The 221501-nt window shown below is 52.1% G+C and overlaps 3 protein-coding genes across 10 annotated transcripts; 1 reads left to right on the forward strand and 2 right to left on the reverse strand.

Annotated features, from left to right (window-relative positions):
- Positions 1–66414: 66414 nt before the first annotated feature.
- On the reverse strand, positions 66415–194972 carry OSBP2 (oxysterol binding protein 2). Of its 2 annotated transcripts, none has more exons than XM_072880206.1 (14): positions 194485–194972; positions 161994–162202; positions 103250–103500; positions 83951–84149; positions 81889–82006; positions 81091–81157; positions 80529–80696; positions 76545–76790; positions 72913–73033; positions 72019–72122; positions 71504–71599; positions 70868–71052; positions 69792–70012; positions 66415–69606 (listed from the first exon to the last, which is right to left on the reverse strand). In XM_072880206.1, the coding sequence occupies exons 1-14, from the start codon at positions 194970–194972 to the stop codon at positions 69464–69466; spliced, it is 2616 nt and encodes an 871-aa protein (XP_072736307.1). In that variant the 3' UTR covers positions 66415–69463. The 2 variants fall into 2 exon arrangements, with proteins under 2 accessions (XP_072736307.1, XP_072736308.1); XM_072880207.1 differs by having other exon boundaries at positions 81091–81178; positions 194485–194837.
- A 2871-nt stretch (positions 194973–197843) lies between these two features.
- Positions 197844–205168, reverse strand: IQCD (IQ motif containing D). Of its 7 annotated transcripts, XM_072880093.1 has the most exons (6): positions 204743–204757; positions 204264–204337; positions 203079–203906; positions 201577–201810; positions 199808–199879; positions 197844–198488 (listed from the first exon to the last, which is right to left on the reverse strand). In XM_072880093.1, exons 3-6 carry the CDS (start codon positions 203769–203771, stop codon positions 198210–198212), a joined length of 1278 nt encoding a protein of 425 aa, XP_072736194.1. In that variant the 5' UTR covers positions 203772–203906; positions 204264–204337; positions 204743–204757; the 3' UTR covers positions 197844–198209. The 7 variants fall into 7 exon arrangements, with proteins under 7 accessions (XP_072736194.1, XP_072736196.1, XP_072736193.1 ...); XM_072880095.1 differs by lacking the exons at positions 204264–204337; positions 204743–204757 and adding an exon at positions 205049–205168; XM_072880092.1 differs by lacking the exons at positions 204264–204337; positions 204743–204757 and adding an exon at positions 205049–205123 and having other exon boundaries at positions 203079–204223.
- Positions 205169–218723: 13555 nt separating this feature from the next.
- DUSP18 (dual specificity phosphatase 18) lies at positions 218724–219250 on the forward strand. Its single transcript, XM_072880413.1, is given in 2 exon segments — positions 218724–218967; positions 218970–219250. Coding segments are annotated over 2 exon segments (525 nt in total).
- The last annotated feature ends 2251 nt before the right edge of the window (positions 219251–221501 follow it).

Genomic DNA, 221501 nt, shown 5'->3' on the forward strand with positions numbered 1-221501 from the left:
TGATAGCTACAGGTTGTCTTTAAACAACAGCCTCGAGCTTCCTGGAGAGGGAATTGCCCCTTTATGGGTAAACACATTATGTTGGGATACAAATTTAACATAAATATCCTTGCAAAGGAGTCTGAGCCTCCTGTGAGACAAGTGAGATAGATACAGAAGGATAATAACAATGCTAAAGAGTAGAGAATTGACTTCTCTGATCCTAACAGCAATGCACCACTCATGTATTGGATGCCCCGGTGCTCGCTTACATCATGGCACCCTCCTACATCTGCTCGCCAAGCAAGAGAGCTTCTTCAGGCTGCCTTAGGAGTCCTGAGGGAAACTGCATCCCCACCACGGTGAGTGTGAGGAATACTGGTACCATTCATTTATTCCCAGTCCCCGTTCTTGATGAGCCCTATCCTCTTTGTTGGACACCCATTCCTCAGAGGTCATTGCAGCTTGTGACTTGGCAGTATTTTCTGAAAAAGAGTGGGAAATCCATAAGAACATCCCTGATTTTTATTTGCATCAGTTCTTTTGGTTGTGGCTTTAACTGGGGAGAGCTGAAGCTGGGAATCACCTGCAAGGTCATACAGGAAGAAGAAAGCTCTTCTCTTGTACTGTGCCTGTTGTCATTAGACCCCCAAACATAAGCAGATGGAAAACTGTGCCATTTGCAGAAAATGACACAATTTAACTCCAGAACAACCCCACGCTCATTGGAATTTGTTATCTCAGGCATGCAGATTTTTGTGTTTGAACGCAGACATTTTATGTTCCTGTGTTACTCTATTAAATAACTTTGTCTGGAAGAGCAAAATAAAAAGCCTGTTAGGATCCCTTCTCAAAAAAAACAGACTGGAAGCCCCCTCCCAGGGGTGATGCCTTTTGGAGGAGGGAGGATTGCCTCTTGTGACTTGCAAATCCAGTACAAAATATACCCCTGACAAAATGAAAATCGCATCAGGTCTTAACTCATTTTGAAATCCCAGGTAAATGTCAATTTGAAAATAAAAAACTGACACATGTTACGTTTTATGCAGGAGGGAATGGCGATGCTTCTTGAGGGGACTAGGAGGGTTATGCATAAAGGAGAGAACGAAAATTAATTGAAATGGTTTCCAACCTGGGGCCCTGCTTAGAAAGGCTCCATTCATCAGTGAAGCAATAGAGAGAGACTCTTTGAAGTAATCCCTAAAGATTAAATGCTTGAGAGGAAGAATATAGATGCTATAATGAAAACTTATTTGACCTGAGCAAGGGAAATTCCACAGGAGAGGGTTGGTCAGCAATGGATGCTTAGTTGCTGGCCAGGGTCAACCCACCACACCCATCATCTCCAAGGCCTTGGTAAGATATCCTCCTGGGCTGTCCTCTGCTGTGATCCCCACTCCGTCATCTGTAATGCCTCTTTGGCCAGTGTCCTGTAACACACCCTGGTGTGCTGAGCCTCAGCTCCTGTATCTCTGCTATTCCTGACGTCAAGAGGATCTTTCCAACTTGTACCAAATGAGTTCTCCAAGCACAGCTCCTCTTCTCCCTTGGCCTATAAGAGAGTGTTACCAGTGCTTTACTCTCCTGCCTGGAGACGGCCTATATTATATGTGCAATTCATCTCTCCTAACTTGGGTGCTAAAAGATAGGCAACTTGGCCCCAGAAGGAGTATGTCAGACTTGGGCACAAGGCTTTGAGATGTTGGTAGCTGGATGAATACAGCACAGGGGATGTGTCCTTAATAATGTTGACAGAATTACAAGGGGTCACATCTGGATGTTTAAATACCTGAATATTGTAAGTGAGTTTAGACCTGATGAGAGGCCACAATCCAGCTACCCTGCCACTGGGAGCCCTCAACCAGTAACTCCTGCTGAGCGAGGGTGAGTGACAGGCTCAGCCCCATGTTTTCCCAGTTCCTGGATCTCACAAAAAGTAGCAGTTGCCACAGAAAGGAACATCCGAAACAACAACAAACAAAGATTTGGGAGTCTCTCCTTGGTCATTGGGAATGACTCTTCCATGGCAGAGCAGGAATCAGGGCTAGATCTTTACTATCCTGAGACTAAATACTCATCCCATGCAAAGCAGTGTTCCTCAGGCATTAATGCATGTTTATCTAAAAGCTGTGATCCCACTTCAGTACTTGATAGAAGGTCCTTGGTTGGTGCCAGCAAGGCTTTCAGGCCATGAATCCCACTCCTCCTGCCAGTCTGAACATGGTGCCTAAACCATGGGGGACGTCCAAGACAAACCTCCATCTCAGGGTCTTCCGTTAGACAGATCAGGACCACTCCCACCCAGGGCACCCTCTCTCCCATCCATGGTTTCGGGTGCCAGCATCCCATGCAGGGGACTGGCAGCTCCAGGGTAACAGTTCCTCTCCAGTGGGCTAAAAAGTGGTGCTCAGCTCCATGACCATGCTGTGGTATCCCAGGATCATCTAGGGAGAGCAGCAGTGCCCTGCCTCTCAGGGGGGCTATGAGGCTACACACATTTGCAAGTCTGGGACATGCCCAGCAATGTGGGAAAAAAAAACATGAGTTGTGCATACACCCTAAAACAAAAGCGGAGAAGTCCCACTTACTCTGAGAAATGCCAGCAATGCAGTGTGTTTTTATTTCACTTCCTCACCTCACCAAATTAAATTAATTAAAAAGCATTAACTGGAGTTATAAATCTTTAAGTAATTATTATCTCAATAATAATGAATTGATTAATGGCTGCATTAAGAATTATAATAATTATTATTAACATTTATACTGTCCAGTTATTACTAATGCTTATTAAATACCTGCTAATAGGTGGAATAGGATCATTGAGCCTTCCCTTTGAGCAGTCAGGAAAGTGATAGAAAAGACAAAGTTGTTGGGAGCCATGGGACTGACTCCTGATGGGTGCCCTTCACTCCAAGCCTCTCCTGATCTTGGTGCTGCAGTTCGCTGTGGAGAACCATGGGGAGTCCACTTAGAGAGCCAAGATATATGTGACATGAGAGAGCAAAGACCCTGCTAGCCAGTCATTAGAGCGAGACCTCTCTCGGTGCACTCCATGCTCTTGGGGTTTTCGCAAATTTCTTTTAGTAAGTTTTGTTCCGCAAGAGGGCTTGGCTGACCTTGGAAGTGGTCTAGTGAAATGCAGAGGAAGTCTTCCAGGCAATGCTCTAGGCATGTTCAGAATTTCCCCAGATGGCAAAACCTCCCTGTTTGGAGTGTTTGGGGTGGGGAGGGTGTTGCTGGAGATTTTAAGAAAATGAACCACTGAAGTGTGCCATCCCATGGGATTGTACACTTTGTCTCGTGTTCCCACCAAGGTCCCTCTTGGATATCTGTGCTGGGCTGAAGTGGTTGGGCAGTGCCACAGCTGACCTGGAACAGTTCCTCAAGGCTGGGGCAGACTGTAGGGTGACTCTTCTCCTCATGCACATTGAAGCTGGTACATCTTTTTGGGAGAGAGCTTCTTCTCAAGCAGAAGAGTTTTAAACCAGAGTGTTTTTTGAAAGGGAATGTCACCAGCCTGCATCCTAAAGCCATCCTTCTACATAACCCAAATCAGACCCTCACCATAAAACTGCTGCTCTGGGTTTTAGTCCTTCCTCTACCACTGCCTTGTTCTGTCGTACATCAGGAACAAGGGTATAAATCAACATTTCACTGCCGATTTCTACTCCTTCCTATGTCGTTACAAACCATTGCACCCAAGGCATCAGGTGGAAATCAAACTATATCTCTTTAAGTATCTCTTTAAGTGGACTTCTGCTGAAGACCTAGAAACCTGGAAACTTCTTAAGGCAATTAGCTCAAAACTAGGTAGTTAAGAATGTCTACAGTGAAAGGAATCCTGATATGATGATTTTATAGTTAATATTTAATAATATTCCTAAAAATATCTGAATGGGCATAGTAATACAGGGTCATAGTGCAAGTCCCATGAAAGGTAAATTGTGGAGCCTCCAAAAGGCTGTTAGATGAAAATCCAAGGAGCTATTATTTGCTTTTTAATAAATTGCAGGTGTCCTCTCAGTATTTTTAACAGCCAGCTCAGGCGTCCCTGGCTGCAGTCATTCTTGGCATGCAAGGACTTCTTCTTTACCTCATTTGCCCAAGTTAGAAAAGCTGTATTAAAAATATACATGACACAGTTCAAATAATGTTCAAAAATTGGTATTTGTATCATTGACATTGTAAAATTCCAGTCAGTTGTCTCTTCCTCTCTCTGGATATTTCCTGTGCATGGCAGGTGGAGAAGTTAAGGCCAAGTCCAGCTGGCCCAGTCGACTCTTTATGGTCTTAACTTTCGTTTGTGGATCAAATTACTCTTCCACCTCTCTTGATTCCTGAGTTTTTCTGAGCAGGCTGAGATCTTCACCCTGTCCAGAAGGAGACAGAAAGCACAGACATCGCTGAAGGAGGCAAGCACAGACATCGAGAGCAGACCTGCGGAAAAGGACTTGGGGTACTGATGGACGAAAAGCTGGACATGAGCCGGCAATGTGCGCTCGCAGCCCAGAAGGCCAACCGTATCCTGGGCTGCATCCAAAGCAGCATGGCCAGCAGGGCGAGGGAGGGGATTCTGCCCCTCTACTCCGCTCTGGTGAGACCCCCCTGCAGTGCTGCGTCCAGATCTGGGGTCCTCAGCACAAGAAGGACATGGAGCTGTTGGGGCGGGTCCAGAGGAGGCCACAAAAATGATCCGAGGGCTGGAGCACCTCTCCTGTGAGGACAGGCTGAGAGAGCTGGGGTTGTTCAGCCTGGAGAAGAGGAGGCTGCAGGGAGACCTTATAGCAGCCTGCCAGTACTTAAAGGGGGCCTATAGGAAAGACGGGGACAGACTTTTTAGCAAGGCTGTTGTGACAGGACAAGGAGCAATGGTTTAAACTAAGGGAAGGCAGATTTAGACTGGATTTAAGAAAGAAATTTTTTACAGTGAGGGTGGTGAGGCACTGGAACAGGTTGCCCAGAGAGGTGGTAGATGCCCCATCCCTGGAAACATTCAAGGTCAGGTTGGACGGGGCTCTGAGCAACCTGATCCAGTTACAGATGTCCCTGCTCTTGCAGGGGGGTTGGACTAGAGGACCTGTAAAGGTCCCTTCCAGTCCAAAGCATTCTATGATTCTATGATTGCACCATGAACTTCAAGACCACTGAAAGGCCAGACACTGAGCACACTGGAGAGAGTCAAATAAGACTCCAGCTGCCTTGTAACAAAAAGAAAAGAGCACGTTTATCCACCTTGAAAGAAAAATGAAGCCCTGTTGGCATTATAGAGGTATCATTTTTCTTGCAGTGCAATATTTCATGGTATCATACTACCTTCATTACCCTTTTCTATTTTATCAGCATATGCCTGTCACTAAAGGGAAAACTGAGCCCTGGGAAAGGCTACAGAAAAGTCATATTTGCCAGTTGATGTTATTTCAGTAATAGCAGTGAATCCAACAGCATTCATAGTGCAGTCCTCGTTCCCACTGATTTTATGAATGTCCAGGCTAACACCTCAGACCTGTGCCGGTGCTGGTTTTCCCTCGGACTTTCACCTCCACATTTTAGCATCCTTTCCAGGTAGGTAAGGAGACGGCCAGTCCTGACTGCTGCAGAAATGCACAGCATCTGCAGATCTCTGCAGAGTCTTTTTTTTAATTTTTTTTATTATTTTTTTAATAGCTTGACAAGTAACTCTCCAGTGACTTAACATTATAATATCCTACCAGATAGTCATGGTGAGACCCCTACTGGAACTAAAGCCATCCCAGGACCAAAGAAATGGGAGATATTTCTGACGTGTGCAAACCTGTGCCAAGACCAAACGAGCCTGTTTCAGCTGCATTCTCTCATTTCCTCCTGAGAAGCTCAAGACGACTGTAAAGGTTTAGGGCAACTATCCATCTGGCTTGTGGTAGACACATCCCCAGAGCTGAGTCCTCCACCCTTCTCTCCAGAAGCCCATGTCTCTGCTGCCATCCTGTTGCTGCCTATTTTCATATGCCATCAGGCTGAAGACACTCTCTAATGTGGAACCACGGGGCAAATCCTTTCCTTTCTGGTGGCACTGGGGAACCCACGCTGCTGCAGAACTTGAGAAGGAAGGAAAGATGAGAACAACTTACAAAAACAGGAGAAAGAACAAAATGAGTAAATGACAGATGAATCTAAACCTCTGCTTTCTCCCAGGGGTGACATCAGCAGGACACACCATCCACAAGGTCCACCCTAAACAGAGGTTTCCTACAGGGCTTGATGGACCACAGTGGCTAGGCCATCAAAAGAATCATGGAATCATAGGATGGTTTGGGTTGAAAGAGACCTTAAAGGTCATGTAATTCCAACCTCCCCTGTCATGGGCAGGGATACCTCCCACTAGATCAGGTTTCTCATGAAGAAGAGAGAAGTGGTCATCTAAGGTCAGCTGGAGGGTCTTCAGGACTGGCACAGGCTTCACGAAGAGACAGCTGTTACGAGCATTTGTATTGATCTCCCAAGGCAACCCCATTCATTTTGGGCTCCAAAAGACAGTTAATCTTAGTTAAGAATAAATACACTCAATTATTGGAAAGAAAAAAATAGCAGTGTATTTATTGTGAGGAAATCGAAAGTAATTACTCTGGAAAAAGTTATGTTGGGGCCTGGAAGTGCAATACATTAGCTGTCATGATTTTTAAAGCGGTCGGCAAAGACCATTCCAGCATGTCCCTCCCTGTGACCCAGGAAAGACTGGAGGAGCAGTGAAGAGGTACAAAACAATCCTGCTTGAACCTGACGGTCTTTTTCATACCTCAGTCCCCCACTTCGTCTTGGCACTCATGGCAGGAGGATCAGTGCTGTCTCTGCAGATTGCACCCAGGCTCTCTCTCCACCCTCTCCTCCGCATCCCTCTGTACCAGCTGCCCAGACCAGTACTTCCCAGGGATCCCCAATCCTACAGCGGTCTCCTCTTCTTTCTCCTCCACCTTTCCACCTCACGCTCCCACTGAACGAACTGCTGCCTCCTGATCTCATGCCTGCCCTTTCCTCCATCTTTTATAAGAACTTTTATAAGAACTATAAGAAGAACTATAAGAACTATAAGGCTTTTATAAGAACATGAATATTTCTGCTGTAGAGGCTCTGCTCACGTGGTGTTAGATCAGCACAGCATCTTCCATCAGGACACCATTTCCCCATGCAGCTGGGAAGCTGAACCCCAAAGTGCAATGGGTGATCCAGCTCATCAGATCAACTCATTAACAGGTTATTTGCTTACTAATGAACTCCCTCTGAGCAGAGGGGGCCATAGGGAGCCCTTTCCCACTGTCTCACTTGCCGTGGCAGCTCTTAGAAAGAGCCGCACTGCTTGGGCAGAGGAAGACCTTGAGACCTCTGCTTGGGCAGAGGAAGACCCCTGAGTACCTGGGGCACTGACATGGGGAGCTGGACAGAGCTCATTAGCTATCCTAATGAGATCTCACATGGCAGGCACATGGTATGAGCCTGTTCCCTTAAAGTGACCCTGAGTTCACACCAGGATGAAAGAAAAGCCAAGAGGAATATTTGTTTGCCAAATTCAAAATATAAGGCACAATTATCTTGGATTATGAAGAGACGAAAGGCCGTGGGTAGCTGGGCTGAAGCTACTTTATCTCCCACTTCATGAGCGATTCCCTTGCTGCACATGGGTGCACTCAAGAGCGACCCACTCACTTGGAGTCCTAGTTGGAGTGTGTTGGGACTGTTATGTCCCCAGCTTGTCCTCACACAAGGCACTTCTATACCAGAGACTCTTCCATTTAATACCATAGGCCCATCCTTGAGATTTATCCAAACTGGACCCTCTGACACTTCCACCATCCCCCTCTCTGTACCTCCCACCATCCCTGTTATTTCACTGCAGTAAGGAAGATTTGCCTTTCCAGTCTCTACACCATTGTCTGCTCTTGCTGGCTTTGAACGTGCTAGTGTCCCTTGAGCCTGAGCTGCTGCACTTCTTATTTGCTCTGAAAACAGTCAGTTAAGACTATTTCCATGCTTTAGTAAGCTCTCAGCAAACTGTCAAAGAAAAACATCCTTTCCAGTGGCTGCGGTAACCTTTCAACTGCTTTAAACTGCTTGCAACCACTTGAAACTGCTAGGAAATGGCAATGCTGATATTTTAGCACCCATCTGCCACACAGTGAGGGCCTTCAGGAGCTTCTGCTACCATCCAACATGACCAACACTTCCCCGGTGTAGGTCATGGTCTACAACTGTGTCATCACCCTGTGGCATCATCCAGATTTGTTTCTAACAGAGACTGTGAAAAGTTTGTTTGGAGAGCTGTGAACCCCTCAGTGACAGTCCCAAATGCACAACATTTGAGTCTGTGCGTGATCACCCCTGTCTCCCACCAAGCTCTAGGTACCAATGTGCTCATGGACAGTGGTTCCCTGGCTGATTCCCAGTGCTGCCTGGAGGTCATATACCCATGGTCCTATGGGCAGCTTCATAAAAATAGCTGAGAAACATTTTCAGCCTAACTCCTCTTTTCAGTTGTCTCATGCAAGTCATTCACAAATATTCTCCTTTCTCTTCAGGCCACTTGATAACACTTCTAAGATAAAGTCTTCTTAATGTACCCATCAATCACTCAGGATAATATTTTCAAATTAGGATTTCACACTTTGACCTCCTGTAGGTTTTCTCAAATATCTGCTTCAGATTTTGGCTTAAAAATAATTACAGGAGGGACTCCTTTCATTCTCCACCCGCTGTGGCACAATCAGCATGTACCACATGAAGTAAAAGAAATCCCACAGGTAGTAAGACCAGGAATACCACCATGATCACCTGTAAATGCTCTTCCAGGGTATTATCTGTTTGTTCCTTTTCAAGCCTACTATCAGTAGCAAAATTAGACCAGTTCTTTTAGAAAAAGAACAAAGGCTAAACTGAAAAATGTACAATCTCGGTGAACCCAAAACAGTCTTTGGTAAGGCATTGTGGTGATGAATTAAGCACATTTGCCTCAGCTCTTTCTCTTCAATATCTGTTCCTTGTGTGAGGCACCTCTGCTCTGATCCAAGTCCCTGCTGTGCACCCCACAAGGATGATGAGGGTGAACCTGCGTGCCGTCGTCTCACCATCATCTGAGAAACACGTTCAGTCCCTGTCGGCTATCATATTACTAGAATACAAAGAGTCTTGCATGCCATCAAATGAATCAACTCTCCCCTGAGGCTTGTATTCAACCCCACTGCCTCCAAAGGGGTAGAGGACCTCCAAAGCCCTGCCTTAAGAAGACCCATGCACTCACTCCTGACCCTTGCGAGTGGGAGAGCAACAGCCAAGGGCCCCCCAGGGATTCAGGCAGAGGCACCCGTGAAGCCCCGTCCAACCCACCTCCTCCTTGCTCCTTCCACCCTCTCCTGGACACATCCCCTGCTCTGCTCTCCGGGCACTCTCCAGGAACGTGGGAGCCAGGTGCCACAGCCTCTGTACTGAACTATTTCCTTGTTTTACATTCAACAGTGACAATTATCCTGTCTATGAGCTTTAATCGGTAGGACACAGATACATGCCGTCCTTACTTGCTTCCCCTTCAGGGATGTGGGATTGCTATCCGTCAGTCCAGAAAGCAAGAGGTAGGTGCTGTTATCCTCAGCTCTAGTTTTCTTTGTTAGTGTGTATAACGATTGCTGACGTGCTCTGTCCCATTGCCGGCATGTGCCAGGCACATCTGGATCCCTCGAGGGGCCTCTGCAGACCTTTGGGGTCTTTGCACCTGGGCACTACCCCTCTGTGGATCTAAGCAGGGAAAATGTTTCACCCCTGGTGCTTCTGCGCTGTAGAGACGTTCAGACTCCTGGAGAGGTCTGCAGTCAAGAACTTGTCCGGCAAATGCATTTAACAGTATCTGCAGCTGCAATTTTCTGTATCACAATGTAGAAACTTCTATCCCAACTAGTTATTCCATTGGACCTCACTTGCATTTCACCTGCAAGATAACGTGGTACAATAGCAGGTCAAGTACTGTCCCAATGAGTATTGTATCAGCACAGTACTATTTGTCCCATCAAAAAGAAAAACTGTTAGTTGCAACCAAATTTCTATAAACCAGTGTGAATCATCAATTATTATTATTATTAGTCTTCCTTTAACTCTGCATTACTCAGCTGCCCTGTTGCTTATTGAGCTTTTCCCCATGGCTGAAGTTACCTGTAGCAGTCATTTAGCCTTTCTCCCAGCTCTCTGGAGCTTCCCCCTTGATTGTATTTACTGGAAATCTCCATTAGTATTTCAGAGAATTCCTCAGCCAGATCTTTTAAAGCCTTTGATGCAATTATCTGGATACACTGATTTTAAAATAACTGCATTTGGCTATCACTGTTAAACAACCCCTTTAAAATAATCCCTATTCAGACAGTGATTATCATCATCATTTTGCTTTTTCAAAATACGACTAGAGAAATGCCCTCTCCCCCAGAGCACTGGTTGGGTGCCACCGTTACCCCACAGCAGAGCGATGCTGCAGGTGGCATCTCCTGCCCCTCCTCTGCAGAGAAGATACCTGTGCTTGGCGAGGGACTGACCCGCAGCATCTCATCGGAGTCATCTTCTGTCCTCACAACCAAAGACCAAAAATCAAGGCAAAAGCAGACAGGATTTGGTCCCATGTGGACCAAACCTGAGGGATGGTGGGGCAGAGGAGACACTTCTCGGAGGAGAGCAGAGCTCTGTTTCTGTCTCTCTTTTAACAGTTCGATCCCGGTGTTTGAAAGCAATATACTAACGTTTATAACAAAGGGCTCCTCGAGGTTTGAAAGCATTTGCTGCGTAGGTAGGCACTGGGAGCAGAAGGCCATGCACGCTCTGTGCTTGCCGTTGGAAAGACAAATCTCAGCCAGCGCTCCTGCCTGTGATGTTAAAGGTTTGTGTCTCTAATGAATGTGGCAGCTGAACACTAGAAAAACTTCACTCATGTTGAGAAAAAAAACAGGAGGTTTTGTGGACACAGTACCATCCTGCTTTAAGGGAGCTGCCACGTTACCCACAGGTTGGGAAGCACGGCAAGAGAAATCATTTTGGAGATAAACCGTTACACCGCACCTCGCAGGGCATTTGTTCACAGCTCACATTGCAGATGAAAATGAGCACAACAGCAGCAGACACAAAATGATACAGCAGCTATGGCCAGCAGTGAGTCATGCCGCTATTACAGATCTGATTTAGAGCCATGCTGGTGGAAAGCAGGAATAGTGCCTGGCTCTGTGCTTGCACAAGCACTGCAGGTAGAGCAGGGCTCTCTGAGATATCTCATATCATACAGTCTTGAGCAAGGGGAACATAAAATCAGGAACAGTTCAGGTTGGAGGGGTGCTCGGGAGGTCTCTCAACCTGCTGCTTAAAGCAAGGTGAACATTGAATTCAGACTATGTTGATCAAGGTTTTCAAATTACAATGCCTAATAATACAGCTTTGAAGGCGCCAACATGCTGAAACGCCACCTTCTGCATATAGTGAAGTGTTAATATAGCAGAAAGTCCTTTTCAGGAAGATCCCGTAGGAATAGTCTTTCTGCAGGATAGATAGATTTGGGACAGCCAGAGCTGGAACAGCAGCTATGAGCAGCATTTAGGAATGGTGCAAAAACAGGTTAAAGTGATAAATTAGTAAACTGCCATGCTTGCTGCAAGGAGCTATTCCACTGCAAAGACGCATTCATAAAGCATGAAAGATAGTATCACTGTGTGGTGATAGTGTCGTTGGTGAGACAGTTAGTTATAGAAATGTGTGACTGGGAACTGCCAGCGTACCTACATAAGGCTTCTGTGAATGAAAGGGTACATAAAGGCTGTAATATCATTTTCTTTGAGTCTAAAGCTGTATTCTCCCCTAGTTAGGCAGCGCGATCGCCTCAATTGTCATGCTAAGATAAACATATCTTACCATATAGTTAGTGTAAGTTTGTACATTTAAATCATGTTGCCGCAGGAGCTGGTCATCCCCCTTGGAAGCATCAACATACTGTAGCAGTAATGCATAGTGCCAATATTCCCCTTAGTCATGAGGGGATCTTGGAGTATGGAATTAAAACTGCATGCCAACTCAGCAGCTCTCCCCATCCTGAATGCATACACTTGCAACTCCTTAAATTGTGTTGCCTATCGAACATAGATTATTTTTAGTGAGTTGTCTGAAGAATGAACTCCAGGGCTGCTTGCGTGCAGGAGACTTGCATCTCTCTTGAATACTGCTCCTGCTGTGCGTAGCCTCTAGACCTCCAGCCGAAGTCAGTTTGCTGGCCAGGTCACTGCTGGGTGCAAAGCTTCAGCCGTGCACACGCTGTTGAGCAGAGCCCTCTGACACCTGCTCCAGTGACAGTACTGAGGAAACAGCTGGCTGTATGGATGAGTTCATCCACCGAACCAAAATTCAAATTAATTGGCACCCCTAGCATCGAAATTATGCTGCCTGCTCCTTTCAGTACAAGATTAAAATCCGTTAGAGGATGATGCCTTTGAAGAAACTCAACTTCTGCATGTGTCTTTCTGACAGTGGTGGTAGAGGCAGAACTTCTCCTCAAATGGACCTCGTGGAGCTCAGCAGGTCCACATGGATTGACCGCCATGCATTTCAACATACTGAAGCAGTATTTTTGCAAGGGTGGCAGAGATCTCGCTGCATTTATTATATGTTTCCATATGCTACAGAGCTATGCATCAGTACTCAATTCTGGGACCCAAGGCCTTCTGGAGAACATTTTTGTGTTTAAAAAAACTCCTGGAGCCCCAGAAAATATCTTTCAGGCTTCACTAAGGTGCATCAGAAGAGCTGATTTGGAGTTCAACATGACCAGATGGTCTTTTAGGAGGACAAATGTCTTCTCCTAGACGTTCTTCTCTTCCAGCAGAAGGAAAAATTCATGTCTGTCAATGCATTTCCTTAGAATTTAAAATTTTCCTGGGGGAGAGATTTGTCAGTTCTCACTGCACCATCCTCAGACCACCAGAGACAGCACATTAGAGCCCATCGCCCAGGCAAGGGGGAGAGCGTGGGGGCCGGAGAGGAGCCAGCAGAGCTCCCCAGGGTCACAGAAACGAACCTGGAGCTGGAACACAGTCACGCACAGCAATAGATGGCAGAGCTGAGGCCACATTTAAAAATAAATAGAAGATAGCAAGCAATCCTCACTGGTCGTAAATCACTGTGGGGTTTATTGTGGAGAAAGCAGCCAAAACACAGCGCCGTAACTGTGAGTAATGCACAGCCAGAGAAAATGATCCCGCCAGCATAGCTCCGTTGGACCGACTGCTTGTGCTCGCCTGGCTCAGATCTGAAATGGCACTCAGCGGTTTGGCACTCGCGCGGAGGTGTGCAATGGGAGAGAGGGGCACAAGGAAGAAACGGGAGGACCTTCCTTGTTTTGCTCCCTTCTTGAAGAAAATTGCAGGAGGATAACCCTTACCTCCTGGCAATGGGCCACTAGCCCAAATGACCACCAGCCCAAGGGATCACTGACACATCCTCCCCTCACAGCTGCATATAAAATCAACGGCAAATATTATTAATATTTAAGCATACAATTACTAATTACATCACTGGAAGCAGTGAAAATTTAGCATTAAATTAAACATAGCACAGGGGAATATCAGCCACATGGATCAGATTAACTCATATTTATTCCTAATTTCTATGTTTACACAGTCTTTCCCCAACATTTCTTGTAATTCTGGCTCTTCCTTCACCCTCGTCTTGCTCTGCTTGCTGCCTTGCTTTTAGACGAGCAAGCCGTATATTGCAGAAAAGTTTCTTTACTCCAGCTCTCACTAGCCAAAGAAGCAAAACCACTATAGAAATGTCAGTAAAATAGGATAGTGTCTGTTTTTTAAAATAGACACAGTGGCTGACGAAGAAAGGTTTTGAGGTATGGCCCTGAAGTCACACAGAAAAGCTGTGGTGGAGCAGGAAGAGAGCCAAGGAGCCTCAGAACTTTGTCACCATGTTCTCTCTCTTTTGGCCATGGTTGCAGTACTCCCTTTACATCCCTCTCCCAGTGTAGGGTTGACTGTACCTGCTGTGTTTGAGGAGGAAAGGGGAGAAAGAGATCCACAGCCCTGGGAGGGAGCTGCCTGGTACTGGCCAGCTCATCCTAGAGGACCAGGGAGCCTTCAGTCCAGACCCATTTGGGACTTTCACACCTAAGTGATGGCTGTTGCAGAGCAGCCTTTCCCCATGGTGGACCCTTCCTGAGTGGACCACCTACACCCTTCCTTGGAGAAGCTGGGCAGATGCACAAGGGAGATTATTTTTGTCCTTTGAACATGTCTGCGCTGGTGTTTGCTGCTCGCCCCAATGGTTCTCCTGCAGCCAGGGAACACAGCCGGCACCCTTGCCTTGCGGATATGAAGCTGAACCCAGCTGCTGAACTGCTTAATGGCTTCTTAAGTGATAAAGTGAGATCCTGTCTGGACGTCCAAGCACACATGACTCCTCCACTTTTTCAGCAAGAAGAAATTACTCTTCAGTCTGCTAGCTGAGACTTGATAAATCAGATTAATCTGTCCCAGCAATGATGGATTGGTCCTCCCGTTCTTGCACAACACTCCAGAGCAGGACTAGAATGTAGATGTCCTCAGACCCCTGCAATGAGGAGCCACCTGCCTGTGCCCTGGCCCAGGAAACCCACAGTCCTGCTTTGTACAGCGGATGAAATGGGGCTTGAGAGCATCTCCACCACCACCATGCAGTTAGCTTGTAAGCCAACTGGTAGGGCAGTTCCCCAACAGATGTAAAAAGCACGGCTGAAGCCACTCCCGAATAACTGAATGCCTCACCTTTGGTTGAGCTTTAAATGATGGTATAAAACTGGGGACGGCAGTGGCATGACTGAGTGTTAGAAGAAATGGGGAGCCTTTCCTGGGTTCCTGTGGAGTCCGCTCTGTTAGGGTGCTCTTGCATCCCTGCTGCCCCAAGTCTTTCCACTGGAGGAACATCAACAGCAGAATTTTGACGTGCAGGTACACCCAGACATCCACCAAGCCCCGACCTGCCCAGCCCATCCACCACAACATGATTTCATGCAATGCTCAAAGGCATTGGTCAAGTGCCTGGAGACATCTGAAGGACTTTGGAGTTTACAGGTCTGTCCTCAGGGGCAGCTGTAGGACTTTTCATGGTCACAAACTTCTCCCATATTCTGCCAAGAAGAGATACATGAGTAAAATCAGTCAAGTTACCAGTCTTGATGCATTATAGCTCATCATGCGAGCCATAACAACTGACAGCATGAACACCTGGCTGTGACACTACAGCACGTATAGCAGTATAGCTAGCTCCAACTACTGTAAAGTTTGTGTTTATCTCTCCCAAAGCGCCTATATGGGCTTTTGACCAATAAAGCTGGCTCACTGTGCATCACTAGAACATGAAAATCAAATGCTCAGTGTGCACACTTTTTGGAAGAAAAATTGATGTGTGTAAATTATACCTTCTCCCAAATGCCACTCTCCTCCTCTTTCCTTGTGTCTGCCCAACGCTGTGGTTCAGAAAGGCCTGCACCAGAGAAAGAAGAGATTAACATCTTTTCGACTACCCAATAATGGTTCTTATACTAATTAAAAGAAATCAGCAGATTTAATGTACACATCTCAGCAGCTGGTTGCCTTTCTAATATTACCAGGCATTAATCATCAGAGAATTATTTTTAAACAAGTTACCAGTGAGCAACTGGAGAACTGAAGTGATGTAAGCATCTACATAAGTAAGACTGAACTATTTGTTCAAAAGATAAATATGTATCACTTATCCTTTGAGAAACGGATCCGCCTTTGCCCTGAAATATTACAATCAGCAGGTGCCAGTAGAAAACTCCTGTACAGGCTGCAATACTATTCCTGCAGGTTCTGGTAGTGAATTCAACGATGCAGCAAATGCAACGGTCCAGAGCCTCAGCTTGTGTTCGAACAAGGGTGGTTGCAGCTCCTCTGGCTTTTCATGCTTTAAATTGTCCCTTCACTTGAGGATCCTCCCTGAGCGCCACATATCCCACTGTGATGGATGGTATTTTTTTATTTGTTTGTGCTCTGGCTGTGGGTTCCCTTCCCTTAGGGAGTCTGACCAGGTCAGGCAGCTCTTGGAGGCAGGGATGAAGGGAGGGATGCTCCTGCCCCGGGAGCAGCTGAGCACCAGGAGTGGGAGGGCTCAGGGTTTTGGGGGCACTGGGCAGGAGGACAAGAGGCACAGCAGGGAGCGGGGAGCTTGCAGCTCCAAGTGAGACCGAGCAACCACTGACAGGACCAAGGAGCAGAGAATAAAGCTAAGAGGTGGCAAAAAAAGCCCTCCTAGAGACAGGCTGAGCTGTGCAGAGTTCACCACAAGCAGGAAAGCCCCAGCATTAGGTGAAGCCCAGCCTGGGAGCAGGCAACCACCCGCAGGAAAGATGAAGATGTACACATAAACCTACTTCTATTCCGTCTTTTTTCTCTAGCTCTTTGGAGTTGTCTTTATCTATAAATTAAATATTATAGGCTTTATTCTAAAAGGCCTCGGGGTTTGGATGTAAAAACCTCTTCTGGCTTCTTTGGAGAGCTCTCTGTAAGAGAAGGTCCAGGCAGACTGACCACAGGGCTCTGTCAGATTCAAGACTCCATCGCACAGATTTTAATCTTTGGCCAGAAGGGCTAGGAAATTCTTCTTGTTCCTAAGATCAGGGGCCTGGTGTTCAAATTTCTGTCTCATTGTCCTAGCAGAGCCTTCCTGGAGCTGTGTTAGGAGGTCACAGCATTAAACCACACACTCAAAGCAGCAGCTGGGAAACACCCCGTGTCAAAGGAGAAATCGGCTGAGCGTGGATAAGTCGGCACATGGGCCTCATAAAAAACAACCTCTTCCTCCAACACGTTGCCTCTGGACAACTCAACAAGAGCAGGAGACTGGAAACCATAAGCAGACTGAAAACTTACTGCCACTTGCCTGGGGCATTGAAACAGGAATAACAGTCTTAATTGACTGCAGAATAAATTCGTGATGAAATCTCCAATCTACTGAAATCTCTGGGGCCAAACCAGTGGCTGCCAGTGGAAAGCAGAAAGCCATCATGGTGGGAGTGAGTCCACAGGATTGCAGCAAGCTCCCCCGCAAATTATTGGCTCAGGGAGACGATGGAGGAGCTCGTAGTTCAATGAAATGTGAATGGCTTCATGCAGGAATATTTGGCTTCCAAGACTTTTTTTTTTTAAAGTTTTAGGATAAAAGTGAGTCTCAGTATGGTATAGACAATGCCAACAGCTCACCAGATCTGCAGGAGCTAAGGAAGAAATGACCATTAAAAAAAGTCAGCAGGTGGTTCTCAAGGCAGATGTTTTTCATTATCAGTCTACCAATCTTTCTGCAGCTGAATTTCAACCCATACATTAACAAAATCCCTGCCCTCCACCCCCTTACAAAATTCAGCCAGCTGGTATTTTCCCGCCCCACAATCTTTTGTGTTTCTTTGATACCAAACTCACATGTTAAAAAGTCAGGAGAATTGGGGGTTGGATCTGCTCTTGTACAGTATTTACTCTCCATGGCAGTCACAGGCTTACAACATTTTAGCAACTTGCCCTTCTTTACTGTAAATGCGTCTTCACTAAACTTAAACAATTAATAATGAAGACAATCAATACTGCAGCCAATACAGGTTTCTTCAGGTACTGTAATAGGTATTGTGCTGGTAACATGGGGTTTATTGATCCATCCAAAACCCACTATAGTCTTTGGGATAGTCTATGAAACAAGTAGCTCTTTCCTGAAAAGCATGTAAATGTAAAATGTAGGATTAGATTTCCCTGTGATGAGTTTAGGGCTTTACCTTGGTGGAAAGCACACAGATTTTCCCACCGTATAGTATTCCCAATACAAAGGAAAATCTAAATGGATTACATCAGCGCACATGAAATAAGACAGTTTAAGTTACTGCCCTGTGCTTTCTGAAAATGAAGTGTTAATTGTCATCACATCCTGTAGTGTGGAGGTTTTCCTTGGGTACAGGAGGGTACAGAAGGCATTTAATCACAAAATGGCAGGAGATGGGGAGAACAGTAAACCTGAAATAAACACCCCTGGCACCAGAATGCACACTAGTTCACACACAGCTGCACACACAGAATGCACACACAGCTCCAGCAAAATCAAAATACGTGATGAAGATACAGACAGCTGTAATTATTCCGTGAAACATTTCTGCTGGTCCCAAATTTCAGACTCATGGAGAGAGTTTTCTGTCATAAGGCAAGTCAAAGTCCCTGATGAAAACTCCTCCGGCACATTCTTCATGGTAGCTTTTGAAATGACCTCTGGATATTTGGTTCTGGGGAATTTCAAGAAATATTGAAAAGTGATGAATTGAAAAGCACCTGAAACTCTGTCAGACTTCTTTTTGATTTTGCATTTAATTGAATTTTATCCTGCATTGTCCCAAAGTGTCACGGAGATATGATGTGTCTTTTATAGCTTCCGTGAAGTGTTATCTTCCTGGAACAACAGAAAGTGTAAAGAGCCACCGAGATAGGATGTGTGTAGACACATTATTAAAAGCTCACTGCACTTTCTGATCTATGTGCATTGCTACAAGTGGATGGGAGGACTGGTCCCACAGCCCATCCCAGCAACGAGCCTACTGCCAGTCAGAGAGGTTTAAAATGAGATAGAAATTTCATTCAACATGAAGGCAATACTCTCAGAGAGAAACGTGACATTTTTTCATCCTCTGTGTGACCAGAATGAATACATGGGTAATATCCTTCTGGGGCATTACAGCCCAGTCTTTGTGCTGAAAGAGGGTTAGGATGACCAGGGAGGTAGGAGGCTGCTTCACCATTCTGCGCCCTTTCCCCTTCCTTGGGTGTCCTGTGCAATGTTAATAGCTGCACATCAGGAGCGGAGCAAATGCATCCTTTTCTATTGTGAAAAATATCTATTCTGTTCTATTCTACATCTGTTTCTATTTGGGGATGATTTTATTCAAAAGCTGTGTTACTGATACTCTGCTGTGCTGTTAGTCCTCCTTCCATAGCATAATAGACAGTAGCCAGGAAAAGAAATTCCTTTTCCTTTCCAAGGACCCCAGCATGATTTACCAACCATCACTGCCACCCTGCAGTGTGTACACACCACAGCCCAAGGTGAGCAGTACCCCTTTCTGGTGCACACCCCAGGACAAAGGCCTGCATAGCCCTCCAAGATCAGACTGCAGCCATATCCTCTGAAGGGGACCCTAGGGATGACCCATCTTCATTGCCCACATGTTTCCAGCTTGCTCCACCTGGAGGTACTCAGGTCTCAGCCAGGTGAGAAGCCACCTCTGCAGAGCCTGGAGTCTGGCACCGGGGAGCTGCTTGCTGCTGGCAGCCACGAGGACGGGTCACTGGGGGAAGAGAAGGCGCAGGCTGTGGCGCAGCGGTGCCGGACAACCTGTGCAGCGAGCGGCCTCTGCAAACAGGAATTGTGCCTTGGCTGCAGAGGAATGAAATCACAGCCACATCCCCAGCTGAGCTGCTGCCAAAACGTCGTTTCCAAAATGGGCCCCCTGAGCTCCAGAAGTACAAAGCTGCATTGGTTGTTCTGGGGAGTAGCGACAAGAGCTGGCAGGGCTGTTGCGACCTGATGCCAGGGAAGCAGTGGTTGCAATGCGCCCCTGACAGCGGTCATGGCACCTCTGCTAACCCAGGCACCGGGCAGGGGGGTGGCAGATTAGGGGCTCTCCCCGCCCCGAGCTAGGCACAGCAAGCCACAGTTCTCACGCTCGGAGCCAGCACCGTGCGAGTGAGTGTGCAGCACCCATGGTGTCCCCTGGTCCCTGCTGGTCCCCCACTGGAGATGTGTGTTGGACCTCTTTGGGGAGCAGATGTGTGAGCAGCAGGGGGAAGCGGGAGGGAGATGGGCAGACACTGCATGGTGGGGCATCACCTTTGCACGCCCACAGACTGAGCAGGAGGTGGGAGATACGGACAGGCAAGTCCTGGCTGGGAAGAAGGGGACCAGCAATCAGCAGTGCTGCCAAAGCAAACTCACAGCTCCTCTTCAGAAAGGGCACCATTTTGAAGCTGGTCACATATACAAAGGCACATGCACAACAGTCAGAAAGGGTGAAACTCCTTAGCTGGGACATGCCCACACCCCGGTGCCCTGTTCAATGCCTTTCCTGATATCCTTTGCCCTTTCCTGACCATTGGCCCTGCACAGCTCCAGGTCCCAGTGCTGAGAGAGGAGATGGTGGTGCAGGCTGGGTCACCCCAAACCTCCCAGCCCTCCCACGATCCAGTAGGTCCCATTGGGGGTCACATGGGGCCAGGTCAAGGCAACCCGACCAGCATGCATGAGGTCTCCCCTCTGCCTGGCTCAGGAACATACTGCGGGGGGTGAGGAAAGCAAAAGCTACATCTCTTGATATGAGGCCAAAAAATCCAAATTAAGAAAAGGTCTGAGTCCAATGAAAGGAAATAGGGGGAAGAGCAAGGGATAGGGAGGGAGTGGTGAGATCTGGAGACAGTTCTGCACCTTTATAGGTGCCCAGATGCTGAGGAGAGATAAGAAGGCAATGGCTATCTATGGAGGTCAAAGCAGAGCGCAATGCAGACACGCAGCACACCTTCCCATGGCTCCCTCCAAATGCATTAGGAAACATCTCAGCTAGCAGCATGGTCTGATGCTGGCCTGGTGCTCTGTGGTGCAGCAAAGTGCAGTACAGGGCTCCCAAACCAGCAGGAACCTCTCTCCGGGTGAGGGAAGGTGTCTCCAACGTGGGCACTCCAGCCACGCACAGCACCCGGTTCCTTTTGGAGATAGTGGAGTCCACGAGCATGGCCCGGGACACGCAATGCTGTACAGCTCAGCATGTCCTTCATCATCGCAGGTGAATCATGTCCTAAACTCTGCTGAGTATAGTTACACAGGTGCCATTGCCTATAAGAAGATCCCGGGTGATTAGCTCAGATGTAGACGCCTCCAAAACAGATACCTGAATTTCATACTCTTGGAGCCAAGTCCCACGTTAAAGGATGTACAATTCAACACCAAAACCCTCCGCTCAGCCCAGCCATGGGATGCTCACAAGAACCCAGTGTTTTAAGAGCAGAAGCCAGGCATGCCAGTGCTGCTCCAAATCTGTATCTTCCTTCTTCCCCAAGTTCAACCCACACCCATCCTGCTGCTGCTGTACATTCCTGCCCTGCCCAGGAACAAGGCAGAGATCATGAAATATAGTTTTAGTATCCAGCTCAGTTTCTCTGAACAGATAAATAATAATACTAAATTAGAAGGCATCATCTCCCAGAATATTCTTTTTGTTTTAAACAAAGCCCCTGTTCTCAGAGACTGACAGATATTTTCTTTGTCCCTGCTTGGAGCCATATCACAAAGGATTATCTTCCTGCTCTTGCACCCTATAAACAAATTGTTTTCTTAATTTGTCACATGCCAGTGCCTGCAATTCTCTTGTATTATTCTCTTACCAGATGATTCTCTGCGGCTCATGGGAAGGGTGTTCCCAGCCAGGAATTTATGTCTGTTCTTCCCTAAGAAAGTGGTGGTTGGATGTTTTCCTGGTTGTCTGAGCTGGGAAAGAGCTTCTTTCATCACTGAAAGGGCCTATTCAGCCTGGACCGAGCACACAAGAGCATTTCCAGCTCAAGAATATTTTTAATTGGTTCCATTTCAAAAATTGGGCTGCACAGCTTTTGAAAGGGTCTTAATTCTTATTAATTTTCCCGATAGCAGACGTGGCCTTCTTTTGATGTGCAAATTTTAAACTATTTTTTTCCCCCACTCAGCGTAGATAGGGATCTCTGGGAAATGAATAATATACCAGCACAGGGGGAAGGGAGGAATGGATAGGGAGGGACAGGCACAGTGTAAGTGTCAGGAGAAGAAAGCACGCAGCAGCCAGGCAGAAGATGACTGATGGCTGTTTTAAAGACAGCTATAACCACTGTGATTTTTGGCGTGTGCTGGGGGAGGAGGTGCACGGGTGCACGGCTGCTCCCCGCAGCACCCGGAGGTGCTGCAGCCATCCCCGTGCTCTCTGCTGGACACAGCCACACGTTGCTCTCCAGCCCCTGCAACGCCTGCCAACACCAGCAGCTCCTGCACCCCTGGGTGTCCGCCTGGTCCATCATCGGCATGCCATGCCTGGAGGTATGGTCAAGGCTGAATGATGGTAACTGCTTTTAACTGGAGATGTACACCCACTCCTCACTGTCCAGTATGGGATAGAAGATATGCCCTTTTACCTGTGGTTTTAATTTATTTTAGCCAGCAGTTCTGCGACCAAGGTTACAGATGCAAGAGGCTGATGTGTCTGAAGCCCTCCCTCTCCTCCCACCCTTACCCTTAACCCTCATGAATGCACAGGTCTCCAGCCCCAAACTAGTCCTCAGACGTGGCGTGTCTTCAGGTAATGTTCTTGTCACCATCACAGGGCTCTCAGGAACCCAGAGGCCACCAGGCTCACCCCAGTCCTACAAGCAAAACCAGTCTGTGGTAGGTACTTTACCCAGGAGGGACTGTCTGCAGAAGAGACCGCCTCTCCATGACACCGAGGTCACCGGGTGGTGGGGTGCTCAGGGAAAACTTGTTCTTCTGTAATTTGCCACAGGCACTGAGAAGCATCCAGAAGCACCAGGGAGTACAGACCAACACCACCTGAAGCAATGACAGCCTGGGCTCTGCCCGTGCTGAGATCAGGTGGTCGGGCCAAGGAGCAAGCTTCTTCCTGACGTGCTCTGTGACCTGGTTTCATGCATCCTTGGTGCTGCCTGGAGGACATCCGTGGCTGAGCTGTGGCACCTTCCACTGCTCCGTGAGCACCCAGCATGCCACGAAGACGCCATGGAGGAAGGGTGCTGCTTCCCTGTGGAAGGATGGAAAGGAAGAAAGGAAATGGGTGGTATTAAGGTGAGCCAGCTGTGCTACACGCTGGCATGCATGAGCCTTCTCCTTCCTCCGTGCTCTGAGAGCCCCTACATGAAGATATACCTGGGCTTGTGTCTGGGCAACGTGGATGTGAGGCAGATCTGAAATCTAGCAATGGCTTAAGCAGATGCTCAGGCAGGAGCACAGGCACAACCATGGAGGTGCCCTCAATGCCATGAGGGCCTTATGAGCTTCTGAGAGATGTATCTGTGCACAAACCTTTGGGCTGCTGCAAAGGCAATGGGCAACAGAAATATTTTGGCTTTCAGATGAAGCATACCTGAAGCAATACCTCCAGCAGTTAAGGCTGATGGGAAATTCTAGTTTTGGTCACTTTGGAAGAAAGAAAGGTCGTCTTCTGGGAAGAAAGAAACTGAAGAAAACTCATTTAGAGGCAATGAATCACCATTCACAAATGTGGGAGGAAAGGAAAGAAAGGATGAACATGTCAGAGATGTCACTATAAAGAATAAAAAAAAAATGAAACAATGGATCCAGAGTGATCTTCTAAATACTCATCAGCAATTTATTTATCTTTCTTTTATTGGTTGAGTGGATTAATATGTTGTTGTCAATAAATTAATATAGCTGTAAAACATTCTGTACGAGACCATCGTTGTTTTTCCCTGTATCTCATTGTAACTGGTCGTTACCAGCCTGCATCTTTATGGACCACATTGGCTCTGCAGTCACTGCACTGCACGTTCATTTGGTTCTCACCAGCATTCTCACACCCATCTCAGTTTTTGTTCACTGCAGGGTACAGCCCCTCACTTCGCAGGTGTAAGCTACTTTCTTTCTTGAAATATAACCTTGCATTTAGCAATATTAAAATACATGTTCACTGCAGCCCCTATTGTCAAGTAATTCAGATCAGTCTGTAAAAACTGGCTTGTCCCTGTGCACCAATTTGTGTCACCTGCAAAATTCAAGTGATGATTTAATATATGCTTGACTCTGGATCATTGACAAGGATTAAGACTTTCACAGCACCCTCCCAGGAACTCGTACCAACTTTGCAGAATTTTATGACCTTTTGGGGACATTATATCCCCAGCAAACTACTTTAGTGGGGGGACTCAAAGATATCAAAGGACTATATATCAAGTCAACCAGAAAAAAAAGCAATATGCAATTTGGGAAAGGCATACCCAACTTGACTATGAAAATTACTTCCAGCAGTTCTGCCCAGTATGAATGAGGGACCCAAAGTGGCAGAGAAGCCATCCTCAGTGAAACTCAGTCATCACAGAAATATGTCGAAAGAATGCCACTTAAAATTTATACCGTACAGTAAAATGATAAATCGAGAGCAATGCAATGGAGCTAACATGGAGAATTCAAGCTTGACCACAATATGGAACTTATGTAGAAAATAAAGGAGATGATAGTAAATGCAAAATGGAAAGAATTTTTTCGGTTCAAAGTTTTGCTTTAGAACAAAACAGAGATGCCTAGCCTATCTCAAAAGAAACTTTACCTCATCCCACTCTGGAGTCAGCCGACTCTGCCGCGCTGTCTGTATGGGCACATCCGTGGCTCTGCAAGAGTTTTGCATGTATGGGAAGGAGATCCTGCAAGCCCAGACAGGTGATGGGCATTTCTCATGCATTTTCCCCAAACCAGGACCCAACCCAGCAGAGACAACTGGCTGACCACAGGGCTCCGAGAGAGACTGGCAACGGGTAGGGTGTAAATAAAAGGCAACATGGAAAGGTTACAGCAGGAGATACCAGGGCTCAGGAGGGACTTGCTCTTCCCAGGCTACTTGGAAGGGCTTTCCCCATCCACCTTCCTCTCTCCTTGCTCCTGGATGTCAACACAGCTGAGATTTGACTACACCCCCACAGAAAGAAAAGGAAAGAGTGTTTCTAGCACATGCTTTTCTCCATCTGATAGACCAGCCCCAAAAAGGACATTTCTAGCAAGCTACACTGATAACCTGCCAGTGGAAGTAAAAAAGAGTGGCAGAGGAGCCAGATGCTTCTGATGTTAGAAAGAAAATCATCTTCCCATCCTTACTGGAAGGCACAGCCTCCATCAAGTACCTGTCCCATCCAACCCCACAGTGGGTCATCCTCTCTCAATTCAAGGCAAAGCAAGCCACCAAGCATTGCCAATGCAACCTGAGGAAGCCGAGGGGTCATGGATAGAGAAGCTGGAGCCATGGCCATGGTGGTCTGGATGTGCCCACTGGTGCAGGGTCCCCAGGGCTGGCCAAAGGGCTAGGGAGAGCCACGGACAGTGGCCAGGCTGCTGATGCTGAAGTTGGCCAGAGCAGGTCTTCTTGGCCAGACTCATGCTTGTAGTCCTCTGGCTGAAGGAAGGTGAAGGGTTGTGGTTCCCAATGAGGAGGCAGCAGAATTTCTTGCCAAACCTGACATTGTGTTATTTCTTCGCTGGTGCTGATGTGGCAGCATCGTCAGTGGGGGTTACCATGACAGCTGATAGGAAAACCCATAGAAGGTCATCGTTAGTCCCTCACACTTTCCCTACCTCTCCCCCTTGGGGGGGCCTGGAGTAGGTTTTAATGTTCTACATTTTAATGTTATAAGCCAGATTTTATGCAGTGAAAAATCCCCTGCATTTACTTGCTGTGAATGATGAAATGGCAGGGGCTTTGTTTGCATTTCGGCATCTCTCGGTGGCAGATTTCCCTAGCAACTTTGATGTGATGTCTGTGCGAGTTATTGGGGGTGGATTTTAGCACACAGAGAGGAGGTACAGTCATCTTTGATCAAATGTCTTTAATCAGGGTTACTGAGAAAGATAACAGAATCAGCTCAGTTTCTCCTGATAGCAACTCAGCCTGGGTTGTTGCAAGCACGGAAAGCGGGGGAGTGGCAAATTTATAGGAAAAGTTATACCCTAGAACGAGACAGCAAAAGCAGCAATTGTTCAGCTATTGATCTCCCACCAAAATATGTGGGAGTAGACTAAGCCAGGACCCAAACTAGCTAAATTGGATTCAGAGTTACCACTGGGATGTGCAGCTAGTTCACACAAGGGTCCTGCAGTCAGCACGGGCACGGATAGGGATGTGTCTGCAGGAGAAGGCCACCAGTGTCCACAGCAGATATTTTCACCCCAAAGTCACTGACACCCCCCCACCAAAGCCCCACTGCTCTCCCCAGGGGTGGGGAAGTGGGATGCTGGTGGGGGAGTGGGATGCTGGTGAAGAAGGCTCGATCCCAGGGACAGATGCTCAGACCTGCCCACCACGTGCCCAAACACTGCACCCCCAGCCGCCCGCCCCCATGCAGGGCACCAGGTGCTGCCACCCATGGGACTGACCTCCAGGACACAGCTTCCTCTCTGCGAGAGGAAGAGGAGGGCTCGAACTGGCTCGGCAGGGAAAACACAGCTCAGGCGCACCCGTGGGAAAAGATTTGTCCATTTAAATATAAAGAATATGAAAACTGTAACTCTGGACATATGACTTTGTTGAGGACAGTGGGAAGAAAGGAAGGGAAGCTATCACTAGTAAGCATTTTCATCTTTCCTGTATTTTAACTGAAGATATAAGACTGAAAAATTTCACAGGAAAGTCCTGTTCCCAAATGTTTAATTAGGTTGTTGGCATATAATATGCATTAAAGGTTCGTATATTTTAACCAGTGCACAGAAAACTCGATATACCTGAAATATAACCTACCTCTGTGAACAGCACATCCACGGCACATTTTCCATCAGCTCCCGGCCCCATCCCCTGCACATCACCCTTAGCGGATGGGAGTGTCTGGGCTGCTGAGGGAAACCAACTGGCATGACCGACCTGTGACCAAAGGGGCTTGGGTGGATCCAGGGACCTACAGCCCAGTTGGGTCCTCCTGAGAAACCACCAGCAATGTGCTCCAGAGAGATGCTTGGAGGTTGACGAAGCATAAACGTATGTCTTCCCATAAAGTTCAAGGGCATACTCAGGGAAATAAATCATTCATCCGAAGGCTGTAAATACACATCAGCATTTTCAAGAAGAACTACAATTTGTGAAATCAAAAATCCTCACCTGGAAAAATATTTCCCACCTGCCCAGTGCATTCCTCTGTGATGGTAAATGTCCCAGACCACAGCGAACAACTTCAGGACAGCAAAAAACTGGGAGGAACAGGCCAATAACAAGCCCATGTTCTGAAAAATTAGTCTTGGAAGTATGAAACCTGGAATTGAATAGGCAAAAGCCACCTGATATTTTAAGGCTAAAGGGCAGAATTACTTTCTACCACTTGGTTTGCTCTCTTTCACCAGTATGTCCTAGCAGAGGAACTCTACCCAAGGGCTTTGGTTGTTTCTTCTTAATTTCACACTCTGCTGCTTTTTGGGTGGCCAAGTCAAGAGGGAACTGATATTCAGAAAGTGCCGAATCCTTACCCTTGAACTTTAATCCTGTTTGAGTTATTAAAAGAGCCAGAACACCTCGCGACTTATAACAACCTTGGCGTGAGGCCACATCTAAGGCCTGAATGAATTTTTTAAAGACAAAGCTTCTGGCAGAGGAGCGAGTGTGGAAAAGAAAAATGAGACATATTGCTGGAGCCAGGCCGTGTTAGAAGACTTTTACAACAAAGCCTACAATGGAAAAGTGAGGGAGTTAGTTACATTTTTTCCTGGAAATGTGTTTGCAGAAACTCTACACACAGGGCAGTGTTTTTTGGCAAATATTTTTGCTCCCTCCCCCAAAGCAGAGAGACCAAAATGCCATATGAGAAAAATATTTGTGATTTGATGAGTACCACCACAGTTTCACAGGTAGGTATTTCCAGCTGGGTCCAGACATCAGGGAAGTGGAGTGTATTTTATTTTTCCTTCTGCTGCTGAAACCTGAAGTCTGAGCAGCTTGCCGAGCCTTCCCTCGACGGGCATCTCTCTTCCATCACCCTTTGGGAAGTAAGGGGTGGTATGGCCTGGCCCTCAGAGCAATAGGTGACAAGGAGGAGCTCTGCAGACCTGAGAAATTGCCTGCTGGGGAAGAGACACCATGGGTGGTGCTCTGGACTTACTGCAGAGCCACAGGTGGGATACCCTCAGAGGTCCCTGCCCAGACCACTGCCCCATCAGATGGGGCATGAAGGTAGGCTCTGGCCTCCATCTTCAGGACATCTTGATGATCTTAAAGGTCTTTTCCAACCTATACGATTCTGTGATTCTGTGATTATCACAGCCACCCGCTGCTGTTTGCCAAGCCACCCTATGCCACCACTCAGGGACTCGACAGGGCAACCCCTGGCTGCCCTGAGCCCATGCTCCAGCCTCCCATGGGAAAGGGGGACCGTTCTTCAAGCACAGCCATAAAAATGCCTCTGCCATCAATAGCCATGGCGTGCTGGAGTTTATTCTCATTTGCAACGGTTAGCCGTTCTGTTTGGATGATGCGCATTTGAATAAACACACACCGGGATCCCTGGATTTCTCAAGCAGCTGCCGTGTAAACAGCACTTCAGCCTAATGGAGCATGAACGTCCCTGGAAGCACAGCTCTGGGCACGCCACAGCCGCTGCAGCCCTCCGGTATGAAGCAGACGGGGATCCTGGAGCTCCCAGGTGTTTCTCCGGGTCTTGGGGCAAGATGGGGAAGCAGGCATCCATACTGTGTAGTTTTCCCATGGGGGAAGTGGGTTTGGGACTTGCAGCATCCGACGATGCCATGCCCGGGCACAAGATGCATCAGAGCAGCCCTGCGAGAGCAGGAGCTGGAGGGGCCGTGGGACCACACGGGCAATATAAAACTCAACCACCCTTTTCATTTCCTCAATCTGGAGAAGACACTTATGTGCTCTTGATACCTGTGCACTTCTCTGGGGGATTATCCCAGAAAAAAATAAGGATTCGTTTAGAGAAGAAAATACCAAGTAAAAACAAACATACAGGGCTTAGATTCGACTTGAAAGTGATACCGCAGGCTGAATGGATTGACGCTCCTGTAAAGTAACAGTGGAGTTTGACATCTGCTTGACTAATGGCAGCGCTGGGCAAATACTGCACCGGGGTGGGGGTGTAGCGGCTCACATGTTCGCCCATCCCAGCAGCCAGGTTTAACAAATATTTTTGGTAATGCAGATGCAGATTCCATCTCTTAAATCTTTAAGGCTTATCAAAGGGGTTTTTTTCCATTTTCAGCCCTGTATATTCTTAACCACTGAGATCTTCTTATGTATAATAAACACAAAAATGCTTCTCTTTCCAGCTTTGATGCTAAAGCCAAGATGATTATAAAGCTAAATCCTCGGCATATGGCATGGGTACTGTTCTTGCAAAGTTCTCACTCTGTCTTGCACCGAAGGGCGAGTTAACCCTTGGTAGGCAAGCAGGCTGTCCCCTCGCAGCTGCCTGTGCTGGGGAAGGCACTGGGGGAAACCAGCTGACCACAGTGTGCAGCACAGGGTGGTGGGACCCACATACATGGGGCTGGTGACATTTTCCCCTGTGAAGGCTCACATGCGGGAATCGCCTCGGCGAGCAGTTCCCCAGCATGGGATGGTCAATGGGAGGAAGAGAGGCAGAGGGACAGAGGCAGGGGAAAGGTGTAGGTAATCCGAGCACCTGCATCACCCAAAATGTTTGATCCTGCCTCTCTGAAAGCTGGTGCAGCCTGGAGCCATGCAAGGCTGGAGCCCTGCCCGCCAGGCTGCTTGGCTGATACTCGGCTCAGGACGCTGCTGGCGTTTTATAAATCCTGGGAAGAGATGAGCAAACTGCATTGTCCAAGGAGAAGCAAGATCTTGCTGATAAGTCCAAAGAAGGCCAGTGCACAGGCACCATCCCATTGAACAGGACGCAACCACAGGGAGCTGGGCTCCTCCAAGCCCAAGTCAGGCATGCCAGGCATCATCCCAAGGCACTTGGAAGATGCTCCTTACTGAGGCCAGCTTCTAAAACCAGACCTCCCCAAATAATGCATGGCTCAGCTGCCTCCTCCGCGGACAGGGATGGACACCAGCAGAACCTCAACCACTGGCTGCACCCAAACAGGGAGCAGAGATGCAACCAGCCAGTGTCTGGAGTGGTCACCAGCTCTGCAGGTGGGAAAAGCCTGCAACACTCCAGTGCTGAACACACCTTGAGGGCGTCAAAAAGAGCTGCAAATTAGGGATGTGTTTGCCATGAAATGCAGCTGCAGGAAGGGCCCAGACAGCCTCAGCTTTGGTTCACTGAAGCATCTTTCTATCAGGTGGGATAACAGCCCCACTGTGTGGCTCTGGTGAGATCAAGTGCATCTCATACACAGTGCAGGAGTGCTGGCAGGAGACTGTGAGCCTTAGCAGAGAGCAAGGGACAAATTCAGAGCATCATTCAGAGGTGAGCCTAAAAGGTGGAGGAAGGCAAGGCGGATATAGTGTAAACCCTGAGAAGTCTGTGGTTTTCTTCTGTGTGTGTTTGAATATTCAGGTTTTTTCCATATCATTTACAGTTTTCTGCAAAGTTTTTTGCATTTCTCAAAAATATTTTTTTCCAATGAAGGAGAAATTTCATGGTTTTTTTAACAACATCTCTCACGCACTAGTTGGACGTGAGATGCCAGTACAAGTGTTTATATCATCAGAAAGAGACGGTGCTCCACAGATCCTTCAAAAATAGCTAAAGTGCCTTCCCACTTTACCTTGCGAAGATAAGAAAAGAGATGCTGGTCCCTAAAGTTAGCTCTGATGATACTGCGCTCTGCAGAGGGACAGCTCTAACTGCCAAGGGCAGACGTTGAGACACGAGTGGGCAACTGTTCACAGCTTGAATATGCAGTTCCCCAGTGTCTTCTGGTTCACAGGCTACTCTCACATACAAGGAAAGAGCAGGAGGATAAGGCTGCACTTCAGAGACAGCTCAGGAAAAGAACAGGAGAAAAGCGTAACTAGAAGGGAGTCTGGGGGAGAAGAGGGGAGTGGGGTGCTCATGGGTACAGCAGCAAATCATGGGCGCTAGATGAGACTGAGTATACGTACCGTGAGTAATAGCACTACCTTAACTCACCTGGTGGATGAAAGACATTCAGCACTGAAATCACTGATGATATCAGTTGCAAAACAGCAAAACGGACAGTTCAGCAAGTGCTCCAAAGCTAGGGAGAGGAGCTTCTCCATAATCTTGTAAATCTTACGCAGGTCTCTGCTTAAGAGAAAGGCCTAGGGAAGCCAGAGCAGGCTCCTAGGTGCCCAGAGACAGAGGAGGTTTCCCTGAGTAGCTCCCACAAATTAACAATACTGTGAATGGATGGGGCCAGAGAGTGAGCTTGGATGTGTACCGCTGCAAATATGCTGTGGTCAAAACCCAGCACTCCCTCTTTGTGTATGACTTTCCGACGAGAAAAGCAAAGAACAAAGCTACAGCATTGAGCAGTGTCAGCATCAGGCAGTTTACATGCTTGATTTGCAAGGAGAAAAACTGCAGCCCAAAGTCACTATTAAGGCTCCACCTATTGCAGTCATTAATGATGAAACAGATGATTGCACAGGTTCAAACGTGCATTTTTGATCACATCTCAAAGAAAGGGTACGTGTGGTCAGCTGAAGTTGTTATCTGTCAGAAACTCACACATGGCACCATAAATTAAGCAGTCCTGAAGGCAGTTCAGAGCCAGAGGACTTCATCTGAAAGTATTCTTGAGTTTCAAAAGCAGGAGGTTGCATATATATTTAAAAAAAAAAAAAAAAAAAAAGCTTTTGCCTCTGTTCCTTTGGGATCCTTTAGCACTCTGTTCACTGCACATGTTTTGTGCTTATCATCAATATATCACCTAGATGAGTGCTTCAGACAGCTCTTTGAACAGTGGACACATTTTGTTCCACAGGTTTCTTTCCAATATATTTTAATCATGGACAAGGAGTTGGATACATAAATGACTTGAAGAGCTCTGTCCCTTACTGGCACTCACCTCTCCCACAGCTTTTGACCCCTGGGCCACTGCAGTGTAATGGACCATAGCAGAAAGGTTGTCAATAGTGAGCAATCCTGGTCCAGAGTGCACGAGATTAACAGAATAATGTCAGCCAACCTCCACGCTTCGCTTACACTGCTGCCCATCTTCACGGACAAGATGTACTCCCTCGTTATCAGGTACTTGGAGTATCTCAAAGAACAAGGAGTCCTGGAGAACTGTTGTCTTTGAGAAGATGGAGGAAGTGCTGAAATATCTGGAAATCAATTCTCTGACTCTAGAAGAAGCTTTCAGTAAGATCTTTTACAGGTAATTTGTCACTTGGTAAAGAAACATCCAGTTCAATGATTTCAAAGGAGCCATTAATATCTCAATGGGAAAAAAAAAATATGAAACACCTTGCTGATGGAAACAGAGGTCACTCAGGCATCCACTTTCTAAAGGGCAACAGTGTTCAGTCCAAACAGAGTTCCTTTTATGTCTCACAATATTACGTATTAGAGCTTTATTCCTAATTGCATCGCCAGCGCTCCTCCTGTTGAGCCAGCTGTCTGTGCAGGCAGCCTTGCTTCTATTCAGAGCCAAGTGCTCAGCAGTAATCTCCTTTGACCTCCGGTGAGAGACTATATTCTACAGCAATGACCACTGAAATGTTATAAAGAGGCTGTGGTAACCCATCAGGCACCAAATAAAGCAGCTCAACCTGCAGCATTATAGTGTCCCATGAAAGATGACCTGAGCCAGAACACAACTTGTGGGCATCAGTCTTTTCTACCGCAGCTGTGACTATGACTTAGTACTTCACGATCACTCTTTAAAAATCAACTATATTAATAATGAAATCACCTTGCCTCCCGAATAGGAAGCAAAACAACATAGTGGACAATCTTGCAAATTGCTTTTGGAAGAGGAATGTGAGCCCAAATGCTATAAAATTACAAGGCAAGGAGAGGAAGACAGTGCATAGCTCTTGGGATGTCAGGTAGGAACAGCAAAAGGGGACCTGTAAATCACAGGGAGGTAATCACCAAGTAAATCCAGGAGAAGAGCATGTTAGTGAGTCATTGTGACAAGAGGACTCCAGAACTATCTGAAGGTGGAGGAAGGTCATTTGTAAGAAAGCATCTAAAATGTCAAATGGGTCATCTCTGTTGGTAACACATCTTGTGTTGCCTCTTTGAAAACCTCATAGAAAATGGTAAATTATCCAATCAATAGAAAATTTCACCACTGTATAAATCCATGGTTTGGCCATACCTTGGCTTCTGCATGCAGTTTTGTTCTTCTGATCTCAGACATATACTAGAGCTGGGAAAACATCAGAGGACGACAAGAGAGTGATCAAAGGTCTGGAATGGCTTTTGTATGAGGAAAACTGGAGGACAGGACTCTTCAGCAGAGAAAAGAGATTGCCATAATGGACGTATGAAAGAAGTCAACAAAATCATGAGAGCCCTGAGAGGATGTGTAGGACTCGGCTTTTCATTTCTCTTCCTACAAAAGGACAAGGGGCATCAAATTAAACTAGAGGGAATCAAGCTCAAAGCAAACAAAAAAGAGCTTATTCTTCATGCAACAGGTAATAGACTTGCTGACTTCCTTGCCAAGGAAAATTGCGAGTGCTAAAACCTTGCATAGGCTCAAGGGAAAAGTGGAAAAGGATTTGGGGGAGAGATTCACCAGGGGCTACTAAGCGCCTCCGCAGGCCTCAGAAATGTGCAAGATGCCTCTGAAGCAAGAAAATGGTCCCACCAAAGGCTTGTAGAGCATCTAAGATGCCATAAAAGAAGGTCTGCACAGATAAATATCTGCCCAAAAGGCAGGAAGCAAAGGACTGGAGTGCAAGGGGGTGGATTTTGAAGGGATCTCTGCTTAAGGTAGGACACTTATGTATGATCTGCAAAGGAAATGAATGGAAACATAATGCAATTTGCTGAACTGAGTTAATGAAGGTAGTAAAGGCAAGGGCTGACTGCAGAGAATTTCAGGAGGAGCTCGTAATATTGAGAGAGTGGATAACAAAATGGCAGATGAAATTCAACACAGATAAATGTAAAGTGATGCACATGGGAAAAACAAATCCTGATTTCAGATATACCATAATGGGCTCTGAAAAATTACCACTCAGGAACGACAACTGGAGCTATAATGTACAGTTCTGTGAAAACATCAGCGCAGCTCTCTGCAGTGGTCAAAAAATAAGAAAATTGAAGGTTGGGAACAAACAGAGAACAAAACAGAAACCATCCTTGTAAAACACTGAGGTTCACCTGCACATAGAAAATTGTAGCCTTCCCTGTCTCCATCCCAGCTTCAGAAGGCATATGGAAAAGTCAGAGAATTTACTGAGAAGAGAAATAAGGAAGGAAAACCAGACGTTATTTCATTGAGAGCTATTAAAGAGAGGCCAAAGGGAGACGCCAAGGCACAGGCTGTTGGAGCCAAGGAAATCACATCTCTGCAGTCTGACGCTGCTCTCAAAGGCTTCCCAGAGCACTGACCGCTGTGCTCACTGGGGCTCCAGGTGAGCAGATCCAGGACAGGACTCTGCTGGGATGATGCACGTGGCCAGCCCACAAAGCAGAGGTGTGGAGAGATCGGGGATGTACAAGCACCAACATGTGGATCCAGGTGGTCAGCAGGCTCTCGTTTCAGGCTTTGTCCTCTCTTGTGTGCTTTGCCTTTGTGTCTCTTGACTTCATATTTTGTTGAGGATGCCCCAGCTGTATTTTTCACAAGCACTTGTTAAGAAGTGCATATTCTGTCCCAGCGTGGGACTGTAGGTCTCTGTTTTCATCTTTGCTTACATTTCAGTTGTGGGCCTAGCATGGAGCCTGGGTTTTTCAAACATTATGAAGGTTAAGCCTTGTGGAGCTCATCACCATGAAGGTTGACCTCTTCCTCCTTCCCTCTCTTTCCTAGTCTTTAACCTGATGCATCTCTGGAATGACCTTCCTTCTTGTTTCATAGTGACTTTGGGATCCTTTAAGATTTCTTACACCTCCTCTGATTAGAGAACTTGTTAAAAATCTTTGGGAAATCCAAGCAGGTTATGTCAGCTGGATCTCTTGGCCACTTGATCCCCTGCCCTTGCTGACTCCTTCAGAAAATCCCAGGAGTTCCTAACGTAGGGCTTCCATTCACAAAAGCCTTGTTGAATTTTCCCATAAATCATGTCTCACTTTTATATGCTCCCTAATTCCGCTCCATACTACAGTTTTACCTCATTTGGACATCAGTTTTAATAATCTGCTGTTCCTGGATCTGCTCAGAAGCATTTTTTAAAATCAAGGTCTCACTGCTTTCTTTCCCTCTGATAGTGAGAAAATTTTAAGTGAGAGGTTTCACAGTAGACTTAATGCAGTTAATAGTTTAGCTATTTCATCCTTGAATTCCTTTAGAGCTCTTGACTGAATACCATCCGGTACTACTGAACTGTTACCGTTTATTTTGTCAAGTTGTTTTATAACTTCATCTACTGAAACATCACTTTGAGACACATTTTCTGACTCGTCCCCCATAAAGAAGGGTTCCAGGCTGGGTACTCCTGTAAGCTCCTCCACACGGACGGAAAACATTTGCTCGGCTTCTCTGCTGCAGGCTTATCCTCTTCACTTGGTGCTTTTGCATGTAGATTATTAGCTGGCCCTAGAGCTGTTCTCAGAGACTTCCTGCTCAGTTGTGTTTAAGAAAGAAAATACCATTGGCATGCAGTGCCTGAGCTACCAGTAGGCACTGGGGGGATGCGAGTGGCCCTACAGGTGGTGTGGATGATGCTGTTGGGAAGATGTGTCTCACCCCAGAGACAGTAAACCTTGTATTTTGAAAGACAAAAGTAAGCATGTGTGTGGCCAGTGGTGGCTGTGCTGTCTACAAGCGCATGTGTGCTGACAGTGTGCTGGGGGGCTGCTCACAGGGCTGTCCCCCGAGCCCTCATGGGGCAGCTCTGCTCTGGATAGAAGATCTGGGGACCTGAAAAAGTGTTGCTACTAACCGCCCTCTTCTCCTGCCGGCCCTTTCTGCAGCTTGCCTTCCCCACCTGCGGTACTGACCATCACCTATGGGTTAACACGGATCCTGCAGGGTAGGGTAGCCAAATCTTTATGTAGATGCAACATGAGCGGTGCCAAGGGACTGGTAATCAGGCAAATATCAGAAAGGTCTTAGGGGATAGGCAACATGTGGCACGGATAAGATGGGCACAGGACAGCTTTGGATGCCTCAGGCAAGCTCTCCAGAACCAGAGCGGAGTAAAGCTGTGTGGTCACTGTGTGGCTGCAATGTGTGTGCAGGGCACAAGGACTTGTCTGGTTCCTTGCCCCGGGGAAGGAGCGATCACAGATACCTTCCTCAAACAGGAACCTTCCTCCTCCTCTTTGCCTTTTCTCATCCCTTTTCCCAATCCCTGCAAAAAGTGGTGCCCCCATCACCAGCCATAAGAACCTGCCTTGGGCTACGGGACTGATCTGAAAGACCTCACTAAACACCAAGGCATCAAGCAACCTCCAAATCAGCTGCACTATAGCTTTTTCTCTCACCCCGTGCCCAAACTCACCCCACTGGGGTCATAGGACAAAAAGTCCTCATCAAGACTGCCAGCTCCCACCTTGTGACCATCAGAAACAGGATGCATCTCTTCCTCTAGCTCTGGGTTGGTGGTGGCTGCCTCCCAGGGTCCATTTGGCCATGCCAGCACTGCTGTCTCATGCCTCTGGCCATGTCTGATGAGCAGCACATCACCTTGCTCTCTGCCAGGCAGCTCTGTGTTCTCCCTCTGTCCTCTCCTTCTCCTGCAAGAGCCTCAGCTGTGCTCCTGAAATCTCCCTCCACCTGGCCCAAGGCTGCACGTTCCTCCCCAGCCCATCACAGCTCAGAGCTGCAGCCTTTCTCCAACAGCTCTAATTCAATTACAGCCTCTTCAAATATTTCAGTTAGGCTTTGAACTGTTCAGTGGAATTTGTATCTAGCAAAAACTGGATTTGCTTCTCTATTATAGGCAATTCGTACGTACGAGAATGAGTTCCCACTGCATTAGCATTCTGGTCACCGTGTCGCCACATACAAAAGGTGCCACTGCTTTTTTAATGCTTTCCTCCCCCTGCTCTAGAGGATGAAGCAGCCTCCAGTTTCTCCGTGGGGTGTGCTCTCTGCAGAGCCTCACAAGCAAACCACAAGTGTCAATGACGATTATGATTCATAACCGGAGTATTTAATGCATGACTTTTCCAGCCCCATTTTTTCCCTCAGATGCTGCAGTCCGGGTGCACAGGAGCCAGCAGTGCCTTGTGGTGCTGGAAGGGGTTCATCCTGCCACAGAGAAACATTTTCTAGCATCTGCTTTACAAATGAGGACCATAAAGAGTTTCATACAACAACTTCCCCTCCCAGCTGCTTGCTTTGACTCCAAGCATATGATTGAGTCCAGTAAAAACAGCCTCTGTCCAGGCAGGAGTGGTCAGAGGGCAGGGTGGCAACCAAGGGACAAGATGAATGTGAAGGAGGGGAACATGTTCTGCTCTGACTAAAACTCCCTTGGCTCCAATGAGGTTGGGCATGTAAGTCTGCTGGTTCATAGAAGAGACTTCTTTTCTTCACATTGCTTTGGCTGTGTGGGTAAAACTCATGTGAAGTTTCACCGCAGAAGAGGATGTGCTTTGACGTAGATCTCCTGCTCTGCTCAAGCCCACTTGAGATGTCGGTCAAAGCTTCTCTGTTTGTAAGTGGGCAGAGAGAGACTTTCATGGGGAAAGATGGCAAATATTAGTGAAGAGGGGTAACTGGTTTTTATCCCTCTTCTGTGGGGCTACGTATAAGCCCAAGCCATAGGGGTTGGCTTTTGGGTGCTGGATCCAAGGTTTGGGTCTTATAGATGGCATGTGGGAAGGGTCCTGTGGGATTTCAACCCTAGCAGGTGCCATTTCTCCATCTCACATCTTCATGCTCTTGCAGAGGTCAGTCTGCTCTCTACCGTCAGGTGATGATATAAAACCAAAAGGCAGTGCTTTGGAAACAGCAGTCTTCTAAGGGAAAGAAAGGCTGATACACTTGAGATGCACTCGGCCATGGCTTCGTATTGAACTGTACAGTCGGTTGTCCCAGAAGGAAGAGGTACCTCCCTCCTTGGTAACCTGCAGCCTGATGCAGCCGTCTAAAGCAAAGTCTAGCTGTGCCTAGATTTGCCACTTTGGCTTATAAACTTGATGCTGCTCTATGTCCTGTTGCTTTTGCAGGAGAAAAATCCTCTAAGTCTCTAGGTAAATAGGACCCGCTGCCTTTTTATAATGCATTTGCAGTTTTCTGAGCACTCTGCAGATGAGCAGCGCTGAGCATGGGCTTCGCGTTGTGCAGAGCAAACTTGCCATCTAGTGGGTGAGAGCATCTCTGCAGAGGTGGCTCGGGTTCATTTGCCCGCAAGAGTCACCAGAATGGGATTTATCTCTAATGGGTATCATCTAAAAGGGAGAGCTTCCACCTAACCTAGCCTTTGGGGTGAGAAGAGTTCCTTTCCACAACGACTGATGCAACTGGTCTACATCCAGTAATTGCAAAGAGACTGGATGCCCATTTTTAACTCCAAGCTTGCTTTTACCCCACTAATATTAGGCAAGATGGATCCTGTGTGCATGGCCACGGCTTACTGTCCAGGGGATTTACCGTCTGTCTGTGGCTGCAACTGGAGCTCCAGTGCAGGGTTTGGTGACTGCAGAAATTTTCTAACTGCTTGCCTGATTGCCATATTTTTCATAGTTCTAATAAAACGAGAACTCTGCATATTTCCAGCACCCATTATATGCATCTCCTGCAGGTAATTGGATTTTTAAAAAAAAGAAAAGAAACTGTTTTCTTCTGGCAGCTCCTACAAATCAGCAGTGCACAAAGTGCTTTTCCCTGCAGTGTTATAGTGGGGCCCCTCTGTTAAATGCTCACAAATGTGCTCAGACCACAATGCCATGGAACGGTGGCCATTTCACAGCTATATCTTCTGTCGACTATCCACAATTTTGAGAGGATCTGGCAGAAGTACGATTTTCTGTCCTTTGGTACAGCAAGCATCAGAAATTCTCCAGGAAAAGAGAAAGCATCCTCTGAGCTCAGCAGCGGTGTGCGAGAGCAAGATCCCTCTTCCCATCCCTGGTCCTGTGGAGCAACCAGGGTGAGTTTTGGTTGCAGAAGTGCCATGGGGCGGCAGAAAGAGCAGAATTTTATCTCCCAAGGAGTTGTGCAAGATTTCCTTAGCAGTAACACTTACACAAATCAGGAGTTACTGAGCGGAGAGAGGCTTTCATCTGCAAACTCAGAGGCCATTTGCGCTCCATAAAATGTAAAGGCAAGTTTGAAGTGCAATGTGGAGCATGGTTAAAAGAAGTCCTTCTCACACTGCAAGCATGAAATATGTTGGGTGTCAGATTATTACTGGCTTTCGCCTATCATAAAAACAACCCTTGAAAATCATTTAAACGTTTTTATTAAAGTTTCTGAAAGAATGGGAAAACCAGTTAATGCATTGGAATATTAAGCAATAAGGCTCTTCATTTGATAGCAACCATTATTCTTATTCTCTTGAGCCCTAAAGAGCTTTTATGGCCGAGAACCTCCTGTTTGACAGTCTTTCAGATGTGAAACCATTAAACGTGAACCAGTTTCAAGCAGGGTTAAGAGAAATCAGAGAATTAGCAGTATAAATAGCCAAGCAGTGAGGGGGTGCAAGAGTGAAAGGTGCTTGTCCTTCTTGGACATGGGGAGGAGAGCGTACAACGGAGGAGGGTAGGAGGTCCCGGGGTCTTCGCCTTCCTAAACCAGTGCCCTACACATCTTCTTTTATGGGCTGATCCGTCTCCGTCTCCCCGCTGCGACAGCCCTCCCCCTGGAAGGGGTGTAGGGCCCAGGGCTGTTTCGTGGTGATGAGATCGCTGTATGTGCCTCAGTTTCTCTGTCCCAAGCCCCTGAGCTGGTTTGCATGGGGAACGTTGGCACATGAAGCTGGTCCCACATGTCAGGGGTGATCTGAGAGGAAATGGATCACTTCTACTCAAGGGGTGATTCTTTTCTTAATTATATTTTCTTCTTTCTTTCTTTTCCATTTTCCTGGTCATTTTTCCCCCTGAGGACTGAATTGTCATTAACCTCCTTTTATTTTTCCTCTTTTTTTTTTTTTTTTGTTGGTTTGTATCACAAGGAGAAGGGGAGGCACGTGCAGCTTTCATTACCTCACCCACTGGTGTGGAAGATGGGGGTTTTGTCTGCATTTTCCTTTCTCCCCAGGAAGGCCACGTAGCACCTCTATTTATTTATTTATTTCTTCTCCATTTACTGACAGTTCCCTGTTCTGATCAAAAGGATTTAATATTTGCTTCTATTCATCATCTCTTTTCCCTTGGATTTGCTTGATTTTTTTCACACCTAATGAAAAAAATCCATATTTCCTTTCCTTATTTTGTCCCATGTTCATGTGTTTTACCAAAAGATCAGCTTCCATGAAATGTATTTTTTTCTCATTTCCACAGTTTTTCTAATCACTGCTCTAATTTTCTTCCTCACCGTCTTCATACTTTCTCTTTTTTTTCAATGAAGCATGTGGGCTTTTCTTTTTCATTTTCCAGATTCTCCCCCTTTTTTGCTACACTTTTTCTTTGGGGCAAAGTGAAGGGATTTTTTCCCCGTTTCTTCCCACTGGGGTCAGAAAGCAGGGCATTTTCCCTGCGCTGTTGCTCCCTGTGTGTCATGTCCCTTAACCACAGCAGGGCAGCGACAGCCTTTATCTCATTTCTTATCGCTTTTCCCCTGATGGAAAAAATGGTGGCAAATATTGTTTCTCATTTTTCTCATTTCTTTCCCATCATTTTTCATCTTTTTTTTAATGTGATCCCTCTGGTGGAACAACATGGCAGTGGCTTCCTCTCATTTTTCTTTTCTTTTTTTCTTTAATTTTCTATCCAGTTTCTCCTATCACCCAGATGGCAACAGGTTTTCTTTGCTCCTACTTGGGTGGGTGGTTTTTCTTTTCTTTTTTCCCCCTCTATTCTCTTTTCACCAGGAATGAAACAACGGCATTCCTGGTGGGGGGAAAGCCATGAACAGCCCTGCAGCCTTCACACAAGTCTCCGGGCAGAAGAGACCGTGCCTAGCATGGAGGGTCCCCTTGTCCAGAGGCTCGTTTTTAAACCTCTGCTTGCTGAGGGTCTTCAGGACACATGAGAAAATGCAAAACGTGCTCCAGGCAGGCATGCAGAAGACCTTCAAGCGTTTTGGACAGTCTCTTGGTGGGATGCCTGTCGATGGGAACGGGCGAGGAAAGGGCAGGGTTTGCTGCTCATTGGGAAGTGGCTCTCAAGAGGCTGGGAGGATAGGTGGTTTGCTTTTCTCAAAATGTCTTGGGGGTTATTAAAGAAAATGATTCAGCATTTGCAACAATTAAAAGAATAAGGCAAATCTGAGTAGGCTTCGCTTCCCACAGCTCCCTAGGAAGGATGGAAGTTGCAGCCCATCTCCAAAGGTTACTGATAACCCAATGTTTTCCAGAAAAAATGGGGAAGAAATCAGTAGAAAGAATAAACAGCTCTGAACATCCACCTTTTCCCAGATCCCTGAGGAACCAGTTGGGCAGGGCTTTGCCAGGAAACCACCTCCGGCTCTTCAGCTTCCTCCGGGGACGTGGGGAACTGCCAACAGCAGCACAGGGATGTCTCCATTTGTCCATAATCACTCGCAGTTTCCCGGAGATAATGCGGTCTGGTCAGCAAAATTGCTTCAGATTAACCAGCTTTTTCTAGAGAGTGTGGGAATTAATATAGATATGAGAACATTCAGTGCTGTATGACCAAGCTTCTGCAAGAGCTGGAGTATGTAAGCAACATGAATAGAAAAACTCTTGTTGGCTGGTGTTCTCCAACACCAGTAAGACTTAATTGCCATGGAATTAAATGTGTTCAGTTAATTACCGTTAATTCCTCAGGGATAGTGGAAATTATTAGGAAAACACCTTTGATTAATCCCCATTACCTAGAATTGATGGGAAATCCTCGTTAAAACCCACTGATGCCTCTGGTCAGCCACTGCTACCCACAATGCAGTAGGACAAGGGGTATGACCCTAGCAAAAAAATGTTTTCACTGAAATTCATTAGAAAGCTGAGAAATTGCCACTACAAGGTAAGCGTGGCTCATCATCACTCTCATTGCTCAAAATTGCTAGGAATAAGGAGAGTCCCTTATCCAGAGTAAAAACAGGTATCCTGACCCCCTATAGAGACGATGGCATTTATCACCATAAATTACACATATTTCCACTGCATGCAGTCACCTCGGAGTAATTCACCCTTGCAGAAAGTTGCTGGTCCCTCCAGCACACTCTGCCTTCATGGCAGTCAACCAGCATACAAAGAAACTGGTTTCCAAGCACAACCGTGTCCTTATGAATGGGTATATTAAGAGGCATTGGCTGGAATTCCTGGGGATGCTGGGAATTAATCAGCTGATGACAAATCTGCTCCTGATCAGCCATCATTAGCTCCCATTTCCCTGGGAAAGGGGGGAATTACTCTCCATGTGCATGAACCGCCTCCAATTAGCTGACGTCGTCCGCAGAGAATGGGAACGAAGCAGCTTGAGACAAATATGCCGCCAATTGACTGCCAGTGCCCCAGTCGTAAATAATAATGGGAATTGTTGGGTATAAGTACAAAATGCATCTAATAAATCTAATTACCTATAAATTAAGAGAATTAATCAGCGTAAGACAAGCCTACCCTGCTTAACAACAATACCAGCCATCCTATGCAAATGATCAAATTATGCTTTATCAACAAAATATGTACCTGATGAAGCAGCGCTCTTCAGGGATGGTGGGAACTGACCATGGCAGCCAGAGGAATGGAAAGAAACACAAACAAAAACCAGACTGTTGACCATGTGGGTTTCCCAAGGTCTGGTGGGAGTTTTTGTCATGAGACAAGTAAATCTCTTCACCACCAAAGCCAGAGCCTCCCTCCAAACAGAGTTACCCTCTGTGAGCAAAATACTCTTTGCTACTTGCTATTTTCAGTGGTGTTTAGTAACTAAATGTGTTAAAACAAGTGAACAGCTACAGCTCACCCGGATCGTCACACCCCCCCTAGAAATAGCAGGAGATAGCATAGGCAAAAAATGCTGCTGATTAAGTAACATCCTACAGAAATTATTGGAATTGGGTAGTAGACAGCAAATATGCCTTTAGTTAAGCACTACTGCACACTGTATTATTGTATGACACTAATAACTAACCAGGAGAAAAAAAAATGTCTTTTACAGGCTGATATTGTCTCAGAATCACAGAAATTAATCAGCAGATGGTAAATGTACATCCATAAAATCACCATGCTCCACACTCCCTATTGATTGGCTGGAGTTAGTCATGATAATCAAAGGAATACAGCTGATTAACCAGTGTTGCCCAGGAATAGTGGGAATTAGTTAATTAACATAAGGCAGGTACATTTTCATTTAGTCAACGCTGACTAGGAGCTGTGGGTATTTCTCATCATAAGCAGAAATTATCTGCTTACCTGGCACTTCCCAGGAAACTGCAACAATCAAATGTGACTAAAATTAACTGCCACCCCCGAAAACGGCAAGAGCACCAGACTGTATCAGCATAAAGTAAATATAGCTTCAATTAACCACTACCTGTAATTCATACAAATGATGGGAGTCTTTACCACAGCCCCAAATGGCTCCGATTAACCAGCATGGCTTAAGAATCAGGATAATTAATGAGCAGGAGGCAAATATAGGCAATATATACAATTAAGCACCCTTATCCCCCATGCCCTGGGTTGGCTGGTCCTCCTGTTGTGCAATTTTTCTCCGTCCGGGTGCCCAGGAAATGACTGCAGACCAGCTGAGCCCCTTCCTCCCAGTCTCCTGGCCCGTCTGCGTGGATGCTCTGACCCTCTGGGACTAAGGCTTCTGCTGAGGGATGCTGGATGAGACCCCGCTGCGTTAATGCTGGTCCATGACAGCAGCTTGTTCACTTGTGAGCCCCTGTCCTGGACAAGTCAGGCTCATACCCATCGCTGGCTATCCAGCCTTCAAGTCCAGCCTTGCAAATGGCTTTGCCCACCCAATTTAAAGCTTTGTACCCTTCATCTTTGGCCGACCCTCAGACCAACGCTGGCCAGGTCCAGCACCTGCAGGCAGCCGGTGGTGCCGGTCCAGCCCCAGGCTTGGCTGACAAGGACTTCAGCCTTTTGCTACCTGGGTCAGGTTGTTCATATTTGCAATCTATTCCTATTCAGCTGCCTCTGGCTTTACAGCATTTTTTTCTAGCTTGCAGTAAGTCCTTTTCATGTCGCCCCGGGGTCTCCATGCTGTTCTTAGCACATGCTTTGACTGGTAACCTTAATGCTTCTGCTCAGCGGTGGTACCCGTGGCCCAGCTGCGTGCGCGTTAACACACGCCTGCCCACAGCTACGCAAGGAGATCCAAACGTCTATTAAGCACCAGGAGAAAGCACAGAGCTCTGGCTAACAGCCTGCAAGGGATTCCGGCACTTACAGGTGAGTAATTTCCCACATGCCTGTGCAATATTTCTAGCTAATTACCCTCACCTGCAATTCCTGCAGAAGGATGGGGACGACGCTTTCCTTGTGACAAACACCACCGATTACGCAGACGTGTCCAACGTGGCTGGGACGTGATTATCCTGACGCAACTGCCGTCTCCCTTTCAGAAAAGATGAGAACTGCTCACATGAAACGAGGATGCCACCAATTACTCTGCATTTCTCAGAGGGGGGAGTTTAATCAGCGCAAAGCAAATATATCAGCCATGAACCACAAGTATCTGCAATCCCCAGGCATTAGGAGATACTCTCCATAAGTAAATATCTCTAATGGGTGAGTGCTCTCCATAAGAACACACAAAATCACTCAACGAGAAGGCAAGTGATCTTCCAGCTAAGCAGCAGTGCTGCGGGTGGGTGGCTCTGTCAACAGTAGAAAATACCGAATTTCAAATATCAATCTGGCCTCAATTCATTTCATCCAAACATGAGGTGGGGAGCGTCTTCAGCTGCCCCCCCTGGGAGGCTCAGGGCCACCATAGGCAGTAGGACTGGGGAGCTCCCAGCAAGGGTCCCAAGCCTTCGTGGTTAATGTGCCCGTTTCACCATCTCGGTTAGGATAGTCCCTTCTTTTTTCCTCAGCAAAGCATGCTCCGCATTCCTCACACTTGCAGATAGCCAGCCCCAAGGCCTTCAGCCAACCTCCCCGGTCTGCCAGGCAGAAATCTCCCCCTTCTGCAAACATCCAGATATGTCAGAGCTGCTTCCCTGGCCTACCTAGGGATGGATATATATTCTATTATTCTATTATTATGTTATATTATATCAGTGTATATATTAATATACCAGGTTTATTAATTATATTATGTTATATTATATCATGTTATATTATGCTATATTACTGGGCGGAGACAACCATTTCTGTGTTTCAAGCCACACATCCTTTGCTCGGCATAAGTCTCCCAATGCCACCCATAGGCCTTCATCACTACCAAGAATACCTAGCGTCTCTGGCTGCTATTTTTGTATATCTTTTCAAAATTGTATTCAGATATAAATCAGCATCTATTTCCAAACTGCATGTCAGACATCACCATTTCCAGGAGTTTAGGACTTTCTAGGGCGCTGTGTCTCACTCCCAGTCCCAGAAGCAGAGGCTTTGGGACTGGGAATCTCTGTGGTTGTAATCTCAGCTCTCTGGAGGTGTATTTCAGTGCTGAGACCGATGCAGACAGGCAGAGGGGACCATGCACAGTCCTTCTTTCCTGTTTTCCTCCATTTTCTTCTTTTGGCTGGCAGCAAGCTGCAGTTTTAAGGTGAAAATAGCCAGAGTTTCACAGGCAGCTGGTGATTTAGAGACCCTCATTTCTGAGGTAACACTTACACCTTTAAGCAGGATAACCTTGGCTGCTGAGGGAGATAGAGTTCAGCAAAGTCCTGCAAAGAAACACTCCAAAAACCTAAAGAAAACACAAGAATGAAAACCTTTAAGTTAATCACTCCCGTACATGCACAGTTATCTAGCTGTTGGCTAACACACAGTAGCAACATAGCAAAATCTTGCGAGGTAATGATAACATTGAAAAATACTTAACAGTTTTTGTCTGTAGAAACAGAGGATTTTTTTCTTTTCTGCTGCCTCTGATATTGGGGGGGGCGGGGAAGCTTGTGAGAGAGAACTTCAATTTGCAGTCCTTGCAAAGGCCACATTATTACAGAAGATTTTAAAATATCCAGGCAAATGATAACCATATATGGGCTATATTAGAGCAACCTTTTATAACTCCCGTAAGTTACTTCCTAGGCAATCTGAATGAGAGGGAATGATAGAGAAAACAAACAGAACTACCCATAGCATGTGCATCCTTGCAGAGCGTGAGCCCTACAGCAGACATCCGTGCATCTCTGCAAAATCTACCCTCTTAGGAATAACAGGGGGGGTCCAGTGCATCGTTAGACCACCGGAAAGATGAAGGAAGATCTAGAGCCCAGGTAGCAGAAGCAATATAGTTGAGCAGTAAGTTCTGTACATGTAAATATAGCTATAGGATTGCTGCTGCCTGTTCAAGGTCTGCAGTAGTAAGAACTATCCTGTCCCAGACAGGTTTTTAAGCAGAGAAGACAAAAAGTCACTTGCTGCAGCAGGCTGGTTAACCTGAGCTGAACCATCGTCTGAACTGAGCCATCGTCTGACATGTCAAACCCTCGGCCAGGAGGAAAGATACAGCTGGTCCCGAAATCCTAGTAGGAGCGCAAGGTTTAAGAGATCACATCTCTACCTGGTATTTTTACTGTGTGCAAATACAGAAGTCTTTTCTTTTTAAACCTCCTATTTTTATAAGCAAACAAACCCAAAAAAGCATGCCTTAAAAAAAATGTCTGAGATCAGAAGTCCTGCTAGGCTTCGCTTAGCTCAGGTTTTCCCTGCCACCATGAGAACTGGAAGCTTAATGTTTTTGGGGTTTTTTTTAATAGAAAAATATTCACTCATACATAAGGAGCAGTCTCAAGCATCCCTGGCAAGGGGAAAAGCTGGATCCACCCACCCATGGTCACCATTATCATGGTAAAAATAGTGACAGCTGACAACTGCTGGAATTAGCTTCCCCAGTTGCAAATGCCAGTTTTCCTTGGGGTTCTCCTTGTGCTACAGGGCTTCTCTATCATGCTTTTGTTTCATCTTTATGTATAATGCAGAAGTGAACTTTTGTGGTGTGTGTTTTCATGTATTACTCTCTGCGTCTGACAGCAAGGTATAAATTTTTGGCTCACCAGAGAGCATGTGGAAACCACGTACCAGCCCTGGGCAGTTCACAGGCAGCCCAGACCCCTTCTCAGGTCACCATTAAAAGACTGGCAACATAAAGAGCACAAAAGAAATTACCCTTTCAAATCCTCACCCTGATTAAAATGAGTTATGCCACAAAAAGGAAGATTTGATGCGGTTCTGTGGCAGGTGCCAGGAGTGAGTGATGAGCAGCTTTCACCCAGGGACTTTTAAATAGAGGGCTTTCATTCCTAGCGGCTTTTCTACAGCAATTTCTGTTAAACTTCTTCTCCTCCTGAAGAAAAGGCTTTTTGTTACCCAGACCATTTTATTTCTGAAAGCTCCTCCTTACATCTTCCCCATAATCCAGACCTCTTCACACCCTGATAAGATTCAATGCCAGTGCTGGTGCTGGCAGCGAGCACCTTCCTGATTTGCGCTCTTTGCACCGAGCAGGTTTCAACGTGGGGCAGCTTTGCAAGCCTTTAACTAAAAAATACGTTATTGAAAATGTCAGCCAAGCCCACGCGGTGAAGGGTCCGATAGGGCTGGAATCCCCAGCTTTAACCATGCAGCCCCACGGCACTCACGTTGTTTAATCCTTGATTGAGATCTTTCAAATCCTCCATAGACCATCCCTTATTACAGGTGCACAAAACGCTATCAAATAGACATTGCCAGGTAATGTTTTGTTACAGACGACATTTTATATAGCATTACGAGTCACATGTTGCTTCATTAGAAGTTTCCAGATTCTTTATAAACACTTTTTTTTCTTTTTTTCCCTACACGACAGTTCATCATTTCTGGCACAGAGCGTTGGCTGTAGGTATTTCATCCAGCTTGCATCACAGCTGGGTTATACTAAATTAAAAATAACGTCTTCTGCTTTCAGATTCTTGCACTCCCTTCAATAGGGACACATTTTGCACCAGATGCTTCCAAGGTTGCATCGGTATGCCGAAGCTGCGCCGCCTGATAGACTTTCCAAGCACAAGTCAAGGCAGAAGCATCAAGTTTTCTGGTTTTTAATGACACCAGTTGAAATCACACGGTCCATCCCTCCTAGGATCCCCCCCGCACCATGCAGCTTCTCCTGCACGGAACTCTCTCTGTTCCTTCCCGTCTGCCTCCTCGGCATTTTTCCTGCTCACCGAAAGCCAGGGAAAGACCCTCCCGGTTACTGTCAAGTGGGAGCCCAGGCTGGGGCATACCACCTCTGCTCCCAGCACCACCGGAGAGCTGCACGTCTCCTCCGGCCCAGGAAAACCCGGTGCAAAACCAAGCGACCATTTCAGACTCTTGGGGATATGAGCATCTGCACTTCGAGCTGTGTCATGTCCTAACAGGTCCCGTGCGGGTCCCTTGCACACCCCCACGGTACAGGGGTGTATCCTGCTGCCATAAGTCACATTTCCATGGTGTGCGCCGGCAAACAGGAGGCCCACGGGGCATGGGAAGACCATCAGCCATCTCAACCCAGCATCCCCTTGCAAAGGCTGCGGAGAAGCTGCCTCCGGAGCGCAGCCTTGGCCCCGGCATGGAAGCCACTGCTTCTTTCTGTGCAAGAAAACGCTGTGCAGGGGCAGGAGAGGTGTAGGACTGCTGCAGATCTATCATCTCAGATGCTCATCTCTGCAGTGAAAATATATCCCAACAGGCCCACAGGACAACCCTCAGCACGGTTAAATCCCTGTGATAAGTTACTCTCTTGCAGACTGAACAGCTCTGGTAACAAATACTTGGACTATGACCCGCAATGTAGGAGTAAAGGGAATTACTGAGCATTTTAAGGAGATTCATCATTTCCCTGCACATCAGTAGGTGTTGACTCTGACATTTTTTTTCCTCCTTTTGTTAATGATCTCTTTCCTGTGGAGTAAACTCCACATTGCCAGAGAGCAACACTGTTATTTATTGATGATGCTGGAGACAAACATACACCAAAGCCACATCCGCAGCAGAAGGGCTGTGCCTTTTAGCTGTATAGCAACGCGCTCACTCTGACTTTAGCCACAGCACCTACACCTCGTTTTGGCTGCACAGCTACGGTCTGGGGAGAAACAAAGCACGAGCCTGCTTGTGGTTAGCAAAATCTTAATCAGCAGCAATGCTGGCACTGGTCTGCAGGACTTGGCCAAGCCCCAGCACCTTTTAGATGAGTCAGGAAAGCACTAATGCACAGTACTATTCCCCAGAATTTCAGAGACTCCCTCTTTACCGTTTAGTTTTAAAGCCATTTTGCAACTCAGAAAGGCAGGCACTTTTAATCCGTTGCACAGGAGTTGAATACAGCACTGGGACACCGCAGGGTTTCCCAGCTTTGCACCCAATGATGGGAGCACGTTCCCAGACACACATCCCCTACAACCTCGAGCCTGCCAGTTCTCCCGGGTGAGACTCCTCTGAGCATTAATAAATGCAAGTTGGACCAAACGTTTTCTCCATCCTCTCCTCTCCCCAGCTGCTGCAGTTGTGGGGCTTCTCTGTGGTGAACTGCGGAGAAGGCATTTCCCACCCACACAGCCAAGGTTACCCCTGTACCTTCACGGAGTCCCTGCTCTGGTGAGCAGCAGTGTTCAGGGGCCTGCTGGAGGAGTCCCCCTTACCTTGAGGATCTGCCTGGTCCACCCTCCCAGGACCTCTGCTTTCTGTCTGGAGGACAGATAACGCTCAGGAGTTATCTTGGGACCTTCCTGCGCAGGATGCTGCTGTTCCCCGTTTCATCCCCTGACGTGCTGGAACATCCAGACCTTACAAGAACACGCAAAGGACCTTGGACGTGCAAATGGAAGACAAGATAAGGAGCACCCAGCTGTTTTGAGGACAGAAGCGTAGCACTTTAGACACTTTAAAATCAGCAGTAATGCTTACCTTCTTCCCTTTGACAGGGAGCTGCTGGAGTCAACCATGCAACCATCAATACCATGGCCAGAAAGCCTGTGTGAGCCCTGATCCTCCTGCAGCTGAAGGTGAAAAACCAGCTGAGCCTCTGAAACCGGGTGAAATACTCTCTGCGCCCTCCGAGCTTGCCCTGCGGTGGGGTCTCTGCAAGTCTCACGCTCATACTCACTAGTGGAGGTGGCTGGAGGGGGCTCCCCACCAGCCCCTTGAGCATGATCATGTGGACACTGGTGGGTGTAGAGACATCAGGGTCTTTTGGGGAGAAGATTAAGTCTTCTGCAGAGCAGAAAGGATAAAGCTGGCACAAGAAAAAGGAGGAGAAAGGGACAGTTTGTGTGGGATCCCAGACAGTGGCAGCGAAGCTCTGGAGCTGCTCTACTGGAGGAGAAATGGGAGACCAGACAGATGAGGAAGGCTGTGTTTGCATCCAGCTCTGGCAGCACCAAACAGCATTTGTGCAGGTGACCTGCACCTTTCCATCTTTATTCCCAGAGCAAACATTTTTCCTACACAGGAGGGGAGGTACAAAACCGTCAAAATCAAAGAGCAGCATGAGCTCAGCTGTGCTCTGACTCTTGCTTCTGACATCTTCCGACCCGTTCCTCTCCTCCAAGAAGCTGCCAACAACATCCTCAAATGTTACAGGGGCATGAAACAGAAAGCAAGCACCCTGAGCATGCTGAACAGGAACAATTGGGCTGTTTCTCAAGCTCTGGGTCAGGCTTTGCCTCTGCAAGCCATGAAAACAAGGCAGACGTCAGTATGGGGAGCATGAACAGAATAGCCCAGCTTCAGGGCTGCCTGGAAAGTCTGTGGTGACACACCAGCCCCCATACGCAGCTATTCTTCCTGGTCTTAGACAGCAAAGCATCTTCTCCCTGCAATCCTCTGGATGGCTCCAGAGCAAAGCAGTATGACTTGCAAGGCGGCAGAGGCAGTGCAGACAGCATCAGCCTTCACCCAGCCAGAGGAGCTGCAGGTGTCAGTGCTGAGCAGGTTCCACCTGCACACCAGCATTAAAAAGATGGTCAAACTGGGAAAAAAAAAGTGAATGTGTGAATATTTCAAAAGACAAAAGTGCTACAGTCTAGCCCCATCCATTCTTTAAAGGCTTCTCCCAGGCATGCATTAAATTGACCCCAAAAACCCGACACTTCTATGGGACTGAGTGCTCAGGCTTCAAGTAAAACTCCATCGCAAGAGTGCTCCCAGCTCAGTTCCTATTTAAAAGGAGACATCCCACTTCAGAATCAAATACAATAAAGAGACCTCAATTAGGTCACATAGTTTGCAGTTTTTTTCCTGTGAAATAATTGCAAGTTATCACAACTACAGGCAGCCTCCAACCAAATCAAAACATTTCAGCAGGAGTGAGACCAGACTGGGAAGCTCCCAGGCGAGGGTCATTTGAGCTGAACCATTGACACCTGTGTCTTAAAACTAGAATAACAGCATTTGCACTTAATAACAGCTTAGAAGGTGCAGCCTGGTTCTGCAGGAAGGTGATGAATTCACGCAGAATACATGTGTCAGCCCAAGAGGCCCATTGCCAAACACCCACCTGAGCAGCCGTCCTCCCCAGGACATCGCCGCTGGGGTAGGGCTGCAGCATTTGTCCTGCCCCTGTAGCCAGAGAAACATCTGCTGGGGCAGATTTCACATCTGGACACCGTCAGCTTAAAGTAACACGTTTAACCTAAAGCAAAGCCTCGGTGTTCTGCCTGCCAGATTTTGCCCCAGCCTCGCACACAAACCTGGAGGTCTCCCTGCCACCGCTGGCTCCTGCCCCTCCTCTTCTGGGCAGGGGGAGCGCAGGAGGCTGCTCCCGGCCCCCTGCTCCAGGCTCAGCTCTGGCGTACCCGCACCTTCCGCGGCACAAGCAGTTCCCCGTGCACGTGCAGCCCAGGGCTTTACACCCAGGACGTTGCAGCCAGCACCCTGCGCCACGCACGTGGGCCCAGCACCCTGCACCACGTCTCTGCACCCAGGACCGTGCACCCAGAGCCTCGCGCTCAGTCTCTGCGCACAGCAGCCAGGGCCGTGCGCCTGGTCCCTGCGCCCCGGCACTGTGCACCCCAGCATCTGGGACCCTGCGCGTGGCAACCAGGACCCTACACCCGGACCCTGCGCCCGGGCACCAGCATCCTACCACCTCAGACCGTGCACCCAGACCGTGCGCCCCAACACAGCGTACCCCAGCACCTGGGACACTGCACCACAGAACCTGGCAGCCTGCACGTAGCACCAGGGCCCTGCGCCCAGATCGTGCACCCCAGCAAGGTGCGCTGCACCACCATCCCTGCTCCTCCAGGCACACACAGCCCGTGAGCCCTCCTCGTCCCCGTCCCTGCCACTCCTAACCCCACAGCATCCTCCTGCCTCGGTTTACATACCCAATGCGGAGCCCAAAAGCAAAAAGGAGGTTTGTCACCACTGGCTTACAGAAGAGGAGCTATCTGGGTTGCTTTGCCCGCACAGCACCTGGCAAACCCACGCAGACAGGGATGTCATAGTGGTGATCACCTGCAATATCTCCAGAGGAAAGACGAAGATCAAGGAGAACATGTCTGAGGCCCCTCAATGAGAGCCACCTCACCCCTCAGCCCGAGGTCATAACCCATGGCCACCTCCACAGCCAACGGGAGAAAGAGGCTCTCTATAGGACAAACTATACGTGGAGACACGTCCAAGAAAATCCCATTAAAACTTTCTCTGCATTACGCATCCACAGGAACGTGCTGCATCGATGGAGCGGCTGTTCCCCAAACCCAGCGATCAGACAAGTCCCCACCAGGCCATGACCCACCTGATTCGTCAGGACTAACCTTGAAAATCTCGATTTGTCTGGAAGACTCCATGCAGGCAAGCAGAGCCAACAAAGAAATCATTTAACCTGTGCTACAAGAGAGAATATTTCTGTACACTGAATCGACAATGTAGAAGTCCAAGTCCTTCTGTTACTAATAAACATGAAATGTTCTTCTCTGGAGAACCTTCTCTCTTATATATCTTAAGAAACACTGGTTTGACTGTAGCCCAGCAGATGCTCTCTCTGATCCAGCCAAAGCTCTTCTTTGGGGGTTTTTTCCCTGGTGAACATGGTGATGCTGGATGAGCCACGGGCTGTGGCTGAAGCTTTTCTCCTCTCCTGGCATTTGGAGGGCTTCTGCAAGAGCATCCTCTCGTGACTAGCGAGTGCTGAGCCCTGGCAAAGCTCATCTCACACTGCCGCATGGCTGGGGTCTCTCCCCCAGGCAGATTCACTGGTGCTGCAGAAGCCGTGGCTGGTGGCAAAGATTTTGGCATGGCTCAAAACGTTTCTGGGGTGATTTTCCTGCCGACAGTCCCCCCCATCTTCCACACTGCTCCTTCACCTGCTGGGTCGAAACAAGAATCCAGGTGTTTCTGCAGCAGAGAGCGGGGGAGAAGTGGGAACAGACTGACAAGAGCAAATGCAGAGTCACTGCGTGAGACTCCGCGAAAACAGAGGCATGGCTTCATCCCAAGCTGCAAAACAACAGGAAAAATAAGCAAAGACAGAAACAGATGCTTCAGCTTACACTGAGCAGTGGGGAATAAACAAAAGGTGGTAGGAGGGAGGAGATGCAGTCCAGCCAGGCAACGCCGCTGCAACGTGTGTCCTCGGGGACCAAAGCACCTGTGGTAACGGAGGGTGTTGCAGGTTCCTCCGCCTGAAGACCTTTTTTGCAGCACACAGCAGGGAAGGAACAGCACTTCTCTATTTATTTTTCTCATTCTGTGCAGGCTCATATCACTTTCTGAGCAGTCCCGATATGCTGAGCAAACGTCTTCACTGATCTATAAATAAATCCATATAAAAATGGGTGGGAGGGCAAAGAGGGTTCGCCTCTAGCCCAGTCGGCAACCTCTAGCCCCAGCCTGAGAGTGCAGGAGCCAGCTCCAGGGAGAGAAGGACCTCGTCCTAACCTGCTGCATGCGTCACTTTTCCTATCGTTCTGTATCTGCCTCTGAACAGCAGCTGGACTGCAACGGCCACGCTGAGAAATCGTATTGCAGGAGTTTGGGAATAAGATGGAGTTAAGCCATACATGGAGGAACATCGTATAATTTCCATTATTCCTCGGTCTCTAAAGGGGAACTGGTGAATGCAAAATGCTTTCCTTGTTTCTATTACAGTGTCCCTGCTCCAGCACCTGGAATAGACTTTGCTGTGCATGAAACACAGCAGCAGCTTGACTTTGGGCATGGCATAATTTAGAGATAAAAAATGTGAGCAAAGGGTGTTTGAATCTCCACTGTCCAGAGCTGTTTCTTTACACCAACAGGTCCTCCAAAGAGAGGAACAGAAGAATATCTGAGATCTGAATCTCCCCTGAGCATCCTGCAAATTCACACCCCCCTTCCAACCATTTTTACCATGAAGCTCAAAGCCCCCAGTCATCCTTCACCATTTCCATCCGTCATCCCCAGCTCCTCCCAGCCCTTGTTGGAGAAGCAGACGGTGACAAACAAACCCCGACGTTTCCATGAATTGTTGAAGAACCAGCAAGTTCTGTTATGAAGGACCATCACGAAAGCAAAGTAACCACGGCTGATCTTCCACTTACTTCAGCCTCCTCCAGAATCAAAACCTTCGTGCCCATAACAAAGCGAGAAGAACTGAGACTCAGACCGGGAACCCCACAGGTGAAAGTCCCAGTGATGAAAACATTGCTGGAATCATTCGGAGATGATTCTGCATCAATCTGGGAGCCGGTTCTGCGTCAATCTTCCCCTAAAGGATCAGTTGTATCTTTCCTAGTATCATTCATATGACCAGGAAGCTCAGCCCACGGTTTGCAAAGACACTCATGGAGCCTTGCAAGCATTTGGGTTTTAATTAAAAGCTCTGCAGGAAAAAAATGTAACCTGCACCACAGTTCTCTTTATGAAACTTAAAGGGAAAAAAATAATGCAATAACTTCAGCAAGGGAATGGCTGTGCATCGTAAGTAATTTCAGAGACCTCCCTAATCCAGCATTGCAGAAAAACATAATGAAAAACACTTTTATTTTAATTTGAAAGAAGGCATACAGATATTTCAATTCTCATCCCCTCCCTTCCCCTGGAAGGAGGAGTAGTAATAAAGTACTGCAAGAAATTCTCATTTTCCCCCTTGCACATGGAGAAACTCTCTTTGGACGTTCTCCTGCAAATTAAAAACAGCGTTCTCTCCAATGAGATGTGTAGAGACTGAGAAATAGGTTTCTCCTTTTCAAAATTAAATGAAAGCATCTAAACAGAACAATTCCCGGTTGTTTTTTTCATTACACATTTCTGCCTGCAGCTGTCCCAGGGTCAGTGCTCCCAGCTCGGCTGTGCAGCCAGATCCTGCTTGCCTGAGAGCACTTGCCAGCTTCAAGGGCCATCACAACCACACAGCACTTTTTAATGAGGCGTTTGCAGGAGCTTTCCAATTGCACTGATTGCAAGTTCACGCAATACCTGTAATTGTGACAGCCGGGCTTCACTGCAGCCCCTACAGAAGCCTCGATGTCCAGGGAGAAAAGGATGCACGTAAGATTGGGGGGGGGGGAAGGAGTGCTCCCACGGAACAGGGCAGTGCTTCCCAAATGCAAGTCCCCCAGCAGGGCTACCGGCATCTCCATATCGTATTCCCGTCCTTTCTCTGCACTCCTGCCCTGTCCCTGGCACTTGCTCAGACGCTTCACAGAGCCAGCTTATTAACAGAGCTAGAAATTGGGCTTGCCAGCTTTCTCTGATACCTTCATCCAGCAGAATTTGTCCCCAGAGTGGACAAATAACTATGGCAAGGAGTCTGCAGCTGGGAGAAAGAAGAGGAAGGGGACAGCAGAGGAGCAGGACCTCTTCTTTTCCAGGACAGCCACCTCCTAAATCATCTTGAGCATCCCTATATATCATTGTATCCTGCCCCTGAGCTGGGCTGAGTCCTCTCACTAAGCCAGCAAGAGCAGATTCCTGCCAGGTGAGTGAGCTGAATCCCATCAGCAAAGGTCTAGTCAGTGCCAAGGACAGGCAAGAGGGTGCCCAGAGCCCTCCCAGCAGCTCCGCTGCCCGGGGTAGCTTCACTCTCAGAGGGTAAAATCCTGACCCAATGCAGAAGCCAGTGGCAAACAGCTCCCAGGCCTTCCCCCATCTTATTTTGGGGTGAGCCAAGCTGAACCCCTGGGCTGGGGCCCCACTACAGAGTGTGGCGTGTAAAAAATAAAGCCAGGACCCCTGCATATTAGCATCATTCCCTTGCCGGAGGCCTGGTGTAGGGGATTCCTGCCACCACTGCGACCCCAGGCTGCAGAGAAGAGGCAGAGCGTCCCCGCACTGTCCCACTCACACGTGTGCTCCCTGTTGTCCTCCCCTCCGTCCTCGCTCTGTCCTTTCCACGGGACACCCTGGCCCATGCATCCCACTACGACCGGGACGATGCTGATGCAGGATCTGGCAGGGACCAGGCGCGTCTGAGGAGCTCGCTGCTCTCGAGCCTGTGTACGGACATGAAAGGGCAGCAACGCTCTCAACAAGCGCGTGGTCTTTCCTCTGCCTTGGCTCTCTCCAAACAAACACGCAGGTGCCCAGGACTACAGCATTTGTCCTGCTAAGAGATACCATAAAGAGACAATTTATTTCGACAAGCATCTCCTATGTTCTCCCTTCCAAAAATAAAAATTGCTGCAAGCTTTGCTCTGAGCACCCTGGCTTAGAGCATGTGCGAAAGGGCTCACTCTGGCAGCACAGCACCCACTGGTCCCTCGATATACACGTGGGTATCAGATGAGATCCCTGTACAGATCCGGGCTTGATGAGGGATGAACATCTTCCCTTCCAACGGCATCCTGACAATGGCCCCGTGTATTTAATACTAGAAGCAGAGAGCCTCCTAATAGCTCAGACCTGCCAGCGAGGGAGGTTCAGCTCCCCCTCCATCTCCTGTCCTCAACCATGTGCTCTTCCTGCCCACTGCGCTCCAGCTCAGGTGCTTGTGACCATGAGCAGAGGGAGGTGGAGCAAGATTCCTCCTTGCTCGTCACGTGGAGCTGCTAAGAGCACTCAGCTGCCCACGGGACCGTGCTCTGCAGAAAGTGCAGTCCTGCTGGAGACACCCGAACCAAACTCCCAGACCCAGGAGGTCCCTCGATCTCCAGCGCTCCTAATCACCCTGCCCAGTGCTCTTCCAGGCACTCAGTGCATGAGACGTCTCCTGAGCCCCCTTCCCTTCTGCCAAGCAGCCCTGCTTCATGCAGGCTTGTCATCTAAAGATATTTTTCCACCTAAAACGCTGACCTACTTGGAATTTGGAGAGCTGCACTGACCTCCATGGTGAAGGCTTGTCAGCATTAACGGTGCCCTGTTTTGTGGGTTCTGGATTTACTGCTCTGACCCCACATCCTAATTGCAAAGCACTTGCAACATGCTTGGCCACAGTCTCCACCTTGACGTGGGAAGAGGCAAGCCTTCTTCCAGCCCAGACTCCCCCATGCACCTGATCTTCCCCCATCTCTTCCCAGCCCCAAAGCATAATGCCTAACCCCTTTCTGCAGCCACCCCTGTGATATGGACCTCTCCACCCCATCTCTCGCTCTCCCTCATACCAAGCTCTTGATTGCATGTGAGGAAAGAGCTGCAAAGATGTTGGTAGGGCTCCCATGTTCACCTGGATGGACCTGGACAACAGCCCAGTACAGGAGTGCAGGCATGGACCCGTACTGATCACTCCTAATACATGCCCTGCGTGTTCCCAGCCATCACCTCTGCCAGAGAGGCCTGAAGGGAAATTTCTATTTGGAAGGTCCATGGAAAACATCCTGCAAAGGGAAGATCCAGCAGCTTTCATGGTCCTTCTGGGCATGCACAGGGAGATCGAGCAGCCAGGGATGTCTCACTATCTCCATGCCATGGTTGAAGTCCTGGTCACAGGAGACAACTCTTCCTGCAGTCGTGCTCGTTCCTGCCATTCATGCTAGGGCATGGGGGACCAGCAAGATCTGGCATCAGGAGCTTCTGCCACAGCAGGGGAGTCAGAACCCATGAACACTTGCGTCCTCATGGTGGAACAGAAAGGGAAATATAACCTCCAACCTGCCTGCGAGATGTGCCCCATGGCTACATCCCAGGGTAGGAGATGGGAGACTGAGGAGAGCAGAGGAGAAGCCACAGAGTGAGGAGTGAGGGACCCTGTGCCTCATCCAGGCAAACTCTGGAGAGGGCTCCCTAAGACATCCACGGCCCTCCCACCAGCAGGTCCCTCAGCCCTCAACAAATGGTCCTGGTATCTCTACCCGTGACACACAGATTTATAGTGGTGATGGGATCTGCCCAAGGTCTCTAGGTTAGAAACAAACCCCTGGTGTCCTAACCCCGCTGCAGGGCTATTCCCACCAGGCATGCTCTGTGGTGGAGCTCTGCACCTCTTGCTTGGGTGAGGCTGTGGCAGAAGTTGAGTCCCTTGTCCCAGGCTGTCCCCAAACCTCCTCTCTTGCTGTGGGGCCCAGCTCTCCTCCCAGGGCAGTCAGGTTCCCCAGACTGCCCGTGTGGTGTGTCTTCTCCAGCTGCAGCTCCTGCACGCAGTGCTGGAGACGGTGCAGGAGCCCCAGCGACCCATGGCCACGCTGTCGGAGGCCGGGCACAGTGCTCATGGACAGGGAGGAGGTGGGACGGAGGTGCAGATGTTTGCTTCATCTCTGTGCACAAGAGAGGCAAGCATCAACCCGGGTTTGGAAGGGGCAGGAGGGTCCCACACACACGTCCCTGCCTCCTTGTGGCTGGTGTCCCCAGATCCTGCATCGGAGACCAGCCATGGACAGCCGGGACAATTGCACCACGTGGCTGGGCACGTGTCTGCTTTCCGTGTCATCTGGGGAGACGTGATGCACACTTCATAGGACGGTGCTGACCCATGCAGCTTCTGGGGGTGAGCTGGAGGTCCCCACGGGTCTCTGCAACCCCAGCCAGAGCAGCCCCTCCTGAAAACAGCCACCAGAAGCCCCTGAAGCCCCCACCCCAGCCTTGCAAGGGCCAGGGGGAGATTTGGAGCAGGACCTGAAGCATTCACCTGGATCGGCTGCTCTTTCAGAGCTTCTGCCTTCTCTGTGCAAAGCTGCTCTTGCTGCTGCCTCTGCTTGTGCTCCTGCACGTGGACAGAAACACAGTGTCCCCGCTCACCTGCAGCCCACATCAGGGGTTTACACGTGGCTGGAAAGGGGACGCTCTGTAGCAGACATCCCACTGTCCCGCACTCCAAGACGCGGGCTCCAAGGACGAGGAATCTGGATTCCTCCAAGGGCCGATGCCTGTCATGGATCCCATCGACTTCTCAGCTGCAGAGAGGGGCTGGGAACTTTGCAGCTGGTGGGGGAGAGGGGGGAGCCTGCCCGGCTCCCTCGCTGCTCTGCGCCAAGGAGCAGACGCTGCCTGACGCGGGCAGAGGGGGTCAGACCTGGCAGCTGCTGTCCCCGGCCCAACACCGAGCCCTTGGCCGCTGCCAAGGTTTCTCCGTGGGGCGGCCAGCCCAGCAGTGCTCCAGCTAAGGTGATGGGTGGGTAAGAGAGTTGCCAAAAGCCCCCAGCCCCGAGCCCCCGGCTGTGCAGCACACGCAGAGGGCACAGCCCGAGGAATCAGGGCTGCTCTCGGGGGCAGACGCCATCGGTCAAAGCCCACCCTGGCCCCACGGCTGTGCAGGGTGAGACCCTCCTTCCCACCCCTTTGCTCAAATCACCTTCTCCCTCCGGCCGGTGAGCCCCTGGGCTCCCTCCTCCCTCCGCAGCTCCCCGAGGTGATGCTGGATTTGCTCTCGGAGGCCACGCAGCACATGGAGAGCGTGGCTGGGGGAGAGCAGAGACAAGCTGGGGGAGACGGGCTACGGGCGGAGAGGAAGAGCCAGCATGCCCGAAGGCATCGAGTGGCTCCTCCGCAAAGGATGCCCTGGGGTGCAGGAGCCCACGTTGTCCGCGCGGGGCAAGCAGCCTCCCGCCAAAGCGCGAAGCACCCTGCGGTCATGGGACTCACCTGAGCACGGCCGGAGAAGGACCCTGCCCCGTGCCGTTGTCAGGGAGTGGGTTGTGGCAGCATGGGCACACTGAGGTGGTCCCTGTGGCTGGGACCGCCAGCTCCCGTGGGGACGCCTGCCTGCGTGGGTGGCCCAGGAGGGGCTCCAGCCGCTGCAGCCGCGCTCGCAGCCGGGCGCTCCGACCGGCCCTTTCCTGGGGGAGCAGCCGCCGGGAGGGAGATGGATCAGAGCGGCACCTGCACCACCCCGATCTGCCCCCCAGGTCCGCTCAGCCTCTTGTATAAAAACTGCTGGCCTTGCAGCCAGGTCAGAGCTCCTAGGAAAGACCTGGAACCACCTTGTACACGCAGGGCTGAGCAGGGGAGGCTTGGCCTGAGCAGGTCGAGCATGGAGGCACCAGGAGGGCATCTCCTCGGCCCTCCCGGGGCATCCCCAGCTCGGTGCACAGACCTAGCCCCGGCGAGGCAAGCTGCTGAGCTCGCTGCCCAACACGCCCAGCAGACCCTGCTGTCCCTGCACAGCCCCTCTCGTGGGCAGGGTGAAACACCTGGGTGACCTGGGAAGCAGCACATCTGGACTGCTGTGCTCCCCAGCACTGCTCCCCCTCCCTGCATGAGCCCCAGCCCCCGGCGGAGCCGGCAGTTTTGCTGTGGCTGGACGTGACCAGCCATGGTGTGCCCTGGCAGCTGCCCCTGCCCAGCGGAGTCCCCGTGTTAGCTCAGCTCCGGGGCACTGAGCCGGAGTTCTCTCATGTTCCCACCCATTCCCTTCTCCCTTCCCCAACCTTCTCCAGGGCCTCCTGGAGCTGCCAAAGGGCATCCGCCTTCTCCTTCTGGAGCAGCACATGGAGCTGGTCCAGGGCTTCCTGCCTCTGCCGCAGGAGGGACCGGGTACGATGCTCCAGCTCCCGGAGCCTCTGTAAGAGAAGCTGGGGCCACGTCACCCCTTTTGGCAGCCCACTCCCACCCTCCAGCTCCAGGAAGGCTCTTCCCAAGGGCAGTCTCCATGCATGATGCCCGAGTCCCTCCTGGCCAGGGTGGCATCACCTGAGCCCGCTCTGGCACGGGGCTTGATGACCCCGGCAAGAGCTGAGGTCTGGTGGGGAAGTGTTGTCAGCATGGGGATCGCCACCCCGGCATCAAGCCCTGCCTGCACCCAAGATGCCAGCTCTCCCTGCCTCTGCTGGGACTCTCCAGGGACCTTCTGACCTGCAGACCAATAACCCCAGTCTGCATACAGCCGTAAGAGTGGTTTTCCCAGCAAATTCTTCTCTTAGAAGCTCCAGCCCCTCAATAAAACCTTCCTGCAGATAAATTTAGTTTGGCTCTTTGGGCAGCACTGAACGCTTCCTACGGGACACGTGCATGTCTGGATAAGGGGCCTAGCCTCTGAGACTGGACGCGATGTGCTCCTTCTCAGGGTCCCTCCGGTGTGATCCTGGCCGCACTGGAAAGCCGGAGGGCACTGACCTTCTGTAGCTCCAGTTTCTCTTCTTGCAAAGCCGATGTTTTCCTTCTTTCCTTCTCCGGCCCCTCCCGGCAGTCCACACAGGCTCTCTGCCCCTGCTGAGACTGGAAAACCCCTCTCTTTTCCACCTCCCACATCTCTGTCTCTTCCAGGAGGCCCTCTCATCGTGCACAGGAGCAGCACTGCTCTTGCCCCCCCGAAAGCGGAGCCAGTGGCCGTGGCCAGCACAGCCCCTGCAGCCTGCCGTCCCCCAGCCCACCAAGGGCACCCCGGGACCATGTGCCTGAAGACCCCCCCAGCCTGTCCCTGCCACTCGTGGCTGTGCCTGGCCAGCCCCGGCTCTGGCCATCTCAGGGTCATCTCACCATCCTCTCCAGGTCTGTCGGGTCCCGAGGGCGGGCGTCGTGGGTGTGCGCCAGCAGCGCCAGGCCAGCCCTGCGGCAGGGACGCTGTCAACCACATCCCCGTCTGCACCGCTCCCCGGCTCCGCAGGCTGAGACCCCACGGGATGCCCACCCAGCACCAAGGGGCCCGGGACCCTCTTGGGCTTCCAGTGCCATCTCCTGCTCCCAGGCCACTGGCAGGCATCTGTGGACATGCCTGAGCCTCCAGCCTCAGCGCAGGACCCGTCCCGGGATCCCTCGGCGTACCTGGCTCTGCCACCTTTGCTCCGAGTCCCCTTCGCACCAGATCCCAGCTCTCGAGTCCCCTCCTGGCTTCTCCGCAGGGACCGTCGCAGTGACACTGGCTGCCCCGCTGCCCGCTGGCAGCCAGGAGCAGAGTTGCAGACCCATTCGCTCCTTTCCCCGTGCCTTTCCATGGCCACCACGTGGGACCCAAGGGCCGGGGCCAGGCTTGGTCTCCCGGCCACATCCCCTCTGCTCTCCACACCCTGGCAGAGAGCGGGGCCAGGAGCCATCCCCTCACCCATCGCTGAGCACCCGGCGCATCCTGCCACAGCCAGGGCTGTCCTCTTGGCAGCAGGAACACCCACCCCACTGTGCCCCACGGCAAGGCATGGCCAGCCCAGGGACGTACCTTGTGGGGCGGGATGGCTTTCTGCTTCCCACGCTGCCGCTGGGACGCAGCCGCTCCTCCTGGGCAGGATGACACATGTGCCCCAGTTCCGCATGGCCCAGGGGGTCCCGCCGCTGTGTCGATACCCGGAAAAAAAATGACATTTGGGGGGGAGCCTGCGCACCACAAACAAACCCCACAAGCAACTGGGACTGGTCCCTGCCGCCATGCCCTGCACGCAGCTCGCTGCACCTCCCCAGAGAGAGGGTCCCTGGCCCAGCCATGCCCCTTCCCCTTGCTTGGTCCCAGTCCTCCGCCCTCCTCCAGCATTGCCCCAGCACCCAGGGCCAGCCCAGACTCACGGTGAGCCAGGCAGGGAGCTCTCCTCTGCCTGCTGCCTGCTCCTTCCTTCTCCGCATCATCCACAGCGAGGGCGATGTCCCCTCCATGCCGTCCCTGGAGAGCTGGTGGCTCCTGCCATCTCGGCCCCAGGGACTTGCTGGCGGGATGTCCCCTGGTCCCGGCACTGCTGGCCCCTGGCAAACCGCTGTCGGGAGAGCCCCTCCTTGCCCCGGCCCTGCTCATGCCGACAGAGGTGCCCAGGGCCCTCCAGGGACGCCCAGCAGCCGGGTCTTCACTGCGCAAGGCAATGCCCAACAGGTCTTGCCTGGAGCACAGACCCCGGTCGGGAGAGTCCTCCCGGCCCAGGGCCAGCTGCAGCAAGGGGGCTGCCCAGGGACCCCCCCAGGCCATCCCCAAAGCATCGCTCTGGCTCAGTCTGGATATCCTCCCTCCCAGAGACTCCAGGCTCTCCCTCCTCATCAGAGGTGGAGACCTGCCCTGCAAGGGACGTCTGCCCGGCTCCACCAACAGTCGCTGGACATCCAGTCTTCTCTCTGCGGGGAACAAGGACTCATCCTGCCCAGGATCATCTCCCTCAGGAGGGACATCCCCCGTGGGCTCATCTTCCTCCTCCTCGGAGAACAGCAGGGGCTCCACCATGCCCTCCCAAAACCTGGCAGCAAAGTCCTCCGTGCAGATAGAGCTGGAGCTGCTCCGGTCCCCCGGCCTGGGCTGGGAGCCCCGGAGCTGAGCCAGCCCCCAGCAGCACTCCTCCCGTGGGACAGGGCTGGCGTCACCCTGGGGACACCCGGCACGGTGTCCTTCCAGCTCTGCGTGGGAGAGCAGAGAGCCGTCAGCCTCCCCTGCGCCCGGGCAGGGATGGGAAGGAGCCATCCCACCCGGCTGGAACTGAACCGGCTTGGAGGAGCCGGCAATGCCTGTTCTCACCGGGGAGCATTCGGTGCACGCCTAAGCCCAAACTCTGAAGGCATCCCACCCTCTCCAGCAAGATCCTCAGCCTCAACTGCTTCCAAAAGAAAGAGCCACAATATCATCCTTTTTTTTTTTTTTTTTTTTTTTTAAACCAGGATAATTTTTTCACCCTGACGGATGCTCCCAGGCTCCACCACGGCAGCACAGCCCGGCAGCGGGCGCAGTGCAAAGGCTTGCCGGGGCAGCAGAGCACCGCGGTGGGAAGCCGTTGGCTCTTCTGTCCTCTACTGGAAGCCACTGCCCGCGGGGAGGGTCCTGGTCCCAAACTGCCCTTTGCGTCTTTGCAAAAGCCCCTCTGACAACATTTGTGTTGCAGCCCCAGGGTACAATTTTGCTCTCCTAGCACTTGCTATTTTGGTCTCTGTGGTGCGCTGTTGTTTTATTTAAATAGGGGTAGCGGCAAAATCCTCTGCCGGGGCATGGGAGCATCTGCCAGCGCCCAGCGATCGCTCTGCAGGAGGGTTTGGGCCTGGCGAGCTGGGGAGGCAAAGCAGAGCTGAGAAAGCACTGGAGTGCCCTGTCCCCACTCACCAGCCGCCCAGGAGCCGTCCAGGAAGGCGTCGGGAGAGATGTCACCGACTCTGCTGCTGCCGGTGCCCTGCAGCCCCGCGTCGTGCTGCTGCAGAGGGGAGGGTGGGCATGGGGCATCATCGGCGACCGGTGTTCATGCAAATTCCATGCACACGGGTGGGACAGGGCAAGAGCACCCCACCACCCAGCATCGTCCCCTGGGTGGTCCCACTGCACCCCCACATCTCAGCCCCACACCGTGACCCCACTCCCGCACCCCACACCTGGCTGAGCCGGGCATCAGCAGGGTCCAGCTCACGGCCCCAGCGTTCCCTTGCCCAGGATCCTTCAAACCCCAGCTGCTTCCCTGCGTCCAGGTCTGCAGAGAGGAGGAAAGAGGCGCTGCCGGTCACGACAGAGCAGCAGCTCTTAAAGCCCTGGGGGGACAAAATCCCCCATGACCTGGGGGGGACACTGCTGTGGGGACAGGCAGGGAGGGCAGCAGGCAGCAGCCCTGGCTTCTTGCACCCTGGGCTTGCAAACTGCTCTGCTATGGAGTGGCGGGAACAAGCCCGTTCCCAGCAGCACGGGAGCAAAGGCGTGTTGGTCCGGGACTGGGGGAGAGCTGGGCAGCCCTGTGCCAGGGCTGCAGCGCCGGGCACCAGTGCCGCCTTACCGCGTTTCTGGCCTTTGAAGCCAGCCTCCTCCAGCCCCATGTCTGCCGCCTGGGCCTGCAACACAAGGCAAGGGGAGGGTAACATGCTCTAGAAGGCCCCGCGAACTCATTAGGCTTCAGAGTGAACATGCCGAGAACCCACCTCCCAGAACCACGGTGCCGGGCTGAGGGCCACACCGCAGGGGTGACAGGCGGATTTGCAGGCGCAGCAGGGGACGGAGGTTTGCCTTTCATTAAAGTCGAGACACCGGCACGCTCGCTGCACCCGGGAGCTGCCAGGCCCTCGGCCCCGGAGCCGGTTGCCCAGCGCCCCACTGCCTGCACCCAGAGCAGGCAGGAGGGTCCTCCCCGCCACCTGCACCCAGAGCAGGCAGGAGGGTCCTCCCCGCCACCAGGCAGGCGGCCGGCATGGGCCGAGTGGGTCCCGGTGCTGGGTCTCCCACCCCAGCCCCAACCCGTGCTCACCTGGCCTGGCTGGGCTGGGGCAGGCGGGACGGTGGGCAGGACAGCAGGCAGGACAGCAGGCAGGGCAGGCAGGGCAGCAGGCAGGGCAGCAGGCAGGACAGGCAGTGCTGTGTGTGCCTGTCGCCTGGCAATGCCGCAGCGGCCGGCCAGTCTCAACCTGCCCAGGGCTTCCCCCACCCGCCTCCACAGCCCTGCCAGGAGCCTCCTCCACCTCCCGTGGGCCTCCTCTCCCAGGCCACCTCCTCTTGGCCACCTCCTGCCTCGTACGATGTCCCCTGGGCCATCTCCTTCCCACCATCCCCAGAGAAACTCCTTCCCTGGGCACCTTCCCCTGGGCCATCTCTCCTGTCCCTCCTTCCCTGGACCTCCTCCCCTGGGCAACCATCTTCGCCCTTGGCCAACCTCCACTGCGACGTCTCCTCCCTGGATGACCTCCTCCTTCCGTGGTCTTTCTTCTCTGAGCTGTCTCTCCAGGAGAACCTCCTTCCATGGGTACCTACCTCTGGGCCACCTCTCATGTTCCTGTTTTCCTGGACCTCCTCCCCTGGGCAACCTTCCCTTGGACATCTCCTGCCTTGGAGAACCTCTGCTGGGCCATCTCCTCCCCTGGTCCTCCTCCCGCCCTGAGCCACCTTCCCTGGACCATCTCCTCTGGGCAACCTCCCCCATGACCCTCCTCCTTCCCTGAAGAACCCCTTCCCTGGACCTCCTTGTCCTCTGGGCCACCTCCCACAGTCTTCCTCCCCTGGGCAACCTCCTCTTTTGGACAACCCTCCCTAGGCCATCTCCCCATCTCCTCTCCTACATCTCCTTCTCCAGGCCACCTCCTGTGGTCCCTTCCCTGGCCACCTCACCTGCCATCCACCACGTGCCCAGGCCCCCGTTCATGCCCGGAGCTCACCCACCTTGAGGTTCCTCTGGGATCCCCACCTGCAGCCTTGAGGAGCAAGTGACAACCTCAGCACTGCGGCTTTTAAAACTCCCGAATCCAAGTTTTATTACTGTGTAGAAGAGGGATCACTCACAATATACTGTTCAAAAAGAAATACATTCAACAGCATTTACAGTGGAATGACATTAAAATCCTCGGGGGGGGGGAACAGAAAGACCAGGAGATGGTGCTCTGATTAAGTGCTGCCGCTAGATGATCTCTGGAAGATACAGCAATTTTTAAAATTAGCCTAAAAAGTGGGGGATTTCTGTCTTGGGGGGGTGCTCCTCACCCTCCCCCGAGCTCCACTAAGCTGTGCAGGGTCTGTGATGGTGATTTCTAAACTGGTGCAGCGATGGGGGGGTCCATCAGAGAGGACCTCTCGGTGTCCCAGAGCCCAGCAGGACCCTTGGTGCCAGCACTTAGTGAGCAACATCTCACTCCCCGCTCTCCTCCGCTGCGGGAACGCATGGATCCTGGTTTGGGGACAGCCTGCGCAGGAGTTTCTCACCTCTCCAAGCTCTCAGGTAACACTTGCATTGACAAAGCAAAGAAGGAAAATAAGGCATTTTGAAGAGCTCAGTTTCTAGCCCATTTCACAAAACCAATTCAGGCCTCGAGTGGAACACGACTCCCCCAGGCAACTTTGGTTGCCACCACAAACCAAGCCAGCCAGTGAAGGCTCAGCGCGGAGCATCCTCCGCTCTCCCAGCAGGTGAAGCCCGAAGGAGACGGGCACGCCCTGCGCCGGGACAGCCGGCAGCTCGCCGCAGGCTGCATCCCACAGCCAGTGCGGGAGTCTGGATCACTTAAGAGCTGCGCTGGCTTTACGGAGCCGCAGGCAAACCTCCGGGAAGGGCCTGGAAGGAGCGAAGACGCCAGACCGGCTGCCGTAACACCCAGAGAGCCGGGTCTGGAGCACCACGCTCCCGAACGCGGGGAATACCCAGTGCCGCCCTCCAAACCCCAAATGCATCGCTGCTAGATGGGAGTATCTTTGTAACACCTTTTGAATGTGATTGCATCCGACTTCGGAGCAAAATGTTGCTTCTCTGCTTTGGGAATTACTCAGCCACCATCACCCCTACACCCTACCTCCGGGACAAGCCTAGGGAAATCGTACTCGTGCTACAAAAACTCAGACAGACACTTCTGTCTTCGTTATTTTTCATCTATTGTGTACCATAGAAATTTAAGCAAAATAATTTTATATATATTTTTATATATATATAAATTAGAAGCAAATAAATAAGATTAAAGGGTACACGGAAATCAGTGGGTGTTGCCACTCCAATAGCCACTCACTACTGTTACGCCGTACAAGGTCTCTATATACTGTACACGTAGTTTGCTGTAGGTAACAGGTACGTTGGTACGAGGTGCTGGAAGAGAAGCCGACCAGGAGGAGACTGATGGTTGAGGAACCCGATTGCACAAGTGTCCCGTGTGCAGCCTGGGTATTCCAGTTACCATTGCCTCGAAGTTCATTATTGCTAATTATCTTCCAATGTGGATGTGACAGTCCGGCTAGGGGTGGCCTCTGACCCCCGGGAGGTACGATGAAGACCCGGAGAAGAAGACAGCAAAACTGAAATCCAACGGGGTGAACGCGGGTGTCCAGGTCTCCCTGATGCTCTCTGGCCCAGCGGATCCCACCTTTGGGGTCCTGCCACCCCCATCCTCCCCTCTGGTGCTGGGGACCAGCGGAACCTGCCCGCGTGGCCGGTGCCCGGGCACCGCTGGCTCCTGGTCCTCGCCGATCATCGGCAGGGCTTGCTCCGCTCCTCCCGGCGGGTCCAGGGCCGCAGCAAGGCGACGGCACGCAGGAGAGGTGAGCGGGTCCCCAGCCCCGTGCTCAGGCTGCTTTAGTGGTGACCTGAAACTGCTCCTGGGAGAGACCGGCCCCAGGGAAGGAGAAGGAGCAGAGCTGGGCACCGGCCTGCGGGTGCCCTCCCGCCTCGGCCTGTGACCCCCCTGCTGGGGGACTGCGGCCCGGACCTGGCAGGCTTAATGGGGAAGACACAGGGGTGGGAGACCCAGGACCAAGGCTGCATCCCAGGGAGGCTCCGTCCCAGCGGCACCACGGCATCTCTTCCCTCCCCTCCCGCCCGGCCTCGGGCAGAGCTCCGCAGGGAGAGGCCGCCTGCAAGCCCGGTACCGAGGTGCAGGCTCCTGCCGGCCCCTGGGCTGCAGCGAGACGGAGCGGGAGAGAGCCAGGACGCGGACCCCGGAGCATCGCTGGTCAGAGCTCTTCACTCTGCGTCTGCTGGGCGTTCCCGACCTCGGCGAGGCCGCTTCCCCCTTCGGATGTGGTTGCAGGAAAACCAAACCAAACCTCACTCAAATCACTCTCACAAAGCATCGTGTTAAAGACAGCCCTAAGCCTTGACTAAACACGGCAGACTGTGGGGAATCTGCTCAAACACTTCTTGAAAAAAAAAAAAAAAAGTAAAAAAAAAAAAAAAGGTCTTCAGCTCTTCAGCTGAAATATCCTAATTGGTGTTACTGGGATGACTGGGCGCTGCGGGAACCACCAAGAGCCTCCGGGATCAAGCGCCACGGCCCCTGGAGACGCTTTTCTGAGCAGGACGCAGAGTTGTTTGCGTCCGTCTTCGAAGGAACCTGAACCAGGAGCAGATTTTTTTAAAAAAAAATAATTCCATAGAGTCCACACACAAATGGGGAAAAAAAAATGTCAAAGAAAAGAGCTCACACAAATGCACGGCATCCCCACAACGCGAGCATCTTTGGAAGTCGACGTCTCAGCCAATAAAGCCAAGGCGTTGAAAGATACAGGCAGCAACTCCTGATAGCAATAAATATGCTAGGCTAAAAACGAACCAGATTCATGTGTCCTCGTTCCTAATTAGTCGCTGAAAAAGCCATCATTAAAAAAAAAAAGGATGCTATTTATTAGTGCGTAAAAAAATAGGTTTGGAATCCCTGTTTAGATTTTCTTTTCAAATTTCTGCACGTATTGACTCTGTGTATGTATTTGCACTGTTAACTGCCGGCGGGACGCTGCCAGCGTGTCCTCGCTGTCCCTCTGTCTGTCCCAGTGACTTGAGGCGCGGGGCCGGCCACCCCAGGCGCAAGCGGAGCGGCTCAGAAGATGTCGGGGCACACGCTCCAGTCCTGCTTGTCCTTGGCCTCCCAGTAGCCGCCCTTATAGATGCAGATCAGCTCCCCCGTCACGGCATCCACCTTGCGCTCAAACCACAGCGGGATGTAGCCTTCGTAGTCCTTGCCTGTCCGGGGACAAACAGGGGGTAAGGGCTGCTCTTCCCAGCGAGTCCCGCGCTTCCCCCAGCCACCCGAATCGACGCAGGGTCCTTCCTTCATCCCCCAAACCCAACGGGGTTTCTTCGCCGCAGCCCCCTCCCACAGCGAGGGGCGGCCGGTCCTTGCCCACCGGCAGCCTGAAGCACCTCACCTTCCTCCAGGGCTTCCGCGGCCTCGGCCTCCCGCCTCCGGCGCACGGCTCGCTGCTTCTCCTCCAGCCGCTGCTTCTCCACGTTGGCCTCGTCCCAGCGGCCGCTCTCCATCAGCCGCTGGTCGGGTCTCAGCCGGCTGTCCGTGGGGGCCACTCGCTCCTCGGGCTCGTTCAGCGTGAGGGCCAGGTCAGAGAAGAAATACATGTTCTCGGCGTTCTCCCTGCGGCCGGAGAGCCCTGATCAGGATGGCAGAGGCGGTGCCTACCTCGAGCAGAGGTCCCCAGCCCTTCATGTCCTTGCATCTCACCCCAGCCCCACTGATGCTGCTCCTGCTACCCCAAACCGGACGTGCAGAGGCCCTTTGGGGAGCCCTGCCTCCCACCCTCTACGTGGAGATGCCGACGACACCTCAGTGGGTGTCTCGGAGGGGAGCAGACCCCTCCTCCACTGGCTCCACGCAGGGAAGCTAAAGACAAGCCTGTGAGCTCCAAGTGCTGTACTGCACAGCCGAGACACAAAGCAGCTTCACCCAGGAGCTGCTGGATCCCCAGCTGCAGAACTGGTGGCACCAAGCAGGGACGCTTTCCACCGGGGACCGTTCCAACAGAGCATCTCCAAAGCAGGGACTGGCCATTGGTGCTACCAAAGGTTGGAGACTGGTTTGAGAGCAGCCCTGCTGTGGGTAAGAGCGTCAAGAAAGGGCTGGTCCCCGGAGGGCTAACGCGATCGGTGGGACAGGATGGCCAGGGACTCACCAGCAAGGCAAAGCAGCCAACGCATCTCCCTGCCATGGCCAGCAGCCCAAAAAACCTAACCAGTACCCCCGGCTGCCCAAAACCTACCTGCAAGGGTTCCCAAAGCCACCCTCCCCTTGCAGGGACCTGCTCTCCCCTCCTGCTGTGTGCTCACACCCTAGAAAAAGCCACGCAGCCACCCAAGTCCTGGTCCCCTTCCCATGTCCTCAGGGCTGGGCACACGAGCCCCTCCATCCCGCGGGGCTCAGGGTGACACCGTGAATCCCCGTCCGGCTGCTGCACCCCCAGGCACAGCACCCCGCGCTGAGGAGGGGACTCACGGGAGGGGGTACTTCTTCCACAGGACCTTTGGAGACAGCGTCTGGTAGATGGTTTTCTGCTTGCCCTCCGTGCTGGTGCTGCCGTGGCTGCTCTGCACTATCTTGGAGCACTCCATCTTCTCATCCCATGTGCCAGACATGACGTAGTGGGCTTTACCATCGGCGTCGCTCACCACCCCTGTCACCTGGCAGAAGGAGATGGTTCTGATGGCATTTGGAAGCAGCCAGAGGACAGGGAGAGGCACAGGGGGGCAGAACACCCTCCAGATGCCCCAACCGGAGCAGCTGGACCTGGCACTGTGTGTCCTCGGACAGCAGCTGTGCCCAGCACAGGGGGAGCGTGGGCCCATCCTGACCATGCAGGTGGATCTCCAGCCCACCAGCTCCTTTCCAGGTGTCAGTGCTGCAGCTCCGGCACACAGAGCCCCGAAACACGGGTTCTGCTTGGACACGGCCGGTCCCACCCCAGCCCTCCCCGGTGACCCGCGTCAGAGGTGCCAGCACAGCCCCTTGGCCCCATGCTGGGGCTCATCCAGCTGCAGTGCTGGGACCCTGTGAGCCCAGCTCCGAGGGGAGAGCCAGGTCTCACCCCGCGCAAGGCTGCCAGAAGGAGCAGGGAGATACCTGGACACGTACCTTTCGGGGGACGTCTCTGGAGAAGTAGCTGTAGGGGGTAAATTTCAGCTGGCATTTATCTTTTGACTTATGGTTAACAATCTCTATTTCACCAGACTAGATGAAAGACACAGAACCACAGCAAGTGAGAGACTTTGCAAGGAGACAAATCAGGCGTTAGTTGTAGTGCAGGTACAAATCAACACCAGCTGCAGCATCGCTTCTGGCTGCAGCCACCGCACCGGCCACCCCCACCAGCCCCACGGCTCGCCAGCAGCAGGGTAAAACCCATCACGCTCGTGACCGCCCTGCCATGGAGCTGCTGGCCTTGGGAAGAGCCATTAGGAGCTCCAAGAAGCCTCCCCCCCATCCCTGCCAGGGAAGCACACCTTCCTATCGCGGCAGGAGTACAGCGGGGACACCAGGCAGTGCTGGCATACGCCCCAGGAGGGCAATGCCCTTCCAGCCCCCCTGCCCTTCCCCAGAGCCAGGCGAGGCCGGGCAGGACCCATCGCCTCGGACCCATAGCCACTGACCTGGTCAATCCAGAGCTTGCCCACGATGATGTTGTGAACGGTGGAGGTGACTTTCCTCCAGACGTAGTGATTCCCGCTGGAGTGGAACTCGAGGTGGATGGCGCCTGCGGAGAGAGGAGCAGCCCCAAGCTCAGCGAGGCCAGACGGCCGGGCAGGCCCGCGGGCACACTCCCCTGGAGCACAAGGACACCCCAGCGCCATGCTCATCCCCGGAGCCGACCCGGCCCCTCTACCTGCATCTCCCATCATCAGCCCCCAACCAGGGCTGTGTCCGGATTCATCCCTCCCCGTGCTGCACGCTCTGTGGTCTGCTGCCGTAAGGGAGCTGCAATACCTGCAAGGCCCTCTGCCCTCCTCCTGCCCCCCGCAAAGAGCACACATTTTAAAAGCAGGTCAGAAACATGCTGCCCGCTTGACTCTCAGTGTCGGGGGACCAGCCAGGCACCAGCACGGCTCGGGGACCAGCCCCGGGCGTGCTGCCCAGCCCAGCGACAGGCAGAAGACAAATAAAACCTTGGAGGGAGGCAGCTTATTGCACCTGGCTGCCAGGGAGAGGGTTAAAACAGGCAGCAAGCTAACCTTTAAATATGGTTTAAGGAGAAACCAATCAATGGGCAAGCAGGATATTTCCAAAGCACATCCGCTATGGTGCTAGCAGTGAGCAAAGCGGTCTCCCTTTGCAGCTGGCAAAATTTCCATTTCCAGGGCAGACAAGTTATCGTAGGGTTGTCTGTGACCGGGAGCACAAACCTGTGCTCCTATGTCGCTCGGGGTGGAATGCACTGAGCTTTACGTGAGCCCAAGGGACCGGCACGTTGCTTTAATCTCTGGAGTACTGCATGAACAGTGCAGGAAACAAACCAAGCCCCGATCCTCTTGGGATAAGTCACCTACCCAGTGGCATGATGGAGAGGTATTTGCCCCTGAACTTGCTGGCGATGGTGATTTCCTGCCACAACGTCCACCCTCGCCTGGAGTAGACGTGATGGGCGGCTGCTGGGGGGTGGTGGCTCACCTGGGGGAGAGGAGAAACAGCCCGTAAAGTCACAGCCACCAGCTCCGGAGAGCCCTGGCGAGCACTCCGCCATTGCAGCGTGACTCCTAGGAGAGGCGATAGCCCCACACCAGTCTTGGCCTTGAGGATGCTCCACTGCGCTGACCAGAACCGCCCCATCTTCTCCTGGGCACTGGGGTGACCTGCCGTGAGGTACCCCGGCAGCACGTGGAGGTGCGCTGGGCTCCTGCCAGGATTTTCTAAGGCTCATTAGCAAAGCATCAGCTGTAAAAAACTTAACTTGAGCAACTATTGCTGTGGGATGATGCCGCACTGTCACCCCAGGACATGGCCCCGCTCTCCAGGAATCCTGGTTGAGAAACAGGGATGTGCCGAAACCCAGCCCAGATCCCCAGTAATCCCAGCAGCTCTCCTACCACCAGCAGCTCCCGCGGCTCTGCCTGGGAACCCCGGGGGACACAGGTCCCCAGGTTGTCCGAGACACATGGACCTGCCCGGCCAAGACTTTGGCTTTGCCCATACAGACACACTGGGCTGGAAAAGCAGATACGACATCCTCCATCCCCGGGGATGACTTGCAAAAGGACGGTGCTCGCGTTCCCCTGCGCTGGAAAAGCTCTCTAAAAACGAGGTGGGAGCAGGACATCGCAGCCAGAGGGCCCTGCCCTCACATGGGGTCTCCCCCAGCCCACCCGTGGCACTCCGGCACGGCACACGCCGCCCATCACCGGGAACCTGCCAACCACCGGGCCCCGACAGCCACACCACCGCGTTCAGAGATTATTTGCACCGATGTATTACAGGCTGAGCACCCCGAGCTAGTGGATTACAAACACGAGTAGAGCAAAAACCTCTCCACTAAATCCCACTGTCACCGGCAGGAGAAAATCCTATTTGGGTAACTGGATTTCAGGCACCAGATTATCAACGCTTTGCTAAGCGCATCGGCAGGCTGAGCAGCACACGCAGCGTCCAAGGAAAGTTCAGAGCAGTGGGAACAGCATCCGTCTGTCCATCCCACGCTGCCCGCACCAACCGCAGCACCAGGGCAAGAAACGCTGCCAATGCCGCGCCGGGGCAAAGCCGTGCTGTCGCCGAATGTGCCCTTTGAGATGGCTCCAGGAGCAAGATTTAGAGGCTCTGCTCAGGGACCCAGGGCTCCAGAGTGCTGCAATGGAGCAGGTTTGCTCCGAGTTGCAACAAACCTAATTTTGGATGAATCTCACGTGCCGTGCCAGCGAGGGAGAGACTAAAGGCCCAGGCAGGAGGGCTGCACCCAGGGGTTCAGCCCAGCTTGCAGCTCAGCTAACGTGGAGATGTCAGAAATACCAAATCTGGGTACAGATGTAGGAAAACCGGGACCAACTGGAAAAAGTAATTCAGGGCAAGTTATTTATTTGGGAGGGGACAGGGATGGAGAGTGGTGAAAAGGAGGGTGAAGGAATGAGAAAAGGGATGGCAAGGTGTGGGAGCGATGTGGTTGGGGATGTCCGGCGGTACCCGACGGGCAGCACGGGGCTTCATCACCGCAGGCCGAATGAGGGTAATAAACCCAACGTGTTGTTCTGACTGTACCCCACGAGGATGAGGGGTGTTGCTGGCTAAGGGGTGGATCAAGCATCCTGGTGAGGAATCATCTGCTTCCTGTGACACTGGGCTGCGCAGGGTGACAGCCCAGGGAGACGGGGCACCAGGGCGGCGTTGGAGAACAGAGACCCCTAATTTCTCTCTGCTGTGCATAAAGCCAGCTGGGGAATTTGGCTGTGTGGCAGGATGGGGGAATCGCTGCCGGACGAGGGGAGGTGAAGGTGTGATGCTGTGATGAACCTGAGCTCTGCGACGTTCACAGCAAAGTGCCGGGGGATGCCTGGAGGGATGCTGCCACCTCTGATCTGCCTCCCGGGAGCTGAAGGGGCGCTGGGCAGAGCAGGAGGGAGAGGCACGTTCTCCACCATAGCTCATCACGCTCTGGTCAGCAGTGCCCTGGCTCGCTGCAGCCCAGGGCACGACCTCCCAAGCCTGGGACAGACCATATGGGCGTCACTGGGGATGATTAAAGCGGGCTGATAGCAGGCATGCAGCTTTGGATGGTGTGAAGAGACAGCAGAGACACAAATCCTGGAGATTATCTACCGAAGCACCCTTCCTTTTGTCACGGGCAAGGGGCCACATTTCCAGCAGACCCCAGCGAGCCTGTCCAACATCACTGCCCGGAGCAGTGCAGCCGAGAGACAGGATGTGACGGGAGGTGCCATCCTGCCTCGGGCCAGAGCTTTGCAAGAGTCTGCCGAGCTCGGGCACCCGTTACCACGGAGGGGTTTTGTCCGCACCTACGTGTCCTGCGAGGAGCTGATGGCAGAGCATGATGGCACCTGCTACAGCGGCTGCTCCAAACCTCCAAACCAAGGGCCATGACTTGGAGAAGATGATGATGAGGGACAGAGACAAGCTAAACCACGTCAGGGGAACACAGGGATGCTGGCGCAAGTCTGAGCCTCCTCACTGCATATTCCCAGCGCGCCCCATCCTCACGTCCAACATCTGCTGTGAGCATCACGTACCACAGCACAGCATGCCCAGATTAGCAGCAAGACCCTTTCCCCACGCAACGCCCCCCGCAAAAGCCCGCAGGGCTCATGGGCACGGTCTGCTGAAAGGCTCTGCAGATCTTGGACGTGCATCGGCCTCTGCAGAGTGACAGAGGTTTGTGATTTTATTTGATGCTTCTGAACACTAAAAGATATGACGGTCGCTCTGCCCCTGAGGCAGCACAGCCACCCCCTGGGGAACACAGAGCCCCCACCAACGTGATGTCCTGCCTGCAAGGGGTGATACCCGGCCCCATCCATCCCCAGGAATCCAGGACAGACCAGCCAACTGTGCTGAATATTAAACAGTCGATTTTCTTCATAGGTCGCAACTCATTAAGTGCTCCAGGGTTTTAATTAAGACCTTCTGTTTGACCGATGCATGCCAGATGCGCTCTATGGTTAGAGTATGGGGCTGTCGGAGGTTCTCATGTTGCCCCTGGGCTCTGAAACTAAAGATTTTCAGTCCAACAAGAAAGAAACAACATCACAAGACACCCTCTGGCCCAAAGACACCCTGAAACAGGGAGGAACCGCACCAGAGCTCGTGGGCATCACTGACACGGCCAGGAGGGAGCTTGGGTGAGGAGAGCTTCTCCCTTTCTGCTCAAGTGTTGAGATGTGACGGCAACCCCAGCCCCAGGCAGGCAGACTGGGCAGGGGGATGGACCTTTCTCCTCCCCTTCTTCCCCACCTCCTGCTCTGCAACGCTGAGACAGGCACGCTGTTCTCCTGCTTCTGAAAAATGGCTTGGGCTGTGCCCGCTGCTGCTTCTGCCAACGCCAACAGGAATTTGCTGGCTGCCTCAGCCAGGAGGAAGGCTCAGTGCAAGGAGGTGCTGGGTCTCCTTCAGGGAAGGGCTGCTTTGGCTGGACACGAGTGGCAGGGCAGACACACGAGCCCCTCCGCAGACCCCGGCTCACCTGCTCGCACAGGGAACGGAAGCCGAACTCCTCCAGCCGGTCGAGCTCATAGGTCTCCCCCAGCAGCGGGTTGAATGGCTTTGCGGTGCGGTGGACAGTCGTCGAGTAGGAAGACACCGAAAATGCAGCGACGAAGCACATCTGCTCCGTGGAGCTCTCGCACTTGACTGCTTTGTCCAGCAGCTCGTGGTACTCCAGGTCCTCCGTCAGCCTCTGCAGCATGGAGAGCGGCTCATTGAAGTTTACCTGGAGGGGAACAAGTAAGGGTTAGCAAAGCAAGAGAGATGCCAAGCCGGGCACTTCACCCTTTGCCCTTCTCCTCCAGCACGGTGCCCTGCTAACCACCAGCATCCCACACGTTTGGCTCTCCGAGCACAGTGCGATGCACGCCAGAAGTCAGGGATCCCGGGTGGACGGAAACTGCTGAACCAAAGCAGCAGCCCCGCAGGACAGCTCACGGCTGCACGCCGCCTCTGCAGCACTGCGCAAACGTTACATAAAGGCAAGAACTGCGTGCTCTGCCGCGCTCCCTGAACCGTACCACGAGAGCACGAAGGCTGCGAAGCTCCCAGCTGAGCAGAAGTGTGCCAGAGAGCCGGCAGCCCCAGGAGCCAACCAGATACTGTCCCAGGTATCACCTTGCTCCGGTGATGGAGCACCAGTGACCCCCAAAATGAGCCTCAGCAGCGAGACCAGCTCCCTCCTGCCTCCCGGCCAGCATCCCGCCGGCCATGAGCAAGAGGCGACGCGGGGCAGAGATGTGCTGCTCCCCAGGCTGCCCTCCATCGCCTCCTGGCAAAGCCATCCCCACGTCGGGCTGCAGCCCAGCTGCTCAGAAAACCTTGAAAAGCCCCGTTTTGGGGTCTCCCTGCTCCTGGGACTGCAGCCCCACGACAGCACCCGAACCGTGTGTGAGAGCTACAGGCAGCGGCGGCAGCGATGCCCCGTGGGGCAGAGAGCGGAGGGGAAGCCCTGTCCTGGGAGAGCCCGAATGGCTCGTATGTCCAGCCCCAAGCCATTGCTTTGTCAATTAGAAAACTTTGCCGTACGTTGCCAGGTTGGACAGGTTGCAAACATCTCTGGAAAAAAACCAAACGGTTGATTTTAGCAATATTTTTTGTTCTGAAAAGAACAGAAATTTAAAAATTGAAAGCAAGAGGGAACATTGTCTCAGAAGGTCTTCTGCCTCGAAACCATATGAAATTCACTTTTTACTTTCAGTTCAGAACAAAGAAATACATTTTAGAAGGAGCAGATGGTTGAAGGATGGGAGAACCACTTCTATAAGCCAAGTTACAGATTTCACACTAAAGAAAACAAACTCCAGATCATTCCACTTGGGGATTTAAGTAGCAGGGATCTTACAGCATCCGAGAAAGAGCGAGCTGTGTATCCACACAAAAAAGCAAATCACTGCTGGCTTGAGATAACTCTCGGGAGAGACGCAGGCGGCACGAGAACAGAACCGGCAGCTGCGTCCTCTCCACTGGCACCACTCGGGCAACGGCAAAGCAAAACCCTTTCACGGAGGAAGGAAGATGAACCCACCCGAAATGCAAAATCCCTAAAGCTGTTTTCTTCCTTTTCAATGCTGCAGATTTGTTCGTTCCGAGGAAAAATTAAGGAGCGGTTTTTCAGTCCATCACATCCCCTGGGAAGGGGATGGGGCCTCAGAAATGCTCCTAATTTGCCAAGAATCGGGTGAAGCGCAAGGAAGGAGAAACTCCCCTCGCTCGGTGCGCACAACAGGCTCACCGACGGTTTGTACCGTAATTAACCACAACCTCCAGCCCTCCCCGAGCCGGCTGCTCCGTTTCCTTCTCCTCCTCCTTCACTCCATTTACCGCAACGTCAGCTTGAAAGCCCTCATTCAGCAGCTCCGTCTCGATTCACAGAACTGCCGGCTTCCCCTGCGCTCCAAGCACATGTACTACAGAGAGAGAATTTAAATGGCTGTTGAAAGGAGATTAAATTGCCCCCTGCTGCCTTACCATGGGCTGTTTGTTCTTGGGGTGAATCTCCCAAAGAAATGCCGCGTGCGGCTGAGCTCGTGGGGTGCAAAGCACCTCCCTCTCTCTGTATCCAGCGAGATATCCAGAGAGAGGCCAACAGCGAGCGACTGATGCTGGGGTGAGCCCCTTCTTTACAACCCATAACTCTGTTGAACAGTTCACAGAGACACCAGACCCGCTCGCCCCAGGGAGGGGATGGAGTAATTACATCCCCGAGCCGGCATCGGGGGCTGCTGCGTGAGCAGAACATATTGCTCTCAGCTTTAGCAGCTCCCGGAATGATTTGTTTGATAGGGAAGGTATAAATTTCCTCTCTCCAGGCACCAGCAGCTGCTGGTATTTCACGTCCTGAGTTTATTTCTGTACCCATCACGCCTTTATCTGATATTGATGCTGCTGCAGAAACGCTAACGGACAGCACTGGGCTGTGTATCTTGGCTGGAAATAGCACAAGGAAGAGACAAACTCATCGCTCTCACTCAGAGAGTGTCAGGCACTGCTTTCAGAAGGGACGAAACACAATCCATTCAGCATCCAAGCCCCTGTAACACGCTCCTTCCCCTTTACCCAGCAAAGGACCCCGAATACGGCTCCAGGGCTACAGATCACACTTTGCTGGGCTACTTCCACTCCAGTCAGTGCCACAATAGACCCAGTGACCCCCAGCTCTTTCACAACTCTCCCAAGCTTGCAAGGACTTCATAGTTTTTGGGGAAAGAGATTCGTTACAATGGCACCCAGTCCCATCCATGCCGCTCACTGGGCTGGTGAAGACCTGCTAGAGAACTGGCAGCCTGGAAAGGGCTGGTTTGCCCTGAAAGCAAGGGCTGCGGTTTCGGGGGAGCTTTGGCGTGGGCAGCATTTCGTGGGTATATGAGGCACGGGGTTATTTGTCTGCAAGAAATAAATGCACATCCCACTTACCCTCTGTGGCAGCCCATGCAAGGGGGGAGTTCCTCCAGGCAGACCCCTGCCAGCAAACCCTCTCCTCTGACCATCTGCAGGAAGCCTTCGCCCCAAGGAGCGGAGCCAGCAGCACCCAGCGGTGCTGTAAATCGTCCCCACGGCACCTCCTTCACTAAAAGGCTGCTCTTTGCAAGGAAAATAAAGGTACGCTGGGTCCCTGGGGTGAAACACGGCCCTGCCGTGCCGTCGGTGCAAGTGGGGCTGCCCTCCGAGCATCGTGTCCCCAGGCTGCACGCTGGGGAAAGCGTGATCAGCAACAAGGTCTCTTCTCCTTCTAGCCCCTGGGTGAGACACTTGAATCCTCAAGGATTCAAGGTGTCCTGGTTCTTTCCTTGCCTCGACACCGGCTGGATTTGCAGAGGACACTTGGACAGTGTCCGCTCTGCTCCAGCTCGCTCTGGCACTCGTGCGAGCAAGCTGCCAGGGGCATGGGCGCTCCAGGTCTCTCTGCAGCCAGCACAGGAGAAGGGATCGGTCCAAAAGAAAGAGCCAACCCAACTCAAATAGTCCCTAAGGTAACAGCCACGACGTCAGAGCCTTTTACCACAAAGCAATTAGCACTACAGCTCCGTGCCACTGAGGAAGCCTCCTCCTGCCTGGCTGGTTCAGCTTTCCGGCTGTGCTGGCTCTCTGGCAGCAGGCGGACGATTCCAAGGGGCAAATAAATTGTAGGGAAAAACACAGGGCTTAGAGTCAGGAGAGCTGAGCAGCAAGGACACATCAGTGCTGCAGCACAGGGCTGGGGAGAATAGCAAGGTGGTTTCAGAGGGCCCTGCCAGCACAGCAGCCAGTCCCCCAGGACAGGGTGGGCAGCTGGTGACAGGCCCCTGTCCCGCTCGGGGCTGCTGTGCTGCCACAGCATCTGGCAGGACCACCTGGAGCCGTAACCCAAATCCTCTGCACGGCCAAGAGCCAGGACCAAACTTAAACCCTCAACACCGGCATCACGGCAGCACCGGCAGCACCCTCTCCACCGGCCCTCGGCGCCTGGGACACGCTCGCTTACGGGCATGGGGATCTTGGAGAGCTCTTTGCCGATGCAGTTCTTCATGATGCTCCAGAGGTTAAGGCTGTAGTTGGGTTTGTCAGGGATGCGAGTCCGTCTCCTCTTCTTCGGCAGGAGATCTTTGCAAGTGGACTCATTGTAGCTGCTTTGATTTGAGCTTTCAAAGACCTGTGGAAGCAATAGAAGAAGCAGAGGTCTAAGCTGGACTCACCCAGCATGACCCAAACGCTGCCGGGAGCAGCAAGCACAGCTCAGGAGACACTGCATGCGCTTGGGGTGGGGAGCATCGCTGGAAGCCCATTCTCCAGGGCACGGGGGAAATAACGGTGCAATTGCCCCCCAGCACTTTCCTGCTTCCCTAAGGAGGGTGTTTGGGGTGCTGCTGTAAGACCCCTGACCCCGTCCCCCCGCCGTGGCTCACTGAGCAACCAACTCTGCTCCATCCTGGAGGCGCAGGAAGGACCCGGATGGAGAGTCCCTCCAACAACCCCCTCCTCTCCTGCTCCTCTCCCTGGTTTCATCCTGCCAGGACCATCCCTCCCGCCCTGCCCGGCCAACTCACACTGTCCTCCAGGTTCCAGTCCTCGGGGTGGCCCTCGCTGGCCCCACTCAGGTTACTGCCCGAACGCCTGCGGGGAAGAAAGTACCAACTGGAAAACACGAGCAAGACAGAGAAGAGGAAAAAAGAGCCAGGGTCAGTGCAGCACAGCCACCGTCACCCGGAGGGAGCATCTCCCTGCAGCACCCCAGGGTGCTGCCAGGAAGGCAACAGGGTGACGGAGGCTGTGCGCAGGCGTTGGGAGGGGATGCTTAGCACAGGGTGTCCCAGCCTCGGTGCCGAGAGCCTCTGCGTTTGCCAGCGAGCCCAGCGGTGTGACCGTGGTTCAGACCACAGGTGCCTCCAGCCCAGACAGACGCCCAGGGAGGTGTAAGAGCAGGTCAAGGCAGACGAAAGCAAGGTACTCCCCGCTTCTGCCCAATGCTCCAAGGGATGTCCCTCCAAGTCCCTGTCCAGGCTCCCCTCAAGCCCACATCAGCTGCTGGGGAAGAGGACTCAGCTTCACCACAGCACAGGCTTGATGCCTGCCCTTCCTCACCTGCCTCGCTATAGTTGGGGCCATCCTCAGCCTCGCTCGCTCCAGGAATGCAAGAGCAGACGGGCGCAGTACAGAGCCCGGGGCAGAGGCAGCCCCTCTGCTGGGGGATGTGCATGCAGAATAACCCTCCACGGGAGAGGATACTGCCCTCAAGCCCAAGCACAACGCTGGGCAAACCGTCTCTCCCCTGCTCTTCCTGCGCTTGCAGCAGGTTTCACCAGACTGCACCGTGCAACCTGTGGCCCTGGGGCAGGGGCTCGTACCTGTGGTGCTTGGGGTCTGCGGTTACAGTGATAAAAGCTGGTGCATCCTCCATGGCATCAAAATACTCCGTCTCTTCATCTTCATCACTGGCCTCTCCTTTGGCAGACTGCACGCTCCCTGTTGGCGCGAAGGGTTTGAGATGCTCGGGTGCTGCCGGTCCCCTTTTGAACCCATCAAGCATGAGTCTGCCCCCAGAGCCCACCCTCCTCCCACCGTGTCCCCTCCAACACTGGCTGCCTTTACAGCTTGTCCCACTCCTCTCCATCCCACTCCATAGAGGATGCCTTACCAATTTCCAGCTCCTAAAAGCAAGGATGTGCCCTGGCAGTGCGTGTCCCGCTCCCCGATCTGGGCACACAAGGCTTCCCTGTCGTGATCGAGAGCACCTCCAAAAATGCCGCCAGGCTGCCCGAGCCAGACGCACACGCGTGACTCGCACGCCCAACCGCGTCTAACACGGCTGCCACTCCAGCACTGCCCCGTCTGCCGGGAAAGCCAGTTTGCATTAAAATGGGAAAAAAAAGTCACATGTTTTAGGTGATGCTCAGAGAGACTCCCCAGCTGTCGGGTTTTCCAGCCCTGCACTTATAAACATTTCTCTTCCCTGCTGCGGTGGGAGAGATCGCTACGAAGCCGGGAGCAGACACGAATTGTGGTGGCTTTTGAGACCTGGTGCAGCTTCCCTGCTCCTGCCCTTGCTGCGCCGCTCCCCGAGCGCAGCCTCACCGCCGGCTTCACCGCTCTGCCACAAAACCACCGCTCGAGCAGCTGCGCCCAGCAGTCGAGCAGCCACGACGGTGCAGGGCACGCGGCAGGGCTGCCCACCTCTCTGGGGGCCTCCGGGCAGTACTGCTGCTCCGGCCAGCGGGATGCCGCAGGTGTCCAACACGGCGCTGCCGAGGCCACGCGGAGGGACCAGCAGAGCCACCCCGGCTCCAGCCACCTTGCCGCAGCGGCCCGTCCTGCTCAGCAGTTGGCTCGGCTTCCTGGCAGAGTTTGGCATCCTCCTTCCCTGCATCCCTGCACCTATACGATTCTGTGATTCTGTGATCATTCTCACATTCCTCCAAAGGAGCAGGGTCACCTCTTGCGATGGGGTCAGGCCAGATTTGTGCTTGTCCCTACAGCAATTTCCCCCCTGCCCTCTCCAGCTGCGCCACCGAATCACAGCATCGCTGAGGTTGGAAAAGACCTTTAAGATCATCAAGTCCAACTGTTAACCCAGCACTGCCAAGCCCACCACTAAACCACGTCCCTAAGCACCACATCTACACGTCTTTTAAATACCTCCAGGGATGGTGACTCCACCACTTCCCTGGGCAGCCTGGTCCAGTGCTTGACAACCCTTTGGGTGAAGAAATTTTTCCTAATATCCGATCTAACCCTCCCCTGGCACAACTTGAGGCCATACAAAAATGAGGGCAGCACCTGGCACTGCCATCACCCCCCAACAGCCACTATTCTCTCCCTTGAGTCTATATATCCTTTAAAAGTAAGACAAGGCATTATTTGCAGTTTTTGGCTACCAGGCTGTAACTAATGCCTCCCGCAGGGAAGGAGATTTGGCAAGAATATGCAAAGCTGTTAGATTTTATTGCCCAGTAACTCTTGCAAACAGCAAACAAGCCCCGGCCGTGCCACCACCACCCTGCGCAGCTGGGAACTCGGCAGTGCCAGGGGACCCTGGGCTTCCTCCAAGCACCGTGGCTGCCCTCCAGCAGCCGGAGATGTGCCTGCCAGTGAGCGTTAAGGCTACCGAAATAGTCTAAAATAGCACGAGCAAGCTGGGAGCACAGCCCTCTCCTGCATCCATAACTTGGGGAGACCCAAGTCCCCAAGCAAGGAGCAGCAGGATAATTAGGGACAATTATGGTGCAATAGGATCCATTAAAAAAAAAAATGACAGGCGTGCAGGGCATTGCCTTGTGCATCCTTCCCATCCCTGCCGCCTCACTGGGAGCAACCGAGCAGACAGCCCCCATCGGTCCGGGGCTTCCCGCAGGGCTCTGCCCCGTAACAGCACCCAGCCCCGGCCCCACGGCCTGACCCGCCACCGCTCACCCTTGGCAGTGCTGGTGATGCCGGTGCTGCTGGAGGACAGGCCAGGGGCTCCGCGGCAGGCTCGCTCCAAGCTGTTGTGCTGCTTGGCTAACTGCTCGATGGTCTCCTCCAGCCGGATCCTCTGCTCCCGCTCATACTGCAGCGCCCGCTGCCATTTTCGGCTGTGAGTTTCGGCTAAGTCCAGGAAATCGCGGCAAGCCTGGAGGGGAGGAAGGGACACATCAGCACCCAGCACAGCCCTCGCAGCCCGGGAGCTCGTTCATGGAGCCAGTGCTGGCACATGGTGACTCCAGAGCTGACTCCCGACCACCCCCCCTCCTCCTGTCCCAGGACCCCAGAGCTTTGCACAATGCCCCGTATCCACGGGGCTGAAATCCGTTCAAGTCTGACCATCCAAACCTGAATCATCTCTGAGGAGAGGGCTGCAACACGGACAACTGCTCTGAGTCTACAAAGCCTTCATGATGTCCCATCTCCCGCAGCAGCCTGGCTCGCCGTGCCCCAGCCCCATCACCGGTCCCCAAGAGCCCAGGCTGGGCTCACACAAACCTCAGCCAAGCCCAGCCCTTCGCAGATGCCCCGAGATCTCGAGCAGCCACCTCCATCCCCAGTCCTGCGGATGAGGAGAAGCTGGACCGGACAATGGTCCCCAGGGTGACAGCCACAGACGGGAGGGCATGCTCGGGCTGGGAGCCAGCGAGCCCTGTGCCCCAAGGAGGCAGAGAGGGAGGATGCCCAGCTCCTCCCCAGAGCCGCACAGCCCAGCAGACAGCAAAGGGCCTGCCCTGGCCCCCAAAACCCATTCACCATGGCCAAAAGCCCTCTCCTCTCCACAACGGGCCCTTGGGACCCGCCAGCCGCGGGGACACAAGCAGACGCACTGGGCACAAGGGAAGGAGGGCTCACGGGATGCACTAAGCGACGCCTTGCAGGATGCACAGCGTCCCTGTCCTGTGCCACCAGGCAGGGGACAGCTGGGACACCGTGACCTAGGCTGACGGGAGAACCCCTTGGTGGCATTAACGGCCGCTGCAACCCCCCGAGCCCCCCTCAGCATCACCGTGATTGCAGCCATCGCCCATCCCCGGCTGCGCCAGACGCCCGGCGGGAGATTTCTGAGCGCAGGACGTCCGCTCAGGGATGGGACACTGCCAGCTCCCGCAAGCTGCCTTTCTATTGTCTGAAAAGAGAGCGCCAGCCCTCAGAGCTCTATTTTTAGGTTATTTTTCAAACTAGACAGAAACACCGAGTCCCCTCAGCTTCGCCGCTTCCTTTGCAATCCACCCCACGTGAAGCCGAGCACAGAGGCAGGGCTGCACCTCCTCCTCCCTCCCCTAAGTCTCTGCAAGTTGGGACGCACTAAACAACTTCTTACATTTAAAAGTAGGAAAATGTGATTTTGTCCTGGTTTCAGCTGAGATAGAGTTAATTTTCTTTATAGTGGCTGGTATGGGGCTATGTTTTGGATTTGTGCTGGAAGCAGTGTTGATAACCCAGGGATGTTTTAGTTGGTGCTGCACTGGTCAAAGACTCTTCAGCTGCCCATGCTCTGCCAGGCGCAGAAGAAGCTGGGAGGGGGCACAGCCAGGACAGCTGACCCACACTGGCCAAGGGGCTATTCCAGACCATATGGCGTCATGCTCAGTATAGAAACTGGGGAAGAAGAAGGACGGGGGGGGGACACGTTCGGAGTGATGGCATTTGTCTTCCCAAGCCACCGTTACGCATGCTGGAGCCCTGCTTTCCTGGAGATGGCTGAGCACCAGCCTGCCCACGGGAAGGAGTGAATGGATTCCTTGCTTTGCTTTGCTTGCGCGTGCAGCTTTTGCTTTCCCTATTAAACTGTCTTTATCTCAACCCACGAGTTTTCTTACTTTTGCTCTTCCGATTCTCTCCCCCATCCCACTGGGGGGGAGTGAGCGAGCGGCTGCATGGTGCTTAGTTGCCGGCTGGGGCTAAACCACAACAGATTTTTATGGAAAATCTCTAGGAGTTTGGAGGCAGGCTGGCAACTTGCAGGCAGATTAACTGCGCTTGGGCTTCGGCTAGCTCCAACTCATCGCCATACCAATGGAGGTCCTCTTTAGACAAACACTGGCCTGAAAAACTCAAAACTATTCAAAAGGACTAAAACCAGAGAGTTTTGAATGTCTAACAGGCTTCTAACCATCCCCAGGACTCGGTTATTTTCTGTGTTTCCATCTACTTGGATTTCACGTGATTTATTCAGCTCTTAGCAGGTTACTCTAAATTCGGGCTGCAGGTGGCACCTGTATATCAAGGTATCTCCTGGTCAAGCAACAGGCTCAGGGCTTCAGCTTCCATGACCTGGCCTGATTTTACCAGGATTTGTCCAAGAAAAGCTCCAACTCATCAGTTCTTCATCAAACACCTCCCCTTTGGATACCAGCAGGATTTGAGTCTCATCCAGGGAAAGAAGTTTTTCCTTTAATACCATCAGAAACAAATCACCAGGAAAGTGACACAAAGCATCAGGTTCTCATATTTTAGGCGAAGAAGCACGAAGCAGAGGGAACGAATATCCCAGGATAATAAAGAAAAATGCAGGAGGAGGGCGTGTGCACCTCCAGTGACATCCTGAACACTGCCGCATCCCCCGGGAGCTCACGACCATCCCCAGCCTCACCTCGAGGAGCCCCCCAGTCGTGGGAAGAGGCAGGAACCAAACTTGGATCAGATAAACGAAGGACGAACACGAGTTTGCGCCTGTCCTTTGGGAAAAAAAATCAGCGTAACCCATCATATTTAAAAAGATGTTTTGCTTCGTGTTCACCTCTGCTCTCTCCTGCTTCCTAATATCTGCAGCACGGAAGGACCTGACCCTACGTTTCTGTTATCTCCGTCCCCAACTGCTCCCCCCTGCTCTCACTGCGCAGAGCTCAGCCCACAGGCAGGTTTCTGCAGGCTCAGTCCCAGCATCAAACTGGCCAGGATGAATTTAAACCCACAGACCATGCTCTTCCAAACCTGCTATTTTTTCCAGTGCGGACGGGTATACGCAAGTGTCCTAAGGGCAAGCTCCAACATACATCGGTCTTCAGCATCATTAAGACTCTCTAATGAGACGCAGTCACATGTGGTTTTGCTAGGCAAAAATAATTCAGCCGAAGTGTTTGCAAGCTCTGAACACAGGTTTCTCCCATGGCGTCAGCTTCTCAGCCTCTCTATTTCCAGTTGTGGCCATCAGCGACTCTGGGAAGCAACTCATCTATCACACCGACGGAGATACCTACCTGCCTGAGCTCCATAAAGCCCCCGCGAGCACCACGCTGCCATGGCATTAAGGCCGTTAGCCAGGAGAGCGGGCGGAGATCCCTCCAGGAGAGGAGAGGGGCAGAGCCCTTTGCACATCCTCAGTGCCACGATGGGCAACGTGGCTCCCGCAAGCTTGGAGCGACGCGGCAGGTCCCCCCGCTTTGCCGTTTCTCTGGTTGCAGGCAGGAATGTGTCAGGGCCCTGTCCCCCCACATTCCTTGCTGTGCTGCCATCCTACGTCCCCCCAGCCCGACGGGGACCACCCGGCTCCTCCTCACGTGAGCCACAGACCCCGCGGGGCTGCACGGATGGGCACCGGGAGATGTGAGACAAGACGGCAGATTTTCAGGGTGCTTCGCACCGCGTTTTCACCTCGTTCTCTGGAAGCAACTCAGCTCCTCTCCCCACCCTGAAAAGTCCCGCTGGCAGCCAGCCACGGCCACAAAGCCTGCAGGCAGACCCTGCCCTGAAGCCTTCATACCCAGCTTCAAGCTGAAGCCTCCTGCCAGTTAAAACTAACCCATGCCCCAAGCTGGCACGCTGGCTTCTTTTATTACGCTGATGCTTTGTGATAAGAGGATGAAACCACAAGGGCAAGTAATGAGATAGCGGCCGTGACCTTCCCAGCCCGGCAAAGCTCATTATCTGCTCCGAAGGTCCCTCTCCGCAGGCAGCCTGCACGCAGCGGGCACAGAAATACCCATTTTGGCACAGCTCGCTGGCACTGAGGATGGAAATTGCCGGCTGTCCCCAGCTCAGGGGGTTGAGCGTTTTAAAACGATGCGCTAGGAGATCACCTGTAATTATCCTGCTGCAATTAAACACGGTTGGTAAGGTATAATGGTAAATTAGGGGAAAAGGAGGTAATTACAGAGGAACCACGTGAAGGCAGCCCTCCAGTGCATCACCAGGGAGCTGGGAGCCACGGGATGCAGAGGAGAAATCGCTAGATCAGTCGATGGAAACCAATGTCCTAAATAAAAATCACAGCAGATAAAACCTTGGGTCCTCCCATCACAAGGCTGCTGAGCTTTGCAGAGGATCCACGCTGTATCCCAAAGGGAAATCTACACCGAGAGGCTTCATTTACAGCCATATTAAAAAAAATCCACGCGATGGAGAAGCGGCCACCGGCATTGCAGACTTTCTCCACCGAGCGTGGGGAGGTTTTGGGAAGATGACCGGGATGGTCCTTGCGCTGCCCCAGACCCCGCCGGAGGCAGCGGGACCTCCACGCCGCAGCTCAGGACGGTGCTTGCTCCTGCCAGCACCCCACAGCTTGTGTCCGTGTGGATGTAGGGACCGGCTGGGGTACGTGCAGGGTTTATTCCCTGTTCTCAAAAGACTGTTGGGTCACCTTTCTGCAGCCTCTTCCCCTGTAATTCAGAGGCTGGCACAAGCGCCCTGCCCGGGGTCTGATCCAAACCACCGCACTCACGAAGCATCCGGATCAACCCAGGCAAGCGTCACGTTTGCCCATTGGAAGAGAAGCGATGCCAAGGGTGGTAACAGGAGAACGTCCTGCAAGAAAGAGCCCCCAAGCCCAGCCCCCAGCTGCCAGCAACAGCCAAGCAAATTAAAGTTATTGATTTGTTTTTACACTTTCTACAGGCAGACAGCACGGAGTTTCACAGGGATGCTCGCTGGAGGTGCTCGCAGCACTGAACAGGGCTCGGGATGTATTCTTCCACCGCCGTCTCTGTCGACAGAGCTCACTCCTGAGCCAAAATGTGCCCCAGGCCCCCAGCGCGGAGCAGGGCAGCACCGCAGCACCAGCCCACGGCTCCCCGGGGCTGCAGGGAGCCAGGGGCAAGTAGGTCCAACATGGGCATCTCCCCCAGGGAGGTTGATATCGAAGGGAAATGAATCCCAGCCCTTTTCTCGAGCTCGGCTGTCTGGTTTTCCTCAACCCCTACGGTTGCTTGCGTGGTCCACAAGGAGCCAGGTCTCAGCCCGAGACGTCTCAGCCATGTCTCGGCTCTGTCCGGGCTCACCGCCCAGCAGGGAGCCCCAGCCCCTTTGGCGGCTCAAACAAACCCCCCCTCAGCCGAGGCTGTTTCAGCTGTCCCCACCGTTGCCGATGACAAACCAAGACTGGCAGCCGTTGCATTACGGTGTTTGCTCGCACGGCACCAGCTCGAGCGAGGAGCCGCGATGACCCTTCCCCAAGGCAAAGAAACACGCGCATCAAACATGGCCGCAGTCTGACATCCTCCGAGGCCGCGTCCTCCCCGGCTGTCAGCAGCAGTAATTAAAACGCCGCTGGCTGCTGCCTTCCACCGAAGGACATGACACGACTTACTTCTGGTAAGCAAAAGCCCAGACTTTTGGAGCCACGACTTACTTCTGGTTACAGCTGCAAAAGCCCAGAGAGCTGCACCTTCCTCTTGGACAGACCTTCCTCTTCCAGCGAAACCCCTCGCGGCACGCCGTCCCCGTCCCCGCCCTGAGACGCAGGAAGGAGCCCACGGATGCACCGCACCGCAGCCGGCACAGCAGCGTGGCACTACTGCTCGGCGCAAGGGAACACACCGGTGAGGCCAGCCCACCGCTCCCGGGGGAAACAAATCCGGAAGGAAACCGTTCACAAGGAGCAGTTGGCCGGGTCCCCTGCTCCGGGCTGGGACGGCTTCGCCACCGCTCTCGGTGACATCCATCACCGAGACGCTTTTTCCAGCTGGCTGAAATGTTTGGTGCCACTGCGTAGCAAGAAAATGCAGTCAGGAAAGCGCTCCTGGAGGGGAGAGGAGGGGAGAGAAGGCAAGAGGGAGACAGGGCTGGACAGGGGGATGTCCTGCCAGGTGTGGGTTTGGGGGTGATGGTGAGACCCTGAGCAGCGGGTGGCCGTGCGGGGAAGGGAGGAAGGAAGAGCGACGTTCACCGAGCGCAACAACCGGAGCAGGAGGCAGCACGACACTGGGATGCTCTCCGCATGCCTTCCCCCACGCGGAGCCGCAGCAGAAGCTGGGATGGGTGGCAGGAGAAGCCCCGGAGCTGCTGCTTCAAAGCCCAGATCCTCCCACCAGCAACCCGAGCGCAGGATTTGCAGTGCCCCACAGCCGGGTGCCCAGGATCAGGCCCGCGGGTGACCCCAGCGTGCTCCCAGCAGCACAAGAGGCACACAAAATGCCTGCTCCAGGATTTTCAGAACCGCTCAGGCTCTGCGGTCCCTGGGATGGGGCTTTCGCAGGCGCAGCGCCCAGCACCCCGATTTCTGATCGCTCCTCTGCAAACGGGTGAAACGAGTCAGGCCATCACCCATTGGTGCTTGCACCCCAAACGGCAGCACCCAGCTGGCACCAGCTACAGGCTGGGGGTAGCTGGGGATCCTGGGGTGCTCTGCGAAGCTCCCATTAATGCAGGGGGGGCTGGCAGACACCCGTGCACAGCCCAGGGCAGGATTTAAGCCCTGGGCTCTTTAGTGTCAGCCGTCACGCACTGTTAGCGGGCGTCTGCTCAGCACCACGGGCATCCCGGCAAGGGAGAGATACAAATTGCAGAGAGATCCCCCCACAGCCCTCCAACTGGTTTTCTTGGACATCTGCAAGCAAGGATTGCAAATCCGCTCTCCGCAGAGCGGCACAGGAGGCTCAGGCATTGCTGCTGCTGCTGCTGCAGGGATCCGGCAGCCGCCAGATTTCCGACCGCCACTGTGCTGCTTTGGTGCAGGGTGCAAGCAAAACAGGGAGCAGCTTCCCACCTCTGCATGAATCGCCCTAAATCTCAGCCACTGCGACTGCAAAAGCTTTTTGAAATGCAGCCGCTGGGAAGCCCTGACACAGCACCAGCACCGCAGGGGTCCGTCCCCGCTGATGGGGACCCCGCGGAGGGCACCAAGAGCTGGGAGACTCCCAGGGGACCCCCATCCCGAGGGTTTCTCTCTTCTCAGGGAAGGATCCAGCCCAGACAGAAGAGGTGGAGGTGCAGCTCACTGTGTCCCTTTCTCGCAGGAGATGAAGGGTGGGAGATGCTCTCCTTGCTGTCACTGCCCCAGCCACACCAGCAGTGCCCTGGGACCCCCGTCCATGCTCCCGCCATGCCCAAAGCAGCACCGAGAGCGATGCTGCAGCACCTCAACCCGCTGGGACAGCCAAGGAGGACTGCAGCTGGCTGCAGCAGGAGATGGCGTGACAAGGTCCCAGGACAAGCTCTGACCCAGGGAAGAAGATAAATCCCTTCATGCCCCCACTCTGCTGAGTTGAGCCAAACCTCGGACAGGTTTGGCTCGCTGCTCTGCACTGCGCTGGGATGAATCCAGGCTCCACTCCCCTCTTGTGCCACTGACTCTGCCGCAACGGCTCAGCCGACACTCGGAATTTGGGTTGAAAACACCCACAAGCTGTTCACCCTCATTGTCCCTCTGCCTTCCCCTGTTTCAGGAGCCAGGGGCCGAAGGGCCGGGGAGCCACCGACCTCCCCCCGAGCTCCCACCTTACCTCAAACAGGGGCTGGGAGCACCCGGGGGGAGCCAGGACCTTCTGATTCACCACTCACGTGCATCACCGCTTCCCACCTCCATCGGTGGGTTGCATCGCGTCGTCCCCAACAGCAACAGATCTTGCAAACCACCCCGGAAAAAGGGGCGGCCGAGGAACAAAGGGATGGCCCCCACCGGTGACCTCCCGCCGGTGACACCGGAGGGACGCAAGCGGCTGCCCCAGGCCAGTCCTGGGGCAGATTAAGGTGAGGGCAGGGGACATGAACCCGGACGAAACTCCAGCATCCCGGGTCATCGCTCATTCATTTCATTAATCCCCCCATTCAAAGGTGCAAACAATTGCAGTCGCTGAGCAGGAGCAACGCCTCAAAATCCAGCTTATAAAACCCTTACGGAGCGGCGGCTAAACTTAGTTACAGCTGAACCTGATCTAGGTTGTAAGCAAGACACGGCCGCAAATCCACGTTACACGGGCGCAGGGACACAGGCCATCTTCGCAAAGGTCAGCGGGCAAGAGGCTCCTTGACAAACGTACTGCAAAGGAGAGCGCAGCCGCCAGTTTGCAAGACGAAAGCAAAAGAAAAGCAATTCCCCAGTGAGCCATACGGCCAGGGTGTCCAGGCTAAGTGCATCTAAGAATACAGCCTTCATATAGACATCCCCATCATCATCTGCAGAGCTTACCCACCCCACAGCTTCCTTGCAGCATGGGGTCAGACCACGTCGTACCCCATATGCCCACGCGCCCCCGAGCCATCGCCGCCGCGACACAGCTGCTGCGTTTTAGCAGCGCCTGGATGCACGCAGGCTTCGGGCAGCACCGACGTTTGCTGCGGTCCCACACAACGGGGCTGCTCCCAGCCCCGGCCCAGCCAGGCAGGGACGGGGCAGGCGGTGCTGTGCACGCAGGGTTTCGGGGAGCCACCCACTAACGCCACGGAGCGGGGTCCGTCACAAGGGCAGTCGGCTGCTTTCAGCGTCTCCTGGAGAAAAAGGTGATTTCTCCCTCCCATCCTACCCTGCCTGCACAAACCGTCCATGCTGCCCTCCTCAAAGGTCTGCCCATGACCAACCCTCCAGCACGCAGGAGGAGAGGGACCAGCAGAGGATGCTGTGCCCGTCCCCACACCCCGCCGGGAGATTGGTTTTAATACTCTGACACCCTCGCCCCTGCCTTCCTGCAGACAGAGGAGGTGGCGGGGTACAGGAGGTGATACGTGTCCCGGCTTTTGCCACAGAGCCAGAGCTGGACAGAGTCCCAAAGTCCAACCGCCAGCGTTGCAGCCCAGAGACCACACCGCTTCTCGGCATCACCGCAGCATGGAGTTGGGGTCGGAGAGCAGTGGCCAAGATGCCTTCCTGCTCCGCAAGCAAGCTTGTTTGAAAATAATTAAGGCGGTGGCGAGGCTAAGAGGCAGGGCTGCTTCATCACCCCTGAACGTCCCAGCCAATGCTTACCCCTTTTCGTCTTGCAATTCTGGCAGGTCACCAGGAACTAAAGATAAAAGCAAGCTCCATCCATCCGCAGAACGGGCGCAAGGTCCCAGGGAAGCCCAGCGTTACTTGCGACCGGGCGGCAGAAGGGACGGAGGTGGCTTCTCCTCCTCTCCATGGCTGGACCAAGTTTCTGTAGCAGCTCCTAATCCCGCAGCGGATGGTGGGGTTTTAAATCACCATAAAGACAAGGAGGCACACCCAAAGTGGCCAAAAGAGTGTGGTTTTGTACAAAAGCAACACTGAGGCTCCTGCAAATTCCCGTGGAGGAAGAGGCAAGGTGCCATCAAGACCCTGCCGGGGAGCAGGAGATGACACACGGTGCCGCCAGCTCCGTGGTCTGCAGCTGCCGCAGCTTGGGCAAATTTAGCACCTTTCACACATTTCTCACGGCAAATATACCAGATTTCACAGCTTGTTGCAGGCTAATAGGAACGCTGTTAACGGCCCGCGGATTATTTATGCAGCTGAAAACGATCACCCGAGGTCAGCTGCGTCCTGCCAAGGTGGCTGTGTCACACGCCCGTGGGCATCTCTGCAGAGCAGCAGCGCTCCTGGCTCCTCAACCGGAGCAAACGGTCAATATTAGACACAAAGAACACAGAGACGAAGTTAATTAGCTTGAAAGTGTAAATGATCGCATCAGGCTGTGCCAGATTTCTGCCCCGAGGTCTGAACCGCAGGGGATAACAACCTCTCGGGGAAGTCCTAGCAAGGCTGAGCATTTCACCCCCTCCAACGCAACGCTGAGAGAACGCACTCAAACCTGCGGTCCCACCTGCCCTGAGCGTCCCGGGGGAACAGCCCTGCGAATCTAACCTTTGGGGAGGAAAAAACCTCCCAGGGAAGCGCTGGCTGTTCTGGGAGTGACATCTCCTGCTCCTCAACCAGTCCCTTCCTTTGCCTGCGTGGGACGAGGACCACTTCATCGCCTGGGAGTGACACGAGAGAAGGCAACCGCCAGATGCGTTCCATCATCTCTTTTTCAACGGTGAATTATACAGCAAGAGCCATCACTTCATTCATCACGGGAAAGAGCGCCTTGCCGTTTTGTATGCGTCTGGTGCCTCGGAGATAAGTGCTCCCTTCCTTCCTGGAGTCATCAAAACCCTGGGACACATCTGTGCTGCTGCTTACTGCAAAGTAGTTCCCCAAGGGAAGGGCGATTTAGCTCTGAACACATTCACAACCCTGTCAGCGCTCCAGGCACATGGCATGGCATAAAAATGAGCCGTTTGGATTCAGAGTGGTGAGATACGCAGAGCGTCTGCACCGCGAGAGGGTTAATTTGTCCTTTCCCCCCCACCAAAATACTCTGAGCAGAAAGTAAAAGGGGAAATACAAGGATGGAGCCAGCCTGAATCCCAAATCACCTCGCACAAATGGATCGCAACGAGACGTGGTTTTGAGTGCAGTCATCTGCTGTGACAGTGATGGTACCCGCAGCCGTGCCGGTGGCCCACGGCCAGGCTGGCTGGACACCACCAGAAGCAGCAGCGCAGGGAAACATCCAGATCAACACAGACTGCTTAAATAATGGCAAATCTGTCCCAAATCCTTGGAGTGACCCTCAGCCAGCTCACGAGCACCCCGGCTGTCTGAAGCAGGGGGATGCAGGCACACCGAGAGCTGCTTCTCCCTGAGGCAGGGCTGGTGGCAAGAGGAGAACCTGAAAGAAGGTGCTGGGCTGAGCCTCGCCAGGTCACGACACCACAAAAAAAAAGGTGTCATTGCATGAAAACCTGTGAGGACAGTAGGTGCGAGTTCAACGCCAAAAACCATCCCCCTCCCTATTGCTTTTCTTTCCACACTTCTATGTGTTACATCGGAAGGAGCTTTACATCCAGGCAGAACGGGTGCTACAGAAATGCACGGACATGGAAAAGCTCATTAGTGCCCCAACGGCACCAATGCTGGGGAAGACACCAGAGCAGAGCAGGCTCCAGCCCACCTCTTGGTGACCTGCAGCACATGCTGCCTGCTGCCAATGTCAGCATCTCAGCAAGACTCCCACCACTCACCCAAGGTGCTCCCAAAACCGCTGACGGTCCTGTTCCAGGTGGCACCTTATGCCCCAGCAGTGCCTGTTTCTCTCTGGGACTGTGGATTCCCTGAGAGCCAGAGACGTCCAAGATGGAGACGTCCAAGATGGAGACATCCACACTTGGGTGGGAGTCAGGTCTGGTCTTGTGGTTGTGTCTCTGTGAGTTTTATTACCTTATCGTGTTATTTTGGGCCATCTGCCTACATGCCATGAAGACACCAGTGTTCCCCGCCATGAGGCAGGCTCAGCACTGCTTAACCAGCCAAACACACCTTGCCAGGGTGTAGCTCCTCAAAGAGGACCTCACCCCGGGTCCAAAGCAGCAGAGGCAGCCCGGGACCGGCGCTGGCACGACGGCCAGACTCTGCCTGCAGCAAGCGCCGTTACGGACGTGTAATCCACCCCATGCAATAGAGAGAGGATTAGTGTGAAACAGTGGCAAATCCGCCAGCCTGGCTGTGTTAACAGGCTCTAATCCCGTACCCACGCAGCCTTTATGTAGGCTACCGAATCCATAATCATCGCGTACTCAGCACGATAAAAGGAAATTTTCATCGTGGCTCTAAGAAGCAGAATAAGCCAATGCCGCCCATGGATTATGGACCAAAGCGATGCCAGCTGGGAGCTGTGGCCCGGGAAAGACACAGGGTCTGGTTTCCAAAGCATCGCTCTCTAGTGGAAAAACAACTAAGCGTTTGCTGGATGCTTCGGCGTGCCAGCAGTACTGCCCCTTTCCACCCCAAACCTCACTGAGCAGGGCACGGCAGCCTCCGCTGGCCATGCCGGAGGGTTTGTCGGGGCACCGCAGTGTGCTGAGGATACGCCGAGACCAGTACAGGAGATGCACAGGGAGCTGAGACTTTGTGCTGGGACCTCCTGCTGCAGAGCGGCCAGCCCAGAATCGTGCCCTTGCAGGGTTTCGCTGCTCTCCTTCAGCAACGCTCATGTCTTCGGCTTTTCCTTTTGACGCTCTTACCCGCCCGGCCAGCAGCGGGGCCTCTCCACTGCCACGTGTGCCAAAAATCACCTCCCTGGGAAGCTCCCGGCATCGGCTCTTCCCCCACAGGGAGGTACCTCCGGGCGGCTGCTGCAATTTCTTCCTTCCTCTTCGCTTGCCCAAACCACCGAAAACCACCGCAGCAGCGTGGGGACCCTCGCAGGACTCTGCAAAGCAGACGAGCCAACACCACAAGAGCAGCCGGTCTCCATGTTTAGTGCACCTGGAGGCCTGATCCTGGCTCTGGCGTGCTCAGAGCTCTGTCCTGCAAACAGCTCTCACAAAGAGAGATTTAATGAGACTCTCCCTGGCTCCTTTTCTCGTCTGCCCGACGGAGCGAACTCCAGGCTGGAAGAGCATCTGTCCCCAGCCGCATGGCGGGCGGCTGCAGTGGCAGCGAGCAGCTGGCGTTGCCCGCGGGCAGCTCCGACCCTGGGATCTGGAGGAAGCTGCTTCGGTTTGTACCTCAGTTTCAGCCTCATGCGATGCCTTTGCAAACCGCTCTGCTGTACGAGAGGTGCTGCAGGAGCAGCGGTCGCCGTTAGCAGCTCGCCTGGCGGCAGCACCCTCTATCCCACTCATCTCCCGGTACCGTAGCTTCTTCCTGGGTAAATCCATGGGAGAGCAGTGCTGCCATTTCAGTGCCTTCTCCTTCAACAGACACTGGAGGAAGAAGCCAGAGAGAAGCATCTCGGTGCCTCAGCTCAGGCAAGAGGCGAACACAACCCTTGTGATGGCAGGGGCACAACCCCGGAAGGCTTAACCCAGCGACGCATTGCTGTTTGTCCTCTCCATGTCCCCATCCTGCCCCACAGTGCCAACAGCCACCAGGCACAGACACGTGGCAGCTGCCAGGGGATCACAGGAGGTACGGGCAGGGCTCACCTGGTCACAGCACCGCGTTTAACATCAGAGGCAATGCCTGGCTAGGCTGTCTCACGCTTCAGCAGAGCTGCCGATTAACGTCGGGCATTGCTGACGGTGCAATCCCCGTCTCCGACGTGCTAAGCCCACCGACATGCAGCCCCGCTGATCCAGCAGCTGCCCAGGCAGAAATGCTCAAAACTCTCCTCTGAAGCTACAATAGAAAAGTTATCGCTCTCAGCCAAAAAAAACGGGAGGGCAGAGCTGCGAGAGGCATCCTTGGGTGCTCCTGACAGATGTGTCCCCCATCTTCTGGCACGAGGCTCCGAGGGGAGGCCCAGGACAGAGTCTGAGGCCTCCTGGGCTGAACACAATGAGGAGGAGGAGGAGAAGAAGAGGTGAGAAGCCCCAAGGCACGGTGAGGATAAAGCAAATTGTCTGCAGGAGCACCAGCCGAAAGCCCCCGCCGGCACGGAGGCCCAACGGACACACGCAAGGTCTGAGCAGCGTGGTATCATCTGGCTGGAGGGACTCAGCAACCACAGGGAATGATGATGATGAGGGGAGCCAGAGGAAGGCACTGCCTGTCTGGACAGATCTGATCAGAGATACCCTCACACCTCTAAATTAAAAAAGCAATAAGGGATGCTCCAGAGAAAGTTGCAGCAGCTCCGAGCGCAGAGGCCAGGCTCTGCACCTCCGCTCCCCTGGACCCCAGCCCCGCTCCAGCAGCCGTGCAGGCAGGGACAGACCCCAGGGTGACACCCATCACCCTCCACCACCTCCCCCGGGTAACAGCAAAGCACCCACCAGTTATTTATTCATCAGCGCGGCGCATCCACAGCAAAAATGCCCAGGACACACGGACCTCTCCCCACAGCTTTCTCGTCTGATGAGGATTAGGGTCGGGTTAAAGATTTAATCCCAAAGCCAGGGGTTTTCTGGGTCGGTGACATGGTTTTCAATGCGCTGATTAGCGCGCGTGTCGTTAGCGCAGCACAGATAATTAACACAGGCCGCGTTACAGCACGGGCATGCAAAAACGGGCTCCTCCTGCACGATTACCATTGCAATAGTCACAGGGAAGAGAAACCCTGCCCTGCTGCAGGGGCTGCTCTGGTATTAGGCAGCAGAGCATCTGCCTGGGGCCACTGAGGGCAGCTGGGGGCAATCCCTGCGCTAAGGAAGCAAATCCAGGGGTTGAAGCCGGCACTTGCTCGCTGCAGTGCCTGAATTAACCCCTGCGGTATAAGGATGCGCAGGGTGGAGGGCTCCTCTAGACCCACTGGCTGTACTGGGGTGAACTGGGAGCAGCCCAGCAGGCTGCTGTTCCCTCCCTGCTCAGCATCTCTGCCCCGGTTGCTGGCAGCGCTGTGCAGGCAGAGAGGAGGTCGGGTCCGTCGTCCTGCCTGCGTCACGATGGGTTCAGGGACCCCGAGGGACAGCATCGCACACCCATCCTGCGCCGGGACCCGGCCAGGTCTGCACCGGCAGCATCACCACACGGTCACCCCAACGTCTGAGTCCCGGGGAGGAGATCCCGGGGACTCTGTTTCCTACCAGCTTTAAGCCGTTTTGCAAGCACAGACACACACGGCAGTTAACCTGTCACTAAAATAAACCATTAGAAATTACCCACCAGGCTGGAGGCTGCTCTGGTGAACCTGACGCCGCTCAGAGCACGTGCTCAGCGTCAGTACGGCTTAATATGGAAACAATTTTAGGAGTACAGATTAATCACGGCAGCATCCCCACAGGGGCAGAGGAGGCTCAGCGCTTCACGAAAACAGCAGTGAAGCTGGGACACAGGAAGGCAGAGGAGCGGCTCTGGGGAAGCGCATCTTTTGCCGAGGCAGCTCGCTCCAGCACAGGCACCAGGAGGTCTCCAAATGAACCGACTGAGCAGCCGTAACCCCCCGGCTCCAGACCCTCCGCAAGCCTACCCAGGGTGCCCACTGGTGGATGCCCCACCGGGCAGATGCCACTCAAAGTCTCCAGGAGCCGAGCGAGGGTGCGGGGAGAGGCCGGCTGCTCCTCGAGCCACCGGCGCGCAGCCCAGGGCCACGCCGCAACTGCTGCTGAGCCGGAGCACGGTCCCCGCGGGAGAAGCAGCACGTACTGTTATCGATCTCACTTCTGGTTCCAGCACTGTGTTTCACACACTTAAAGACCCTCCCTGCAGGTTCAGAGGGCTGAAGGATGCTCTTTCCTGATGTCTTGGGGTGCCGGTGCTCCAGACAGGTCCGTTCCCGTGAGAAAGGAAAACCTGGGTGGGGAAGTCAGTCTGCCTCGAAGCGGGTGTCGGCATCCTCCGCGTGATGGGCTTGGGCGGCCACCGGCACGGCGGCCTCTCATAAGGGCAGGCGTGGAGTTCTTCAGGTGCCTGGGGCTGCCTCCTCCACGCCAGTCCACGCAGGGCTCCCTCCTCACCAAGGCTTGCCCGCTCAGCATCTCCCACCCAGCACCACACCCCTGCCCCGGCTGCCTCGCTCACCCCTCCTTGCCCAGGCTGCGCCGGCCGGCAGAGCCTTCCTCCACCTCTGCTCCTCATAAACCCCAAGGGAAAACGCAAACTAACCCCGGAGCAACACACGGCCAAGCCCAAGCCCTGCTGTTCTCCATGCTCACGTCCCTTAAGGAAGCACAAAGCAAGCCCAAAGAAGAGCGCAGCTATTGCACGCTCGCACACAGTTCGGCCGCCTCTGAGCTTTGCTGTAGCAAACCCCGTTCCCATTAAAAAACTATTTCTAGCACCACCCACAGCCCTGCAAGCTCTTCCTGATGCCCAAACTGGCTTCCTCAGCATGTCCACACAGCCCTCCTGCCTGCTGTCTGCTGCTAAATTATGAGACGAGAGCTTTCCCTACTCCTTGGACGAGACTACGCAATTCAGCACAGCGCTTTTCATCCCCGTGCCTCTAATTATCCCTTTAATTTGTTGCTTCTTATTTTTACATACCTCCCACTCCTCCCCTGCGACAGATTGCGACTTGCTTTTCTTCGTCTCCTCCTCGTCGCCCCTTACAGCCCCGCTGACACAGGGTGTCTCGGTCCCAGCAAGGCTGAACTCTGCCGCGAGCCTCACCCGGCGTGATGTTATGTGAGATTTCCAAGTTTGGATGGGAGCAGAGCAAATGGGTGGCTCGCACAGGTCTGGGCTTAAATTTAAGCCCTGCAACAGTCAGTCCCTCCGTGTTTCAGATCCTCACCTGTAACGCAAAGGTCCAGCATGTCCCGCTCTGCCTCTGCCCAAATCTTCCTCCGTCATCCTGAGCGTCACTCACACAGGGGCAGCCCGAGCCACTTTCTCCTCCCGATCTCCAGAGGAGCACCCAGAGTCAGCCGAGGCAGGCACCCAGAACGCGCAGCGAGGAGGTCACCTTCGCAGCAAAGCTCTTTCATTTACATATGTATTTATTTATTTCTACTTGCTTACTGCCGCTCCCTGGGGCTCCGGGGACATTTACATAATCAGATCACAGGCGGCTGGACGGAAACCGCAAGCGCCGGCCCCGGAGCATCCGCTGCAGCCAGCAAAGCCCAGCCCTGCCCCGTCTGGGGCACAGGGGCCGCACAGGTCCCAGCCGGGAGCGGGACCCAAGCGCAGAGCCCAGGGCTGCTCCCACGAGCCCGGTGCTGCTCGGGAAGAGGGCAGGGGCACAGACGGCTCCCGGGGGTTTGTCGTAGCTGACGGCTCATGGGTCCGAACCCCCCTAAACTGCTGGAGGGTGCAACTGAAGAAGAAGCAAACGCAGCACAATCTCAGCAACAAATGGGCAGTGCTGCGTGTCACTGACCCAGCCGGCCACGGCGTGGATGTGAGCCATGGTATCTCCTGCAAAAGCAAACCTCTGCGGTGCAGGCAGAGGCAATGCGCTGGGAGGCAGGATCCGGCTGCGTCGGGTGGAAGCGGATCGGCGAGGTTTCGTGCTGGGGCCGGGGCAGAGCGCGGATGCGGAGCACCCACATGCCGGCACCAGCCCACCGCTGCTGGCTGGGACCTCTCGGGGCAAAAGCCGGCAGGTGAGGGATGTTTCATTTCTCCTGCGAGGAACTACCGGCCTGTCAAAAGCACGCTGTGCTGCCGTGGGATGTGTGGCCCTGAGAAGCCCGCAGGGATCGAGGTGGGCAGGAGGAGGGTGTATTTTCACCTGCTGCCAGGAGATGGCTTGACTCCATGTGCTTCCCTGTAGCGATGTTTCATGTTTCAATACAGAAGATTTTGGGACCTTTGCACTGCACAGAGCCACCCCCTACCCCACGAGAGACTCCCTGGGCAGGGTCCACGCAGCAGCTCGCAGAAGGCATCGCCCCATGCTAAAAAGATAAATCAAGGCGCAAAAAGGGATGCGTGCAGGAAAAGGTGACGGTGTAACTGGGAGCACCAGCCCACCGCGATGGGATGGTCAGGCTGTCGATCCCCCTCCCTCTGGCCCCCACGACCCTGCCCTGCTCCCCCTCCTCCTGCCTTTCTAATCCATTCCCCCCAGAGCGTCGCTGCTTCGTGGGGGTCAGCGTCCCCCTGCCCACAGCTCCGTCACCTCCCCCCAGAACGATGGGCTCATCAGCAAGCTGGGAGAGCCGCAACTACGACCCCATCCTGCTTCTTCCAGGTCGCAGCCCTTCCCCTTCAGACATCTCCTCAAGACACTGAGCCACGAGCCAATGTACAAAAGGACGCTGTTAAAAACCCATCTCTGACATCCACCTGAAAACATGTGCCTCGCTTTCTCCCTGGCCCCTCTTACCTGCTCGGTGTTTTGGACAAACCGTGTTTCTACCGTTTTTTCCCTGCACAACAGTTTTTGTGCCATATCCCAACGTCCAGACAGGCTCACTCAAGCTTTTGTCACGTCGCAACCACCGCGACCTCCTCCTCTCTAGGCTGGACACAGCAAATATTGCTCTACTCATCCTTTCCCAAAAGGCTGCTGGAGAAATCCTCTCCCCAGCAATTCCCTGCCTGCATCCCATCGCCGGTCTGCCTCCTAACAGCAAATCCCCACTGCTCCCAGCAGCGCCGAGGGTTCCGCCGTCACCTTGCACCGCTCGCAACACGCTGCCATCCCCGCTCCAAAAACTTCAACAAACTCTCTGCGGGGAGAGCGCTGCACAGGCACCCCAAAGCTGCTCCAAAATACAAGAGGCCGTCTCAGGAAGCCCCTTCCCCCCACGGCCACAAAATGCTGCGAGCGGGGACGGGGAGGATGCTGCGACCGCGGGGCTCCTGAGTGCCCTCCGGCTCCTGCCGTGGACTATTATTATTGTTTAAAAGCCCACATAAACCAACACACGACCTCCTTTTGCTCAGGGCTGGGACAGCACGGCGACAGCGCTGCTCCATTCACAATTCCCCAAGCTCTGCCTTCATATATTATTCCAGGTCTGTTAGGCTTTTGGGTTGGGGTTTTTTTTGTTTGTTTGGTTTTTTTGCTTTAAATATTTTATTTAGTTTTACTCTCTCTTCCCCTCCCCAAAGCTCCCCAGGGAAAATCAGGCTCCCTAGGAAGGGCTGTCTCACTGCGACGGAGGCAGACCCACACCCCAAACAGAAGTCGTCCAAAGAATAATCAGAAAGCACCGTCACGCTGCACAAGGCAGGGAGGAGCGCCGGTGCCGGCACGCACTTCATGACCTCCAGCCACCAGGTCTGGGAGAGCACAGCTGGCAGGAGACAGCTCTCGGACCCCGAGGGGGTTAAACCCCCTGGTCGTGTAAAACAAGGGCAGCTTCATGGAAGTCAATGAGGATGCGAGTGATGTGGGGATGTGGGTCTGAATCCGCAGCAGGCAACAGGCTCCGAATTGCTGTGCCAGCCAGAAAGGCATCCCCAGGAACGACTGAAAACCCCTTTGCACCCCAAGCCTCCGTTTTACCCGGCTTCACATCCAAAATGTCCTATTCTGGAGCAGCGTCCCCAGAAGGCATGCTGTAAGGATGTAGCAGACCTGTGTCTCGGGGGGTTACCCGTGCCCGCTCCCCAGGCTGCGCCTTCCCAACTTCCCGTCCCTCGGCCCTGGAGCCCCGTGCTAACGCAAGCCAACACACAGCTCCTGCAGAAAGCTGGTGCATGGAGAGAAAACGAGGCCATGCCAGAGGGAAGAAGGACGATGGAAGAAGAGGAGGAGAAAAACGCTTCTCCCTCTGTCTCCTCGCAAACGCGGCCGCTCAGCCGGCAGCACTTACGTTGATCATAGCATTGGAGGTGATGCGGAAGAGCGTGGCTCGTTCGTTCACCGCCTTGATCTTCTCGCCGCTCTCGGCCGGCAGCTTCAGGTTCTCCAGCTCGCTGAGCGAGCGCTGCAGGGCCGCCCCGTGCTTCGCGATCAGGTCATTGCAAGTGCTCAGATCCTCCAGCTTACTCAAGAGGGTTTTCAACGTGCCGTGCAGCTCGCTCTTGTCTGACTGTGAGGCGGGCTCCTCATCGCCCGAGTCATCTGCAAAGGGAGGGATGGAGAAAAAACAGTTTCCATGGTTACCCCCAGACCGTACTAACCCGTCAGCACGGCGGGCAGGGGGACCTCCTGCCTCCTCCCGCGCACAGGCAGCTCGGCCAGGGCTGGGGGTCGTGGCCACCGCATCCCTCGGGAGCAGAGCGTGGTGTGGAGGAGCAAGGCGGGATGTCACCCAGGGCCCCGAGGAGGTGTCCGAAGGGCTCCCGCGGCTGTCACCGGGATTTGGCTCAGGGCTGCTATGGCTGAGCGGTGGGGGTGGCACGGGGAGCGGTGTGCTGGTGCCACCGGGAAGGGCCACGCGCCAAACCTCCCCTTTCCACACACGGCTACGGGAGCGAGGCCCAGCGTCAACGCACCCTGCACTGGGAGCGAACCTCGCGGGGGTTCTGCAAGGTCTGCTTTGGGCAGGATAAACTATTTTTTCCTGCCAAGGGATTTTATCCACCCAAGGGAAAGGTTGCAAAGACACGGGGGAGAGTACCAGCCTTTACCCAAAACCATCACCACGCCTTCAGAAGGCGGAAAACTCCACGATCAGCATCTCAGGTACAGCAGAAATGGTTATTCCCACAATTTCAGAACGCCTGGGTGACTTAAAACCAGAAAACCAACCCAAAACCGAGCAGCGAGTATAACGCAGCGTTTCTTCAGATCATCCCACTGCTCTCCCAGGGAAGTCACATGAGGTGAGCGGCTCCGAGAGCAGCATTGCCCAAAGCAAATACAAAAAGTGAGAGCAGAGCAGGTCCTGCACAGGGTCTGTGCCCCACCCTTACGTTCAAAGTTTAGCCAAGGTTTCTCTGGGTGCACCCAAAACCCACAAGGCGGCACAGCACAGAGCAGCCCCTTCATTTCCCCTCCCTCAATCATCTGTTTCTGGATTAAAAAGAGATGGGGACCAGCAAAATGTGCCTGCAGCTTCTCTGCCAGGGCTGGGGGAGCCAGGAGGGATGAGGATGGCCTCCAAGCCAGCCAGGCTGAGAGACGCCGCGATGCTGCACAGCACGGACCTCGGGGATGCCTTGGTTAAAGCAGGGGTGTAGCACATCGCCTCTCTGCACCGCACGGAAAAGGAGGAAAGCCCGTACTTCACTGATAGGCAGGTGTTTGGTTTTTATTCCTGCCTCACTTATAAGACCTTTTAAAATGGTGTAGATATTGATAGTGAGGTTCAGCCATCGCTCACATAGATTCCACTGCTCTTGGGCCAGCTAAGGAAAATGAGAGGAGTGCCCTTCATTTAACAGTACCAAAGCGGTGTTTCTAAGGCAAGAGCCAGAGCAATCTGGATAATATAAAAGCACCATCAGCCCGGAGTCGAAGCAGCAGCGGAGCACAGCACGGTGCTGCACTGAGTCTCGTGGCTATGAAGCTACCCAGAAAGGACGTGATGGGACACGGAAGCATAGCGCAGGGACAAGGCTTATCCTACACAGCGGGATGTACCCCAGCTGCCCAAGGATGATGGAGAAGAAAATTAAAGCCCTGCTGGGAAACAGGGCACAGCACAAAATGCAAGCAGCTCTTGAAGCACTAGGGAGGCATCTCCCAATGCAACCGTTTGGTCTGTCTGCAACCCAGCCCTGAGCATCCACAGCGCACAAACCTACAATTTAAAAGCCAGGAGGTGAAGTGTGGCTTGTGGCCACCAAGAATGCTCAAGGAATAAATAATCCATCAGTGCCAGCATTCACAGCACCCACGGGAAGCCAACCGAGACCTTCCCAAGGAAGACGAGCAGGCAGCCAATGTGCTGAGAGCAGAGCCGGCTCCACCGAAAGGCTGGGGAGCTCCTGAGCTGCGCAGCCGGGTGGGAAGAGCCCCGCTCCCAGGGACAGGGCCAGCATTCTGGAGACACAGGCGGCACCAGGGAAGTCTCCGGCACAGGCGGAGGAGACGGGCAGGGGAAGGAGAACAGGACCGGGACCATGCAGGATTTGAAGGCTCCTTCCCCAGGAGGCTGCACAGAGGCACCACGGCGATGGGCACGAGCTTACACTGCGGGCATCTTGTACGCGCCAACTGCAAAAGATCTAGCAGGAAAATTTAAGCCACTTTTCCACCAGTAAGGAAAAGTAACCAAAGCCTCCCTAAGGTCCACTTTCTGTTTCAAGTACTTCCATGGTGCCCTTCATCCTGGGGCACTGCGGGTCACTGGCAGCGTATACACATCCCCCTGAGCTTTGAATATTGTCTTTGTACCTGTCCTCAGCTGGTGCATCCGAGGGACGGAGCACACCGTACCGTGCAGCAGATGCTCTCCAGGAGAGGTACACCGTGCTGTTACTGCTACTCAGAGCCATCTCCCCGAGGCCTTCCAGGGCAGTCTCCAGCAGAGGCCTGAAGCCATCTCCTTTCACAGTCTCCCATGCATCTCTCCTTCGCCATCAAATACAGCATGAGCTTTCACCAGAGCTACTGCCCAGCAACACGGCTTCTACCTTGCAAGACTCGGTCTGCAGCCGTCGCCTCTGACCGGGCTGAAAACCTGCTCCTCTCGAGCTGCAAGGTCCACGCGCTGGTCCAGCAGGTCCACCCTGGGGCCCTGCCCTCGTCCCACGGCACCGCACGCCCCAGCAGCACACACACCCGCGAGCACCGATCCCAACATGGCCCAGCTCTCGGGCGTGCAATCTGCACACAGGGTGGGCACGGGATGGTGGTGGCGTTTAGGCCGCTCAGCCTGGCCAGAGCCACCTATTTCCAGTTCAGGAGCCCCTGGCTCTCTCCAAGCGTGCATCTGCGCTCTCCCCGCGAGCATCCCAGCAGCCTCTCCTGGGCTGGGCGAGCTGCCTGCGCTCCCGCACGCGGATGGGAACCACCTCGCCATACATCTGGTGGTCCGATCACTAATGAGTCCAGTCTGTAATGGCCACTTTGTAATATATTATAGTGTTTTATAAAACTACCAGAAGCAGAAGCCAACCACGCTAGCTCAGTTTTCATCACAGACACCCGCCAGGCAACTATCACCACTAACTGTCAAAAAACACCATTACCTCTGTGGGACCCCAAGGGATGAACCAAATTTAGGATTTTTTTGTTTGTAGACATTTTTTGTTTGTAGACATACTTCCCAAAGATAATTTTATCTGTTTACAAAGACTGCAAAAATTGTGCCAAGCAGGAGGCATTTTTGGAGGAACATTTAACCCCAAAATCCTTCCTCCTCCCAGATCACAGTCTGGGGATTTTGCCCACCATTAAAACGCCCTGACACAGGGACGGCATCGTGCGGCGACAGACAGGCTCCATCCTTTGCCCGGGCATTATTTCCTGCCTGTCGCTGCCCGCTTGTCGAGGCTGCGGTAATGATCCCTGCCTGTGTGCTCAGCTCGAGGCAGGAGGCACGAACGCAGCGTGGCCCGTTTTTTTATCGCTGTGTGGAATTATATAAATGCCTCAAAGCCCAGGAAAAAGAGAGAAGGCACCTGGGTCAGACCATGCCAGTTGTGACGCTGCTGGTTCAAGGCTAAGTTAGCTGAGCTGAACATCCCTCACCAGCTCCCTGCCTGTCCCAAAGCTGCTTTCATGGCCATGCCTGTGGGGCAGGCAGCAAGATCCCACCTTCCTCCTCCTCCTCCTCCTGCCCGTGCAAACGGAGGGAGGGGTGTCAGACCCTCTGCTGAGGCTGCAGACTTCGAACAGGACCTTTGGGCTAGAGGGCTGTGATGCACCCACGGGGGAGCAACGTGTAACTCTGTCCTGGGAGCGAAAGCACACCCAAAGCAGGGGACAGAAAACCCATTACCGCCCTCCATCCCTGGTCAGCACATCCCCATAACCAGCACCGCCTCCGCAGCCCCAGTGCCCGGGGCGCACGGAGACCTGGACCAATTCATGCTTCTGTGACGCACGGTAAAATAAAAATATCTCAAGCAAGGTAATTTGCTGTAATTATCTCAAATCAAAGCACAGGAAGAAAGAAACACAATGTCACAGCTACAATCAAATCAGAGCAAGTTAAAGCAGAAACAATCACGCGAAGCACCCAAACAACCTCACTGCCATCCACCCGGCCGAAGCCCTGCCACCAGCTCTGACGATGGGTTTCCAACCCCCAAGAAATGCTGAAACACCTCCCAGCGCTGAAACGCCCCGCTCCTCACCGCCCTCGCAGCACCAGCACAGGCCAAGCAGGATTGACTGAGTCCCTGGAAACTCCTCACCCCTCACTTGGCTCCCTGGAGGTTTTTTGGCTGTAAGATTTGTGAAATCTTGGCTCCAGGAAAGCCAGGAGGTTGAATGAGGTCTTGGCTTCACCTACAGGTGCAGCACTGGGAAAAGCATCCTAAAAGGGCCAGGAAAAAGCAAACCGCAGCCCCGCAGGGTCCACCATCATGAACAGAAGAGCGGTGCGTGCTCTTCTTTTTATTTTTTGAATTATCCTCACGTTTCCCCCACTCCGCCCTTCTGCACTTGCTCCACACACAGCACTCACCGGAGACTTCGGCATCCTCCGCGCCGGGCTGCTGGCAGCACGCTGCTCTCCAGCCCGGGGAAGGGAGGCATGAGGACCAGTGGTGCCCTTCCCCTTTCTCCTGGGAGCCCGAGGGAAAGCTGCCCAAAGCCAAAATAAGCAGACAGACAAATCCATCTCTTTCCTCAAGCAACCACCAGCCTTTCCGATCTGCACCAGCTTCAGCCCAACGGTTTGTGGGTAAGAGCAGCCCCAGATCCGAGCAGAAGAGCCCTGCTCCCACACCACGTCCACCCAGCTTTCCAGCTGGTTTCTTGGTACCACCAGGACAACGACCACAATGGGAACAGCCCCGCTTGTCCCTGCGGCGCAGACGGGAGCATGGGGACAGGGTTGTGCGGGATCTGGACAACCCCTCGTGTGCCCATCTCGGGGAGCACAGTCCCAGGGAAGCCACTTTGCTGCGGCAGCACGAGACCCACCAACGCCCACGGTTACTGCTGAAGGTCATCTGTAAAGTGCTGCAGGAGAGAGGAGCAGCAAAATTCATTCTTATTGCTGGGGATAAAGGACTCACTCATCCAGAAAGGTGAAACAGCCGCAAGCCATCGCCTGCAGGTCTTCGCCTGGAGCATGGCCAAACGCCAGGGCGTTGGGGATCCTTCCCTCGCTCAAGACTTTGTATCAGCTCAGCCAGGAAAAAGAATGAATTTTGCTTTGCTAAGGCTGGTAAAACACCCCGAAGGTCAGGCAATACCCACAGAGAGAGAGACTCTGTCCAGGGCTCCTCATTCGAGGACAAAAACCGCAGGCGATTTGCAGAACCAAACCTACAACTGGCCCAGCAGACTCACACCACTCGGGACATCAGCAGCTGCCCGAATGGGGGGTTGTTTCCTAATCGCAGTGATTCAAGATCACAAAACCTCTTGGAAACTGGAGAAACTTATATCCCTAAATGTTTGGGAGCTAGGGAGGGGGAAAACATGACTCCCAACTATTTTTTCCATCCCTGGCAATGGCTGATAGGTCCAACTCGGAAGACACCTGTCGACAAAGCTGTTTCTCACCAAGACCCAGAGCGGACACAGCACATCGGGGACATCTGTGAGGCTTTGCTGTAAACTTCGCAATGCATGAGATGAAAAACCAAGGCAGGGCAGCGCAGCATGCCTTGCTGGCCCACCGCAGCCCCACGGCGATGGGAGGGGCGGCAGAGCAAGGACTGCACGAGGGCGATGGGGAGGAACACCCAGACGCCCCAGCACTGCCCAGCAGACTCCCGCTGCAAAGTTTTCCAGCACAACGAGTGTGTCCCAACCCAAAATGAGTTTTCACGATGGCTTTGAAGGGGGGTTTCCCTTCAAGCAGGGGTTGAGGAGGAACCAGAACCAGGGCAGTGGGGACTTGCTGAGGCGGAGGATGCTCTGCACTCGTTGCCTCTGGATGCCGCCCTTGTACTTTTCACCAGTTTGGCCCTTTTGGATCCTCAGCCCCAAGCCCAAGCTGCCTCCCAGCAGCTCCTAAATCACATTAAACTTCAAACCAACATCCTAGCTAGGCAGAGCCAGGGCGGACCAGGGGCTGTGTGTCCGGAACGAGCAAAAAGCTTGGAGGCTCTGCAGGAGCCAGGAAGGCATCCCTGCTCCCTTCACACAGGGAAGATCCTTCAAGGACACAAATACTATTTTAATGGATGCTTTCCAGCCATGCCACCCTCCAACGCAGCCCTCAGCACACCCTGTCCCTGCGGAGGGAAGGGGCTCTGTGATGGATCCCCCTCCTTCTGCGAAGGAGGACAGCGGAGCTGCCACCCGGCCCTCGCCCCTCTCTGCGCCGGGTGCCAGCCGGTGCTGCCGGCAGCAGCTCTGCCATCTGCTCTCCGCAGAAGAAAGATCCTCCCTAAAGCAGCAAACTGTCGGTGGGTTGGCAGGGGGGTTGCCCAGCCCCAGACCCCCCATCGGTGCTGGGATGCGGGTGCCCCTGGACCCCTTTGGGGAACAGCACATCCCCGGCTCATGAGCTTCACCTCGGCTCACCCCGCTCCTCAACACAAGACAGGTTCATAACGAAAGGCAGGCATTTAGCAAGAATTCATGTCGCTCTTCTACAGCAAACAAAAGCTACCCAAGAAAATAAACACGAAAGGCTGCCAGCAAACATTTGACAACAAATTGCGAGGTTCCTCTCACTCCTGTGCCGTGGATGAGTCAGCCCAGCTTCCGCGGCATCCTCCCAAGGCTTCCTGCCCTTCCCAAACTCAGCGTCTCCTGGAGACCTCTCCATGCCCATTGCTGGCACACGGGGACCACCAACGCTTTGAATCCATTCCCCCTCTTCCTCTTTCAGCCAAGCTTCGCACCGGCCACGCGCTGCTCAGGGCAGGGCTCGCCGCTCGGTACCGGCGTGTCCGGAGGCGATGCCTGCCGGGACCCTGGGCTAGAGGTGGCCCTGAGGAGGAGATTTCAGGCTGAGCCTGCGTGCAAGGTGCCATCAGCTGTGCGGGAGCACGACCCAAGCCCAGAACCGCTGCTTTTGCCCTCTGCCTGCAGTATCGGGCAGCGCTGCCGTGACACGCAAGCGTGGCAGAGCAGGCCTGGCCCCCAGGCACCACAGTAACCCACATACCGAGGTCTGCAAAATCCTCCTCTCCCTCCTGCACCAGGAAGGTTTTACAAACGCAGTTGCTGTTTTACAATCTGCATTTCTTGTCGCTCACGATGCGCACGGGAAACATCTGCAACCAAGGGCTCAAATACGAGACACACACTGCCATTAACAGCAGCTTTTAATAAATCTCCTCTCCGGGAACACGCACAGCTTATATTCTGCAGAATGCACTTAGTTCCCACACACTACGCACCCTAAAAACACGAGTCCCTGCAAGCCGAGTCCTTTCATTCCCCATCTCATACTTTGTTTTGACTTGCGAACCAACTTAAAGGCAATCTGTTGTGATTTTCATTTGTAGGGCACTGGCATGAAGCAGTTGCTATAGGAACAGCCAGCCTCACGGTAAGCTGGGAAGATTATTTTTGGAGCTGTGATGCTATTTAATCTATGTAAAATGGATCAGCAGCTATCGGCCGTAAGCCTCTTCGGGCTTGTTTCTCAGCCTGGAGAGCAACACGAAACTTCAGCGCCCAGAGCAGCATCTCACGAGGAGGCCATTAAGGCAGAAGCTCCCTTTACGCCCCCTTTCTCTGCCTCTAAAACTTCCTTCAGCTGAATATTTCCTATTGCTTGCAATTTCTCCGGAGCTGGTGGAAAAGCTGCTGGCTGGAGGCACAAGGCAGGCGCTTCCCTGCTCTGGCGACATGCCGGGGCTTTGCACTGCAGCCCGTGGGGAAACCCAGTGACATGGTGCCCGCTGGAGGCACCGCCACGCCGTGCACCCACCCCGAAATCATGGGGAGACCCGGAGCAAGCCCAGGGTGCTGCTGCTCCCAGCCAGACTGTTTCGGTGCTGTCCCTGGATGAGCAGAGCTGGGAAGAGCCTTTTCAGGGGGAACGGGATAGAGCAGGGGGAGGCAAAGGGATTGCAGGGCTCAGCATTAGACCTTTTATTCTAAAACTCCCAAACTGCACCCGGAGTCCGGCTGCAACATCTCCAGCCTGAAGCACCACAGCCATGTGGCACCGCACCACGGCTAGGGCGGGCAATTAATCCCGGCTTACCTTCCTCTCCAGGTCCAGCACAGATGCTCTATTCCTACATCCCGCACCTTCCTTCTCCGCCCTGTGAGTGGAAAAGTTTCCCTTCCCGAGTATCCTCGCTTTAAGAAAAAGTCCTCATCCTTCCTACATCACCTTGAATTTCCCCCCGAGCCTCCTGCAACCCTGAGCCGCTCACCCACTGCTTCGCCGAAGCCTCTGGAGCCTCTCAAAGACAGGGCTGGTCCTGTGCAAGAAATTAAATCTGGCTTTCTGCTGGTACGAAGAGGGAACGAGCAGACGAGGGGGGTGAAAGCGTGGGATCAATATTGCAGAGCGAAGCTGAGCCAGACCAGCTCCCGCACCGCAGAGCTGCCGAGCTCCGCAATGCCCGGCACCTGCTGAGGAGCCACGCACAACCCAAAAGCAAACCATGTGCTGCAAGCTGTCCTCTGCATCCAAACGGTTTCATTTACCTACAGGGAAAAGAGAGCATTTACCGCTGTCCACAGGTAAAACCATAATGGAATAGAAGGAGCGCTGATGATTTTAATCAAGATAGTATTCCTGGGTTCCCCCAAAGCCACCAACAACCACGGCAGTGGAGATGGGGCATCTCGGCAGTTGCCCTTTTTGCTTATCAGGGGCAAGAACTGCGCGTCTGCTGGCAGGGAGCTGAGTTTTGAAGCATCTGAGTCGCCAACCCCACACCACCATGGTTGTTCCCAACGTCCCCAGAAAAAGCTGTCTTAGGGTTGTTTTGCAGCCGCACAGCAATGCCAGGCTACCCAGAAGACCACACCACCAGAAGCAAGGCACGGCTTGGTCCTCCATCAGCTTGCTCAGCAGGCAGAAGCGGCCAAGCCACCCACGGGTGAATTCAGCATCTGTCTCTGGAAGGGGAAGGGGAAACAACAGAAACCAGAAACAGGGCCAGAGTCACTGACTGGTACATACACCTGTCTGGATGCAAAGTTGGTTGTGCTGAAAAAGGAACTCAGCTGACCTACTCGTCTTACAGCAGCCCCGTGGAGTGGAAGAGGCCGTACAGGGTGAAGGCAACGGGCCCGGAGCAGGATGCAGGTGATGCTCAGTGACGTCGGGCTGTCCAGAGTACTCCTGGCAGCTCATCTCACCCACTCCTGGAGACCATTTCCCCACCACACGATACGGGTTAACATCGCCTAGCCCCACTTCCAGGGCACTTTGGCTCTGGCCGTGCAGCAGCGCTGCGCAGCATCCCTCCCCTTCCAGCCGCAGCCTCCTCCAGCCGGCCACCGCAGCCGGTGTCAAGCTCAGGGACGCGAGCACCGCAGGAGCTGCAAGCCATCAGGTATCAGAGCCACAACAAAGAGGCCATCTCAAGTTTGGTCTTCTCAGACACGGGAAGGAAGGTGCGTCCGAGGTCGCGGGCGGCACTGGGGGCTGTCCGTGGCACAGCACTGCACCTGAGCATCTCCACCAGCGATGCATCGTGCCGGGGTGGTACCGCAGGCATCACCGAGAGCCGAGGCTGCGGCGCTGTGCTGCAAACACACAGGGCAAGTCTCTCGTGCGTGAGAAATGACACGGCAATAAAAGACTCCATCATTTCTTCCAAATAAAACCCAAGTCAGCTCATCAATGTGCTGCCTGCAAGTCAAAGCCAGAGATGGTAAAGCCACAGAGTCCTGCTGCTTAAGATAATACCAGCCATGCAACAAGAGTTTTGGCTGCAAGAAATCCCGCAACTCTTCTCACTGTATCAGCAAGGAGTTAAGCCGGATCAGCTTGCCACAGAAAAGCACTTTTCCCAGGCGGGCAGGAGCCTACCCAGCCCAGCAGAGTCACCACCGAAATCTCCGGGAGATGCTCTGCCGACGCACAGTGAAAGCTGCCGTCAGGCACCGAGGAAACCACACCACTGCCCATTTCCACAGTCCATAGCCCAAACTGCTCACTTTTCACAACAGGAGAGCCCACAGCTGGTCTCCACCAAAATAACCTCGTCCTACTCATCAGAGGATGCTGAAGCAGTAAATCAGCGATCCCTGACACCGTTCGGCGATGGGCGTCAGCACGGCCGGCTGATGCCGATGCTCCTTGGAGCGGCGCCGGGAGGTTCAGTCAAACTTTGTGAAGAATCACAAGGCAAACCTGAAACAAATGGTGGTGCAGCATCGCTGCTCTTAACGAACCCCACAGTGCTAACAAGCTTCTCTCAAAGCAAGAACCAGGACAGCACAGACCCGTTGCTGTCGTGCTCTCCCAGGTCCGACAGGCAGCGTATTTAGGTGTCGTTTTCCCCATCGCTATGGAGAGCTGCAGCGTGTGACGTCCTTCCTATCACGCACTTCCACGCAGTGACTCTGGGACACAATCTGCCCGTCTGGGGACAGCAGGCTGCCCACAGCCAGCCCGGGCAGAGCGCGCAGGCTAAAATGGGCACAGGAAGGCAGCAGCAGAGATTTGGGAGCTTCCCTGCCACTCCGGTTTCCATGGGGAAAGTCAGCACAGCCCATGCCCTGCCTCGGTCCAACCTTTCTCTCCATAGAGAGACAATCAGAGAGACCATTGTCACCAGAGGTCTACTGGAAAGCCCTTCATCATCTAAAGCGTGTCCCCTGGAAAACTCCCTGGTCCATAGCTCAAAGGGTTACGGAAACAGGCAGCTCAAAGCTCTTCCGCCTCGCTGTCTTTAGGAGCTGATCCAACCCAACTTGTTTCTGACGTTTCCAGGGCACCAGCCACCAGCATATGACTGTCACCACAGATAACACGGCTTCCTACTAAAAAAGCAGAGCTTCATCTCTACCTTAAAAAGTCTAGGCTCAGTTCTCATAAATGCCAGTGTTTATCACCACCTCAGGTCACTGCAAGCACTCAGCACGCAAATTTCCCTGCAACTCTTACAGAGGAGGATGCATTCAACACCTACACCTAATTTTGGGGGGGCTGAACGCCAGACCCATCGCCCGGCCCTCACTGCCCACAGGGAGCTGCTGGAGGCAGGAGCAGAGGCAGGAGCCGCTGCCCGCTCCTCTGACGACAGAGGCAGCCCTGCGTGACTTGCTCAGACATCTGACTTGGAGACGTCTGACGCAGACTAAATTAATCTCTGCTAAAGTCTTACCTCCTCCTTCCCTCTCCCAGGGGATAAAAGCGCACTGGCCAGCAAATCACGTCCTGCCGTGGATGGTGCCTGACCAGGCTGCCTGGGGGAAACGTCCTGCCGGCAGGACGGGGAAGGACCGTGGGGGTCCGAGGATGCTCAGGGTGATGCAGTGTGACACGCAGCCCCCAAGGACGAGCCGGAGGAGTCGCTCCCACAAACAGGAGCGGCCCCGGCACGATCCCATCGTACCCACGTCAAAACTGTCCCGGCTGAGCCGCCCGAGGTGGGTCACAGCCTCTGCCTCCCCCTGCCTCAGTTTACCTCCCGCTGCCATCCGGAGCCAGTGCCCAGGCATCGTGGCACGTTTGCTGGGTTTGGGGATGATGGAAAGAAACATGGGGTGAGACGGGGATGGCATGGACAGGACACAACACAACTGCAAAATACAATGCAAAAAGAGCAATTTTTCACCCGCAGCCTCCTTCTTCTCAGTTGCACTTCTCTTGTGCACTTTCTCCTGCCTTTTCCCACATCTGTCGAGGAGCTGTGTATCTAAATATATGAAAAATATCACACTTAGTTGGTAAAAGCCTTTCTTCCTCCCCAGGCAGAGTGGAGGAGGTCCATGAGAACAGGCAAGCATCAAAGCCAACCTCTGCTGCAGCAATCCCAGACAAAACTCCGAGCCCTGGCTCCTCACAGGTGTTTCCACAAGTAAATAGCACAGAAACCAACCCCACCTGAGGAGATTCCCTATTTATCCCATCGTCAACCAGCCTCCCTGCTGACACCATGGGTTTGATTCAGAAACGCCAGCCCTTCCCGTCTGGGATTATCCGGATCTCTTGGAAACGTTGATCGCCCGTCATTTCTCAAACGGAGCAATTTCCACGTTGGCTCTAGAAGACGCATCTGCTTTCATCACTTTTAATCGCTATGAATATTAAATGGAAATGGGTATCTATATTTAATAGTCCAGCCTGGCTGCCAAAAGATAGATGGATTTTCACAGCATCTGCAGATGCAGGCACAGGCGGTACTTTTGTGGTTATAAAGAATTACACTGGAAATTAATCATCAAAATAGTACAGCAAATAATCATTCATAAATCATTCCAAATTTGGGTGATCACTTAGCAATTATCACCAACCTGGCAAGGCTATTTCTTCTCCCTGCTAATGCAAATGGAAAGCTGTTCAAGCAAATGGAGGCCTAAAAATAGCCAACATTAGCTGCTTGTGACAAGCTGTGACATTTCCTGAAGTCACATTCGGTGGAAGCAGGTGGTGGGCACGAGCCGAGGAGGGAGGACCCCAACCCGGCGATGGGGCCCACAGAACAAATCCAGAGCTCCAAGACCACTGCTCCTCACAAAATGTCCCATCAGATTTGCCTGCAATCCTTAAGTACTGTGGAGAAAAGTGAAATGCGTAAGTTTTGCAGAAATTTAAGTCTAAGTGATGTGATCTTGACTTGAATGATGTGATCTACGTTGGCCCAAGGTTGTGCAGGGGGTTGGACCAGAGACCTCCAGACCTAGGTTACTCCACGACTCTATGCTAAGTGCAACTTTGTCACTTGTAATAATTGCTTTTGGTTAACAAATCGGATGTAATGCTAAGCTGCAGTAACAAGGGAAATTCAACATACGTATCTGGTTAAAAATTAACAGGTAAAATAAGTAGGATACAAAAATGGGCTTAAAAATTTTTGGAGCCTTTCTTTGGATGATAGCTTGGACAACACAGCATCCTTCTACCAGGCCATGTTGAAATAAAGAAGGTAAGCAACTCCTTCCATTTTGATTTAAAAAAAACGTTACTACTATCTCTTGATTTCTGTAACTGTGATTTCCTTAATACTTTGGTGCAGCTGGTTGGAGCCAAAGCTAAGGGGAGAAGTGATGCGTTAACATGGCCCGACAGTGCTCGCTCTCTTGGTAAGCGAACACCACAGTGACACAAGGACTGAAAAGACTATGAACAAGAGACCAAAGGGACAAAAAGCAGCTGGGGTTAATCTCTCTGCCTCGCATCCAGGATAAATTACAGCTTACAAGGAAAGCAACACACCGTTACAGCAGGGAATGTGTCTAAGGGAGTCAGGACCCCAAAACAAAGGTACCGAATCTGATCCCGCGAAGATGCCTCCTTGGAAGGAACGATGCTCCTGAGAGGAGGCTGCACAAGGAATTTCTTCCGAGATATCAGACAGCTGATGCAATGAAGGAGGCTAACCGAAATGATCGATAGGTCTTGATCTGCTCTGGCACCAGCCCTTCGCAGTTCTCCTTGCGACTGACCCTTCTGCGCTGATGAAGACCCATTTCCAAAGAGGTGAGCAGCCAGCTCCATCCTGCCCATCGCACAATAACCCATCGGGCCACCAGCCTGAAGCAAAATCCACTTTATAACTGGAGCTGCCTTGGGACCACAGCTTCAGCGCAGTGCCGGCACCCACCAGCCTCCGTGAAACACAGGTTTGCTTCAGTGCAAGCAGACCCTACCCGAAACCTTTCTTACATGCTGCCAGAATACCAGAGGACCACATTTCTAAGAAAATGTGAGGATTCAATTGGCAAGCAAACAATATTTGTCCCATTTTGGCACAGGACCATACAGGAGACCTAAACTCAGAAATTTCTTTCGGCACACGCTATCCTTGCCACAAGGGTCTTGAAACCAGTGAAGCTACAGCAGGGATGAATTCTGCCCCACCTCATGTTATCTGCTTCCTTTCCTATGAAATACGTATTAAAATACAAGCCTGAATGGAGAGTGGACGTACCGGTCCATTAATGCACATAAAGGACTTGTTGTTTCTTGAAAGAAAAGCACTGGGAAAGCACAAAGTATTTTTATTACGATTACTGCAGCATTCCCAGTCCAGCTATTGAACATTTTATTGCTGCAATTAGAAAATGATGATGTTACCAGTCAATAAGCCTCAGCAGCAAGTGCTGCACTTTATCTGGATTGCAGTCATTCTCTCTTTCCGGCACATACGGGATTTTCCGATTACCCAATCACCTAAACAACTCCAATAAGCTGGTAAGTTAGGCTACAAAGATCTACAGATGGGTTTAAAACACACCAAAAGGCAGGGTTTAAACTCAAAATAAGATAGATACACTGGAGAAATGGAGATTGAAATACAGGACATGATAAATGCAAGATACCATGCTACATCAGTAGAGAGAACCAATCCAACAGATACTGGGCAACCGCCTGGTTAGCAGAAAAGGAGCCAATAATCATGGCTCATTATAAATCCAATATAAATTACAACGGAACTTTTAAAAGCAAGCTAAAAAAAGCAAATAAACTCAGGGTTATAGGAACAGAAAAGTCGTATCTGAGACACACGATGTAATTCCCAGTAAGTCCCCAACAGCCTATGCCCAGTTTGGGGCACTGCACTCCTCAGACAGATGTGCGCCATAAAGAGACACCCATGAGGACGACGCTGGGGCTGGAAAACACATCCTGCAGGAGAGACTGAATGAAAGGACAGTGTTTCGCAGAAGTGGGAGAAAATCAACCGGAGACACGCTAACAGTCTACAAATAACAACTTTTATTAAGCATAGAAGGGACTGATCTGTTCTTCTCCACGTCCACAACAGCCACGAGAAGAAGCCATGAGCTTAAATGGTTGCAATGACTCTGGATATTTGGGACAACTGCCTAAGCCCAGGGGCAGGGACCAGGGGACTCCGGCGCTGGAGACGTGCGGGGACAGGAACAGCGACCATCTGCGAGCATCGCTTCGAGGGAGCTGATCCTGCCTCTGGGCAGAGAGGTGAATTCAACAGGCTGCTTCCAGCCTCCTTTTGCATGATTTTATCATTTGAAAGGAAAAAAAAAAAAAAAAAGGGCTAGAGATCACCCAGGAAGCAAACCTGGAAACAGGAGCAACTACAGAGGTCGGCTGTGTCATGAGCCAAACCCAAATCCTGCGGAGGTGGACAGGACTCTCCCCTTGCCTTCATATATACATACATATACACACATATATATGGGATGAAACATGGGCAGGCATCAGTGCTGTTTCCACAAGTCTTTCAAGTGGATTTCTTCAAAAGCTTTCCAAAACTCTTCTCAAGAGGAGCCAGGAGGACTTTGCAAGGAGATGTCAGTTTGCTGGCTTTTGGAGGAGGGGGAGGGTTTGGGGTTTTTTTTGCTCTGCCCTTTGACTGCAATGTTCCGCTCTCCATTTCCATTGGAATAAGAAGTCTGGCAGCCACCAGGAGAACTACGGAGCCAGACCTCAAACCTGCTACACTGGAGTCACAGGGCCCGAAGAGCAAAGCTGGCAGGGAACACAAGAGGAGATAAAAATTAGTCCAGCTGATGCTTTTGTTAAGATGCTGGAGAGCCAAAGTTAGCCCCACTGGAGACGGCCAAATGTCCCCTCCTGTCCCCTGCGGACAGTTCTGAATAGCAATGAAAAAAAATGGTGGTGAAGGTGTGATTATAGGGAAATAACCACTCATTATCAGATAATTGGCAGCTCATGCTGCACATCTCATCACCAGAAAGGAAAATTAAAAAAAAAAAAAAAAAAAAAGCCTAATAAAAATAGAAACTTTGTCATTATACAGCTTGGAACAGCAACAACACGCAAAGTACCAATCTCCCAGTAACAGCTCGGGGTGCAAAGCTCTGCTTCGCTGCCGGCATGTCTCAACCCCTGCCTCCTGGTGTGCAAGCACAGCTAATCAATCCCTGGCCCCAGGGCCAGCGCCTTTGCTTTTATTCATACCTGCAAAACTGGCCAGGCTGCTTCCCTGCGAGGGGATCCTTGCGGGAAAGGCCCGGACTAGCCCCGCCGGCCCCACAGCGGGAGGCAAGCATACAGCCCAGGTGCCTGCAGCATCACCTTCCAGCACCTCATTTCCTCTGTCAGTCCAGTAAGGGTCCAGGTGGCCCCAGCACCTCCAGCCAGAGAGACTGGAGAGATCAGCCGGAGCCCAGCATGCCTCCAAGGGGTGCCACATTTCAGTGGATCAAACCTTCATGGAGCAACTAACACCAGGGAAGGAAAAAAAACCTGTTTGTGGCCACCCCATGCTGGGCGAAGACCAGTACCAGGACCTGTGATGGAGAAGGTCTTTGCTGAGAGCCCATGCAGACACGCTGTCAGGGATGCGCTGCGCTGCTACGGACCATCTCGATGGACTGAGCCTGTCCATCAGGACCTCAATTTCGCAGCGCATCCCTGACAGCTCCAAAGTCGCTTGGTCATCCCGGGAGAAGCCTGAGAAACACTTTGGGGCTGGGTCCGACCAGCACGCGTGCAGGCACAACCTGCCTGTTTCTCAGAGCAGGTATCCTGCAGCAGCAAAAGGGTTTCTGCCACCCAGACCCCCGTAACACTCCTGCTTCCCCTTCCCCAGGGATTCAAGCTGCAGAAGACATCCCCTTTTATAATCACAGACTCAGAATGGTTTGGGTTGGAAGGGACCTTTACAGGTCACCTAGTCCAACCCCCTGCAGCGAGCAGGGACATCTTCAACTGGATCAGGTTGCTCAGAGCCCCGTCCAACCTGACCTTGAATGTTTCCAGGGATGGGGCATCCACCACCTCTCTGGGCAACCTGGGCCAGTGCCTCACCACCCTCATTGTAAAAATTTCTTCCTTTTATCTGGTCTGAGGATGGAGGAGCCACCACAGTTTGGTGGCACCACAAGCAAGGGAACGAGAAGTCCCTGCGTCTCTGCAAGGGCTGCCGGCAGCAGCAGGCACTGAGCAGCGCAGGGCTGGGCGTGAGCAGCTTGCTTAGCCTGAAACAAGCCAGGAGAAATGCAGAAGAGGCATAAAATTCAAATGTCAAGATATTTTGGAGGAAATGAGTTTTCTTCAGAGCAGAAACTCGCAGAAGAGATCACCATCGAGGACGTGGGGTGATGCCTTCTTCCAGAGACAACTGTAACAGCACCCTGGCACGCAGCTATTGAAAACCATCGAAGGCCTTGGATGTCTTCCTAAGTGCGTCACCGAACATGCATTTTTAATGACACTTAAACATTTTCCAGCCTCGGGTCTATCTACGATTTCAGCAGTGCGAGGAGGGGAGCTCGCATATGGGTTGGCCTCTCTTCCTGACATCCATCAGCGAAAGAAGGCAGCACTGCCCGCGGCACAGCCGGGACTCGGGAACCGGACGGCATTTTAGAGGCACATCAGCTACATGAGCTCCCATCCTTCACAGGATAACGTCATCCTTGGTGTAACAGGGACCTCTCCCAGGCGGTTCACCACGGGTGAACCTGGCCCATGGTTTTTTTATTTTATTTCTTTACCAATAGTGTCTTTTTTTTCTGGAAGTCTCCCATCAGCAGGGAACACACAACCTGCCCCGGGGTCTTCCTCATCCTTGCGGAAACCAGTGGGAGATGTACAAAGGACACTCCTACATTCCTGTCAGCTCTCTCCTTCCTTGCTAACCCTCGGTAACAAGAACGAGATGACAAGGGACGTTGTTCCCGGGGAGGGGGGGCAGTGACACAAACGGAGGCAGGGAAGAGACTGCAGGGCTGTGATAGCACCGTCCCCATCAAACCTGCAGCCGCCGCAGGATCACGCATACGACAGCAAAATTGGTCTGTGCTGGGGGTTTCGATGGCTAGCACCAGCGCAACAGCAGCAAAGGTCTGCTGGGACACAGAGGCTCAGCTCCCGCCGGCGTGCCAGGGGCTGGGCAGCCCGTCCCGAAATCTCTGTTGCTGCGATGCTGTCCCGAGCAGCTCAGGTGAGGGCACGCTGCAGCCGCCCTCCTCCCACACGGACCAGCTAACGCGCCCCTCGCCCTTGAGACCCGGGGTTACGCAGAGCAACGTCCCTGCGGGCTCCTAAGCTCAGCTCACCCACGGTGTTGGAGAAACAGCCACGGAGGCTGAGCTGCCGGACGGCGTAGCGCGGGCACCCTCCCCTTAATGCGTACTTTTATGCGCATTTAAATCCGCCTGAGCTGCCTGTGCTCAGCTTACTCGCATGTAAGAGGATCGGGGCGGGTGTAAGTTACCTACCTTCCTCCAATTCCCCAAAGGTCAGGACATGCTGGTGGAAAGGGAGGGATGCTGCAGGACCTGGAAGTCTCCCAGCCCCTTTGCTCTGCTGCCCAGCGTGTAACTGAGAGCCCCGGGCACGGGGAGGGTGAAAGCAGGTCACAACCAGCCCCAAAAAGGCATCCAACTTACACCCCCTTCCCACCGCTTCTGCCTTTGGATTTAAACCCTGCTCCTTCGGTAGGCACACGCAGGCAAAGCCCCGGAGCACACACCTCCACTAACCTCCTCCTGAGCACCGGCCATCAGGGGCAGGACAGGCTTGTTAAGGGTTTGAAGTGGAAGCAAAGACAAACCTTCAGTTAGTCCCTTTGTAGGGAAGATGTCTACATCGTAAGGAAGACTTTTCCAACACAGAGCAAGGGTGAAGCTTCAGTGAAACACAGAATTTCACCTAAAAGTGAGAGACTTAAGTGAGCGACACAGCAAAGCTGCACCAGGACAAGTGAACGCATCGAGGGCGCAGCACTGGGGACATCACCGCAGGCTGGAGGGCTCACAGACACGCGTGGTGAGAGATCCAAACCCAAGCTAACTGGATGCACGCCTTTACAAACTAACAACTGCTTCAGTAGTTACCGGTAATCTTCCCCCGGGTAAGGCGGGACGAACGCCCGCACAACAAAATGTATATTTTACTTGATTACATGTTCATTAATTAAAAGCCTTCTTAATTCACAACGAACAGCAAAGCGCAGATCCTAATTAGTGGGCTGCACAGTATCACATCCAGCTTGCTGCTAAGCTGGCAGCACTGGTCCTGGTCCGACACCAGCTCCGCGCAAGATGCCCAAGAGCAGGAGCACGAGGAGGAAGCACCTATTTTCCTCGCTTCTGCAAAATACAGTTGAGAGGCTTAAATGCTGCATGTCCAAAGATGCTATGGCACGGCACGGCACACAGGCACGCTGGTGCTGGCACCGAGAGCGGGCTGGCACCGTGGCACTGGTCGCAGTTGCCTAAGGGGACACCTTTCCCTTCTCTTTTTCCCTCCTTCCTTCCACTTGCTGGGCAGCGAGACTTTCCAAACACACCAAAGCAGACAGGCAACAAAGCACTATTCTCCTCAAGGGGGGGCAAAAGAGAAATCATTAACGGGCAAACAGCCCTAACAACCCATTTCCTACAAATGGGAAGGCAATTTAATCAAGTCCCACTTGGTGGCAAATCAGCCCATCTCGGCCAGGGCTCCGTCAGACATTCAAATGAAGTTAAAGCACGAAGGAGCTACGCCAGCATCGCTGGTGCATGCGTGCGGTGGGAACCCTTCTGCCACACACAAGCAATGGACCGTCACACGCGGGCTCCGTGCCCGGCACCCGCCACCTTCACATCCCCACGGATCCCTTCAGCAACAGCAAGTTCATGCTCCAAAAGCCTGCAAGGTATTAGGAAAACCATCACCATCATCTGTTCTTTGGCTTCCACTCGATCTCTACAGCTCCCACACAATCCCACACAGCTCGGTGGGATCACCTCTCCTTAGATGCTGCTTCAGCCAATGTGCCATGCTCTTTGAACACGAAGACTCCAGGAGATGCAGCAGCTCCCAACGTCCCTCTTGCACGTCCCCGTGCAGCCCTGCGCCAAAGCTGGGCTTTCACAGTGTGCACGGCCTGGTGTGCCTGCAGGCTGACCTCAGAAGGGACAACACCGCTCTCTTTGCCCCTCTCTCCCGCCCCACAGCGCAAGTCCAGCCACGGGCCTGGGGTGGTGGAGCTGCAACATCTCTTGGGTCAACAAGAGCCGGCTGATGCAAGAGCTGCTGGGGTGACGCAGCAGGACTACGGAAGAAGAGAGAGGAGCAGGCACAACGTGAACTCAAGTTACTCAAGTTTCATTAAGTTACTGGAAATCTGAAATAAGCCTGGACAGTCTCCTGGCTCTTCTTCCTCCCATCCCTCCGTCTCCTCCAGTTTCTCTCTCTCGTTAAATACAGAACTCCTCCCAGGCATATTTCAGATTTCCAGGCTCTGCAGGACGGGCAGTGCCTCGCTGAGGTTGGGTCACACTCTGCTCTCTCTACCCAGCAGTTACTACCAATGATTTACTGTGAAAAGATCCTCTAAACCAGCAGTTTACCCCTGAAATCGCTCCCCCATCAGCAGCCCTCAGCCCAGGTTTGGCCGGGGAACAGCACAGACAAGGAGAAGGGCAATCACCCCGATGCAGCATCTTCTCCCCTAAAGTGCTGTGCTGGCTGGCAGTGCTGCCTAGTCAGTAAAAAAGGAAAAAAATAAATGCATTTCTGCTGTACATGGGGCCTCTATTTGCAGACCCGACTGGATGGAGCTGGGAGTTCATCTCTGTTCTTTCCAATTCTATAAACACATTTCTGGTCTCTAATTACACCATCAGGCTGTCAAGATGGCCACTTCCTCCCTAATTACTCCACTTTGTATTTAAGACATAGCTAATAAGCCCACATTGTTAACGATTGCTGCCGATTAGCTCCGAGGACGAGAGCATCTCCTGCCTCGCGCTGAGCCCCTCTGGCACCGATCCTGCACCACAAGCGCCCGGGCAGCACATCCATTTCCACCAGCACCTGCGCGTCCTCGGGGCGCGTGCTCTTCCAACCAAGCCACATGTGCACGTGAGCAGGAACCCACCTCCACGAGTGCTAGAAATGAACGGGAAAGGGGCAGAGAGGGCATAATTCAGAAAGAAAATTAACGGTCCCTGCCCTTCGCGCGCGCTTCTGCTACCTCGCTGATCTTCAAGGGCTCCTTGCTGCGAAGGAGACGGCTTGGCCAGCTCAGGAGGCAACACAAAGCTCCCTGTTTGCAAAGCAGGACTCCCATCGGATGCTCGCTGCCCTACAAGCTCATCCTAGGAAGCCCCGTGGGGCTGCAGAGGCTGCCCAAACCACTGCGGTGCCTCACCGTGTGCACGCAGATACCTGCACGTCCACCTCCACCCGTCGTGGGGGTCGAGGGCAGCTGGAGGGCTGGCTCCTTCCTCGCTTCTGCAAGCGAACATGCCAGCTGCTCCTCCCTTTGCTCACCCTGGTCAAAATAAGAGAGGATTTCCCCAACATGAAACATCTCTAAACATCCCCATGGACGCCCCCACATCGCTATTTCATCGCTGCAGCTGGTAAAACCATTTAGAGCGAAGCAACCCAGGTAGGGCACTATGTAAATACATGCTATGTAATACATCTGACAGATGTAGAGCATTCAGTCTTTATTTTAAAAAAGGTGAATCCGACAGCCCTGATTACAGACTTTAAGCGCTTTCACAAAGGGAAAACAGCAGCCACAAATGGCTGTTCAACCACTAAAGTCACAGCAAAACAGCTACAGCTCTTCGGCAGCTCAAGCCAGGCACAACCCCGGTGCAAACTACAGACATCTTCTAACCCTGGTAGCAGCTAACCCAGGAACAAAACGACCAAGGAGCCAGTGGGTTTAGCATCTCTTCATGCTTTTACATCCCAGCGAGATGCCGTTCTAGCTGACTTGCTTTCCAGAGGAACCACGTCACACAGGAGAAATGGTACGGGATGCGCCTGTGGGTTTCACGGGACAGGTATTCAATGTTACTTTCTATTTTGGGCTTCCTCTGCTCATGGATGGCCATGCCAAGGGAGGAGGGGTCAAAACTCTCAGGCAAGAGCCCCCCTGGGAGACTTCTAAATAAATCTGGAAAAAGGCTGAATCAACATTTCTGCTTTTGGAAGCAGGCTGCAGCATTGTCCATCATCAACGCTACAGCAGCCACACGTGCCCGGTCCCTCCTCGGAATTTAACCCAACATTCATTATATAGCAGGCTTGATCTGTACATCAACTTTAAATATTCATTTAAATGGTTTCTAGCTGGGCCGTGAAATAAATACACACTGCTGTGCATGTAGCTATAGAAATGTATTTCTTCATCTATTTATTTCATGGCCCAGGTAGAAACTATTCCCACACGTGTGCGCCTCGGAGCAGGTGCTCATCACCCACGAGCCCAACGTGCTGAGGACCCAAGCCAGGGAGCCCTGGTCGCTGCAGGTGGCAGCCCGGGATTTGACTTTCATTAGACGATTATCATCCGTGTTACCATCAAATATTAACGACAGATTACATTTGCTGAGCAGGGGACGTGGTAAGAAACCCAGGCCCCGGCACCGAACGCACCAAGTGGGCCTGGCAAGGGATATTTCTGTTGCAAATTTCCTCTGCACGCAGGATCATTGTATTTAGTCACTTCTGCTGGAAAGAGCTTTGAGATCTTCAAAATTAACTAAAGATAAGCTAATTATCTTTATCTGTCAGTTGCCTACCAACCTTTTTATGCACAGTAAGTGTGGTCTTTGTATTCCTGCTAGCCTGTACTCTCATGGCCCAAGGCGGGCGGCTGTAACCAGTTATCATAATGGAGAATAAAACCCATTATCGTAATGCAAAATAAAACACTTCACTCTAGAGAAAGGTTTCAACACCTTGATCCTTCTTCCTTAATTTGGCCAATGTTATTGAAGCCAACAGACAGGACCCCATCAGCTCTAGCGGAACCGGATCAGGCCTTCGACATACGAATAGAGAAGAGTACAAAACATCTCCTTAATTCTATTTTCACCTTTTTTTGTCACTGTCTAATCGCAATGTCTGCATTGGGTTCATCTTACAAGCACAAAATAAACTATTAAAAGCAACCCAAAGCCTCCAGGCTGAGCGCTTTTGTTTGCAAGGAATCTCCTGCCGAGCAAAAAGCCGGGGCCAGCTTTTCCCTGGGCTGCTCATTAAAAGCCATCAGCATTTTAAACATACCTCAAACGGCTCCTTTTTGGTGAGATAAGTGGATTTAAGGCCAAAATTTTTGTAGAAAACAACTATTACAGCATGAGGATTTCTAAATGAAAAGCAAAGCATCCTAGGGAAATATTTTCACTTCCAGAAGAAGTACTGCATTTCCAATGGGGAATGTGCTTACCAGAGAGACTTTCACCGCACAGTTTGCACATCACATTTTTTACAGTAAATTGATTTTAAAAGCCAACATTTTCGCAGCTTTGGGGTTCAGTTTGTTGCTAAAACATGAAAAATATTTGCTTGTCATGTCCCAGGGCCAAGATCCCTCTGGGTTTGCTAAATATGCTCCACATGTGGCATACGGACATGCCTCCTGCCATACAGGGAAAGCCTTATACATGTCAATACAAAGCTTCCCCAAAAGCATCTTTTTCCCACCAGAAAATGGGGGAAAGATGTTTTTGGGACAGAAAAAGACCAGCCCAGCCAGGGAAACAACCCCCAGCTCATCCTGCCGGCGCAAAGCACCAGCTCAGAGCTGCTGGAAGCTCCTGCATCAGGCAGTTGCTGGAGATGCGTTAAAGGGAGCCTGATAAACCAAATATTCACTAAAATGGAGGAAAAAATCAGGGTGTGATTGGGGGTTGTCTACTCCAAGAGGGCTGCACGTTGCCTTCAGCCCCTGCCGTGAGCCTCTCCCTTTGCCCAGGGTTATGGAGATCAGGTAGGGCCATCTGCGTTCATAGGAAAGGCTAACAAAGGACATCCAAAACTATTAAAATCACATCTATATTTTGCACATATAATACAATACGGATTACATTTTACACGTGCAATCCCATGATGAATACATTCGACGTGCCCAGGAAAAGGAGCGCACGCGTCCGTGGCGGCTGCAAGCAGCCGCAATCATTCTGCCTGCACCAGGCAGAACGAGGGTGGACACGCTGCAACACCTGGGCGAGCCTACGCGGAACCGGCACAGGCAGCACTACGGAAACCCCTGAGGTATTTGAATTTGGAAGTTGCTAAATTGAAAAAAAAAAAACCAAACACAAAACCAAACAAAACCCAAAAACCAAGTGCTTTGTGCTTTTTATCACTCCTTGTTGCAAAGACGCCGAGGCCACCTAACGCCTTCCCAGTCCCAAACCAGAAATAATCTGAGCGCAGACACCCTTGGAAGACATCTCCCTAGGTTCGTTCCTTGCGGTTACCAAGGTCTCCCTGAAGCCCCACTTGCCGTTTCTCCTGTGCTCACCACTCATCACCTTCCCCTCGATTTTCACACAACAGGAATCAGGCTGGTTTCAGCTTTTTGTGAGAATAATTCTGGTTTGGGGCATTTTATTCTCCACTGAAGCCTAGTTACATAAACTGCTGTGCTTGCATGTGCACATCTCCTGTTACAGGCATGTCCTTACGTCACCCAACTAGAAAAACAGCTCAAAAAGAAAACCAAAGGAAAGAGGACAATCTGGCTTTGATAAAAAAGCTTTTTTTTTTTCATCATCTGAAGCCTGCTGTAAATCCTCAATGGCTTTAATTTTGATTTGACCTATTTGCATTTCTCCTTTCAGTGCCTTCTTCTGGCAGAAGGAAATTACATTTAGATAAAATAACTTATTGTGAAGTGATGCTTGAGAGTAGGACGGAGACGCGCGTCCACGTGGACTGCGCGGGGACCCGATCAAGCGGAGGCTGATGCTCACACACCACTCCGCAGAGACAGCTTCGCACCACACGTTAATGCAAATAAAACGGGACCAGCGTTTGGAAGTGGCGACTTTAAACACTTGTATCTAAGAAGATGGGACGACTCATCTCACCTACCTTTGACAGCCAGAAACAGAAAGTCCAAACCTGAGCCGATCCCTCCCAGGCTTCCCTTAGGGTTGGAGACGACCCATTTTGGGGAGAAGCAAACAGCTCTCAGAGGTGCCCGGTTCTCTCCTGACGACAAAGACAACTCTGGGTCAAGAGATAAGGCTTCAGCTTTTAAATTGGATATAACATGATCTCACCTAGAGTGAGGCGAGATGAATCCCACGCAGGAGATAGTGATTTGATTCCTAATGAATTTTGGTAGGCTTTCTGCTTTTTCCTTCCTTGAACCTTTTAATTACGCCAAACTACATCAAAAGAGCAACAGTTGGATTTGACCACCAAGGAAGTCCAGGTGTGCATCGCCCAGTGCCACCAGTTCCCAACAGGAACAGACGCTCTGGGCACCGCAGCAACACAAATAAAGCACAGTAAGCAACAAGTTGTTAGTGCCTGGGATCAGAGGAGCCCTCAGTGGTCTGGAAGGAAGGTTCTGAGCATCCTAGAAATCCTCATTTCTCACCATCACCCCTCTTCTTTGCTGTGGGAGAAGCCTGGTTTTGCTTGGCCCCTCCACCGATGAAGCAACACACAAGTTGTCTGAATTGAAAGGCGGGACCCCTCCCCTCGCAGACCTGCTCTGCTTCGTCGCAGGATCCGACCCAGAAAAAACCACACCAAAATTGTTTGGTAGCACTCACAAAACAGAGATTTCTGCCCCAAACCAGCACGGATGCGGGCAGAGCATCGCTTGCCCCGTGAAGGACAGCGCTCCTACGTGCCCAGCGCTGAGCTCTCCTGGCAATGGGAAATGCCTGGAATAACCTAGGGAGCAATAACAGAGGGGCGATTATAGTGCTCAGCCTGAAATTCCAGCTCTCCACCACGCAGGTGTTCCTGGAGAACATCGCTGCCTCTCGCTATACGTCAGACTAAAGCACGGGTAGCGTGGATTACAGTACAAACGCAGAAACACTCTCATTCCATCTCAACTGCAAAGTAATTTGGCTTATAACTAAAAAAATATATCTAATTTACAGAAACCAAGTAACAGGTCCGAACAGACTGTAGCAGGAACTAATTTACCCATTGCAAGCAAACCAATTATTCTTTGTGATATTAAAGGTGCACAAAAAGAACAAACTATCACAAAATTTAACCTTCTTAGCAGTAAAACTTAGTAAATCCGAACCATGGGTGATTTACTGTATTTTTTAAACACTTGATAAAGCGGAAAGAGCAAGTGCCACGCACTTTATAAATCTCAAACCAAACCGAGAAAGGACGGAGCACGCGATGCCCAAGAGCCCTGTCTGTAGTCAAGATGCCGTGCTGCCACGCAAACGCCGCTGACAGACCCACACTGACTATTTTCCGTATTTCTCTGTCTTCCAGGGCTCCTGCGTGGGGTTAAAACATCCCCCCCATCCCCAAAAGGCACCTCGCTAGCTAGAGCAGCCCCTCCATTGCTCCCCAGTGCATCGGCACGGCAGGGGAGGGCACCACGCCGGATGCCGAGGGAGCGCACGCTGGGCTGGATCCGTCCGGCAGCGACGGCAGGAGGATGCCGGGAAGGCCACTAACCCTTGTGAAATTTATTCAGACAGCCGGCGTTGCAGAAGGAACGGATGGATCCCGTCTCCCAGCAGCCCCTACCCTTCATCCCCACAGCGGGATCGCTCTCGCAGAGGCTACGCGCTGCATGGCTGTTAGCTTTAGGATGGAGGTAAAAAAAGAAAAAGAAAAAAAGATAAAGAAAAAAGAAAATGTCCTTATTCGGCAATCAGACAGACGGCTGCATCGCTGCACTTACAGTTCCACATTTCACATCATAAATTCTCACCACATGCTGCTAGCAGAGCACTACGGCACCCAGCTCGCAGCAGCCACCAAACCACCCTCTTACCAGCATGCACCACGGAGCAACCCTTAACTCCATCTCTGCCAGAAACAGGCATCTTCCTGCCAAAAAAAGGCAGGGGCGGGGGGGGGGAGACAACACCGGGTCCTACCGAGGGGAGGTTTCTCTGGGGCCGTGTCCGGAGCGATGCTGAACAGGCTGCTGGATATTCAGTCCAAAAACCAAAGGGATGCTGTTTTGTGGGGGGAGGATGATATTTGGAAGCTTGTCCCTTTAAATGCCACGGGAGTTTATTTTTAGGACACTTGCTTAAAATATATATCAGAATTTCTTTATTTTTATCAGAAACTTCATTATACGTTTTACTCGTGCAGCTCCATTTCACATCCCCCCAACAGCTCTGTAACAAGACCTCTGAGGTTTCACGACCGCATGCCCTCCTGATGTCTATTTTCTTGCCCCTCCGTTGTGGGACGACTGGATTTTCCCAGCCTTTAATATTTTACCGGTCTCGGGAGAACGAGCAAGTCCGGAGGAAAAATGCGGCATAAATCACAATTCAATGTAAGACGAGCAGCTGCAGCCAAGGTGTTCCTGCGTGACGTGCAGGAATAGATACGGCCACGGCTCGGGGGAGATGTGACCGCTGTCAAGTATTTACAAGTATTAGTAGTTTATACTTGATCGTTTTCTCCCAGTTTAGCTGGATTGCAAGGCTTTTATAGCAACGAAGGAGACGCTTATACTCCATCTTTTAAATTGCAACCACTCTCCGTGTATACATATTTTTAAAAAGAGGCAGAGACTTTGCAAGAATTCTGAGTGGAAAAAGGACAAATTCTGGAAAAGCAAGCTGTCACCACACTACGCATTCAAGGCAGGGAAAACTAATGCCGGCAATGCACAAGCACACAAAAATTTTATTAACTTGTTTGCATATATACTCATGCCTTGAGTAAGAACCAGCAGTCTTTCAAGGGAGAAAAAGCACGAACACCACAAGACCAGCAATTTTTAATTGGAGGGGAAGGCCTTGATGGGATTTAGCTCAAAACGAGCACTTCCATTTCTGTTATCAGATCCAAGAACCAGATGGAGCCAGGATCTGTGTTTTGGCACTAAGATCAGAGCCAATATGTATATACGTCTATACCTCAGTATATGTATATATACATACCAAGAGAGACAGACAGGCACACACACACATGTATCATATACTCGTCTCTCGCATACAAATACCCAAACCTTGTGTGTATGCCTATGATCAGCAGAGCTGTGATTTCCTACAATCACTCCGTTTCCCTGAAAATCAGACCATTTGTGATCAGTTCAGGCGCAGGTTCCAGGCCAGGCCCCTGCAGATGACACCAGACCAACACAATCAACGCCGCCTTCTTCTTCTTCTTCTTCTTGGGCCAGCTTTGCACCCCAGGCTACAAGCACAGCCCAGAGCCTGCTAAGGACAGAGAGCAAGAGGGGGTTGAATGGTGAGTTGGAAGAACCTTCCACTTGGGTTTGGAAGGTAGGACAGCAAGAGGAGTCGGGCGTGGAGATGACCACCTGAGCCTCGCAGAAGTTTGCTCCGGCAGGGAGTGAAGGGCATGCAGCTCAGCTAGGCAGGACAAGCAGGGCTGAGCTAATAACCTGCCGGGTATCAACACGTTGATACAGGGGCCCAGTCAAGCACAGAATCACAGAGTATCTCAAGCCCGAAGGGACCTAAAGGATCATTGAGTTCAACTCCGTGCATCATCCCTGGTGAGGTTTCCTCGCTCACCAGACAAACCCATGGCATGTAACTCGGTGATCTCCCCCAGTTTACGATAGGAAATGCATTGGACGACTGTCTAAATCGCCAGGGAAAAGCTTTTTCCACCAAGACACTCTTTGCTTTGCTCTTCTAAGCAACTCCCTTATTCTAGTGGTGGCTTGAACACAATTTAGCTGTACTCCTATTGCAGTAACTGCAAGGAAGGATCATAGAAAGCAAAGCTAAGATCCTCTCCATCAGTCTAACGCTCACAAACGGTTATAACTAGCTCTGCATCTCTTCTGCAAGCTGCCATGAACCTTCTCCTGCCAATATTTAAGCCACACCTGCAGTTACTCATTTAAATGCTTGAAGAATTACTCCTGAAGTTCCCTGTTTAAAATCAGATTGCTGTTTTATCCCTGAATTTAATTCACTCCACTCAAAAACAAGAGTTACCTTGGTCCCAAGATCAGCAAAAGGTACCCGGGAAACGCTCTCTGCCGTGTCACTCTACGTCAAGATGAAATTTCTTCTTGCTCACTTTCTATGAGAAATACTCAAATAGTGACGTTATTTCTTGCTGAGCAAGAGAAAATCAGCAGGTGAGCGAGCGGTGGGAAAGGGTGTGGGAGGTGTGGGTCACCCAGGGCTGGCCGAGGGGGGCCAGAGGGCAGAACCCAGGAAAAGACCAGGATAAAATGAGGAACGAGGGGAGCCAGAAGGAGAAAATTCAGCCCCCTGTGGCACACCCAGCTTCCCCACGGACACGCACCGCCTCCCGGATCACCGGCTCTACCCTCAGGCTCTACCGGCAATATCAAACCATTCCATTTCCAGAAAACTGTATCAGATTTTAAAAATACACCCTCCCTTGCAACTTCTACTTTCCAAATACTTTGCATGGAAGAAAACTAGGCAGGAAGGTTAAGATTGTAGTTTGGTTTTAGTCTGAATTCTTTGTCCAAGTTTGATGAAATTCTAAAACAAAGTGAAGAAACCTCAAGTATTTTCTGTTTTCCCGTTCCCGAGCGCGACCACTAACACACATATCCACCAGAAGTCCGAGGACTGCACACTTTAGCATGACATGTCCTTTTCTCATCATTATTATTCAACTAATCTTTTAAGCACCCATAGTCCTTAATTGTCTAGCATCTTTATAGCTGTGCCACATCCATCTCCCAAACCGACTGATAAAAACATTAGATGAATTTTAACAATCCGGAGCTCTAATAGGATTAGTGGTACTAAAACAACTCAAACTCCAGCTCATCCGTTAAAAAACGATCAGAAACGCCTTCTTTGTAGCAGTCGAAATAACTTCTCCCTGGTTTAGCTGCAGAAAGCAGCACCGTGTACGGTCGGAAGGGCTGCCCCATGCAAGGACCGGACCCGCTGCGCCTCTGCCAGCTCTGAAGACCACTCACACACGGGGACTTTCATCGCTTTATGAACTTATACATTAGTTTAAGCGTCTAATCAACTTCAAGGTCTTTGTCAAACACTTTCATACCCATTACACACCCCGAAAGGAGCACAACCCTACAGGCTGCAAAACCTCAGAAAAAACTGCAAAAACTCAGAAAGCAAAAAACTCAGAAAGCGCCAAAATTTCGGTGGATCACACGTGCTGAACCCAGCCCACCTCCTGCTTTGTTCTAGTCTATATGTATAAAATTACATACTGCGTTTTCCACAGCACCTCTTCCTCATTCAGAGCTCAGCTCCGTGAAGCGGCGACGTGTGGTGGGAGACCACGGCCGTAAGGCTCCGACCGAAGGCGATCATTCCCCCGGGACGCTCTCCACAGGCTCCATATCCTCATTTCTTCCCTTCCCTTTCCCTCTCCTCTCCGCAGCTCTCATTCCCCCGCGCTTGGGGCCAGGAGATGCCTCCTCCTCCTCTCCCTGCATCCACCACACGCAAGCAGCTGCCTGCACTGCCTGCACTGCCCACACCGCCTGCACCGCCTGCCTGCACTGCCCGTACTGCCTGCACCGCCTGCCTGCACTGCCTGCACCGCCCGCACTGCCTGCCTGCACTGCCGGCACCGCCTGCCTGCACTGTCTGCACCGCCTGCCTGCACTGTCTGTACTGCCTTCACTGCCCGCACCGCCTGCCTGCATTGCTTGCACTGCCTGCACCGCCTGCACCGCCCGCCTGCACTGCCTGCACTGCCCGCACTGCCTGTACTGCCTGCACCGCCTGCACTGCTCATACTGCCTGCACCGCCTGCACTGCCTGCACCGCCTGCCTGCACTGCCCGCACTGCCTGTACTGCCTGCACCGCCTGCCTGCACTGCCCGCACTGCCTGTACTGCCTGCACTGCCCGCACTGCCTGCCTGCACTGCCCACACTGCCTGCACTGCCCACACTGCCTGCACTGCCCGCACCGCCTGCACTGCCCGCACCACCTGCACCGCCTCAGCACACGGGAGGCACGAAACGGGCTCGGAGAAAACAGAAACTTTGGAAATTTCAGCTGTTTGGCTTGTAAAAGTTTGCAATGCAAAAGCACAAAACCAGCCCCTCCTGGCAGGCCCCTTCCTGAGCGCGCCGGGGCAGATCCCCGTTCCGAGAGCGACAGCAGCCGCGCAAAGACGGGCTCCTCACCAAATTTCAAGTCCTCGCTTCAAACCACGCGGGAGGCAGCATGACAAAACCGCCTTAAAATAATTCTGGGGACTTCTGCCTCCATTGAAATACCGTATAATATACTAAGTATAATACGCTGATTATAATAACTATAATAATATACTGCAGAAGACTGCACTGAAATACCCTTTCCAGAAATGCCCAAATATTCCAAAACAAACAAAAAAACCCAAAAACAAACAAACAAAAAACCCAAAACAAACAAAACAAAAAACCAAAACAAAACAAAAACAAAAAAAAACCCAAACAAAACAACAAAAAAAAAAACAAAAAAACCAGAAACCAGCCATATGAATACAGCCAGGACCTAAAGAAACAGAACAAACAGGTAAAGTTTAACACAACTACAAGGAAATGAAGAATCCTACAAGAAAAGCATTTCACACAGGTAACAGCAAAAGGTGTCTATAACATTTCCAGCAGCGACACGGGACTGGAAGGGATACTGAGAAACACCGAGGCAACATCCAGAGTACCCACACCACCTCTTGTCAAACCCTCTCCTGAAAGTGCCGCTTCCAGACGCCCGTGCTCTAGCACGCGCCTATGCTGTTGTTCTCAACAGAGTTATTCTCAACACCCAAGTTATTTTCTTGCTCCAAAGCGAAGGGATTGCCTCTGCCCCCTGCAGACACAAGGAAGAAACGGCCACCTTCCTTCGACGCAAAAACCTTCACCGTACTGGAAAACACCCGTCACATCTTCATAATCTGCTTCCTTTTCTTTTTTAAATAAAATTTGACTCTTTCATGCTTCCTAGATCGCTGGGTGTGCCTCACAACTCTCCAAATGCCTCCTGCCTTTTTAAAGTACGATGCCCCAAAAGAACGCACGTATTCACCTACGTAAGTGTGAAGTAAAATGTGTCTTGAATGTAATACCTGCCTTAAAACAGCCAAAAACAATATTAATTTTTTTTCGCAGTACTTCACACCCGGCTTTACTAAATTTCATCTTACTGATACCAGCCCACTCACCAATTCCCAAACTCTTCTGTTCCTCTCCTCCCTTCCAGGAAAAGCCATTTGCACCGTGCCTACGCAGCAAGAAAACCCTCAAGACTTTCAAAAGGAAAACACATTTAGCATTTTAAACCTTCTCCTGCCAAGCAGGTAACCCTGTACCTTCTCTCTTGTTCTGTGCATCAAAGGAAGAATTATTTATCGGGTAAAAAGTAAAGAAAAAAAATGTAAAACATAATGGCATCTTTGCTTCTCTGGGTTTTAGACTTTCTTATTCCTCTTCTCTCTGCAAGGAATTAACTTTGCTATAAGCTTATTCTTAAAACACTTAAACACAACCAGCTCCTCACCTCTGTGACCGGTTTTTGAGGTTACCTGTCCCACCTCTGCGCTGACACAGGACACGCTCACCGCAGTTTTGTACCAGCCCCGCGCCGGCCGGCCCAACGCAGGGAATACTGCAGCAGCGCCCGGCTCCTGCCGCAGCCCGCCCGGCCGGGAGATGCCCCTCGCTCCCCTCTCCCTGCCGCGGGGACGTATCGCCCATCGCGGGCAGCCACGGCGGGAGCCATCCCGCCGCCTGCTCCCCTTCCCGCGGTTCATCCGCAGAGGACCGGGCTGCACCTGCCGCAGCCCGAACCTCCAGCCTTGAAATCGCAGGAGCAGGGCGCAACGGGATGCGGCTGCGATGTCTCCGCATCCCGCAACCTTCTGCTTCTCTTCCCATCCCCTCTGGTTCTCCTGCTGCCCTCGCTCCCTCTGGGTGTGAACATCTGCTGGCGTGGCACGGGGTAAGGTGCCCCACAGGGTGAGGGCACCACCAATGCAGCTCACGCTCGGCACCACAACCATTTCAGGAAAGGTCATTTTTGCTAATAATTTGGTTCTACAAAAGCAAAGGAGCATTTAAGTAGCAGGCTCATGCCACGGCACACAAAGTGCATTTCTACCCACACCACGCTGGGCCCGATGCCATGAGCTGGAAGGAACGGGCACACAGGTACCTTCACTGGTGACGGGTGCAGGGAGGACCGAAGCACCGCACACCAACAATCGACATCTCCAGTCCTCTCTCCGCAATCCCTTCTGCTGTATTTAGTTTTCCGTCGTTGCATTCAGTCCTTGGCAGTAAGTCAGCACCAGCCTGGCAGCGTGCAGCTCAGCAGCCATCTCCGTGGAGCGAATCCCCTCAGCCCCATCTCGTCCCCATGTACCATGTTTTTTTACAGTCAATCACGAGCAGAGTCAGGGAATCCAGAGCTGGAACTCTCCCCCGCAGACAGAACGCCATTCGGGGAAGGACAGGCTTACCGCTCCGTCTGACCTCCCAGCCCCGCCATGCGTGCGCACCGTGCAGAAGAAGATGCCGAAATTGCAGCCTTTATTATTACTATTATTACTGGGGGTATTTTCTTTTTGTAGCAATTTCATTTAATTTAATTGCTTTTTAATAGCAATTATTACTGGGGGTATTTTCTTTCCCAACTGAGAGGAATTTCAACCTCTGGATATCACCAGGAAAACAACACGTGCAGGGCCAGAGCAGTTTAAGACCCATCTCACCACCCCCAGGCTGCACGTCCCAAACCAGGGACGCCCAGAAGCAAAACTGCGGAACTCATCCAAGGTCACGCAGAAAGGCAGAGAAACAGAAAACAGATCCCGGAAGGCTTTTCATTAGCTTTGCCCAACTACTGGCTGCTTCTTTACATTTTGCTCCTGCCTTCATTTATCTCATTCCACTCAAAAAGCGCTGCTGGAGTGAGAGGAAACACCCACGGGCTCCACCTTGTTTACACTGAATCCCATGGGGGGTTTGCCTGCTCTGAAAAACCTTAGATTAATGAAGAATATGCAATCCACCCTTGAGATGGAAATAAATGGAATAATCAAAATAACCTTTTTCTAGTGTAAATAGACAGTTGAAAGAGCTAACATGTGGATCTTTCATTAACGCACCGATGGTTCTGCTCATGGATGGCTCGACCAAGGCTGCTCTTCAGCACGTCCGTCACTGCAGGGCACAGCCTCCCTCGCTAGGTACCATAAACTGTTAAAAAACCCCACGTTTTATCCACGACTTGTCTGTATTTCTGTTTGTTTAGCTGGATTCTGCTGCTCTTTGCATTGCTCCCATCAAGGGATGCAGGAACAACTCGCACAGAAAGAGAGCTCAACAGAGGGAAGTCAACGCGCAAGGAACTGCTACCAAAAGATCCACAGAAATGACAAAAAAAGGATGCCAAATTTGAGCTATTACATTGCCGTTTGTCCTTCGCAATGTGAAAACCTAACAAAAATTTGTCTCGTTGAAGTATTTTGGCTTTATGTTCCAAAATCTACGGGGTTTTGGATCACGTGCTGCTACGCTGCCCCACGTACATCGGAACCCATCGACAGCACCCAAGAGTAGTTACTAGGAATTTTAGGAATTCCTAGTAATTTTAGGTAATTTTATTTTAGTAGTAATTCTACTACTAATTTAGTAGTAGAATTACTAGTAAATTCCTAGTAATTCCTAGAATTTTAGGAATTCTGACATTTTAGGAATATGTCAGAACATTTTTTTTCCATGGTAATTTTAAATTTGACATCAAAAAGCAAGCCCTCCGGGTACACAGCAATCATCCCCACCCTTCACTACAGCATTAAACTACCACCCACTCACCAAGAAACAAAACAAAAAAATCATAATTTGTATTCAAAACATAGTTTTGCTTCTAAACAAACTGTCCCACGCATGACAGTGCAACCAAGAAAATCCAGGTTTAATATAACGCTGAATGTTTGATCAAACATTTATTGTTCTTTGCTCTTACATCTCAGTATCAGGAAAACACATCTTGCCAGATAAACACAGAACAAATCTTGTAATCAACTTTTTTTTTTCCTGACCCTTCATCAATACAGACCTACACACGTCCCATAGTTTTTTAACGACATAGCAATGCAATGTCTCTTTTTACCCCGTTTGCAATTATTTACCAAAGCAGCGCATCATCAAGCCTCAGGAATACTAAAATTAGGTATCAAACAATGCTCAGAAAAAAATCAAGACTAAGGGACGAGGCCAAGCAGGAGGATTTCTGCAGCCGGCAGCTCCGCAGTTGTTCCAACCGGCTCTTCGAAGCCAGAGCAGCCACGCGGCCAAAACCAACCTGAAAAGTGAATTACAGCTGCCTGAGCCCGCCCTGCAAACCCCTGCAGCCTCCGGCGGGTTTCGCTGGCTGGAGCAAACACCGGGTGCCTGTGGGAATCCCTTGGGAGCCGACATGTCTTGGTGCCCACGGGGTCGGGTTGGTGGCCTCTCCGCACAGCTCCGACCCCCCCGCCCATCCCCGCCACCCCCTCGGCACCTCGGGGTCACTTGGCCCCACAGCAATACTGGGACCCCGGGGCCTCTGAAATGACGCACGCAGCGTATCAGCCCTCTGACCCTTCTGTTTTGGGGCCACTTCGGGTAAAATTCTGGTTTTTCCCAAAGATTTCCACTGAACTGATTCCCTACCCTGCTGCTCGTGTGCGAGTGGAAAACTAAATTAATACGCTCAGGTCAAGAATGGCACTGAGCTCACCAAGGCCTCTGGTCGCCCTGCTTAGCATCACTACGATCAATCCCCCGTTGCATTTGCTTCCACCATCTGCAAAGCACCAACCCTCGCCGTCCCTAAGCTGGAAACCTCCAAGGAGCAGGACGGGCACACGCTCAGCCGGGACTGCAGCGTGCCCGGAGACCACGCGAGCTGCGGAGAACCTGGGGCAAACCCCAGCCGACCGCAGCGTTAAAGACGATTGCTTTCAACCTGTGGCAGCCTGACTTCATTATTTAATGACCCCATATACATCTTCAACAGCTACGTGCGTTTGTATGCATTGCATCGCAGTAGGTGTGCAAAATATGGGGGGGAAACGATGCCAAGGGGAAGGTGCGAACCCGGAAAAGCAAAGGCAAAGTCAAAACCACGGAAGCTCTGGAAAGGGGGTCCCCAACGCCTCAGTTTTACACACGCTCCTGCCCCAGGCTAAGCTGCTTCGCCAAGCAACAGTACAAGCGAGAACAAAAAAGTTGTCCCACAATTTTCACGTAGTTCATTGCACTTCAAAATTACAACACGGAGATGCTTTCCGGAGACGCGCCGCAGCAGTCAGGAGCAGCACAAGCACGACACACGACAGGGCAGTTCCATGCCGTGCCGAGGTCCCACCATGCCGAGGTCCCACCGCCACGCTGCTCACTCAGCAGAGCCTTGTCTTTGCTCTTGGACCACTCTTCTCTGTCACACAGCCCTTCTCCGTGCTCGGCATGACTCCTTACGCAGGAATCAGACGTTACCAAGCTTTAGTAACACCCAGAGTTCTCATTTTGCCCATTTTTCAGATGGTTCAGTCTCCATTGCCCACACCAGCAGCTAACACAAGATATCCAACCATTCACGCATTTTAGGATCTAGAAAGCCTGAAGGGGTGTTATGAGGCTTAGGCAGGAGCTCAAAGCTATGGTCCACTGTCACAGCTCCTTTTTTCCGGTATTATTCACAAAGAAAAAGAAAATACATTATGTATGTATGCTAAAAATAGTGCTGGAACATTTGCAGTGGCTTGCGTGCCATTAGGAAGTGGGAAAAAAACCCTGAAATGAACTGATTTAAATAACCCCTCTCTGACGTGCTCTGAAGAGGGTAACTTCTCATCCCCACATCCTAAAAGACGTGCAAACAGCAGCCCAGGGTGGGCAACATGGTAGCCTCTGGTCCATGCTAGGTAAGACAGTAGACTGTCTGGTAAGACAGTCCACACACGGATTTTGCACGGCGCTGGCCGTGACCTTCTCAGCCTAAGCCCTTTGTGCAAACGCTGCCATTCACCTCGTGCAGAAAGATTTGGTCTGGATCACTCCCCTTCCATTCAGAGATTTCGAAAGGAGTAGAGGGAATAAGGCATACTGAGATAAGCATCTTTATACTGACACAAATCAGGCACAGGGGAAGCTGAAGCACATAAATAAAAATAACACAATGAACATCAGCACCAACTTTGGTTGGTGGCCAAGACTGGCTGGAAAACCCTCTCAGCCACCCAAATTGCCATCTCGGGTCTCCTGTGAGCACTTCTGATTGATAACCTCATGGCTGATGCTATTATTCCACTGCATTTCCAATCCCAGACCTTAGACGGGACCTGAATTTGTAGCAGTGGAAAAAAAAAAAAGACGTTTTTCAAAATGGAAAGGACTTTCTCAACATGAGGTGAAACAAAAAGGTGCAAGTCCATTTTTTCCTCTTGCAGTTCGATTAATTTCTTTTAATGCCCTCCTTGACATAGTTATTCTGCAGGTTTCTCAGCCCCCTGTCAAAAGCCATCAGTAGGTCCTTCCTGGCTCTGCTCCCAGGTCCGACTGTGCCATCTACTCAAGTGGAGACTTCAGAGCTCCACCTTCTCACCCCCGTGTCCATCAGAAACTGCTGCTGTACCACAACAGGAATTTTATTACTCAGCTCTAGAAAATAGAGCTGACCTTACCTGGACTCCAACCAAATACAAACTATTGGCTAAACTCAGTTTTAGCTGTCGATATTTAACTGCTAACTGGCACTAACTAGAAATAGCGACCGATTAGCAGCCAGTGGTTTGGACGGGTCTGTCCAAGGTGATGTTCCTCCTTACCAGTGGCTCCGTACAGCCTGCACAGAGCCCAGCCAGACCCACTGAAAATGGACAAAGGACAGGATCTACCAGACCTGCTTCAGGCATTGGAAAGCGAGATGTTTAAGCATGAACCAGCCACACACAGTCCCTTTACAGCTAGAAAAGCCAAGGACCTCCACAGGGAGGTCCACAGGGAGTCTCCCTCCATCACCTCTGGCAATGCCTATTTCTCTCTAGTGACTATAAAGCATGAGCTAAGATACTGGCCCAGATCAGGGGGCACCTGAAGCCTCACTCAGAGGCGAGATGAAAGTTTTAGGGGGTAGCTGAGCCTGCTTCTGAGTCGTCACCAGCGTCACCACCGCGACACAAGCGTTACCACAGGAGAACTGCACTAGTACAGGCACAGTAAGGAGCACGCACAATAAAGAGCAGACGGGACTGGGAGTCACCGAACTATGGACATTAAATGCCCCAACGCCTCTTTTATCCAGCCCATTTCCAGCGAGGACTCTGCCGCAAGGGGCCTGAATGGAAAACGAGCAAGTACGAGTGCCACAGGCAGCTCCCATCGTCGCACCGCACTGTCACTGGCTGTGCCGGGACAAGAGGCGCGAGGACACCCAGATGGGGCAGAGGCTGCTTAAACCAGCACCGTCACAAAAATGAGGAATGGCAACAGCCTCAATGGAAGCCACGAGCCTCCTGGCTTAAACAATGCTTCTCACAACCCGCAGCATAACGGCGCGTAGTCTTGCCTGTCAGCCCTCCATGGGGATTGGGACCCTGGAGCCCTTCCCCATCTTCCTGCAAATGCCCCAAGGCATCGGTGAGGAAACACCTGCAGACAGTCCCAACAGACCGCCGGGCTCAACCCTGTCCTGCCGGACCATCCGGACGCGCTGGGCCGCCCCGCTCTCGCGGAAGAAGTCAGTTCACCCGGGAGCACGTCCGTCCTGCAGCTGGCTGCTGGAGAGCAGAGGCAGAAGGCAGGGGGCCAACTTGACTTTTTTTTCCCCCTTCCTTTTTTAAAGCACGACACTAATTCTCCAGCATCTTTTGTTTGCACTGCTTACTAACAAGATGTTGAGCAGGAAGATGTTCCCTGGGTCAAGGCTCCCCAAGTTCATGCAGCACAGGCAGGGAAGGAAGAAGCCACTTCTGAGCTGACTTAAAATGAAAGAGCTACAAAAGGGAGAAGGAGAAGAGAGGTGGCTTAGCTGGGAAGCGGCTCAGGCAGATACAGCACCACTGAAAATTAAATCCCCTGGTTCTGTGGAGTCACGAGAGTTACAGGCAATACCATCCAGCTTCAGAGCCAGTCACACGTAAATAAATGAAGATAAAATATTCAGCTGCTCTCCACATGGTCTACCATCCCCTGCAGTCTGCAAGTACTAGATTTAGGCAGGAGACCTCTTCCAATCCTCCCCGCGTAGCATCCAGGTAAGTGGGTGCCCTGTGTCAAACAAGCCCCTGGGACCGGCAGGATTGCCTGCTCCATCTCACCCTCCATGGGAATAAGCTGTACTCCTCCGGGGGGGAAATCCTGCCAGTATCTGCCAGAAATAAAGTACAACCTGCACCATTCCTGCGAAGAAGAAACTACTGCCTGTGGTTGCTGCCTGGCAGACAGCCTGGCTGCAGGCTGACAGCGCTGAATCTCGGCAGCAGCACGACCAGTTGTGTCTGAGAGAATAACCGACCTCCAGCTCTCTTCGCAAAGGACGATAAACCTATCCCCATGGCTTGGAAACCTCCTCCTGCAGCACCAAGGAGCCTATTTAGGAGGTCTAATGGCTGATCTATCTCCTCCATCCTCTCCAAAGTCAGCGTCAGCATTTTACACCATCAGGTCCTTCTCTCCTCTGCCTTGCTGCTGCTGCTCACGCCTCTGCTTTGTGCAGCCTTTCCATCCTCGCCCGTGTCAGAAGCCGGGTGATTACCAATGCCCGGTGTGCCAAGTCACCGCTGTGCTCCTGTGCTGCTAAATACAACACCTGCCGCTTCCTCCACGAGGCGCTCTCAGCAATTTAAGCTCCTATCAGTACATTCAGGGGAGAATCATAAATTGGATTTTTATCATCCTGTCGTGCTTTCATTCCTCCTTGTTTTCCCTTAACAACTTGTCCAGCTTTAGCTGTAAATGAGTATTTAAGTTCCCAGTGAATGGGTTACTGCCAGAGGAAGAGCTTCTCCCTGAAGAGATTAGTTTAAAATTGGCAAGACTCCTTAAAGCTGAATTTTTAGTTGGAGCTACACAAATGCAATAACTGAGGGCAAAACCCACCGGTTATTAGTCTCCATGAACAGCATTCCCGCCAATGTAGTGTTATTACAGTACCATGAGAAGCCATTTTACACTGAAAAAGGCCGGCTTCAGTGCTGCATTCATCTTTGGAGAAGTCTCTCTGCACCCCACGCTAGTTTTGTCTCTGCACTCGTCCCAGAGCGCGCAGGGCTCGCCTCCAGCACAGCCTCCCAGGGAAAGCTTAGGCTGGAGCTGCGTCGAGTGCTCAAATGGCTTCACGCTCATCGCAGGACAGGGGTCCTACAGCACAGCCCGGTGAGCCACTGGAAAGGTGCTCCCGGGTTCCCCGGCTGGGCCAGGCAGAGTTCCCTTCCCTGGCGAGGGGGACAGGGACCCACAGGGACTTCAGGTGTTGCGGGTTGCCACCTCCTTTCACTACAACGTCCCCTTCGGTGAGGAAAACACTGATAAATCACCAGCTCTGCCACCTTACCTATACGTAGAAGGTCAGACATAGGCTTTGCTTCATACCCAAAGCATGTTCTTCCTTTTCTTCAAAGATCGGCAGCGTAGAAGATGTGGATCCAGTGCAACGCTACCGAGGCTGCGCTGCTCCAAGGGGGATCAGGCTGCCCCTGTTTGGGACTGCACGGGCTCCACAGGAACCAGCGGCTCAGCGTCCCCGCTGCGTCCCGGACACAGCCGAGGGACCCTCACCGCACTGCTCGCCTCCCTCCCCCCCTTCTCCATCTAGTCTGTCCACATCCTTGCTCTGTGAGACTATAAAACCGCCCGAGAAAAACTCCAGTCAACATAGAGGTGGCAGAAAAGCCAGGGAGGGGTCCAGACGACAGGCTTCAGGAACACACATCCCACCCATTCCCAATGTGCTCCTGAAAATCCTAGATACATTGGGAGCATCTACTTCCCCTGCTACAAGAAGGTATCTGCTGCATCATCAAACCTTTATGACCACGACTGCAAAGTGCTTTTTGTAAGTGCTATTAGTGCTGCTGTCCTCTTTCAACCCCGTCAACCTCCTTCCTTAAAATCTCTTGTAGTTTAATTTCGTATTTCTTTCTCGCTCCATCCTAAGCTGCAGTTGAACGGTCTCACGATATTCTCAACAGCTGTATTTCAGTGACAGGGGAAATACCTCGTGTCTCGCTTCTGTGGCAGCCTGGAAAGTGCTGGCTGAAGACCTTGGCAGTTTCTCCAGTGCCCATCCCAAAATACTAACATTTAACTAGGAAGTTATAGAGGAAGGAAATCCTTGTGAGAAGCTAGCAGTGACGGTGATGTTCAGCAGAGGAACCATTAGCATGATGAAGAAACCCTTCCCGGTGACAGGGTCTCATCACAAGCCCCTTTGGGCGTCACCCGCCTCCCTCCTCGGCAGCCAGGCAGGGGTTGGCTCCTGTAGGCCTGACTCTGCCCTGGTGCCCCCAAAGGCTTTTTCAGACCTTTTAAAGACGATGTCAGAAAACAAAAGCAGCGAGTTGGGAACATCTGTAAAAAAACTGAAAAGAAAAGCTAAGGAAGCTGCTCGCTTTAGTACTGCTCATAGGCCAGACACCTTTAACGGTCCCCAGAATAAAGGCAATGAATTATCTCACTGTTCCCTTCAGTGAACTTCATCAGACAGATGCGACTGATCGCCTCCCACGACCCACACACCGTCCGGACTAATGAAACCAGGCCATGTAAGGACATATGGAGCTTCCTTCCTAGGCAAGACACGAGCCATCACTCTCCCCAACAGCAGACATTCCTGGCTCAGCTCAGCGCTGCGGCCATTCCCTCCCTGCCGGCACGCGGATTCACCGGCTGAGCTGACATCCCACCATCATGCTCGCTTTGGGAGTTTATATTTTAAATATATCACGGGCTATTACCTACCATGAGACTACCTGCAAGAAACACTCGTGTTGCAAAAATCAAACACCTGAAGTTAGGAGACAGGGTCAGCATCAACCCTGCAATTAGGATCTGCCCTCCCCGGCTCATTCGCTGGGAGGCAGATCCGTGGGAGCTGAATCTCCTGCCACGTGTTTATTCAAACGCAGAGCGCACGCGTCGGGGTCCCTGCGCGTCCCTGGGGACGTGGGTCCATGGGTCCATGCTGCACACCAGCTCGCGGGCCCCATCTCCCTTCCCCAGCGTGAGGCTGCGCTGGGTTTTTGCCCTGCTGCTGTCTGTCTGCGGTCAGGCAACAGCCAGACCAGGGAGGGGACAGCCCCGGGGCCAGCTGCCGCCTCCTGCCATCCTCCGGTGGTGGGGACATGGCGCACCCCCAGGTGGGACCTTCTGGCTTGTGTCAACGCCACAAACCCCTGCAGAGCGCGGAGCCGCGCGCCACGGGCTGATGTACGGCACCGCAGGGCCAACTGCACTTGGCAAAAACGCAGGGAAAGGAGAGGCACAGACTGCAGCCATGAAGAGAAGCGACTTGCAATCAATTAGAGCTATGCAAATGAAGCTGCTGGGATTTTTAATTGCAGATTAAAACATTTCCTGGGACTGGATGACCTCCAGAGGTGCCACCCAACCTCAGCTTCTGTGTGGCTCCACGCCTCTTCCCTCCCCGCCGGACTGAAGCCACCTGCAAAGGGCTCAGCATCCCACAAAGCTCCCAGGCAACTTCCCCAGCCTCACGGCCGCCCCATCGCCTGCTCCATCACCTGCTCCGTCCTCAGGCTCTGCTGCCACACGGACACGGAGAGCCAGCTCGCTGCTCCGCATCACACACAGGCGCTCCTCGGGCCGCAGAGCCCCCGGTACTTCCGAGCTGTCCCACCCGCGGGGTCACTCCACAACCACCTCGGCTAAAGCCCCAATTCCTGCCACCCCCCACTCCCTTCCTGACCAGGGGGGACCCCGGACCCTTCCCAAGGGGTGGAGGACGCAATGCGCTCAGCCCAGCGGGGCCGAGACCCCAGCAGCCGCCCCTCTGCTGCCTCCCAGCAGGAGCAGCGCTCCATGCATCCCACCCCTCGCCGGTGGAGCTGATGGAGGAGGTTACGAGTTACCGCGAAAGAGAGATTTTCTTGAAATAAGATAAAAAGCCGAGCAGAATAAAAGCGGCATTAAATTCTCTTGAAGCTAATCTTCACTTCCTAGCGTGACAATTTTAAATTACAGATTCCTAAACTCAACGAGAATTATAAAATTCCCAGGCTGGATCCAGGGGAACGCCCCAAAGGAGCGTCTGTCGGCGTCAGAGACGATTTCAGCGCCGGGAGGAGACAAGGCACTGCAAGAGCACAAAGCACCGCAAGATGCCAGCACAGGCCGGTCGGATGAGCTGTTCCAGCCCCGGCGCCTCGGTGCGGCGGATGTTTCGGGGTCCCCACGGGGTTCCACGTGCTGTGAGCAGCCTGAAGCACGCCTGGGCCCGGGGAAAGAGCTGAAATGCTGAGCAGAGGAGTAGCAGCTCCTCCCCACCAGCCCCACCAGCAGAGCTGACCCTCCTGCCCCACTGAAGAGCGTTCGAGCCGGGTCTGGCTGCTGAACGCCTCTCTTCTAAATCATCCTTGAAAGGCCAGTTGCAAAGCCAAGTATAGGCAAGCAAACATCTTCAGCACCTTCAACGCCGGGCTCTCTGCAGGGACACCTCGTACGCAAGAGCTGGGGAGCCTCATGGCAAATCCTGCCGAGCGCCGTGGGGAGCCAGGGCTTCGTGGAAGGAGCGTGCCAGGAGAGGGCAACCTGCTCCTGCTGCATCGCCTGGGCTGGGAGCACAGAGCAAACCCCCAGCACCCCTCAGCCCCGGCACCAGAGAGCAGCAGGATGCTCGGGAAGAGAGGGCCACCCCGGCCCTCGGCAGGCGGCTGGAGAAGCCCAGGCGCAAGACGTAAATGTCGTTTCTGTGGAGTTTCTCACTCCCCTGGGGCCGAGCTGAGGGGTGACAAACCACTTGGCAGCGCTGGATGAAACGCTCTGCAGGGTCCTAAATGACTACAGCGCACTCAGATATCCCCTCTACCTCGTCCCGAGGGACGTCAGACATCCCGCAGGGATGGGAAGCCACACACGGCTCTCCAGGTACGCTGATGCCATCAGGCCTCCCAGCCTGTGAGTCTTACCAATTCACTGACTTCTGAATAACAAACAAAACCATCGCACCCGCCCTGAAAAAATACAAATTAATTTAGCTGCAGGAAGAACCACAGAGGGACTCGCCATGCCCTGCGAGGGTGGCACGGGCCATTCGTACCCCAGCTCAAGCTCAAATCCCGTTCTCCATTCTGTGGATGGAGAGCTGAAGCTGATTAAGCAAATCCCGTTAGACACAAACCACACGTCAGAAGGGTCTCCTTCCAGCCGTTCGCTCCTCAGTGTAAAACAGCACTGCCACCTGCACTGCTGCCCCGGCCCAGCCACCAAAGAGATGCCTTCAGACTTTTGGGAGGGATCAGCTTTCATCTAATGACTCATTTCTAATTAGCAAGAATTGTTATTATTTTCAGAGCTCAAAATTGATTTTCCTCCAATAGCCTTTTTCCGTGCCAGTTTAAAGAAAAAGCACTTGGGAACTTTAAATGCCTAAAAATAACACCAAAATACACTGAACTGATTACGTGAGCTGGAAACGCTCCCTCTTGGTGCTCCCCATCATATGAAAATCCCTGTTACATTATTAAAAACAGTATTAAAAACAACTTACAGGTGAAACCTGCTTGGCTTAAAAATTTAAGCAACAAGCATCCATCTTCACCACTTAGCGAGAGTTCAAGGCACGAGAGCCAGCGAGAGCCGGGGTGTGCGAGGACGCAGCCGCAGGGCTTTGCCCTCCTTCACCGCAGAGGCTCTCCAGCACCCACAGCTCCACGTACGGGCATGCCCACGAGGAAACCGTGCCACCTAACCACACTGGGAAGGCCCCAGCAACGTGATTGTGCAGAGCAGAAAAGCCTATGTGTCTCAAGGTGTGAGCCTGCAGCATCTCCAGATGTGCCGGCAGAGCCGCCCTCTGCCGCTGAGCCCAGCTCGGGGCTGCCCGGGGCACTTGATGCAAGCGGTACCCATGGCACAAGGCAGCATCACCCAGCAGCGAGGGCAGGAGGAGGCAAAGCCACGCCAGCTGTTTCCCCCCCCCAGAGCAGTTCTGCCTCCTCTGCCACCATTCCCAGTGGGACCCAGACATCACGTGCTGCAGCCGAACGCCAGCGGCAGCTCTGGGAAATCCCAGCTGAGGCCTTATCAGGTGGCAACAAGGGTCAGAAGTCAGGATCTGACCAGATGTCCTCACTTGAGATTTGGCTTGCTCTTGATCAGACAAGTGCCACGAACGGCCGGGGCTCAGGGGTCCCCCGTGCAGCCCAGCAGCCTGTCGATGGGCTCCCCGCTGCCTTCAGCACGAATTATTGGCCATTTGCTTTGTTTCTCATTACAGACGCAGGCTCCCTCCTCATCTATGTCAACTCTAAACCAGAGCACAGCTTGTTTGTAGCATCCTCACGTTCAGGATGCGCTGCGCTCAGTGAACTGCTGGTCCCAACCTTACCCGGCTCCAGGTTCATGAACGAGCCGCTGTAGGTCATGAACACCAACCACGCAGACCTAGAGGTACAACGGCAAGTTAAAATGCGACCCAGGCAGAGCATTAAAATTAGCAATCCCCCACTGGTGGTCAGTAAGGGACCATCCGCATTGACTTGCATCCCAACTCCAGTTCTAACAGTTACCAAAATGACAAATCAAGCTAATATTAGCAAGCACAGCAGAGAAGTAACGACACAGATCATCCTTCCCACTTCTGCCACCCACGCAGGAACAGGGATTTTGAAGATCGCAGGGAATATACGCTGCACGCCTGGCAAGAGCCAAGGAGACACTCGCCCTTGGAGACAAGCCGGGACTCGCCAGCTCTTTAACTGCACCCGCTCTCCAAAAGGCAAACCAAACGGCAGGATCAGCGCAAGGATGGCTGACCGAGGCCAGCAAAGATGGGAGCCTCTCCAACAGAACCTGCACGGACGTAGAGCTGCTCGCACACATCCCGGTATTTTGGTGGTTGAGTGACATGGTTGTCTGCTTGTTGAATGCCTGAAGAACGTCAGGAGCTGAACAGCTGGTTGAACCCGTAACAGAGCAACCCCCCCACCAGCAGCTTGAGGTTGCTAACTGGAAAGTGAGACTGGCTAAAGGAATAAACCAGATTGCACACTTAAGCTAAGTCTTGAGCACCAGCTGCTCCCAGCCCATGCTTTCACTGCACCCAAACCACGACTAAAGGGACCTGAAGCAGAGGAAACGGCACTGCTTGCCGCAGCCACAGCCACGCCCGGCGGTACGTCCTGCTGCCCAGCCAAAGCCTGGGGTCAGCGAAGGTGCTCCCAGCCGGTGCAAGGCAGGGATATACCTACATCCAGCCAGGCTATTCCCAAGCAGCAATCGAAGCTCCACGTCTCCTGAAAGCACCTTTTAAGGCAGAGAGCATCCTGCCCGCACGGTCCCGGCCCCAGCGCTGGAAGGGTGGAGGGCTGGTGGCAGCCAGGGTTTGGCCAAGAGGAGCACTGCAGACCAGAAGAAATCCTGAGGGCTTTTTGCTCGCTCCCCAGGGTTTCCGAGTGCCGGGCCAAGCGCTCAGGAATTGGATGTGTATTGGCCACTGCTGCATCCCAGCCCATCACCAGAGTCTGCTCCGGACCTTACGTCTTGTCTGTGCTTTTGCTTAAGGATAATTCTTCCCCTAAAAGCAGCCAGGGTGATAAAGCTACAGAAAGCCACCCACACGCCAGCTCCGTAGCAAAGCAGCGACCCACGCCACAAGCCAGGCAGAGGGCTCGAGCGCGGCGAGGTCGGAGCTTCCCTGTTTCCGATGGGAAAGGCAGCTGGCTTCTGCTGCAGCAGCCCACGGCCATCCCACCTCTGCCACAACCCAGGCGGCACCGTGCACCGCACCGGCAGCACCAGGCTCAACCTGGAAACCTAAACACTTGCGACACCAGCCCCTCTGAAGTCTGTCAGAGCGGGGATCCCAGCCACAGCGTGAACAGCCACCGACGGAGCCCAAATTCACCCCCCGCGCGATGGCTTGCAAGTGGCATGGTGGCACCTGCCCCTTGGTCACAGCTCGCTTCGTACTGAACACGGCTTTGCTTGCGGACGATGGAAATCAGCCACCGAGGACGTGTTTTATTAAAACAAACCCAGGACTATTTCAAAATAGCTCGCAGGCACACAAGTTATGAAGGCAAAGGAGCCCAGGTTGCCGTCCTGTTCTCGGGACACAGAGGCATGCCACCCTGGAGGGACAAAGGACACAAACAACGCAGCAAGAATTTGCTGTGAGTTTACACACCAGGAGAAAAAGGCGGGAAGGGGTGGGGGGAAAATCAAGAATTTCCACAGGTAAATTCCTCCTCCTGTCCACCCTGAGCAGCCCCATACCCTGGTATGAGCAAAACAATACCGAACCTGGGTTGGGGACAGAAGAGGGACAACGTCAGCTTGTTCTGCAGCCGGAGGAAGGGCGAGGCGGCGGCGAGGGGAAGGCCAGGGCTGTGCGGGAAGGCAGCTGCTCAAAGCGCTCCTACCTCCGCAGGGAGCAGGACCTTCAGCCGCGTCCCCAGCCCTCAGACGAGATCTGACAGGGGGATCCCGGCAGGGGCCAAGCCCTGCCGCCCACGAGCCCTTGGGCCCTGCTTCGCTCCGGGATTCAGAGCTGGCGGCCCCCCAGGGAATCCCCGTGCCGCAGAAAGCCGCTCCCCAAGGCGAGGGATTTGCTTCTGCAGGTGGAAAGGGCTGGTGCTGCTGGTCGGTGGCCACAGCACAGGACAGGGGTTCGCTCCAGGGGTCTCACCATGATCTCCCAGCAAAAGGGAAGCAGGTTTAACTCATCTATTTCTCTTGCAAACGCATCTGCTAACAGAGGCAGGCATCAATCTGACGGTCTCTACCACAGCACGACGAGCAACAGCAGCCCGCTGCTTCCCGCTACCAATAGCAACCCGCTCCGAGGACCCTGGTGCACCGAGGGTTGCAAACCAGCCACTGACAAGGCCTCATTCAAAAGGATTAAAAAAAAAAAAAAACACACACAAACCCACCACACAACGTTAATGCAAACTGAAGCTACTGCCTCCCTTCTTCCGCAGTTACTGTTTAAAACTGGTCAACACAGTATGGGCCAAAGCTGGAAGATCAGGCGATTAATCCCCCCGCAATGGGGCACAGGATTCGCCCCAAGCCGCGGGCAGCGGCACGCTGCGCTTTTGGGTTTCAGCATCTACGTGGCAGCGGTTTTTGGGCGGGAGAGCAGCCAGCCCCCGCTCCCGGGGTGTGCTCGGGCCTCTGCCCGCCCGGCTCTTTACAGGGATTAACGCAGAGACAACGGCTCTTCATTTCCTTGGCACGCTCGAAACGACACAGGGAAAGGGACTGGACACACAGACAAAGCAAAACTTTATCCACTGCAAGCGAAGGATGGGACCTTTCAAAGGCTGCTTCAAACCCTGGCGAAGTAACCAAGTGCCGCTCGTCATCCTCCAAGTGAGATAATTAAACATGAGTTCAGGTAAAATGGGTGCACAGCTTCCCAGGTTTTATTGATTTTTGCTTTGCAGTCTTGACAAGCGACCTTGATAAATTCTTTTGTCAAAAAATGTGTGGAAATGATGAAATCAAATGGAAGCAACAAAGAAAAACCACCAAGCATTAGACAAAGGAAACATTTATTTACAAACAGCAGAAAAACATGAAATGATGGAAATAACACTTAAGCCATGCACTCACACACAGCAAATACTGGTGTTTGTCCAGAGTGCAGGGTGAGAGGTCAATAAATAATGAAATGAGGAAAAAAACACAGATTTTAAACACAGAAGATGGGTACAGGAGAAAAATAAAACAGTAACACGATACACAGCACTTTAAAAAAAAAAATAACAAATTTGTAGTAAATACAAACATCGCAAAATAGAAAGCGTTCTGTCGCCGTTTTTCCTTGACACCTATCAATTCAAGGAGTAGCACAATCTTCACCGTAGATATTTATCCCTCTCCCATTTTTGCTGGTGGAGCGTTTGCTCTTCAACTCGCCGAGGGCAGGACAGAGCTGGTCCCTATTGCTACGACGGGCTACTTTAGCCCTCCGGTTCTGCCCAACCTCCAGCTCCTACAGCCACGACGCAGGACCGAGCAGGGACCGGGAAGGATTATTCCTCCCTGTGCACTTGCACCAAACTCCTCCTACATCAGCTCAGCCAAAAAGAGCCTTTTTCTTCACCGCACCCGTCCCAGGTCCCCTCGCACAACCCTGCCAGCTTTGCAGAGGAAAGAAGGGGCCGGAACGGCTGGTGCGGCTCCACGCAGCACGGCTGCGGCAGCGGACTCCAACCGACTTGAAAATATTTGCAAGCCACCAAGGCAGCACCCTCACCCCAACCCAGCTGCACGCAGAGGGGGTTCTACGCAGGAGCATTAACAGATTTGTAGCCTAAAAAGGAATAAAGTGGGTTATAATTTAACAGCAATGCTTGTTCTATACTTATAAAAAATTTTAAAAAAATCAAAAGGTTTCCTTTAAGATCACCATGAAAACAACTTTTCACTCAAAACCTTCTATAAATCACAGTGTCAGTGACATCTCGCAGACCCGAAGTTTGCTGTGTTCACACGCGGCATCTCGGGTCTTCGTCGTCAGCTGATATCCTCGTGCCACACATCCCGTCCCCCCTCCTCCGCAGGAGCATCCTTCCGAGCACCAGCGTGGGAGCAGAGGCTCCTGCCCACCACTGCACCGCTCCTGCTGCGGCAGCCGTGAACGAAACCCTCGCCCCCTTCCCTCCTCTGCACAGTCACGTTCAATTATTTCTTTTCAGGGGGTTTATGAATGCAGCCTCACCTGTAACACTGAGTACACAGGAGCCCAAAAGGCTCCAAAAAGCAGCTGCACCAGGCAGCCGGCTCCGTCACTGCCACGGAGCACAGCTCACCGCACGCAGCCTACTGAACCGCCAACTCCTGCAGCTGTATTTCAGGAGCTAAACATGCTTCATGAGTTCGTGTCACAAGTCTGCCAGAGTGTAAAAGTGCAGGGCGACTGCTCGGAAAGCAAAGCACCAGGCTCCCCGCTTCCTCCTGCTCCCCCGGGCAGCAGCACACACCAATGGAGGCGGCGGGGACGTACCTGTGCTGTCAGGCAGGTGTAAGAGCACGGCCTGCAGAAGTGGTGGAGAGCACCGTGAGCTGCGACATCATTTTCCATCCTACTTCTGAACCCCGCTTGTACACCACACGTTTGCAACGCTAACGCGTACTGCTTCCCCAGTACCGCTCCACACCGGATTGGGGCGTTTTTTAAATTATAAGATCATCTGAGAGCATTTTGCCAGTCTTCCCCTTGCCTTTAGATGCTGCTGTCGCACGATAAACTCTCTCCGTCGACACCACGCCAGCGACGAGCAGGCAGCCACGCAGCACGTGCAGCAGCAGCAGCAGCAGAGCTCCTTCGCTCACTCCGGAGGACGAGGCTGCAGCAGCCAAGATGGCCTATATACTGCAGTCTCCACTGAGCTCCCTGCTGTAATGTTTAATTTGTGGTGTTACATAAGTACCATTTTCTGTGTTCCTTCGCTATAAATGATTATCACGGATTACATCTGCAATAGAATAATATATAACATAGTATTGCACGTGGGAAACAAGGGAAAGATCAGCACCAAAGCAAGGAGGTAAGGATATTTCTTGGGTGACTCTATCCCAACGTGCAAGTGAAGTGGAAAACAGTAACAGGAGAATTAAAAACAGATTAGCAAAAAAGGGTGGGGGTGTCCTGGCTTGTGAAATACTGGAAAATCCTAAAGATTCCTCCCATCCTCATCATGTTTGCGCTGCGAGGCAGCAGCCGGAAGAAGGGAGCAGTTGGAGGCTGTGCAGATCTCTGACTGTTCACAGCCCAGTTCAGCTGAAGGTCCATCCATCAGGATCTCATCAGCTGCAGATACTCAGACAACCTGATTAAGTACTCGCCCCCCTGGGCCTTCCATCTCAAGGCCTGCAAACTTCTCCAGCTGAGAAAAATTCCCAGGCTGATCAGACATACTCTAAAAGCAACAAAAATGGGAAATCACTTTTTTTCCTTCCCAGCACTTGAATTTCCTAGCAAATGCCAGATACATGTTCAGAGCACTTTAACCACCTGTATTTAAAAAGAAGTCAATGCTTCATAACCCTCCATGTTTAGAGCAATCGCTGATAGTCCCCCCCACCTGCAAATCCCCAAGCATTCAGGCGCAGCAGATGTGGAGGACCACGGCCACCTTCTGCACATCCAAGCCTCAAAGCTCCTCCCTTGCCTCGCAGAGCCCTTCTGTTCCTCGCGAGATGCCCAGGAACCTCGTCCCATCACACTGCGTGACAGCTAGGGATGGATCTTGTCCCACACTTACAACGTGCCTGCGGGAAGGCAATGGCTTGTGAAATGAGGAAGGGAGCCGCAGGAGACTGTGCCTGCACCCTGCACCATGCCACCAGGATGCGGCTTTGCCAGGGAAGCCCGTGGGTGCGACACCAGCCAGATTACGGAGGGGGCTGGAAAAGCAAGGATTGCTTGCACAGTCTCTTCCCCAAGGTCAGGTATTCAGTAGTGAAGGCAAAAGGTTGGGAGATCAAAAGAAGCAGCCCGGAGAGCACAGAGGACAGGAGAAGTCCATCAAACCCACTTGAGATGTCTTCAGTAGCCCACTGGCACCATTTCCACAGCAGCCAGCAGAAAGCTTCGTGCTCTGATATCCTCCAAGCGCATCCTGCATCCAACCCCAGGCGTCAGACAGGCAAGGCTGATAACTAGCGTAATTATTCCTAAGGGAGCCTAACGTAACCTTATTGCACAGAGAATAAACGCTCAGAAATGAGGTCAGTATCAAGCCTTGCGATTCTATTAGTGACATGCCGCAGCTAGCCCAGGGTTACCCCCAAGAAAGGGCTGAAACAGCTAGCGGGTTACAGTCTTTTTCTGGGTACCACTAGAAAGACACAAAGGACCAACAAGGACTTTTCAGAGCCTAAAAAATATATATATGGAAAAACCCAAAGGCCAAGTACCACTGTGAAGGCCTCAAAGAAATCCCACTTGCTGTTTTTGAAAGAGGGGGACTGGCTGAAACTCTCCAAAGCGTGAAAAACTCTATTTTGACACAGCAATAAGCCCCTTCAGCAGCATCTAAGAGCAGGCACAGCTCCAGCTGTCCCTCCTCCGCACCACCTCGGCTTACGGGGGGTTCGCACACCCCGCACCCGTGGTGCATCGCAGCGTCCCTTTGGCTGCAGCGGGAGAAGCTGAAGCGTTGACCGCGGCTCACTGGTGGTGGCTGAGACGGAGCAACCCATCCCCATCGCAACGTAACAGGGGAACAGGAGAGGCAGAGCATCCTGCCAACTGCAGAAGGGAACACAAGTGAGCAGCAGAGGCACTGAAAGGAGACAGGAATCATTAGGGGTGGGAAATCCAAGCAAACAGCTCCATCTCAGCAGCACTGTCAATTATATTCTCCATGGCAGCAACTCCTGGCACAGTTAACAGCAGCCGGCTATCCTGGGAAAATCCAGACTCCTAGGATCAAAAAGACAATTAGAAGAGCAAGGTAACTGAGCGCTGGCAGCCCGTGCCTCTCCAGGCACAAGCCCTACAAACAGAGGGGAAAACAGTTCGTGATGGGATGAAGAAACATCACAAGGAGGACAGGAAAAGGGAGAGCTTTTGTAAAAAAGAGCTGGAGACAGCAAGGACTATTACAGCAAGCCACGAGCTGGCGTCGAGGGCATACGGACAACAACGACGGGGATTGTCCGGTCCTGCCACAAGTAAAGCAGAAGCACGAGCCAAGGCCACCTGGCCAGGAGCTTGCTGCGAGGAGAGGGGGGAAGCAACAGCAGGATAATTCACAGAGCGGGGCAGGGAAGGTGGCAGATGCTTTGCAGTATCACATTCCCAAGTCAAAGTGTCTTTTGCAAACAAACCCCTTACTTCGAAAGAGGAAAAAAACCAGCCAAAACACATTAAGCAACAAAACTGACATTAGCACTAGAGCAATTAAAGGGAAAGCTAAGGAATAACTCATTATGGATCCTTTTTAATACTACTACAAAGGCACTACAACTGCATCTGGCACATTGAAGCAGAACTACCGGCTGGCAGCCTGCTTGTGTGAGCTGCAACCCCAAGAGCTGCACCTTAGCTGTCGCCCATGGAACCGCACACCTAACCTGCGGTGGGATCGCCGGCCTCTACAGCAGCCTTATTTCTCTCCAGGGTTGTATTTTCCCTTTACGCTCTGCTGCGGCAGAAACTCATCCCAGGAGCCAGAGCAGAAGGCATCACCAGCACTAACACCACAACCCCCTTCTTCCCCCTTCGCACCGCTCAAAGCTCCCGCTCTCCCACAGTCTACAAGCGAGCCCCTGTAAAGCTGCTTTTAGTCACTCCCTGTTTGCTAAGAAGAAAACAAGCGATTAAGGCAGTAAGAATAACCACGCAGTCAACCCCCGTTACCCCAAATCCCGGACCCACACTACAGGATGCCTTTGAGGGAGGCTGGCAGCTGAGTTGGTCTCAGCACAGAGGTGAGCGCTGACCTATCCACAGTTAACTCCTGGGTTTTTAGTACCATGAACACCAAAAACACCTTCAGTCAGCCTGATATCTGCACTGGTTCAGGCGACGACCTGAATCACAGCATGAATTTCATCCTCCCTCCTCCCAGGAACCCCTGAGCAGGGGGTCAAAAGAAGTCACCGACTCCCTCACCTCTCTAATCAATCACCAAGCAGCCCAAGTTCATTTGGGGGAGTTTTCCAACACAATACCTAGTGTTTAAAATACAGCGACGGATTTGTACCCTCCCCTTGCGGGCTTTTCCAAAGACCCCCTCATCACATAGCCAAGAAAAGAATTCTTATACATTCACCATTCCTATAATTAATTCCTGTGTCTCATGATACTGCCCTAAAAAGAAAGGATATTTTTACTGCCATAAAAAGGGTATATTAACCACAGTCATCAAATACTTTTAAGTTCGCATCCTCCAAGCCACGACTGCAGAGAGAAGACTGAGCATAAGGAACAGATAAAAGCGTTTCTTTGCCGCCGCTGCCGCTCTGCAAAATTGAAGTTGTCAAGAGGCCGACGCATGAGCTGACAAAAATCCAAGGGTGATGCGGGTACAATATGGTAAGCGGAGAAGGCTGGAATTATTAAAGAGCTTACAGTAATGCAAACAGAGGGCGATTACAGAAATCTGATTTTCAGGACAGATAGACAGCACAGGGCCATACCGAGCACCGATGCAAGCACAGCCCATGCCTGCTCTTTCCATGGGGTGACGGAGCTGGGTACCGTGTGGGCAAATCAAGTTTACTACAACTTCACCAACACTTTATAAACCCAACTAGAAACAGGAATGCCAGGTTTGGCTGAGCAGAGGCTAGAGGCGAGCCGTCCAGGCGGTCTGGGACCCTGCTGTCCTCATGTTACACTGAACATTTATTTGAGAGGAATTAAGCACCACATGGTAACTGAGGAGAGAGCTAAGGCAGCAACTCAGCTCTGCTCTCACTTTCTGCCACTAATCCTCCCGGTATCGCTAGGCAGGTTTCTCACCAGTGAAGCAGGACGAGGACAGCGAGCTCTCTCAGGTGACATCTATCAGCACTTACTGGTGTCCCAGCTACACACCAGGCAGAGGGGAAACCAGAGCTCCTTCAGTTACACACAAGAGGGAACAGCAAAGTCTCCCATCTCGTACTTGGTTTGGGTATAGGTTATGCTATTTCTTAAAAATAGAAATGAAAATCAGTCCTGTGAAAATAGCATCTCTCAGCGCACAGCTCGAGCTAGCCAGTAGTCAAGTTAAAAACACTTTCGTATCTGTTTATTTCAAGAGAACTGCTGGGGAAAAGACTCTCTTTATCCACCACAAAATAGTCTCCCAGTAGTCAAGATATTTGCAGAGTTAACCCGGTTGCCAGCCCTACACCCCATCAGCTCTCAAACACCAGGAAGGCAGTGAGGGACCTCCGATTTCCGCAGAAACACAAGCAAATGGAGAACCTCAGCTTACACTCGGGCATGGTTTATTCTCAGTAGCGACTCAAGTGTGGCTCATCTTTAAAACATTTCCAGAAAGAGGTCAAGCTTTTTTTTTTTTTTTTTTTTTTAATTCATTCATTCCACACTAACACATTGCTCCTTTTTGGATGTAAGGAGAGAAGGACCCCAAAGGACCTCAGAGCACCAGGAAGCAAGGACACCCCCTTCCCTCTCCTGGGTGTTCCTCGCCGCATCCAGAGAGATCTGCTGAAAACCGTACGGAGCCAAAAAGCTGCTCCGCACGTGAGACTGCCCCGGCACTCATCAGCTGGGGACACCTCCGAAGCAGCTGCCTCAAACTCAGCCATCTCCTCCCCAGATGTGCCACCTCCGCAGAGCCCCCACGCTCCTGAGCGCCTGCGGGCAACGCGAGGAGGGGCCCCTGCCGCGTCCCCCTGCGGCAGGCAGGGCAGCAGGCAGCGCCCGTGAATGGGGACCGCCGTAAGGATGCTCCTCGTGTCCGTCCCCAGAAGGGCAGGCGGCGTTAAGACACAAACCTGCTTCTCCGTCCTCATCCGCCCGCTCCAACGCTCTCCCCGTCTTATGGCCTCCCAGAGCCATCGATGCTCCCTCCTCGTCAGCACAAATCCACACGGCTGCTCGCCACCCTTCGCGCCCACCGGCCAAGACAGCCCCAATGCATCGACCTGGGCTCTGCAGAGCAGCCCTGGGAAACACAGGGGTTTTGGGGATCGCTCGGATAAGAGGAATCAACTCAGAAGACTCCCCAACATGAGCAGACCTGAAGGACCTAGGGACTTCTTCAGCAAATCCAGAGCCTCTTCCCTCCACCTGTAAACACCCGCCCCAGGGCTCTGCACAACGCCTGGCACCCAGAGGGACACAACGCTAGGAATTTTATTTCAATTCAAGTAAAACAGTCAAACCTAACGCACATTCATTCTTTACCTTAATTAAAAGACTACCAGACAAAACACCATCAGCCAGGTGAACATTAAAGCGTAAAGCAATTCACCCACGTCCTCAGCTCTGGCTCCACAGCACAAGGATTCAGCACCCATTTACGGAGTGTCTTATTCCCTTGGTCCAGACCAGAAAAGCCTGGAAAAACAAGAGTTTGTTTTGGGTTTTATCTCCCATCAGCTCCCTGGCCTGGATCACAGCATTGCTCCACAAACAGCTGAGTCAGCACAACTGCGAGGCAGCGCAGGAACGAGCATCTGCACCCAAAATCAGCACTGCTGCCGCACTGTCCTTACCCTGAAGCTGCTGCCCTGTCCTTACGGCCTGAGCTCACTGGGAGTTCGGAAGTCAGCACGTCCAGAGCCCTAAGACAGGAAGTCTCTGCATTTGCTATTTTTATGTAAAGACACAAACCAAAATAACTGCATGTGGCTCTGGAGGCAGCATTGCTGATCCTCCTGCAGCCCCGGGCTGGGCGGGAGCTCCGCGGCCGGCCACCTGCGCCGCTCCACGCCTGCCCTCGCAGCACCCACGGCCCGATGCTCAGAAAGGCGAAGGTAAAGGCACGCGCCCACCTCTCCCACAACATGAGATCCTTCTTCAAACACCTACCCAGCGAAAGGACTCGCTTCCTGCTATGGGCTAAGTTCACAGGACCGACGGCCATCGCACCCAGCTCACTGCAGCAGTGACCTGGCACAATGTCACACTCTGCCAGGCAAAACACGCGTCCCCAGAAACTTCCACCTTCTCCTCAGTCAGCTGTATTCTCCATCAGCATTCGCGTATGCTCCAGAGCTGCAATATTAAGGGACGGAGGGCTCACAATACTTTATGTAATTAAATCCGTAGATGCTAGTGCTCCAGAACACAGCGTACTTAAACAATTATGGGAAACAGGTAAGTGGCTCACGCACTAATCAACTTCTGTCTGACCTTGTGCGACAGCTAATTATACAGAAGTCAGACCACATTAGTCCACGACTCCGGGCTTATTCTCCTGCAAGTCAAACCATTGGTGCTCTGGCATTCCACTGCTCTCTACAAAACATTACATTAAGCACAGGCTCTGCCTGCGCATCGCCCCTGGCAGCCAGCATCCCAAGCGACCGTCCCACTGGTACACAGACAAAAACATTAACACTCTGCCTTCCAAAAATGCGGTTACGCTAATTTTATGTTGACTGTGTGTTTTCATAAGCCAGCAGCATTAGCAAGCGGTCTCCATCCACACAGCCTCAGCCTCCGCTCAGACGGCGAGCTGCGCCCCGCAGTCACGCCACGGCGCGTTGCGGTTTTGGTGTGCACGCAGCAGCCTTTCCCCTGGGGAAGCAGAGGTTTTTCTTGATGCACTGACCCAACCACAACCTTCCTCAGCGGCGATGTGAAAGCTAAGCTTCACGAACACTTTACCCACAGATGCATATTCACTGCAGTCGATAGCACAGAGCAGCATCTGCAGGCGTCCCAAAGCCCAGACCTGGACCAGGACAGTGAGATGCTACATAAGCTCTGGGCCCAAGCACTTTCCCTGGTCACACCTTCACACACCCCCTTCCTAAACTATATTTGGGGCATTTTCTGAAGCTCCATTTTCATTTTAAGCAGAGCATTACAAAATCAGCCATTCGCTACATCTTTTCTCTTGTATAAGGCCTGATTTCCAGCATTCAAGATAAGATCTGAGAGCAGTTTTATTTTAGGACAGAGGAGATAGCTAGCTTTTTAATACATTCATGGGTTTTGTTTTCCACAACTTTAAGCTGTGCTCGTTTGGAAGAAAACCAAACGTTAATCTTCTGGAAGAGTTATGAACATTGACATATTTCTAAAATATTCTGTTTGTTAAGCACCTAAGCGATCCATTACACAACGGAGCAGTAAAAATGACACTCTGGGGAGGAGCTGCGAAACAGGCACGGGGCTCTGACAGCTTTACATAATGCAGCTGTGCCAAACGTACAGTAATGAATACCACGCCACAGCGTAGTGTGTGTAGGGGGGGAGAAGGGGAAATACGCAGGGAGAGAGGCAGCTCAACGAAATGTATGTCATCCACCGAACTATCCTAAGCTATGGGTGAATAGAAAGACACGGCTCTGGCTCTGCGTGGTGAATTGGTGATCCCTGGAGTGCCACTCACCACCACGCTCAGTGCCTCTTACAGCATTCCCCGTCCACACGGACCAACCCAAAGTCTCCAGGAGAAAGGCACATACATCCTGCCTTCCAGAAGAAGCATCGTTAGTTCATTTTTACTGGCTCTTTACAATTTACAGTCATTACCAGGGGCTTTAAAGACCTGCTCAATGCTGCACAACCAGACGAGAGGACGTTTGGTGCACACAATATTGTTTAAAACCCTTTGTGTCTCTGTGAAACCACCGGCTATTTTTAATTGCGTATGAAATAGTAGTATCTGCCAGGATTTCTGCACAATTTAGCAAGCGCAGAAGAGCTGGTTTACAAGGAGGTTTTAAAAAGGATCCAGTTAGCACGTTCGCATGCTAAGAGGCACTCTACCTGACTGGTTGTTCCTCATGCGGATGGCTTTCGCTTTGGCTAGCTCCAGGGCCGTCACCCAGCGCTGTCTTTCTACTTCGGAGTTTGCCTTTAAGTGGTACGTCCTTCCCCCATTGGAAAGCACGATGTTACAAGAGTCCTCCGTATCGATATGAGCCGTGGACAGGTTGATGGTCCCGCGACACGTGTGGGCCATTTCTGCCTGTGTCCTGCACGGGAACAGAGGGAAAAGGAAGCGTCAGTCCCCCTGCACCCAGCCTGTCCCCAAACCACCACCGATGCACCCTCCTGCACAGCAGAGACCCATGGAAACATCCCGAGCAGGCAGTGAGCACGTCAAAGCCACCAAAGCTAGACAAGCTCCTCGAACAGAAAAACAAGGACAAGGTTGCAGCATTTGGATCGAGCTTGTTCCCTTGTACAAACATCACGCCCAGGCTGCTGGTTTCACATCCTGCTGTGCCGATTGCTTCTGGTTGCCCTAAAAGTAAAATTATCAACTGCACAGCACGGGCCTCTCATGTGATTTGCATTGCTGCTTTTCTTGCTTCTCCCTGCTGTCCCACCTCCAGCATCTAGTATTTTGTGGCTCTTTATATCCTCTCCCTTCAATCATTGTCTTTTGTCTACGTGCGATAAGATCTTGCATGCAAAGATCTCCATTTATAAGGCAAATGAAAGCAGCACAATTCCTCTTCAGCTGTTAAAACACCTTTACTGCTGGCAAAATTGCTTCCTACTTCACTAGGCTCACCCCGATGAGCAGAAGGCTTTCCAGGGGCTAACTTCCCAAAGAACCAGCCCTCCTTCCACCCCAGTTGGGCATAGCAGGGAAAACCCACCCTGCAGCAGCCTTAACCCACAGCCACCCCACTGCTGACAGCCCCATCCCCAGACTTCATGCCCAGGGGCCAAAGCCCCCCAGCCTGTACGCGAGCACAGCACGCCCCTGCCCCACAGCACAGGTCTGCCGGTCCCCACCAGGGACAAGGCACAGCAGGTTGCTTCAAAGCCATGACCCCTCCAGCATCCACGATAGCTCCTATCGCAGAAAGAGTATTTCTGTGTCTTCGGACGTTCTTAGCTCTCTGTGGGTTTTTAGCTTTATCAAAGCTGAAATGATCGCTTAATTTTTTTATTTATTGGTTTTCCTGTTTCCCCTCGCCGGCTCTTGCGGCCGCAGGAGAGCGGCCGGTCCCACGCTGCCTGCTCGCCGAGGCAGCAGCAGGTATCGCACCAGCTGAGAGCTGCCTTCTTGCACACAGAGACACGCTTTGCCTTTTCAGAGCACGCAAGCTCTGGAAGAGCCACACAGAAACCGACAGCCACTTCTTAAAACATGACTTAACATAGCATTTTCAGAAGCATCTAAAAGTCACCTTTTAAAAAAAAAAAAGTCGCAAAGACTAGGTTTTTAAAGGCACTTGGGCACAAAGATAAATGCTTAAGAATTCCCAAAACTGCCTCTACACCCACTGCTGCATTGCAGACACCTAAAATAGCTCTACAAGCATTGAGCCAGTGAGTCCTAAAGGTTTCCCACCAGCCCAGCAGACACGCTCAGACCAGCCAGCGCAGGCACAGCCAACAGCGTCACCGACGCCGTACAATCCCCGCCAACACCGGGGCAAGCACGGCAACCACCGGCCTCCGCCGCCCCGCTCCCATGCCGGGGGTTGCGTGTTCTCCAGACGGGGGGTACAGAGGCTGTAAGCCCCATGCTGCTCCAGCCAGGAGGGGCTGAGCAGCACCTGGAAGCCAGGATCTTTGGACAGGATGAATCCAGAGTGTTCTCCTGGATCCTCATCGTATTTTTCCATCTTTTACCACCCCTCTTTTACTTTACTCCATCTTTTATTTTGTCCATCCCATCCAGCTCTGCTGCATCCCCACCCCTCAGTCCTCATTCCTCACCCACCTTGACACCCTTCCCACTGCCCAGCACCCTCTCCCCCTTACCACACCACCTATCCCTCCCCAGAAAGCGGGACTACCATAAATACACTTGGCATTAGGCCACTTCTGGGTCCACAAACATTCCATGTTCCCCCCCAGCACCCACGGACCAGTTACCACTTTGCATTTACGCTGCGCAGCAAAGTGGGATCCTTCCCAGCTTGTCCGTACTACCAATCTCATTAAAGAGTTGACGTACAACAGACATCATTAACACTTAGAAAATTCAGTTCCTCCCTGTTTTCCTCCCTTCTGCTGCTGGCTATCACTTACCATGGCACAGTTTAATCTTGCCCAGCACATTCACCATTTTCACCCACATAAGTAGTCAAAGGTCCTAGGAGAGTTTTAAAGACCCTAAATCCCCCCAAGTCCAGGTGACCATCCCTGGGGGAAAGAGATGGGAGCAGGACGATGCTATCATAGGCTATATGAGCCTCATGTACTTTCAAACGCCTCTTGTCCAAGTCATTTCCAGAGTCCTCTCTCCAACCCTTTTCCTGACATTAAGACATGCTGGAATTGGGTAGACATCAGACAATCATTGGAAGGACTTTGCTCGTGTTTCAGCAAAATACATTACTACGTAGTCGCTCGTTGAGTTGCGGTAGCAGGAGGAATCGCAGTCATTTGCAGGGATTACCTGTTCCTTTCCTTCCCCCCGAGCCTAGCAGCACAGTCCCTTACCCAGGAGTGCCCCTCAAGTCCGTCACTCCTCAGTTCTTGCGGATGGACGCTGGTCTGAAATGCCCCAGGGGTACAGAGGAACCGCCCGGTTCAGTGGCAGGACAGGCTCTTGCCTCATCACACCTCATCAGCCTCGGCATTTTACAGAGCACTTTGCATCGGCCACAGGCAGTTGGCGTGAGCACCATGTGCGAGGATGACCCTCCCGAAACCAATCACTCGGGGCAGTGAAGTAACTTGGAGCACAAGGTCTAGCAAAGAACTGGTGCTCCCCACGCACCCAAGTGCTTTTTAAAGAAGTTCAACCTTGTTACTTGGAAGTATTGTCCAAACAGTACACAAGGAGGGGGGAAAAAGCACACTTCTTTCCAACTGGTTTTGAAGGCTTCAAGGCTATATGTTGCATGATAAAGCACCTAACACGGAGAAGACCTCACCCCAGACGCACGAGGCTGCTTCAGGCTCCAGAAGCAGAAAACCACCCTTGCTCACAGCCTTGACTCACCAATTACGTAGCTCTGCTTCAAATCCCATGTCTCCATCTCTCCACCACCCTTCCACTATTTTTCTCCATTTCTTCCTTGTTTTCTTTACCCTACATGTCTTAACCCAGCTATTTGCTCCTAAAACTACAGGACCCCCAGGGCCAGAAGGTCTTTGCCGATCCTCACAAGGCAATGCCAAGTCTCTTCCTCTGATCTCCCTCTGTGCACAGAGTCCTCCTCATCTCCATCCAGCTTCACATTTTATCAGGGCATTCCCAGTTACTCCTTTTTTTCCCACCGCTAACAGCCTCCCTCCATCCCAAGAGCAGCCACCCATCACCCTGCTGCACAGCTCCTCTCAACTCTCAGGTCACTAACGACACCCCCATAAATGCACTGAAGTCCAGAAATGATCACTGGACACAGCTTTTCCAAAATTTTAAAATCAAGTCACATCTTTAAAGCCAGGAGCTGAACAAGTCATCAGCTGCTGAGCACTGGAAGCTTTCAGGAAGGCACACACCACCAGCTCGGCATTCCCACGAGTGCCAGGAGCATCTCCCCTTATTCCTGAAAGGTTCAAGGCAGTTTGCACGTTGCTTCCTTCTCCGTGGCCTTGAGCACAGTGACAGCCCCATCACGTCACGGGGGCAGGCCTAGGCAAATCTCTGATTACCAACGCGGTCTGCACGCAGCATCTGTAAAAGCCACCACGTGCTGGTGATGGGCTTCCTAAACCTTCTGGCCCTGCTCCACGTGCTGATGCAGCGGGAGAGCAAGACCTTGGCTGCACTTCGCTCCCCAAGGAACTCATCACAACACAGGAGTCTCTAGGTCTCTTCAGGTTTTAAAGGCATAGCCTAGCGCTGCTCTCAGAAAGCATCGGTGATGGAGTTCATTATGGGATGGAGATATGGTCCCTGCCAGGGCAGAATGGGCAGCTATCCAGAGATACTCACTACCAACCCTACTGCTGGGGTTGCATGTTACGCAGAAGGAAGCCATTCTGGCTGAACATCAACTCAAATCCCCAGGCCCCACAACCCTAACTACAGCATCCCGAGGACTCCTCCTGCTCAGCCCTGACACCGTTTTGCAGAACAGGGTTAACCTAGGGCCACATCCGAGCTCGACATGCAGACACAGAAGCCATGCAGAAACAAAAGCCTCTTGGTACCTCCTGAGGACTTATGGTTCATGTGTCAGGGCACCACAGGTTAAGTTCAAACCCAGCGTACAATGTGGTTATGCTTGCTTGCGAGGGGGGTGAATTTAGCTCCAAACAAAATCAAGCACTGATTTTCAATCCCAAAGTCATGCTCCTCGTGATGCAGCACAAACTGACGTGTTCCCAGGAGGCATTACTTCCCACCTTGAGAGAACTGCTAAAATGATTTTCTCTTCTACACAAAACAAAGGTCTCCAAGGTGACTTCACTAAATCTATTTAAGTCATATTAAACAGCCTTGCTCTCCCACCCAAGAAAACTGATTGGTATGGGTTTTTGTTCTTTAAGCTACCTTCCCGTGCCCATCTGCATGGGAAATCAATTCCTATCAATCAGCACCCACACACGAGGCAGGCGCCTGACCCAGCCCTGAGCCAACAAGCAAGCAATCTCCTCTGTCCGCACGCAGGAAAAAAAGTAAGAGATGTCCTTCAGAAGCACTCGTGGTCAGATGGATCTGCTTATTCACCACTAGCAGCTCAACTATTGCATAACGTGATCCAGGCAGATTTTCTGATTCTCGACTTTCTGCAATAATCTGAGCGCTGCACATATGGGAGAGCACGTGGGCAGGCTGCAAAAAAGCTGAAGGGAGGTTAAATGTGGACATAGACCACACAGAAGTGGATGCTGCTGAGTATCTGGGATTTTTTTGCTGCTCACTCACCAAGCTAATTGATGGGATTCGCCTTCAGAGATACAAAATTATAGCTGTGCACAGGAGAGATGGAAAATGACTGCCTTGCATGTAGCCCTTGCCGACACACATGGTGAGAGGGGCTGTGCGACATGAGGGGAAACAAATGAAAAATACCTGCAGGTGTCAAAAAGCAGGGAGAGTTGGACTAAAGCGCCCATCCAGCAAGGGAAAGCTAATGTCCCAGGTGAATAAAACCCCTTTCCCTCAGAGCACAGCAGCGAGATCCTCAGAGCACCGGGGCAAACTCCATACAAGCCTTGAGCTATCAACCGAGGCGCGGGCTACGTGCCCTGCCAGGGGCCGCAGAGCTCGTGCACGTGGCTCCAGGCAAAAAAGGCCATGAGCTATGGAGACAGACGTGATGGCTTATTCCCAAACTCATTCTTGTGGCAAGAACAGTGCTGCTCATAGATGCATTACGATCATCAGAAAGGAGATTTCTTACTCTAAAAGCATGAATATACCTTAGGATGACGCCAGCAGGTCCCTGCTTCAGCTATCCAACCTACTCTGGATGCACAGGCTCCAATTCCTGCACAGATTTTGTCAAAGCTATCAGAAGATGTTGCTCTGAATACAGCTGCATTTGCTTTTTTTTATTATTTTGACAGCATGTAGGACACAGTAATAGAAATTTCAGATTGACATCATCACTCAAGCACCCTACCCACAAGTACAGCAAAGCTCTTATATCACAGCAATTTGCAGAATGCCGGATTTTGCAAAAACCTTCAAAGATCTTCTTGTTGTTAAAATATTATTTGCAGCTTTTTTTTTTTTTCGGACTGGAAAAGCTGCTTCAGCTACTTTAATACCACAAATCTAAACATACAGAGCTTGACAAGACAACTTACCAGCATCAGTTACTTAAAAAGACCTTCAGCATAAAACTCCTGGAGTCTAAATTTTAGCAACTCCTATTCTGCAGCCTGACAGATCAGCTACATGCTCTAGTGCAATAAAAGAACAGCAAATCACGATTTAAAGACCTGCTTTCCAGTTCTGAAGGAATATTCGAGCTACACAAGGCTGCCCAGTATGCCAGCACTATGCAGAGAAAGATGCTCCCACTTTTCAACAACTGTAAGAAATCTTACTATATATAAAACAAAGAAATTCTTTTGTAAGAGCTCAGAAGACAGACTTATCAACAGAGCAAAACGAAGAAGGTGAAAAAGTAGATAATAAAAGGTTTTTCATCTACTAGCTCCACAGCATTGGTTTCGGTGATATCACAACGGCCAAAGATTTAGCTTCAGATGCTGGTAAGATGTTGCTCGTACGGGTTTTGTAGCTGTAAGCGTGCAGCTCTGCTGGCAGTTAACAGGACACAGCACGCAACGAACAGCCCCCGCTCACACCCTGCTCCCAAGCACCGGTCCCTTCAAGCAAGCAAGCACGGTGGATGCTTGTGGAATGTCTCTGCTAAGATTTCCTTTCCACCAGCAAGGCTCAACGCCATTTCTGGGTGGCCTCGTCTCTCCTAAAACTCGACTTCTCCTTTTCTCACAGCTCAGAGGGGATCAGGCAAAGAACCCCGGTAGGGAACTGAGACTGCTCTGCACAGCACCCGCTTTCCAGGCAGCCAGCAGTATTTCAGCATGCTTTATAGCTTGGGCACCGACGAGGTCAGGAGAGCGCAGCAGCCAGACTTTGAGACCAGAGCATACATCTGCCGCCCTGGCAGCGCACGAGCTACTTCAGTTCAACCGAGTGGGGTGGGTACGACACATGCAGGGGCCTTGATACGTTACAGCCTGGCTAGGAGCACCCAGCTTCACGAGGGTGCTAAAAATGCTCAGGCTAGCAAGCGCGCAGCTCTCCAAACCGGCTTATCCACAAAAACCTCAGCAGGACGCTAGGCAAACGCTGACCTGAGGCTTCTCTCCTACGCCGGGAGGGCCAATACTGCCCGCTCATGGGTTCCCACCATTGCTCCGTGTCGCTAGGCGCCTTCACAGAAAAATCCAAACGCAATTTAAGTCATGCCCAGAAAAATGACCTCCTGAAATAGGCTCGCTCTCTCTTCCTACAGATCTTTGTCCTATTATCTCAAAATTATTTGCTCGCTGTAAGCCTCAGTAACCAGCACACCTGATTCTACATCTCAAATGCTAAATTCCCATCTTATCACTCGTACAGCCGTTCTGCTTTCCGGTGTAAATGTAGGTCACTGCAGGGCTCAAACTTGTCCCCGTGCTGATGGCCGCAGCCACCTCCCCGTGACAGCCTCGGAGAAGCACAAGGTGAGCAGCATTTAAAGACTCGCATGTTCTTGTCTTTCCTATTCCAACAAATCCTTCACCTTGGGGTTTCGCTCACTGCAATTATGCCACAACAAGTAAAATTTGGGCATGTACGTTAGAGGCTGCATCTGAACCTCCAAGTCTCCAACCACACACTTAAGAGAATTCACCCCCAGTGTAAGCGAGGACACTAAAGCCAGCACGGTTCACGAGCAGCCGTCTGAGTCATTCTTCCCTTGGGAAAGCAGCACCGAGTGTTCAAACAGAAATCTGCTGTGAGCTACAGCCCTGGCAACAGGCAAGAGGCATCAGCAGACACGCTAGACCGTTTGCCAGGTCATCACTCAGCTGCTTGGTCACTGTTTAAAAACTGGGAAATATTTTCTGATTTAAGTAGCATTTACTTAAAAATCTACTGCTGTTGCTGTGCAATCCTGGGGGTTTTTTTTTCCTCCCCTCAATGATTACTTGAGCTGTAACAGCTCACGATGGGCGGCTGAAGTTTTGCAAGGAAGTTTTACTGTCCACGTTTGAGTTTTGAGTGTAGGTCCAGAAACCACCTCTCCAGCGCTGCCGGCATCACCGCGACAGCCACTTCCTGCAGCTTCCGCTTCGGCTGGGGTGATCAACACAGCACAGGGACAGAGCCGAGCGGTTCACTGCCATCGGGGATGCTCCCAGCTTGTCCTCCGTTACGAAGGATTCAGGGAGAAAGTAAGAAACATATGAAGAGTTTGAAAAGGAAAAGTCACAGGCTGTCACAGAAGAGAGTAAAATTTTTTGTGGTTTGAGGTTTTTTGTGAGTCTCTGGATGTGAGTGTGGGATACTGGAACGTATGAAGAGTTTGAAAAGGAAAAGTCACAGACTCACGGAAGAGTAAAATTTTTTGTGGTTTGGGGTTTTTTGGGAGTCTCTGGATGTGAGGTACAGAGACCTTACAGCAACACTGCCACTACACGCATTGCATGAAGCTGGACACATTTGTCCCAGGTCCATTTCTGGAGCTGGCAAACAGACACCTCGAGGAGCTTCCCCAGTGAGCTCCACCACCACGCTGTATTCAAAGAGCTAGGAGCTCGGAAACACTTTTTGGCTGTCATGTCTCATCAAAAATTACAAATCTAGACTTCTTCACCGGTGCTGCAGATCACAGCCAGAAGTAAACACCGCACCCTTGCAGCACAAACCCAACATCTCAGGGCACCCTCCAACACACCAGGGGATCTGGAAAGGATGGGATTGACAAACATGTTGGTCTGGAGATGCTGGTGCCAAAGCAGCTCAAGGACCCAAATCACAACTCACAGCCCAAGAACTGAAGGGCGCTGTAGCAAGATGACTGTTGTCAACCATCCCTGAACACCTCCATCCTGGCTGCCCTGGCCACCCCACCAAATTCAGCCCGTCCAGCATCACCTTACAGCTTAGCACGGGCACAGCGCCGGGTAAACAACGACGGGCTTTGTATCCATTCCCCAGTCTTCTCAGCAAGACAACGAGGATAAACATTTCCATCCTATCTATCGAGAAGAGAGCAAGGCAAGAGAAACTCGTAGCGTAGCAGATGGGCTGCAAAGCAACACATCCAGGAGGCGCTTCCCCAATTAGAGAGGGAGTCCTGTTCCTGCATCTGCTCAGGGCTCCCCACAGCCTATTCCCTCCGCGGCAGGAAGGTAAGTCCCCAGCATTTGCAGCTCAGGAGCAGTAGTTCAGCACGTCCCGGTCCCAGGGAGACCAGAGGATTTCTCTGCGGAGGGCTGTGAAGAGCATCACCCCCTGCAAAGCACAGCGGTCCAAGACACGGGCACAGATCGCTGCACTCCTGCCTTGCATCGCATGACCATAGATATATGGGTGAAACAGGGCAGGTATTGTAAATACCAGAAAAAGAAAAACAAATGCACATTGAAACTCATTTAAACGTGGGCGTTTTCCCGATAGAGAAGCGGTACATCACCAGAAACAGGAAGGAAACCCAACTATAAATGGCTGCAAAGCATCTCCCTGGCTGAGTCTGCTCATTGCTACTATTTCTACCAATATTTCGAAACAACGCAGGCATCTAATACAGAAATCGTGCAAACCTCTCACACTCGTGTTTCTATAAAAACAAGATTATTTCGTTTCCGTTAACCTTGTGCACAGCATGAAGACCATTCTCTGGTGGAGAAAGTGTAGATGTTTGATCCCTCTTATCACTCCACACCTGATTACACAGGGACCAGTCTCACCTCTGCTTTTGCTTTCTCTGCTATATGGCAACCTGGAAACACCCAGAAGTTCAGACAAAACCCACTTTTTTAACTCCTCTCCCACCTGTAAGAGAGAGAAACTGGAAAGCCTTGCAGATGACAGCCTCGCTGCTTCTTACACCGCCGACCTCTCCTGACTCTGAGATTAAGAGCTATTTTTCCTAACTGTATCTTTCACAGATTAAAAGCTGAAACCAGTTCATTCATTTCATTTTCCCATCACACTGGAAAATATCACATCATTAACTAAGTTAAGGGCTCTGCAGCCATAGAGAAATATTTATACCAGCTGCATAACCAGAAAATGCCCCTTAGAGTAAGCTGCAGAGACTGCTGCAGGCAGAGGCAAGATCAGAAATCAAGGACAGGGAAACAAAATAAGCAGAATTGGGCAATGCAATAGATGGGGACAAAAAAGGGGAGATACCAAATGGATTTAGACTCTGCCTGGCCCACAATAAGAGCAATCCATTGACATACTTTCAGCAGAACTTTTTTTTTTTAAGATGATGCAGAAGAATCACCGCAGTCCACAAGGGTAATCAGGCTGATCCTTTTCTAAATTAATTGAGGATGGAAATTTCTCTCAGGGGATTTTGTTTCATTACCGGGAGTGGCGGGTAGCACAGAAGACGACGCAGTCGCAAGCTCCCGTGGCACAGGAAAGGCCGTTTGTGCCCGTCTGCCATGCGGCTGAGCAGCAAGGCTCGCTCTCCCCACGGGACGCTGCTCTCTGCTTGCATTCCACGAAGCACAAACCACCTCTGGACAACACAGGATTTCCATGCAGAAACCACAGCCTAACAAGACTATCTGGATTAGCTCTCCAATCCTTCGGCAACGCTGGCGTCACAGCCAGCACCCACCAGCATTTCCACACGGCACAGGGACAGGAGCCGTGCTCCCCGTCTCGCCCCGCCAACAAAAGCCTGTTGTGCCACCGCCGCCTCCCCGGCATCGCCCGCGCCGGCCGGCAGCTCCCTCCCCACCTTGGCACCAGCTTCCAGCCCTGCGTCGCCGCCGCTTCGGGGCCCTCTGAGCCCGAGCAGTTCATCCGCACTAAAATCCGGCGCTTGATTTCACAGTCACCGTCATCCCGTCCTCGATACGGGAACATCTGAAATATTTCACGCAGAGCAGCCCTATAGCTGGGTTACAGAAACGCGTCTGCACAAGTGCTTCATGGCATGTTTCCCAAGAAACTGAGATTTTGCATGTCCTTTGTTCAGAATAATTGGGGGTATAAAGCCAGTGAAATCTCTGCATTCACTTTTATGTGTGAGAAATTCCAAAAAGCACATTAAAACTGCTTTTATTTTGAGGCCAAAAGATCACGTGCCTGAAGTTAGGGGATGTAAGCGTGGACACCAAACCTCTTGGGGTTATTACTCTCCCTTGGTTCAAGGAAAAAGGATTTTTATGATGACTCAATTCCAGAACAGAAATGCCCAAGAGAAAGCAGGCACACGGCTCGGAAGGCATTTTCCCAGCTCGTGCACTAAGTGCTATTCACGTTCAGCACGGATCTCACAAACCACAAGCGTTGCGTGACAAACAGCTCAGATTTTTTTTTTCCTTCCTCTTTTTCCCTTCACTAAACCTACCAAATCACAAACAAAACCCAAACAAGCATATGGCAAGTGTTGTACTGAGATTTCTGCAAAAAGATACGATTTACTTCTATTTAAAGGACGATTAATCTGCAACTGGCTGCAGTCAGGATGGGCACAGATTAGTAACGATCAGGTTTAAGGGAAAAAGCCTGCAATCCAGGCTGCAATCCTCACCAGCCGGAGGGATGCCCGCAGCTCGGGCACCCACTGCCTCCGCAGATCACGGGAATATTCCCCCCCTGACCCATCCAGCAGCCTCCCAAGCCAGCTTCTGGGACAAGCCCCTACCCGCACACGGGACCTGACACCGATGAGCCTCAGCCAACACTGCACAAGCAAGGATTTAGGGGTGACTTGACTGTAAAACCTCTCCTGTAAACAGACGGATGCAGTAAGCGAAGCAATCTGGATTTCACACTCCTTTCTCCAGCGCTTTGCCACTTCAGTTTGGCTGCAACACCTATCCCAGTGCAGGGCAAGCCTTTGCAAGGAAAAACCTGGAAGACACTTCTGCTTCGCATCATTTACAAATAGACCTTGTCTCTCCATGCTTCACAAAGAGAAAAAAAAACCTACAAGGGAGCTCGGGGAAGGTAATTTGTCAGAAAGACATTCTCACCCACACCGCTGCAGTGTAGGACAAGGCACCGCGCTCATCCCTGACGCCGTGTGCCATAAAGGTTTAATGCAAAATCTCACGAGCACATTTTGCAAACGTTAGCACTTTCGGGTCGGAGGCATCTTCGATGTAACACTGAGTCTCGGAAAACTCACTGCTGGCGAAGCATACAGATTTAATAATGATCAAGTCAAGAGAACCAACAACGTTGCCAAGCTGAAACGTCTCTGAAAACACCCAGGCTTCCCCCCTGCTTCTTTTCTTAAATAAAAGTGCAGCAGACCCGCTGGCTAGATGGCTGAACAGTGCAGCTAGCCCCATTTGGCTTGTCAACAGGCAATCTATTCCAAATATATAATATATCTGAGCAGTACAGGGCCTCTTGCTTCCTGAGAAAACAATGTGTAAAACCTGTATAAATGCACACAGACTTATAAATGTTTTTACTGCTAACATCACAACCTCATCAAAATGCACAGACGTGCCCAGTTCCCTTCCCCTCGTTCCCCAAAGAGGAGATGTTCTGCTTCTACAGTGCTCCCACAAACAAGGCTTCCACCCCAAATAAAAGGATCCTCTAAAAGCCATCTACCCAGATGTATATTCTTCAGGATTAGCTTTTATAACACATTTATGACTCTCTCATGTGCACAGTGCAGGTTTTCTGCCAGGAAGCCTCAGCAGTGTTCAGGAGGAAAAAAAACTAAGCCATCGTGCAGATATCAGCAAGCACAAGGTACGGTCTGGCAAAGGGACTTTGTGTTGGTTTTTTTATGAAAAAAATGAAAAAATAAAACAAATTTAAAAAAAAAAACCCTGTTACCAGTAAGCATCCCCACTCCTCCCCCAACGTCATGCTATCTCCTCCCCACCTCTGGAGAGGCTGGCGGTGGCCCAGGCTGATAAGGCTATCAGCCCTGTAAACAAGGGCACCCAGAAAGAGCTCTTCACGCCGCTGGTTTGGGCGAGTGGCTTCACCTGCTCCCCAGGGTGAACCGTCACCTCGTTCTGTAGGGCAAGAGCAGCTCTCCATGCTGGCGTGACACCGTGCGACCGCAGCTTTGCTCCAACGCAACGCTGCGGCAGGCTCCCCGAGCAGGCTTGTACTCCTCCCCTTCCAGCGGACGCAGAACTAAAGGCTGTAAAGGAACTCAGCACGGGGAAAGCAAAGCCAAGTGTATCTGGTTGGGAAAATATCCTAGTACTTGGCCAGAAGGAAACCCCGTAAGAGCGTACCAGAGTACTAAGTGTCCCATTCACGGCAGTCAGCCCGCAGCTGATCCCGCAGACGTGACACACAGTTATCCATTTCAGCCGGGAAATCCACACCACAAAGTCAGCAGCTTCAGCAAAGCCCCCACTGTACGGGCCGGGCAGGGGGAAGGCTGCAGCGAGCTGGGCTCTGCATACGGAGCTGCATCTCCTGCAATGGCGTTGCTGATGACTGTGACACCGTTAGGCACAAGGACAAAAAGCTTCTGGGGAAAACACAGCAGTATCTCCTTCGGCACTCCCTCACCTGCATTTTGAATACCCTGGATTTCCTCCCGTTTAGGCTCTTCTCTGACTAGTTGCTTAGATGTAGTTCCCAAAGATAAAACCTCGGTTCAGGGGTATGTTCTGGTAACTGCAGACACATTTGAGAAGGTGCCGAACTGCAACCGCCGGACAGAGCCTGCAGCTCACAGCCCAGCAGGGCTGCGGCAGCTTCGCAGGAGGCAGGCACACGCTCAGCGTTCAAGGGAACCCTGTCAGAAACCCCGTTCGCCTCTTCTAAAAATGCCAGAGGAAGCACCCCAGTTTACTTTTTTCATTACTTTCCAAGCAAAAATGCTAAAGATCCAGAGGGGAAAAAACCCACCAAGATTTGTGGGCAGTACTGCTGCCAAGTTTACTGCATCAGTTAAAAGTTTATGGAAGGTCTGGTCCAGATCCCAGCATCTCCACAGAAGTTAGTATAAACTAAGATCTAGACAATGCATTACTTACATGCTTGGTGGCTCATTTTTAAGCAAGAACGAACAACAAATGACCATACACAAGGTTAATTTGACAAATGCTCTTACTGCACAAGAACGCTGACATAAATGCCATACAGCGGATGAGAGCCTCAAGCAGTAATTTTTCTTGTTACACCCTCTGCTTTTAAGTTTTTACTGGTCCTTCAGCCCTCAGGAATTGCGTTAAATGATCAGAATAAAGATCAGCCGTAGTCAGCTCATGTTTGTATTTTCTCACCACCATGTCCAAAAACATAAGAGCACACAGGGCACAGCGCAGTCAGCGTTCAGACCCGATTTTTATTCCGATCCACTGATGTGCTTTCATACTGACAACATTCGCATTGGTAAAAACATCCTGGTTTTTCAGACTATAGACTTTAGGGGTGTATTTGCTTTGAGCACAAGGCTTACCAGTCTTTCTGAGATCGAGCGCGGATAGAAGAGCTTGCTTCCAATAATTTTTCCGTGGCTGCAAGCAGCTCTCTCTATGCAAGTTACCATCAACGTTAATGTTTTCAGTACCAAAAACATTTTCTTCAGAGACACTGCACGAATTATGGGCTGTGACCTCGAACACCACTTTAAAGTCATCACACTTCTGACTTTTTGCCAACTTTCAAACAACGCTAAAATTACAGCGCAGAATTCCTTTCTGTATGGAATATGCCTTACAGATGGATATCTAGATGCAAAGCCCGCATGGTTGCATAGACATATTTCTTCCTCTATTTCAAGGCCTGGGCACAAGACGACAAAGCTAAAACTTCACATTTAAGACCCAATCTAACTGTTGCTTCTCAGCCCTTGACTGTGAACTCCTCAGTTCAGCAACTGCCTTGCTACAGGTTTATGTACTGCACAGCGTTAAGGCTGGTTTCTAGGTGTGCGCCCAGCGCAGATCTGGAGAGCGGCTCATTCGGTTGCATTTTCTCACCAAACATGACAAGCAGCTGCTTCTGCTCAAGGCAAAAACTCAACGTCAGCGGACAACAGCAACTTCCAAGGCCTCCTGCAAACACCCAGAAACTTTACTCCGTGACAAAAAATGTGTTCAGCTCTACAACCAGCATATCCTACTTCTGGTAGCAATTACCTGTTCTTCACAGAGATCAGGGTAGGCAGCTGCCTGCCTTTCTGAACAGATCCAAGTTGCTGGGTAGTGGGCATGAAATTGCTACTGGAGTCTGAGCAGAAGAAGGGTGCATGAACTTGAAAACAGAAAGAGACACTTGGGTATACAAGGTACCTCCACGATTTCCATTATCTATGAAATGATCACATTATCCTTCGAGGACGCACTCCTGAGGAGTGCAGAGGTCAGCAGTCCAGTGAACAGCGATTTTTTCCGTAAGAACTGATGAAACAGAGAGGGGAAAATGCAAGCAGGAACTTAAAGCATGCCTGCAGCGTAAGTGTATGGGGCAGTGTGACACAATGCAAGATCCTTCCCATTCCTTACGGCACTACCCAAAAAATAAAAAATTTGGCAGCTGGCTTTTCAGCCACCAGAGATGCCAAGAGCTTTTTTCAAAATGGAAATCAAGAGTTAACTGCTTATGGGCCCATGATTCGGACGGGCAGATCTCTTGGATCAAATCCTGCAGATGCCCAAGTGACCTTGGCCAACCACTTCTGGACAGACCTGGCACACCTCAGCTGCTTCACCTGCAAGCCCGAATGCCCAAAGCATGTCTCTCAGCATTACTGCCCCAAGACCTCTTCCTGAACAGTTACATTTTCATTACCACCAGCCTCCGTAGATGAACACCGCTCATCAGGGTCAATCAGGCCAACCAAGGATGAAGCGTAGAAAAAAGTTACAATGGTTAGAGCAAGGTATTAAATTTAGGGTTTATGTATATAGATGGTTTATATATATATACACACATGACAATTAATTTATACTGTATCACATGTATTGTATCATATATATTGTATTATCAGTACTATAGTGTATTATTATATATAGAATTATAGAATGATTTAGGTTGGAAAAGACTTCTAAGATCATCAAGTCCAACCGTTAACCTAACATTGCCAAGTCCACCACTAATCCCTTAGCACCACATCTACACGTCTTTTAAATACCTCCAGGGATGGTGACTCCACCACTTCCCTGGGCAGCCTGGTCCAGTGCTTGACAACCCTTTTGGTTGACAACCCTTTTGGACAATCACTTCCCTAGTCCTGCCGGCCACAGTATTTTTGACACAAGCCAGGATGCCATTGGCCTTCTTGGCCACCTGGGCACACTGCTGGCTCATATTCAGCTGGCTGTTAACCAACACCCCCAGGTCTTTTTCCACCAGGCAGCTTTCCAGCCACTCCTCCCCAAGCCTGTAGCGTTGCATGGGGTTGTTGTAACCCAAAAGCAGGACCCAGCACTCAGCCTTGTTAAACCTCATACAGTTGGCCTGGGCCCATGGATCCAGCCTGTCCAGGTCCCTCTGCAGAGCCTTCCTCCCCTCCAGCAGATCAACACTCCCGCACAGCTTGGTGTTGTCTGCAAACTGACTGAGGGTGCACTCGATCCCCTCGTCCAGATCGTTGATAAAGGTATTAAACAGACCTGGCCCCAACACAGAGCCCTGGGGAACACCGCTTGTGACCGACCACCAACTGGATTTAACTCCATTCACCACAACTCTTTGGGCTCGGCCAGCCAGCCAGTTTTTTACCCAGTGAAGTGTACAACCTTCCAAGCCATGAGCAGCCAGTTTCTCCAGGAGAATGCTGCGGGAAATGGTGTCAAAGTCTTTACCAAAGTCTAGGTAGACAACATCCACAGCCTTTCCCTCATCCACTAGGCAGGTCACCTTGTCATAGAAGGAGATCAGGTTGGTCAAGCAGGACCTGCCTTTCCTAAACCCGTGCTGACTGGGCCCGATCTCCTGGTTGTCCTGTGCATGCCACGTGATGGCACTCAAGATGATCTGCTCCATAACCTTCCCCAGCACCAAGGTCAGGCTGACAGGCCTGTAGTTCCCCGGATCCTCCTTCCGGCCCTTCTTGTGGATGGGCGTCACATTTGCTGACCTCCAGTCAGCTGGGACCTGCCCAGTGAGCCAGGACTGCTGGTAAAGGATGGAAAGCGGCTTGGTGAGCACTTCCACCAGCTCCCTCAGTACCCCTGGGGGGATCCCATCCAGCCCCAAAGACCTGTGTGTGCCTAAGTGGTGTAGCAGGTCACTAACCACTTCCCCTTGGATTATGGGGGCTTCATTCTGCTCCCTGTCCCTGTCTTCCAGCTCAGGGGCTGGGTACCCGGAGTACAGCTGGTCTGACTATCAAAGGCTGAGGGAAAGAAGGCATTAAGTCCCTTAGCCTTTTCCTCATCCTTTGTCACTATGTTTCCCTCCACATCCAGTAAAGGATGGAGATTCTCCTTAGCCCTCCTTTTGTTGCTAATGTATTTATAGAAACACATTTTATTGTCTTTTACGGCAGTAGCCAGATTGAGTCCTAGTTGGGCTTTGACCCTCCTAATTTTCTCCCTGCATAACCTCACATCTTTGTAGTCCTCCTGAGTTGCCTGCACCTTCTTCCAAAGCTCATAAACTCTCCTTTTTTTTTTCCCCGAGTTCCAGCCAAAGCTCTCTGTTCAGCCAGGCCGGTCTTCTTCCCCACCGGCTCATCTTTCAGCACACGGGGACAGCCTAAAATATAATTTATATTGTACCATATAATTAGTGACAAAACTCCAAAATAACAAGCAAGCACCGGGTGAGACCGTGTTACTGTATTTACCTTCACAAAGTAAATGCCAGGACAGTCGGACTGCTCCTGGCACTAGGGACACCACATTCCCTCCAGCCTGCACACAGGAACATACAACTGTACAAAGCACGTGTAGGTGCCTTCAGAAGTCTGTCTTGGGGATCCAAGTCATGCCGATACTCTGCATTGGGATCAGTGTTCAGGGGCTATGTGTTTTCTGCAAAACTCCTATGGATATTGACTGTGGGTTACCAGGAACAGAAGAGTTAAACGTACGGCCAAGAGGGAAGGCAAAGTCAGTGACCTTCACAAGGGACTGCTCTCGCGCATAGACAAGGATGAGTTACAGCTTGAAGTGAATTTCCCAACTGCTCAAAGCAGACTTTCAGTGTTATTTTAGCGTACTGTGTTGCAAGAAAACTTCTGTGGCACAATAAGATGCGTGGAGTTTTTTAATGCAGAAATATTCAAGCTGCTTCGGCACAGTCTGAGACCGGCCCTCCGCTCTCACCAGCTTCGTGCCCCTCTGGTTACAGTCAAGCCTAGGTCCTAGCCTCCCAGACAGCACTTCACAGGACACCTTCACACCTTCTCAAGAAGAATCAGCTGCCACCCCATCCCTCTCCTCCACACAGGCAAGGTTCACACCCACAAAAGCAGCATCAGCACTTTATTCAAAGCCACTGCTATTCATTTCAGAAGGCATTTTGGGAAGCCAAGAGACTTCTGAAGAAGCCTGCTGTACAGGTACCACGAAGGCAAACAAGCAATTAATGAGCAAAACCACCTTTTGCACAAGCAGGGGCTTTGCTCGGCCAGGCGACCCACCGCAGCCCACCCAGCCTCTCAGGAAGCAGGATTTTGCCAGCAGGTCCCAAAGCCCCACTGCAGGTCCAGGCCCTGGTGCTTCATAAAGGGCGTTAAAAACCTCGGTCCCCAAGTGCCTGAGAGCTTGTGTCCAGCAGTTCCCGTTAAAGGGACGGGGCTGGGAACAGTTTATTTTTAGACCTCAGCCTCAGCAACATTCATTTCTGTAGGAGACGCATCAAACGCTTACCTTCTCTAAACGCCTGCCTCCTCCGCCCCTCTAAATTTCAAAATTAGAATGCTTGAGACAGAATAAAGATATTTGTTTGCTACTTAGGACAACTTAAACTGGACGCAGCAAGCAAAGAGCTAACGTACACAGGGGCAACAGCCGGTTACTTTGCCAGTGCAGAAAAAACAAAAGTGAAAACAGGAAAAGCAGAAAGATATTTGCCATGTGCCTGAAGAGCTATCAGTACACTGATACACACTCCCCCAGTATGGCACGAGATATGGCTAGTTACACCTTTGAAAACAAATATTGACAAGCACAGCTCAGCACCAGAAGGAAACCAGTTCTCTGAAGCTTTTTCACAGCTTTACGTTTTCTCCAGCCAACAGAAGAGAGATTAACTCTGTTGCATAGCTTTAAAGTATAATATATCGAAGACCAAACATTTATACAGAAGCGTTAAGGCAGGTCCTACACAAGAAAGGCCAAACTTGGTCTAAAAGCCCCCCTCTGCATACACGTGCTCCTCCACTGAAGCGAATCCACGAAGGTGCTGGCAGGACAGTGGCTCGTGTCCCACGTCCTTCCAGCAGCTGCTAGGAGGGACACTGAGCCCCGCGGGTCTCGCCCCAGCAGGTTCAGCTGCTGGAAGGTTTCCACCAAAGGAGCCCAAAGCTCTGCGGGGTGGACATGGCAAGTCTCCCCGGGGGAGGAGGAAGACCCCAGCTGGAAGCAGCCCACTGCTTAGCCGGTTTTCAGAGCGTAACTTCATGCAGGTGACAAATGAAGCTGTGTTCATCCTCCTCCTTTCTTCCCAGGATACACCAAAATGCTTTTATGCATGAAAACTTGTTTTTCTTACCTTCTCTGCCCATTTTCATTTCTTTATTCTTGTAAGGAGATGCAGGAAGAAAAGCAGGTTTCAATCTTTAATTTTTTTTTTTTTTTTAAACTCTTTTACCAGAGGTAAAAAGAAATGCTGTAACAGGGAATAGAAGGCCACTGTAAGGAAATCTTCCCATGGTCCCGTATCAACATATTAAGGAGTACACACCGGTGAAAAAGCAGTAAAATGCTCTTTTCCTAAATAAGCGAGCTAGATCACATCATATTCATTCTTGCTTAAGACTAAACTAAGCTGTTCAGACTACAACCCTTGCACATGGGAGCAGATTCTTTTTATAGAGATCTGCCGCAGCAGAAACGCTACTCTTCAGGTTATATTAAAGAGATAAAAGGTGCACTTCGCACCAAGTAGTATGATGTGTCTTCACTAACTTCAATCACGGGAGTGCATGGAAACCGGACAGTGATTTTAAGCATTTCTGCTAGGTTTACATCCCTCAGGCTATAAACTCGCCCTCCATACATTACCACCACGTTGTTGTCTTTGTTTTCGTCCCGTACAAAGCCAACAAACCTCCCCACATTTTCTCCCATTAGCAACTACCGTAAAAACACTCAGGGTGAAAGACAGCTTTGCAACACCAAGCAAAGCCCACCACCCCAAAGCCCATCACATCTCAACTGGTAAGTCCCACGACAAGAGGCTTGGGTCTTGCATTTCGTACTGTTCTCCTTCCATCTGACGAAGATATACTCAGTAGAGAGGGGAAAAACAGGCAGCGGTCCCAGACACACACTGCAAGCTAAATATCAACAACTCACATGCAATTCTTGCACGTCCTCTAAATACTCCTTGGAAAGCCAAGGGGGTTTTTTGATGCAAGACTTGATGCACTGTGGCTTTTCTTAAAGCAATTCCTACCAGGGAACCTCTACTGATGCGGCAGCAGAAGGCAGGCATGAGCCCACCCAACAACGTGCTCTCCATCGAGTCTTCTGCACATCTTAGGCTCCAACCCCAGCAAGACGATGCGGGACCTGAAGCCACATAGACCCTGCTGCCAACCGCAATGCAAGGTATCAATCCCAGGCTTGGGCAGCGCAGAAGTCTGATCAACGAAACCTTATCCCATAGTCTTGTCTGGGCAGGGAACGTGGTTAAAGGCATTCCTGCTGGCAGTATGTGGTAACACACACCCCCCGTGGGTTATTAACACTTGGTTAGTCATATATAAAATCAACAGCACAGGTAAACCAGCAGGTCCATAAATAAACCACAATTTATAAATTAAAAATACACCTAATGGTAACAGTGGAGTTTACTTACATGACACACAGGACAAAGGGCTTTCTAGATTTATTTCCTTTACAAGGCAAGTGAAAAACAGCAAAATATTTAAAGAATGGTGTGCTGAATGCAAGACAAAAACAGAATTCCTTCCATACCTGTGACGATGCCCTGCTTCAGGATAACACCTGCTATGATTAGAAGCCAGCTTACTATTGGCATTTAAGCTAGTTACTTTACAAATTCCTCCTTCCTAAAACTACAGAAATTGTAAATCTTCATCAGGGAAACACCTCGGACCAAGTTCACAACAACATGAAAACCACACTACATTAAAGATTACGTGGCTGCTACTCCCGTCACAAGCATCCAGCCTTACCCTGTGAAACCCAGGGCACGGCGCAGCAGTCACACTACATAGGAAAGCTCCACTGCCACGCTCCCAGTGCTTCGCTACAAATGCGTCGCTGCCTCCCCGCAGCATCCGCAGGGATTTTTCCCTAAAGCTCTCAGTGCCCCATCCACACCGACAGCAGAATTTGACTCTCACAGTCATTAAGCCTGTTACAGGTATTGTGCACTTGGAAATCAAATGTAAAAATCCTGATGAAATCAGTCTCGTTCCCACGGCACGTGCTTTATACTGTCTCTAAAGCAGGGGATGACAGGTAATATATTAACCTGTAACGTCCCCAAAATGGAGATATGGGGATATGGGCAGCCAGAGAGATATTTCATTACTGCACCGTAAAGGCAGCTTGGGGCTGCAGATGTGAAGTAGAATTCAATCCAATCCAGTAATTACAGGCCTTATCTGCGCTGAGATACAGTGCTGCATCGTCTAAAGGTACTTAGAACTGACAATTCAGGGCTTGATGCCTACAGGCTGTAAGGAAGAAAAAATTGGCTTATTACAGGGCAACAAAGGATGACTTGCTAAACCTCTGCAAGTCAACTTCCAAATTTAAAACGAAACTTCCAAGGAGCTTGCATCCACAGGTTTTCCACTTCAAAGCAGAAGCCTTTACTGCTTTCCTTGTGGTGTAAAAGAAAGGGACAGAGAGGAAGAGGTAGATGCCTCACCCAGTCCATGCTCAAAGTTTACCCACATAAAAATGCAGGCTCCTCAGGAAACAGTTCAAGGGCAGCACCCCAGCTGGGACGTCCCAGAGACTGCACAGGCAAGAGCAAACAGGTAACAAAACATTAAAATTTCTGTCTTTCCGCTCCTAAGCAAATCCCACTCCTAAAGGGATCAGAAACCCAACCAGGTCTTTACTTCCCCAAGCATCCCAGCAAAACACTGTGTTTATTATAAGTTTTAACTAATAAAACCATGATACACCAGTAAAGCACAGTTTAATCGCATCACAGATTTCAGATGTGCATTTGTATTGGCTTGCCAAGCCTCAGGCTGTCCCAGTGTCAGGCAGAAGTCCTTCCCTCAATTTAGGGGCCAACTTATAACTTTAGAGAATAAAACTGCAGTGATTTTTTTAAAAAAGTAGTACAGCCACAAGCAGTGCAGGAATTGAGAGCTGGAAGAGCTGGATGAGTAACGCTAGCTTTTACAAAGCCAAACTCCCAGTACTATTAAAAAATCAACTTTAGAACCGGCACAGAGCGCACGGTGAGACGGCATTGTTCGAGCTGTGCTGAAAGCACCAGTGTCCCGATTCCTCGCCAAAGCGGCTTTTCAGATTTATAAGTGGATCCTGCTCATTTCCGAGCGCACGGCACAGAAGAGCCCCAGACCGCAGGGGACATACCCTGCGGCCCGTCCCTTCCCACTTCCCCCGTCGTGACGTGACTCTCGCCCGTGGGGCAAGTGGAGCAGGTACAACGCAAGGACCGGAACGATGGAGTAAACCACCAGTTATCTGTACACCCCCAATGCTCTGCAAGCCCCGGTCAGCTCTCTCCACTTCATATTTGGAGACCTCCCCATGCAGCTCTTCCCATCAGGCGCTCTGTCAACGTGGCTCTCCCACCCTCCCCAAAGCCAGCACCCAGATACTGGCACTGGAACATGAATCGGGGGGGGGAAACAAAAAAAAAAAAAGAGAGTAAATGAGGGTCTCGTGCTGTGAACCCCCTGTAGCAGGAACAATGCGGGGTGCCGTGGAAGCGTGGGAGTCTGAGAAACAGCCTGAAGTGTGCAGACACAGGAGTCACCGATGCTCCCCCAGCACTGCCAGGGCAAGCCATAGACCTGGCGGGGCTTTTCTTCATCCTCCATCAGTATCCAGAGAGCTGAAGGCAAGCTTACCAAGTTTTAAACATCAGAAACCAAATAATGACAGAATGGTACATTAACTGAGTCTGGAAGGCACCTCGGGAGGCCTCAGGTCCGATCTGCTCTGAGCAGAAGCAACCAGGCAGCTCAGGACCTTGTCTAGCCACAGCTTGAAGATAGTCACGAGTTTCCTCCACCTCTCCAAACCCCTGTCCCAGTATTTGGCCCCCACTCCCAATTAAAACATGTTTCCTTGCGCCCACGCAGGATTTCCCATGCTCTGGTACCAGCCCATTGCTCATCGTGTCATGAGCAGAGCCAGGCTCGTCCTCTCCGCACCCTCCCACCACATAGCTGTGGGCAGCAGTTAGGTCTCCGCTTCTCCTCCTCTGCTCCAGGCTGAGCACATCCACATCCCTCCGCCGCTCCAGCCTCGTCCTGGGGAGCCCCAAACCAGACCCACAGCCTGGACGGGCCCCCCCAGTGCTGAGCAGAGGGGACGGTCCCTTCCCTCAACGTGCTGGCTGCACTTCTGCTAACACAGCCAAAGAGACAGCTGATCTCCGATGGCTCCTGGTCACCTTGTTGTCCACCCGGACCCCGCAGGGGCCCTTCTGCAAAGCCCCTTTCCAGCCAGCTGCCCCAGGGCAGGGCTTGCGTTCGCCTCTGCTGCACACCACGAGGTTCTCATCATCCCGTTTCTCCAGCCTGCCACGGTCCCTCTGAAACCTAGACCTGCCTCCTGACATGGCAACCTCTCTGCTCCATTTGGTATCAGCCACAGACTGGCTGCAAGTGCACTCACCCATTAATAAAGACATTATAAAGCAAATACTGGGACTAATGCTGTGTAATCTTATCACGTCTACAAAAATAAAAATCAAATTATACGTTCAAACACTACACACTAACACATATCAAGCTGCACAGTACTCCTAATCAATCCTTGACAGAATATGGCTACCGTGAGCATCAACACTACACCAGCTTCAAAAGGGGGTCCTACACGTTGTCGCAAGACAGTGGAAGTACCCTACAATTCAGCAGCGTGAGGATTAAGATGAGTGTCGCCTTTTGTACCACTGCACAATTACTTTTGGTTTGAGTGCTCTCCTCCCTCCTGCTTATAAAAATTACATCCCAGGAGTGATTCAAAGCTGGGGAGCCTGCAGCACTCTCACCCACACAGACCACGGAGAGACCCAACTGACAAGGAAAGGAAAAACTGCTTGGATAAAATAAAGCCACGTATTCGTTTCACCTGACCACACACTATAAACCTGTAGCAGTTTTTGCTCCACAAGCTCTGTTCCCAGTGGTAACTCAGGAACAATAAACGGCAAATAAACAGCATCCAGCACCAGTCACAGTAACACACACGCTTAGAAACAACAAAGCTTGAAGGTCTTGGTCTTTTAAAAATAAAGGATGGGGCTTCTGAAGTGCACAGCCCCACAGCTCGCCCTGCAGCACTGCCCAAGCACTCGCACCTGGATGCCTCCAAAAAGGACTTCAAACCAAAGGCTGAAACTTAACTTCATTAACTCCTAACAAGCTGCAGGCACGGGTGGCATCCCACCTCCACATTTTTAAGACAAAAAGGTGCTTTATTTAATCATGTAATCCCCACTCATGCACAGTCCATCTGGAGATACGGGGCACATCTCAGTCACCCATGTCCGTTCTGGAGCCAAATACACCCAAACTCATCCTGTCTTTTGAACCGGGACTGGTGTATTTTTCACACATTTCCAAGAAGAGCCATCACTCCTGACAGTTGCAGAAGACCTGAAAAAAAAAGTTTGTGGAACCACCCCTGTGCATTTCATAGAAAAAGAGAAACTTCAAAAATCGTGAAGATTCACAGAACTGGCGAATTAGTTGCCATGGATATTTTCTGCTGTGACAAATACTCTAATTCTGTGTTCGGATGAGCGACAGGCACAAAGCACCAAGTCAGCTGGGAAGCACCCAACGCCGCACTTCTGAAAAGGCGGCTGCACCTACAGCCCGTCATCCCAACGCCCTAGGGAGCATCCCTGAAGAAACAAAGCCGATAACCTGCGTGCACGCCCCGGCAACAGGAGGCCAAGCGTCTTCCCAAAGGAGCTTCGCTGCCGGGCCAGGGTTACTACTGCAAGCCCACGTTATCACATCTGACAGCTATGGCATGGACAGAGGCGGTTTGCTGCTCTTTAAAAGACCACGCAGCTGCAGTGTTTAGGTATCCATATCAATCAACAAGCCTAAAGTAAGAAGCTCTTATGCATGCAGCAGTAATACTTAAGCAGTAGGTGTGAAGGACAACATTTTCCTTCTCTGTTCCTTACAAAGCGCTTCGCAGAAACCTGCTCTAGCTATTAGTAACAGATTAAGAATCACTGCTTTGTGTTAAAGAAGGAAAAGAGAAAGGCACAGGCTCCCACCGCACCATATTTATCTTCACATGCATGGCAGAAGCTGCTTTAAACTGCTGCGTGTGCCCAGACAGCGCTCTTCATCTAGAAAGATTTGGAGAATTAAGACTATTTTTAGGGAATGAAGGACCTCCCCCTGAGTCACTGAAGGGACATACATCTATCCGGTCGTGATTTCAAAGCAGAAACATCCTTGAAGAGTTAGATAAAAGATCAAAAAAAAGAAAGGCAGGAAAGAAATACAGTTCGGCCCAAATCAGTGTGGAAGGAAGGACTGCTGGATGCAGGGCAGACAGGCACGACCACTCGCTTCGAACACACGTGCAAGCCAGTCAATACCGCTTACACTGCAAAAATGTCATTGCTGCCCATGGAAGCACTGTGAACTGCACGACATAACTTGCAAGCAGCAACAAACCCAGCAGTTCAGCCATGTCATAGTTACGAGCAACATCACCTGGTGACAGCGAGAGGCCGGGGTGACCGAGAGCAACAAGCCACGTTTCAACCCCGTACTCCCAGGAGCCCGCGCTTGCAAAGGTGAAGCGAATCGTGTAGGCGCCTGGAATGGGACCAAGGAGGAGATTCGTTCTGCTTTTGTCCCAGGGCTGCCACTGCCAATCGAGTCATGCACCGGCCCTTAGTACCACGCTTTCAATTTGCATCTTTAATTTGGAAGTTGATGCGTATGTAGCCCCAAGGCTCAGCACTGGCATCCTCACACACATGCCTGTGTGAGTCAGCAATCACTGACCCAACAGCAACAAGCACATCCAGCTTTGTTATCCTCCAGTTTTAACTCCGTCTGCCCAGCCTGCAGTTGTCAGACAGAGAAATATTAAGTAATTAATTATTAAACAAGCTTTTTGATTGAAACCAAACAAAGGCTGATATAAATTGTAGAAAGATCCCTGCCAAAGTGCCATAGGAACGATTAAAATAATTGAACAGCATAATGAAGACCTGAAGGAAAATTTAATACCTCCAGCAAGGTGGAGTTTTGAAGCACTACCCTATTTAGGGGACAAACCTCCAGGATGTCACAGCACGGGGAGCTGCCTGCCCTCCAGAGAGCAGGCTGGGACAACTCACGTTCCAGGGTGACGACCCGAGCTGCTGGCCACCAGCACTAGATCTGAAGAGACCTACAAGAAGCGAAGGGCTCCGATATTACTGCATACGTAAGTTACCTAAAATTACCTAAGTTACCTAGCTACAATGCAATTTATAGATAAGCACAAAACAATACAGAAAAGCAGCTCAACAGTACAACTTGCTGCAACATAAAAATCAACCTACAGATAATGAAAGTCCAAGTCATTCAGAAGCGAGTTACAGTGCTCTAACACTGCACATTGGATTGAAAACTCCTCTTCGGGAGGAAAACAGCTAGGTTAAAAGGGCCACTGCAAGGAAGAACACAGCAGATCTCTCACATCACATCTGACAAGGGAGATCAACTCCTTCACCACTGACTCACTGTGGGTACAGAGGATGACAGACCACGCAAGCACAAATTTAAACCCGTAATTGGAGCAAAAGAACTCAGAACTGAATACATATTACCCTGGAAAAAGACAGGCATAGGAGCTACAGCCAAAAGGCAGGTGATGCCGGTCACCTCCGCGCGCCTGGACCAGAAGAGACAGCCATCTCGCTCCTCAAGCGTGCCCAGCAGCACGCACCGACAGAAGAGCAACCTGGAGGCTGACAACAATTTCTCGGAGGTGAGCAAAGCCACTGCTGTCACGAAGCAGCAGCCAGCCCACACGAGCCCTGAGCTGCAAAAGGCAGAGCTGAGCGGCAGCTGCCAGCAGCGTGTGGGAGAAAGGCAGGACTGGAGCAGTGACCTTCCCCTCTTCTGGCAGAGGACAGCAGAGGAAGGCTACAGCAAAGGCGGAACGACACCTACGTGTTCTCCAGCAACAACAGCTGGAACAATTGAGACCAGAAATGGGCGACAGGCATCTTACTCTCCCATAAGTAACCAAGCAGCTGAGCCCAGAAATATGCTTCATACCTGCAAACAGCTCCAGGAACTAAAATTGCAGTGTGAGTGACACCACCTGAAAGTTCACCATGCAATCAACCTTGAGACAGCAATACAGGCTGCAGTCATACCCCACAAAACCAGAATGCATTGCCCTTCTCAAAATTTACTTCTGCACAAGACAAACCAGTTACTTCTCCTACAATTTCATCAAATGAAGCGTTTGGGCCAGTATACTCAATTTAAGATTATATGGGTAGAAATAAAAGTATCAAGATAGTTCATAGCTCTTGTTGGCAGTTTGCAATCAGCAAACAGAACCGGGAAGAATACTACAACCGAAGGAACAGACATAAAAATCCTGATCCGGCACTAATAATCAGGCTATGATGAAAACACCCGTAGGGACTAAGATCTCTGTCTCATGCTCTCCTCCACGGTCAGCAGCAGTTGCTGTTTGGAGTCAAATGAGCCCGACTCCCCCACCGCAGCACTAAACCGGGAGCAGAGCAATCAAGCCTGCCACAAGCAGCCCAGCAAAGAGCATCACTCATCACTCGAGTGCTGCTGCGACGTGCCGTGCCTCAATGGGGCCGTGCAAGCACCGTTTATCCCAGTGACAAAGCACAGAAGAGGAGCTTCCTCAAAAACGGGCAAAAAATGAACAATGATCAAGAGCAAAGCACCATATGGATAAAGCGAGTATCGTGTGAAAACAAGATGACTGGGAACACAAATTATTAAAACGCTGTTTAAAAACAAGTAGCTCAAAGTCACCATGCAGCTACAGGGCTGTCCCTGAAACCTGCGTGCTCCGACACCCCAAGGATGACAAATAGTCAAGGACATTCAGCTACTTCTATGTCTGCGGAGAGACAAGCTGTTATACAAATCATTCTAGGAGAGTATCTCTCTCTCCTCATTTTATTATGTACAAGCTCGTACAATATGTACAATAAGGAAACATTCTTCCCCCGAGGGTGGTCCAACACTGGAAGAGGGGCCTGGAGAGGCTGCGTCATCTCATACCTCGGAGACATTCAAATCTCAGCAGCTCAAGGCCACGAGCAACCTCATCGGGTGGCCCCACGCTGAGCGGGGGTCAGACCAGAAGCTCTCTTCTGGAAGCCCTCAATTCCTCCGCGACTCTAGTATCGGCAGCGGTTTTCAAGCTCCCGCCCGAACTTACCACCTCAGCTTTCAGCTGGAGCCTCAGTACAAGAAGCAGGAAGAAAACCCTCCGGGTTGTACTCAAGACCTTACCATGCTAACCAAGAGTTAACTGCTGGATAAACAAAGCTAGCAAAGAATGCTGCTCCAGGAAACACAGCTTTTCCAGTGAACCGAGCTGCCCATCCCCTCCACCTTAGCAGGATAACACAGACAAGGCAGCTAAACTGCCCCGGCACCCACCACGCCTCTAAGAGCAGACCTGGCAAGGGGAGCCAAGGCTGCTTTCTGGTGGGAAGCCTTTCACTTACAACAATGACCAAATCACACACAGCACGAAATGTTTTTTCCTTCTCCATTTGGCATTGCTTTAACTATTACATCCTGTGACCACAGAAAGCACTGCTGAAGGCTCTTCAGACACCTCACCCACGAATAACGGGCTATGGACCAAACCCACAGAGGAGCCAACACGAAACTCGAGCTCTTCGAAATATGAGAAAGCTGCTTGGAGAAGACAACACTCATCTGGAGCATCGATCACAAGAGCCAATGCCAATCTTTGATGAATTAATACTTACCTAAAGATCCTCTCTAATCTCCTTGACTCTCCTCTCACTTATCTGTTCAAGGTGATTAGATTCTCCTGTACAGACATGCTAATTATAGGTAATGATAAATCTATAAGTGGCAGCCTGCCAGAGCAGTTTAGAAAGAGAGTTTTGATCATTAGCGAGTCAAGCAGACTAGTTTTTCCATGCTTAAACTGCTTCCCAACACAGGCATCACCTTTGTGCTATAGATTTCCAAGCCAGCCAGAAAACTTAGTCAAAAAAATAACCTAAGAGGGAGAATCAAGGGCAATTAAAATGGTCCAACTATCTTGCTGTGCAACTCCTGCAAGTTCCTAAATCCACACGCCTCACTCCAGAGGAGGGTACCGCAGAGAAAACCTTCAAGAATTACTCAGCTGTTATCATCTTCCATGGGTTCAGAGCAGGGAATATGAAGCAAAAAGCACACGTCTTGCAGGGAAGCTTCGCCGACAGTAAGACTTGATGTCTTCATAGATTTCACAAAGATACAGGAGGTTTTAAATACTCAATTTGGAAAGAATACTCTAATTAGAAGCTTTAATTCAGCAAACTGTCCCCTGTGAAACCAACCGGGCGCAAAACAGGCATTGCACCTGGCTGCCCTAGAAAACCCCACCGAGCAGCTCCTGCCGGACGGCACTGCGCCCACCCACGCACCACTACAACAGGAGCTCCCGAGAGGCCACGCAAGATTTTAAGAGCTCAACTCCACAAACAAAAAACCCACCAGGAATCGCCACCCAGCAACGTGACAGGCTTTTTTTTTTTAAAGCAAGCTAAACAGCAAGCAGCAGCAAATTCAAATGAAATGAAAAGCTTCAATCTGGAACTAAATCAATACACACAAGGAGGCCACTTGGGCATCACGGTGCAGTTTTTTCAATTAAGACACTTAGCACACAAGCAAAATGAAGTTTCTATCCAGCTAGTCCTGAATAGTCAACAGCTGAATCATCCAGGTTGTCTATCAGGGCAACCACCTTCCAAGCTCAAGCTTCAAAGGCATCAAAAGCCACAGAGACAAGGACAGCACAGCAATTCACCTGCAAGGGCATGATTTAACCTGCAAAGCCTTTAGCAGCCACAGCAGAAAAGAAAATTCTGGCATGCACCTTCAGAGCTGGGATGAGCACAAAGACCCAGCAGAAAGTGAGACGCGTGGCTCACAGAATAGCAAGAGACCTTTATAGAAGTTATTTCCTAAATTCCCTGCAAAAAAGTCAAAAAAGCAACAGTCCACATGTTGCCCAGCAGTCTGCTCACATAGAAGACGTCAATGAAAATGCACAGCCCGATACCTGGAGCTTCCTTGCTCCAGTCAGTTAGCTGGAAGTCATATTAAAATAAAAATGCCAGTTTAACCTCAACTGTCTCACAGGAGCGCTCTGCGATCAGCAATTCAAGCTAACACTCAATGGGTTGGCATGGCCACTATTTAAGAGCATTGGTTTTGAAGAGTATCATGGAGGCTTTTTTCCATTTAAGAAAAACTTTACCACGTGTTCTGCACTGTATTTTTGTACTCCTGACTCACAACCAAATTAACTCAGTTCTCATCAAGCCCAACAATGAAAAGAAGGCACAAAAACCTTCAGCATTGCTATTCCTTCCCAAGCAGCTGCTACAGGTCTGCACTGGCTGAAAGCTCCATGAAGTAATCCAGTTTCAACTCCTTCACATGCTGCTCAGAATAATTTCCCTGGGTGTTTTTGTTTGTTGTTTCAGCCTAAAACAGATCAAATTGTCTTAAAATAAACCTAGTTGTTCTGATCTAAAATAACTGAAGAAAACCACTTGTTTGCTCATGACAGACTTGGCACCAATACGGAAAAAAAAACCATTCTGACATGGTTACAAGTGGAGCATTAAACTTCAGCAACCTTTTCAAACTGCATAGCTCTGCTGGTCCAGATCTGGACTGGAGTGAAAGAGCATGAGCATACCAGAAAGGATTACAAGTAAATTGGCTGAATTACTGAGCGGTAACTACATTCTCATGGGGGTGTTTCTTACGAAGCATTTTTGTTTGGCTTGAGTTTTGAGATTTTGGGGGTTTTTAAACAACTCCAAGTAGACAAACACACCACTGAACTTCTGACCCGCTACCTGCCGTGGTCTGACCCCAGGACGCAGATCTCTCTTTGGAGCTGGAGGAGTTTATATTAACACCTGGCAGCGAGCTGAAGCTCAGGGATCTGCCTCAGGCTACACATCATCAGCTGTAGCAGGGAGGAAACCAGAAGATGAACTTCGTGTCACGAGGAAAAATTGCTTTTGCGTAGCCTTTACAGAGAAGTCCTCGCTCACAGGGTTTGGTACATTAAAGGTGTATTAAAGCTCTAACCACCTTTAACGTCCGGGATCATTTCCACATTCTGAAATACAGCCAACATACATTCCACAATACTGAAGGTGACAGAGCGCTTGTCTTTCAAGTGACAAGAACAAACGTGATCTTTCCTAAAGGATAAAAACACCAAAATCCTACGACACCCATACCTTTATATTTTTACCACTCAACTGATACAAAAAACACAAGAGAACCTACTGAGACGACATCACTCTGGATCAAACCTCGCAGCCTCCAGTCCCCACGTCCGATACCCTTCGCACTGAACCTGCGGCCCCCTCTGTATAAAAACCATCACGTCAGAGAGCAAAGCAAGCCAGGCGAGACTTTTGAGTGACGGCTAAATGCTATAAGTTCCTTCCTTCCCCCAACAACACAGCCTCCTGCCTCGGCCGCCTCCCCAGGCACAACATCCCAGGCCATCCCTTGCCCTCGGACACCGCCGCCGCAGCGCTCCGGTGACACGCGCGGCCGTGGGAAACGTTTGCAGCCTCCGGTCTCCTGCGCGACAAAAAAAGAAAGCAGCAGAAGCAGGTTACAGAGGCAAATCCATTTTAGGCGAGAAGGGTTCTTTTTGGTGTTAGAAGACTTATGAGTTTGGCTTTAAGAGTACTTGTAGCAGCGGCAGCTGCTGCAGGAGGCGGAGGGACGGGAGATCAAGGGGGCGGCCGATCCCCGCCGCCCGGCCCCGGGGGCCCGCAACCGGCCCGCGGCCCCCGCCGGACCCCGTCGGCTCCTCGCCACAGCACTGAAAGACCGAACGCCGAGTTCTGCTTTAAAAAAAGGTTAAAAAAAAGAAAAAAAAAACCGACCCAAACTCAGTACAGCGAAGAGGTTTTCGTTCTGCAGGGGCGCAGACCCGCGGGGTGCTCCCCCGCCACCGGCGGCACCTGCCCGGGCCTGGCGAGGCCGGCCGACCCGGGGGCGGCACCCGCACCGAACCGCACCGGTACCGGGCAGCCGGAGGACACGGCGCCCCGCACCCGCCCCGCCGCGGCAGGCCCGGGCCGAGCGGCCACCGGTACCGGCCCGCTGCCCCCCGCCCCCCGTACCTGTAGTAGCTGAGGAGCCCGTTGCTGAGCACGAACCAGCGGCGCTGGTAGCCCTTCAGGTAGTTGGTCCACTTGAAGAGCCAGCCCTTGTAGGTGTCGGAGCCCGGGGCGGCGGGCGGGCCCCCCGCCGGTCCCCCGCCGCCCCGGCCCCCCGGCTCCGCGCTCATGGCCGGCAGCTCCTGGCAGGCCAAGCAGGGGACGGCGCTGAGGAGGGAGACCAGCCCGCGGGTGCTGTTGTTGCCGCCGCCGCACAGCGCGGCCGCCTTCCCCATAGACCCCGCGGCGCGGCGCGGCCCGGCCCGACGGCTCCGCTCCCGCCGCCCCGCTCCGCTCCGCCGGGCACCGGCGCGGGGGCGGCGCCGCGCCCACGTGACGCGGGGGGGGGGGGGGAGAGGCACGTGAGCCGGCGGCGCGGCGCGGGCGCCCCCTGGCGGCGGGGCGGGAAGAGCCCGCGCCCCCTTCCCCGCCATTTTGGCCCCCGCCGCCATTTCGCGGCCTCGCCGACACGGGGCTGTCGTGGCTTCGCTGCGCCGACCCCTCCTTTACAGCCGGGCCGCGAGGGCGACCGAGCCGTCGGTGCCTCGGCGGAGTGTCGAGGGAGGCTCCAGAGAGCGAGGGGGGTTTATGTGGCCCAGCCGGTGGCTGGGCCCCAGAGCTGCGGCCCGAGGAGCCCCACAGCCTGCCACGGTTGTGCCATCGCTCCAATGCCCCTCTCTAAAAACACTGAAAAAAGCCACTCTTAATGCTGTTTTAGGAAGAGGATGACCCGGGGAAGAATACAAACCAGCAAGCAAACATGGGAAGCCTATGAGATCGCTACGTGAGCGTCTGTGGGGCAGAGGGGCCAGCACGAGGGGCGGCAGAGCCGGCCCAGGGGGGAGGTGCTGTCACAGCTCACACCAAAATCCCCCTTGGTGCCACTTGCCCAGCTGGGAGGAAAAGACCTGTCCCCCTCACCTGCTTCCCCACAGCAGCCCACGGCATGGCCCTGGTTTTTATGAGCTGGGTCATGTCTGAGGGGATCCCCGCATCCGCCGAGGCCCCTTGCCTTCACGCCCCCGCCCTCCCAGCCCCGCGGGATCGCCTTTCTCTGATCTCTCTAATCTGCGCTGATCCCCGCTGATCACATTACTGCTCACCCATCACCTGCACGAGCACCTCTGCCTGCTCTCTCATGCAGCCATGCCAGCACAGGCAGCCCGAACCGGGAGCGCTTGCCAGCCTTGCCAGGGTCTCACAGGGACCTCGCAGGCTGCGGCACAGACCATGAACGTGACCCTGGGACTGGCCATCTCTGTCTTGTGTGACAGCTGGGCCATGGGCCCACCGCAGGGCGGGGAGGCTGTGCTGCTGCACTGGAGGGGGGAGCAGGCAGGGTGGGACAAGGCCCACGGGGAACCCCACAGCACTTAAGGGGTTCCAGCAGGCTGGTGGCAAGCAGCAAATAAAGGTCTCACGAACATGAGCCATCAGCACTGAGTGGCCAGTTTGAGGCTGAGCGGAGAGATGCAGGGCTGGGGCCGGCCATGCGATGAGCAGCAACAGGCTGAAGGGTGGGTGAAGGGGCTCCCCCAGCCCTTTACGCTGGCCTTGGAAACATCTCCAATGAACGTGCTTGGCTCCAAGCCTGAGGATCTGGGCTTGGAAAGAAAGAAAGATGTAGGCAAACTCCATCCACTGCTCTGGACAGAGCTTCTTCTGCCCTCTGAAGCTATTTGAGCATTTCCTCCCATTCTAAAGAGGCCCCTGAGAGTCCTTCAGCCACAAGCACCAGCACCTCTGGCACTAGCAGGCATTGAGGCAGCTCAAAAGGGCAAGTCCTATGTCTGGAACCAGTCTGAGAGTACTTTGGACTCTGAAGGCTGGCACGCTCCCATCAGAAGGTGTTTGTTCTCAGTCTGTCACCCAGCTGAACGCCTCTCCAGATAGGCTTTGATATCTGGAGGCAACATCTGGGGTTTTAGACAAACTCTGAGACAGGGAGGCATCAAAATCAGTGACCAACAGTCCCTGCAACACCCCAACATCCTCTAATCTAAAAGCATGTCCAGACCTTCTTTTGCCAGGATCTCGAGGGCTGTGGGTGTTTCTGAACTGCCTCCCTAGAGATGAAACATCCTTCTTGATGTAAATACACCCCACACTACCCACATGGGTACCAACATCTGAAAGTCTCCATGGATCCTGGCATCTCTCGTGGCTGCAAACAAGGAAAGACATCTGCTCCGGCCATGTCGGAGGAGAGAGGGACCTCACCTGATCCTGTATCTCACATCCTTGTGATTCCTCAGTGATTCCAGCACGTGCTTGGGATCGGGCCCTGCACTAGATTGGACACAGGATGGCAAAAGTCCTGCGATTTGTATTGAGTATGCTACGGACGCATCACACTGATCCTGTGACTTTTAACCAAATAAAGAGTTAAGGACAAATCTGTCAGGTCCTCCTGTTCGATACTTGGGGCGCTGCTATAGGATCTCCCCCTCACGGCGGGCTCGGCCCTTGAACATCTCCAGTCACTCTTTGTCCTTAGCAAAATGGCCCCCTCTCCGACTTGGTTTGCATTAGGTAGTAAAAAGCATCTCAGCCTTTTTGCTATAGGTACCCGTTTATGAACAGCGGTAGAGGGGCAGATGAGGACTGGGGCCTGGTGGCTATTTGGGCTTTGCAGCCAGTGTCACTGCCCTCTCCTGGGAACAGAGGCTGCAAGGAAGGGCCACTGAAGTTGGGAGTGAAGACATGTCACTGGGAGTCTGGATCCAAAGTGCTGTGGGCTGCCAGCCTTGTTGAATGCAAAGAATATGTGAGAGGAGGTGCCCGGGCCTTTATGGTAACATGTAACAACTTAGTTTCCCAAGAAAATTAAACAAATAAGACATAGCGCACTGTGTATGACTGTATCCATGCCCAATTTCAGCCCTAGCAGGCAGAAAGAGCTCCGTGGTATGAAGTTGCTATGTGGCTACTGAAAATGGGAGGCCAAGGGAGGAAATAAAAACGCTTGACTCATGCCCCTGTGAAAGGGAAAGGCTGCAGCGTGCTCTCGGCGCATCAGGCACTGGGGAATCCAGAGGAGAGGGTGTGTTAAAACAGGGATCTACATTAAACAGGGCACAGTTTGCTGCTTGGCTTAGGGAGCGACTTGTAGGATTGGGAGCAGGGCACGAGCTGGGCTGTGCCACATCCCACCCTTCAGATGGCCCCTGCCTAAAAATGCAAACTGCCAGGGGTGACACCCAGTCAGGACTTGCATCACTTCTCCCACTGATAAGCGATGGTCCTGCAGCTTCATCCTGTAGAAGGGAACATGGTCTCTCAAATCCACACAAGGAGAAACCACATCAGATGAAGGGCCTCATCCTGCCCCCAGGAATTATTTTATTGCCACCTTCTGTAAGAACAGAATTGGGCCCTGACACACAAGCAAGGTGTGGGCAAGGAGACTAAAGCCAAGGAGACAAGCCAGGAACCTGCACTCCTGGCCCAGTCCCTTCATCAGGTGACATCCTTCTCCTTACAGAGGTAGCAAAGCCAAACCTAAAATGGCGAGACATGTCTTCGCGCCGCTGCTTCGATATACTCCCAACTGTGAGAGGCAGCCCCGCCCTTGGAGAGCTTGGGCCTTAATGCAAATGCTCTCTCAAATCTAATGCTTTTATCTGGAAGAGCTCAGTCCCAGTGGAGTCAGCAGCTTTGTCAGGAGGAGAGAGAATAGACTTTGTGCTTTATTTCTTGGTCTTCTTGCCCTTGCCCTTCTTCTTCTTCTTCCTTTTTGACTTGAAGAGGGACCGGACCAAGTAGCCTCTCCAGAAGGCCTGGATGCGGATGGCAGCAGCGGTCATGGTGGTGAATTCCTTCAAAGCCTGCTCCTTCTTCTTCTCCTGTATCCTGCGCTCCTCCTCAATCTGGGAATACTCCTGGAGAAGCACAGCACGTTTCTCCATCAGCAGGGACAGCTGGGCCTTCTCCTCGGCGTAGGCAGCATGAACCTCCTCATACTCAGCCTAGCAAGACAGCAAATACCAGGTACAGCAATTTTGAGGGCATTCAGCACATCCTAGGTAAGGGTTCTTAAACCTGTCCTGAATCCAGGCAGAACCACAACTGGGAGCTGAGCTGAGCCTCTCCAAAGGGACTCAAAAAGGAGGGGTGTGCCCAGTACCCAGGGAATTTCATGAGATGCCAGGTCCTAGTATCTTCATGCTCCCCTCAAAAATACTCTCATAATTCTCCCTGTGTTGCAAACAGCATCCACCCTCAGCTGGGAACTCTCACCAGGGAACACGCATGCAGGTCAGAGCCCGTCCTGCGTATGCTCTGAGCAAAAGGACATATTGCTGCAGCTTGGGTAAGGCTGAGCCTGAGCCAACAGCTTTGCTAAGAAGCCCTTTTAGATGGGTGGCACTGAAGCCCAGCTAATATGCTGTACACTGCTGAGAGCATGAGAAGAGCCCAACCACGCCAGCCTGGAAAAGGCCAAGGACAGGTAGTTTTAATGGTGTTACTGCACTTCCAAGCTCAGTAGCAGTTTATGCCTTTCCTAATGCCTTTGAGAAAGCCATGTGGAGGTGGAAGATTAGAGGAACCAGCCGTGTGGATGTGTGTCTGCCTTAGCAAGTTCTGCCCCAAACCTGCCGTGACATGGTGCTCCAGCCACCCAGCAGACAGGAAACCAAAATAATCACATTGTTAAACACCTGACAAGGGGGGGATAATTTTTTACAATTAGCAGCCAGCTTCTAGGTCCCTCCCTACGTTTTCCTTTGTTAGTAATCCAGCAGCTTTTATCCATCTCCATAAACAGGGCAGGAACAGGAAAGCAAGTAGGGCCTTCTCAGAGGCGAGGTTAGGGGGTGCTGATGTGATTCTCAGCCTGTTGTGGTTAAGTTGGATGCCAAGGCAGCGGTATGCAGACCGTTTGGTTTCTTAGCACTTGAGAGACATCTCTCAAGGGGGCCAGCAGAAACAGGAGCATGATTTGGACACCAGATAGGGCCAACACGATTGAGGATGGAAGCAAAAGTGAAAATCCTGTTCCCTAGCATCGGGTGGCCATGTCTGACAGAATATGGCCACCCATTTGCCCCCAAATACTGTGAGATTTAGCAGTGGATGTAACTTTTTCTAAAGTCAAAGCACCAGAGAATTCCTGAACACACAGGCAGGACAAAGATACCTTTCCTTCTAAAGCCTGCACTTCTTCTGGATGGACAAATGCCCCTCACTTCCACGGCCTCCTGTGTAAGGGCCACATGTCCGTTTGGACAGGAATCTACATGAACATACCCCCTCATGGGAGGGCAAAGCCCTTTAAAGAGGATACCTGTTTTTCTCCCATGTCCGTGTCATATTTCTGGATCCAGTTCAAAATTTCCATCTCCACTCTGCAATTCCTCTGAAACACAAAACAAGATAGGTTCCTTGCAGGCACCTGAAGCCTGGTAAAAAGTAGCCTGAGTTAGAAAACAGTGTAGCTTGGAGCCCCAGCATCATTATATTTGAGTATAACACCTCCTCCTTGTGGCAAGCTTCCTTCAGCGGACACGTACGTGGTTTGCCCTGGTTTGGTGATTCTGATGGGACATTCCCTGAGGCCAAAAGGGCCTTATTTGGTGTACAGCATGGAGCTGGGTGAGGGCTGAGGATTGAAACGCATCTGAAAGGTGTGTTCTGCAGTAGGAAATGAACATGTCTGATGGAATGTGGCAAGTCATCAACAAACTGGGGCAACCACCCTAAAATTGAAGCAATAGAGAACTGCTAAACATGAAAGCAGGACAGAAAGTACTCAAAAGATGGAGCCTTTTAAAATGAAGATATATTTCTAGCTGTAAAACAGTTTAACAGTGGCTATACTGTGGTATAACCAGGTACGGGCAGTTTACCCCAAGCTGCTGTGTCTGTGCTCTGTGGAATCATCAAGAGAAAGATTAGCTAAAGCTCATCACAAGTGCCACACGATTTCCTGTATGACACTGACCCAGGATGTCCCAAGGGCTCCCAGGCCATCATGAGGTCAGCCCTCAGCTATTTAGACCACAAGTACAATCTTGGGCCTCCCAGGACTAGGGCATGTGCTAAGGAGGGGGAAAGGAGACCTCTGTGGTCAGTAAATCTGTCTGCCGGAGCATTAGAATGAGCTGAGCAACTATCAACAAATACTGCGGTAGCCTGCAGCCTCACAAGAAACTGCCTGATAAAGCCACTCCATTAAAGGAGGTGTAAACGGGTGGATTTGGGGTTTTGTACTGCAACTCTAACTTGTACGCGATGCTTTCTCAGTGCTCAGCCCCACTTTGCTCTACATTGTCCAATACAAGAGTGAAAGATGCCCCATTACCCGTGTGTGCTGTCCTGCCCGTGGGAGGCCTGTGCTTGTTTGGAGTAAATACCAAGTAGGAGCAAAATGAGCAAAATGAGGGGGGAAATGCTCTTTCTCCAGTTCTAGATTCTCTGTGCCCATGTCACCAGCATGCTCTGCTCAGGGCAGAGCTGTTGATGCAGAGGCCTGAGCCTGCCTGCTGCTCCTGTTTGCTCCTTCTGTATCTTCTCAGCACTGTGATAAATCACATTTCCCCCTCATTCAACTCAACCCAACTCCTTGACTTGCGTCTTCAGCAAAGTGTCAGAGTGGGATCAGCTGCGCCCAGGCTCGAATACTACAATCAACTCTAAAAGATGGCTTTATATAAAGCCAATATTGTGTTTGCTCTGCTTACCCTACACCAAATCCCTTGTTTCTTAACGCAGGCCTTGCCTATTTTGCCGTAGCCTTGCTGCTCTGCACTCTGACTAGACCACAACCTCTCTAGCATGCAGTGTCACAGCGCTGTATAAAGGTGTTTTCAGAGCTAAGTCAGCAGGCAGGAGGAGGACCTCTGAGCAGGCTACTTCCCTGCTGTCGCTGCAGGGTTGCTTTCCACTGGAGTCAGCAGAGCATGAGGACAGAGCAGGTATACTCTGACAAAGAGCATGTGCATCCTGCCAGGAACTAGTAGGAACCAAGTAATTACTTGCAGCAGCCAGCAGCCAGACCTGACAGCACTACAAAAGGTTTTAAATCTCCTGTTCTAGAGCTCTTCTCCTGTTTACCTTTCTGAGAGCCAGCTCTGATGCTCGATGCTCCAGTACAAGTGCACTGAGTTGTGCTCCTAGCTGCTGAATGTCCTGCTGTAGCCTGGCACACCTGGCCTGGGAGGCTTGCAGCTCCTCTTTTCGCTGTTTTTCTCCTTCCTGCTTGATCTGCTGGATGCCAGCCTTGCAGTCTTTGGTCAGGTCTTGCATGCCATTTTTGAGGTCTTTGATCACATTGTCCTTCTTGTGAATCTAGACCCAGAAAACAAGAGAAAGAAATACCATTGAGAAATGCAGGTGAGGCATAAGGTGGGCAGGAGAAGTAAGGCACCCTTGCAAAGGTGGAGGAGATCTAAGCAGACACCCTGGGGATCTGGTAGCAACAGGGACCTGCCACTGCTGGCTGAGGGGACAGAGTTCGATTTACACAGGGTGCTTTGGAAACCTTCCCCCACTGCTCCTCTGGGAACCTGTTAGTAAAGATCGAGAATGAGCAAACCATACCGAGACCCACTGGCACTGCCATCTGAGGAAGAGCCAAAATCAGAGCCGCTGGAGCCAGCCCCGTGGCTCCCTCGAGCTTTGGATTAGGCTCTGAGCGACTGTCTGGGGGACGCAGCTCAGTGTGCTGCCTGCAAGAGAAATCCTCAGCTGGGACCAGTGAAACAGATTTATTCATGATGCCCTGGACAAGCTGCCAAATTGCGCATAAAAATCTCAAGTGTCTCAATTCACAGATCTCCAAGGAGCGGAGGGAATAGGGAAAGCAGGCCCTTGTCTCCGTTAGCACCATTCAGTACAGTGAGCACATGACAAAACCTTCCCCTCCAACCCCTCTTGCAGGAAGGAGAAAGAAAAGCATACATATAAAACAAAGGATTGCTTGTCAGGAGTTCAGGGGCTTGGATGCTGGCACAGCCCACGGACTCACAGAAAGAGCCTGGGAAATGCCCATTCGTTTATCTGTACCTCAGTTGCCTTCACTGAAAAAATGAAGAATTCGTATAATCACATATTAATCATAAATGCTCTAAGGCAGGTAGTATTACAGAGTTGGAAGTCACAGAAATGTTGGTTTTAAGCAAGACTGAAGGCAGAGCAGATATTAAAAATGGATTTTAATCAGAACAATCTCTGCCTGGAATGACTTTTCATCATTTCATCAGCAGTGAATGAAGCCTCACACTGGCAGCTGACATTGTAGCCCTGCCAAAACACTACCGCAGCAATTTGTGTCTGTCCTGCAGCTCCTTTTTAAACTCAGTGACTTGTGTCCTTCAAGCTGGCCAGTGAGAACAGCTTCAAAACATGCCAAATTCAAGTTTTAAAAAAATCAAGCATGCAATAAGCATTTTTCATTATATTTTACAATGAAAATAGTGTCTTTAAATTTAGGATCTGGTTTAGAAATCATTTCTGGAACTTCCTCTTTAGGAACTGCAAGAAAGGGATCATTTTTTAGCTAACCAAAGTTTTGCTTCAGTAACACTTTGTTGGAAAACATTCCCACAATATCATACCTCGTCCTCTCGAGTCCGGATTGCTGCTGCCAGTTCTGCCTGTAAAGCTGTGATTGCTTCAGTGTTTTTCTTAATCTGGAGGGAGATGTCTTCCACGAACTGAATCTTTTCTTCCTCTTCCACGGGACTAGTCAGGAGTCTCTCAAGCATGAAATTCCTGAACTCCCCAAAGGCTTTGATAAACACTTCAGCTGGTGACTCTCTCGCCCAGGCTTCGTATTTCAGAGCCTGGCAAAGCGAAGGGTTGGCCAGCAAAAGTCTCAGGACATTTCTAACAGAACATTTCAGACGTTCTTCTAGCAAGCAGAGACAGCCCCGTTGTTCCTCAGTTCTCATGGTGTCCCCTTCTTCAGAGCTGGCAAGCAGGTGCTCCATTTCATTTGAAAGCTTCTGGTGCTCGGTCAGGCTGTTTGTGATCTCAGGTCCCAGCATATCAGCGAACCTGTCCAGAGAGTCGATAATACGTGGGATCAAACTGCTGAGCTCCAGCTTGGCAATCGTCTCATCCAAGACGGTTATGATTCTTTCCGTCTCAATTTTATCAGGTTTTAACCGACCTGGATCTAACATCTTCATGGCATCTGATGTGATCATTGCCTTCTCTGGAGTTGCCATACCCTTCACCAGGGGCTTGTTTCTCTGGTTCATGACCTGAGATGGTACTTGGAGCACAGCTGGATCCCCTGTTGCCATGGCTTCAGTTAAACACTTGTGAGTTGAGAGTTTTGAGGTCTAGAAAGGACATGACATCTCCTACACAGGGCAAGACTTAGTCAGAGAACATCTCTGCCGCTGCTGTCACATGTTCTTCTTTCTCGGATTTTATCTCTAAAAGGAAAATGTAGTGACAGCATTAGAGAAATAATGTAATTTGGGAAAACCTGGGAGTTTCAGATTATACCGGAGTTCTCCCTGGCTCTAGGCACACGGTCAGGACATGGGGTCGTGCATCAGAACTGGTCTCTCCCAGAGAGGCTGTTGAACACCCACAGGAAGAGAGGAGAGTAAGGGACTCCTGGATTTGAAGGGTGGTGGGGAGAAAGCTCCGAACTCCTTCTAAGTAGCAGCTGAGGTGGAAGGCACGGGTTGCAGCTCTGCAATCCTTAGAGGTGTGTGGAGAGGGGCTTTCCGGTCCCTGGGGCCACCTGGGAGGGAACGGCAGGGTTCCCGGTGTGAAACACGCACCTCCATCCCTCTGGGCCTGCCACCATCAGAGGGACGAGGTGGGAGAGAGGATCTTGGTGCCCGGCGGGGCTGCGCTGGCAGGGACAAGGGAAAGAGGAGGGGGCAGTGAGGGGGCAGAGGGCAGGGGTCTGTGGGAGGCTGGCAGGGAGTGAAGGGTCCCCTCGGGGTGGGTCTGGGGGCAGCAGGGTACCAGGGGAACCCAGGGATCCCCCTGTTGTGGGAGAGTCAGAGGTCAGGGCGGGGGGATTCCCGGTGGGCAGGACCCCCCGTGTGAGGGTCGGGAGGTTCGGGGGGGCCCGGGGCAGGAGGATCGGGGGGGCGTCTGAGGAGAGGCCCGGGGCCTGGGGGGACAGCGGCCTAGGGGGGGTCCCGGGGGGTCGGGGGTATCTCAGGGGTCGGCTCCCGGGATCCCGGGCTCCCTCCGGTCCCGCAGCGCCCTCGGTCCCGGTCCCGGTCCCGGCCCCGGCCCCGCTCGCCACCTCCGCCGCCCACCCGGCGGCCGCCAGAGTCCTCCGGTTGCTAGGCAACCCAAGCGAAGGGGCGGGGCCTCTCCCGACAGCCTATGGCGATCGGCGCCTGCCCCCGCCCCGTGCGGCGCCCACACCTCAGCGTCGCCGTTCGCTTGATGGGCAGCGCCGCTGTCCAATGAGAAGCTCCGCGGCGGCGAGCGGCAGTGAGGGGGGTGGGTCGCCATCTTGTCGGCGGAGGCCGCGGGCCCGGAGGGGAGAGGGGAGGGGACGGAGACCCGGGAGGAGGGGGTCCGTGTCTGTGGAGAGGGGAGGCACCTGCTTTGTTCTTCTAACAGCTGTATTGTAGGGAAGAAGCATCCCGAGCGGTGTGCGCTCACGGCAGCGTTCTCTCCGTGCCCTGGCAATGCATTCCTGAGAGTCCTAAAAATAAGCCAGAAAATAAGTCCAGAAAATAAACTTTATAACCCCCGAGACCAAGTCTCCCAGGCCCTGGTCAGTCGTAAAAGAGCAAAAATGAAGCAGGGGGACTGCGTCGGTGCCCAGGAGCCCTGTGGGGGCTGGCTGTGCCCCTGAGCATGGGGAAGGGCCCGCCAGCTGCCCGCCGGATGGACAGACGGAGGTGTCGGGAGGACGAGGAGTCAGCGCAGAGCCATCCACAACACCCGCCGCGTGTGACACGGAGCCTTTGCCGTGGGGCCCTGGTGAGGAGAGCTCACAGGAGGGCAGGCATGCCGCGCTGAAATACCCTCCGAGGACACAGCGTGTTCACACGCCTCAGGCAGGCTGCGGTTATGGAAATTTAAACCATGTTGCAATATTAAATCAGGCAGAACATAGAGTCTGACGGGGATTTGAAATGTCAGAACACCAGCAACCAAGACATTATCCTAACTGTACTCTTAAAGAAGGCTTATTTTATAGGACTCTGCATTCAGGGCCATAAAAATGCTAATGAACTCCAACTAATTAGAATGCTGATGCCACACATGCCCAATTAGTTGGTTACCCGTGAAGTAGCGACGTCTGCAAAGAACATGCTGGCCCTTGAAAGCCGAGCACAAGCCCTGCCCTCGCCCTGCTGCACAGTCAGCAAGAAGGATGCATTCGGGGAGAGGAGGGCTTCGGTTTCCAGGAGGAGACTTGGCAGAATGCCGAGCGCCAGCCCAGGCTCCCGGGGATGCCAGCTCTGTCCTCGGGGGCAGGAGCGAGCATGAAGTGGTGGCACAGCGGCTGTGGCACTCACGGGCAGCCTTGCCTCGGGTCTCAGCCAGCCCAGCGCCACGCAGCCTTTCCTCACGTGAGCAGTCCCCTTTATGTCTGTGCATAGCATGTCCGAGCACGTGAATAAATCTCCAGCACCGGGGATGTGCCCACTGGTCCAGCACGTCACCGGTTATTAATTATTTCCCTACACAAAGCAAACTAGGGTCTGGTGATGGGACATGCAGTGGGACTATCAGGGCCAGACTTTTAAGGCCTGGCACTGGTGAGGATGGATGAGAGGACACCCATGGAGCGGCCAGGCTTGCCCAGGTCTGCTGCCTCCCCCTACAGAGCGGGACCACGGGTCTGGCAGAGATGCAGGAGGAGGGCAGAGCTGTGGAGAGCAGGGCGGGAGCAGGCCTGCGTCGGCTCTGGGGTGTTGGGCTGGACGTGTCCGGCTCATTACCTGGCCGGGGGAGCAGTGCCTTGCACATGGGCCACCTCCTGCCCTCAGCAACCCATCCAAAGGACCGATTCAAAGGCAACACCAGGATTCAGTGTGATGGTAAGTCTGGGTTTGGGTCAAAATTTGCAGCCACCGGCACAAACCCTAAGCTGGGACATACCCAGCCTGCTGTGGGTAGAAAGGGTGGCTCTAACTGCAAGTCTGGGACAGGCTGTCCCTTAGCCTCCACTGAAAGCACAGAGCTGTCCAGAAACACCTTCTCATGCTCTAATTTGGCAGATGGAATCTTGTGATCATGCTGGATCCAGATCCAGCAGATCCATGATTTCCTAGCTGCAGGGTGATCAGGAGACATGGGATTTAAGCACAGTGGGGCCATAAGATTATAAAGGCAGTGCCATCAGTTGGATGTTTCCCTCACGGCAGTCATCACAGCACAGAGAAGCAGCCCTTGAGATGTGGAGAGCTGCTGCTTTTCCTGACAAGGACTTCAGGGCTGAACCCTGACCCCCGTGAAAGGCTGCCACTTGCCCTGCAGGCATTTTGGCAATTAAATCCGTCTTGAAAAGAACAACTTTTTCTTTCCAAAGTTGAGGAGTGTCTTGATTGCTTCATTTGAAATGGACCACCACTCTCCAAGAAATGCAGACTCAGGCTTTCTTACAGCCGTGACCTGGAGATGGGATCAGTTGCCTAGTCTGACTGATCAACCGACTGTCACCAGAGTCCCCCATGCACATGCCCTGCCTGAAGGGACAGAAGGGTCCTTGGGACGTACAGGGAGAGAGGATGGAAAGGGTGGAGCGGTGGGTTGCATCCAAACCTCTTAAAGTAGGGAAGACCTGTTGACCACTGCCGCTCCCTCCTGGATTGGGGTAATTAGAGACATCCCTGTCTTGCAGGCGGAGATGGGGGTGATGACACCTGCCCAGAGCAGCCTGACTCGTCCTGCAGCTTCACACACCGCTCCGGGCCAGCAGCAGCTCTTCTACCAGGAAGGAAACCAGGTCGATTTGAGAGCTGGATGAAACGTCACCAAACCTGCATCAATCCTGCCTCATCCAGGATGTGGAAAAACCTCAGATCCATCCTGAAACAATTCGCTGCATCCAAACCCACCAGACTGCATCATTGCCCTGAGCCAGAGGTGCCCAAGAATCCAAACTATGTGGGCAAGGGAGCGGTGCGGGGCATGTCTGAGCAGGGGAGAGCCGAGAGACCCTGGGTGCAGGTACAGCCCAGGCACGCTGTCCCCCACTGTGTGAGTCTGGCTGTGTTCAGACACAAAGGCTTCGTGACTAAACAGCTGAGCATCAAAGACCTCCCTGGCCCCATCTGGGCTTTCACCCACCATCTGAACCACTCTCCAGATGCTGAATCCCTCTCCTCTGCGGCCAAGGGAAGAAAGGCTCAGCGCGTGGGAGCAGGCAGACTCGGCCGATCAGCTTGGAAGGCTGTGATCCACCCCAACTTGAGTTTCCCCAGATAATTTCCCTGTTTCTGCTGCCACCCACCCACGTGTGGGACAAGGGAAGGGACAGCAAGGAGGGGGATGTATTATGCCAGTTAAAACTGATTGTGAAATGATGGCAAAAGAGCAGAAGCACACAACGATGCCTTCCTGCAGGCTACAGTACCCCAAGCTGGTGTCACTGCAGGGACAGTCCCCTCCTGCCACTGTCCTTGCTCTGGCTGCAGCCAAAGTGCAGCTACAGGGTGGGCAGAAACCGATTCGCCAATGCGATGGAAAGCATCTTCTCCTGCTCCTCTGCACACCAGGAGCTCTGAAGCTACCAACCCCTGCAGTGCCCTCAGCGCTGGGCTCTGCGGCTAAGCTGGAGCAGGCTGTGTCTGGAGGCACGCGAGTACCTCACAGGCTGCTGCCACCCTGGCACAGACCTCTGCATGAGGAGCTGGGTCCTCAGGAGACCCTCACGGGAGCCAGTTGTGCTGGTTGCTGTGCTGAGCCAAGCGTTGCATCATGCTCTGCTGGGAATGCAGAGCTCTGGCACCACACCAAGCCCCAGGGGAATCTGTGGGGCTGACTGATCCCCGACCACAGCCCGGCTGCAGCTCTGGCTTGTGTTCACTCGTTCCCATGTCTTGCCGTCAGTAGGATGACGTGTTCCTCGTCCGTATCGTGAGCAGGTGGGAAGGAGTCTGCACTTCCCCTGGCCCCCAGAGCCTGTCAGAAAGGCTCAGGCAGGGCTCTGGGAACATCATTAAAAATAACAACATCGGGCCCTTTTCTCAGTGATTATTTCCTAGCAGAGGGAGAGGGAACATATCATCACTCTTGCTGCATGCAGGATCATCTATGATCTGCATCCCCTGCTTCCCTCGCCAGCTAATTTAGGGTTGAATGTAGGTTAGCTAAAGCATGACAGAGCTTCCCAAGCACCACTTTGGGGAGATTAGTTCCTGTTTTGGCGGTGGCCCCCAGGCAGACAGGCCCGGAGCAGTCCTTGGTTGCGCACAGGACATGAGACTCATCACACCGAGGGGCACCGCTGGGATGAAGTGGTGGAGCTGCTTGACCAGGCACAGCAGCATAGCAAAGCTGGCTGAGCTGGAGAGGGCCCTGTCCAGCCTCGGCGGGGAATTTAAACGAAAAGCAAATTGTGAGGAGTGGCAATTTCATAGCCATCGGTCAGAGGGGCCCGCCGGAGGGCAATGGGGATAGCAGGAGCAGGCAGGGAGGTATCGCTGGCCCTGCGGCTGCATGCTTTGCCCACTGCTCTCCAGAGCCAGGCTGGGAGGAGCTGATACCACCAGCCCACAGTCAGCAAAGACCACGGATGTGTATCCTGGGGTTTGCTGTCTGCCCCGCACCTTCTCACCGTACACAAGAGGGCTGGTTCCACAAGGGATCCCAGTGCTTTCCAGCCTTTCCACCCTACCTGTCACAGGGTTCTCCTGCAGGAGGGGTGCTCGTCTGCCTGCACAGCTCCAGCACTGCCCGCTCCCGCACAGCCAGCATCTGCTCCAGGGGAAGGTCCCACTGACTCTGCTTCTCTGCCTCTCTCCAGGAGAAGACAGGACACCCAGCCCTGTCCCTTGTCTGGGGGAGATGCTGGGGAACAGGCCATGTGCTGCTACATGCAGAACAAGAAACTTTTGCCTCCTCCATGGCTTCAGGCAGGAAGACGACTCTGGTGCAGGAGTCATCTCAAAGGAGTAGCAGTATCTGCTGCTGCTGCTGGGCCCATGCAGACAGCAGGCAGCAGCTAACATTTTGCTTCTCGGGCTCTGTTTCCCACCAGCCTCTTGCAGCTGTGGAGGATAACAATGATGCAGCATGCACATCAGACAAGCCCAGTGAAGCTGCAGTGCTGGTCTCAGGAGAGGCACGCAGGAGCTGCTATTTCTTTTCAACTGCACATTCATCTTGGGGGTTTACAAAGCTTGTTCCAGGTCAGTGCAAGCTCCTGTGATTTAGCGTTCAGTGAACACTAAATTGTTAATATTATATTGTTACATGATTATAATTATTATACATTATTTGTATGTATACAGTACTTACCTGTATACTGTATGTATACAGTATTTGTATATGTTATAATGTATTATAATACATTATTATAATATTATATTGTTACAATACATTGTTAATATTATATTTGTGGTCCAAGCTTGAGCACGTGGGCAGGCAAGGGAGCTGCCTGCCAAGCCAGATGCAGGCAGTACTGCCCTGTGATGAGGCTGAACCAAACCATTCCCACCTGCCCGTCACACTGTCTGTACTAGGTCTTGCCTACGTGGGGCTATAGGCAAGAGTCACCTGCCTCTTTTAACGCTGCCCGAGGGCATCTGTCAGCACTCTGTACAGTGTGCCGAACCCGGGATGTATCAACTCCTTCTCTCCTTGGAGCCTTTTTTGGTGAGGAAAGGGCCCAGATCTCTGTCCAGATCCTGTCTGCTTGCTTCTACACGCCGAGATCAGAGCTGTAGGGAGGGGAAACATGGGTTATACGTCAGTGCTGGTGCCCTGGGCTGCTTTGATAATTAATCTAATCCTGGATGGCACCTGCCCTACGGCTCTGGCTTCAGCTACTCCCCTGGGGAAGGTGCGGGCAGCCAGTACTACCCCCCTCTGCTCCAAGCATTGCCTGTTCCGAGTGGAGTGACGAGCGTTGTGCTGACACAGCTCCACATTCCTTCCAGCTCTGGCTGAAAACACAGACCTCGCCAGTCTGTGCCAAGGTGAACGGTCCTCTCCCATTCAAGAGGCAGGAGGTACCCCTCGGGGCTCCCCACCGTGGAGTACTGGAGCTGGGGAGTCTTTCCTGATCAAACCACCGTTGCCTCCACCTCCGCTCTACCTGAACAGAGAAACCAGTGGGTCCCTACAGTACGGAGTCTGCTGAGGAGACAGGTGTGGTGGGATTATTGTAAGCTCTCACCAAACTGACTTCTAAAAGGGGGAAGACAGGGGAGGGCTGGAGGCGCTGAGCTGGCTGTGCAAAGCAAGAAGCCTGAGAGCACCAGGCTGGAAGCGGGATGGCAGGAGAAGCGTGGCTGAAGAGGGACACTGGCTCAGCCAGCAGCACCCTCTGCAGTCGGCTGTGCACAGTGATAAGGACAGCTCTTGGAGAGGAAAATCTCCCTGGGGGTGTTGGGGGCACTGCGATCAGGGTGTGATTTTGATCAGCATCTGCCTGCTGAGTCTGCAGCAAGTCGCAACCTCTGGTCTCCCAGGCAAATGTCAGCTGCTTCCTCGCTCTGCCGAGTGGGAACACATGTGTGCTGGGTGGCCTGGCCCACCCAGGGCTCCATCACTACTGGCACCCAGCCCCTGCAGAGCCAGGTCCAGGAACTAGCTGACACCCACAGCCCGCCGTACGGTTCCAACAGCTCCACTGGTTTCAAGGCCGCGGCACTGAGGAGGTAGGCGAGGTGAGGGCAAACGGGGCCAGGCGTCGTCCCATGCCTGGTGCTCTTCACACCAGGGATGGCTGCTGCGTGCAGGGGCTGACTCCTGCCCTGGGGACGGTGGGATCAAGGACAGCACTGAGCTGGCGGACTGGAGAAACAACGACTGGTGACTGGCCTCTCCCAGCACGGGGAGGACGGGGAGGTGCTCAGAGGGGCTGAGCCCTGGCCCTGTAACCTCCGCACAGAGGAGTACTGTTAGATAGAGCCCCGCAGCCCCTCTGCTTCCATGACAAGAGGGGAGGGACATCCCCTGCTCCCCGCAGGGTGCCAGGCACCACTGGGGGACCCCCGCACACAGGGAAGGTGCCGTTTGGGAGATGGATGCATGCAGCTGTTACTGTAGCAACAGGGATGAACTGCTCCTGGGCTGGCTGCACAGCAGAGCCGAGCTGAAACCACCCGACATCGGAGAGGAGGTTGATGGAGAGGGGACAAAGCCAAGGACTCTGAAGTCACAAAATGGGGAGGCAATGAACGAGCAATCATTCACTGCTTCTCGTAACACAAGAACTGCGGGTGCACAGTGAATTTGCCCTGATAGTAGGTTTAAAACAAAATAAAGGGACTCTTTCTTCCCATTGCATTATTAAATGCTGAGACTCGCTGCCCTGGGATGCTGCGTAGGCCAGACACGTACAGGAGAGTCCAAAGACCATGGAGGGCAGGTCTGCCGTAGCCCAGACTGCCGAGAGCTGGAATAGGTGGGCTGCAGGAGCCTGGGTGCGCTTTTGGCTGGATGGCACATTTCACACCTGACAGAGGCAAGAGCTCCAGGCAGTATTCAAACAATAGCTGAAGTGTTGCGTGGTAATATGCGAATGTCTGGACCAAATCCAGAAGCTCTCACTTGGTTTTAAACCAGTCTTTTTCTCACAGCGTCTTTCCACAAGGAAAACGCATGGGGTGGCCAGCACAGGTCACCCCCGCGTGACAACCTCCAAGCTCCTCTCTAAAAATTTATGGCATTATTTCCTTGTTGGCATTTCCTTGCTTTTCACCTCAACTCATCTCTTCTTGGGTTTCAGTACTACTCGAGCCAACTGATGTATGTAGACACCAGTCTGTCACTGGTGCCAGCATGACCAAAGATGTTTCCTTTCTGTCCTGTCCAGCAGCTGTCATGGTGAACAACAGATCCACGTTTTCCTGGACAAACATAGCAGGCAAAAGCTGCAGAGGCAGGGCTGCTAGGCAGTTAACTCTGCTGGTAGTTTCTTTTTCCAGATGGATGTCCTCATTAAGGTCTGGTGCAGGATCCAGGTGTCAGCATGGTGGAGGCAGGCTGTCCATGAGTCAGGTCAAGAATCACAGAATGGAATCATAGAATCATAGAATCGTTTAGGTTGGAAAAGACCTTTAAGATCATCAAGTCCAACTGTTAACCTAACACTGCCAAGTCGACCACTAATCCATGTCCTTAAATGCCACATCTACACGTCTTTTAAACACCTCCAGAGGTGATGACTCAACCACTTCCCTGGGCAGCCTTTTCCAATGCTTGACAACCCTTTCGGTGAAGAGATTTTTCTTGATATCCAATCTCCCCTGGTGCAACTTGAGGCCATTTCCTCTCATGCTATCGCTTGTTACTTGGGAGAAGAGACCGACCCCACCTCTTTACACCCTCCTCTCAGGCAGTTGTAGAGAGCGATGAGGTCTCCCCTCAGCCTCCTTTTCTCCAGGCTGAACAACCCCAGGTCCCTCAGCCGCTCCCCATCAGCCTTGTGCTCCAGACCCTTCCCCAGCTTCGTTGCCCTTCTCTGGACACGCTCCAGCCCCTCCATGTCTCTCTTGGAGTGAGGGGCCCAACACTGAACACAGCATTCGAGGTGCGGCCTCACCAGTGCCGGGTACAGGGGGACGATCACTGCCCTAGTCCTGCTGGCCACACTATTTCTGACACAAGCCAGGATGCCATTGGCCTTCTTGGCCACCTGGGCACACTGCTGGCTCATATTCAGCTGGCTGTTAACCAACACCCCCAGGTCTTTTTCCACCAGGCAGCTTTCCAGCCACTCCTCCCCAAGCCTGTAGCGTTGCATGGGGTTGTTGTGACCCAAGTGCAGGACCCAGCACTCAGCCTTGTTAAACCTCATACAGTTGGCCTGGGCCCATGGATCCAGCCTGTCCAGGTCCCTCTGCAGAGCCTTCCTCCCCTCCAGCAGATCAACACTCCCGCACAGCTTGGTGTTGTCTGCAAACTGACTGAGGGTGCACTCAATCCCCTCGTCCAGATCGTTGATAAAGGTATTAAACAGACCTGGCCCCAACACAGAGCCCTGGGGAACACCGCTTGTGACCGACCACCAACTGGATTTAACTCCATTCACCACAAAGAAGGAAGGATCTGTCCATGAAGAGGAGAGTATGCAGGGCAGAATTATCACAGGTGTAAGAAGGAAAGACAACAAGAAGATGCCTTAAATACTCAGGAAAAACAAGACTTTATAGATCTGTGGTTTGAAGCCAATTCAGGTGCCAAACACTGATTTTCTATTCAGTGTTCCTAGAGCCTTTCAGCACCTGAATCATGTCTATGAAGCATCCTCTGGAGATGGTTTGAGAGGATGCCTTTAGCTAGCTGCAAGCCCTTGTAAGGCAAGGCCATAGCAGGTGGCCTATTATTACCGAGATGTCCCAGAGAGGGAAAGCACTGCCCCTAAAGTCAGGCTTGCCAGGCACCTTCCAGTCTAAGATTTTTAGTTATCGTCATGTGTAACATTGCCAGGTGTCAGAGTCTGGCTGAATTATTGGAAAAGCTCTAGGGAAGAAGAAACAGGATTATTTAGTGTTTTCAAGAGCCAGAGGTTAGGAAAAAGTTTGTTGTTTTCTAAAAAAATAGTCTTACAGTAAACCAAGAAGCAGTGTTTCATCGCCAAGGCCTGATGCCTCCAGATTTTTGAGCACTGGAGTGTAACTTGCCAGGCGTGCTGTCCTGATGTCTGAGATACACCTTTCACATTAGTCATGAAAATTGTCTTTAGTCCCAGCTGAGGGGGACAGCTTGAAGGTACTGAGCATTTTTTAATCCAGTGAAGAAAAAACTGAGTGAGGACATGACAGCAATCTTCCAACATCCACTTATTCCCTCAAGACCACTGGGAAACAAAAAATTATCAGCTTCATTTCAAGCAAAAAAGGTTTATGTTACAAAAACCCCAACATTGCAATGCTGGCTGAAAAACCAGGCCATCTCGAGAAAATGTAGCATCTCCTTTACTGCGAGTTTTTTTAAAACAAGTTAGATCAACATTTTTCAAGGATAGTCAAAATATACTTAATGCTACAGCACCGCAGAGGCCAGAGTGGGTGATGTCAATCTCTCCAGCGCGGCACTGCCGCGATGAGCTGTACCCCATCCTACTGGGGGGACGCAATGGTTACTCTGAATGTCTCTGGTTTGGGAAAAGGGAAGAAGAAAGTTGATCCATTCTACTTGCCTACAACCACCTTCTCCATCTGCTGCTGACACTTACCCACTTCTTCAGTGCCTCGAGGCATTCTCCTTCAGTACTCCGTTCCTTGGGTTTTTTCTCCTAAGCCTCTTAACTCACCAATCCTTCTTTTTGCCCAACGACAGATTCATTTACCTTCCCTGAACCTCTGGTAACATTTCTGGAAATCCAACTAGCTGTGAAACATGTTGTTTGGATCCTCTCTAAAGGCACAAGCCAAGAAAAAACTCTATCCCTTTCACATCACTTTTCCCTCAAAGGCAACCAGTCCTTTGAAGAGATGTTTTACTCCTGCAGCTGCCACACTGCTCCCTGAATTGTCCCCAGCCCACAGCCCTCTAACCAGAGCAGCCCCGTCGATTTGAAAGGTAAATGGGCAGCAATACGAGAGAGAGCGAGGGATCGTGCTGGTTTATGGCTGTAACAGGATCGAGCGTTAGCTTCCTAAAAGGACAAACTGAAAATTCGAGTAGGTTGGCAAGACATGGGCCGCAGCCCTGGGACAGCCTGAAGGAGGAGCTCTCTAGACGTGTCTCTCGGTCCCTTCTCGGTCAGTAGCAGCTGCGTGTTCCAAGGGCGTCACTTCGCTGGCAGGCGACCCATCGGCGGAAGGGACGGATGACTTCCCACTTCTGCGACTGAACACTTCCAGTGATTTTTCAAACCTTTCGGATGCCTTCTTCCACCGCTCCATCTTTCTCTCCTGTTCTTTCAAAAACTGCTGCTTTAAATGTTTGTGGAAACGTTCAGTCTTCTTTTTGGCCTCTTCAAAGTGTTTTACCTTTAGGAAAGCAAACATAAGACCTTATAACCACTATCCTAACCACAAAATAAAGAATTCCAAAGTAATGCTTGTCTTCAGGAAGAGAGATATCCTGACACATCCCTTGCTATGGTCAAGGTGACCTCCAAGCAAAGAAGCTCCAAAATTCATAAGTATCACTCTAAACATTGGTCTGAAAAAGATTACTCAAGTCGTCCTGCCTCCTTGACTATAATTCATTTTACACTACTGTAAGAAGCAGGTCTGGAAGACAGTAGTCACACTCTCTTGCATTCTTGCATCTCAGACCCAATCCATCACACCGATAACAAAAAGCCCACATTATAAAACAAACCAACGACAATGTGGTCATCTGGTTTGAGTGGGCTCTCAACAGGGATTTGCTGAGCAAGCTAATGATCCTCGTGTCACCCGCACGCCGCAGGTGTGGCACAGGCTTCCATGCTTGCAGGCATGCAGTCTCTCCAGCCATAAGGGGTTTGCACCTCCCTGGGTCTCTTGATCGTGAACAGAAACCTGTCCGTGCACAAACCCAGGGCACACCTGCGCTGCAGGAGCAAACCAGGCGTTATGGCACGGCTTGGGGCTTGGCTGTAGCCTACAGCTAATTGACTCACAGCGGCTGCACTGCCCCGAGGTCTTAAAACTCGCACATCACAACTGTTTGCAGGCCGGGAGGATCTCCTCAGCACACATTTACCTAGAGGCTACCATCAGTCCACTGAGGTAAGGGATTAGGGAATGGCAAACCAAGAAAAAGATGCCTCAGCTCTGCCTTGCGAGGCTGTCATCCCCACGACAGCAGAAAGAAACCTTCAGTCCGGACCTGTTAGCATCACTAATTCATGTCTCAAGTACATATTTTAGTGAGAGACGCTGGCAATTGAAACCATCAGACATGAATTTCTCTAAGATACTTTATTTTTTAAGCAAACCCCAACTGAGAGGTGAAGCCAGGTAAGCTTTTTTCCCTGTTCTCACTAATAACTGCTACAGGGCTGCACAGTTTATTGCTAAGCAGGCTCACTCACACGCAGAGCCGGACCCCAGCAGGACCCTACAGATGTGCCAGAAACAGTCAAGGCAGGAGGGTGGACTCTGCAGCCCCATGTTATAAAACTTTGATTTAAACTGAAAAACTGCTGAAATCATGATGCTTGGGTTTTCTTCCCAAAGTAAGGCGAGGGGAGAGGATTCAGGTGGTGCTGGCCGGGTACTAAGGACAAAAAGCCTGGCTGCACGGGAGAAGAGAGGAGAGCTGAAGGGAACTACTCAGTGCATGAAGGTCTAGGTATGTCTAATGCCACCCTAAATCCTGATTCTGAGCTTATAGACTCAACCCGGCATCCCGCGCATTCCCACAGGAGACACTATCTCACCTGCCGTTGCTAATGAACCCGTTATTCCTGGACTCAAAGTGAGAGGCACTAAAGGGGGACCGGGCTGCTGAAGTGTTGCAAAACCTTTGCCTAGTCCCCACTGCTGGGAGGTCACACAGCAGTGCTTCACCCGTTTCTAATAATTTACCCCTGGGCTCCATAGATATCATGGAATGACATCTAAGTCCAGGTTAAGTCCATGGCCGATGATGTCTGTAGCTTATCGTCCCAAAACACAGTTGACTTGCAGATAGGATGCGGCAACTGTGTCCTGAGGCCAGGATGGAGGTGCAACCATTCGCGTCAAAGGTGGCCCAAGAACCAATAGCTGCCTCCCCCTGACCATTTGCTTCCCACTCCCTTGGAGAGAGCCCGGGCACCCACATCCTGATCCAGTGGGCTGAAGACCTAAGGGCTGAAGACTTAAGCGATGGTTTAAGGACTCAGAGGAACTGAGACCCAAGCGTTTGCACAAGACGTTCCTCCAGCCTCGCATCACCTGCAGGTCTCGCTGCCAACTGCTTCAGAGGAGGGGGATCTCCCTCTGCTTTTCCAAGGCAAATCCACCAGCAAGGCAAACCCTCCCCTTGTGCTCGAGGGGACCGTGAACCCCATCCCGGGGTTCACAGTCAGCAGGGCCTGGAGGGGTGAGGGGGGGTGGAGGCCATCACCTTCTTCTCCAGGAGCAGCAGGGCATGGCGGCTGGCGCGGCTGGCGGAGTCAGGCAGGGGCCTGTCGGGCAAATGGCTGTCCACGTCGAGGTCCAAGTCTGCAGAGCTGCGCTGGGTGACAGGGGGCTTCGTGTCACACGGAGCGGGGTGCAGGGGCGTGCTGAGCCATACCCCACTGACCTGTGCCCACAGCCCCAGAGGTGTGAGGGGTCCCACAGCCCCAGGATGGTTTGAGGAGTCCCACAGCCTCCAGCCACAGCCCCGGGTTGGTGTGAGGGGTCCCACAGCCCCGGGCTGGTGCGAGGGGTCCCACAGCCTCCAGACGGTGCGAGGGTCCCACAGCCCCAGCTGGTGTGAGGGTCCCACAGCCCCAGATGGTGCGAGGGGTCCCACAGCCCCAGCTGGTGCGAGGGTCCCACAGCCCCAGGATGGTGTGAGGGTCCCACAGCCCCAGATGGTGCGAGGGGTCCCACAGCCCCAGCTGGTGCGAGGGTCCCACAGCCCCAGGATGGTGCGAGGGTCCCACAGCCCCAGATGGTGTGAGGGTCCCACAGCCCCAGGAGGTGTGAGGGTCCCACAGCCCCAGGATGGTGCGAGGGTCCCACAGCCCCAGCTGGTGTGAGGGTCCCACAGCCCCAGCTGGTGTGAGGGTCCCACAGCCCCAGGAGGTGTGAGGGTCCCACAGCCCCAGATGGTGTGAGGGTCCCACAGCCCCAGGAGGTGTGAGGGTCCCACAGCCCCGGGCTGGTGTGAGGGGTCCCACAGCCTCCAGCCAGTGCAAGGGTCCCACAGCCCCAGGTGGTGTGAGGGTCCCACAGTCCCAGGACGGTGTGATGGGCCCCCCAGCCCCGCACCGGGGCCCAATGAGCTGCTGGCTCTGGGGCGGTGGGAAGAAGGTGAGGCGAGGCCGTGCGCTGCCCTGCTCCTCCATGGCCCCACTGCCTCCCGTTGTGTGCGCGGCAGCGGTTGCCATGGGGGGCGCGGCCCAGCCCCGCTGCTGCTCCCTGACCCCCAGCGCTACCAGGCAGCGGGGCCCAGCACGGGACAGGGCTGGATGTATTTCTACATGTATCTCTAGGCACAACTGGTGTGCCCCAATGGCGGCGGCTCTGGGAGCCCTCCCTGCCCTGCCCCGGCACTCCAACCTGTACCTCGGCAATGTGGCGGCTGCCAACAGCTTCCCCCTGCTCTTCACCCACCGCATCAGCACCGTCATCTCCCTGGAAGTGGTGAACACCCTCTATCCCAATGTCAAGTACCTGTGCGTCCCCATGATGGACACCACTGCTGCCCGCATCTCCAGCTGCTTCGACTCCATAGCAGCTGAGATCCACAGCATGGGGACACACGGGGTCAGACGCTGCTGCACCGCGCTGCTGGGGTGAGCAGGTCCATCACCGTCTGCTTGGCCTATCTGATGAAGCACCGCTCCATGTCCCTGGCGGGCGCCCATGCCTGGATCAAGTCCTGCCGTCCCATCGTATGACCCAACAGCTCCTGGCAGCAGCTCATCCGCTATGACTACAAACTCTTTGGCATCAACAGGCTCCGAATGACCAGCTCTCGGTCAGGGATGATACCCGATGTTTATGAAAATGAAGTGAGAGTAATGCTGCTGCTCTGAGCACAAATGAGCTGTTGTGACCTCTTGGCAAGAAACCAAGGGAAGCCAGTGGCAGTTCTTCCAGACCCACACCGGAGCGTTGAAAATAAACTCTTCTCGTCTAAGGGGGCTGGAGCACAAAGTCTCTGCCGCTGAAAGTACAGGGGATTTGCGATACAACCAGCATGTAGTGGGGTTTACTATAAATAAAATCAACACAGTTTAAGCTACACAGTTAGTTTTCACACATCATTTGTATCAGGGTCCTGACAGTAACTCTGAAATCGTCATGTGTTTAGAGAGTGTTGTTTTATTCCAGCACAAACTGTGCTTCTAATACAGGACAGAAACTAGCTGTGAGTCAGGATATTTGGAGTGTTACCAACGTTTGTTTTTCCTAACTGGGATATGACTTTGGGTTTTGAGACAGCAACCCTAAGTCCAGTCATCTGCTGCATTCCAGAGAGGACAGGAAGAGCACAGACTCCAGCATCCCTGGTTGGAGAGACCCAAGGATGTCCGGCTTTCCACTATCTGACCCTTTCTCTTCCCCCACCTGATTGCCCCAACCCTTTTTCAGAAGGTGCCTTGGCCTCCCTTGGGAGATCCGTGGTTATTTGGGTGAGCTGCTCGCTCCTCGTAAAGAACCGCATTTACTCCTGGTGGGCTGGGAAGTCAAGGTGGGAGCGGTAAGAGGAAGCCTGCTGTCAGTTTGAATCATTGCAGTGGGGTCATCATGTTGTTATAAACTAGAAGCCTGACCTGGGCACACTTGGGCATCGCTCAGCAGCAAACCATGTATGAATTCTGGTTTATCACAGCATGAAGTTTTCAGCTCCAGCAGCTCTGTCTTGAGGGGCAATAATAGACCTACTTCAGGTGGGAGTCGGGGGCCCCGGGCTGGCATGTGTATGTGAGGGTCCCACAGCCCCAGCTGGTGTGAGGAGTTGTAGTGAGGTGGGTGTTGGTCTCTTCTCCCAAGTAACAAGCAATAGGACAAGAGGAAATGGCCTCAAGTTGCGCCGGGGAGGTTGAGATTGAATATTAGGAAAAATTTCTTCACTGAAAGGGTTGTCAAGCACTGGAACAGGCTGCCCAGGGAAGTGGTTGAGTCACCATCCCTGGGGGTATTTAGAAGATGTGTAGATGTGGTGCTTAGGGACATGGTTTAGTGTGGTCCTGGCAGTGTTAGGTTAACGGTTGGACTTGATGATCTTAAAGGTCTTTTCCAACCTCAATGATTCCGTGATTCTATGATTCTGCATCCTACCAATGGCACTTTGGGAGTGCTCCTCCACACCCACAAAGAGCAACCTGGCAAACTAGCCCTCTGCAGGTCTCAAAGTAGCTCAAGCGATAGCTGTGGAGGGTGACAAAGAGCCTTGCCTCCCTTTGAGTGTATTGCTTTTCTCCCAAGGCACCTTCTAGAAGCAGAGCAAAGACCTGACTCCTCATGTATGTGTAAGAAGTTCCTCTTGGAAAACAGAAACGTTAAAGGAGAAGGACAGAGTGAGCTGGTTGGGTGCATGGGTATCACAGAGAGCATCAGAGACATGGCAGTCCTCTTGGAGGAGCCCTGTGTGCTGTGTGACCACCTGGGGCCTTGGTGCTTCTCGTTCTGGATCTCTGACCGGACAAGGGTGCAGTTGGTGACTGGCGAGTCATCCCCACCCCTCTCTACTCCAGCTTTGCAGCTGAACACCAGGCTTTCCCTGTGGAGAACAACGGTGCCGCAAGCCCTAGCAGGTCCTGCAGATGTCTGGCTCTTGTGTGCCAGCCGTGAAGAGCACCACTGGCTGGGTCCCAGGCACAGGCACCTGCTGTCCAAGGGAGGGGAGACCAGGGCTTTGCGCATCTGGAGGTGGATGGAGGCTCGTTGAAGTGGGAGTCCTGACTGCCTGGCAAGTCCATGGCGATGAGGCAGTGTCGTGAATGAGTGATTTAGAGCGCTTTAAAAAATCACCGTCAAATGTATTACCAAAGTGATTTTAATGTGATTTATAAAAGTGCAACTTAACAAAGTTGGATGGCAAGGCTCACTCTATTAATTACTGCATGGAAGAAACAGACACAGGAAAATGGGGTTACACTCGAGTTAAAGTAATCCACAGAGAGACCGAGGATACAAAAGGGTACAGAGGACCCTCCCGTTGAGTCACGAGGGTCGGAGTAGACCCCCTTGCTTTCTAAACTCCTGATGGAGCTTAGGTGTGGCTAGGTCCAATCTTGGACTTAGAGACCTTGTCTGAGACCTTGTCTCAGACTTGGACAA

Source organism: Ciconia boyciana, chromosome 15, assembly GCF_034638445.1.
Source record: "Ciconia boyciana chromosome 15, ASM3463844v1, whole genome shotgun sequence".
Taxonomy (NCBI): domain Eukaryota; kingdom Metazoa; phylum Chordata; class Aves; order Ciconiiformes; family Ciconiidae; genus Ciconia; species Ciconia boyciana.

Excerpts from the sequence above, each read along its gene's own strand:
- OSBP2 (XM_072880206.1), bottom strand. The coding sequence starts at position 194,972 with ATGGCGGCGGGGGCCAAAATGGCGGGGAAGGGGGCGCGGGCTCTTCCC. Across the intron at positions 81,158-81,888 it reads GCAGACCCCAAGCACCACAG|GCGTTCGGGCAGTAACCTGA; the intron begins GTACGAGCCCCT and ends TCTTCCCCGCAG. Across the intron at positions 71,053-71,503 it reads CCAGAGACGTCCCCCGAAAG|GTGACAGGGGTGGTGAGCGA; the intron begins GTACGTGTCCAG and ends TCCTTCTGCCAG.
- IQCD (XM_072880095.1), bottom strand. The coding sequence starts at position 203,771 with ATGGCAACAGGGGATCCAGCTGTGCTCCAAGTACCATCTCAGGTCATG. Across the intron at positions 201,811-203,078 it reads TCCGGACTCGAGAGGACGAG|ATTCACAAGAAGGACAATGT; the intron begins GTATGATATTGT and ends TTCTGGGTCTAG. Across the intron at positions 198,489-199,807 it reads CGGACATGGGAGAAAAACAG|GCTGAGTATGAGGAGGTTCA; the intron begins GTATCCTCTTTA and ends CTGTCTTGCTAG.